The sequence below is a fragment of the Equus caballus genome, chromosome 14, assembly GCF_041296265.1.
Source record: "Equus caballus isolate H_3958 breed thoroughbred chromosome 14, TB-T2T, whole genome shotgun sequence".
NCBI classification, from domain to species: domain Eukaryota; kingdom Metazoa; phylum Chordata; class Mammalia; order Perissodactyla; family Equidae; genus Equus; species Equus caballus.
In genome coordinates, this window is record NC_091697.1 from 83,370,090 (window position 1) to 83,658,447 (window position 288,358).

At 36.5% G+C, this 288,358-nt stretch overlaps 2 protein-coding genes and 2 long non-coding RNA genes across 5 annotated transcripts; 3 read left to right on the plus strand and 1 right to left on the minus strand.

The window, feature by feature from the left end:
- Positions 1-5,553: 5,553 nt before the first annotated feature.
- On the plus strand, positions 5,554-32,816 carry LOC138917503 (uncharacterized). Its single transcript, XR_011425666.1, has 4 exons — positions 5,554-5,891; positions 14,720-14,801; positions 24,195-24,313; positions 26,106-32,816. It is a non-coding gene; the product is annotated as an uncharacterized lncRNA (long non-coding RNA).
- A 12,900-nt stretch (positions 32,817-45,716) lies between these two features.
- SLCO6A1 (solute carrier organic anion transporter family member 6A1) lies at positions 45,717-147,500 on the plus strand. The gene is made up of 15 exons (XM_070233364.1): positions 45,717-45,974; positions 47,424-48,099; positions 59,351-59,611; positions 64,508-64,693; positions 68,464-68,560; positions 75,180-75,301; positions 76,143-76,231; positions 87,858-88,002; positions 95,665-95,860; positions 114,871-115,024; positions 120,920-121,107; positions 139,308-139,372; positions 141,405-141,542; positions 146,169-146,326; positions 147,322-147,500. The coding sequence occupies exons 1-14, from the start codon at positions 45,717-45,719 to the stop codon at positions 146,309-146,311; spliced, it is 2,718 nt and encodes a 905-aa protein (XP_070089465.1). The 3' UTR covers positions 146,312-146,326; positions 147,322-147,500.
- A 7,915-nt stretch (positions 147,501-155,415) lies between these two features.
- On the minus strand, positions 155,416-180,624 carry LOC111767869 (uncharacterized). Its single transcript, XR_011425665.1, has 2 exons — positions 180,485-180,624; positions 155,416-155,647 (listed from the first exon to the last, which is right to left on the minus strand). It is a non-coding gene; the product is annotated as an uncharacterized lncRNA (long non-coding RNA).
- Positions 180,490-242,275, plus strand: SLCO4C1 (solute carrier organic anion transporter family member 4C1). Of its 2 annotated transcripts, none has more exons than XR_011425664.1 (13): positions 180,490-181,363; positions 184,541-184,804; positions 214,066-214,245; positions 221,536-221,632; positions 223,067-223,188; positions 224,348-224,463; positions 226,523-226,667; positions 227,080-227,275; positions 232,869-233,022; positions 236,366-237,512; positions 237,885-237,949; positions 239,508-239,645; positions 241,973-242,275. XR_011425664.1 is itself a non-coding variant. In XM_023617924.2 (13 exons), exons 1-13 carry the CDS (start codon positions 180,610-180,612, stop codon positions 242,125-242,127), a joined length of 2,577 nt encoding a protein of 858 aa, XP_023473692.2. In that variant the 5' UTR covers positions 180,490-180,609; the 3' UTR covers positions 242,128-242,275. The 2 variants fall into 2 exon arrangements, 1 of the variants encoding a protein (XP_023473692.2); XM_023617924.2 differs by having other exon boundaries at positions 236,366-236,556.
- Positions 242,276-288,358: the final 46,083 nt, after the last annotated feature.

Genomic DNA, 288,358 nt, shown 5'->3' on the forward strand with positions numbered 1-288,358 from the left:
TCTTTTCTTATGCTAGGGAAGAAGATTGCTGTCTGCTCAAATTTACATCCAGCCCCATAGAACCTCAGTGGAAAAAGTCGTAATATCTCTAGGTCAGTTTCAGTGATGATTCTCATTGCTCCTGTGTGAGTCCTGTGACCAGCCCTGGGCCAGCTGGATCATGTGACCACCCTGAAGTCAGGAAGGGGTGCTACGTGGAACAGTCCAAACGAGACACCTGGGAGAAAACTTCATGCTGTTGCCACAGAAGGGAGAAGAGATACTAGAAAGGCAAACCAACGAAAGTTCCCACTGTAGTGATATTTTTAATTTCGTGTGGTGGAAGCAGTCGTTTACCAGCTTTGATTTTTAAAAAAAATCAAGTGAGGCCACTTTACTGGCAAAATGCCAGAGAAATGTGTTTTATAATTATGGGAAAAATAGAAAGAGGGTATAGCCTACTTATTAACGCTCTTCATGTTCAATCTTCTTTATAAATTTTAGGTAGTTAAAAAATAAAAGCCATCTGAATGTAACTAATTACATTTGCAAATCTTACAGGCGAATGGTACTGAAGGAAGAGTGTGCTAATTTCAATTAACTGACTTGAGTGGCAGAAATGTATAAATAAAGTTGTCATAACAGAAGTTTAATGATTCTGATTGTGGTGACGGTATATTCATGTTCACTGTACGAAACAACGTGCTGACACGAAACTGATGATAGCTGTCGGGTGCACAAAATGAAGATAAGTCCTCAGAGCAGCAATTCTCCTTTCAAATTTACATGTGGCTAACTGAAAACAAATCAATAATTATTAAATAAAATTATTTTATTGAGAATGGATTTTTAAAGCCTGTGGTTCTATCTGTGTATAGATAGATTTGACATGTGTTCCAGGAATAGATGTTATAACCTTTAATTGTGTAATTTTTAAATTTTTTATTATTATTATTTTTTTGTGTGAGGAAGATTGGCCCTGACCTAACATCTGTTGGCAATCTTCCTCTTTTTGCTTGAGGAAGATTGTCACTGAGTTAACATCTATGCCAACCTTTCTCTATTTTTTATGTGGGATGCCGCCACAGTGTTGCCTGATGAGCGGTGCTAGGTCCACACCCAGGATTGAAACCTGTGAATTCCAGGCCGCTGAAGCAGAGCACGTGAACTTAACCACTACCCGACTAGGGACCCCATTATGTAATTTTTAAGAAAAAAATTGATTAACCTTGTCAGAGAAGATTTTATACCTAGATCATATAAAACATATGGTATTACCAGTTAATGTTCTTGACACTCTCTGTGGCTATTACCAATCCTTGCCTAGTGAAAAAAGTGATTTCTAGCAATGTTATCTAGAAGTCAACAATTGTAATAAATTCAGGGCCGTCTTTGTACAAGGTTGCTGATGTTAATTTAAAAGATATTTGCATTAGTGAACTGGAGGGAAATAAATACTCAGATTCACCGGAGATTTTACAAATAATAGTCCAAAATGTAACTTATTCTGAAAGTCTAGGAAGAACATTCTCCCTGCTGTGGATAACTAATTCTAATTTGAAAATTAATTTGTAGGTTAAGAGAGAGAAAGCGACAGAAAGGGAAGTTCACTTCCCTGTTAGTCTCCTCAGTCCACGAAAAAAAAAAAAACCTGTAAAGGAAAGTGAAAATTGACAGCTGTATAACCTCCTATTTTAACCTTTTCATTTGATGTAGATAAAAACTATCTAGAATTTCACATTTATAATAAATACTAGTTCTACTAAGTATATATATTTCCTAATGAAAAAACTCTTCAGAATTCATAAATGTGCTTTTGTAGTCACATGAATCTTTTAAAATTATTTTAACTTGGTAATATTTCTAGATCCATCTAACTTAATATTGTAAATATATTTCTTAAAGATTCACTTAAATATTCACAATAATTTCATGAGATCTTACCAAATTATTCTCATTCTTCTGTAGCTACAAAAAAGGGGAAAATTAAAATGAAAATGCTGCACTATATATAGTTTTGAATATAAAAATTGATAATGTAGTTGAGTTCTAAAAACTATTTTAAGATTATATAAAACAAAATTAGATTGTCTATCAACTCACTGATATGTCTTTCAAATCAATAAGTTAAATCAAGTTATCAGATTATGTGCATATTTTATTTTATTCATTCAGCAAATACTTATTGGGCACTGTTGTGTGGTAAGTGGAATCTAGGTGCTGGAATTACAGCCATGAGATTCTGTTCTTTTGGATCCTACTTTTCAAAATGACAGATAAATCGATAAACAAGATACTTACAAAAGATGATCAAAGCTATGCCGATACCACTACTGAGTAGTGGGATGGGGGGCACTCATGTTTGAATCTCATGTCCTAGGTTCAGGGAATGGGGTTACTTTAGATAGGATAGTTAGGAAAGGCCTTTCTGAAGCATTAACATCCTCAGAATCACCTAATATATGTCTTTCATTAATACTTTGGAAGGTATAATGTTTAGTATCCAAAAAGGAGATCAGAAATATAATTATAGATCTACCATTGAAAAATCAGCAGGCTTGATGGTTATAAGGCTGAGTTCTATTTATAGTGATAAATGACCCAGCTGACAACCAGTTTGTGAGGCTGGAACTGGGAATTGAAACACAAAACACAACTTTTCAAAGGGTACCACACCATGCCTTGCAAAACGGATAAATTGGACTGAAGGAAGCCATGATGTCCGCAGGGCTGTTGCCTTCTTTGCTGGTCTGTGTAACACATCTGAGAGTAACTCAGCCTTGGCCCCAAAGGGGCTTCACAGAGATGTTGTTACCTCACGACATGAGAGAAAACTGCTCGCAACTTACAGCACCAGTTCGTTCAGGCCCATACATTTCAAGATAAGACCACAGACAAATTGATGAAATAGTAACTCCTTGAGGATTCTCTAAAGAGGAGACCACTTACTGCTCCAGCAATTGCCTAGTTTACAAACTGTGACCAATACCTACCTAGCCCATCCCATTTCTGACTCCAGGCTTCCAAACCCTGTAAGATTCCTTCCTAACTCTCTACTTTTGACACACCCATTTCCCATGGTGTGCAGTCTTCCTTGCTGCAAGTGATGAACCTACCTGTGCTGAGTACAGGTGTGTTCTAGGCTGGCTGACCGGAATTGACAAAAGATGATTCCTATATTACTTAAACCATTCCACATCGTTTACCACCTTTCTTCTGAAAGTGGAAATCAAATAGATTGAAAGAGGTTAGAATATCCAAAAGAACTTTCTTCTCTTCACCAGCCCCTTGAAGGAATTAGAAAGAATATAATTTTTCATTTTGGTTTTCTGAAACAATAAACAAGTATACATATGATAGCAAAAGTGCTGAATTATTACCGTGTAGTTGAAATGTTCCAAGGTTCTGCAGAAATGACATTTAAACTTGAATAATTATACCATGAATATCTTCTATCACACGACTACTATTTTCCAAATAAAGGACTCTTAGAATCCATTAATATGCATTAGATAATTATACAGATGTAGGAATTTCACCTTTTAGAATAGATCCTTTTGCTTTGAGAAACCCAGGTATTTGAAACTAAATATCTCCCCTTTATCATGACCTTTCACATTTAGGAGACTTGTCCCTTGGTATGCAATTTAGTCTGAGGAATACCAGCTGACTGCTTTCGGTGGCATTTTAAGTTGGTAAAATGCTTGTTTGGTGAGCAAAGTGAAGGTGCAAGCAGTTCTAGCTCATGTCGTGAGACAACATGTATCTCTGTGAAGCCCCTGTGGGACCAAGGCTGAGTCGCCATCAGGTGTGTTGCACAGAGCAGCAAAGAGGACGACAGCTGTACAGATCCACTTTGAGAGTGAAGCTGGTCACTTAGAAGGTTCTTTTTCATGGAGAAGCAATACAAAGCTGTGTGAAATGTATAGTTCCTCTAGGAGGCTTTAGGACACTGGCTGTCAACCCTGACTGCACATTAGAAATATCTGGGGAGCTTTTCAAATTCCTGATGCCTAGGCCACACCCCACACCTATCAATTCAGAATCAGCGAGGATGGGACTCAGGCATCAGCATTTTTTAAAACTCTCTAGGGGATTACAGTATGTACTTGCACTTGATAACCTCTGCTTTAGGAATAAACTGTTACCTGCGGTAGCATGTCACTTAGAAAAACAATATAATATTCCAGAATTGGTGAAACAACAACCCCCCCCCCCCAAAGAAACAGATAAGCAGCATCTCCTAGAACATTTTGCTGATGAGGCTATTTCTATGTGGTTAAGGTTGCACTAACACATTTGAAGCCCTCCCAATCAGCAAGAGCATATTTAATGTCCCACCAATTCTACATTTGCCCTTGTTTTTCTGCCAGAAATACTTGGTTAATTTTGAGATTGAAATTTTGTGATATTTCTAACATATGAAACATCTACATTGATTAAGCATATTGAATAATCAGTATTTATTAAAGAATAGAATTTCTGGTTAGTTTCACGGGATTTTCAGCTTGTATTATCAGAATGTTCTTCTGGTGGTTATTACTGGGTTATTTTTCACCAGGGCTTGTGTTAAGTCTTTGACCAACTAATAATTTAGCGATATTTATAAATATCCATTTGGTCAATAGCTTGGGCTGTGGTGTTAGGCCCGTTTGAATTCTGGCTAGCTATGTGTCTCTAGCAAATTAGGAACTTCTCTTGCTTCCTTTCCTTCATATCTGTGAAAGTGGGATAACATGTGTGCCTAAATCATAGAATATAGAATTAAATGGCAAAGCACATGAAAAGTGCTTTGCACAGTGCCTGACAAATAATAAGTACTAAGAAGTAGCTATTATATTTAATTTTAGTAAAATTATGCACTTTGGTATAATTAGGAGTAACTAAAAGCTCTCATTTCTACATATCAAAGAAAGGAAGGAATACTTATTTCATATTTTGAGTAACTAGAATATATCAAACTTTGAGCAAGGGAGCTTATATAGATTTCTTATTTCATCTCCTTTGTGTGAAGTAGATCTTATCATCCCAGCTTTATACATGGGAACCCTGATGGCAAGGGAGATTAATGATGCATACTAATTTTATTCCGGTGAGTGCTTTTATTGGAATTTAGTACCACCCACCTTACTAATGAATCCCCACAAACCCTTGCTCTCCTATTAATTTAAATAGTAGAAAATGGTCGGTATTGTGTTGTGTGGACTATTTCTTATGGTTCTCTTTGTGATTATGTAATCTTGGAGCCTGGACAAGAAAAGCCCAACAAGTGTGCGACTATTTCCACGAGTAGCCTCAAGGTTTTTTTTCCCCCTATGGAAAATAGAAGAGAAAGTGCTGTGGAGATATTCAGAATTCAGAGAAGGGTTTCCAGACCTGAAATAGACCCAAGGCCACCTTGTATTGGCCAGAATTAATCAGAGAAATAGTTTGATTTCTAATTTTAGTAAATTTTTTTACTAAGGAAAGTAATCCAAATGGACCAGTGATAATTAGAGCTACTTGCTCCTTTAACTGGATTTTAAATGAGCAAGGAGAAATAACAGTCCTTTTGTACCCTGACTCCTTTTCTCTCTTTCTGCTCTGTCTGCCTTAGAGGACAAGATCCATCACATGTAGGCTTAATTTAATTGACAGGGGCTGGGAAAGTGAGTATGCGAAGGCGAAGCACTAAAAGTGAGTCTAGAGGTGGGGTGGGTATGGAGGACATTTTGCTTGATCTAATTACGTTTTGAGCCCCTGCTTGTATGCCGGTAGATTATTCTCCGTAAAAACAAGATAAATCATTAATCTGGAAGCCCAGTGGAGACTGGCTTTTGCCTGAGAGGCTCATAACATAGTATTCATCATTCTCCTGTCTATCCTGAGGAAGAATAGCCAGATGGTGAATTCATTCTCCTGTGACCAGAACTGTGAGTGCTTTCTGCCATTTCTCTCTCTTTGTTTTGTTCACAACATCTAAAATAGTGAGGCTCTTTCCTTTAATAGTGCTTGATATTAAGAGTTCTTAATTTAGTTGAAATTTGGTCTCCTATAATTCTTCAGTTAGTACCTATCTTAACCTGAGATCTTCTAGAAAGCAGAGCCTGAAAAAAAGATTTGTGTGCCAGTGGTTATTTGGGAGGCAGTCCCATTAGCAGCAGGGAGGGGAAGGTCAAGCAGGGAGGCTGGAGAAGCCAAGAGAAAAGTAAGTTTCTGAGTTGGTCACTGCAGTAGGTGACGGGGCCTCCTTCCTTCTGAGGAGGGCGTAGACTGCCTCAGAACTGTCCTGAGGGTGCATTCCTGTGTTAGCTCTCATCCACCAATGATTGAGGGTTATTCCCACAGCTGCCCTTGTGTGCATGCCATATGGGATCCTGCAGGACTTTCAGGACTTTCACAGAGTTGGAAAGGCCCTGGGACAGTTGCTTGAGGCAAGACACTGTCAGCACCACGTGATTCAAAGCAAGTCCTTAGCTGATGGCCAGATCGAAGGCTGGAATCAGAGGTGAGGCCGAAGGAAAGTGAGGTTGGACATCTGGGTTAGCAATCTGAGACATTTTTATGACACACAACTTGGATTTGAATTTGGACTCCCTCACTTGCTCTGTGAGTCATTTTGGAGCAGTAATTTATCATTATTACATCTCATTTTACCCATTGTAAAATGGAAATAGTATATGCTTCATAGTAAGGATCTGATAATTAGCACTAGTATAAGAAAAGTGTTTGAGGCAATTTGCCTGGGAGATACTAAGGCTCCTAGAAGAGGTGGTTTGCAATCACATCACTAAACTGAAAAGAATAATCCAAATTATTTCTGTTGAACCATACAGCAATCTTTGCATTAAACAGGGCAAGCATTATATTTGTTTTATAAGTAAGGACGTTGAGACACAGAGAGATTATATGATTTAACTAAAATCTCTTACCTGATAAGGGACAATGCTAGTTTTCTGCCTCTTCTTCTAAGTATTTAATCTCTTTCCTTAATTTTTAGCAAATATTAAAATTGCCAAGGGTTGGTCTACAATTTTCGAATTATAATTTACTTACAAATACAATTTATGGATCAAGGCTTAATTGCAGAGGAATAATATTTATTACTGAACTTGGTGAGTAGGTCATGCTGATCATTGATTTTACTGTTGAAATTCGGGCAATGCCTTACCAGGTCGTTTTCCCACGTCAGAGTTCACCATGGAAAGGCCAGTGTAATTATCTCCACTGACTTCCAGCTCTTAATTAAATTAGTGATTCCTGTAGTCTTTCTTCAATAAAGTTCTTAGGGAGCAATTTAGTTGTCAAATGATTCAGATTAAGTATGCACATTTGGATGTTAATTTTTTAAATACCTAAGTAACTGAAAAAAGTATGCAAAATGGCTTATAATTCAAAGAGCCAGAGACAGAGTTATATACATTTCATTAACCCAAAATTCACCATTTAACAGAAAGGTTGTTAGTGACCACAGTAATTTTACAGATTATTCTTTGCATTTGTTTATTTAATAAAAAGTATATTGTAGTTCTACACCACAGCTGAAAAAGCGGCATCATATTCTCTTTTAAACATTTGGGTAATGTTTATTATATGCCCAGCATTGCTCAAAGCCTCTTACATATACTAACCCATTTAATCTTCATAATAGCCTTATGAGATAGGAACAATTATTATACCCATTTTATAGAAGAGGAAACTGAGCTACAAAGAGGTTATGTGACTTCTTAAGGTCAGGTGGCTGCTAAGTGGCGAAACATTGTTGCAAACCCTTGTGATAGGGATCTGAAGGGTTCTTAGAGCTCTGAAGTCAATTTCCCTTAATCATCTTGCCTATTTCTTACATGATTCCTGAAAGAAAAAATTAGAATTCCTAGTGAGTTTACTAAGAACAGGCAATTCTAATCAGGGATAGGGATTTTTATTTGTTGGATTCTCCCAAGACCCCCTTTGGTTTTTTTTGATGAGGAAGATTGTCCCTGAGCTAACATCTGTACCAGTCTTCCTCTATTTTGTATGTGGGACACGACCACAGCATGGCTTGAGGAGCGGTGTGTAGGTCTACACCTGGGATCCAAACCCACAAACCCTGGGCTGCCAAAGCAGAGTGTACGAACTTAACCACTACACCACTGGGCTGGCCCCCCAAGACCCTTTTAAGTAAACATGTATAGTAGAACTTTCTATTGAAATGTTTATGAAAGATATGAAATGGACCACCACAGATAAAATGTGCAGAGATGTCTATGTTTATTTTATTTTGTCTATTCAGTTGTCTTGATCAAGGTTTTCATATTCCAGATCATCTGTGTTTTCTTTCAGGTACTAGAGTTAGACATTCAATTAAATTAGTTTAAAAAGAAAATGGAATTTATTGGCAAATATAACTGATAATCTTAATGGTTAGTGCTGGTTTAGGACTTGACTCTATCCAGGATATCTTTTTCTTTCTCTATCTCTTGGCTCTGCTTTCCTCCGTATTGAAGTCAGGCAGACTTTCTATATGTGGCATTGATGTTGACCCTGCAAACTGGTCCAGAATTACATAATCTCTAGAGCTCTCAAACTCCAAAGGAGAGCTCTTTTCATCCAGAGTTCATATTAATTGCCAGAAAAGAACTGACTGGCTCCGCTTGGGTCAAGTGTCTACTCCAGGAGTAGTCATTAACTTCAGAGGCATGTGGTGCTTGATTGGCCAATCTGGGTTGATTGGAACTCACATACTGTTAGAATCACATCAAATAGGTGAAAAAGCAATTCCCAAAAGAAAAAGAGGGTTCAATTACCAGAAGAGAAAAAGCAATCTCTGTTACTGGTAAGTCATTGTTACTTGAAATTCCAAAATCTTCAGGTCGCCTCAAGACATGTCATGACAATGGCAATCACAATAGACATTGCTGTTTTCTTTTCCCCCAGTGAGCAAGATAGTGAAGATGAACCAGAGAGACTCTGCTTGTTATTTATCATCTCTGTTAAAGGGACAAAGTAATAACATACTTTTTATTATTTATAATGGGTCCTAGGGTGCTTCTGGTGATCAATAAAAGTTAGCTATAATATTTAAAATTAAAAAATATTTTTAATATATGTATAAATACAAATTTTAAAATTAAAGTGATATAACTTTTTGCAGCATATGAAATACTGTACATAAAACATGCTGTATATAAATACTATATAATATATAATATAATATAAATATAATACTCATATAAAACATATAATGATATGTAGCTCACTCTCTTCTCCAGGCTCATTTCTCACTGTTCCCTTAGACTCCCTTTTATTCCAGCCTTGGAAAAGTATTGGAAATTCTCCAAATATGTGCTCCCTTTATACATCGGCATGCTTTTGTGTGCTGTTCTCTCTTCCTGCAATGTCAGTCCTTGTCTACCACACATACACTTGGTTCTAAGGAAATCTACCCAATCCACAGGCCTTACAGCCTTGCCTTGGCCCAACTCCTATTCCCCCTCCTACTGCTCCAGCAATAGCTTTTAGACTAGGACGGATGCATGTCTCAAGACAGCAACCACTCAATGAGAGAGACAGTATTGTTATCCTTAAATTACACTGGAGGAAAGCAAAGCACTGAAATATTGTAGAGCTGGTGATGACGGGGTGAAGATACAAATCCAGTAGATTAATGTCCAAACCCATGTTCTTAATCACCATATTACCTCTAATTCAAAGATGCTTATTGAATGAAGAGTTTAATGATTATTGAGACCTAGCCCTGATACTATGCCATGACTGACTGGAAATAATGAGCTAAAATGAAAAGGAAACCAAAACTGATATTAATTCACTTAAAAAGAAGACAAAGATGCCAACACTTTCACGTTTCATGAATGCAATGTTGATTGGTCAGAGCATTTAGAATAATGTGAGGGTATTTTTGTAGAGCTGGATATATGTTTCTGGGAGAAAATTTTGATCTATTGGAGCCATAGCATTTGATTTACACACACACACACAATCACCTTTTTAATATGTCCTGTTAATTCAATATATACATTTAATATTTTACTTTTTTCTTGAGGCCAGAGTCAAACTTATGGTAACCTACATGCATTTATTTTTTCTATCAGAAAATGTCACAATGTTTGTCCTTGACATTGAAGGGGCAAGGCCTTCTGACAGTGCTGCCAAATCAGTGTCTGCTGTGGTTGGAAATCCAGCTGTGTTTAGTAAGTTGTGACACATAGCCATCTGAAAAATAGCAGTATGTGATTACTTTTGCCTGAATAACACTGATTTTCAAAGTAAACACTTCAAATGGATTGAATAATAATCAGATCCTAGGGAATGGAAGTAAAGAAGAGATAATGAGTTCATGGAAAAAATGAAACAAAACAAAACCCACAAAACCAAAAAACCCTTAAAAGCAATCATATAGTCTGCTGGAGCAGAATTTCTGTCCAAAAGTTAACAAGCTTTAGAGCTCAAATAGTAGAATGATCACCATATTCCATATCCAGGAGAACTTTCTCCTATGCTCATTGAACAACTCTATATATGAAATTCAAAATTTAGTCTCCCTCATTTAAAAGATCACTATTGGGGCCGGCCCAGTGGCACAGTGGTTAAGTGCACACGTTCCACTTCGGCGACCCAGGGTTTGCCGGTTTGGCTCCCGGGTTCAGACATGGCACCGCTTGGCAAGCCATGCTGTGGTAGGCATCCCACGTATAAAGTAGAGGAAGATGGGTATGGATGTAAGCTCAGGGCCAGTCTTCCTCAGCAAAAAGAGGAGGATTGGCAGCAGTTGGCTCAGGGCTAATCTTCCTCAAAAAATAAATAAATAAATAAATAAATAAATAAAAGATCATTCTTCATCCTAATTTGTTGGCTTCTCCCTAGATAATGCTAAATGTTCCTATTATTATCTGAACTCTGCCCATTACCTGATGAGTCTTTCACTATCATTTCAAATATATTATTCAGTACTAAGAACTTCATTGCCTTTCTTTTATTGTTTAAATAAATCTCTCTCTATTTTTGACTCTTCAATATGAAGAGTCAAATTGCAATTTTGAGATAAACTTCAAACGAATAGTCACAGAAAAGTGATTTTGTTTTATCTTAAAATTGGGTACTTTTTTACCATCTTCAACAAATACTTAACATCAGGTCTTTAGAATTCATGCTTCTAAACCCTTAATTTCTCAAAACTCCCCAACATTTAAGCACTCTTCAATCTATTCACTTCACATAAGATATGCAAAAATGAGAGAGACTCATGAAGAATTGTCTCCCAATACTTTGGACTCGTTTTCCCCTATGTTTTCCTATGAAACTCACTTTTTTGGCTAATTTGTCCCATTGAAAAGATTTACCAGTACTGGCTGTCTGCAATATACTCACACACATATTTCTACTTCTCTGAACTCACACTCCTTTCCCTGTAACATCCTGGATTTGTCCAGGAGCCCATAGCAACAGATGATCATTCCAAGGATCCTGATGAGGGTTGAATTTTATCCCCCCAAAATTCATATCTTGAAGTCCTAAACCCCACTACCTCAGAATATGACCTTAATCAGAAATAGGGTCATCGCAGATGTAATTAGGTCAGATGAGATCATACTGCAGTAGGGTGAGCCCATAATCCAATAGGACTGGGGCCCCTTTAAAAAGGGAAATTTAGGGGGTGCAGGCTTGGTGGTGTAGTGGTTAAGTTTGCATGTTCCGCTTCAGCAGCCTGGGGTTCACTAATTTGGATCCCGGTTGCAGACCTATGTACTGCTTGTCAAGCCATGCTGTGGCAGGCGTCCCACATAAAATAGAGGGAAAATGGGCTCAGATGTTAGCTCAGGGCTAGTCTTCCTCAGCAAAAAAGAAAGATTGGAGGCAGATGTTAGCTCAGGGCTGATCTTCCTAAAAAAAAAAAAAAAAAAAGGGAAATTTGGACTCAGACATGCACAAAGGGAGAACGCCATGTGAAAATGAAGGCAGAGATCGGGGTGAGGCTTCTCCAAGCCAAAGAAGGCGAAAGATTGTTAGCAAACCACCAAAAACTTGGGGAGAGCCATGGAATAGATTCTCTCTCACAGCCCTTGGCCAACTTTGCTGACATTTTGATCTTGGACTTCTAGTCTCCAGAACTGAGACAATAAATTTGTGTTGTTTAAACCACCCAGTTTGTGGTACTTTGTTACAGCAGCCCTGGCAAACTAATACAGATCCACACAGACTTTTGGCAGACCCGATCCTAACGTGCACTGACATTTAATGGGGACCCTTAAAGCCCTTCTCTAACCTGGGCTCATATCGACCTCCCTGACTTTTTATCTGAATTCTGCCAAAATTGTCTTACCATTTGGTGAAGCCCCCCCCAGATCCAGCAGAGCCTCTACCTAGAACCCAACAGCAACAAAGAATATCACTAATCTCAAATGGTTTTTTCTTTTTGAGGAAGATTAGCCCAGAACTAACATCAGCCGCCAATCCTCCTGTTTTTGCTGAGGAAGATCGCGCTAACATCCGTGCCCATCTTCCTCTATTTTAAATGTGGGATGCCTGCCACAGCACGGCTTGATAAGTGTTGCGTAGGTCCACACAGGAAAGAATGGGCAAACCCTGGGCCGCTGAATCGGAGCGTGCAAACCCAACCCCTATGCCACTGGGCCGGCCCCTCAAATGGCTTTTAATGCTAGGATTCTAGTGCTGAAGCAACTCTTCAGACCTGAACTATTAAGCTCTCCTGAACTCCAGACCAAGCTTCCTTTAGTCTCAGCTCTTGTAAACCTCAGTCTGCCACAACTCTGCCCACCGTCTTCTTTTCCTGACTTTGATACGCTGGACTGCTTCCAAACCTTGCCTTAGTTATATTATCATTCATCTTTATAGTGAGAGATGTGGCCCCAGTTCTATTCATCTGCCCATGAAAAGTACACTCAACTGCACATGGTCGAGAATTGACAAGGTGGGAGAGTAGATCTACCTTTTCTCTCTTCAGAAAAGAACAATGATTACTAACACATGAGTTCATGGGGGGTGTGACCTGTATGTCCAACTTAAATAACTGGAACAAGAAGTTCTCTGCCTCTAGAATAATAATATCACCTTACGTATACTGAATTTACATCATTTACATCATTTACTGAAAAAAATACAGTGTGCTTGCACAGTAGTAAGTTTTAATATACTTATTCTAATTCATACCCAGTGAAAAGTCATAGTTAGGCCTTATTATCCACACTTTATAGATAAGGAAACAGGTTCAGAGATGTTAAATATTTACAGTGGCTGACTGATAAGATTAATGCTCTGACAATCTAGGGCAAAGTTATAAACATAAAGAGACAAAAAAGAGCAATTCAATAAACAATAGAAGTCTTTATTTACATTGTTTATAGGCAAGCGATTTATTGCCCTATTGGACACACTAGTGACCAATATATCCCAAATCTGAAAGTAATAGAAAAATGAGCCTGATTCTCTCTGTATACAATGTACTAAACTTTTAATGACACTGTTTCACCACTTCAGGCTCAAAATGTTGTGTATTATTCTCTCTCTCTCTCTCTCTGTGGATAAGCATGGACATGGCCTCAGATGTCATGACTAGAGCAGGCAGAATGTACCAGCAATACCTCCCATTATGTGGCTCATACCATTACTGTACAATTTCTTTTCAGTATTTCAGACAAGTGAGTCTTTACCTGAACTCTAAATGAGAGCTGATTTCTAACAAAAAATTTGCAATAGCCTGTTGAATTACTATTGAAATGCAGTAGACTGTGGCTAAGTCTATTATCCCTGAGACTGTGGAAAATGGAGTTTCCTGAAGCCTGTAAGGTTAACATCACTTGCAGTAAGATGATTTCCCCAGACATGCTGCTTTGCTGAGGAATACCCTAGATTTATGGCATAGTACCAGTGAAGGTTCTGGATTCTTTCTACCAACACCCTCTTATAAATTCAAGAGTCAAAACACAGATTCAGAAATTATTGGAAGCATGAATCTGAAGATCACAATTCCAAAGGCCAGGTTGTCTTTTATTGTCATGCAGGAAAAAAATTACCCTCAGTTGGAACTTAGTTTAATATACTACTTGGATATTTAATTCTAAGGATTATTGACACTTTAAAATGGATTCTTCTAAAGTAGTTCATAAAAAATATTTATTGGGAAATTATTAAGAAAAATCAATAAACTAGAGTTGATACAAATATAAGTAAAATGGTCACTCCTTATTTGAGGGGGAAAAAATGGCAAGGAGCTGATCCACTCCTTTTCTTGTGAGTGAAAGAGAAAAAAAACTTCCAAGGTTTGCACTAACATCAATTCAGGGGTTCATATCTCCCAAAGACACTAATTACACCTTATCTTTATTTCTGCTCTGGAGACAATAGGACAAATGAGATTTTAGGGCAAGGACTGGAAAAGAGAGATGCTGATTTGTGATCATGTTTTCCTTCTTGACAGCTTCTTCCTGGTGCTAGCAGTGCAAAGGAGTAAAAGGGAGATTTTGGCAAGTAGAAAACTGCAGGATCTAAAAATTATTACTGGAGGGTAAGACTAGATAAACAAAGAAAATGAAATCAAATGACATAATCCTCCTTCTGTTTGTAAGTTTCCATGAATTAAATATTAAATGAAACATAGGATTAGACATTTAGAAGCAATACCTTTGAGATCGTCAGTAATTTCCTTTATTCTCACTTAGTAGTCATTTTTTCCTAATTTTTCTTTTTTTCTGATATGTGACTTCAAAGCAAAATGTTGTAAATACATATTTATTTGCATTTACAGTATGTAGCAGAGGTACAGAGGAGAGTGTCTAAGAATGTGGACCTTTGAGACACATGGACATGAATGATGGCTGTGCCAGTTGGTAAGTTTGTGACCTCGGACAAATGATGCTATGTATCTTTGTTCAAATGTTCTTGTGTGTAAAATGGATTAACAACAGCAGCTGCCTCATGGTGTCATTCTAAGGATAAAATGAATTAATATGGTGGTGTGAACCTGGTACATGAGCACTTTTAAGAGTATGGACAATTTTAAGGGGATCACTTTCCAGATGCTGAACTCCACATGTACTCTGCCCAAGAAATTGTGGCCGGAGAAAGGGTCATGTCAGAGGTGTCCTGTCTGTTTTCCTCTCTTTCACAACTGTTCTTTTCCACATTCCAAAATAAGGTGTGCCTCTTACCCATCAGAATCTTACTGCACTGCTGTCACTTAATGTGTAAATCACCCAGTGCCAAATAAAGGGACTATGCGAAATAGTGTTGCCGGTGTTGAGATAGGGAGTGACACTAATGACTAAAAATATGTTTTTTGCAAGTCTGGTAATTTCCAATTCTTTGCTTTCAACAAAATTGAAGGAGGACCTAGTTGAGTTTTCAACTGACATGTCGTTAGAAATAATTAGACATGATGAGAACAGAGGATTCTTCCATTCCCATTTACTTCTGTATGTAAACAAATTTCTTAGCTTGTCATGTGTCCCTTGTCAAAATAAAAAATTATTTTATATTTATATTATAAATATAATTGGAGATGATAAGTATCAAATTGCTTATGACCTAGCCTCAGAAGGCAGAAGACATCTCTCTGGCTGTAGTCACATGCCCACCCACAATCTAGGGGAAGACACATAGATCCCACCTCTTGATGGCAAGCTCAATGTCACATTGTAAGGGAGCTTGTTGGGTGGGATATGTTATTGAACCATCTTTGAAAACTACAAAATATCGCATATTATGAAGGGTGAAACCTTGCAATTTTCAAGTTGCAAGGAGTGTTTTGTTTCTGTCAATGGCGAAGCTTGACTTAACTTTGAGAGGAGCTGTCTCTTTTGTTTTAGGGAAGAAATCTAAACAGTTTAATAGGACTTTTCCTGTGGTAAGTGGATATCCCATTCCGAAATGAAAGGATATAATATAGTGAGGAGTGAACGTACTGTGCACTATAAATAAAAGTTCTTCCTACTTAGAAATGGAGCCACATCTCTGAGGTTTGTTTCCTTTCAGAATGAAAACCTCCCCATTTTCTCCCTTTCTGGAGTCCCTATGGAGTCCTGGGCCTGAATTCTGGGCGCACCAGTCATGCTGAAGGACACTCATGTGTGCAGGAGCTAAATCTAATGGGGCAGGAGACAAAGGGTAGAGATGTCCACAAGGAGTTACATTCAAATGGTTTGGCCAGGGGATTCTGAGAGTAGTTACAGGTAATGTCTAGTTTTTAGTTTTTCTTTGGTCATTCTGTCTTATAATATCCTGAAGACTTTAGTAAAATGTTGGTTTATGTTATATCATATTGGGTTTGTATTTTTTGTGGAATTAAGAGATGGGCTTGAGTTAGGATGACCAATTGGTCCAGGTTTGCCTGGGCTTTCCTAGTTTAATCCTGGAATTCCCATGTCTCAGGCAAGCTGGGATGATGGGTCCCTGTAGCTGGAGTCTACACTTGAGCTTAACTTGTTGGGAGAGAAGAGTAACAGCCTGGAAAAAGTTAGATTCACGTCTGTCAGTGGCAACCTTTAGAAGAGGTGCGCCATGTCTTTACTTGAATCAGGCAGCAGTTCAGGTATCAAGCAAATGTTAAGAAAAAGTATCCAAATTTTAGCAATAGGCAGTGCCATGCAAGGTATTGTCTAGCCAGTCCACAGAGGTCTTATCTGATTCTCTAGGGGTGAATACCTTTGTTGGACTTACTATTTTAATATTGATTAGGACATCTGATATTTCTGTAAAGGTTGATATTAACTTGTAGAAACTCATGTATATGATTGTTTTCTGAGAGCAATGCAAATAAATTTTATTCAAGAGATGAAATGATTTCTGTCCTATAAAAAAGATGAACCCCAGAAGTTGAAGTTTTTGCCCTGTAGAATATTAACTAGTCTTATATTTAAATCAGCATTCTTATTCTACTATCCTTTAAGCCACTACAGGGGCCAGCCTGGTAGCATAACAGTTAAGTTTGCACATTCTGCTTTGGAGGCCTGGAGTTTGCTGGCCCAGAACCCGGGTGCAGGCCTGCTCACCACTTGTCAAGCCATGCTGTGGCAGCCATCCCACGTATCAAGTAAAGGAAAACAGGCATGGATGTTAGCTCAGGGCCAGTCTTCCTCAGCAAAAAGAGGAGGATTGGCGGCAGATGTTAGCTCAGGGCTAATCTTCCTCAAAAAAAAAAATAAAAATAAGCCACTATAAATATTTTGATATTGTCCAATTCTTTTAAAATCAACTTCACCATCTTTCTGCTTCCCTCATTAATGAGATAAATAAAATTTGACACTGCTGACTTTATTTGGGTTAGTGATGTTTTCATATTTTTGAAAATCATCCTTTGACATTAGAGATTTGTGGAATGTGTTAATATTCCTAAGAAATATCCTAGAAATTTGTTGAGGGAGTGCACCTGGTGAAAGTCTGGGTTTTCTGCATCCTTTCTCCCTCCCTGGGTGAGGGAAACTATGAATATGATGAAGAGATTGGGTGTTCCCGGAGTGAGGAAGTCTTTCTGTCCCTCCTTCATCTTTGCTGCCAAGCCCCCAGGCCTCAGCCTTCTCCCCTGCTGGCAGAGGCCCTCCTCTTAGTCAGTGGATTCTATCAATGATGTTGTGGTGGGGTGAGGGGTGGTGCAGATTTTTCAGAGCTCTCAAACTGAAACATCTACAAACCAAACCTTTCTTTTACCAATATAGACCTCTTCTTAAAGCTTCATTATACCACTTTATGATCCTAAAAGTGTCTCTGTTGCTTTCTTCAGTCTCACCAAAGATGCTTTCCTAGGAAGGAGCTGGAGATGGAATCAGAATCAGAAGAAAACCAGATGTACACATATATGTATATGTGTGTATTGTGTATATCGCCAGGGTCATAACAGGAAGGTCGAATCTAGATACCACTCTACAAATTTTTTTTAAAAAAGTTAATACCAGGAATTGGTTAAACTGGTGATGGAGAGACTGAGAAACCAAATAGGTGACAGTGGGGCACTCCAGAGGTTAGCAATAGCAGGAAGCTGCTCACCCCTCGGCTGGAGGGAGAGGAGAAGGCAGTGTTTCTGCAGCTCACTGGCTGGCGTTGAATGACGGAAACTGGAAACATGGGGAAGATGCAGCTGTTGGCAGAGAAACTGCCAGGACAGAGAGAGGAGAGAAATATACCCTGGTTTATTCCTTCTTCCCACCTTCCCACTGGCCAAACCTAGCAGGGAGCAGTTGATTACAAAGCCTGGGAACTGCAGCCTGCAGGGTCAGCTCAGTTTGAGACCAGAACAGTAAAAGAGGGAAGAAGGGGCAGGAGCAGAAATGGGCCAATACCAGTGTGTTATTTAGTGGGACGTATAATAGATTGATAAATGTTCAATAGTTACTTTTTCCAGTTTTCTATTTCATTGGCCGTTTAGAGTCTTTATCTAATTACTAGGGATGTGAAGAAAAGTCTTTTGTAACATGCTCCCGGACTTGGACTCAGGCCAAAACTTTCTGAGAATACAAAGGGCTGTCCTGCTCTAAACTTCTTTTTTTTAAATTTAATACACTTATTTTCTTTAAATGCTTTTTTTTTTTCCTCCCCAAAGCACCAGTACATAGTTGTATATCCTCCTTGTAGGTCATTCGAGTTCTTCTATGTGGGATGCTGCCTCAGCACGGCTTGATGAGCAGTGTGTAGGTCCGTGCCCAGGATCTGAACCAGTGAACCCCAGGCTGCCGAACTTAACCACTATATCACCAGGCCAGCCCCTTTAAATTTCTCGAAACTACTTCTATTTGAAGATAGTCAGCTTGGTTGAGTTAAATAAGTGGTCACTCTCTCAGCCCCTGTACTTACTTTAACACTTTTTCAGTCTCCTTTGTTGGCCCCCCAAAGATCTTTCTCTATTTATGACTCATCTCCAAATCCCACAAAAAAAGAGATCTTTTGCCATTTTTTTCCACTTCCTCTGAATTGCTGTCCTGTTTCACATGTAGACATGTGAAATACAGACTTTTGTGGTGATACTCATTACAACCCCTTTTTTGGCCTTTGAGTTCTGAATGCATTAAAAAAAGTGGATACAGAAGAGAGGTAAGGAGCAAAATATCAGCTGTACTGCTGGAAAAGCTAGCTCGAAGAGCTCAACTGGGGCCTGAAGGTGAAGTATGCGTCTTACTTCCTCCACTGAATGGAACTTACCACGTCGTGGGAGGTAGAGAGAACAGATAGCCTGCAGGCCTCGGTCCAGCATGCTCAGTGTCCTTTCTCTACTCTCACCAATTTGATAAATAAGTCCTCTTCTTGGGGGATATTCCCATAATGAGGTAGAGGGAATGACTGGAAGAAATCCCCAGTGTTCCTTTCTGGGGAATATAGGAGAAGGCCTCTCTCTTTGTAGAAATGAGAGAAGGACAATAGCTATTTCCCTCAGTCACATTACAACCTACATAAAATGTCAATCAACCTGCTAAAACCCAACTGTGGGCCAGTTTAGTCTCATTTGTCACCAATTTGTATGCAGTCAATCCCTACCTTGAAAACTTGCAAACTGGCCATTCCTGATTAGAAGAATTTTAAAATCCTGATTAAAAGAGTTTAAAATTTTTCTTTAAAAAGTTTTTGTTTTAAACTTTTACAAATATATTATGTGCTGTTGTAAAAGTTAGCACAGTATAAACAAAAATGTGTTGTTGCACACTGAATATACTCAACAATTCCAGTTCAATTCTCATAAAGTACTGGAAGCATGATTAGGAACACTAAATAATTTTGTGGTTGAAAATAATTGAAAGCATTTTCCTGAAAGAAAATGTAAGTAACAAATGTAACAGCATGTGAAGTGTATTTTAAATGTCTAAATCCAATTCGTTTAGATTTAAGGTAAAAATGAAAGTACACGCCCACTAGATGGCAGCAAACGAAATCTTTTTTTAAAAAGAAAGTCCCTCTAATAAAGCAGAAGAGTGGAAGGGAAGGGAAGCTGGGGGTGACAATTATGTTGTTAGAGGGGAAACTAGGAATTTCAAAACGCACTGGCACATCAGATAAACTCTGTCAATCAAATTGTGATTACAGACTATCTATATTGAGCTCCTAAAGTCAAACTCTTTTAACACCAATTCTTTTGGACCCATGTGTTCTGAGATAACACCCCAGACAAAATGATCCAACAGAAGCTCCCCACAGCCTTATGAGTTCTGAAAATACAGTCATTGACTGTGACAGAGACCGGCCTATTTTACAAATTCTGAGCAGTCTTTGCCGAGACCAGCCCATGACTAACTCTGGTACCCTAAACCCTTTAAGTACCCTTCCTTAACTCCCTCCTTTGGTATTCATTCTCTTTTGCTGCAGTTAGACTTGTAGAGGTGTTCCTGGTGGTGTTGGCCAATGAGCTTTAATATGTCAATGAGACATCCTATTTCCAAACTTGTTAAGGAGTTATCTTCAAAGTTGCTTATAATATAGAAATAGATTTATTTCAGGTAATATAAGTCAAATATTATCAGCAGTGCGAAAGTGAACCATCAAATATGCACACTGACAAAGACTCACTCCTTGACCAAACTTTGGACAAGCTCCTCTGAGCCCTCTTTTGAACTAGGCCTCAACCTTGGGCCCTGCCCTCAGCCTACCCAACCCAGTCTTACCTCAGAATCCTGCTACATTATCATCCTCCGACCCTTGATATCTGGTCACCCTTGGTTATCTGATTGAGTTCCTCTTCCCTGCTTTTGATGTATAAATCCTTGGCCTGCCTTTAGCAAGAATCCCCCTACTCTTGATGTCTCCTCTTAGTGATTGTTCATCCTTTAATATGCTCTTTGTCTATAAATCTCTACTTGTCTTTGTTGTATTTGGAGTTGAGCACAATTTCTCACCCCTATTGAAATAATATTGAATACTGTCTTCCTTACCATTTTAACAATTGTGAGAATAATTTTTCTTTAATAATACATGTTTGTTTGTTATTTATTTATTTTGGTGAGGAAGATTTGCCCTGAGCTAACATCTGTGCCAGTCTTCCTCTATTTTGTATGTGGGTCTCCACCACAGCATAGCTGATGAGTGGAGTTTGTCTGTGCTTGGATCTGAATGTGCAAACCCAGGCTGCTGAAGCAGAATGCACAGAACTTTAAACTTTTGGCCATGGGGCCAGCCCCATCATGTTTATTTTTTAATGTTTTACTTGTTTTCAAAACTTTAACATGTAATCTATCAATTATTCTGGATGGCTTTAAACCTGAAGCTATTTTTAAAGTTCATTATCTCTAACTGGAATGTATTTCTAAAGATCTTCTTTTTTGTCATCTATCTTCTCATGCAGCTGTGTATTACTTCCTTTATTGACCTCCTAAATGATTTTCTAGTATCTCCAACTCCAATCCAGTCGATCATCTTGCACACTGAATTCCTAACCTTCGCTGGCTAATGAGTAAAAAGAACTTTATGTTTATTTCAATGCCACACAGTCTTAAATGTTGGACCTTAGCTCTCCCGGATACTTCTGAGCGCCTCCTATTCCCACAAAGATGTCCATGAGGGAGTCATTCCTGGGCATCTACATATTGTTCTTTTTTTCCAATTCCTTCCTACTCAGAGTAGTTTGTTGTCTGTAGAGCTGTTCAGGAAGCGTTAAAACTCATCGTTAGGGCTTTTAACTTTCTTTCTAAGTGTCTTAGACCTTATCTCTAATGTCCCACACAGCAAACATTGATTTAGGCTGTTATGCTTCTTGTAAGCATTATTACTTATTAATTTTACCAGTTCATTAAGGATAATCTCAAATGCCATCCTCTCACAATAGCCTTTTATGAGATCATCTGCTAATATAATTTTCCCCTCAGTTGAGATAACTTCTACCCATTGATAGTGGGTCTAACCAATAGAGGGCTACACATGGTAGGTACTTTTTAATATAAATGTTCACGATTCTAATAATTTGACAAATAATTACTTTTGAGTCTCTACTATATGCCAGAAACTGTGCTAGACACTTTTAGTATATTACTTCTAATCCTCACAACAATCTTTCAAATAGGTTATTATTATCGTCATTTTACAAATGAGGAACTAAGGGTCTGAAAGTTTAAAAGACTTACCCTAAATCATATAATAACTTGGCAGAAGAGCTGGATCCAAATCCTATGTTTTATTCTCTATACATGATGCTTCCTTCATGCCCCTCCCACTTTTGTCTTCCTCTGGTTATACAAAATTATTTAGCATTTCATTTATCCAGTGATTCGACTCCTAATCTCAGTAAAGTGAAGAGACTCACAGGAGGCCAAAAAATAGAGTAAAATAAAAAACTCGTAATCAATAAGAAAAGTAAGTACATACAGCACCCACATATTTAATATTTTTAGCTGTAAGTTGCAGCCACTTTCAGCCTAGAATTTGTGGATCTTACATTTTATGTAGGATATGTTGTCAGTTTCACTACATAATCACGGGAAGCAGCATATTAGAAACTGTAGCAAAAAAGTCACTGCTCTCAATCAGTGAGGAAGCAAGAATCATTTACCAGGGCAGCAAAGCAAACATTTACGAAAGGCCGTTACTAAAGACGCAAACAATTTTTTGTCCCTCAGCAGTTGAGGTCATCCCTGAATTAAGCCACATTACAGTAATTTGTAGCATCATGTTGTTTATCCTCTTTGTTGAGTCATTCGCTAAAAAGAGTTGTATGAATAACCCTTGATAGGTTATTCTAGCGAGTTGTTCTTTCTACACACGTGTTTAGAGGTTTTAACTGAAACAGATGTTCTGTGAAGGATATTTAACAGCTCCTCATAAAGACTCATTGTTTAATTCAAACTGGCCTCTCAACTATGTTAAACTCTTGGATTGCTAAATTTATCAAGGATTGCTTTAGTTGGCAGTAGTATTTCAATATCTATATGGAAATTTTAACATGAAAAATGATTTTAATATCCATAATTTTATAGGTTCCAAGGCAGTGTTTTTTTCACGTTTAGTATTTCCAAAATGGAGCTGTTTTATAACTTTATTCACATTTTCTATGAAAAACTATTTTAAATTAATAATCTGACTTTCAGGCAAACACTCTACTTGTGAAGATGTTCATTTCAGTATTGTCAGAGTAAAAATTAGAAACAAGCCAATGTCATCAATATGGGAGTGGTTAAACAAATTATAGTAAATTCATACAAAGGAATTTGGTACAGACATTGTACCTTCGTATAGAGATAGCTGGGTGATGTAGATTTTTGTGTGATGTTTACTAAAGTTAAATATGCAATGCAAACAAAGATCCACTATTTCTTCTTAAGTATTTGGACTACAATTCTTGGAGCTGGACGGCAGTGCCGTCTATTACGTAATAAGAACCTTGTGATTAGATGTTTCTCCATTTGAATGAATGCTAAGATTAAAAAACACACAATTAGGGGATTGGCCCTGTAGCATAGTTGTTGAGCCTGGCACACTCTGCTTTGGTGGCCTGGGTTTGCAGGTTCAGATCCCAGGCGCAAACCTATACCACTCTTCAGCTATGCTGTGGTAACAACCTACGTATTAAGTGGAGGAAGATGGCAACAGATGTTAGCTCAGGGCTAATCTTCTTCAGCAAAAAAAAAAAAAGAAAAGAAAAGAAAAAAAGACAAGTCATTTAGCTTGCTTTAAAGAACAAATTTATTATAAAAATGGGAAAAAACCCCATCATTTCATAGTAAAATCTAAATGATATAGAACACCAAGGCATCAGTTAAGTAAGTAATACCTGAAAGAATTGTTATTAATTCTGCGATTTAACAAATTCTAGTCCCCAAATAACTTGTAAACTCACAAGATATTTTTACGTATTGAGGTGTATGGGGTAACTATTATGGTTAAAAACTGATTTGGCTTGAACTAAAAAGCCTGACTTATGGCCTATCAAACATACGTTGTACATGTACTTATCCATTAAAGTAAAGAATGCCCTCTTTTTGGATGAGAATGCATACTTCCCCTCCTACACTCAATTGGTAAGGCCCTATTGGTAACCCCTGGATTAGTCCCTCTCTCAACATCAGGGTCGTGTTAACCTCCTAATTTGCAACTAAATACCTTTTTGAAACTGTGTTGAAAATGTATCATGGGCGTGTTTAATGTATGTTCTTTGTTCTGGAAAGATATAAGACTGTACTGAAAACCATGCTTCTCTGGAACGCCTTCTAAGGCCTTCCTGGATTATAACCCTCACTCTGGGGCAGGTAAAACTCACCTTATTTCTCTTATCTATGGAATGGTTATTGCTTATTTTGTGTTGACATTTCTTGGTGAAGTCAGCAGGATTTCAGAGAAACCTACTGGAGACCACTTGGAATCTACTTTGAACTGGCACTTGATACCACGTGGGCCCCTGGAGCCCCTCTGGCTTCCTGGCACTCTTCAGGTGTCCACGGTGAGTTCTTCTGAAACCTGGACTTCCTTATTTAAGTGGTAGATCTTGACTTTTACTTAAGCTGCTTCAAGTCTTAAGATTAGGTATCTTAAGAGAAACCTAGGGGGAATTTCCTAGGCCAGGAGAGCCTAGAGGGAACTGTGGAGTGAACAGGACAGGCTGACCTTTTTAATTTGGCTTTAAATTGGAAAGAATTGTGTCTGTAACGTCTGAACAAATTGTTTAACAGCAAAATGAGAGACTGAGAACTCATTCAGCTCTGAACAGAAGGGACACCAGCTCCTCTCAGCCCTAAGGCATTCTCAGGTGACTGAGAACCCAGTGGGATTGTCTGAGGTTGAGCCTCGGGACATGCAGGGATCCCATAGGGAATTCCATCAAGATTGTTCACTTTAAGTAACTGATGGCTCATCCACGGAAGTGCCTATGAGGATTGGTCATTCACGTGCCCTGACCACCACAGTAGTTTTAGACTGCCAGAGGGAGAAACTGAGACATGGTAAGAGAGTGCTCAGGATCTTTTTTAGGGAATGACACTCACAAGCAGCACTCTTGACCCATTACACTGTCCGTAGATACTGTTAAGACTATAGTAAAATGAAACTAAAAGAAAATGGGAAATTGTGCTTCTAAAAACCAACTAGTTCCGAAACGGGCAGCCTCCACCTGGAATTCTAACTGGCTTCATGTACAATATGTAGGGTCGAGCAGATACTTGTAAGTGCTTAACAAAATGGGGATAACTGTAATGGTTGGATCTTTGGATCAAGATAACCCAGGATAATTTAAAATTATAGAGGCCAGTTTGAGGCTCCTTTGAGTCTCCAAAACTTGTACATTGACCATTATAAGGAATGTTCCAATTAGGCAATATCATTAAGAATTGCACTTATTAAGTCCTGGCTTTAAGGACACCCTCGTAATCTAACTTTCAAAGGAGGACACACTGTGAACCTCTCTCAGGGTTAATGAGACTCTGAGAGACTTTTTTTTTTAAAGATTTTATTTTATTTTTTTCGCTTTTCTCCCCAAAGCCCCCCGGTACATAGTTGTATATTCTTCGTTGTGGGTCCTTCTAGTTGTGGCATGTGGAACGCTGCCTCAGCGTGGTTTGATGAGCAATGCCATGTCCGTGCCCAGGATTCGAACCAGCGAAACACTGGGCCGCCTGCAGCAAAGTGCGCGAACTTAACCACTCGGCCATGGGGCCAGCTCCACTCTAAAAGATTTTCTGGGAAACTGTTACCCTTAAACAGTCAAGGGGAAACTAAAATTAAAAATTAATGGAGTTGTTTAATGCTTCTGAGAATAGTTACTGTTTGTCTCAGCTAAAGCCTGACAAGATATTTGAAAGAATTTAGTAACTTATGATCAGAAATTTGGCCAAATTGGAAGCTGATGTTCAAAGCCCAAAAGGAATTTTTTTTAAGATGAATTAAGATAAAACTAAGCACCCAGAGGGAAAGAAGCAAATTAAGGAAAATGTAATTGGATGTGTGCGTGGGTCCTTTGATAAGTAACTAACCTCTGCTGTTTATCTATCTCAAAAAAAAAACTTGTGACCTCAGGGAGCTATTATCTAGACCATCCCAGATTCCTGAGTCTGGAAAAAAAAAGGAGGGTGTAGGGGAGAAGAAGATTTTGGACATGCAGACTGCTATGAAAGCACCTTTGCCCAAAAATCTAAGGAAAAAATTTAAAGCAGAGGCTATAAAAATTCTTTGCTGCATCTGTCTATATGTTTGGGTGTATCTATATATATGCTATAAATGTGATATTTTTCTACCTCCAGATGGTATAATTTCTAAAGGAGCTCTACTTAATTGACTTAAAGTAAGTGCTTACATAAATTATTACTAAATGTAATAGAAACTAACCTAAATGTCTTTCAAATTAACATGATATGAAATAATCTTTGGTAAATGAAAGTTTGTGTGAGTTTGTTGGTTTGATTGAAATAGGTATATCCTCAATTATCAGCATTGGATATGATGCAGACAAGTGGTTTGGGTTTATTAGCCAAATAAGCTTATGCATCTCTGTTAAAAAATTTGTCAGCAAAATAACTTAGAATGATGGCTGATTTTGTCCAATATCTCATGAAGTTTTTGTAGGTCATACAAACATAATTCTTAGAAACAAATAAATTAAATAGATGTGAAAAGATAAAAGTTTTTGTGTGAACTTTTTAACAATAATTATATGTCATGGTGTATATATTAAAATAACTTCAAAACTTTTGGTGATTTGAAATCTTAGAAGTTTGTTAAATTAAGTTAAATAATAGAAATTTACTGAGTATCTAGGTCATTTCCACATAAGATAAAATATTAGACATTAATTACTAATGGGTTTATCTACTTTTGCCTTCTTATTACAGAGAAACTAAAAGATGTTTGGGCCTATTAGTAAACATATATCTTGTATTTTATAAAGATTGTACTACAACGTAGTATTTTTCCAGAAATTATAAAAAGTGTTTATGAATTTGCCATAGAATGCTAATGTAAAAGAGAGTTTATAATTGCTTACTTCTTAGTTTTTACTGAAAATTAAGATCTGTAGGGGTTAAGAATTCTAATTGATATATGTGATTAAAGCTACTAAAAATTAGTAAGGAAAACATCTTTGTCTTCAAGGAAAGTAAGATGCGTGTTTTCAGTGAAGAAGGTATAAGGAGAGGAAATATTTTTGTCTGTTTTGTTAAAAAGGATAAATTTGCCCTAAAGCACTAGGGAAAAAAGAAGACATAGAGCAAATTCTGAATGTGAAAGAAAATTATAGAAGGTTTGTGAAAAAGTAACCTTGAGAAAAGAGTTTTATGCATGATAAGCTGGCTAAGATTGGAATAAATTTAATTAAGTAAATAAGTTTTAACTTGAAAAGTAAGCTGGTACAAAATTAGAATTTGATTTTCTCTTTCTTAAAAGGTTAATTTTCCTAGACTTTTAGTCAGCTCTTGATAATGAGTATATCACAAGTTTTGTTACCAGACCAAACGTGGGTCCCTTCTTGGAAGCTGAACCAAACTGCACCAGAAACAGTTTTTTCAGAAAGTCCAATTTTTATTTGCAGCATGCAGCAAAGAAAAAGATGGAGACCCTAGGGAATACTTTCACAAAGCTATGGCCCCCAAACACAGTGGGATGGGTATCTTTATTTGGGGTAGGGAATGAATATTCAAAGAAGAAGTTTCATCATCACATGTAGAGGTGGACATAAGCTTGCACATGCATGGTTTGAAATCATGCTTCTACATACATTGCATAACCTAAAAATGGCTGCTTTTCCCCTCCCAAAGGAGGGGAATTTACAATGTTTAGCATACAAGTTACTTTAGTACAGCTCTTGGCCTGTCTATGCAGGCACCAGTCTTGCAGTTGTGTTCTGGACTGGCCTGGTCTGATTCAGCACAGCTGGGTCCATGGCGGTTGTCAGCTAGAGCTTCTTCTTGAAACATAGCTGAAAACCACATAAGCTCAAGCCCCAAGGTGTTAGATAAAGGAACACCTGCACCTTACAAGAAGACAAGAGAATTAGGCCAAACATAAAAGTTAGATATTTTTAAAATATTTTATTGATTGATTGATTGATTGATTGATTCATTCATTCATTCTTCTTCTTCTCCCCAGAGTCCCCCAGTTCATAGTTGAATAATTTAGTTGTGAGTCCTTCTAGTTGTGGCATGTGGGGCACTGCCTCAGCATGGTTTGATGAGTGGTGCTAAGTCTGCGCCCAGGATCTGAACTGGCGAAACCCTGGGCCACCGAAGCAGAGTGCACCAACTTAACCACTTGGCCAGGGGGCTGGTCCCCAAAAGTTAGATTTAACTCTCTGTTAGAGAAAAACAGGTTAGAGTTCATATCTGAAGACAATTTTTCTTTATTTTTTGGTAAATCTACCTATTATATGTTTTTTCAAAATAATTTCCTATGTTCTCAAAGGCTAAAATCTCTATATTAAGAGAACTAAAGTTTTTTTTAAACCGTTTTTCTTTAATATCTGTTGTCACTTTGGTGAAATGGATGGCGGAGCATTATTTCACAGCAATCAGTGTTTCAGAGCAACACAAGATCACCAAACATTTGATCTTGTTTGACCAAATGTTTTAAAATCTTTTGATATTTTTTACAAGTTTCCCCCAAAATTCAGACCCTAAATAAAGTCTTTCTTTTGACCTGAAAAAACATTTTTTTCCTTTGAGAATTTTCAGAGGGCTTCTGGGACTTCTCAAAGAAATTTGTTCTCCCCGTAAAGAGGGAGCTGCTGAACTAATTAGGCTTGTTTGGTATGCTAAATTGCGTGTGAAGCATTGTCAAGTAAATGATGAGAAACCTTCTTAGGGTATACTGCATAGGTAAATATTATTCACTATCTTAACCCTGCTACCTTGCTTCCAGCACCAGAGAAGGAAAACAACCATAACTGCATTCCGTTATCTAATGTGGTTTACAGATGTGTCTTACTTAAGTGATAAGCAAGGACATTATCAAGCTGGATATGTTGTCCAGCTTTGAGAATGCCCATTACTTTCTATTAACTCTCCTCACCCAGTGAAAGAGTTCCTACAGGTTCAAGAAATCACCGCAGAAGAAAAGAAACAAAGGCGGCAACAAAAAGGGGGAATTTTTGACACCACCATACAGATTTGGTTCCAGCCTGATAACCAACTGTAGTGCCTATTGGAGCACAATTGCCACTGCTCTGACAGATGCATCAATTGCCCATTGGGCACCTGAAAAGATGATTTTTTGGGGAAAACAATATTCTTGGAAATTTTCTCCCACAGTGGTTGATAAAGCATATGCTCGTTGTGTTATATGTCCTAAATATAATCCTGGGAAAACACTTCATGGGTTTCAAGGTTACCTTTCCTTTCCTAAGGGACCCATTGAGGTGTAGCAATTGACCTTTGTTCAAACGCTACCACCTCAAGGATATAAATATCTTAGTAGTGATCTGTGTGTTCTCACATTGGGTTGAGGCCTTTCCTTGTGGAAGAGTGATGGCTTTGGTAGTAGGTAAGTTATTGGGAAGGACAATTCCTGTTTAGGGAATTCCTACTGAGTTCTTCAGTGACTAGGGAGCTCATCCCACCAGACAAAGGATTAAATCCATTTGTGGCATTTGGCCAATAATACAACATTTCAACTGATGGTACAATCAAAACTCAATTGGCAAAGCTTTCAGAAACATTTAATCTCTCATGGCCAAAAATTCTTCCACTAGTACTTTTTAATCTTGGATTTACACCTTTTGGTAAACATCGGCTGTCTCTTTTTGAAATAATAATGGGACAGCCTATGTAATTAGATGAGGAAATGTATGAACCAACTTTCCTTTAGGGAGATATGTTACATTTTTGCCAGGTTCTCATTGAAGTGCTTAAAAACAAAGACAGGTTGGTAGCTGATTCCTTTCACAGAGCTCCCAGGAGGTGAAGACCTTAAGGATCATGGGCTATAACCTGGAGAATTTATTTATTGGAAGAGACATCAAATAAAAGACTCTCTGCAGCCCCATTGGAAAGAACCATAACAGATACTTTTAACCAATCCATGCACTGCAAAATTAAAGGGCATAGACTCATGGATATACATTTCCCATTAAAAAAGTCTCCTTTGCCTGAGTAGATTTCAATTCCTGTTTCTGACACTTGACTTCAACTGACCAAGACAAATGCCTCCAAACCAGGATAAGAAGACAGCATCTGTTGTAGACAGCTGTCCCAAGACTCCGGACCAGGCCTGTATTCCCAACCTTATATCTCCTCACTTAACCCCTTGTAATGCTGAAAACATACACCCATTTTCTAATAGCTCCATTTAAGATTTTCATAATACTCTCATACTTAAAGAAAGTGATTGGTTTGGAACAGACTGGTCTTGAAGGCCAGGCATTTATTGGGTGGCTCCTAAAAAGAACTCAGTGGTTTTGTGGAACAAACCTTTGCCTTTGGCTACTGCCTGTATGGCTAGGATGCCGCACCTGGGTTTCCCTTGGATGCAGGGAAGGATTTGCCCTGAACTAACAACTGTTGCCAATCTTCCTCTCCTTAAGGACAGATGAGCATGTTCAGTGTTCCACTGGTATGACCACCTAGCAGCTATTATTTGCTCCTCTTTGGGGCTAGAAGATGTCATACATCACATTTTATATTTCAATTACATATAGAAACCCTGACTAAATTTACTCAACAAACCCTTAATGATAGTCAAGCAGGAATAGCCATATTAAATATTGAAATGTCTTTAATGAGAAGGGCTGCCCTTTAAAATAGAATGGCGTTAGATATTTTAACTGAATCTCAAGGCGGTATGTGTGCAATCATTTAAACCGAATGCTGTGTTTTTATACCTGATGAATCTTCCAATGTGTCATATCTGCTAAAGCACATAAGAAAGTAGGTGAATGCCCTCAATGACCCTACACCTAGACTTGATTTGTTTAGTTGTCTCCCTCCTGGTATTGACTTCCATTTGAGACTCGGATTTCAATTCCTATTTATATTACTCCTTGGAATTCTTGTATGATTCATAATATTCAAACTAATTATTGTTTTCTTTACTCAGCGTTGTAAGACTGGCATGCAAGCTAGAGTAATGATTGATCAGCAACTTGAGATGGTTGACTGATCTTACAACCCTGGACAAATCTTCTTTTCTTATTAAGGCTAGGCCTAAGGATTTATTTCTAAGCCAATCATTTCAAGTATTGGATTACCTGTTCTATAATTGTTATAAACAATGTAACTATAGGAAGTCATATAAAAGCACATGTGAATAATCTAAAAATAATTGACAAATTACATAACCTATGAAATACTTTCCCTGTTAAGATGTACTTCTATGCTTGTCCAGTATATCTGACTATTTCGCCCCAACATGGATACCTGGGCAAATAAAAGCCTAGCACCAAGTGACATGATGGGCCCAAGGCAGGCAGCAGCCACCCTGGTACTGAGGGACAATATTTTGATCAGCAATGCTTCCCATCAAAAGATTATTGATAAAAAGGGGAAAATGACAAGAGATTTTCACATATTGAGGTATATGGGTAACTATTTGGGTTCAAAACTGATTTGGCTTGATCTAAGAAGCCTGATTTATGGCCTATCAAACATATATTATACATGTGAATAACCATTAAAGAATGCACTCTCTTAAGATAAAATGTGTACTTCCCCTCCTACACCTTATTGGTAAGGCCCTATTGGTAATGCCCGGATTAATCCCTTTCCTGACGTCATGGTCATGTTGACCTGCTAATTTTCAACTGAATATCTCTTTGAAACTGTGATGAAAATGTATCCTGGGTGTGTTTAATGTATGTTCTTTGTTCTAAAAAGATATGAGACTGTACTGAAAACCACGCTTCTCCAGAATACCTTCTAAGGCCTTCCCAGGTTACAATACTCACTCTGGCTCATAATAAACTCACCCTAATTTTAATTTATAGGTTGGTTATGGATTTTTTGCATCCACATTTCTTGGCATAGTTGTGGCAGGATTTCAGAGAAACTCACTGGAGACCACCTGGAATCTATACTGAAGTAGAATTTGGTACCAATAGGGGCCCGCTGAGCCCCTCTGGGTCACTGGATTCTTCAGGTGACCCTGGTGAGTTCTCCTGAAACCCAGACCTCCTTATTTTTTTTTTTTTTTAAGATTTTATTTTTTCCTTTTTCTCCCCAAAGCCCCCCGGTACATAGTTGTGTATTCTTCGTTGTGGGTTCTTCTAGTTGTGGCATGTGGGACGCTGCCTCAGCGTGGTCTGATGAGCAGTGCCATGTCCGTGCCCAGGATTCAAACCAACGAAACACTGGGCCGCCTGCAGCGGAGCGTGCGAACTTAACCACTCGGCCACGGGGCCAGCCCCCCAGACCTCCTTATTTTAAGTCAATGGTCCAAGAGTTTATCTGAGCTGTTTCAAACCTTAAGACTAGGTGTGTTAAGCAGGTACTGGTACATACCCTAGGCAAGAGGAACCTAGGGGAATTTCCTAGGCCAGGGGAGCCTAGTGGAAACTTTGGAGTGAATAGGGCAGTCTGACCTTTTAAATTTGGCTTTAATTTGGAAAGAATTGTGTTTATATAAAGTCTGAACAAACTGCTTGACAGAAAAGTGACAGACTGAATGTGTTCAGCTCTGAAGAAGAGGGACATTGCTCCCCCTGGCCAAAGGCATTCTCAGGTGACTGAGAACCTCAGCAGGAGTGTTGGAGGGTCAAATCCTCATGATGTGTAGGGATCCTATAGGGAACTCCACTATCATTCATGTTAATTAATTAAAAGCTCATCCGGGGAAGCTCATATGAGGGTTGGTCACCCGAGCTCTGAGCCCCCATGGTGGGTTTAGGCTGTTGGTGGGAGAAACTAAGGCATGTAAGAGAGTGTTTATGACCTTTCTTTAGGGAGTAACACTCACAAGCAACACACTTCTGACCCACTACACTGTCCCTAGGAATTTTTCAGACTTTACAGCAGAACAAAATCAAAAGAAAAGAGGGAAATTGAGCTTCTAAAAGCCAACCAGTTCCAGAATGGGCAGCATCACCTCCAAACTCCAGCTGGCTTCATGCTGTGACTTGCAAGTGCTTAATGAAATAAGCGTCACTATAAATGGCTGGCAAGATGACCTGGGATAATTTGAAATTACAGTGGCTACTGTAGGGCTCCTTTTTAAGAGCCAGGTAACAGAGAAATTTTTAAAGAATCAAGCTCGCCAACTTCCAGCACAATTGCTCAAACGAAAGGTTCTGGAAGCTGTAAATATTTATTGAGAGCAGCAAAAAAATATCTTACCAAGCTTGTTTCATGTCCTGAGGGCTTAGCTTAATAATTGTCAGGCTAGAGGTCCCAAAATATGGTCAGACAAAATGCAGTTGCACCCCATTTTGTGGTCAGAGATAGACAGAGAGAAGCGTTGGTTGCACTCCATTCACAGCTAAGGGTCCTACCAAACTGCACCAGCCTCAGGGGAATTACGTCAGCTCTTAGAAGGAATGTTCCAATTAGATAAGATGATTTAAGAAGTTCACTTAAAAGCAAAGGCTTTAAAATTCCAAAATAATCTTATTGAAAGTTTTGTTGCAAATAGAAAATTAAGTTATAACTAGTACTTAAAGGAAAATATTAGGCCATGACTTTTCTATTCTTTGAGTTAATGAGACTCTGATTTTCTGGGAAACTGCTACCTTAAAGATTACTGGAACTGTTCAATACTGCCAGGTAGTTACTGTTTGTCCTGGCTGAAACCTGACAAGGTGTTCGAAAGGATTTAGCCACTTAGGATCAGAAATTTGGCCATACTGGAAGCTGATATTCAGAGCCTGATAGGAATCTTCTTTCTGGGCCTTCTTCCCTAAGTTAAAATAAAACTAAGCATCCAGAGGGGAAAAAAGCAAATTAGAGCGATACTGTTGGACAGGTAGAACAATTGTCCTCAATTTACAAACCCTTGTAAGACTGGAAAAGCAGTCCAAGAGGCAGTTCAGATTCCACCCAATTCCTTTATCTCAAAAAGGATTATGGCCTTGCCTCTCTGGGAACTGTAATCTATCTCATCACCAATTCCTAAAACTGAAGAAGAAAAAAAGGGGAAAAGGCCAGAAAAATGGCCACAAGAGCATCCTCGCTCCAAGTCTAGCATCTTGAGTGTCTTCTCTACAAATATTAGTAAAAAGGCTTAAAATAAAATTTTGATTCATAACTAGTGTATTATTGTACGTGATTCATTGGCAGTAATTTTAAAACAATAAGTGTGGACACTCTGTGTACATGTGTCTAAATGTATGTTATATGTGTGTGATACCTCCGGATGGTATAATTTCTAAAGAGCTCTATTCAATTGGCTAAAAGTAAGTGCTTACATAAATTCTAAGTGTAATAGAAACTAACCCAAATGTCATTCAAGTTAACATGATAAAATTAATCTTTGGTGACTGAAAGCTTATTTAAGTTTGTTGGTTTGCTTAAAATGAACATGTTTTCAGAGTTGTCAGCATTAGATATGATGCAGACACACAGCATTTTACTCTACGTTTATTGGTCAAATAAACTGATGTTGTCTCTATTACAAAACTGGTTAGCAAAAATAGTAACTTAAAATGATGACTAATGTTGTCTAATGTCTCATGAAGTTTTGTAGGCAATATAAATAATTATTGAGAATGAGTAAGTGAAAAAAGACAAAAGTGTTGGGTGAACTTTTTAAAATAATTGTGTGTTTTCTATAATATAATATTTTTGAGTAACTCCACCTAAAAGAAAATATGTTATGCATAAAATAATTATGGCGTGTATATTTAAAATAATTTCAAAACCTTTTGGTGAGTTGAAACCTTAGAGTTTTATTAAACTAGATTAAATGATAGAAATTTATTGAGCATCTGGGTCATTTTCAAATATGATAAAATACTGAAATATTGTCTACTTTTGGCTTCTTATTACAGAGAAACTAAAAGGTGTTTTGGTCTATTAGTAAACCTGTCTTGTATTTTATTGAGAGATTGTACTACAAAGGTAAAATGTTTCTAGAAATTTTAAAAGGTGTTTATAAATTTGCCAAGTCCCAAAATGCTGATGTAAAAGAATGTTTATAACGGCTGTCTTGGTTTTTACTTAGAAATTACGGTCTCTAAGGGTTAAAAATTCTAATTAATATATGTAATTAAAGCTACTAAAAAGTAATAAGGAAAACATCTTTGTATTCAAGGAAAGTAAAATGTGTATTTTCAATGAAGAAGGTATAAAGAATGGAAGTACTTTCTTTTGTTAAGAAAGATAAATTTTCCTCAAAATACTAGGGGGAAAAAGAAAGGCATGGGACAAATTCTAAATGTTAAAAGGAAGTGACAGAGATTGATGGAAGTAAAACTCTGAGGAGTTTTGTACACAGTCAAGTTGGCTAAAATCGAAATGAATCTAATTAAGTAAATAAGTTTTAATATAAAAAGTAAACTGGTACAACAATTAGAATTTGGCTTTCTCTCTTAAAAGGAGTAATTTTCTTAAACTCTCAGTCTGTTCTTGATAAAGAGGTTATGAAATGTTTTTCTTTATTTTTGAGCGTTTCTACCTAAAAGGCAGAAAATGTACGTTTTGTTAAAATAATTTCCTATGTTCAGAAAGACTGAGGTCTCTCTATTAAGATTTTCTGACTGTTCTAACTCACTGTTTGCCCCTGACCGTTTCTGTTGTTACTTTGAATAGATAACTGAGTATTGTTTTGCAGTAAGAATTGTTTCCTATTTGAACAAGTGTTTTAAAACCTTTTGATATTTTTGACCAGCTGCCCCCCTCCCCAAATATTCAAATCCTGAAGAAAGGCTTTCTTTTGACTTGGAAGAAGGAAGGGAATTTCTTTGAGGATTTTCAGAGGGCCCCTGAGACTCCTCAAAGAAATTTGTTCTCTCTTTCTATAAAAGGGGGGATACTAATTAGGCTTGTTTGGTATGCTAAACTGCATGGGAAGCATTGCCAAGTAAACGATGATAAACCTTCTTAGGTTACATTGTGTAGGCAAATATTATTCACTATTTTAACCCTGCTACCTTGCTTCCAACATCACAAGAGGAAAAGACCACAGCTGCATTCTAATATTTAATTGGTTTACAGATGGGTCTTACTTAAATGATAAGCAAAGATTTTATCAAGCTGGATGTGCTGTCCAACCTCAAGAACGCCCACTACTTTCTATTAACTTTGCTAATCCAGTAAATGATTTCCTTCTATAGGCTCAAGAAATTGCTATGAAAGAAAAGAAATAAAGGTGACAACAAGAGGGAGAAAACAATGCTTTTAGATGCTTTTTCCCACAGTGGCTCATAAAGCCTATACTCATTGTGCTATATGCCCAAAATATAATCTAGGGAAACTATTTTATGAATCACAAGGCCGCTTTCCCCTTCCTAAGGGATGCTTTGAGATATGGCAATTGGACTTTGTCCAAATGCCACCATCTCAAGGATAAATGTATCTTGTAATGATATGTATGTTCTCACATTGGGTTGAGGCCTTTCCTTCAGAAGAGTGACAGCTTTAGGTAAGTTATATTGAAAAAGATAACTCCTGTTTGAAGAATTCCTACTGAGTTACACAGTGACCAGGGAAATCACTTCACCAGACAAATAATTAAATCTGTTTGTAACATTTGGCCAATAATGCAGCATTTCCACTGTGCTTACCATCCCTGATCCTCAGGATTAATGGAACGAACTAATAGCACAATCAAAACTTAATTGGACACAACTAGAATATACAACTATGTATGGGGGGGCTTTGGGAAGGAAAAGAAGAAGAAGATTGGCAACAGTTATTAGCTCAGGTGCCAATCTTTTTTTTTTAAAAACCCGACTTGGAAAAGCTTTCAGAAACATTTAATCTCTCATGACCAAAAGCTCTTCTGCTAGTGCTCTTCAGTCAGATCTACTCCCTTTGGTAAACATTAGCTGTCTCCTTTTGAGATACTGACTGCATGGGCTACGCAATTAGGTGAGGAAATATATGAACCGACTGCTTAAGGGGGATATTATATTGTTATCAGCGTCCCATTGAGGTGCTTAAAAGAAATGAAAAGTTGGTAGCTGATTCTTTTCACAGAGAGCTCCCAGACCTTAAGGATCGTGGACTATAACCTGAAGAATTTATTTATCAGAAGTGGCATCAAATAAAAGACTCTTTGCAGCCCTGTTGGAAAGGACCACACCAGGTACTTTTAACCAATTCATGCGCTGCAGAATCAAAAGGCATAGACACATGGATTCACATTTCTTGTTTAAAAAAGCCCTCTCCACTGGGGCCGGGCCAGTGGCGCAGCGGTGAAGTGCACACATTCCACTTCGGTGGCCCGGGGTTCACCGGTTTGGATCCCGGGTGTGGACATGGCACCGCTCAGCATACCATGCTGTGGTAGGTGTCCCACATGTAAAGTGGAGGAAGATGGGCACGGATGTTAGCTCCGGGCCAGTCTTCCTCAGCAAAAAGAGGAGGATTGGCAGCAGTTAGCACAGGGCTAATCTTCCTCAAAAATAAAATAAAATAAAAATTTTAAAAAAACCCTCTCCACTTGAGTCAGTTTCAGTTCCTATTTCTGATACCTGACTTCAACAGACCAAGACAAATATCTCCAAACCAGGATGAGAGGAAGGTAGCATCTGTTGTAGACAGCTGTCCCAAGACTCCAGACTAAGCCTGTATTCCCAACCTTGTATTTCCTCATTTAAATCTTTGTTATGCTTAAACTGTATACCTATTTTATAAGTGTTCCATTTAAAGTTTCAAAATACTATCATACTTGAAGAAAGTGACTGATTTAGAGCAGACTGGTCTTGAAGGCCAGGCATTTATCGAGTGGCTCTTAATGGAACTCAATGATTATTCGGAACAAATCTCTGGCCCTTGCTACTTCCTGTATGGCTAAAACACTGCACCCTGAGTTTACCTTGGATGCAGGGAAGAATTCACATCAAGCTAACCCCTGTTGCCAATCTCCCTCTCTCTAAGGCCAGGTGGGCTCATTCAGTGTTCTGCTGATATGACCACTGAGCAGCTAGCTGTAGTTGTTCCTTCTTTGGGGCTAGAGGATGTCATATCACATACAGAAGCCCTTAACAGTAATCAAGCAGGAATAGCCTTATTAGATACTGAAATGTCTTTAATGAGAAGGCTGTCCTTCAAAATATAATGGCCTTAGATATTCTTACAGCATCCCAAGGTTAATATATATCATTCAAACTGAACGCTGTGTTTTTAAACCTGACGAGTCCTCCAATGTATCATCTCTGCTAAATCACATGAAAAAAAAAAGTGAATGCCTTAAGCCATCCTATACCTGGTCTTGATTTGTTTAGTTGGCACCCTTCCAGTATTGGCTTCCATTTGTGACCTGGATTGCAATTCATATTTCTATTACTCCTTGGAATTCTTGTATTCAAGCTATAGTAATGATTGCTCAGCGTCTTGAGATGGTTGATTGATCTTACAACCCTGGATGAATCCCCTTTTCTTATTAAGGCTATGCCTAAGAGTTCACTTTAAGCTAATCATTTCAAGTATTGGATTACCTGTTCTATAATTTTTATAAACAATGTAACTATAGGAAGTCATGTAAAAGCACATGTGCAATGTTTGTGGGATAATCTAAAAGTAATCGACAAATTACATAACCTACGAAACACTTCCCCTGTTAAGATATACCTCTATGCTTCTCCACTATATCTGTGTCCCTCCAATGTGGATAACTGGGCAAATCAAGGAAATAAAAGCCTAGCAACAAGGGACATGATGGACCCAGGGCAGGCAGCAACCACCCTGGCACTGAGAGACAATATTTTGATCAATGCTTTCTATTGAAAGATTATTGATCAAAAGGGTAGAATGACAAGAGATTTTCACATATTTAGGTATATGGGGTAACTATTTGGGTTCAAAACTGATTTGACTTGAACTAAAAATCCTGACTTATGGCCTCTCAAACATACATTGCACATTTGCTTAACCACTAAAGAAAAGAATGCACTCTCTTAAGATGGGAATGCATACTTCCCTTCCTATACCCTATTGGTAATGCCCTTTTGGTAACGCCTGGATTAGTCCCTTTCACGACATCACAGTCATGTTGACCTGCCAATTAGCAACTGAACACCTCTTTGAAATTCTGATGAAGATGTAACCTGGGTGTGTTTAACGTATGTTCTTTGTTCTAAAAAGATATAAGACTGTACTGAAACCCATGCTTCTCCAGAACACCTTCTAAGGCCTTCCCGGGTTACAATCCTCACTCTGGCTCAAGTAAACATACCTCAGTTTTTATTTATAGGTTGGTTATGGATAATTTGCAGTGACACACAGTTATTCTAGTGAAAAACACTATAGGTGTGGTTGCCCTGACCTTCTAGCACATGCTCTCTCTTACAGTGAAAAGGACATATTTTATGACTGTCACCTACTGCTTCCAGTAGTGATTTCCAGACTTACTTTCCTAAGAGGCTAAACTATTTTATTTTTTCTCCTTGGATATTTTAAATATTGTTGGGCATTTAAAATATGACTACATGGCCATACAGTTGTTTCTTTGCATAAAGGATTACTCAAATTACCTTGGAAGCAAGTAAAAGGTCAATAAAGAACAAATCAGAATTAGGGGAAAGGAGACTATCTCTGTCAGTTTCTTTGATAAGGTGTTAGAACTATCCAAGTAAGCAATGCAGTTCAGAATCTAGAAATATGCAGATATTAACAGGTAAAATGTTGTTTGTAGAATCATAGTTTGAAAGTCTAATATTTCTAGCTAAAAATAGTTGTCATAAAATCTTCTGTTCCTGGAATGTTCTTTGTTCTCTGTATAGTTTTCCCAGGATGAATCAATCCAAGGACAATATTTCTCTGATTTTATCTTCACTCCAGTAAAATGCTCAAATATGCTTCTTTAAAGATTTCTCTATTACTGGTAATTTTCATGGATTGTAGTCATTGGTTTCTCAGACATCATGTAGCATCCACCTTGTAATCAGTTAATAAAGAAATTAAGTAGTTTATTAATTAATCAAATATTAATTAAATTCTTCAAAGTGCCAAGCACTGTGCCCTCAAGATACTTTCAGTTTGATGTAGAAATATATATACAAATACAATGAGATACTTGCTTTAATGGAGATTTGTATGGTCAAAGTGAAATGGTAGCATGAAGTCTTTGGGGAGTCACAATGAAGTGAGCATAGCTGGAACAGGTCATCATAAAGTCAGTCAGAAGGCAGCAGTCAGAGCATGAAGAGCCTTGCAGATTTATTTCTGAAAATCACAGGTTTCCAAATAGGTTTTAAACTATGGAATTCTTTATTCAGAGAAAATATTGCATAGAGTCTCAATGGGCAAAACAGGTAAATAGATTGCTACTCTGGTTGCAATACTGGAAATCCTCTACTATCATTGGGTCTGAAGAATCCCCAGGAGTTAAGAAGAAGAAGAAATTAAGAATGACTACCAAGACTTCTAACTGAGTGGATGTTGGTGCCATTCACAGAGTCAAGGAATACAAAAAAGTTGGCCTTTGACTCTCTTCTCTAGATTTAGAGTTATTGTTGGCTGCCAAACCTTCATAAAAGAAAGTATTTTGAAGCTACAAATCCTTGACACTATGAAGCTCCAATGTGGTCTGCTTCAAAATATGAAGTCCCATCTGGCCCAAACTGAGGTTGGGGCCGAATACTGCTCTTATTCTCCTATCCACATCATGTCCAAAGAGGCAACTACAAATGGAAATGGTAGTCTCTCTTTGATGTTAACTGTTATAGAGCTTCCCAGTGCTTTAAGGAGAGTTCTGTGAAAAAGCTACTTGAGTGTTTGCTTTCATACCTCTCTCACTAGGACACAATGATATTTGGTGGGTGTGATAAAGAGGCCAGAGCTTGATCTGAGTAATAGACCTGCAGCCTTTCTCAAAATCATCCCTGCTGTCTGACCCTTAGTCATTTTCCTTGGACTGATTAACATGAAAATTTTCCAGGAGCCTTCTTTATTGCTTGAATGAAAAGAGAACTTAATGGGATCTTAAAATGGAACTCCCCAGACACACTCAGAACCCAGAGAGAATATCTTAGATTGAAGCTGGTACATCGGTGACAGCTAAATATTGTGGAATAGTTAAATTTAGAAACAACTTTTATTTTCAATATCACATGTTAGAATGAACATGAGTTTGAAATTTGAACAGGGCTTTTCAACTTCGATACTATTTACATTTAGGACTGAATAATTCTTTGTTGTGGGAGCTGGTTCTGTGCATAGTAGGATGTTTTGCAGCATCCTACTCCTCACCTTGAGTTATGACAAAGAAAGAAGTCTCTAGACATTGCCAAATGACCCCTGGGGGGCAAAATTGCCACAGGTCAAGAACCCCTGAATTAGACAAATATAGAATTCACAGCTCCTCCTTACCAGTGTGTTATCTCAAGCAAAGGGCTTTACGTCCCTGAGCCAGTGTGTCTGAAAAACTGAGTGAAATGCTAAATGTCTAGCATGGTGATTGATAGAGAGTAGGCACATAACAAATTATGGTTTTATTCTTTTGCTTCCTCCTTCTTTTCAATTTTGAAAATCCAACAAGTCACCCTAGATTCTAGAAATGGAAACAAAAACTTACAAAGTTGTTTACCTTCTAGGATCTTTCTGTGGTAAATAATGAGACTCTATTTTGAACTACAAGTAAATTCAAGCAGTAAACATTGGCAAAAAGAATGGTGGTTAACATTTTCTTTTTAATTTTTAAATTTAAATAATTTAAAATTTATTTTTAAATTTTAAATATATATTTTGTAATTTTAATTTACTTTCGTTTATATTGTCACCTCTGATTTTCACAAATCTATATGAAATAGGTTAGGGAGAATCCCCATTTTATAAGTAAAGATTCTTGGGTTGAGAGAGTTTAAGTGACTTGTCAAATACATTAGATTAATAAGTATGGGAGGTCGATCTTGAGCTAAGATCCCAAATGTAGTACATTTTTCATTTACAATAACTACCTTCTACTAGATTAAATATATGATTTGAATACAATGCTACATATTTAGTTGAAGCAAATATCTTCTTTATTTAAAGATTTATTTACTATCAGGCAATCCAGTTCAAGATTTGAGGGGGATGCAGACAAACTGGTTTGTTTTTTAATTGGTTTTTAAAAAATTTATAAAAGTTATACTTAATTTACCATGTAATAAACATTATGGAAAAAATTACACAGAAGTGTGAAATGGACTTTTGCCCAAATGTACAATTCTCTGTACAAACTCACGAACAAGTTTTATTTTTTTGAAGCCTATGTTTTTAAGCCAAGACTCTACAATAAAAACATGCTCTTAATCATAGAAGAAGCTGCCAAATCGTTAGCTAAACATCCTCCTCTCTCAAGAGAAACCATCCAGTCGCTTGCATAGTAACTACTTTTAATATTCTATTTGGGTAGCTCTAACTGATGGTATTATTTTTATAAATTACTGTTATGACACACTTAAAAGTCACAGAATAGTTTTTGGGAATCAAGTGAGAAATATTAGGAAATGGAATACTAAGATATTAAATGAAAAGAAAAGTAGAAGTTCAAAAAATACATTAAGTCAAACTGTATTCCTATAACTTTGAAAAAGTTATGAAGGATGTAAAAGAAAATGGTATTTATTCCCAAAATAAGGACAGATGAGAAAGGTCTAACCAGTTAACTTCAAAACTCACTGACACAAGGAAAAGATTTTTGTTTTTAAATTTTAGTTTAACTGAAGAATTTTAGAATTCTTTTTGTGACTAGCTTGAGATCTATGCTACTCCTTTTGTTAGAGAAGGAGAGGAGAAAGGTCCTTAACCAAAACTACCTGGGAATTTCAATATAACAAAGATAAATTTGACAACTCAATGTAAGCTGCGTAGTCACTCAGCTCATCTCAAGCTTCTGGAGCTGAATGCCTAGAGTTCTCTCCAAAGATTATCACTGTCAAATGAAAAATGATCCAGAAAATGTGCAGGGAGGGAGAATGGGTAGGAAAGAGGGAAGAAAGGAGGGAAAAAAAGATAATAAGGGGCCTGGGTAAAGGCAGCTGGTCAGTTTAATATATAGAAGATATATTCGCTGAGTGTTTTCTATACACTAAGAGTATTTTGATGACAGGTCTTTACGAAATAGTTCAACTATCAACCTCATTCTTAACATTACATGTAAGGACAGCAAATAATATTCTGAAAGGTGATATTGCATATAATTCTGAAAGCAGACATTGCCCATATAGGAGCTGTCTTTACCCATAGTTCCTTACTTTATCCCTCTCTTTCCACTTCATTTTCACTTTCTCTCAACTGTGATCAAAATACCAAACCAGTAAGAAGGATGGACCAGGCTAATGTTGAATAGTTCTATTATTATTATTTTTCTTTTTCTCCCCAAAGCCCCCTGGTACATAGTTGTGTGTTTTTAGTTGTCGGTCCTTCTAGTTGTGGCATGTGGGATGCCACCTCAGCATGGCTTGATGAGTGGTGCCATGTCCACACCCAGGATTCGAACCAGCGAAACCCTGGGCCACAGAAGTGGAGCGCGCAAACTTAACCACTCAGCCATGGGGCCAGCCCCTTGAATAGTTCTTATTGGGTTCTTTTAGCACTTTGGTATTACAAGTTGTAGGATTCATATTTACCATTCAAATTCATTCTACATTCAGTTATCCCTAAAGTTGGGAAATATTAGTAATATAACTGTGACAACTCTTGGATTTATTTTCTTAAGCAATATTATGAACATATATAGAAACAGTAATATCTTGTTTTCATAATTCTCTTTCTTGCAGTTGCTATACTATTGTTCCTTCTATGTTCCGGAAGTGTTAGTATAGATTTCATATTCTTTTCTCTGTCCAGTTTTATTGAGATATTATCAACACATAACATTGTATTAGTTCTAAGTGTACAACAATGATTTGAGATATGTATATATTGTGAAATGATTACCATGATTAAGTTTAGTCAACATCTATTATCTCACATAGTTACAATTTTTTTTCTTGTAATTAGAACTTTTAAGATTTACTCTTGCAGCTGGCCCCATGGCTGAGTGGTTAATTTCTTGCACTCTGCTTCAGTGGCCCAGGGCTTCATCAGTTCGGATCCTGGGCATGGACCTAGTACTTACTGCCCATCAAGTCATGCTGAGGCAGCATCCCACATAGCAGAACCAGAAGGACCTACAACTAGAATATACAGCTATGTACTGGGGGCTTTGGGAAGAAGAAGAAGGAGAAAAAAATTTACTCTCTTAGTTCCCCAGAGGGAGCTTTCTGAGCTCTCTTTTATAAGGGCGCTAATCCTTTTCATGAGAGCTCCACCCTTATGACCTAATCACCTCCCAAATGTCCTACACCCAAATACCATCACACTGGGGGTTAGGATCTCAATGTATGAATTTTGGTGGGGGTACTCATTTAGTCTACACCAAATTGTCAGTACAATGTTGAATAGAAGTGGCAGGATTAGACATCTTTGTTTTGTTACTGACCTCACGGAGGGAAGAATTCAGTCTTATACGGTTTTAAATATGATACGGAAGTTTTTCACAAATACTACTTATCAGTTTGAGAAACTTCCCTTCTATTCTCAGTTTCTTGAGTGTTTTATCATGAAAGGGTGATGAATAGTTTCAAGGGCTTTTTCTTCATCTATTAAAATGACCATGTGAATTCTGTCTTTATTAATATGGTGTTTTACATTAATTGATCTTCAGATGTTAAACCAACCTTGCACTCCTAGGATAAACCTCACTGGTTATGGAATATAATTTGTTTTTATATGTTGTTGGATTTGGATTGCTAATATTTTGTTGTGGACTTTTCACAGTTCTTGACATATTTCTAAAAGATATTTTGCTGGGTAAAGAATTCTTGGTTGGAGTTTTTTCTTTCATGTTTGAAAGACATGATTTCATTGTATTCCGGCCTGCATAGTTTCTGATAGTATAATTTTTTTAAAAATTTGTTTCTCTGTAAGTTATGTTTCTCTTTTTCTCTGACTTCCTTCAAATTTTTCTAATTAGGATTAATTTTTAGCAGCTTGACTATGATATGTTTAGGTGTGGTGTGTTTTTTTTTGTATTTTTCTTGCTTGGGGTTTTCTGAGATTATTGTATATGTGGTTCTAAATCTTCCATTAATTTTGTAAAATTAAAGACCATTATATCTTCAAATAATTCTTCTACCTTATTGTCTTTTCTGGTACCTCAATTATACATATGTTAGACCATTTAAAACTGATTTCCAGACATTGTATATAAAATAATATTGGAGACTGATGTATTTACACCTGGAAGTGATGATTCTTCTTTTGTCTGGCTATTAGTGTAGGTTTATCAATGTTGACAGAAGCCAGCAGAGTTGATTTGGGTTTTGTTTTTGCTATATTTATCTTCAGTAAGCCACAGGTTTAAAATTCTTCTAATGGTACTGCAGCTCCCTTGTGCTTTGTGTGAAAGCTGGAGCGCTTGAGGTTTTTTTGTCAGTGTTACTACTCCACCCTCAGCTTTCAGCACATCCAGTATGCCTGCACCACAGATGGGGTCTTCCTCTGCTCTTTTGACCCACTTATATTGGTGGAGTGCTATTGCTTTTTACTCATTAAAAAAAAAAACACACAAAAAAACAAAGCCCATAATGGAAGCAGGGAATAGGTTCCCCTGGTCCAGCCTCAATCTTAGGCCCTGAGTGCCTGAGCCTCAAGGGTGAGACTTTGCCTTGTTTTGGTTGCAGTTCTCGGGAAGCAATGATGTTCTTGCCCTCCATCTTTGGCAGATAGTTTTTATTTCTACCCTTCCTTCTGGTGGTAGCCAACTTTTGGGTTGACTATAAGACAGGATGATTTCTTTCCCCTCCCTCAATGGCAAATGGCTTTTGCTCTGTCCCTCTCCCTGTAACAGCAAAATTTTGCCAGGGATTAGAGGGCAAGAAACTTTCCTGCCTCCAGCCCAGAGGCAGAACCACTTTAGCTTTGCATGCCAAAAGAGTCAGAAACCCAGCCCCGGAGGGTAGGACAGTGAGGGAGCATTCCTGCTTCGCCCTAAGTGGTAGCCTGTCACCACCAAGTGCTTTCTTCATTGAGGAGGGCTCTCTTGCCCTGTCAAATGGCAAAGATCTGGCAAGTGGGTATCACTTTCCCTTGTTCCTGAGGTTCCTAGGTTTCTAAACCATTATGCTAGCCCTCATTTGGCCTTTAAGAATTCACCAAAATTTCAGGTGTTTTCATCCTATCTTCTTTTATGGTTGTTACCTCTTCCTTTTGTGCTCTGCCAAAGGTGAAACAGTTTGTGCATCTCATCCTTCTTCTGAAGTGTTTGTTAATCTTTAGAATCAATTCACCAGGTTGCTTTGCAAATGTAGGTCTCCAATGGGCTCAAAAAGTGATAATTCTTTATACTACCCAGCTTTTAAAAAAATTTACTTATTTATTCGTGGTTATTGTTGTTAGATGGGGGTAATACTGTGTGTGGCTCTCTAAATTCTGAGTAGAAGCAAAAGTCCTGGTACCATTTATTTTGAACAGAGTTGTCTTTCCCCCTCTGCTGCCAGGAAGTGCCCAGTCTGGTACCAAAGCACAAGAATAAGAGTCCCCTCATTTTCTGACCTCCTAGGAATCCTGTTTCCTTTATGCTCATTAATGTCATGAGCAATGTAAGGGGGCATCATAGTTGAGTATGATAAACATGGGAAAACTAGGGCATTGTTGCTACTTATGTAGTGACCATATATTTGACAAATTAGGTCTCTTAGCACAGGCAAAATAACATTTCCACACACGGATGGGCATATAGCTCTGTGCAGGCAAGCTGAGGCCTTAGGTCAGTGATGGGGTCTGTGGTACCCTCCTCCCCAACTCTTCTTGGTGTTTTTTCCCCCTCTTCTACCGGGCGAGCACTTTCTATCAGCACAAAAACTTGTTGAAGAGCTAGATGGTTTTTGGTAACACAATGTCTGATCCACGGGAGGGAAGATAGTTTCATTTCTCCTTGAAAGTTACCCTTCCCATATATATGGTCTGAATAACTGATAATCCTGCGTAAGGAAAGAAAACCAGTAGGAAGTTGCATTTCCATATTAAAAAAACCCACAAGTTTCATACCCTGCTACTATTATCCTACATTCTTTCTTTTCAGTAAGATTTTCGCACCTGGGAAGGTAAATCACACTTCAGGACCCCTCCCTTTATTTAGGGAGGAAAATAATAATCCTTTCTGTTCTTGGCTAGGGGTAGAGTTTCTTTCTTTTTTTTTTTTATGTGTAAAACACCTCACTTTGGAGCATTCATTGGTACGTTGTTTTATAATCTTTGCTGCCTTTTCCAGATGTGGGAGAAGTGCCTTTTTCATGTTTTCTGATTTCTCCTGGTCCTTCAACAATTTTCAAGCTTCTAGCGAGATTATCCAGTTTAAAAAACACTACAAAAAAAAGCTTGGGGAAATTGAGTGATTGATAGTGCCACTGTCCCATCATTGCATCTTTCTCTTTCCCTGCTTGTTAATGAAAAAGTGTTAAATAAGTACTCACATCCTTTCACTTTCACTGGAATTACTCTTGCACTCCCTGTTAGCAGTTATTAGAATCTAGCAGTACTCCCAGCTTCCCCCCTCCCCCCTCCCCCCTCCCCCCTCCCCCCTCCCCCACCTTTCCACGTGGAAGCAAAGAAGGAAACAGCTTTGGAAGTTCTTCCGGGGCAACTGTCATCTTCCTTGAGGGGACGTTTGCCTCCTGTCCAAGGAGAACTGTTCCCTCTGGAGGCTCGGGCTGCAAGCGCCCCTGGTGGCCACCACCTCCCCGGCGTCGAAGCCCGGCTGGCTTTTTGGTCGGAGCAGGCGGAGCAGGCCGCACATCGCCTGGGGACAGCAGGCCAGGCCGCCAGCCCAGCGTGAGCCCTGACCCAAGCCTCAGCAGGCCGCCGGGGGACATGGACAAAGCCCTAGTGGACGCGGAGCCCAAGGCCGCACGGGCCCAGCGTCCTGAGAGCACCACGCCCAGGGAGTCCCGGAAGGCCAAGAAAAGACCCCAGCGTTTGTTGACGGTTCCAGCCAGCCTGATTAAGTTGCGGTCTTTCTCAAAGGAAGGAAACGAGGTTGAGGCCCCGCTGCCTGCTCGCAAGAAACGACGAGAACGGAAAGAAAGTTCGGAAGGGTCCTGTGGATGGGGCTGTGTCGTTATTCCCATCTGTCAGCGTTTTAACAACATCTACTGCTTCCTGATTTTCTATTGCACCCTGGTCACCTCTCAAGGTGAGCCCGAGTGGGGAGGGGGTTGTCCTGGGGAGGCGGGCAGCAGCGGCAGAAGGTCGCCTACTTGAGGGAGGCGGGACTGGGATGGGGTGTGTGTAGAGGCCCTGCTTGAGGCGGCTGTCCCCTCTAGTGTTCTCAGGGTGTGCGTGAAGTCAAAGCAGGTTAAACTGGCCACCACCTTGGGTTTGGGCTCCTGTCATTGCTTCACTTCATCGGGCACCCGCTTGCCACAGGGCCCCCTCACAGTGTGGGTGATGGGAGTCTGGCCTCCAGGTAGCCAGCTGGAGGGAACTTGATGATGAATCATTTCAGTTGTTTGATCACCAACCCTGAGAAGTTCAGAGTTGAATCACTTGGGGGATTAAAATAAAGTTGAAAACGGTGTCTGTGACTACCAGGTTGTTTCTACTTCTGCCCACAATTTTGAGACACACTGGCCAAGCCACTTCCCGTTTGGATCTTGTTTCCTCATGTGGGAACCGAGGAGGTGGAGTGAGACTTTAAATAATCTGCATCAGAGAACCCAAACTCAAAGGTTTTTATCCTTGTCCACACATTTTGAAGAAGAATGTGAATTTGAATGCCGTTAGAGAGGGTGAGCATTCTCTCGTTGGCCGAAACCCTCACCACTCCCATGACACCTAGATTCTTTACTAGCCTGTGGATGCTGATGGCATTGGAGTTTGCCAAACAGGATCTTTTTTCTCTCTAAAATCTTTGTCTAAATAAGCACAATAAAGAGGTTATATGTGATAAGAACCATAGGAGAGGAACAAATAAATAATCAGTTTTATCAAGAAGATTATCAAAGAAGTTTGTTTCAAGTAGAGGAATTTGAATTAGACCTTGATAGATAGGTATTATAGCCAGGATGTAGTTAAGGAGTCTTTATTGAATAAGGAAATGAATGAATGAGTGAGTGTTTTCAAAAACAAACATTCAGATACAGGAAAGCCTCCTTTCAGAATGGTGAGTGACAAGTTTGGCTGATGGTTTCACCTAAGCACCAAAAGGGATAATTATATTTTGTGTGTTCCCAGGACCTAATATAGTGACTGAGGCAGAAAAGACAATAAATATGTATTGAATGCATAAATAAATAAAAAAGGAAGGAAAAGATGAATTGTGGCTACATTATGAAGGTCTTTAAATATCAGCCTGAGAATTTTGAAAGGACACTAAAAGGTGTTTACTTCCCACTAATGTATTGGGTGATGAGCAAGGTGATTCACAGGCATTTTCTCGCTTAATATAATCTCCTTATTAGGTGGGTAATGAGGAGCCATTGAAGGTTTCTGAACAAATGGTTGACGGTGAATGGTTTTAGCTCCACTCTTTATTAACTGACTTCATAGAGGTCATTAGCTTAGTTTGGATATAATATTGAGTCTTCCATTTGTAAAAATGGTATCTCTCTTCATTTACCTATTTATCAGTTGATCTATTTATTTATTGTTATATTTTAAACAGAAAGGATGAAAAGGCAAGACAAAGAGTTACTGAATCCCCTTCACCCAGATTCTCCAGTTTACATTTTACCACATCTGTTCCTTTACCTTTTCTTTCCCTATACATATAGACTTTTTTTAGACATGGTGCCCCATTACTGCTAAATATTCCACTGTGCATCTTCCCAAACTAAGGACGCTCTCCCCATAACGACCACATACTCCTCCCAGTCAGGAATATCAGTGCCATGCTACCCTCAAATTATGAATTGGTGGCCCCACTCAGGTGTTGCCAACTGTCTCGATATTGTCTCCTTTTCCATTTGACCCAAAATTCTATCCAGGAACACATATTTCATTTAGTTGTCATATTTTAGACTTCTTTAATTTGCAATAGTTCCTCATTTTTTCTGTGTTTCTTATGTCCATGCGAGTCTTAAAATATATGAGTCTTTCATTCTGTATGTTGAACTTCAACCTGAGTATGTTTGATATTTCCTTATGACCAGAGTCGGGCCCTGCCTGCCTGCCTGCCTCCCTCCACTTTCTCCCTCCTTCCTCCCAATCTGTGGTTTATCTTTTCATTTTCTTACCTTTGACTTTTTCATTAAATAAAGGTTCAGTTGCTTTTCTGTTTTTTGGTGGTTTTTTTGAGGAAGATTAGCCCTGAGCTGACATCTGCTGTCAATCCTTCTCTTTTTGCTGAGGAAGATTGGCTCTGAGCTAACATCTGTGTCCATCTTCCTCTATTTTTGTATGTGGGACACCTGCCACAGCATGGCTTGATAAGCAGTGTGTAGGTCCGTGCGCGGGATCCGAACTGGTGAACCCTGGGCCACTGAAGCAAAGTGGGCAAACCCAACCACTGTGCCACGGGGCCAACCCCCAAAAAGGTTCAGTTTTGATGAAATCCAGTTTATTACATTTTTTTCCTTAAAGATTGGCACCTGAGCTAACAACTGTCACCAATCTTTTTTTTTTCCCCTGCTTTTTTCCTCCCCAAATCCCCCCAGTACATAGTTGTATATTTTAGTTGTGGGTCCTTCTAGTGGTGGCATATGGGATGCCACCACAACATGGCCTGATGAGCAGTGCCGTGTCCGCACCCAGGATCCGAACCCTGGGCCACCAATGCAGAGCGCGTGAACTTAACCACTCGGCCACAGGGCCGGCCCCCTATTACATTTTTTTATGTTTCATTCTTTTTGGTTTCTGTCAAAGAAAGTATTACCTAACTCAATGTCATGAAGATTTTCTGCTTCTTGATTTTGTTGTCTTCTAGAAATTTTATGGTTTAGCTCTTATGTTTAGGTCGCTGATCCATTTTGAATGAATTTTTTGTGAATGGAAAGAGTCAAGGTTCATTTTTTCCCCATAGAACTTTATTCCAGCGTGATTTATTGAAAAGACTGTCTTTTAACCCATTGAATTGAATTACTTTGGCACTTTTGTTGAAATTCTGATCTCTTTCTGAGTCAATTTCTAGCCTCTCTGTTCTGTTCTATTGACCTACTATGTCTGTACTTATGCAAATATCACATTGGTACTGTGGCTTTATTGTATATGTTAAAATCAGATATTCTTCTGACTTTGTTGTTTTAAAAAGTTGTTTTGGCTATTCTAGATACTTTGCCTTTCCATATTAATTTTAGAATCAACTTGTTGATTTCTGTAAAAAACTTACTGGGGTTTTGATTGAGATGTCTTTGATTCCATAGATTTGGAAAAAATTGAATTCTTAACAATATTGAGTGCCTGACCATGGTATATTTCTTTATTCATTTAGGTCTTCTATCCTGCAACTTTGCTAAATTAATTTGTTATAGGAGCCTTTTGGCACATTCCTTAGGATTTTTTACATACATGGTCATGTCTCTGTGAATTAGGACAGTTTTACTTTGTTCTTCCCAATCTGTATGCTTTTTGTTTCTTTTTGTTGCATTGTTACATGGCTAGGACTTCCAGTACAATGTTGAATAGAAGTTCTGAAAAGAGACATTCATTTATTTTTCCTGATTTTAGGTAGAAATCGTTTAGCCTTTCACAGTTAAATATGTTAACTGTAGGTTTTTTGTAGATGCCCTTTATCAGTTTGAAAATTTCCTTTTATTCTTAGTTGGTTGAGAATTTTTATAATGAATTTTTGTTGAATTTTATCATTTTTTCCTGTATTTATTGAGACCATCATATGTTTTTCTTATTTATTCTTTTATATTAACTTTATATATTGCATTTTTGATTAATATATTAATAAAAATAATTACTTTAATATTAATATATTAAATGTGATATATTGCATTTTTTGATTTTTTTTTTGTAAGGAAGATTTTCTCTGAGCTAACATATATTGACAATTCTCCTCTTTTTTCTGCTTGAGGAAGATTAGCCCTGAGCTAATATCTGTGCCAGTCTTCCTCTACTTTGTGTGTGGGATGCCTCCACAGCATGGCTGATGAGTGCAGTAGGTCTGCACTGGGGATCTGAACCTGTGAACCCGGTCCACCAAAGCAGAGCACGCAGAACTTTAACCACTTGGCCACAGGACTGAACCCTGGTTTTTGGATATTTAGCCAACTTTGCATCCGTGGGATAAACCCTTATTACTGGCTTATTATCTTTTTTATATATTACTGAGTTCAATTTGCCAAAATTTTTTAAAAAGAATATTTTTGTTTGTTTTATGGAACCACAGTGACTTTTTGGTCATTCAGTAAACCATGGCTGAGCCGTCTTCAAGAAGGCCTGGATTTTAGCCCTTGAGTGCTCTATCTCAGCCCTAGGGGGGAGTTGGCTATTCTTTAAATTGGCTGTTTCTATATCCTTTAGCATTTTCTTTATTTTTTACTAGCTAATGGCTTGTCACTCTAGTCCCCTGTTATAGTTAATAATTCTTTATATTAAACTTTCCATCTTCAAATCACTGTGTGTTTTCTCTCTCCTGATTGGATTCAGACTGTTATGGAATTGGTATCAGGAGTGGTCCCAGAAGATGTACCCAAAAGGTGGGATTTTAAAATTGGCTTTATTATGCCTTTGGTCTTGAGTGACTTTGCTGAGTTCTCTGGCAATGAGAGATGGGTAGTAATTCTTGGCATGCAGTGGCATCATGATTAATCAAGTTATCACCTCTGCTTGATTGGGATGAAGTGCCAATTGAAGTATGTACCTTGAAAGCCCAAGTGGCTGCTGCACTTTGCCTTGAGGTAGTAATGATGACTGTAAGGACTTTGGTGTTGGATGTAATTTTTTGAGTGCCCTGAAGCACTGAGGAAGAGAAAATGACAAACTCAGGTCTATTAACTGTCAACTCAAATCATGGTCTCAGAATTCAAGAGCTCCCATCAAAGTCCTAAAGTAAGCTCTCATTTCTTTTAACCATAGAGCTGATATTTCTGGAAATCAAACAAAAATTGTAAATTTATGAGTCGATGAGTTATAATGACAGTTGAATTCACAATCTCAAGTTTTCCTATGTCTTCCCCTCTTTTATGTATACAAGAAGAATTGTTAATTTTTCAGTCTGTTCAGTTTGTTACTTTTTAAGAGAGAGTGATAACTTCTAAGCTCCTTACATGGGAAACTGGAACTGTGTATAAGTTTTTGTGTGGACATATGTTTTCATTTCTCTGGGATTTATACCTACGAGTGGACTTGCTGCATCATATGGTAATTCTGTGATTAACTTTTTAAGTGTGATGTAGGTTTTTCGTACATATGCTGTATCAGTTTGAGGAAGTTGCCTTGTGTTTCTAGTTCATTGAAAGTGTTATGAAAGTGTGTTGGATGTTGTCAAATGGTTTTTCTGCATTTTGGTGTTCATGTGGTGTCTGTCCTTTACTATATTAATATAGTGAATTACATTGATTCATTTTCATATATGGGAATGAAATTAAGGAGGCCTACAGCTTTGCACACTTAAATTTGGCAAAACATTAAAAATAAACATAAATAGAGACAACTTATTTGAAGAGTTTTGACTTGTAAAGTATTTGTCAGAGAAAGATTCTCTGAATGGAGTATTTTGGCTGAAATATTTCCGTATAAAAATAGAACTGAAATTATTATTTGGTAGTTTTTGTTTAGTAGTGTTTGAACTTACTAGATACTTACATACATGTAAAGAGCGTTTTCTCAATTAAAATATTATAATCTACAGTGAAGAGTCATTTGGAGCCCTTAAGAACTTCAAATTTATTAACTATAGTCATGTGCCACATAGTGATGGTTTGGTCAATGATGGGATGCATATATGATGGTGGTCCCATAAGATTAGTACCATATTAGTTAGGTGTGTAGCAGGCTATACCGTCTAGGTTTGTGTAAGTACACTCTGTGATGTTTGCACAATGATGAAATATGAATATATATTGTAATATAATATGAAATGTGAATATTTCTCAGAACGTATCCCTGTCATTAAGCAACATGTGACTGTATTATGTTGGAGGTCCTTAAGACCTCAATCAGGCTGAATGATTCATTAGAAAGACCCAGGACTCAGAGAAAGATATTATACTCATGGTTATGACTTATTACAGTGAAAGCATACAGATTAAAATCAGTAAAGGGAAAAGACACATGGGACAAAGTCTGGAAGAAACTAGGCCCAAGCTTCCATGTGTCCTTTCCCAGTGAAGTCTCATGGATGTGCTTAATTCTTCTAGCAATAATGAGTGATAACACATGTAAAGAGTTGCCAGCCAAGAAAGCTGACATGAGCCTTGGTGTCCAGGGTTTTTTTGGGGGGATCAATCATGTAGGCATGCACTATCTGTGTGACTGACGTCAGCTACCCAGACACCATTACCCTACTCCCATGTACACAACAAAAAAGGTACTCACCATAAATCATATTGTTAGCATAAACTATCTGATCAAACTGTTACAGCATGGCGCAAGGCCCCAGGCATATAAAAGCAGTCATATCAGGCAGCATATTCCAAGGGCTCAGAGTCATCTCCCAGGAGCCAATCAAAGGCAAGTCTTGAAGGCAGAACTTTTTTGAGCAACTATGGCTTGCTGAGTTAATCATTTAGTGCAAAACTATAAAAAGCAACTTTGATGAATTGTGGCTAATTTTATGAGAACAATTAGAAGTAAGACCATACTAAAAATATATTCTTCAGGAAAAAAATATGAATAATGTTTTATTAGAGATAAGTATGGCTAAGAAATTGGTTAAAGTATGTGAGTATGTATCAAGAAGAATATTCCTTTATTTTTTAAAGGTTATGATATATAGTATAAAGATGTTTAAAAAGTTTTGACTAAACTTTTAGCTTCACCACTATAATAAAAATAATTTGTCTATAAATTACAAAAATAATATTTTTCTTTTTGTGAGGAGGATTGGCCCTGAGCTAACATCTGTTGCCAGTCTTCCTCTTTTTGCTTGAGGAAGATTGTCACTGAACTAACGTCTGTGCCAATCTTCCTCCGCTTTATGTGGGACACCGCCACAGTGTGGCTTAATGAGTGGTGCCAGGTCTGTGCCCAAATCCAAACCGGCAAATCCTGGGCTACAGAAGCAGAGCGTGCAAACTCAACCACTATGCCACTGAGCTGGCCCCCATATGATTTTTGATATAATACTCCATACCAGGCATTCAACCAGGAAAAAAACCAAACCCTCAAAGATGGGAATTTGGAATTGGTTATCTGACCTGACTGGGCTTGAAAGCAATGAAAACAGCAATCTTTGTGCCTATGGAAAATGGTACATTGGAAGTCCATGGCATATAATGATAAAAGAGTTATTTAAATGTTGCCTGGGGTAAAGTTCTTATTGAAGGCAAGACTTTGGGAGACCAATGGCTTCTGCAGTTGACTCCTGTGGTGAAACTTTTCACTACAGAATTCTAGGGTTGACTAACTGCTTCTGACTGCACTGGAAAGTTTACAGAAAGAACATGAAAACTTTAGGGCATGATTAGAAAATATACGAGCTTCTCTGATGGTTCTATGAGAATCTCTTCACTGTTAGCCACATACTGCATATTTTGAACAGTACCAACCCTTATTCATGGTTGCAGATTTGCAACATAAATTGAATTCACAGATTCACCAGATCACTTATGTGAGAATTGGGGAGAAGTGGAATCCCGAGAATTGGGATAAAGGCATTTGGGGGGAATTCAGTGAATCTGAGAATTGTAAACCCCAAAATCTTGAACCTTCTTTCCCAGTAGGAGCAACTATTACTCCTACATCTGAAGAAAAGGCAATTCTTTGCTTGAAGACACTGGATTTAGCTCACTGGAGTTAAGGGAGTGCTGATTGCCCACATGACCTACCATGCCCCCTCCCCACCAGCCCCATTGCTGCCAGACTCATACCTGGAATCAGATCTCACCCTTCCCAGAATGATCAACATCATATCTTATACACCAAATATTTGGTGTATTATTTGGGAAATAATATCTTATACACCAAAAATTTGCCTGTTACTTCAGTAATGTCTCTAGGGGCCAATTCGTTTGGGTTACCAAGCGATGGGCTACCTCTTCTAAAATGAAGGAAAACTTTCTTCATTTGTACCACCCACCACTAAGAAAGAAACATAATTTTTGGTGAACGTGTGGTTTTTTGAAGGTATGCTGTGGTAGTATTATAGCGTCACTCGGGGAGGCCCTGAAAAATAGAGGAAAAAGGAAATCCTTCCAGAGGGCAGAACGTTGAGCAGTACATCTGATTGTCCATATTGCCTAGATACCATGCTGCCATTGCCTAATGGTTAGATTGTTTGGTGACTAGGAAGGCTAGGTAAGTGGTATGTCTCTCTGAATGGGCAGAGTTATCCTATGTGAATGTTCACCAGAAGAAATCCATTGCAGAGGAAGCTCTCAATAATGAGGTAGATAGATAACCATCCTGTGAATATTAGACAGCCTCTTTCCCCAGCCATTGTATCTCTTGTTCAATAGGTTCATGTTTATAGTGACAATTGCATCATGGAGGTTATACAAGAGCTGAATGCATGGATTTATCTTCACCAGAGCTGATCTGGCTGTTGCACTACTGATTGTCTCGTCTGACTTGCCACTGGGAAAAGTCAACACAATCTGGGAAATTTCTCTATTCCCTAGTGAAACCAACCAGCTACCTGGAGGCTGGTTGATTACATTGTCTACTTCTATTACGGAATAGGCAATAATTTTCCCTCACTAAAATAGATAATTAGTTGGATATGGGTTCTTTTTCTTTATCACCATAGTTCTGCCACAATGACTATAATTGGACTTAATGAATGCCTTATACACCATTATGATCATCTTATTTATTATCACATTGCTTTTAGTGAAGGAACTCATTTTATTGCAAAAGAAGTACAGCAGGAAGTTCATGTTCATGGAATTCACTGATCTGACTACCTGTCTCAATAACCAGAAACTCTTGGCCTTGTAGATAATTATAATGTCCTATTGAAGACTCAGATAAGGCTCCAGCTAGGAGACAACAATCAAAAAGTTTGGGGTTCTGTCTTAAAGGTTGAGGCATATGCTCTGAGATAGCAATCTATATATATTATCTGAGATCAAGAGGTAGAAGAGGAGGTGAGTAGTGGAAGAAGAAAGTTACAAATATCAGCTGTGGTCTCATAACCATTTAGAGAAATAAAAACTGTAGCAACTATGCATTTTTCTCGTTTGTTTTCTGTGTATGCACCCAAAACATTATACACATTTGTGTGTGTTCCAATTTTTATATTTTTTCTCTTCCTCTTTCCCTTACTATTTTACAAAAGAGTATTGTGGGGGTTAACTTTACAATTTGTCTCTAGGTTACAGAATATTCCTGAATTTGAAGAAGAATTAATACCCCAACCCCAGAGATGGGCACGGTTACTGAAAGGACATTTCTTACTTTGGCTCTTATCTTCCTTGGCTACATCTCAAATGAGACTTGAAGAAAATTTTGGCTGCAGTGAAGTTTTTATATCTTTTTTTCCTGCTGGTTTTGGTCTGTTAAACTGTTGTCTCTCTAAGTCCAATTTGTGGGGTTTTTTTTTTTTTGCAATATAATCCCCTCACAAATTTAGTTAGGCCTATGATATGTTTGCTTAATTATTTATTTATACCTGTTTATACCATTTATACCTTTGCAATTTAATTTCTATGTTAAAGAAAATCCATTCAGATTTGTGATTGAACTAGAAGAAGGATTAGCATTACCTTGAGATGGGTATGGTGACTGATGGGACTATGTGTCTCTCTTTTTTGGGAAAGAGAACATCTTTGTTTATAGGAATGATAATTGCAAAATGTTTGGCAGAAACTTGATGATGTTGCTATTAATTTAGTGTGGAAGTTTAAATATGGGAAGAAGGGTGAAAATGTATCCTGAGTAGTCTAAAGAGCGAACTCAACAAGTTATTTGTCTGTTGGCCATAAACTCCATTGTTCCCCTTCCGGACTCCTATTGCAAGGGGACTGTCTGCCTGTAAACTACATTTCCCAGAATTTCTTGCCAGCTGGCTTCCACTTAGGTCTTGCCAGTGAGAGGTTATGGCAGTAGATTTGACAAAGGGGCAAAGGGAAGACTTTTTTTTCCCCCTCTCTGTTTCTGGTGATGTTTTTGGCAGCAGCAGAAATCCTGGGTAAGTGAAGGCTCCTGAACTTTTGCTCAGGAATTAATGCAGCTCTCTTAGCAGGAACAGTGGATGATTCAGCAGCACAGTAGTCAAGGGCTCTGCCTCTGGCAACTGCAATAGCAGCAGAAGCAGCAGGTGACTGTGAGTTGGCTTTCATAACATTAGCAAGAGTGTGGGGCCTGGCTTCCGGCAAGAGATAGTGATAGCGGTTCCAACAGCAGCAGCAGCAGCAGCAACAGCAGCAGTAGCAGTCAATTCTCCAGCAATTTTGGGCTGCATAGATATCATGTTTTTTTTGTTTAAATTTTTTTTTTCCTTTTTCTCCCCAAAGCCCCAGGTACATAGCTGTGTATTCTTAGTTGTGGGTCCTTCCAGTTGTGGCATGTGGGACGCCGCCTCAGCGTGGCTTGATGAGCGGTGCCGTGTCCGCACCCAGGATTCGAACCGCCGAAACCCTGGGCCACCTGCAGCAGAGTGCGCATACCTAACCACTCAGCCATGGGGCCGGGCCCCGTGAGTTTTGATTAGTAACTATTTTCCCGTTTCATTCCAACAAGTGTATTATTTTGTACCTAACCCTATGTCAGTTTCTTTTTATTTCAAACAAGTAGTATGATTATTTTCTCCTAGTTGGATGCTGAATGATAGAAGTGCACAGATAGTATACCATTTATTTAATGTTCAAGAACACGACAAACAATATTCTATATTGTTCAAAGATATATCATTGTCAAAAAGGGTTTAAAAGACTCAGAAATGGTAAAGTTCAAATATAAGGTATAGGTTATGGAGGGAGAGAGAAGAATTTGGGAGTAAATGTTGAGCTTCAACAATTTTGATGTTTTATTTTCTATTCTGCATGGTAGATAAACAAATATTCATTAGATTGTGACTTATTCTGAAATATATTAAAATAAAAATCAATACTAAGTGAGCTGATTAAAAAGATCAGTATTCTTCAGTAAATTACTCATAAATGTAGTTTAAAAAACAGCTACAGAAATTCAATTAGCAAATATTTCATTGAGGTTAAAGCCTATTGGTGTTTTAGAGAAGGGATCATTATGTGCTTATAGATCTTAAACATTCAGACTAACGTAAAATAAACATGAATCAGTGTAAATTAAGTTTTGCTTTGTAAGATTACAATGGTGACCTATTTTCTCTCTTAAAATGCATATTATTGCTTTCTTCTTTTCTTTTTACATTTTAGGTATTGTGTTTGGTCTTATAGATCTGAGCATTGACTCTTTTGAGAAGGACAATCAACTGAAAACCATTGAGAGTTTAATGTTGTCACTGGGTTATGATATTTCATCTTGCCTGGTGGTAGTGTTTGTGGCATACTATGGAGGGAGAGGAAAAATACTAAGATGGATTACAGCTTCTTCCTTTTTAATAGGATTTGGATCACTTTTATTTGCTTTTCCATACTTTAGTGGTGAAAAGCTTCCACTGAATGTAGAAACTGAAGGTAAGGTTTTAAAAGATACTGTCATACATCAAATCATTATTTATTTAAACTGTTAGCTCTAGGAACTTAAAATAGACTGTGATATTGTCTGTCTTTACAGCCATCCATATGTATCTATTTGTATGACCAAGTTTATTAAGCAAATTAATTGTAGATCCCTAGTATCATATATGCCATTCTCTCATCTCATGATCATATACACTTTCGTGTAAGAGATGTGCTTAGGAAGAAGAAAGAATATTTTGGGATAATTATTTTGTGAAATTGTTTTTATCAGTTTTCATATATATTATAAACTTCTTGAGAACTTTGGTAATTCCTCTGCCTTCCACAATATGCTTTAATTAATCCCTTTATTTTCACCTCAACACACATACACACAGCACAAATACAAACATAAGCAAACTTACACACACAGAAAGAAAGGTCAGACCTTTGCTAGCTACTCCTACCATTTCAAAATGGGAACTGCCGTTTGACATAGGACTTTGAATCTAAAAAGATTGGTGGCATCTTCAGTTTGTTCATTTTTTCAATTTATGCCGCAATCCTTTTGCTACTCTCAGTACATAAAGGCCATTTGAAGTTTCATAGCACTATTTCTGACACTATTGTGTCAGGGACTTTCTTGTTGTGTAGAGGCTTGTAAAAGTGTTGGAATGCATTTTCCTGTTTTGGCAACTTTAAGCTGGGCTTTAGCAAGATGTGGTGGACAAAGGCATGAAGATGTCTCTATGTGTGTGTATACCTGTAGGTGCATGCTTATGATGTTTAAAAAATATGTTTATGATGTGTGTTTACAATATAAATGAAAAATAGTTCATATAATAATTTATATAATATAATTAATATGTTTCTATACTGTATAATTCAGATATTAAGCTATATAATATGTACATATATTTATAATATATTTATTATATTTATAGAATATAAATATGTAGACTAAGTAGATTTATTAATTTTTAAAATATACTTGTAATGTGTTTGTTATATTTGTAGAGTGGACAGTTGATTGAACTAGACGATGACTCATGGAAAGAGAGGAATGGGAAACACTTCATTCCCGTTCTTCCCTCTTCCCTCTTCTGGTCAGAAAGGGTACAAAGTTATGAAGTGCTGCTCGAGACACATGAAAAATGCTGCTTGATCAGTACTCAGTGAGGAGTCACGGGGGTAGAAATAGTACAGTCTTTCTTCCTTTGTGTCTTTTTTATATCATCTAGATTATACATATTTTGTTTTCTGCTTGTGATTAGGAACATACAGTTTATCAAACGACACCTATTCAGTATATTTACTGGGTGACCCTCTGCTTGGTATTAAAAAAAGCAGAAATAAAGTAAACAGTCTTTGCAGTAGAAGTACTCATTTCATACATCTATCTATGTAGATATTTTACTTATTTTGTTTAAAGGTTTAGTTATTACAACACTAATTTTTCTATTCTATGTTCACAGCTCAGTTTATATATATTTATTTTGAATTCCTATAGTCTCTTCTTTCACCCTTTTTTTTATGTGATCTTTGTCTTCTTCTTTTCTGAATATCTCTCCTATTGTGTTCTTTTCTACACTCCCCATTTAGCTGGTGTGCTCATCTTCCCTAATAAGTGGTCTGAACCTCTTTAGAATAGTGCATTTACCACCACCTCCCACTCTGTTTGTCTGCTCCCCCAACCCCATCACAGTTTTATACACTCATGCCACGTTGGTCTTCAGCCCCATGCCTCAACAAACATGTATCTATCATGCTCCACTAGTTAAAACTGAACTTTTTCCACTAGTTCATGAACACACTTGGATCACAGCCTGACCTTTAGTTTCTAGATCTCTGCATTTAACATACCCATGGTTGTAATGTCCTGTCTCTTTACTGAGAACTTCCTAAATATCTATTATTCCACTCTCTGATTATAGCCACTAATTCTTCCAACTCACTCATATAACAAAGATAGCAGTTTTTTCCTTTCATTGCAGCCTTCAATCTATTGACATGTACTCTCTCCCTTTATCAGATTCTCCTTGCTGTTACTTTCTTTCATTTATAGCTTATTTTATGTTCCTTAATATGAAATATTAGAGTATTTCAAATATATTCTAATCATTATCCTAAGCCCCTTGTCCCATTGTTCTTCCTCATTCCTGGCTTGGAAAACTTTTGATCCAGCCATATATCTTTCCTTTATATCCCTGGGCTGCTGATGAGTATTTTAGAGAAAAATTGCACAAGAGGACAGCTTAGTCCCACAATGAATTTGTTAATGTCAACCTCTATTATGCTCTCAAATGGATCCACTCTCTCCCATAATTTACAACAAGAATATTAGACTTTCCTCATGTCTTAGTTTGGGGCTGCTATAACAAAACTGTCACAGCCTGGGTGGCTTAAACAACAGAAATTTATTTCTCACAGCTCTGGAAACTGGGAGGCCAAGATCCAGCTGCTAGCCAATTTGGTTCCTGGTGAGAGGCCTCTTATGTCCTCAGATAGTGGAGAGACAGAAAGAGAGAGAGACTTGTGTCTTTTCTTACAAGGGCACTAATCCTGTTCATGAGGGCTCCATCTTCATGACTTAATTACCTCCCAAAGGCCTCATCTCCAAATACCATTACATTGAGGATTAGGGTTTCAGCCTATGAATTATGCGGGGACACAAACATTCAGTCTATAGCACCTCACTTAACTCTTATCTTCTGTGTTGGATGGAAAATACATGACATAATAGAAAATTGCCTTAACTTCTTACCATAGAAACTATAATTCCACCTATATTTACATGTTGACATTCTTTACTTCTTCCTTCCTGTTAAAATGGAAGCACTATGCTCCTGCTAAACATCCTATGCTCTCCTGCTCCTTGGGGATTTTATTCCATTGGTGATCGTCTCCCTCTTCCTTCTGCAAATTCTCCCTCTCTTTTGGTTTCCACTCATTGACACTTAAATGTGCTCAAGTTCTTCCAATTCTTAAACGACAAAAACAACAATAGACATAACCCATAGTCCTCTTTTAATTACTTTGCACAACCTCTTCATTTCACTCACAAACTGTTTGAAAGAATTCCATGCTTTCTGGCTTCATCTCATATTCTTTCTTCCACTCTAAACACAGCAACAGAATTGTTTTCACCAAGCCACCAACATAATTTATTGATATTTAATATAAATAAACCATTTTACTTGTTATATTTCTTGAACTATTACCAGTATTTTGTAATATTGACTGCTCCCTCCTTGAAATTTAGCCCAAACAAGGGATTTTTTTTTTAACTTAAAGAAGAGCTCTAAAAGACTAGTTTTATTCTATTGGTGGAAAACATTTATTTTCAGATGTTCGACAGCAGGAATCTCAGGACCATGATCCCTAAGAGAAGGGAAAGAAACAAGTTGAATTTTCTAGGAGGAGGCAAGAGTAGTAGACTAGGGAACTATTTGATTATCAGGAGGATGATGTTTGAGTTTAATAATCACAACTTCAAAGTGAGATTTGCATGCTTGTGTGTTTTCCTCCAGCCACATTCAGCTTTCAAAAGTGTAGGTGTAGATTAGGAAGAAGAGTTTCAGTTGACTAGGGTTGCAGTTTTACTGGAGGATTGCATTATATGAAAGAGAGCAGGGGATTTAAAAGTGTTAAGATGACAATGATAGAAGAAAGGACACAAAGGGGAAATTGGGATAGTGAAAAGGAGCAGGGTCAATGGATTATAGGTGCTGGTGGGTTGTAAGGATTGTTGGAATTGGATTACAAGATGGAGTGAGCTGAAAAGATAGGGATGGTTTGAGTGTAGAGTGCTTCAAAGTGCAACTAAGGAAGGTTTGTAATTATTCTTTTTGAAAATTTAAAATGAGTAGCTAAGGTAAGTGGAGTACAAGTACATGGGAGGAGAGTTCAAGGAACGAAGAGGCAGGGTATTGGAAATATCACATGAATACTGATATCAGCACAAGTTAAACATGTCTCTATAAAACTGAATCATCAGTGTTCTGAATCACAATTCTAGAGACGTCCTCACATCTGACATGGAATAAAATATCTTTCCATATGAGTAGTGAACCAGCTGAAAATTTCCATAGGGTGCTATTTTGCAATCTACGCTTTAACCAGTTTTCCACAATAATATTTTAAGAGCGTTTGTTAAATTCCAGTCAAAATGGACACAATCAGAATTATCTAACAGCATTGCCTGTATCTACAAACTTAGTAACAAATGCAATTCCAACAAACGTTTGCTATTGTTCTACAACCATGTGAATAAAAAAAGCATAAGAAACAGACTGTCACCCAAAGGTTTTTAAAATCTAGTGGATTACCATATAATGAGTAGCTCTAACAGAAAGAAATTTTTATTTTATAATGCCTTGTCCTTATGAACCTAAGTTCTAGAAGTTAGTGACTAAAATGGGAAATTATTTAATCAGAGTGACACAAAGTTAATGTGAAGATTGCTGAAGAAGTGAATATAGAACTAAACTCAGAATAATCTTTGATAATTTAGATAATCTAGAATATTAAAAAATACTTGTACTCTGGGGTTAAAAGTCAAGGGTACCAGATGCCAAATTTAAGAGGAATATCTTTCTGTGCGTTATGCATGTGTGTATGTATATATACCTATGCACACGTAAGTGTGTATATACATATAATCATGCATACACATTTATATTTGGTTTATAATATGTGCATCTTTTCCAGTATTCCCACAAATTTTCTTTTGTCATTGCATTTTTCTGAGAACATGATGATTGATGGTAGAACTACTACATTCAATGTAAATGAAGTGTTAATTAAAAGAAAACAGTGTGGTGGAAATAGCTTGTAAATAAAGATACTGCGTATTTGTTGTATGTTTAACTTTTGATTCATTTAACAAAAATATAATTATCTTTTCAAAAGATATTTGCCAAAAAATGAAGATTATCAGAACTTGCGGGAAAACCTCATCATCATTCAAATCAAAATATGTATCTTTCTTCATCCTTGGACAGTTTGTGCAGGGAATTGCAGGAATTCCTCTTTATGTCCTTGGAGTAGTCTTTCTTGAAAACAACGTTGCTGCACACTCATCTGGTACTTATCTAGGCAAGTTGTTTCTTTTTTCCCTTCTAATATGATTGACCTATTTTGAAATTTTATTGTTTCTATATTTTGCTGTGTGTATCTAAACTGATATATAAGTGCTAATTATTGGCCCATATAATAACATTGTAATAAATGATAACTGCTATGCTTAACTTCAGAATCACATTGCCTTGCAGGACATTTGGTCCTGTCCAAAAACATCCATGGAGACATTTGGTCCACGCTAAAAGGTCTTTAATATTTGGCCCTGCCCGAAATGTTCACTGAGACATTTGGTCCATGATTTGTTAAATAATGCAAACACTTAACTTCATTAAAATTTTATTTACATTATTTTTATTGTAATTCTTCTCACCTTTTCATTGTTAGTGCATGAATCAGTGGCATAGTATAACCCAGTATTACACCGTGCACAGTAAATTTCTGAGTGAACTGCGTTTGTGCCATCTTGAAGGTGCCATCACTCAGTAATGTGGTACTGCCACTTAAATATCAAATATTGTCATAAGTTATGTAAATAAGAATTCTTTTATCATCTTGGGTGCCGATTTGTGCATAATAAATAATTTTCTCCGTATAGTCACTTTATATTCTTCTGGAATTTCAATTCCATATAGTGAAATTGGGTTTGGAGGTCAATGTCTGTTTTGAATTCTATTTACTCGTCTCGTTAAAGAGTTTCTCTCTGATAACATTAATGGGATCTCTTCATCGTGAATATTACGGAGAGTTCTTTGAAGTACCTGTGATGGTGTTGCATTTGGTTGTTCGGCGCATTTTTTTTTTAACCTATTCAGGATTTTCCCTACTTCCCCTCAACACTAATGTTGTGCTGATGTTTTTCTGTCCCATTTGAATGATTGTAATGTTATCCAAATCCTGATTAGTTGTACATCGGGCATTGCAGATTCTCCTTTCTTCACAGCACCAGGACCTTTTGCTTCCATCTCTGTTAAAGGAATGGAAATGGTAACAAAAACTATCATAATGTAGCATTGGCTTTTCGTTTTGTGAGTATACTATTTCTGTCATATTCTACTGAGAATTTTCAAATAAAGATGTCATATTGTGAAGCAACAGAAGAAGGGTTATTTTTTTTTTCCTTTTGTAGCCACCTGACCAATGGTTGTTGGTTTACTGGTTGGGGAAACCTTAGTAATGCCTTATGGATTTGACACCCAGTTCAGCTAGGCTGCATCAGCTAGTAGGTAGGCACCAGCTGAGGGTGTGGTGATCCAGCTAATTGGCAGGTAAGTGTGGAGTCATATACTAAAATCTCTATAAATAGCAGCAGACACTTCTTGTGGTCTACTACAATTGTACTTTTATAGGACATCAATTCAAAGGAAACATCACCCATTAACCCTGGGTGATGGGATAGTTGTAGGCGGTTAATTAGATGCCCAGTATCTCCTTCATGGTGGCTGTTGGACCTGACTGCTATGTGGTAGGAGAGTCACAGTGGTTCTTCTTCTGAAGAACCTGTGTTTACATCAACGTGTTTGCTGCCTGTTTTCCATTGTGGCTTGACCAAGCTCCTCCTTTCAAATTCTGCCCTTATTGAACCACCCAGCCACATCCAGCCACATGCCCAGTGACATATTAATGCACCATGCATTGGGAGATCCCCTACTTGTCATCCTCTGTGCATTTCTCTAACTTTAGGTCTGTCTCTGTGTGCATAATTAATATAAATCACTCTGTTCTGCAAGAGTCAAACCCCAACCCATCTACCTAAGCCCATGTGCCATTATCAGCTAAGCTACCGAGGCAAGAAGGGTTATTATTGGCAATACAGCCTCAACATGATTATTGGACCAATGAAACATGGTAGTATTGTTTATGTATTAATCCTGTAAACCAAAAGTATAAATAAATGTTATGGGCTATTTGAACCTAGGAACCTTTTCTGTGTGTGGACATTTTTGATAGGACCAAATTTCAAGGACTTCTTGGTGTGGACCAAGTGTCTCAATGGACATTTTGGACAGGACCAAATATCAAGGGCCTTTTGACTGGACCAAATGTCTCTAGTATCACATTGAAGCACTTATTTGAGATTTAGAATTGTAGTAAGTCATCTGAAGGTCACTGGAAAGATATAGAGCAAAAGGAAAAGTATGTACTTTAAGTAATAAAAACTATACTCTTTCCCTACATATATATTGTGTTTATATATATTTGTCATGTCAAACTATATAGGCTGCAGTTCATTTCTCTAGGGAAAAAAATCTTAAATTACCAGGTTGAATTGCTTGAGTAGCTGTGGGTTTAAACTTTGGGGATATAGGTGGGAAGTTGCTGCCATCATGTCCAAAAGGAAAAAGAAACTGTTTTATGCTTCCTCCATGATAGATTCAGTGTGGTCCTGAAATCATCATCATTATTGTACTAAGCTCTTACATACATTAACTTACTGAATGTCTTTAGGGGACTCTGAAATTTGAAGTTAATGAAAACATAATCTTGTTCATCTTATCAGGGAGAGAAGTGATATGCTATTTAATTGACTACAGTGTAGTATCCTCCATTTACAGCATTTTATGCTACTGTATCTGACAGTAAGTAACCCCAGGGTATATCTCAGAATAATCTGTACTTCCTTATATTGCAATAGCTCCTGGTCCTGGTAGATCATCTATTTATACAGGGTTATCTGTCACTTTTGAAAAAAATTTGAAGTTGTTTTTATATACTTATTGTGAAGATGACTTAAAAGAAAATAGCATTTTGCAGCAAAATAATAATTTTTCCACCAGAGGCAAGGAAAATCATGTCAATAAACTAAAATAGATGATATTCATATTTATGCTTGCTTTTAGAAAAAAATTTTTTTGCAGTGATTTATTAGGGTTGGCTGAGGGTGGCAACAAATCTGCTTGTTTTATTTTTGGTTCTACTGAATGGTAATGAAAGCACACGTCTGTACACTGCCGAGAGAAGCTTACTTTATTTCCATCTTCTGCTACCCTGGCAGCTAAGGTGAGGTGTGCAAAGGTGATGATTATGTTAAAGTATCATCTTGCTTTAGTACCACGAATTAAAGTGAAATAAGGTATATTGAATTTATATTTATATTAAATATAAATATATTTATTTACAGCCTGTTAAATATATAGATTAAATAAGTTACAGTGAATTATATAATTATCTGACTTTCCCTAATACATGCATTGGATAGCATATATGATGGTTAATTTTATGTGTCAGCTTGGCTAGGTTGAGGAAATTAGTTGTTGAGTCGAACACCAGTCTAGATGTTTCTGTGATCTTTTTTAGATGTGACTGACATTTACAGTCAGTAGACTTGCAGTAAAGCAGATTTGCCTGCATAAGTCAATGAGTGTGATCCACTCAGTTGAAGCCTTTCAGAACTGGGGTTCTGAAGCCTGGGGTTTCCCAAAGAAGAAGCAATTCTTTCTCCAGACTGTGACATAAACACTCTGCCTGAGCTTTTCCAGCCTGCTGGCCTGCCCTGTGGATTCCAGACTTGATTGTGGATACAAGACTGTAACATTAACTCTTACTAGAATTTCTAGCTTGCCAGCCTGCCCTAAATTTGGACTTGCCAGCCCCACAATTGCATGAGCCAATTCCTTAAAGTCTCTCCTTCTCTCAATATCCTATCAGTTCTGTTTTTCTGCAGGACTCTGACTAATAAAGGATGCTATGAAGCTTACAGAAATAATCCATTTCGGTGACATAATTTTTACCATCTTGTGACAAAGCTGGCTTATGTAGTTGTTTGATGTTCCATATTTATTTTCCAGGCATTTTGGAAGCTTCAGAAATATTTGGATATGCTTTGAGTTATGCAACAGGAGCATCTGTAATTAAGGCCTCTAAGAATAGTACTTCTGAGGAAAAGTAAGCCATTTTCTTTCCTTTTTTTCTGTTTACATTGTGTAAAATATTTATTGAATAGATACTGTAGCTTATAAATATATTTATTTAATTTGTAATAACCATATATTTAGAAAAATACATGTAAATGTGACTGATATGCACATATGTGTACATATAAATACATCTAAAGTATATATTTTTAACTTTATAGCTTGAAATGTAATTTAAAAAACACTACTTATAATGACAACCATACTACTGATTCCACATATAGCTTTTAAAAAAATTGTGGTAAAAAACACATAGCATCATATTTACCATCCTAACCCTTTTTAGGTGTAAGTACAGTAGTGTTAACTGTATGCACATTGTTGTGCCACAGATCTCTAGGACTTTTTTGTCTTACACAGCTAAAGGTCTATATCCATTGCACAGCTCCTCTTTTCCTCCTTCTGCAGATCCCTGGCAACCACCATTTTACTTTCTGTTTCTAACAGTTTGACTGCTTTACACACCTCATATATGTGGAATCATGCAGTATTTGTCTTTTTGTGACAGGCTTATTTCACTTAACATGTGCTCAAGGTTTGCCCATGTCGTAGCACATGACATATTTCCTTCTTTTTTAAGGCTAAATAATAGTCCATTGCATGTATGTACCACATTTTCTTTATCCATTCGTTTGTCGATGGACATTTAAGTTACTTCCACCTCTTGGCTATTGTGAATAGTGCTGCAATTAACATGGGTGTGCAAACATCTCTTTGAGATTTCTATTTTCACTTCTTTTGGATATATACCCAGAAGTGAGATTGCTAGATCATGTAGTAATTCTATTTTTGATTTTTTTGAGGAACTTGCATACTGTTTTCCATAGTGCCTGCACCATTTTACGTTCTCATCAGTAGTGCATAAGGTTTCCAATTTCTCAGCATCCTTGCCAACACTTGTTATTTCTGCATTTTTTAAAAAAACAGCCATCCTAACAGGTGTGAGGTGATATCTCATTGTGGTTTTTTCATTTTTTGAGGAAGATTAGCCCTGAGCTAACTACTGCCAATCCTCCTCTTTTTGCTGAGGAAGACTGGCCCTGAGCTAACATCCATGCCCATCTTCCTCTACCTTATACGTGGGACGCCTACCACAGCATGGCTTTTGCCAAGCAGTGCCATGTCCGCACCTGGGATCCGAACTGGCGAACCCTGGGCTGCCGAGAAGCGGAATGTGCGTACTTAACCTCTGCGCCACCGTGCCAGCCCCTCATTGTGGTTTTGATTTTCATTTCTCTGATGATTGGTGTTGAGCGTCTTTTCATATACTTGTTGGCCATTTGTATATCTTCTTTGGAAAAATTTCTACTCACAGCCTTTGCCCATTTTTTAATCACATTTTTGGTTGTTGTTGAGTTGAAAGAGTTCTTTATATATTCTGGATATTAGTTTTTTATCAGATACATAGTTTGCCAATATTTTCTTCCATTCCATAATTGCCTTTTTATTCTGTTGATTATTTCCTTTCTCATGGAGTTTTTAAATTCAATGTAGTCCCATTTGTGTAATTTTTTTTTTGTTGCCCGTGCTTTTGCTGTCATATAAAGAAATCATTGTCAAATCCAATGTCATGAAGCTTTCCCCGTGTTTTCTTCTAGGAGTTTTATTGTTTCAGGTCCTATATTTAGATCTTTAATCCATTTTGAGTTATTTTTTTGTATATGTTGTAAGATAAGGGCCCAACTTCATTCTTTTCCATGTGGATATCCAGTTTTTTCAGCACCATTTATTGAAGAGACTATCCTTTCTTATTGTGTATTCTTTTCACTCTTGTCAAAGATCATTTGACTATATTTATGCGAGTTTATTTTTGGGCGCTCTGTTTAGTTTCATTGGTCTATATATCCGTATTTATTATCAGAACCATAGTGTTTTGATTATTCTAGTTTTGTAGAATATTTTGAAATCAGGAAGTGTGAGCCTTCCAGCTTTGTTTTTCTTTCTCAAGATTGTTTTGGCCATTTGGAGTCCTTTGAGATTCTATATGAATTTTTAGGATTTCTTTTCTATTTCTACAAAAAGTTCCAGTGAGATTTTCATTGGGATTGCTTTGAATCCATAGGTCACTTTGGGTGGTAAGGGCATTTTCACAATATTGTCTTCAAATCCAGGAGCACAGATGTCTTTCCATTTATCTGTATTTTCTTTAATTCTTTCAGCAATATTTTGTAGTTTTCAATCTACAAGTCTTTCGCCTTGTGCAGGTATACCTTGGAGATATTGCAGGTGCAGTTCCAGACCACTGCAACAAAGCAGACATCACAATAAAGTGGATATTTCAATAAAGCAAGTCACATGAACTCTCAGGAAGAGGAGCCAACTAGCTCCTCTTATTTATTGCCAACTAGCCAGCTAATTCTATAATTATTTATTGCTACAGATACTACATAGAAGCTCTCCTGCCAGCTCCCCTGCCAAGTCATCTGGGTTCTTACCTTGCTAGTGTGAAGTTTTGGTAGCTGCCAGACAAGTATCATAAAGAGGGACAGATAAGGTGTCAGAGAATAAGCTGTATGTTGGATATATTTTGTTTGACTCTCTACTTTCGCTCTTCTTTCTCAAATCTTCCCTAACCTCTTCTGTGCCCCAGGAAGCTGACCTGAATCAAGAGCCTCAACATAATCCTCTGCACTCTGGATTTCAGTTGGACTTGGCCAATGAGAGGGCAGGAGCACATTAAGGCTAGTTCTTTTATGCTCTCAGCTCTGTCCTGAGGGGGCTGTACCCAGATTGGCTGTACCTCTATTCTCAAGGCCACGGTTCCTTTTAGGCTGCTCTCTCCATTGTTAAGCACTGTTTCACTTGACATTCAGGCCTGTGGTAACAGCTTATTGCTGTTACTATCCCCAGAATTTTGTACTAGGCCTCGTTCATTTCCCTAAACTCTGCCCACATCACTGGAAATAGTCTACTTGTCACTGTATCTTCAAATTATCTAATGTGACTATACCATCTGTTTCCTACCAGGATCCTGACTGATACTAAAAATAGTATCAGAAGTATCAGTATGACTCCAGAACTGGGTTGCATATTTGTATGCACATATAACCTCCTTGCTGGGGGTAAATCAGACATAGTTATTAATATGATCACAGGTTGTAGAATGGGATTAAGTCCAGGAGAGGGCAAGACTGGGAAATTAAGTAGTTGTAATGTTTAATCATTAGGGTGACAAAAGTGATTTTAAGACTTCTGGGTCATATGGCTTCTTTTAACAATACCAGAGAACATTCCCAGGGAAAAGGAACCATTTAAGGATGTGGATATTAGCTTCTCTCATCGAGATAGAAAGAGAATAACCACTGTTTTATAGCTCCACACAGCCGTGGCTTAAAATATAGGAAATCCTTCTAGTGCATGGAACTTTAGGCTGGTTTTCTGCTTAGCATAGAAGGAGGGATGGTCTAAGGTATAACTTTATGCTGATTTATGATTGAGTAACCAGGGACTTAGAACAAGATCAGAAAATAGGTAACAAGTAGAATAGGTGAATGAACCTCTTGGAATGGGCACCTGAAGAGAGTATATACTTTGAGGGAGGCTCTTTAATCAGTTGAACAAGAGAATCGATACTGTTAACGTCAGTCAGCCTCTCTCTCTTTTTAACCACTCCAGTTCTTCCTCAAAAATCCCATGTAAAAAGTGGCCTTGGTGATAGTAATGGTGACTTGGCATGAGTGCAATAACATGGACTTCTTCACACTAAAGATACTGTCTCATCAAGAATATTTACCAAGATATGAATATTACTACTACTGAGTATCCAACTTATCAACAGTAAAGGTCAACCCTGAGTCCCCAGTATGACATCCATTGGGAGACAAGCTGTTATCAGGTTGATTACATTGGCCCTCAGGATGATAAATACAGAATTCACTGGTTTTACTCTGTACCCCCTTATCTGGAAATAGCCAGCTTGATAGAATGGTGTCATGGCTTGGTGCCCTCCACAGATTTTGGTGGAGCCTTTAGGGTTTTTTATATATAATACCATGTCATCTTCAAACAGAGAAATTTTACTTATTCCTTTCTGATTGGGATGTCTTTTATTTCTTTTTCTTGCCTAATTGCTCTGGCCAGTACGTCCAGTGCTGTGTTGAATAAAACTGAGGAGATTGGGCATCCTTGTCTTGTTCCTGATCTTAGAGGAAAAGCTTTCAGCTTTTTGCTGTTGAGTATGATGTTAGCTGTGGGCTTGTCACATATGGCCTCTATCATGCTGTTGAACATTCTGTCTGTATCCACTTTGTCAAGATTTTTTTATTATGAATGGATGTTGAATTTTGTCAGGTGCTTTTTCTGCATCACTTGATATGATCATATGATTTTTATCCTTCATTTTGTTAATGTGGTGTATCACATTGATTGATTTGTGGATGTTGAACCATCTTTGCATCCCTGGAATAAATTCCACTTGATCATGGGGTAGGATTCTTTTAATGTATTGTTGAATTAGGCTTGATAATATTTTGTTGAGGATTTTTGAATCTATGTTTATTAAGGATATTAACCTGTAATTTTCTTTTCTTGTAGTGTCATCTCGTTTTGGTTGTATAGTTAAATTTAAAATCCAATTTCAATTTATTTTTGCATACAATAAGAGGCATAGGTCAAACTTCTATGTTTCCCTCAAAATGATATCTAACTGTACTGATAACATTTATGATAACATTTCATTTTTTAAAAAATTAATTTTTTATTGAACTTACCATCTTTATCATAAATTAAATTTTGCTGTATATATATAGATTTTCTTGTCTCTTGTCTCTCTCATGTCTTCCCTGATGTATTTTTCTATTCCCATGCCAAGACTACGATGTTTTAATAATTAAAGCTTTAGCATATGATTTGCTATTTGGTTGGATAAATCCCCACTCACTATTATTCATTAAAAATCAGGGGCTATTTTTGCAAAATGACTCTCCGAGATAAATTTGATAGTCTCAGGTTATAATCAAAGCATTTTGATTTGAAAAACTTGAATTTGCATGGCATATTGGGACTAATTGTTACCTTTTCTTGCAGGAACATGTTATATTGCTCTATTTTTTCTGCTTTTCTTTTATGCCCTTCAATAAAGTTTTATGATTTCTTTACTGAAGATAACCCATTAAGCTTATTCCTAGTAATTTCATGTATTTTGTTAGTATTGTGCATGGAATCTTTATATTATTACATTTCCTAACCAATTATTTCTAGTGGGAAGAAAATCTTTTGATTTCTAAGCTTGTCTTATATATATAAGTCACTCTGTTAAATTTTTTGCTTTACACTTTGTAGTTCTTTTAGTTTATTTTCCTCAATCTTCTAGGTACTCAATTATTTACATATATCTAATACCATTATGTGTAATATAATGCATATAGTTAGAATACATAGCTGGGTTCAAAGCAAAAAAAGAAAAAAAGGAAATTTCTGAGTATTATAATCAACAAGGAAACATGTAACCCTAGTGACAATCTGGAGTTGGAAGTCCTTGAGCATAGCATAATCAAATGTATATGCCTCCTGCATAATGGAAATCAAGATTGCAAACCTGTGTCATTATAAGTTGGATTTTCTATCCGGGAATAATGTAGCAATGGATAAGGAGTTGTCCCATCAATGAATAAAACTGAGAATATTCTCCATATTCTATGAAAGATTAGGCCTATTAGCAAGCTACTCACCAGGTCTCTGTTGGCAGTAGAGTCACCCATAAGAAACCAGCACCTCTATATCTGTGGCTCCTATGCCTGTGGCATGTTTTCACCATGGCTGGTTGGACAAGGTCTTAAAAATGTGTGGAACTGAAGACAATGGAGGCTGTGTGGTAATAAACTTCCTCAAATCTTCTCCATAAATGATACCAAATAACTTCACCACAATGAAAATTCTCCACAAAATTGTGGCCTCTGCATTATTGAAGACAAAGAATGCTGAAATTGCAAAATAACTGTGAGTGGAAAGAGAAAATCAACAAATTCCAGCAAAGGATCCTTCACGTTCCCATCCCACCCTGCCCTCTGCAAAGCTTTGTGGTTTGGCAAAGGCAAACCGAGAAAAACTGCAGGGAAGACAAGACGAAGACTAACAAAGAGTCTTAAAGGTGATTAGATATGGTCTCTAGAAGGGTAAGTCATGCTTAGTATGAGAGTTCGAAGAAGGGTCTGTAAGAAAGAGATTTCAAAGTATATGTGATTTAAATGATCAGATGCCAGATTGTGCAATTTAAAGGGCCAGGCTTGCCTTAAAGGGCTAGGTGCATAATTAAAGGGGCAGGAATGATTTTTAAAGGAAAGGTGAGATTTAAAGGGATAGTCTTCCAAATGCATGGCCTCTGTTGGAGAAAAGCGTTAAAAAGGATCAGAATTACTCTTTGCCACCTGAGTGGACAGGGGAAAATAAGGTAAAGGGAAAAATTTAGGATCCTGCAGGACAAAAGAGAACTACGTAACTGGGGGACTCACAACCATTCACTCTCAGCAAAACAAACAACAAAAGAGACGAACAGAAAATGTTCCCTTTGTCTCTCTCTTTTTCTCTCTGATTATGGCTTTGTTTGTAATACAATACACAAAATTGAAGATTTTTGTTTTTCTCTTTTAAAGCGTTGAAGACAGTAGGGATAATCTATATTGGCTGAAGACCTGGTGGATTCATTTTGTTTTTGTCTCACTTATTGCATGGTCTGCGTTAATACCACTGTCATGCTTTCCAAACAATGTCCGAGGTAACTATAAGAATATCGTTCATTAGATTAAAGGACAGTAGATTCTTTACCCCCACCCCCATCCCCTATTTCAGAATATGGCTGAACTACATTTCTTTCTTTCATGAGTTTGATGTGCTAGTATTATTTGAACAAATGAATCTGCCTGCATCCAAATATTGTTTTATTTACGTACCAGACTTTCATTAGTATATATTTTTGCTTCTTGTCATTTCTTTTTAAAAATGGTTTATATCTAGAGTTCATAAGTTTTCTTAATAAAAAGAAGCATATTTAAATCTATTTTACTAGCATTATTTAATACATACACTACCTCATAGAATTGTTATAAGATAAAATAATATGGTTAACATTCTTTTGGAAACATTAAAAAGTACATGTAAAATTAGAGAAATCAAATACTCTCCTAATGATAGTACATTTCATTGGCACAAAATAGTTTTAGTAATGGCAAAGATTGCTGTTTCATATTTTAGGGCTGTGCTATTAAATACTGTACTCACTTGCCACATGTGGCTATTTAAATTTTAAATTAAATTATAAATCCATTTACTCACCTATAGGGGCTGCATTTCAAATATTTAATAGCTACATATAGTTCGTGGCTACAGTATTGGACAGTGCAAATATAGAAAATTTTCATTATCACAGAACGTTCTTTATGACAGCATTGCTTTAGAAGAACATGACTTTGCTTAATTAGATTGACTTTAGCTTGGTCAAAAATAGCTCTCTTGCCATTCCAAGATAAACTGGGTTTATTGAGATATATACATATATGTATATATGTGTTTTAGTTATTTGAACATGTCATAAGATTCTTTTACTTGTTAACATATAGGTACAGCAAAGATAAAAGCTGGGAAACGTAAACAGCCTAAAGATCAAGAATTTGGAACTAGTATCAAGGATTTATTTGCTACTGTTTGGGTAAAGTAAAATATTTTATGTGAACAAGCCAATTAAGTTGACCTGTACAGTTTTCTAATAGTGGACTTAAGAAAATAACCATAAAGGGTTCAACTTAAATCTGAGTGGGACCTGAAGTCTTAATTAACCTATGCATTTACAGATAGTGGAAAATAAGACCCACCTTACCTAAATGGCATTGCCAAGAACTTGGCTAGTGTTAGGTATTGGTGCCAAGTATTTTCCTGCTTCTATTTCAATTTTATTTTTAATTATTTTGTGTTTATTTTTTCCCTGCAGAAATAAATAAGACGTTTACTGAGATGGCATGCAGGTATTAACATTATCTTTTTATTATGTTTAAATGACTTAGAAGAGAACTCTAGAAGTTGATAAATGTTCTCCAAAACATAATTTATGGAAAATATCTCAGTATGAATTGGAGAAGAATTGTTTTTCTTTTTTTTTTAATAAATACTTGCTTTTTTTTTTTTAAAGATTGGCACCTGAGCTAGCAACTGTTGCCAATCTTCTTTTTTCTTTTCTTTTTTTTTCCTTTCTGCTGTCTCTCCCCAACCTCCACCTCAGTACATAGTTGCATATTTTTTTTTAGTTGTGGGTCCTCCTAGTTGTGGCATGTGGGACGCCACCTCAGCATGGCCTGATGAGCAGTGCCATGTCCGCGCCCAGGATCTGAACCAGTGAAACCCTGGGCCGCCATAGCGGAGGGCACGAACTTAACCACTCCACCACAGGGTCGGCCCTAGAATTCTTTGTTTTTCTAGGTGAGAAACAAGACATACAATACAGGCATAGTGGGGTTAAAAAACCTCAACTTCTAAATAGTGATTCTACATTCACTTTGCTTTCTCTTCTCCTATTCGTAACTTCATCCTTTATGTTGCCTGCAGAACTGTATTTCTCACATGCAGATTGTATCGAGTCATTTTCCAGATTGCTGGGTAGGTGAATTTCATGCTCTTTTAGCGGGACTTTGTAGACTCTTCACAACAATGTCAATTGAATTTTTCTGCCTCATCTCAGAATTTTATTGCTATCTCCCCCACATTTCAGACACTTGCTCTTTCCTAGAAATATTAGCTGCTTTCATAGTTTTGTTCCTTGGTAGATGCTAATCTCTCTACTTCAGATGTTCTCTCTTCTCCATTGGAAAAAAACCTCTTTGTCAAATCTTATCTTACATTCCTAGGCAAAATGAGTTTCTGCTTCCTTAATGCTTTCACTGCTCTTCATTCAAACTCTAATCTAATCTCATCTATATGGCAGATATATACAGTCTAACTCTTCTTAAAATGAATAGATATGTTGTGTAAAATCAGAAATTTTGTTTACTCGTTTTCATTCAAACACCAAATGTGTATCTTTTTATCAAATCATGAACCCTTCCTAGTGATGGATTATAGTTCATTCAGATTTTTATTTAATTTTGATTTTTGCCAAAATGTTACATGTATATATTTTAACAATACAGAAATAAATTAGCTTTAACCTCTTTCATATTGTTAAAAATTGATACAATTGATAAAAGACACTTTTTTCAGAAAATGTAAATAGAGTGCTTTGATTATTATTTGTGAGGATGCAAAAGAATATAATGCCTAGTTAATGGTCTTAAGCTTCTGCCTGACCCTGGCTGAGTGGGTAACTAGAAGATATCTTTATTTTTAAATTTTTTAAATTTTTAAATTTTTTTATTTTTTGAGGAAGATTAGCTCTGCGCTAACATCCGCCACCAATCCTCCTGTTTTTGCTAAGGAAGACTGGCCCTGAGCTAACAACCATGCCATCTTCCTCTACTTTACATGTGGGATGCCTGCCACAGCATGGCTTTACAAGCGGTGTGTAGGTCCATACCCGAGATCTGAACTGGTGAACCTCAGGGTGTCAAAAGTGGAATGTGGGAAGTTAACCACTGTGCCACCGGGCCGGCCCTGTAGAATATATCTTAATCCTTTTTAAAGTTTGTTAGAAGGTGGGACTTCTAGAATGTCAGAATGAGGACCTTGGAAAATCGTCACCTCCAAAAATAGTGGTTGAAACTGGCAAAATTGTCAACAACCATTTCAAAATTCTGGAAATTAGGACTACACTTTAAGAATCACCCATCTAGTTTATCAGAGACCTTTCTACTTACCCTAATTCTGAAAGCACAGTTTCATAGCAGGTTCTGCATATGTCATTGGCTTGTACGTTTAGTACATGATAGGTGCCTGTCTTAGGAAGAAGGAAGGTTACGAAACCATAAATAACCTTGTGATATTCTTAACACATTGCCACAAGGTGGCCAAGAGCAAAATAATAGCTGAGAGTGAAGTTGCCTTGCTTTAAACCCACTTGGACTTTATGTAACAGTAATTGGAGAAATTCTTTTTTTCAATTTATCAAGTAAGAACTGGCTACGTGTAATTTAAATGGAATAACTTGTTACTCTTTAAAAAATTTAGACTTTTTTCATTACAACCTGATAGAACAGTACCCATCTAATTTCTGAATGAGAACAAGTTAACAGTTGTTGAAGCCCACCATTTAAAAGGGTCCTTAAATAGTTTGGGGGACATTACTATTTTATGTGCCTTAGTTTCTATTCTATAAAACGATGGTAATAAAAGTACATACCTTACATATGTACTCAGAATTAAATATATTAACATGTGTAATGTGCTTAGAACAGTCCCTGGCATATAGTAATACAATATAAGTGATTATTTTAGTTTCTCATATTCATCTCCTTTTTTATTATGTAGTGTCACTGTGCTAGGTACTAAAGATACAATAGTAACTAACATCCTTGGCTTTATGGAGCTTATGTTCTTGTGTGGGTCTCAGATTAAAAACCAAAACCAAAACACAGATTTCAAAAAACCTGATTAACAACTGAGTAGAGAAAATTCTGTGTGAAACCTACTTTGGAAATGGGGCAAAGGAGGCTTCACTGAACAGGGAGCATTTAAACAGAGGAACCTAAAGGGTGGGAAGGAGTTAGCCATGTGAAGAATGATCTTTAAGAAAATTCCAAGCACAAGTGACACATGTGGAAAGACCTTGAGGCAGGATAGATTTGGGCATGTTCAGTTTAGAGAAGACTTGTGTGTTTGGAGCGTATTTGCTTGATGGGGAGAGTGATAGAATAGTAGATTGGTGAGACAGGCAGAGGCTGGCTCATGAAGGTCCTGGTGCGACATGGCAAGAACTTTAGACTTTGTTCTTAATGCAAGAGGAAGTCACTAATATATTTTAAGTAAGGGAATAATATGAACAGGATATAAATTTTGTTTTAAGAACTTTTAAACATCACTTTTTGTGAAAAATGGATTAGAATGGGATAAGAATTGAAAAGGCAGTGCAGTTTGGATGTTGTTTCGGGAAGTTTTCCCTAGGTACTGTAAATGGTTGAGTTTTTTATTCAGCTGTAGTATATGAGACCCAATTGCAGGGGTCAGTTAAAGAATCACTTGGTATTATAAAATTCAGGACTACTAAGGATGATTTGCCAGCATGATCTGAGTTTCTGGAGCCTTAAAAAAGAAAGAAAATAAATCAAAAGACTAAAATATGGAGAAGCCAATGTTCTAAAATCTAAATATAGACATGTAATATTAAGATCCAGCAGAAAAGCCTATGCTTTTAGGCTCTTGCCTTTAAAAATTGTACCAGGCTGAGCTTCAGAAAGAAAACAGGGACAACGGGCCATACTTTAGGGAGTCTACTAGACAGAAAACAATTCCCACTGTTTGCCTTGTTACACGGTCTAGGGAAGGAAACTGCACAAAAACTTAGGGAAAAACTTCATAGCAAGATTCTTCTTTTAGCTTGAGAAAAAGAGTGGGTTATCAACTAGAAAATAAGAAAACCTTTCTGAGCCTTACTTCTGAGCTAAGAAATTGATGCAATAATGGTACCTTCCTCATAGGAATGTAAGGTGTATAGATCAGTGCATAGTCCATGGTAAACACTCAATAGATACATCAATAATATGAATGCCTACTTGAGATGTTTCTGATTTTAGATTAGGGAAGGATACTGTGCAAAAAAATTAGGGAAAAACTACGGAACAAGATTTTTTTTTTATCTTGATAAGAAGAGCGGGTTATCAACTAGAAAATAAGAAAATTAAGGAGACTAATATGCGGAACTTGGCTGAACAAAGGTCTACTGTCTTCTTCCTCTACCAGTCCTATAGTTCAGTACCTCCTGGTTCATGACACTTGGCTGGTATTGTTTGCTTGAAATCCAATGGCTGTTTAGAAGCGCTTGAGATAAGGACTGATGGAAAATCATTCCAGCAAGCAATGTATCAGCCAGTAGAATGTGTCACTATCATTATAAGACTTATTGACCAACAGCTGGTTGAAATACACACCTTGTGACTTTCTAGGCATAGATTATTTTTAAAAGTCTTCTTGTCATGAATTTTTATTAAAGGGAGCTATTTTTTTAATTTAATTTAATTGAGTTCATAATAGTTTACATCATTGTGAAATTTCAGTTGTACATTGTTTCCTGTCTGTCACCACATAAGTGCTCCCCTTCACCCCCTGTGCCCACTCCCCACCCTCCTTCCCCTGGTAACCACTGAACTGTTTTCTTTGTCCATGTGTTTGTTTATATTCCACATATGAGTGAAATCATATGGTGTTTGTCTTTCTCAGTCTGGCTTATTTCACTTAACATAATTCTCTCCAGGTCCATCCATGTTGTTGCAAATGGATGATTTTGTCTCTTTTTATGGCTGAGTAGTATTCCGTTGTGTCTATATAACACATCTTCTTTATCCAATCATCAGTCGATGGGCACTTGGATTGTTTCCATGTCTTAGCTATTGTGAATAGTGCTGCTATGAACATAGGGGTACATATGTTACTTTGGATTATTGATTTCAAGTTGTTTGGGTAGATACCCAGTAGTGGGATGGCTGGGTCATATGGTATTTCTATTTTTAGTTTTTTGAAGAATCTCCATACTGTTTTCCATAGTAGCTGCACCAGTTTGCATTCCCACCAGCAGTGTATGAGGGTTTCCTTTTCTCCACACCCTCTCCAACATTTGCTATTTTTAGTCTTAGTGATTACAGCCATTTTGACAGGTGTAAGGTGGTATCTTAGTGTAGTTTTGATTTGTATTTCTAAAGGGAGCTGTTGAAGTGGCTGTTTTTAGAATGGATTCTCTCTACTACTACCATATTTCATTATCTATTTTGTATATTTATATTATTTTTATGTATAATATGTTTTTATACTATATTAATATTTTATATATAGTATATTTATATATATTATTTATATAAATTGTATATTTTAGAAAATTTATCAAGTAAGGAAAGAAAAGAGTTTTATTAAAATGTCAGTAAAAATAATTTTTATGATTTTAAAATAGATAAAATGGACACAAGCATAATAAAAGATAAAAAGCTAGAATGGAGACAAAATACTTAACATTTTTATAAAGTTCTAATATCCCTGAGGTGAAAAGTTATAAATATAAAAGTAGATGGAATTAAACTTGAACAATAGAAAGTAGAACACTGAATAAGAACAATATGTATAGCTATAAGAATAAAATAGCTTAGAAATGTATTTTAAAAGAACAAAAATATAATGCTGGAGTGATAAGATTTTTACAGGGGAAAACCACCTTTTAAATGTCTGACACAGAGAGATCAACACTTTTACCATCTTTTTCTTCATCTCGTGCCTTAAGTCACATACCTTATTAGCAGGAAAGATATTTATATATTAGGATGCTAATGAACAAAGAAGTGTCAATGAATATTATGATATGAGAGAACTTTGTGAATTATAAAGGACCAAATGAATATGAGGTGTTATTCATTGCTTATGTGACTGTTAAAGGATGACAGAGTATATCAAAGGAAGCCAGTGTCCAAATTATTCAGATATTGTATTATTGGTAGTAAAAATACTCAATTTCCTTTGAAAGCAAATAAATTACTATCATAGAAAGTATAATCAATGTATATTTAATGTAAGTAATGTGATTTTTTAAAATATATTTCTCACTCGTATTTGTGTCGGGACATTTTGTACTAGTTTTAGTCTCTGAGTTGTCTACTAGGTTTGACTCTAAATAAATTGGTGTTCATGGAAGCTGAGTAGCTGAGATTCTAGCATGGAAGGCTGCAACATTTTTAATCTTGCAATAAGCAGCATTTTCTAGGTGAAGCATTTTACTTTTATTGACAGATTTAATAGAGATAACCATTACTTATTTTCTATGGCTAATTATAGATATTTACCATAAAGAATCAAGACCAGAGCAAGTGAGAAGTGAAATTATCAAGTAAAACACTTGAGAAGTTCAAAGAAGTTTATTGGTATCCTCCTCAGTTTATGTTTTCCTCCTATTTGCCTGTAGACATCAAGGCCTTTAACTGGCAAGATCAGTGTCTCCGCTTATACTTGATTAGGGTAGGAAATAGATTAATGCTGCACATGAAAGAAAAAGTTCTAGAATTAATTGTGACATTATAAACCCCATCTTCAATGAACTTTGGTTGAGCCTTTAGGAACTCTTTCCTTCCTGCAACATTTCTCTGCACTGATTTCTTCATTAACATTTATTTCCCACTGCTACTTGAGCCCTGGCCTGAACCTTGTCTACATTTCTGTGGCCACTATACTCTATACTCTATATTTTGCTGATCCTGTCCTTATTTCAGGCTCCTACTAAGTAAGCACATGCAGAAGTACCTAGGCTTGTTTGAAATCACACTCCCAGACCAGCAGGAACCTTCTGTGGTGTGGTAAAGACCCTGGTTGTAGACAAACTCTGTGATGGACTAGGCCTAACTAGGAGTCACAGTACTGTAAGATATGGCTGTTGCATAAAACTATCTGCTACTGTGCAGAACTAATTTGATATCTCCCTTTGAATATCAACACCTACCAGAATTAAGCCTGAGTTCACTACATGAAACCCCTTAGATACTGATTTATATAACTACCCTTCTTCTTTGCCTCCCATATTTATATCTAAGAAAAGAAACGAATTTTGTGTGTGTGTGTGAAGAAGATTCACCCTGCGCTAACAACTGTGCTGGTCTTTCTCTACTTTGTATGTGGGATGCCTCCACAGCATGGCTGATGAGTGGAGTATGTCCACACCCGGGATCAGAACCTGTGAACCTGGGCCACCAAAGCGGAGCACTTGGAACTTTAACCACTTGGCTATGGGCCTGGCCCTGGGATTTTTTTTTAAAAGCAGGAAAACTGGGACATTTTATTGGAGGGAATCTATTGTATTCTGAGTGTTTGTTATGCTCACAGTTCCTCTCTGAATAAAGTGCCCAGAAGTGTCTCTTGTGCATTAGTGGCCATACCATACGGTATAGTTCAAATGTTCTAGCTAAAATAGGTCTGGGATCAGCACTTGAGCTCAAGACAGCAATCTTTAGATTTCCCAAAAACCTATTAAATGTCATATCTTGAGAACAGTGTCCAATAGGGATACCTCACTGTAAACTGACTAATCTAGTCAATTCCTCTTTCTTGGGAGAGTATAAATAGGAGAAAAAGAGGGAAATTCAAACAGTGCAGCTTTGATAAACTGACACAGAGAAAATGAATGAACAAAGGCCATTTATAAAGAGAAGCACATAGAGAGAGAATAGCCAGTAACTATAATAAAAGTAGACATAGACACAATAAGCTGACAGGAAGAAGCTGACTATCTGGGCCTTTGAAGAAATCAAGACAAAGCAATGGAACTCTCACCATGAAGGAGACAAAATAAGCTGTCATGTTATTCTGAATGATGTTATATTTCTTTATGAGTAAGAATTGTTTAGCTAGCTACTGAGAAAGTGTTTTTGGCTTTCTTACTCGCCTGTGTAAAATTATGATATGTCATATCAACTGAATTAACTAGTGAGTTTGTTTGTTTTAATCCCAAAGAGCCTAAACACAAAAATTTTCTAGTGCAGTGGTCCTCAGTGTGATTCCCTCACCAACATCATCATCATCATCTGGGAATTTTATAGAAATGCAAATTCTTGGGCCCCATTCTAGATCAACTGAATCAGAAACTGTGGAGGTAAGACCTGGCAATCTTTGTTTTTACACCCTCCAAATGATTCAAGGTACACTAAAGTTTGCAAACAACAATCTAGTAATATACTGTGACTCTCTTAACTTTATAAGTTATGAAAATAATGTGTGTTCTTTACTGGACACCTACTATGTGCCAGAAATTGCATTAAATTATTATGTATGTTCAATTCTCATAATCACCCAGAAATATAGATATTATTCTTTCTATTTTACAGATGATGAACAAGTAATTTGAAGAGGATGAGTAACTTTTCCAAAGACACATACGTCTTTGGACACACATGCATACACACACACACACACACACACACACACACATACATACAGGTGGCTGAATTGAGTTTAAGAATTGAAGAATATCTCATGTGTCTGACTCTAACGCCATTGCTCTGTCTACTATTATGTAATACTTCCTAAAAATGAGATATGTAGAGATTGTGATTTGCTCATTGTTACTCCAAAAATCAGTTGCAGAGCCAAGACAAAAACTAGATTTCTGTCCCTTGTTCTGTCTGTTATACCTAATACAGAAGGGCATTTCATATAGAATCATGGGATATTGCTATAACTTTCATTAGAGTAAGGACTGTGCTTAATATTCAATCCTCAATAATTATTATGAATAAATTAACATTTGTGAACTAGAAGGACCTATGAAAGAGCTATCATTTGCTAATTGAACAATATCTGAATGTACAACATAAAATAAATATAAAATTCAAAAACTATTCAAATAAATAATATTTGAAAAGAGTAATAAAGTAAAAAGTAATCACAAAAGTATAAATAATTCAGGAACTGCTTTAACAGCTGCTAAGAACCTTATGAAAAAATTTAAAACTCTATGTAACAGTATTAGAAAAGACTGGGGTAAGTTGAAAGATATACCATGTTAACAGATGAAATGACAACTTCCATATATGATTTCTTTCTCAAATAATCTTGAATTCAATGCAATATAATCAATACTATGGCAAGAATTTTATTTTTTTAGCAAAAGGCAAATTGTTTCTAAAATTATTCTGGCAGAATAAGGGCAGGAATAGATAAAAGAAAGAGCATTGGTCCTAGTACACATTAAGACAGGCTACAAAGCCATAATAGTAAAAACAGTGTAGCATTTCCTCAGGACAGATAAATAGACCAGTGGAATAGAAGAGAGAACTCAGCCACAAATTAATATATATAAGAACTTGCTATATCATAGAAGAGGCACCGCAAAGGTAATTATTCAGTAGATGTGATGACAAATTTGGTTCTCTATATGATGAAATGAATTTGAATCTCTACTTCATATCATGCACGAAGGTGATTTCTAGGTTAATAAAATGTGATTAGAAAAAAACAGCACAGTTAATGTTAAAAATGAAAGAAATACCTTGTGACATAGGGGTAGGAAAAATTAAACAAGATTGCATTAGCATAAAATATGAAGTAAAAATTTATGAATTAGAGTATATCAAGTCAAATATTTCTGTTCTATGAAGGAAACTAGACAATGTTAAAAGACTGCTGACAGATGTCTAAATCCAGTAAGAGATTAATAGTTAGAATAAACATGGAATTCTTGGAATAGCTACACAAGAATTTCAGAAGGCCTGATAGAAATAGAAATAGGCAGTTCATGCCCAAAAAAATCCTAAATAGCTAAGAATTACATGAAGTAATGGTCAGTTACATTTGAAATGAGAGAATAGAAAATAAAGCATTGCGATACTACTTTACATGCATCAGCATGGCAAAATTTTGAAAGCCAGCTAATGATATCAAGTGTTTGCAGTAGTGTGGGGGTGGACCAGTTAACTACTGCTACATGACAAACCACCCCAAAACTTAGTGGCTTAAAATAATAGAACATCTGTTTTGCTCATGAATCTGCAGTTTGGGCAGGGCTTGCCTTCAGCTCTTCTTGTGGTCAACTGGAGTGATCTAAGTCTCGGGGATGAAATCATCTGAAGGAAGTTTGTTCACTCAAATATTAGCTTTTAATACTGACTGTTTGCTAGAACATCCACGCCTGCCCTCTGCATCTGGGCTTTGTCACAACTTGGTGGCTGAGTTCCAGGACCAGAGTCCTGAGAGAGTGAGAGCTCTCTGCAGAAGTCATATTGTCATTTTATGACCCAACTTCAGAAGTCATGCAGCATTACTTGCTTTGTTGAGGCAGTCATGAAGGCCTTTCCGGGTTCAATGCTTCTTGGTGGAGGAGTGGCAAAGTTCTGGAAGGGGTGTGGAGCCGGAAATATTGCTCTGATGAATTTTAGAAAGTAAGCTGCTACGTGAAGAAAATGGAACTCTCCTACATTTTGGTGAGAGTGTAAATTCATACGTTCTGGAGAAAATATCCATAGAAATAATGCAATGAGGTATGCCCAAGCAATCTCTTTCTAGGATATATACTTCCAAAGCACTCTAGCCTAGGTCCTTAAGGGGGCATGCACAGGGGTGTTCATTGTAGCCTTGTTTGTGACAGCAGGGAGTTGAAGTCAGCCGAAGCATTTAACCTTTTGGGGGTGGTTAAATAAAGTTAAAAAGCACTCAGAAGATGAATTAGATGAATATGCAAAATATAAGATTTTAAAAACAATGTTTAGGGCTAGAAAAGGAAATTTTAAGTTAATTAAAAAAATGTACAAACATAAAACACCACCAGATATTTTCAAAGGTTTATACATATGCAGGAAATACAGATATTAGTTCAGAAGTTAATATTTTAATGTAATTTACTGTCATGTTAAATTACTCTGTGTAGTGTAATAGGTAATAGTAAACCATAATTATTCATTCTAGTAAGGCTTCTGAGTAAGCTAAAAAAATATGCTAACATGCAGAGTTTAGATGACTTCACTCTTTATGTATGTAGAATTCCAAGGAGTAAAATATTGTAGAATCTTGACTGCAATCCTAGTGATTTTCTTTGAGTGTTGCTTAAATTTTCTGTTTTGTTTTTCAGTTAAAGAGGTTTGCTGAGAAAATATAGATAAAAGTAAAGGGAAATTCTAGATGCCTCGTTAGTGATATTTTTAATTAATCTTTCTAGCACACTGCCAGACCCACAAATAAAAATTATAGTGGCATGGAGATCAGATTACAAATAAAAATGGTTCAGGGGCCAGCCCCATGGTATAGTGGTTAAGTCCAGTGTGCTTCACTTCGGTGGCCTGGGTTTGTGGGTTTGAATCCTAGGTGTGGACTTACACCGCTTGTCAAGCCATGTTGTGGCAGCAACCCACATACAAAGTAGAGGAAGATTGGCACAGATGTTAGCTCAGAGCTAATCTTCCTCAAGCAAAAAAAAGAGGAAGATTGGCAGCAGATAATAGCTCAGAGTGAATCTTCCTCACCAAAAAAAAAAAGGAGTTCAAACATTACATGTCTTTTATGGTATGTGTATATTGGTGAGTTGTAAATTGATATTTGGGTTTTTATATATATGTGTTTTCAGTTCAGATTGGGAAAGGTAAATTTTTTGTGGATTGGTCATTAACATATGAGGGGGGATATCTATTCCTCTTTACCTAACAAAAGAAAATAATTCATATGTAACCTTTATATTTCAGGTTCTGATGAAGAATTCAGCATTGGTGTGCCTATCTCTGTCCAGAGCTTCAGACTCTTTAGTTATGATTGGAGTTTCTGAATTTTTGCCTATATATATAGAAAATCAGTTTATGCTAACACGCAGTGATGCAACTACACTTGCAGGTACTTTTCTGTTCATTGTACTTGTTTTGAAATTTTTATGTAAAGTCTTCTTATATATATTTATGAAGTATTTTAAATAAGTGGAATGTAGAAGGAGTAATAGCATTTGCTCATATTTTAAATACCTAAATACTGTTTGCTCAAATTTTAAAAATATGAGCACTTTGCCATCAGTGCATCAATTTTTTTTTTAGCTCATAGAACCTTCTAAGACTCTCGCACTCCTCCTTTATCCTATTTCTCTTCCTCCCTCCCCATAGGTAACCACTCTTCTAAAGTTAGGGTGCATCCTTTCCACACGTTTGTCTATTTTTATTGCTTATGTGCCTGTCTATATACAATCTGAAATTCATGTATCATTTTGTATGTATTCTTCTGTTACTTTCATCTGAAATTATATTAAGTAGATTCATATTAATCTCTATTTAATGTATTTTTACTGTGCTGTAGGATTCTATCTTATGAATTTACCACTGTTTATTTATCCGTTATCATATTAATGCACATGAAGTTGCCCCCAGGTTTTTCACTCTTCCAAACACATGTCTCATTGTGCACATTTGTAAAAGTTGATCTAGGTTTAGACATCGAAGGGGAATTGCTATTGTGTACGTCTTCAGTTTTACTAGATATTGAGAATTGACTCTCCAAAAGAAGTTGCAAATGGAATGAAATGTTTTAAAGTTCTAGCATTAATGGGAAAATGGTAAATATAATCACTTATGTTGTAGAAAGTCAAGGATGCATGCTGTAACTTTTAGGGTAACCAGTAAAAGAATAATAAGAAGAATAGTAAGAGAGTATATTAATTTGAAAAACTTGATTAATAATAAAAAAAAGAGAGAAAGGAAAGAAAGAAGGAACACAAAACACGGGGACCAAATGAAAAACAAATGTTAAGATGTGAAAAACTTTGACTATCAGCTTATTATTAAGTTTTGTGATAGAGGGCACACCATTGTCAGGCTGCAAATAGTCCAATAAGCCAAAAACATGACGCAGTTTCTATGTCCGTAATGACAAATTTTTCCGTGAGTACACCACATTGTTCGCCACTCTGATTAATCAAATTATCAGAGATTGGGACTAAATCCATTCAATTTGTTTCATACGGTATTTAATTAAGGCTAATATCAACTCCAAGCAACAGGTTAAGGCCACTGCAGTACTGGCCTCAACCATGCCAGCAAGGTCCTGGACCCAGCAAGCTAAACAAATCACTTGGTCCTCAAGGTCTACCTTAGAAAGCAAGATGGCTTTCTCCTTAAATTTCTCTATTGACCTTTCTACTTAGCCTGAGGTGTTAATCCAGGTGTAACAGAATGTATTAACAATTGCATATCTTCTACCTTGGCCTGTGAAGATGACGTTTTGGGCAATTTTATCATCCATAACAATGCTGATCAGTGTCTGAGGCTGACTAGAGTGCTAGATTTCCAGGGATTAGGTGGTGTCATTGTTATTTCAACTAAAGTCAGGGACAAATTTTGTACCGCTTTTTCATTGGATTGCTCTTATTGTAGAGAGAAACTGCCATCAGGGCACATATAAATAATGTGTCAGTAATCCCTCCAGAAAGCACTCCTAAGTAACTAAGAGAAACTTCATTTAAGAGAGATTTTATAGTCTTCTGAAGGCTGTGTGATCTACTGATGGGGTTTCTTTAAACACTTGAAAATCTTATGACCCTCCTATGGCTTGAATATACCATTTCCAGTTGACAAGTAAAGCTTGTCAAATGGTTAGTTGTGAGTCTGATTTGGTCTATCTCCAAATGAGAATATCAGTCCACAGAGTCACCCAGCCTTCATGGGTCAGAGCTTTGGTTTTGACAAGAAGCCAGTAGTAAGCTAAGAGCTGCTTTTCAAACGTAGTTGTTGCAGGGAGTCAATGAGTCCTATACCCCAATTGGTGCTTCCGAGTGAAGGCTGCTTTTTTCCAGAGGCTCCAGCACACAAAATCATCAGTCATGGAAACTTATAGCTCAAATGAGTCATTAGGTTTGTAGTACCTCCAAGTAGAGAGTATGCCACAGCGTGCTGTTTAGCTTCCAGTGTGGGTCTGTGGATTACATTCGCTGTGAGTTAGTTGATAGAAAAGACCAAGTAGAATGCCCAAGTCAGTCATCTACTGTCTCCAATACTCAGAGTCCAAAGTGATGCTAGGCTGCCTTTTGGTTGGAGGGAAGGGAGACAACAGTTTTTCCTTAAGTGCCAGAGGGATTGAGTGTTGTAAATCTGCCTGAATAGTCCCTACAAACTTGATGAGCAGTCTTCTGGATTTTGTTGGGCTTCATCAGTCACCCTTGCTGATGAGGGTGTGGTAACAGCAAAGTGAGAGCCATTGAGTCTGAGGCTTCTGACCCTCCAGCTCACTGAATATCATCTATCTGTGAAAGCTTTGGATATCAGAGGTTAGTGGTAGTCACAGTAATCCTGACCTACCCCCTTGTAGTAAGTGGCAGATGAGTTTAGGTGCCCCTGAGGGAGTACTGCAAATGTGTATTTGTGGCCTTGAAGCGTGAAAGAGAATTGGTCTTTGTCTTTGGGTGCTAATGGGATACAAAATAAGGCTTTGGCCATGTTCAAGACAGCATATCAAGTGCCACCAGTCTGTGCCATAAATTTATTTACATCACGATGTCTGGAACATCCAGGGCCATAGGAGCAACAAGTGAATTCAACTGGTGGTTAATCCACTGTAAACCTCAAGTCCTTGATAACTTTTTTCACTGGACATTTGGTCTGTTGAATTGAGATACTGCATCTCTTACTATCTCTGCTTCCTTTAAGTCCATGATCAAAGCTGGGACTTTCCTTTCTCCTCCTGGGGTTCTATGTTGTTTCTGTAGGACCGTACAAGAGGAGACAGGGAGACAGTTCGAGGAGCAATTTGTGTGTTCTGCTATCACTTTTGGCATCCAGGAGCTTATACAGTACAAGCTTGTAAAACATAATTACCTATTATAGATTTTGAAGTTGGAGCTACAGGATTAGTATATTGAAGCCACAACAAAAGTACATGGAAATTGTCCAAAGCATCACTCACAAGGTCATTTTACCTCCTTTTCTGAGGCAGTAAGAGTCCAAATTCTATTCAGTGCCTCATCTGTGGTTTCACACAGGAATACATCTGTCTTAGGGAAATCTTCCTGAGAAGGTCACAGCTACCTTGTAGCACTCAGGAGACACTGCAAAACAACTCTGAGATCTTTTACTTTCGTCTTAGAATGAATCCCAGTTTAGCATGATAGACTGCAGGAGGGAGGAACTGGGCCCTCAGCTCAGCTATTGCCATTTCACCTTACCAAGCAATTGTCACCTTACCACGCCACTCCCTCATCAACCAATCAAATCAGGTAAACTTCTAATTAGTCACTGGTTTCTGTCCACTGTGGTTGTAAATTTCCCTCCTTTCACACTCAGTGTAGTTGCACATCTCTGTAACTGTTGTCTGAAATCAAGAGGAATCTTCCATCCAACCAGGTTGAATCTTAGTAATAGCTATCACAATGGGGCAGTCCTGAGGCTGATGGCCAGGTTGGTGAGGAAGTCCCCTCACCTAGGGGAGAGTTAATAATAACCATTGCACCTTCTGGGGAGCTGTCTTTAGATCTACTTCAGCCTGCAGCCACCTCCCCAATTTTTCATCCTTAACAGGCTAAATCAGCATATTCACTACTGATTCCCAGTTCTTCTCTCAAATGGTGTTAATCGGCTCATGAGGCTCTCATTCTTCTTCTTACAGAATGCTGTGTTTCTGTCAGCATCCCATCTTTGTCACCAAAAGTGCTGAAATCTATGAAGAGTTTGAATTTACCCTACTTGAAAGCTCACGAGTTAGTCTACCATAGTTTCTTGGATGCTAGCAGAAGACTTAAAATTCCTTGGTCAGAGAAGAAAAGTTTATGACTCTCACAGCAATAGCAGTAGCTAGAGTATCTGTGTTGTGTGTGTGTGTGTGTGTGAGTTTTCTGAGGCCCATTTCCCACAGGGTGATGTGAAGGAGAGCCAGTGACATTTGCACACACAAGATTGCATTACGAGAGTGGATTGCATTACATTTCCCTGGGCTTAGGGAACCCAAATCATTTATGATGGACAGTAATCATGCTTGTCTTTTGATCCAGAGAGAGACATTATCTTTAGTATACTTGACATTAAGCATATCGTCTCTTAGTTCCGGAGAGGACACTATCTGTGTCTTCCAAAACTATAAGTAAACCTGCCCTCTGCTCTTGAGGGGGACACTATCTCCATTATCGAAGGCTGTTTACTATATAAATATCCTTGAAAAGATAGAACAAACAGCAGTCAGTGCTTCTGCTTGAAAGATATACAGCATCAGAGGGTAGTGGAGAATTGTTTCCCAATAAATAGAATAGTAATTATGTTACATATAAATAACGATTGTCAGATTGGGGGAAGAATTCACTATGTTAACATACAAGAGGCACTCTTTAAATATGAGTATATGAAAAGGTTGAAAGTAAAAGGACGGAAAAACTTGTACTGTGTTAATACTAACTAAAAGAAAAAGTTGTGTAATTCCCACAATTTTCTTGATAAATATTGCCCCTTCTCTATTTGTACTTTTTTTGCTTTCTAATAAATGAATTTGTCTGTAAATATTTACCTTTTAACAAACACTCATGTAATGTTCACTCTGCGACAGGACACTGTTCTCAGCACTTAAATATTAATTCATTTCATTCTCCTAACAACCTTATGATGGAGGTATCGTTATTTGTAGATTTTCTTTAGCATCTAATACACTTAGATATAGTTTTTATTATTGTTCAGTTCTAAGCATTTTTAATTCTCATCATCATATTTTTATTTAAGCCATGAATTTTTGAGAGGAGATTTTTAGCTTCTAAATAGTATGTGCTTTTGTTTCTCTTTTTAATTGTTCAAATCCATTAATACTTTCCGTAGCTTTAAATAGTGTTGTAAGCTAAGTCTCTGTTTCTGAGAAAGCTGAGTTAAAATACTTTATTTATGGATTTTTGATTTTCTTGAAATCTGGGCACTTTTTACATAACATTTTGTATAATGTCATAAGGTATATACATGTTCACGATCTAAATTTGCATGGTATGTTTTTTCACTACCTTATTTTCAGACTTTCCTTTTTACAAAATAATAATCTGTCTTTTTAATAGTTAAGTTTTATCCATTTACCATTATTGTGAATTCTGATATATTTAAGTTATTTTTAACTTCTTATTTGTATTTTTTGGTTTATTACTCTTCTATTTTGCTGCTTTTTCTCCTTACCATCCTGTCTTCTCTCAATGGACTAGTTTTCTATTCATTTTATCGCACTTGGTTGGTTTAGGAGATTTTAACTGCTCACTCACTGTCAGTTTACTAGCCCCACTCCTCAGGGTTGTGGGTACGCATGTTTGGTCTAGGTCATCAGTTTTATCTTTTTAAAAAAACTAGCTATAATTATTATTCTTTTGCAAGTAGCATGCTCTCTGGCAGCTTTTACAATTTTTGTTTTAGTCTTGATGTTATGAATTTTCCTCACCTTATTTCCGTATGTGTAAGGATGGAGTTAATTATTTATTTTTCACTCCCTATCAGTAGTTGGAGCACACTTTTATTCCCCGGGCTAGCATTTCTTCAATTATGGAAGTTTCTCATCGTCAGCTACAATTTTCTAAATACTGTTTCTCTGCTATTCCTTTCCTTCTATTTCTCACAACTGCTGTAAAACATTGTGTGGAGCCTCTTATTCTGCTCTCACTGTCTTTTTTTTTTTAAATAACTTTATTTTTTGAATAGTTTTAGATTTACAGAAAAATTATGAAGATAGTACAGATTTTTCATGTACTGTACACCTAGTTTCCCTTTTTGTTAACATCTTACATCTCCATTAGGTAGATAATGAACTCATATCAATACATTATTATTAACTAAAGTCAGTATTTTGTTCAGATTTTCTTACCCTTTTTCTGTTCCAGAATCTCATTCAAGATACCACATTATATTTAGTTGTCATGTCTCCTTAGGCTCCTCTTGGGTATGACAGCTTCTCAGTCTTTTCTTGTTTTTGATGACTTTGACAGTTTTGAGTAGTGCTGGTCAGGTATTTTTCAGAATGTTCCTCAATGGGGAATTGTCTGATGTTTTTCTCATGATTAGACAGGGGTTATGGGTTTTGGAAGGAAGACCACAAAACTAAAGTGCCATTTTCATCACATAATGTCAAGAGTATATGTTATCAACATGGCTTATTACTTTTGAATTTGACTTTGATCATCTGGGTGAGGTAGTGTTTATCAGATTTCTCTACTGTACTCATTGTCTTTTGACTGCTTATTTTGGTTATTCTTTTTTCGTTCTTTTTTCCTTTTCATTTCATAGTGGATGATGACACAATGCTCTTTCCCAATTTACTAATTCACTTTTCAAATGTCTCTAGCCTAGGATTTGAGTTTTTATTTTAATGATTATATTTTTAAATATCAAGTTTTTTTATTTGTTCTTTTTTATCTCCGTGCTCTTATTTCATTCCTTTCTCTTTTTATTTCATTTCTTCCTCATTTTTATGGAAGTTACACTGTCATTTACTTTTTTGAGCGTTCTAAAATTACTTATTTACAATTCTTTCTTTTTTTGATGAGGCAGATTGGCTCTGAGCTAACATCTGTTGCCAATCCTCCTCTTTTTGCTTGATGGAAAATTGTCCCTGAGCTAACGTCTGTGCCAATCTTTCTCTATTTTGTATGTGGGATGCTGCCACAGCATGGCTCGTTGAGCTGTGTGTAGGTCTGTGCCAAGGATCCAAACCTGCAAACCCTGGGCCTTTGAAGTGGAGTGCATGAACTTAACCACTATGCCACTGGGCCAGCCCCTCCAATTCTTTTGTCAGATACTTTTATGATATAAATTTAATCTGGTGTTATTGGTATGTTTTTGTTTGCTTTTCCTTTATATTTATTCTGCTATATTTCTATTTAAAGCAACCATTTCTATGGAAAGAAGAGATTTCATCAATATATGAATTTACTGTGCTATCTTCATTTGATTGAGTATTTTCTAACTATATTTATCCTCCTCCTTTCTCTCCTTCTCCTTTTTTTCCTCCTTGTTCTGGTTGCCTCTTTCTAATCCCTTATGTTTGATTGAAAAGAAAACCATGTCTCATAGTGACTATTCTGGAGTCCCAATTTGTTGTGAGATTGTTAATATTGCACATCCATTCATAGAACCAATGAGTGGCCTGGCTTAAGTCTTAGTAACAAATCTCTATTTGTGAACTCTTGTCACTGTGGGCATGGTTCTTGCCATGAACCATAAATCCAGGCAGCTATCCAATTATAGCTGTCAATAAGATAGCTCTCATCTTGTTTCTCATGGATTAAGTTGTGGGTTTATTTTAGATGCCTTTACTACCTAGGAGAAAAACTTCACCATCACTGCCCCAGAGTTCATTAGGCCTAAAGCTTCAGCCCCACTCACAAATTTGTTTTTCTCTTAAGGTTCAGGTTTGTTGAGATGTTTATTATGCTTTTAAGTTTTCTGACTTTTATTTAAATCTATGTTTGCTGTATGTTTAGAGCAGAGGGGATTGCATCAATGTATGAATTTTCTTTACTATCTTTAGCTGATTATATTTTAACTGTTTTCTCCTCCTGCTTGTTTCTTTTAGGACTTGTTTTAATTCCAGCAGGTGCAGTTGGCCATCTTCTGGGAGGTGTCATTGTTTCCAAATTACAAATGTCTTATAAAGGTCTTATGAAATTTATGATAGTTACATCTGCTATATCACTTGTACTACTTGCATTTATAATTTTTGTACGCTGTGATCCAATACCATTTGCTGGGATCAGTGAAGATTATGGCGGGTAAATATAATTTCGTATATTAGATTTTTACATCCAATCCCAACAACGTATTTCTCAGTCAATTAATAATTCTTTATCCAGTAATCCTTATATAGTCATGTGATTCTTGGAATTGTTGAACATGTGAAAAAAGTATAAAGCGCAGTTTAACCTTTTGTATTAAGAGCAGAAATATCAAATGATAGCTTGTGACATGACTGCTTATGCATTCATAAAGTACTAAAGAAAAAACACATTGAAATGATTCAGAACCTGGAAGTAGAGTTTTGTTTTATAGTGGGTAGCAACTAGGAGACAGTACTAACTGTACAAAGTCAGTCTTACCTTGTGCTCCTGAATTGATATGCCTGCCTTCTTATAGACATCAAAGATTGGAACTGAAGTACATCTGAAAGTATGCAAGAGTAATGTCTTCTTTAAGCTAGACATGCAAAAATTCAGAGAACTGGGCAGAGATTAATGTTAAATACAAGGGATCACAACTGGAATTGGAAACCAATCCACTGAGCAAGTAAAATAAGAAAATAAAATAAAACTTCCACTTCCAGCTACAGTGGAGTAGCTTATGGCAGACAAATGCTCCTCCTGAGAACAACTAGAAAAGATGAACAAAGTGTTGAAAGATTTGTTTAAAAGCATCAAAGAGTTGTTTAGGCAAGTAGGAATTTAAAGGCCAAAACCCTGAGAGAGAGGCAAACCCTTGAGAGGAGAAGCAACCTTCTGCAGTTACTTTTTCCCCTAAGGCTATTTGCTAATTCTGGACCTTACAAGAAGCTGAGAATTCGGGCAGAGGGTCTGGGCAAAAAGAATCTAGTTAAATGACAAGAAACCAGCACAAATTTTTTACAGAGCTATGAGCCTAAAGAGACAAAAATTAGGGAATGGGATGGGGTGGGATACCAGAGAGAAGAAAGAGGTAGACAAATAAGACAGCACTCTGTTGGGTTTTAGCCCAGTATGTTTGCTGAATTATGAAGTGAAGAGGCTGAAATCAAGTAAAAAGGAGAGAAAAATTTCAGCAGTATTGTGTTGCTCTGTAGATAAGTGTTCGAGTTTAGAATGTGCTGGGGAGATGAACCATGGTGAACATCATGTTTTCTCAACTGATATCCTGTAAGGCCGTGCCCTAAGAGTGAGAGCCTTCCTAAAGTACTATAACCAGCCAAGAGTTAATTTGGGCTGTAATTGGATTAATGTGGTGAGCCAACACTCTAGCAGCAGAAAGGCAGACCCAAAACTCTGAAAGAAAGATAATATCATACACAGCTGTAAAATGTCTTAGGCAAGGGTCTTGCAATAAAAACAAATTACCAGGCATGGCAAAAAACTATGACAAGAGTATAGACCCACATGGGATCCAGATATTGGCATTATGAAATAAGAACTTTAAAATAGTATTGATAGGTACAATAATACAAATGATTGTGAATTTCTCATCAGAAACTGTGGGTTCAGAAGACAGTAGAACAATATCTTTAGAGTCCTGAAAGAAAAGAGCTGTCAACTCATAATTCATAATCCTGTGAAAATATCCTCAAGAATGAAAATGAAATAAAGAGGGGCTGGCCCCGTGGCTGAGTGGTTAAGTTCATGCAGTCCACTTCAGGGGCCCAGGGTTGCACTGGTTCAGATCCTGGGCATGGACATGGCACTGCTCATCAAACCATACTGAGGTGGCATTCCACATAGCACAACCAGAAGGACCTACAACTAGCATATACAACTATGTACTGGGGGGCCTTGGGGAGAAGAAGGAAAAGAAAAAAGAAGAAGATTGGCAACAGATGTTAGCTCAGGTGCCAATCTTAAAAAATAGGAAAAGAAGAAAAGAAAAAAGAAAAAAGAAAATGAAATAAAGATATTCTCAGGTGAAGGATAACTAATAAAATTTATTGTTAACTCAAAAAGAAATGAGAAAGTCTCTTTTCAGTCTGAAGTGAAATGATACTAGAGGAAACTTGCAACTTGAAGGGATAAAGGAAGAATAAAAGAAATGGTACATACATGAGTAAATAGACTAAATGTTCATCTTAGGTTTAAAGTATATATGACTTTTGAAAGCAAAAATTATAACATTGTCCGATGTAGTTTTTAAAGAATGTAGTTGTAATACATATGACAACTGTAACCTAAATGGAGAGGGTAAAAGGACCTATTTGGTTATAAGACTTATTCATTTTAAATGGAGTGGTAAAATGTCAACTTGAAGTAGAAAAGTAAGTGTATATATGTGTGTGTGTGTGTGTGTGTGTGTGTGTGTGTGTATGTGTGTGTATGTATATATATAAAAGTATACATAAGTATATATATATATATATATAGTTTAGGGGTGTGTGTGTGTGTGTGTATATATGTATATCTGTATATAAACTGCTGCCTGTTTCTGTATAGTCTGCAAGCTAAGAATGGAATAGAACCTACTACTAAGAATGGAATAGTTTCTACTCCAATATATAAAGAGCCTGTAAGTCATCACTCCTGTTCTCACAACAAGAAGAGAGTTGAACAAATTAAAAATCAACAGCTCTTCTTAGATTAATTGGAGACTTGAGATCACAGGGCAAACTGCTGCCCCCAAAACTGGAGAGAGAAGCAAACAGAGAGAATTGCAGTTTACTGGGAGCAGAAGCCATTGGAGCTGAAAATTAAACAATGATTGACTAATTGCTGGAGGTGGGGCATGGACTAAATTGAGAATTAAAAACTCCTGGGGGCACAGTCTTAGGGCTATTTGCCATACCTTCATGACTCTTAACATCCAGGTGCTCCATCAGGTTCTCACAGTAAAGTTGGGGGTAAAATACTCTTGTGTTTTAGGTGAGGGGGAAAGGAAAAGTAACCATTTTGAAGTATTCCCTAGAGAAGTCTGCTCTTTGTAACAAAAGCCTTCCCTTTAGGGAAACTACTTTACCAGAGTTTCTCCTGCCAAATTTTAGAAGGAGGGCAATTAGACAAGTCAACCCTCTCTAACCTTCCTGTCTCACAGAAGGGAAAGAAAATAAAAAGGCTAAGAAAAACTTTTGAAGGTCACAGCAAGACTCAGGAATGCTCAGTAAAAAAAAAATCCCATAAAGCCTAAGATTTAATCATAAGAATATAGAATGCTTCCTCTCTGCAATACATTACCATCATATAAACATATATCTAGTGTAATAACAGAGAATTACAACTGAAAGAACTGCAAGACACACTCTATTTGATAAAGAGTTTCTAAGGAAAGACAATAGGGAAGACAAAATGAGGATACCACAGAAAACTGAGGCCTCTGATACCTACAGCTACAACAAACTTTAAACAGAGCCTAACACCTAGACAAAAACCCATAAAACCTCACACTAAAGGCCTATTTACCTCAGTTCTTGTTACCTGATACATAATGTCTGGCTTTTAAAAAAAAACATTATAAGGCATTCTAAACGGCAAAAACAGAAACAAAAAAGATGATTGAAAAGGCAAAGCAAGCAACATAAACAGACTCAGATATGGCAAAGATTTTGGAATGATCAGAATGGGAACATAAAATAATTATGATTAATATGTTAAGGGCTCTAATGGAAAAAGTGGATACCATGAAAGAAAAAATAGGTAATGCAAGGAGAGAAATAGAAACGCCAAGAAAAAAATCAAAAGTAAATTCTAGAAAGCAAAAATACTATAATAGAAATGAAGAGTTCCTTTCATGGGCTCATCAGTAGACTGGACAGGATTGAGGAAAGTATCATTGACTTTGAAGATGTGTCAATAGAAACTTCTCAAACTGAAAACCAAGGAGAAAAAAGAATGAAAAAACCTGGAGCAGAATATCCAAGAACTGCAGCCATTACAAAGGTAGAACAAACATATAATGGAAACACCAGAAGGAGAAGAAGGAGAGAAAGGAACAGAAGAAATAAATGAGTAATAATGGCTGAGAATTTTCCAAAATTAATGACAGACACCAAACCACTGATCCAGGAACCTCAGAGAATACCGAGAAGGGTAAATACCAAAAAGTCTGTGCCAGGATGTATCATATTCAGACTGCAGAATCAAAAAACTAAAAGAAAATCTTGAAAGAAACCAGATGAAATAAAACTTAACATATAGAGAATCAAAGATAATTTACAACAGACTTCTCTTCACAAACCTTGCAAACAAGAATAGAGTGGAATGAAATATTTAAAGGGTTGGAGAAAAAAACCTCATCAATATGGAATGTTGTATGCAATGAAACTATCATTTAAATTGAAGGAAAAATAAAGATATTCCCAGACAAACAAAAAAATAAGGGAATTGTCACCAGTAAGCCTGCTTTGCAAGAAATGTTTAAAGAAGTTCTTCAGAAAAAAGAAATATGTTACTCGGAAATCTGGATCCACGTACAGAAAGACACAACATTAGACATAAATAAATAAAAGTAAAATATAATCTCTTATTTTTCTTATTTTTGATTGGTATAATAGATAACTGTTCAAAATAATAATGGCAATAAGGTATTCAGTGATTATAGTTTATGGATAGTGAAATGAAGAACAGCAATCTTATAAAAGGGGAGGGAAAATTGGGAATACTCTGTTCTAAGGTACCTGCACTACCGTGAAGTGGTATAGAGTTATTTGAAAGTGGACTTCAATTACTTGTAAATGTATATTGGTAATTCCAGGGAAACCACTAAGACAATTATTAAAAGAAGTATAATTGCTATGATAACAGATGAGAGAAAATGAAATCTCATAAAATACTCAAAACAAGAGAAGGAGGGCTGGCCCCATAGCCAAGTGGTTAAGTCCGCATGCTGCACTTCGGCGGCACGGGGTTTCGCCAGTTCAGATCCCAGGCGTGGACATGGCACTGCTTGTCAGGCTATGCTGAGGCAGCGTCCCGCATAGCACAACCAGAGGCACTCACAACTAGAATATACAACTATATACTGGGGGGCTTTGGGGAGAAGAAAAAAAAAAGAGAAGGCAGAAAAAGAGGGCACGATGACAGCAAAAAAGCATGCGAGAAAATAAGAAAGAATAATTTGTTTGTATATAATTGTTTATGGTAGTCTCTTGTGACCTTTGTATTTGTGTTGTATCAGTTGTAATATCTCCTCTTTCATTTATAATTTCATTTATTTGAGTATTCTTTTTTTCTTGGCAAGTCTAGCTAAAGATTTATCTATTTTGTTTATCGTTTCAAAAAACTAGCTGTTAGTTTCATTGATCTTTTCTGTTGTGTTACTAGTCTCTATTTCCTTTATTTCCACTCTGATCTTTATTTCCTTCTTTCTACTAACTTTGGGCTTAGTTTGTTCTTTCTCTGGTTCCTTGAGGTTAGTTAGGTTGTTTATTTGAGATCTTTATTTTTGTTAATATAAGCATTTATTGCTTTAAGCTTCTCGCTTAGGCTTACTTTTGCTGCATCCTGTAGGTTTTGGTATGTTATATTTCCATTTTCATTTATCTCAAGGTATTTCTTGATTTCTTCTCTGACCCCTTGGTTGTTCACTAGCATGCTGTTTAATCTTCACATATTTGTGAACTTTCCAGTTTTCTTCTTATAGGTGACTTCTAGTTTCATACCATTGTAGTTGGAAAAGATGCTTGACATGATTCCAATCTTATTAAATTTATTAAGACTTGTTTTGTGGCCTACCATATGAGTTGTCCTGGAGATTGTTTCATGTGAACTTCAGAAGAATGTGTATTCTGCTGCTGTTGGATGGATGTCTTCTAAGTGTCTGTTAAGTCCATCTAGTCTAATGTGTAGTTTAAGTCCCATGTTTCCTTATTGGTTTTCTATCTGGCTGATTTATTCATTGTTTAAAGTGGAGTGTTGAAGTCCTCCCACATTATTGTATTGCTGTCTGTTTCCCTCTTTTGTTCTGTTATTATTTGCTTTATATATTTAGGTGCTTCTATGTTGGGTGCATAAATATTTATGAATGTTATATTCTCTTGTTGGATTGATCTCTTTCATTATAAAATGACCTTTTTTGTCTCTTACCACAGTATTTATCTTATAGCCTATTTTGTGTGATGTAAGTATAGCTACCCCAGCTTTGTTTTGGTTTGCATTTGCATGGAATATCTCTTTTGATCCCTTCACTTTCAGCCTGTGTGTGTCCTTACATCTGAAGTGAGTCTGTTGTATGCCGTGTATAGATGAACCTGTTTTTGGTGGGTTTTTTTGGTGAGGAAGATTGTCCCTGAGCTAACATCTTCACCAGTCTTCCTCTATTTTGTATGTGGGACACTGCCACAGCATGGCTTGATGAGTGGTGTGTACGTCAGTGCCTAGGATCCAAACCTGAAAACCCTGGGCTGCCAAAGTGGAGCATGCGAACTTAAACACTATGCCATGAGGCGGCCCCTGGAATCTTGTTTTTTTTTATCCATTCAGACACCCTATGTCTTTTTTTTTTGAGGAAGATTAGCCCTGAGCTAACATCTGCTGCCAGTCCTCCTCTTTTTGCTGAGGAAGACTGACCCTGAGCTAACATCCATGCCCATCTTCCTCTACTTTATGTGTGGGATGCCTGCCACAGCATGAGGAAGACTGGCCCTGAGCTAACATCCATGCCCATCTTCCCCTACTTCATATGTGGGACACCTACCACAGCATGGCTTATCAAGCAGTGCCATGTCTGCACCTGGGATCCCAACCAGTGAACCCCGGGCTGCTGAAGTGGAACGTGTGAACTTAATTGCTGCACCACCAGGCTGGCCTCCAAACACTCTATGTCTTTTGATTGGAGAATTTAGTCTGTTTATATTTAAAGTAATTATTGATAGATATGTACTTATTGCCATTTTATTAATTGTTTTCTGGCTATTTTGTATTTCCTGTGTTCCTTTCTTCTCTTTCTCTTCCTTTGTGGTTTGATGATTTTGTTTAGTGGTATGCTTAGATCCCTTTCTTTTTATGTTTTGTGTATTTGCTATAAATTTTTGCCTTGTGGTTACCATGAGGCTTATGTAAATCGTCTTATAATTATAACAACCTATTTTAAGCTAATAACAACCTCGAACACATATTAAGGCTGTTTATTTTTACTCTCCTCATGCATTTTATGTTTTTGATGTCACAGCTTATCTTTTTACCTTGTGGTTATTCTGGTTATATTTATTTTAAATAACTATATTAAATGGATGAACCTTATATATAACTATAACCTTACCTATATCTATAATAGCTAGATGAACCTTAGCATTCAGCCAGGCCTGAGCTCTAGGTTGTCTCTCAAACTTTTGTGTTTGTCCGAGCTGCCTTCTTTGTTCTTAGTAGGTCCTAGCAATTGAGGGTGTGCCAAGATCTGTCATTGTCCCAAAGGGGCAGATTGCATTCAGCACCTAGATGCAGGCAGTAGTTAGCAAAGTATGTGGTTAGGACTGACCTTTCCAGGGAGAAGCCGAGAGGTGAGCTTTTTTGCTGGCTCCCTCTGTGCCGGGCTTGAGTGTACAGCTGCAGAGGGCTACTCCTGTGCTTGTTGATAACTGCTTCTTTGTTTACTACAATCCTGTGTGACTCATGAATACAAGCCCCATTGGCTATCAGAGCCAGGTGATCCAGGGTCCTGTCCCTTGGACAGCAGCCACAGAACCTGGGGCTCCATACTTGTGTACAACCTCCTTCCAGGCAGATGTTGGTGATTTGTAGTGGGCTGGAGTGAGAAGGCAAAGGTTGTGTCTGCTGGCTTTTCTGGGCTTGGGGAAGATTGCAGTCAGCCCCCAGATTCATGCTAAATTAGAACCCAGACCCTCAGGCAGCAGCTTTTAAAGTATGTAAATAGGCCTTTTTTCAGGAAAACACTGAGAGATGGGTATATTTGGCCTGATTCCTAGGTCCTGCGCCCTCTGGGGATAGCCACAGTGAATCCTTAGTGAGTCCTCCTGAGAACCCATTAAGAACTGTTTCTTTGTTTTCTGTAGGCTTGTGGGTCTTGTGGATGCAAGCCCATTGACTTTCGGAACTAGGTGTTTGAGGGGCCCATCCCTTAGGTGTGAGTCTTAAAAGTTGGCACACTAGATGTGAGGTCCAAACTCTTTGCTCTTCAGAGAAAAGTCAGGAGTTGGGAGGTCCCTCCCAATTATATGGCACTGTCCTAGGGGTGGAGTTTATGGTGAGAATGCGCCCCAGCTTTTCCTACGCATTTCAATGTGGGATTTTCTCATTTGCCCCATGTGTAGGAGTCACTCAGCTAGTTTCTGGATTTCTTTCAGAGGGAATTTCTCCAGGCGTAGCTGTAGATTTGGTCTGTCCATGGGAAGAGGTGAGTTCAGGAGGCTCCTATGTTGCTGTATTGGACAAGAACCAGGGTAATCTTTTTAAAAATGATGCCGGAATAACTAAACATTCATGTGCAAAAAAAGAAAGAACGAAAGAAAGAAAGAAAAACGCAAGCAAGCGATCAAAAAGGAATCTAGACACAGACCTTACACCCTTCACAAAAATTAACTCAAAATGGATCATAGACCTAAATGTAAAATACAAAACTATAAAACTTCTAGAAGACAACATAGGATTAAATCTAAGTAGCCTTGGGTTTGGTGATGACATTTTAAATACAACACCAAAAAAAGATGTATGAGAGAAAAAAAATGGTATGTTGGACTTCACTAAAATTAAAATCTTTTTCTATGAAAAAACGCTGTTAATAGAATTAAAAGACAAGCCACAAGTTGGGAGAAAAATACATATTTGACACAGGACATATCCAAAATATTCAAAGAACTCTTAAGACTCATCAATTTTCAAATAAACAACCTAATGAAAAATGGCCACTAGGTCTGAACAGACACCTTATTAAAGATGTACAGATGCTAGTAAGCATATGAAAATGTACTCAGCATCATATGCCATGAGGGAATTGCAAATTAAAATGAGGATAAGATAGCACAACACATGTATTAGAATGGCTAAAATTTAAAACACTGACAAAATGAAATGCTGGTGAGGATGTGGAGCAATAAAGACTTCCGTTCACTGCTATTGATGATATAAGATGGTAAGTCACTTTGGCAGTTTGGCAGTTTCTTATGTAGCTAAACATAGTCTTTCCATATGATTCAGCAATCATGCTTTTAGGTATTTACCCAAAGGAGTTGAAAACAAATTCACACAAAAACCTGCCAATAAGTGTTTATAGCAGCTTCATTCATAACTGCTAAAAATTGAAAACAACCAACATACCCCTCAATAGGTGAGTAGATAGATAAACTGCAGTACATTATACCTGGAATATTATACAATGATAAAAGAAATGAGCTATCAAGCCAGAAAAAGACATGGAGGAACCTTAAATGTATATTGCTAAGTGAAAGAAGCCAGTATGAAAGGCTATATAATGTGTCATTCCAACTATGCGATGTTCTGGAAGAGGCAAATGTATTGGTTCATCAATTGTAAAAAAATGTACCACACTAAAGCAACGTATTAATAATAGGTGAAACTGTGTGTAGGGGGAGGAAAGGGGTATGGTTAAGTCTCTCTATATGCCCAATTATTCTGTAAACCTAAAACTGTTCTAAAAAATAAAGTCCATTAGTTTAAAAAAGAGCAATATATAGCAGACAGTACTATGTTTATAAAGCCTAACATATTTACTATCTGGCTCTTTACAAAAAATATTCGTTGATCTCTAGTCTAAAACTACCTATTTGAAAGCAGCAATGTCAGATTGGACAAAAAATTTAACCCCAACTAAATTCACTCTAGATGAACCTACAACAAATAATGACATATATACTTTAAAAGTAAAAAGGATGAGAAAAGTTTTAATATACAAACAGTAAACAAAAGAAAGCTGGAATGAGTATATTAATATCAGACTTCAGAACCAAGAAAATATACAGGGATGAAGAGATATTGCAAAATGATAAAATGACCAATTTACCCAAAAGAACAGACAATTCTATTTATGTATGCAGCTAACTATAGAGTCTCAAGATACAAGAAGGAAAAACTAATACAACTGGAAGGAAAAGAAGATAAATCTAGAAATATACGTGGAAACTTGGTCATTACTCTCTCAAGGGAGAATAAAGAAGTACTAAAGGAAACAATCAACCAACTTAAACTAATTTATATTTATGGGACACTCCAGTCAATAATAGCAGAATACGTATTCTTTTTGAGTAAAAATGGAATATTCACCAAAACGGAGCATATTTTGGGCCATAAAACAAACCTCAAAAGTTTAAAAGCACTGAAACTATACAGAGTATGCTTTCTATCACAATAGAATCAAGCTATAATCAATAACAGAAAGATAATGAGAAGATCTCTAAACACTTGGAAACTAAATAATGCACTTTTAAATAATCCATGTGTCAAAGAGGAAATCTGAAGAGAAATTAAAATAAAATACATTGACCTGAAAAAAAAAGAAAATACCACCTATCACAATTGCAGGACACAACTAAAACAGGATTGAGAAGGAAATTTATAGTGCTAAATGCATACAAGAGAAAATACGAAAAGCCTCAAATCAATGATCTAAGCTACCACCTCAAGAACTTGGAAAAAGAAGAGCAGAACAAACCCAAAGGAAGCAGAAGAAAGCAAATAATAAAGATAGAAGTAGAAATCAATGAAATGAATACCTGGTTCTTTGAAAGATAATAAAATTGACACATCTCTAGCAAGATTGACAAAGAAAAAAAGCAGACAACGCACAAATTATTACCAGGAATGAAACAGGCAATACCATTATCCCATAGATATTTAAATGTTAATAAGGGACTACTACAAACAGTTCCACACATGTAAATCTGACAGTTACATAATATGGACTAATCCTTGAAAAGCACAAATGAAAAAACCTATCCAATATGAAATAGATCATTCAAATAGCTATAAAAGAAACCATTAAAGAAATTGAATCCACAGTTTATAAACTCCCCCAAAACATTTTCTGGCCCAGATGATTTCGCTAGAGATTCTATCAAACATTTAAAGAATTAAGAGTGATCCTACATAATATCTTCTAGAAATTAGAAAAGGAGGGAATACTTCCTAACTCATTTTATGAGGCCAGTATTACTCTGATAGCAAAACCAAAGGCAATACAAAAAATGGATACTACAGACCAATACCTCTCGTAAACTTAGATGCAATAGCCTCAACAAAATGTTAGCAAGTTGAATCCAACAATGTATAAAAAACCTTGTCTTTTTGATGCCTTTCATCATCTTTTCTATTTGAGGCTCATTTAGTATATATGTGAGTCAGGGCCTGCCTTCCTCTAAATAAATCAAAGGGAGATAAATATTACTTTTCTCATCTTCCTGACATCAACAAGGCTATGACCTAGGCTCAGCTGATTGGACTGCTCCCTCAAGATTTTGATTTTTGAGAAAGTAATACAAAAACCCATGGTTAGTCAGAGACTACCTGCAGCAGCCAATGCAAAGCTAAGAGAACGGCAAGTTCATCTGGTCCTGGGTGTAGAGGGGCTGGGGAGCCATCTTGCTAAGATTAGTCCCATGATGTAATCTTGCTTGCCTTTTTTGGGTTCTTGATGGTTTTCAAAATCTACTTTTCTAGGCTTCTTATCCATTCTGTGAGCTCTTAGGCATTATTTTAATAAATTCATTCACTTTGATTATCCAGACTTAGTTTCTGCTGCCTTTATTGGTTCAAATATATAGTTTATAAATCAAAAAGTAGTAATCCTAAAAATGATTGTGAAATATAGCCTCTTTTTCAAATGATTAATAATGTAAATAAGACCCTTTTATTTCATGCTAAATTTATATTCAGAAGTTGTTCTGCGCTTCCACTTTTAGCCAAGATGAGATAACAGATTTCCCTTCCGACCAGAAACAACCAAAAATTTGACAAATGTTGAAACAATGGTTTTCAAGACATAGGCATAAGTCAGTGAAGGACAGTGATACATGAGAGATGGGAAACATTCAAGGTGAGCCATATAATTTCTCCAGCTTACTGCCTTAAGAGAATTTTTGACTCCTTTTTTATTTTTTTATTGAGGAAGACTGGCCATAAGCTAACATTAGTTGCCAACCTTCCTCTCTTTTTGCTTGAGGAAGACTGTCACCAATCCAAAATCTGTGCCATTCCTCCTCTATTTTGCATGTGGGATACCTCCACAGTATGGCTGATGAATAGAATAGGTCTGTGCCTGAGATCTGAACCCTCAAACCTGGGCCGCTGAAGCAGAGCACAGAGAACTTTAAACACTCAGCAACAGGGCCAGCCCCCTTAAGAGAGTTTTTAGGTTGTGGCACAGGGAGGGAGAATCAGACAGGTTCTGGCAGACTTCCTGAGTTGAGATGATTGAGTTGACAATTGAGAGAGACCACTACAGCTAGAGTTCACAGGGTAGTGTACCAGAGGACATATCTGCAGAAATCTCCCTCAAGTATGCATCAGAGTACTAATTATCATACGTGTGAGGAAAGTCCCTGGCTACCAAACAGAATTAGGGGAAAGACTACCAAAAAAATTAAAGGACACGGTGTCCACCCCTCCCACAGGGTTGGGAATAATATCTATTCTCATCAGTCAGACCAGAGAACCTGAAAAATCGCAGAGCATAAAGTATAGAAGGATCTTGTCCAGTAGTGAGTAATAATTAGCTCTGAAGTAAAATTAGCACTGCTTTCGTTCTGCCTATCAAATCTTAGAAGCAAGATCCAAATAGATAAGGTAAAATTTACAAGGCCTGGTATCCAATGAAAAATTATAAGGAATTCAAAGAAGCAAATAAATACAACACATAATGAGGAGCTGAATCAGTTGATGAAAACTGACCCATAATAGACACAGATGTTAAATTATCCGAGAAGGATGTTAACACAGTATCTCATGTGTTCAAAAAGTTAAGTAGAAGATATTTTTAAAAACCCAAATTGAACAGATAGAAATAAAAACTAGAATGTGCAGAAAAAATACTCTGTATGAGATTAATGATAGATTAGACCTTGCAGAAGACTAGTGACCTTGAAACTAATAAATAATAAATAAATAATAGCAATAAAAACCATCCAACATAAAACACAGAGAGAAAAGAGAATTAATAAAATGAACAAAGCATCAGTGACTTGGACAACTTCAGGTGGCCAACTATATTTGTAGTTGAAGTTCCCAAAGGAGTGGACTTGGTAAAGAAAATATTTGAAGAAGTTGTGACCAAGATTTTAAAATTTCACGTGAACTATAAACATACAGACTTAAAAAAACCAGCAAAACTTCAGTTCAAGAAACATGAAGAAAATCACACCATGGTACATAATAATCAAATTGCTCAAAATAAGAGTAAAGAGAAAATTTTAAAAGCAGTGAGAGGTGGGAAAACTACTTTATACACAAAGGACCAAAGATAAGGGTAACAGTAGATTTTATGTCAGAAACAATGTGGATAAGAAGACAGTGGAACAATATTTTTAAAGTACCAAAAGAAAAAAATTAATCTATAATTCTATACCAAGTCAGAATATCTGTCAAAGATGAAGGAGAACTAGTTTTAGACATAAAAAAATGTAAGTAATATTTGATCAATAGACAACACTATATAAGTGTTAAAAGAAGTCTTTCAGGCTGAAAAAGATGATATGAGATGAAAATGTGAACTACACAAAGCAAAGAAGAGCAAAGCAAATGGTAACTGTATTTGAAAATATTTTTATTGTTTAAATATCTTTAAAAATAATTGTTTAAATCAGATTAACATGTAATATTGGTTTACATGAAATGCTATATTATCATATGTTGGAAGACTGTTTAGTTAAAGATGTATAGTATAAACCCTGAAGCAATGACTAAAATAACAAGTCACAGCTAATAAGCCAACACTGGGGTTAAAATAAAATTTTGCAAAATATTTGTTTAATCTCAAATTAGGCAGAGAAAAGGAAAAAAAGAACAAAGAAGAGATAGGACAAATAGAAAACAAATAGAGAATAGATTTGAACCTAATCACATTAGTAATCACATTAAATGTAAACATTTGTAATAGCTCAGTTAAAAGGCAGAGAATCCCAATTTGATTTTAAAAAAGCAAGACCCAACTATATATGCAGCATAAAAGAAATGCACTCAAATATGTACACAAGTAGATTATGAGTGAAAGGATGGGAAAAGACGTATCAGGTTAACAGTAACCAAAAGAAAGCTGGAGTATAATATCAAAATAAGTAGATCTGAGGGCAAACAGTATCAGCATAAATAAATAACAATATTTATGACATAAATAATGTCATTATGTACTACAAAGTAGTAAATTCACCAAGAATTCATAGCAATCCCAAACGTTTTCTAACTTAATGAAAGAGCTTTAAAATATCTGGAACGAAAACTTACATACTGCAAGGAGAAATGTAGAAATCCACAAGTGTGGTCAGATATTTCAATATCCCCCTCATAGTAATAAAAGTAGGCAAAAAACCCAGTGATGATACAAAAGATTTGAATAATGCTGCCACCAACTTGACCTAATTGACATTTGTAGAACATTTCATGTAACAAGGCAAAGTGCACATTCTTTTCAAGAGCATATGAAATACTTAGCAAACTAAACCATATTCTATAAAACAAGTCTCAGTAAATTTAAAGGATCAAATCATACAGTGGAGTTCAGTTTTCTGACTATGATGGAATTAAATTAGAAATAATAAAGAATGATTTCTGGGAAAGCCTCAAGTATTTGAAAACTGAAGAACAAACTTTTAAATAACTTATTGATAAAACTGCTAACCTCTAGAGAATAAAAATTATCAATGTCAAGAGTTAGAGATCTGATATGACGTTTGTATAGATTCTACCAGTATTAAACAGACAAAAGGATAATATTATGAACAACTTTAAGCCCATAAATTTGACAATTTCCATGAAATGGATATATCCTTTCAAAGACACTCTAGAGGAGGAAGACATATCTTCTACTCTCTGGGTCCTTCTGGCTGGTCTACGGATTAAATTCACATGAGACAGAATAACAGGAGAAAATCAAACAAAGCTTTATAACATAAATGGAGAAACTCAGGAAAACTGAGTAACTTGCCAAAATGATGGAGGCTCTCATCTAAAATACCATCTTCAGCTAAAGACAAAGGAGGATGTTGGGGGTAGTGGTTTGGGATTTCAAAGGGGAGGAAGGCAATTCACACAGAAATGGAAAAGCAAACGTTTGGTAAATAGAACTTTGGTAAGAGTGGGCTTAGCAAGGATCCTCCCAGTTAGACTTATCTATGGTGATGTCCTGTCCTGGGGACAGGCCTTTATCTTAAATTTCTTTTAGGCATTTAGGGGGGAGGTCAAAGTTTCTTTCAGAATCTTCTGTTCTTGAAAATAATCAGGGCAGGGGCTGGCCCCGTGGCCGGGGCCGAGTGGTTAAGTTCACGGGCTCTGCTGCAGGCGGCCCAGTGTTTCATTGATTCGAATCCTGGGCGCGGACATGGCACTGCTCATCAAACCACGCTGAGGCAGCATCCCACATGCCACAACTAGAAGGACCCACAACGAAGAGTATACAACTATGTACTGGGAGACTTTGGGGAGAAAAAGGAAAAAAATAAAATCTTTAAAAAAAATAAATCAAGGCAAGGCAAAGAGACACATTTTGGGGTGCCCAATTCTGATCCCCCACAACACAAACTCACTTAAGGAGAAACAGATAATTTATATATCAAGTAAATAAATGAAATTTGTTGTTAAACACAATCCCACAAAGAAAACTCCAGGCTTATATGACTTCAATGGGGAATTCTACCAAACGTGTAAAGAATATCTGATTTTACACAAATTCTTCCAGAAAATTGAAAAGGAATGGATACCTCCCAACTCATTCTTTGAGACTTGCATTTTCCTGATGTGAAAATTCGAGAAAGACATTGTAAGAAAAGAAATCTATAGACCTATATCTCTCATGAGCATAGATGCAAAAATTCTTTACAAAATTTTAGCAAATTGAACCCAATAGTATATTAAAAGGAAAATAAATTATGATCAAGATTTAACATAGAGTTGCAAGGCTGGCCTAATATTTGAAAATCAATTGATGTAATCCACCATATTAACAAAGCTAAAAGTGAAAAAAACATTGTAATCTCCGTAGATGCCAAAAAAGCACTTGATAAAGTGTAACGTCTATTTCTGATAAACTAGGAAACTAGGAATGGAACAGAATCTGTGAAAACATACAGCTAATATCATATTTAGTGGTTATTATGGACTGAATGTTTGTTTCCCCCTCCCACGAAATTCATATGTTGAAGTCCTGGTCTCCAGTGTGGTGGTATTAGGAGGTAGAGCCTTTAGGAGATAATTAGGTTTGGATGAGATCAGGAGGGTGGATCCCCATGATGGGATTAGTGTCCTTAGAAGAAGAGGGAAAGACCAAAGCCTTCCCTCTGAGGGATACAGTGAGAAGGTGGCAGTCTGCAATCCAGTAAGAGAGCCCACACCAGACATCAAAGCTGCCTGCACCTTGATCTTGGACTTAGCTTCCAGAAATGTGAGAAATAAATATCTGTTGTTTAAGGCACCCAGTCTATGATATTTTGTTATAGCAGTCTAAGTTGACTAAAACAATGATGAAACATTGAATGATCAGGAATATAACAAGGATGTCTGCTTTCAATATTTCTATATTAACATTGTGCTGGAGGTGCCTGCCATAATAATACTGTAGGAAAAATAAGTAAAAGGCATCAGACAGGAAAAGTAGAAATAAAACTGTTTATTTGAAGACAACACAATTGTCTATATAGAAAATCAAAAAGCCACTGTAACTAATAAAATGAGTTTAGCAAGTTTAGGATACAAGAGCAACTTACAAGAATCTATGGTGTTTCTATATACTATCTACAGAGTAGCAGAAATTAGTATTAAAAATAATACTATAACAATAGTATCAAGAAAAAAGGAATAGTGTAGAAGGAAAGATCAGTATACAAGAATCTGTGGTATTTTTATATACTACCTGCAAACAACTGGGAAATTGATATTAAGCAAAAATACCATTAGCAATAGTGTCAAGAAAAAGAAATACTTAAGGACAAATATGATAAAAGATGTGAAAACCCTATACACTGATAAGTACAAAACATTGATGAGAGAAATTAAAGACCCATTTTTTTTTTTAACAGAGAAGCTGAGTGATTTGCTCAGCTAAGTGAGTGATGGAGCCAGACTTTTATTTTTTCCTTTTACTTTTTTGCTTTTTGATGAGGAAGATTGGCCCTGAGCTAACATCTGTTGGCAATCTTCCTCTTTTTTTTTTTTTTCCTCCAAAGCCCCAGTACATAGCTGTATACTCTAGTTCTAGGTCATTCTAGTTCTTCTGTGTGGCATACCACCACAGCATGGCTTGATGAGTGGTGTGTAGGTCTGTGCCTAGGATCCAAAACCTCAAAGCTGATCCAAACCCTGGGCCACTGAAGCAGAGTGGGCCACTTAACCACTTGGCCACACAGCCAGCCCCAAGACCTAAATTTTTAAATGGAGAGATATCCCATGTTCATGGGTTTAGAAGACTCAGTATTGTTAAGATGTTAGTCCTCCCCAAATTGATGTATGCATTGAATGTAATCACAATAAAAATCCCAGAAGGTTTTTTTTTTTAGATATTGGAGAAATCTAGATATGTGAAGGGTGTAGAAAAACCATACACAATTCTAAAGAAGAACAAAAATGAAGGACTAGCACTATTTGATTTCAAGACTTATTATAAACCTACAGCGATCAAGAAAGTAGTATTGATGTAAATATAGAGAAATACATCAGTAGAATAGCATAGAGAGTCCAGAAATAGGCCCACATATATATGGATAATTAATTTTTGACAGGGTGCATATGCAATTTAGGGGAGAACATATAGTCATTTTAACAAATGATGGTGGAACAATTCGATATCCATATGTAAACAAGAGAACTTTGATCCATATCTTGTACCATATAAAATAGTTAACTCAAAATGATTATTGAAATATAAAATTAGTGAAATATAAAAGTATTATATTTTATCTTTAGTTAAATATAAAATTCCAAGACTATAATAAAAATTTTTGTGAATTTGGGTTCTGCAGAGATTTCTTAAGACATGACTCCAACACATGATCTATAGAGAAATATATTGATAAATTGGACTTCATCAAAATACAAACCTCTGCTCTTTGAAAGATCCTGTTAAGGGAATGAAAAAATGAGTTATAGACTCTGAGAAGATATTTGAAAATCATATCTAACAAAGGACTTGTTTCCAGAATATAGAAAGAACTCTCAATGCTTACTAATAAGAAAGCAAACAATCCACAAAAAATGGACAGAAGATTTGAACAGATATTTAACAGAAGAATATATACAGATGGAAAATAAGCACATGGAAAAATCCCCATCATTTGTCATTATGGAAATGCGTATTAAAAACCCAAATATGAAACTACTATATTGCTGTTAGAATGTCTAAAGTTAAAAGACTTACCATATGAAGTGTAGAAAGCAACTGAAACTCTTATACACTGCTGGTGGGAATGAAAAATAGCACAACCGCTTTGGAAACCTGTTTGACAGTTTCTTAAAATGTTAAATGAATACCTACCATCTGATCCAAACATTCTACTCCTTAATATTTCCCCAAGAGACGTAGAAGCATATGACCATACAAAGACCATATAAAGACCAGCTGCATGAAAGAAGCCAGAAAAAGAAAGTACACGTACTGTATGATTCCATTTCATAAAATGTGATGAAATTCAGACAAATGAATAGTGACAGAAAGTAGAGCAGCAGATGCCAGGGGGTGGAGGAATTACAAAGGGACACAAGAAGACTTTTTGGAGTGATGGTTATGTTTGTTAACGTGATTGTGGTGGTGGTTTCACAAGTGCATACATATAACAAAAAATTTCAAATTGTACACTTTAAATATGTACAATTTATTGTATATCAGTTAAACTTTAATAAAGCTGTTACAAAAGAAATTATTTCAATAATCATTGATCTCACTGACATCTCGACATATACATTAATAAGTATAATACAGTGGTATCATAGTTACATTCCATCTCTTTTTTTTACAGAACAGGGCAGTTGGGAAACCTGACAGCTCCTTGCAATTCTCATTGTGGTTGCTCATCTACAGTTTATTCTGCTATATGTGGAAGAGATGATATTGGCTATTTTTCTCCTTGCTTTGCAGGCTGTACAAATTTTAAAGCACTAGGCAATCAGAAGGTAATTGTTTTTTATTTTACTTCTTCCTTTCCGGTAAAATGTTCAACTCCTGGATGGTGTTTACATTTTACTCCTAGCTCTCTATAAAAGCTATTTCCCGCCTTATTTTCCCTTTTAAGGAAAACTTTAAAAAGAAGAAAAGAATATTTGCTTTACATGGCCACAATACAAGGGGCTTACGGGAATTGGGAGTGGAAAATATACTCCTACATTAAAACATGCCTCCGTCTGTTACATCATTTCAGTTTTATGGTTTTAAAGCAGTAGGTGACTATCATCTAGCTCTTGCTGTAGCACGGCTGAAAGCAGCAGTCTAAGAGCATATTTTGTCTTCCACCTATGTAGTTTATCTTAGTTCTGTCCTACCTATCTGCAGCCCCCAATCCACCAAAATGTTGAACCACAATCTTTCCTTCTCCAATGGGTTGACAAATATTATCCTTGTGGTCACTGTTCCCTCAGTTTTTCCTTCTGAGGAATTCAAAATATCTGTGCTGTTCCCTCTAGCTCTCTCTCTGTTTCTACCTCACATTAACTCAGATGTGGAAATCAGTCCCTTTATTGTGTGCCAGAGATCACCATACACACAAGGCCTTTTAAACATATCAGACTTTCCAGAAAGGTAAGAGAGTTAGAGAAGGTTTATATGGCAGCAATACAAATGACTTAAAATTGAATATACATTATCCCTGTTGATCCTTTGACGTTTACATGAGTCAGGACTCATTTTAAAATTCCCCTGTTTGCTTATCTTTGGGGCCATTACTCTCAGTATTTCTTATTTCCCTGGGCTTCCTACCAACCTCCAGACAAATTTTCTTATTTTATCATGCAGAGCAGTTGACCACTCTGCTACTTGTTTGACTCCAGGGTAATTTTCTTATATTCAAAGTTACCTAATTGAGCATTTAGCTAAATAATGGACTGTAATTTCAACTTCTCCCTTTTAAGTGGCACAGAAGCAAGGATCGAGGCTTTAAAAATTCTTTTTTTTTTCCTCCCCTCTCTGGTTAGTCTTTGTGAGAGAGAGAGCAACCAAGAGGTTTATTGCCTGACCCATAGGCATTATATGCACCACGTCCCCTAGTAGGCAAGAAAGTCCTTTATTAGTTATTCACTTACATACTAATAGTCCCTTCACTGTTACACACAGATCTTTTCATTACAAGATATTCGCATACCTGACCAGCTTTCGTTCCTCATAGTCATGTTTTCACTGGCTTACGATTTAATAATGTGTCTTCAGTTTTTTATTGAATGTTAATATAAAAAGGTTACACACCCTAAAGGAAATCCTTCTTCTTAAATGTTACATTATATATTTAAAATGACTTTTAAAATCTTTAAAATATATTCCTGTGGAAAGCTTTAAATGTAATAGGAAAATATAATGAACTGCTATATGTCAATTACCCATCTTCAACAATTTGTTAACTTATGGAAAATCTTACTTTATATTCCTGCTTACTTCCTCTCCTCCATTTTAGTTTGAAATGAGTAAATGATTTTTTAAATGCTCATGTTGTCACCACAGTATAAAACAGAACTCTTTGACCTCGGTGTTTTGATCCCATGGGGTATTCAAGAGCTAAGAAGCCCATCCAGTATATAGCTTCAAAGCCTCTTTCTTTTTCTGGGGAATCCTTTTAGGGATTTTGTTTCTATTTCATAAAAATCTTTGTAATTTCCTTGCATTTCTCTAAGGAATAATTAATTCGTAATGAATAACAGTGATATGAATAATCTATAAAATAGTCAATCAAACTGTGTAATAACATTTGATACAGAATCAAAATTGAAAGAATAAAATATTTTTGACAAAAATTAGATCTGTTAGAAGTTATCCAAGACAGTTAGTTTTGATAGAAATAATGGCTCTGAAGGAAAACTGACAATAGCAGAAGCTATTATTAGTACAGTTTGATATGGATGGAACTGACTAATGGATAAAATATGCATTCATTTCAAATGGAAAAGAATTGATACCTATAAAAATAACTAACAAAATGAAAATTATATGAAAAACAGTGTATATAAACAATGATGATGTATCTAAATGGTGTTAATGGAATTCCCTCTGGAAAATATTTTTTCAATGAAAATATGTTAACTTTGAAATAATTCTGATTAAATATTCATATTCAAAATGTGATTAGGGTAAGAACGAGTTAGAGTTGGATGCCTTTCAGTTATACTTTTGCAAAAGTTTGCAAGAGGAGTGGTAGGAAATACTACACCTCTGAAGATTTCTTAGTTTCTATAGAAAATCACAGCTTTACTAAAACTGAAAATAGATAACTGTCTGCTCTTCATATTGATAATATTCCTGGACGGTTTTCCCTCTTTGAGACCCACAGGTAGTCTTCTTATTCATGCTGCCGAAGATCTTCAAATTTCCTCTTATAGATATGAAAGCAATCTTGGGCTTTTCTTCATGATCTTCTCATTGGGACTAGTTCTTTTCAGCAGCTGATAGAGCTTTCATCATAAAATAGCAGAGCAGGGGGCTTCTTCCAGAGGCTGCTCTAGTCCAACAGGAGCCTTATTCTAATGATCTCTAGAGGGGAAAGTCAATCTCATCCAAAGCATTGAGGATTTCAAGAAGCCAGGCTTTAGGGTGTCTTTCAGTTGAAACATCCTTAGAATATTTTAACTTCATTTACTCATCTCGCACCTTTGTGTTATTTTTGTCATGTATTTTATTTCTTAATACATTTTAAATGACACAAACTATTATTGTTGTTTTGTACAGTCAGTATGCAATTATATTTACCCATTTTCTTGCATTTCCATGCTTTCATATGAGATTATTTTATTTCCTCCTGAAGAACCATATTTCACCTTCATTTTTGAAACAACCTGTTTTCACTGGGTGTGGAATTCTATATTGGCAGTGATTCCACCTTACATGTGGTTTTCATTATATTTATTTTGCTTGGGTTTCACAGAACATCTTTAGTCTGTGAATGTATGTCTATCAGTTGGGAAATTCTCAGCTATTATTTCTTCCTCACTCTCTTCTCTTTTTGGGCGGGGGGAGACCATGTATTAGTTTACTATTGCTACATAACAAATTACCATAGCCTTGGGGTCTTTAAATAATACCCATTTATTAGCTCACAGTTCTAAGGTCAGAAGTCCAGATGCAACATGACTGGGTCCTCTGCTCAAGAGTCTCATAAGCTGAAATCAGGGTGTTGGTTGAACTGCATTCCTTTCTGGAGGCTCTGGGAAATAATCTGCTTCCAAGCTCATTCAGGTTACTGGCCAAATTCAGTTCTGTTGGGCTATAAAAAATGAGGCCCTTGTTTCCTTGCTAACTGTCTGCTGAGGGCCAATTTTAGATCTTAGAGGCCATCTCCATTCTTTGCCACATGACTCACTCCATCTTCATGGTTAGCAACAGAGAATCTCCCTTATGTAACATGCTTTGAATCTCTGAATTCAGGAAAAGTCCAGTACCTTTCAATGCTCACCTAATTAGGTGAGCTTTACCCTCACTTTCTTAAATCAACTATGTCATACCATGTAATTTACTAAGGGGAGTAAAATCCATCAATTCACAGTCCTAGGGATTATACAAGCTTCATATAGTAGGCGGGTGGGAATCTTAGGTGTCATCTTAGAATTCTGCCTAACACAGACTACAAATAGATCTGTCCCATTCTCTTTTGCTCTTTTCTGTATTTTCCATCTCCTTTCATTTGTTTATTTAAATATAGATATTTTCTATTGACGTGTTTTCCAGTTACTAATTCTATACTCTGCAGTGTTTACTCTGCTATTAAACCCATTAACTGAGGTTCTCGGTTTACTCATTGTATTTTTCAGTTCTAACTATATTTTCAGTTATATTTTTATAGAATCCAAATCCCTGGTGAAATTCCACATCATTTAAGATATTTTAGCCATTTTCTCCTCTATTTCCTGGAAAATATTAATCTTACCTATTTTAAAGTTTTTGCCATTAAGTCTACTATCTGGATCACCTGTGAGTCTATTTATATTTGTTCTTCTCTTAATTTTAAGCCAATTATTCTTGTCATTCTGCAAATCTTATAATGTTCTATTAAATCCTGAACACTGTATCTGAAAAATGTCTCGTAATATAATTATACAACAGTCTATTTCTCTCTTTATTTTGGCTTCATGCATTTTAAAGCTCTCTTATTATGTGCATACACATTGATAATTGTCATATCTTTTTGATGAATTGTTTCTTTTATCTTTGTAAAATGTCTCTTTCCATCTCTGGTAATACTCTTTGTCTTAAAGTTGATTTTATACATTAACTAGTCACTCTAGCTTTCTCTTGCTGGCTGTTTCCCTGGTGTATTTACTTCCCATTTTATTTTCTGTTTGTGTCTTTATGTTTAAAGTATCTCCTATAGCCAGTGTATAATATGATTTTGCTTTATCTTCAATTCTGTTAATCTCTGTCTTTTAATTGGAGTTTTTAGATTACTGACATATACTGTAATTATTGATATGGTGGATTTAGATCTACCTTAATTTTTTATTATTTGAATTGAAAAGATGTTACTATTTCATGTTAATATGACTTTTGGAATTTTGGTTATATCTCTTTGGATATAACTCCACAGTTCTTCCACCCTGCCAGAGTCTAATATCTTGTGATTCTACCGTCTGCTCACTAAACCTTCATATTTTCACTTTTCTCCTTAGTCATCTTAGGTTCTATGGCCTGCAACTATTTATTGTGCTTGATATCTTTTATCTGACCTTCAGATTTACTTTTCTCTTTCCTCCTCATTGTTCTAGGAGACTAAACTATAGCTTGAGAGCTCCTTTGCCCTCTGACTTCTGACTGGGTTAAGATAATGAGGAGTCCTAGCAGAAAATCAGAAAGATGGGAAAAAAGCAAACCAACATGATTTTTGGATCATCATTTTCTGAATCACTCAGATTCAAGCCATCTTTATTTCCTCTGATTCCTTCACTAATAACCTAATTCAATATTTCTGTTGAATTTATTACTGTTATTTTTTAATTTAGATGAGATCAGTGCATTCAGGGTGGTATGGCTGTGGACTTTTTAATTTAGAGTCTTTTCAATAGATTAATAAATTTTTAACTGGCCTCAGTATCTCTAAACTCTGTTTAGTTCTTCTTAGAAAATATCACTTATTCATCTTCCTTGAATTATCAACCCTACAACAACCACCCAAAATTTTCATTGGTTCCCATGCAGGCCTACATTATGACTTTCTTTGCTCTAGACACTTTTGACTTTGTAAGCCCCTTCTTTCACTGAAAAAAAAAAAGAGAGAGATTTAATGTACAGCTATATTGTTAGGAAGACAAATATGATCCAGGCTTGATTCATTATATTTATTTTTTTCTTTGATTTTAAAAGACAATAAAATTAAAACATTTTTATGTGGCCCTGAACGTATTGTGGGCCCTAGGCACTGTGCCCACTCTGCCTCATAGATAACATACATAACAGCCCTGTCATCATTACATACAAAATAAAGTCCTATCTTTTCAGTATGGTTCTAAAACCTTCCACAATCGTCCATTTTATTGGTTACATTTTCCTTAATTGCCCTCAATTCATATAGCCCTCCAACAGTCATTTGTGGAATTGAATGTAAATATTTCTGGTGAAATTTCTTAAATCAGTAGAATTTATGGTAAGTAACTGTAATTACACACACACCCCCATATGATTCTTTGTTAGGTAAAATACCTTGGACTTATCAGTAATGTTTCATTTCTAAATAATGAGTGGCAGATTTAATGTAATGATATTTACTAACAGAACTGGCTAGTCTCCCTGCAGTTGTTGATTTAATTTTTATTTTACAATAAAAGAGTTTTTGCTTTGTGACTATATTTCTAAAAGATTGTTTCCTATATTTATTTTCACAGGCATACTATAATTGTTCTTGCATTAACGAAGGATTAACAACCTCAGACGGTCAAGGTGATTTTATTGATGCTAGACGTGGGACATGTGATGCAAAGTGCTATAAATTACCTTTGTTCATTGTTTTTGTCTTTTCTACAATTGTATTTGCTGCTTTTTCTGGTGTACCAAACATCCTGGCCATCGTTCGGTATGTATACATTATACAAAATCATATTCATTTAATACAGAAAGGCAATTTTAGGAAGATTTTAGAATATTGTAGTAAATGATTTACTCTTTTCCTTCAAGGTAGCAACTGCTAGCAGGGAAATTGTTACATTGTCAAAATTCCTACACATGCTTATTTCCTTTTTTTAACTAATTTGTTTGCATAAGTGTGTAGATATCACATTTAGTTTTAATTAATTAAGCAATTAATTAAATTTAATACTTGGAAAATTCATATATATGAAAATTGTTACATTGCCAAAATTCATGTATATGTTTAATTCTCTATTTTATCTAATTTATCTGCATAAGTGTATAGATACACATTTAATTTAAGTGTAATTTAAAATTAAGTTTATTTCTTATTTAACACATGGAAAATTCATAATTATAGGAAAATTCTTAATTATTAACATAGATGCAATTATAATGTTGATTCATTGGGTATGGGTATTTATTGATTATTTACTTCTATATTAGGCAATTTGACCATGAGAAAACAGCAGTGTCAATAACAAAAGAACATAATAGCTTTTAGAATTTTAGAATTTCAGTCCATAAATTTATTGTTATTTTAAATTAAACCAACATTTGTTATTCATTTGTTCTTCCTGAATGTGTGAAATATAGTTAGTATTTATTTTTATCATGGTAGCAGAATAATTGGTCATCTTCAAATTCTTCTTTTTAAGAGACTAACATAAACCTTTAAGTCATGAAGAGCAATTTGCTGTCCCATAGGAAAGCAGACTAGAAAACATGAATAAATATATGCAAAAAGAAAGAAATCTGAATTTGGGACATGTGGTCTTTACCTTCAGTGAACTTGCAATTTAGGTGGGAGAGAAACCTGGGACATATAAATACAGTGAAGCAGCTTTTTTATTCACTTATCCGTGTCTGGCACTGAAACAAGGACCAATGAGATATGGACTTTGCCTTCAAGTTGCTTAGAGTTTGAGAGGGGGAGAAAAACATATAAAAATAAGTGCAGTGAATACTTAGAGGTGCTTTGATTAAAGCTTATACAGACTGATCCAGGAACAAAGTGGAGAAAATGGTCATTTTTATCTAGGATGAGTTAGAAATTCTGTAGAAGGAGTGGCACTTGAACTGAGTCGCGAAGATAAGTGATTTCTCATAATGCAAGCAGAGTGGGGACAAATTCTTAACAGGAAAAGTGAGGAGTGAAAGTAGTCAAAAATGTGTGAAATATCTTAGCAAGAAGTTTGCTATGCCTAGAGTAGCGTGATGGTGAATGGGACAAGGAGATTTCAGCTTAGTAAGGGCCTGATCATCGGATGCTTTCTTTGCGATGTTAACGTGAATGGTGTTATCCTGTGTATACGTGGAAGCCATTGATAACAGTAAACCTCAGAAGTAAAAGTGATCAAATATGTGTTTTCGACAGAGTTCTTTGAAGATAGTGTGGAGGATGAAGCTGAGGGTAGAAAACTGGAGAAAAAGGAAAGTATTTAGAAGACCACATTTTGGAATTTATCTCTGTTAAGAGAGAGAGATAATAGAATATATTTGAGAAATAGTTTGGGTAAAATGGCAAAGTTATTAATTTGATATTCCTGATACAAAATATGGAGAAATTTAAGACTATGTCCAGATTTCCAATCTGGGGAACTATATGAATGATAATCCATTAACTGAGATAAGAAATTCAAGAAGAGAAAGCTCAGATTGAAGATAATCAGTACAATGTTGAACGTGCCTTATTTAAAATTCACGTGAAACATCCAAGGAAATATTCCCAGCAGTGAGATGAGAAAGATGATGATAGTAATTTTCCACAAGTTTAGTTCTGAATCTTCTCACTTCTCCTGGTAATTATTCAGAGCAATAAGGAGAATAAAACACACATGCATGCACACACGTGCATGCATATACTATTGTTTCAGTACAATTATGAGATAGATAAAAAATGACCAAGCTGAAATTGCATTTAAGTATTGCCAAAATTGCAGCATAACTGGAAGCCAGCTTGTAGATTCACAAAGATGTTACAAAGAATAACAGGAAATGTGGAGAGTGTCTCAGTATTGACAGATCTCAGATACCTGTAGCATATATTTCTGCTCAGACAGAGAGGGCCCCACCCTAAGGCGGAAGTTCTGGGAGCAGGATCTAGGTAGACAAGTCAAGGCAGAGTCTTTCTGGAAAGAATGAGAGAAAAGGCTTGGAAAATGCCGAGGATGTCCAGACATGACAGATCTCAAAAAGTGCTGCAAAATATACTTTCCATAAATGAATATATAACCTAGGAAGGCAAGGAATGTGAAGGGATCTCAGAAGCCCAGGGCTGGCAGTAGAAGTTCTTTTGAAGCAGGTCAAATTTGGAGAAGCAGAGAATGTATAATCATACATAGGAAATATATTTAAATCTTCTCCTCTATCAACAGAGGAGATAACTCTTCAGTTTTGAAGCTTGGAAGCCCTGGTCCATGTTCCATCCCCGCACTATTTCTGCCTGTAGTTTAAGAAAACCCATCTCATTCAAGTAGGAGTAAGTAGAAAAGGAGAAGGTTCTTCCTACATTCAAAATAATTATAGTGAAAGAAATGGAAATTGTTAAGCATTACTTTACTACAGACAATGAAAACTCACTAGAAAAATGAAACCACAAATCAGATAAAAAATAAATGTAACTATATGTAAGTTTAAACTACAAAAATTAAACAGTCAATCATGGCTACAAAACAAGAGAAGAACAGCTAGAGGAAGGAGCCTATGGAATGAAAACAGACACAACTTAGGAAAGAAAGAAAAGGGAAAAACTTTAGAAATGAGAACTAAATTATAAAGCACATAAGGAAGTAAAGACAACACAGAAAGCATGTGTGGGGCATAGGAAACAAACAAACAAAAGGAAATAGAAATGGAGAATATAAAATAAAAATAAGAACAAAAGTATTAGAGAAAAGAGGCAAATGTAGAAGATAAGAAAAGGAGATCCAACGTACACATAACTGGAGTCCCCAAAGGAGAAAACTAGTACAAATAGTAAATGTTTAAATCTATAGTTAAATTAAACTTTACTGAAATGATATTTAATAAATACTGAAATAATAAGCAATAATGATAAATAATGAATAAATACTGAAATAAAATAAGATTTGAATTTCCATATTGAAATGGCATATCAAGTATCTAGGGAAATTGACCCAGAACAGTCAACATTGAGATATACTGTAGTAAAATTATTGAATGCAAAGGTGAAGAAATAATCCTTTTGTCATCTAAAAAAAAGAGAAAGCAAAAATGTTTGGCATCAGATTTCTCAGCAGCAACCCTCACCTCAAGAAGACTGGAGAAACACTTGAAAGATCCTCAAGGAAAGAAATGAGCTCATTAATTCATCATCAACAGACTGCCCTAAAATTATAAACAGTTTTGATATGGAAGAACCCAAGAAATGTTGTTATGAGATACTCCTTAAGAATCCACAGCAAGGCAAGTTATAACCAACCAAGATATGACTGGGGAGACTTTGATAAAAGATCTGGTGGTGAGCATTGAATATGTTAAACTAAACAAATTTAACAACTTATATTTAATATGTGTAACAATATAATTAATTTATGCTAGAACTAAGCTGAGCATAAAGGTGGCAAAATAGAATGAAATGTAATATGCTTTGATTAAGTAGAAATTACACAACTAACAAAAATGAGAGAGGAAAACAGGGTAGAGATCAAAAGAAGGGTAAGCTTGCTGGCTGGATAATAATGGAGAGTCACGGGATATCATTTTTACAGACATTTTATTGAAGCATAATATATATTCAGGAGAGTACCCAAATCGCAAGTATACAGACTGATGGATTTTTACAAAGTGAACACACCTATGTAACCACAATCCAGTTCAAGAAATTGACAAATACAAGTATTCCAGAAGCCCCTTCCCCAAATCCTTGTCTCTAACCTCTCATCCCTAAAGATTACTGCTATCCTGATTTCTATAATGAATAGGTTAATTTGTTCTGTGTTTGAAATGTATGTACCCTCAGGAGGATACAGCACATAGTCCTTTGTGTCTGCATTATATTATTCAACAATGTGCTTATAATAGTCATTCGTATGGGTGCGTATAACGTAAATTTATTTTGATTGCTCTATAGTAATCCAATCGGATTTTCTAAAATGATGGAAATTACCTGCATCTCTGCTGTCCAGTATGGTAGCCTCTAACCACAGATGCCTATTGAGCATTTGAAATGCAGTTAGTGTGAATGAGACACTGAACTTTTAATTTTACTTAGCATTAATTGATTTAAATTTAAGCAGGCACATATGGCTAATGGTCACCATATTGTACAGCGTAGTTTTGTAGTAGTTCATTGTATGAATATACTAAAATTTGTTCCTTTGTTCTACAGTTAATGTTTCCAGTTTAGGGTTATTATGACTATTGTTTCTCTGAACATTCTTGTTCTTATCTTTTGGGGGAATATATGAATTTATTTCTGTTGAGTACCTATATAAACAGCAGAATTGCTGGGTCATAGGGTATATATATGTTAAGCTTTTTATAAATTTAAAAAGTATTTGTATGAATTCATTGTTCTTCTAGCAGTCTATTTTAAATTGCTTTTAAACTCAAGCAATTTTGATGTGTGTGTGTTGATGTTATTATGAACTTCCTTATTCAGAAGACTGATGTTATTGAGCATATTTTCATTTATTTATTAACCACATTAATATGCAATTTTGTCAAATGTCTGTTCTGTCCTTTTGTCTATTTTTACACTTGGTTGTAATGTCTGTTGGGTTGTCTTTTTATTATTGATTTGCAGGAGTTCTTTATATATTCTTTATACATAGTCCAATTGGGGGGTCATTTGTCATATATATTCATGACAAATATATTATTCAACTCTGTGGCTTGCCTTTTCCCTCTGATAATGGCATCTTTTGAGTGAAACAAATTTTTAATTTTAATGTCCTGTTTAAGAATTCTTTGCTTAATCAAAATCATGAGGACATTTCCTATGTTATTTTAATAAAAGATTATAAAGTAAACAATTCAGCTGGAAATGATTTTTTTGTACAAAGTAGAGATCCAGGTTTATTCTTTTTTATATGCATACTAATTGACCAATGCCATTTTTTTCCAAGGTTATCCTTTCTCCACAGCAGTGTACCAACAGACTCTATGTATGTGGGTCTATTTCTGCTCTTTATTCTGTTCCATTGGTTTATTTGTGCATCCCGGCACCAATATTACACTGTCTTAATTGCTGTATATTTATTGTGAATATTTATATCAGTCTTTGTTGTAAATCTGTCTTGAAGATTATCTTGGCCATTCTTGGCCCTTTGTATTTCCAGGTGATTAAAATGACCTAGTCAATGTCAATAAAAAACATGCTGAGATTTCGATTGGAATGCCTTTGAATCCAGTTCGGAGAATTGCTATATTTACCACACTAGGTCTATCAATCAGTCACTTCTTTTGTTTAATAAAATCTTTATTTATTTCTCCCAATAATGTTTGATAATTTTCATTTTCAGGGTGGAAGTCTTATACCTCCTTCATTAGGTTTGTTCCAAGGTACTTGCTGTTTTTGATGTTTAGTATAGCATAGTATGATATAGTTGTTTATTGCTGGTATGAAGAAATGTAATTTATTCTTGTGCTTTGACCTCATATTCTGTGACTGTGCTTGTATTAATTTCTGATAGTTAGTTGGTAGATGATTTCAGATTTTTATGTACATAATCATGATCTACAAACAATGATTTTTATTCTTTTCCAGCCTTTATACCTCTTTTCTCTTGCACTGCTTAAGCTATCCTGTACAATGTGCATAGAAGTAATGATAGTTCTATCCTTGTTTCTTATGCTCATCAGGATGAAGACTCTTGATATTTCATTGTTAGGCATGAAATTTGCTGTAAATTTCACCGTTAAGTGTGGTATTGATACCATCTATCAGAAGAAACCAGTTTGTTTCCATTCTTAGTTCACTAAAACTTTTTTAACTAATAATTTTTGAAATTTATCAAATGCATTTGCTGTATCTATTGAGGAGATCACAATATGATATTTCTACTTTATTATAGGACTAAATTGGATTTGTCAGTAGCTTGATTTGTTTTGTTGATACTTTGTTTAGAATTTTTGCATCTCTATCCACGAATAAGGTTGCCTTTTAGTTTCCCCTTTTTATTAATGTGCTTATTAGGTTTTGACATTGATGATATTCTGGCCTCATAAATGAGCTGGGAAGTAATTCCTCTTTTCCTAATATTTGGACTATTTTATGATGATGTGGTGTTATTTTTTAAATTAAGTCTTTGGAGGAAAGCACTTGTGATGTCACTTGGGCCTGGAAATTTCTTTGAGAAGGTTTTGAATTAAAGATGGAATGTCTTTGTGTGTGTGTATGAGTATGGGACTAATAAGTCTTTTTGCTTTTATCTTTATAATTTCCATCATTTTACTTTTATGTTTATAGTATTTTTATTTTATTTACATATATCCTACATTGGTATATATACCTTTTCTATCCAAGTATGAATTTAGCTGCATCCCCAAAATCTTGATATATATTTTTTCTCATTCTTTCAACTTAAATATGCCTTTCAATGTCTTTTTTTATTTGGACCATGTGTCACTTGGAAGTGTATAGTTTAATTTCTAAACATTTGGAAATTTTCTTGTTATAGTTTTATTTTTAGATTAAGTACACTGTTTCAGAGAACGTATTTTTATGGTTTCTCTCCTTTCCTTTTTATGGCTTTCTTTCTTTAGATTTGCAAATGATTTAAAGTCTTTGTTTATTAAGGTGGATTTGCCTATTCTTTTTTTCCTATCATTTTTGCTATATATATTTTAAGTCTTTATTAGTTGAAAACAAATTTAGACTTGCTACAACTTCCTGCTTTATTGATCCCTTTATCCTTATGAAATGTTCCTCTTTATCTCTTGTAACTTTTCGTCTTAGAGTTGCTTTTTCTGACTTTAATATTGCTTCATCAGCTATATTTTTATTAGCATTTGCACAGTACACATTTTCCATCCTTTTACTTTCAACCTTTCTCTGACAATATATTTAAGGTATGTCTAGTATCAGTGTATAGCCGACTTTTAAAAAGAAAATCCAGTCTAACAATTTAGTTTTTCAATTGGAGTAGATAGACTACTAAGTTAAAAAGAATTCCTAATATGTTTGGGTTCTCATCTATCATCTTAGTGTTTGTCTTAAAATGTTTCCTACTAGTTCTTTTAGTTTCTTTCTTTACTATTTTGAATTGATCAAGTTATTTGTTTTCATTATTTTCCCTCTATTATTTTGCTACTTGTTTTATTTTATATATGTATAATATATATTAAACATATATAATATATGTATACATATATACATATATAATATACATATATTATATATATAAAATACATATATTTTGTTATATATATAACAAAATCACTGGGATAAAACTAAGTGTAAAGAAGCAACAGACAGGTTGAATAAATAATTACATTTCTGCACAGTAAAATATAATGCAACTAAAAAAATGAATAGGGAGGAGCTCTATGTTCATATAGGAAATGATCTTAAAGATGTACTGTTACAGGAAAAAATCAGGTACAGAACAGTGAATACAGTATGCTACTTCCTATGAAGAAAGAAGGGAATATATATATATATTCCCTATATATCTATATCTATATCTATATCTATATCTATATCTATAGATATGCATTTATAGTTATTTGTATTTGCATAAAGAAACACTGGAGGTATAAACAAGAAAGTAATTAAAACAGTAACCTAAAGAGGTGGAGTAGAAATGGGGGTAGATGAGGGCAGGGGTTTATGCAAGCAAGTCTCTCCAGTGTGTTTTTTATATTGTTTGTTTTCCAAAGCATGTAATTATACCACAAATTCAAGAAAGTTGAATTTTTTAAAAGTACAATAAAAGTCAAAGCCAAAGACATAAATTGTGAAATCATTATCAAATAAGTGATAATTAAAGTCAGGGAAGTGGGGTAGGATGGAGTAGTTTGCAGCAGGCCAGTGCTCCTCCAGAGGATAACCAGAAACGCTGGGTTAAATGATAAAAATTATATATTTAAAAGCAGAAAGTGGCAGAGGACTAGAGGGAGGCCAATTCCAGAGAGAGCAGAAGCTTTTGAAGGCAAAGAGGTGTTTGTCAATTCTTGATGAGGGCTAGATGCTGACAATCTGGACGAGGTCCTGGGGGACTGTCACTAGTGGGTGACAAGCAACCTGGCAGAGTTTTAGGTGATCACATGAGGCTAAGAAAGACAAAATTCTTTTTCCTTTGGAGAAATTTGCTGAAATCTGAAGCTGAAGCTTAGGTCTAAACAGAAAAGTATAACAATTTGTCTATAAGTCTCCATCAAGGTGCTCATTAAGAAAAACTAGTTCTTCAGTTCTTTTCCTTCCATCCGTCATTATGTTAACATGCTTTGAAGTCTTCTCATCTGTGATAGTCAGCATGGATTCAAACAAGAAGGCAGATGAGCACTTTAAGAAAAAAAGTAAAATAAAGGAGAAATATTTAAAGTATGCTACAAAGAAAATGTAGAAAAACGCAATGAGAAAACTATAGGACAATCTAACTTAGTCTGAGGATTCAGAGAGGGTATCCCTGAAGAAATGACATTTAAGCAGAGCCCCATAGGATGGGGAATGAGTATTTCATACAGTGGGAACAACATATGCGAAGATTCCAAGTGAGAGATGAGGCTTTATAAGAGTGCTGTATTAAAGAAGGCCTTAGTTGGTGATAAAGGCAAAAGCTGTGAGGTGGCATGTGATGAGACTCATGAGAGCAGGCTGACCCCTGTAAATATTTTTGCAATTCTAGATTTTATCCTAAAAACAATGGGAAGCCCCCTAAGGATCCTAGTGGGGCAGTGAAATAATCAGAATTTCACCTTAAAAATTCACTTTGGCTCTTATGTGAAGAGTGGACTGAAAGGATAAGGATGGTTTTTGGGGGATAAATCAGGAAGTCATTCCATCTCTTTTCGGGCAGAGGATATAGGTTGAGAATTGGCAAGTGGAATTAGAGGTGAAAAAAATCAGAGGAAGAGATATGAAAAAAATTTGTTTTTAAAAATTGCTGTATTTGATTATTGATTGTCTGTGGTGAATGAGGAACAGGATGGTATCAAGGATGCCTCTTTCCAGGTTTGGGTCTTGAAAACTGCATGGATGATGGTGCCAATTCTTGTGATAGGGAGCACTAGGGAAAGAGCAACTTTTGTGCAAGACAGGAACTTAAATCTAGAACTGATGTTTCATAAGAAAGGTATGGACTGAAAATATAAGTTTATAAGTTATGAGATGGTGGAAGCTACTTTTCACATTGTGGAAGAGTACTAATAAATTTTTTGTTTACTCCATGAAATTCTTGCATCATCCTATCATATCTTTACTCATTAGACAAAATACGAAAAAGCATTCACTTCGTTGTTAAAACATAATAGTTTTTCATTAAAAATTTGTTTTTTCAATACATATTTATTATTTATTTGGGGGCTGTTCATTTAGCTGATTTTTGGAAAATCCTAGGAATCATTAATCTTTTCATCTTGTTTTGTGTATTAGTTAGAAAGAGGGTTATAATCAAATTGAAGATAAATAAATACTTCTTAATGATTATACTTATGAGTTATGATCAGCTCTGTATATGCCTCAGAGAGCACCAATATCATATTGCATATAAGAAAACTACTTGTGCTAAATGAAACAGAACACTCAATTATAGTTAAGCATATGACCAACATTTCCACTTTATACCGAAAACTTTATACTAAAGTGTGATTCTAAAATGTGACATTTTACTTCTTTTACCTCTCTTTAATGAATCTGCTCATAATAAAGTGTAAATTATTTTTTATTTAAAAATATAATTATCATTGGAGAATTGGCTAATTTGTTTTCATTTTCCTAGTAGTAAACATTTGAGGAAGGAATATATATTTTTAGCAGGTTGATATGGGTCACACCAATTGTCACAAAATATACATATGCTACATTTTAATAAATTGAGTCATTTTGGATGAAGATGTTGGTCGTACTAGTTTATTGTTCAAGTTCTAGAACAAGGAAACAAAGGATAAAAATAGAGTTTGTTTAAATGTCCATTTAAAATGTAGCTCTTATTTTTTTTAAATTTATTTTTTAATTCTTTTTATTTTTGGATGTCCATCATATTTCGAATTCTGTGTACATTACATCATGTTCACCACCCGAAAACTAGATATAGTCCATCCCCTCACATGTGCCTAATCACTCCTTTTGCCCTCCTCCCTCCCACCTACCCCTACAGTAACCACCAATCCAATCTCCAACGCTATGTGTTTTTTTGTCGTTTTTATCTTCTACTTACGATTGAAATCATGTGGTATCTGACTTTCTCCCTCTGACTTATTTCACTCAGCATAATACCCTCAAGGTCCATCCATGTTGTCACAAATGGCCAGATTTCATCTTTTCTTATGGCTGAGTAGTAGTCCATTGTGTATAAATACCACATCTTCTTTATCCATTCGTCCTTTCATGGGCGCCTAGGTTGCTTCCATATCTTGGCTATTGTGCATAATGCTGCAATGAACATAGGGGTGTAAGTATGTTTATGCCTTTGTGTTTTCAAGTTCTTTGGATAAATACCCAGCAGTGGAATAGCTGGATCATATAGTAGATCTATTCTTAATTTTCTGAGGATACTCCATACTGCTTTCCATAGTGGCTGCACCAGTTTGCACTGCCACCAGCAGTGAACAACGGTTCCCTTCTCTCCACATCCTCTCCAACATTTGTTGTTTCCTGTCTTGTTAATTATAGCCATTCTGACCGGAGTGAGGTGATACCTCATTGTAGTTTTGATTTGCATTTCCCAGATAGCTAATGATGTTGAGCATCTTTTCATATGCCTGTTGGCCATCCCTGTATCTTCTTTGGAGAAATCTCTGTTCAGATCTTTTGTCCATTTTCTAATTGGATTGTTGGTTTTTTTGTTGTTGAGCTGTATTGGTTCTTTGTATATTTTGGATATTAACTCCTTATCTGATATATGGTTTGCAAATATCTTCTCCCGATTGTTAGGTTGTCTTTTCGTTTTGCTGATAGTTTCCTTTGCTGTGCAGGAGCTTTTTAGTTTGATGTAGTCCCATTTGTTCATTTTTTCTTTTGTTTCCCTTGCCTGGTTAGACATGGGACTTGAAAATATGCTACTCAGACTGATGTCAAAGAGCGTACTGCCTATATTTTCTTCTAGAAGTCTCGTGGTTTTGGGTCTTACATTCAAGTCTTTAATCCATTTTGAGTTGATTTTTGTGCATGGTGTAAGGGAATGGTCTACTTTCATTCTCTTCCATGTGGCTGTCCAGTTTTCCCAACACCATTTACTGAAGAGACTCTCCTTTCTCCATCACATGCTCTTGGCTCCCTTGTCCAAGGAGCCAAGTTAGCTGTCCATAAACGTGTGGGTTTACTTCTGGGCTCTCAATTCCGTTACATTGATCTGTGTGTCTGTTTTTGTGCTAGTACCATACTGTTTTGGTTACTATGGCTTTGTAGTATAATTTGAAATCAGGGAGTGTGATACCTCCAGCTTTGTTATTTTTTCTCAGGAATCCTTTGGCTATTCGGGGTCTTTTATTGTTCCATATAAATTTTAGGATTCTTTGTTCTATTTCTGTAAAAGATGTTGTTGGAACTTTGACAGGGATTGCCTTGAATCTATAGATTGCTTTAGGAAGTATGGAGATTTTAGTGATGTTAATTCTTCCAATTCCAAGAGCATGGAATATCTTTCCATTTCTTTGTGTCTTCTTTGATTTCTTTCAACAATGTTTTATAGTTTTTGGTGTACAGATCTTTCACCTCTTTGGTTAAGTTTATTCCTAGGTATTTTATTCTTTTTGTTGCAATTGTAAATGGGATTGTATCCTTAATTTCTCTTTCTGCTACTTCGTTGTTAGTGTATAGAAACGCAAGCAATTTTTGTACATTGATTTTGTATCATGTGACATGACTGTATTCCTTTATTATTTCTAAAAGGTTTTTAGTGGAATCTTTAGGGTTTTCTAGATATAAAATCATGTCATCTGCAAAGAGTAACAGTTTCAATTCTTCTTTTCCAACGTGGATCCCTTTTATTTCTTTTTCTTGCCTGATTGCTCTGGCTAGGACTTCCAATACTATGTTAAATAAGAGTGATGACAGTGGGCATCCTTGTCTGGTTCCTGTTCTTAGAGGGATAGCTTTCAGTTTTTCTCCATTGAGAATGATATTTGCTGTGGGTTTGTCATAGATGGCCTTTATTATGTTGAGGTATTTTCCTTCTATACCCATTTTATTTAGAGTTTTTATCATAAATGGATGTTGTATCTTGTCAAATGCTTTCTCTGCATCTATTGAGATGATCATGTGATTTTTATTCTTCATTTTGTTAATGTGGTGTATCACTTTGATAGATCTGCAGATGTTGAACCATCCCTGCATCCCTGGAATGAAACCCACTTGATCATGATATATGATCTTTTAAATGTATTGTTGTATTTGATTTCTTAGTATTTTGTTGAGGATTTTTGCATCGATGTTCATCAGTGATATTGGCCTGTAATTTTCTTTTTTTGTGCTGTCCTTATCTGGTTTTGGTATCAGGATGATGTTGGCTTCGTAGAAGGAGTTAGGAATCCTCCCCTCCTCTTCAATTTTTTGGAAGAGTTTGAGAAGGATAGGTATTAAATCTTCTTTGAATGTTTGGTAGAATTCACCAGGGAAGCCATCTGGCCCTGGACTTTTATTTTTTGGGAGGTTTTTGATTGCTGTTTCAATCTCCTTACTGGTGATCGGTCTATTCAAATTTTCTACATCTTCTTGGTCCAGTTTTGGAAGGTTGTATGTTTCTAAGAATTTATCCATTTCTTCTAGATTATCCAATTTGTTGGCGTATAGCTTTTCATAGTATTCTCTTGTTATCTTTTGTATTTCTGAGGTGTCCATTGTAATCTCTCCTCTTTCATTTCTGATTTTATTTATTTGAGCCTTCTCTCTTTTTTTTTCTTGGTGAGTCTAGCTAAGGGTTTGTCAATTTTGTTTATCTTTTCAAAGAACCAGCTCTTGGTTTCATTAATTATTTCTATTGTTATTTTTAGTCTCTATTTCGTTTATTTCTGCTCTGATTTTTATTATTTCCTTCCTTCTGCTGATTTTGGGCTTTGTTTGTTGTTCTTTTTCCAGTACCTTTAGGTGCACTTTTAGATTGTCTATTTGGGATTTTTCTTCTTTGTTGAGGTAGGCCTGAATTGCTATAAACTTCCCTTGTAGAACCGCTTTTGCTGTATCCCACAGATTTTGGCATGTCATGTTTTCATTTTCATTTGTCTCCAGGAATTTTTTTATTTCTTCTTTGATTTCTTCATTGACCCAATCGTTGTTCAGTAGCATTTTGTTCAATCTCCACGTTTTTGTGGCTTTTCTGGTTTTCTTCCTATAGTTGATTTCCAGTTTCATACCTTTGTGGTCAGAAAAGATGCATGGTATTATTTCAGTCTTCTTAAACTTATTGAGACTTGTTTTGTGGCCTAACATGTGATCTATCCTGGAGAATGTTCCACGGGTATTTGAAAAGAATGTGTATTCTGTGGTTTTTGGATGGAATATTCTGTATATATCTGCTAAGTCCATCTGGTCTAATGTGTCCTTTACGGCCAGTGTTTCCTTGTTGATCTTCTGTTTGGATGATCTATCTATTAGTGTAAGTGGAGTGTTAAAATCCCCTACTATTATTCTGTTACTGTCTATTTCTCCTCTTATATCTGTTAATAATTACTTTATATATTTAGGTGCTCCTATGTTGGGTGCATAGATATTTACAAGTGTTATATTTCTTGTTGGATTGTTCCCTTTATCATTATGTAGTGCCCATCTTTGTCTCTTATTACAGCTTTTGTTTTAAAGTCTATTTTGTCTGATATAAGTATTCCTGCCCCCACTTTCTTTTCTTTGCCATTTGCATGGAATATCTTTTTCCATCCTTTCACTTTCAGTTTGTGAGTGTCTGTAGGTCTGAAGTGTCTCTTGTATGCAGCATATACATGGGTCTTTTTTTATCCAGTTGGCCACCCTATGGCATTTGATTGGAGCATTTAGTCCATTGACATTTAAAGTAGTTGTTGATAAATATGTATTTATTGCCATTTTGTCACTTTTTTTTCTGGGTGTTTTAGTAGTTCTTCTCTGTTCCTTTCTTTTTCTGTTGCTCTCTTCCCTTGTGGTTTGATGGCTATCTTTAGTAATATGTTTGATTTCTTTTGTCTTACTTTTTTTCTTGCTTGTTATAGGTTTCTGATTTGTGGTTACCATGAGGATCCTATTTAATATACTATGCACATAACAGTCTATATTGAGTAGATAGACTCTTTAGCTTGACCTCTTTCTAAAAGCTCTACTTTTTCACTCTCCACCTCCCACATTATATGTTTTGCACATCATATATAGTCTCTTGGTTAGTGTGTGTCTATCCATTACCCTCTTATCATTGAAATAGGTGATTTTAGTACATTTGTCTTTTAACCTTCATATTATCTTCACAGGTAGTTGATCTGATGCCTTTACTATATTTTTACCTTACAAGTGATTTTATTGCCTGGATTTTTGGTGGTGTTGTTTTGGGGTTTTTTTGATAATTTTTTTTTATCTCTATTTGTGGTCATTGCTTTCTCACTTAAATAAGTCCTCTCAGCATTTATTGTAGAACTGGTTTCTTGGTGATAAACTCCTTTAATTTTTGCTTGTCTGAGAAGCTCTTTATCTCTCCTTCCAATCTGAATGACAGCCTTGATGGATAGAGTATTCTTGGCTGTAGGTTTTTTCCTTTTAGCACTTTAAATATGTCATGCCATTCTCTTCTCGCCTGTAGGGTCTCGACTGAGAAGTCCGCTGATAGCCTGATGGGCTTCCCTTTATATGTCACTTGTGGCCTTTCTCTTGCTGCTTTTAGGATTCTCTCTTTGTCTTTAATTTTGGACATTTTGATTGTAATATGTCTTGGTGTGGGCCTCTTTGGGCTTATCTTGTTTGGAGCTCTCTGTGCTTCCTGAACTTGGATGTCTGTTTCCTTCCTCAGGTTAGGAAAATTTTCCTCTATTATTTCAACAAATAAATTTTCTGCCCCTTTGTCTCTCTCTTCTCCTTTTAGGACCCCTATAATCTGAATGTTAGCATGCTTGACATTGTCCCAGAGTTCCCTTACACTCTTCTCATTCTGTCTAATTCTTTTTTCTCTTTTCTGTTCTGCTTGGGTGATTTCCTCTAGTCTTTCATCTAGCTTGCTGATCCATTCTGCTGCTTCCTCTACTCTGCTCTTGAGTGCCTCTAGTGAATTTCTCATTTCAAGTATTGTATTCTTCATTTCTGATTGTTTTTTTTTAATATCTTCCAGTTCTTTGCTGATGTGCTTACTGTGTTCATCCATTCTTCTCCGCATGTCTGTGAGCATCCTCATGATATTTTGTTTGAACTCTTTGTCAAATAGCTTGCTAGTTTCTGTTTCACTTAGTCCTTTTTCTGGGGTTTTGTCCTGTTCCCTTGCTTGGAAAGTATTCCTTTGCCTCCTCATTATGCCTCTTTCTCTGTGCTATTTTCTTTGTAGTAGGTGAGTCGATTAAGTCTCCTGATCTTGGAGAAGTGGCCTTATGTATGAGATGCCTTATGAGGCCCAGCAGTATGCTTCCCTCTCGTCACCAGTCCATAAGAAGCAGGAGTGACCCCTTTGTGGGCTACTTGTGTCCTTCTGCTGTGGCAGGGTTTGCTCCCACTGCGGGTACCCAGGGAGTCTAATCTTTCCTTCCCTGGCCAGCTGTTTGTAAGTCTGGTTTGGGAAGCCTCAGCACTGTTGGCTACAAGGTCTATCAGCACTCTCTATTGCAGTTTTCCTCTTAATTGGGTTGGCACCCAGTGTAGCTAGTTGCTAGGCTCAGGGGCGTACAGTTGTGATAGGCCTCCGGCCAACAAAGCTGTTGTCAGTTCTCTTAGGAGTGCAGCTGAGTGGGACTAGCCCTTGGCATGAGGGCACTCAATTGTTTCAGGCTTTGGAAGGTGGGCTGGTCCTTTTCATGGCTATTTGTGAAGCACAAGTCTTCTGCTGCTGAGAAGCCTTACCCCCCACAGGGCCACATATACTGTCAACACAGTCCTGGTCCATGCACCCTTCTCAACCCCCTGGAGCATACCCTGACACCACACTGCAGAGGCCCCCACCTCTCCACCAATGCCCCCTACAGTTCACCTGGTCCTCACACAGGCCCTGCCCCACAGAGGCAGACACCCTTGCCTGCCTGTAGAGGATCAAGGCACCCAGTCAATGCAGCCTGAAAAGTAGCCTGAGGGCTTGCTGTTAGGTGGGCCAGTCCCTAGCGCAGGTTGCCTGCCCTGGCTGAACTGGATTAAATCTGTGCTCTAGTGGGCATGGCAGACCCCTGGACTAACAGCCCAAGGGATGCACCTCAATGGCCCCCACTGGTGTCCGTATCAGCAGCCTGGACCAGCTCAGAACAATGGCCCCCACCAATGTCTCAGTCTCTGGAGAAGTCCCTCCTCCCACCAAGATGCCCCCAGAGCCCACCAGGTGAGTTTCGTTTCACCAAAGGACTGTCAGCCTTCTCTCTGGTGATTTTAGGTTGCTGCAATGAGTGAGTTTGTGCGTGGACCGTTTAAGACCAGGGTCTTTTCAGCTTTTGGCCGATAGCTTTTCTGGGGGTGCCCTCGCTGCAGTTAATAGCCAGCAAAGCCAGACAGTCAGACCCCCGTCTCAGTTGGGCTGAGTCCGAAGGATGCTTATAGCAGTATTGCCCCCACTGCAGACCTCACTCCTCCAGAGAGGGCTGCGTACCTTAGGGTGGCTCCCGCCTGGCCAGCTGAGAAGCTCTGCTGCTCCCAAAGGTGGCTTTTTTCCTCTCCAGCAGGAATTACTGCCTCTTCTGCCTTCGTCAGGACTGTCCCTTGTTGTGGGGGTTCTTCTTATCCAGTTTTCAGTTTTCAATCCAGGGTGATTCTTCCAAAAATTGTTGTAACCTGGTTGTGTTCGTGGGAGGAGACGAGTTCAACATCTGCTCCCACCACCATCTTGATGAGATACTTCTTATTTTTTTACTTTCTAAAATGTTCAAAGGTTATTTTGTACTATATATTCAATTTATTTTCCAAACTACTAATATGTGATGTAATGCATTACTTTTCTTTTTTAAACAAATGCTTGGTTTGCCTAGTAGGAAATACAGAAATCTTCATTCTTTACATTTGGGAAAGTTATTTTTTGTTTATTTTAACTTCAATAGTGAAGGTAACAGGAGGAGGTCTGGCAGGAAAGAGGTGAGACCTTCAAATTAGGACAATTCAAGCAAGCAAGCAAGCTTGAATAAAGTGGCTATTTAAAATCTGGGCAGGGCAAAAGGAATCCCAAGGCATAGTGCGGTGTCTGGTTGGTTACCACCGCAGGCCCAAAAGGAAACAGGGGTAGTAGGAAGGAGAGAGACCTGAGGACCCAGACAACCTGACTTAACTCTGCAGGGAGGGGGCCTTGGAATGAAGACTGACCTCACTTTCCTTCCTCACTCAGAGTGCTCCATTGGCAGAACCCAATCAGAAGCCAGAAGGCAAGAGAGCCTATTTTTATAGTGCTTTAGGTTAGTCTCCCAGGGCAGAGGGCAAGGTAGAGAAAGGTAGAGAGTGGATCTCACAGGGGCAAAAAGAAGAAATCTAGAACAATGGGTGTGTACCACAGAATGAAGCAAGAGAAGTGTGAAAGCTAGTGCTAAGTTTTTTCCAGCAGAGGAAAAGGAGGCTGGGGTAGAGCGTTTGGGCCATCAATGCTTCCTCCTTTTGAAGAGCAAGAAGCTTCAGAATCAGTTGGCAAGGGGCGGGATATGGAGACATGCAAGAAGTGGCATTTCTTCAATTCAACCAGATTGAACTGTGTGAACTGGCTAAAGATTCTTAGTCTAATTATTGCACAAGAAAAAAAAATTAACCTTGAACCTAAAAAACATTCTCTATAATAATAATATATATTATATATCATTATAAATATAATATTATTATATTACATATCATATTATATAATAAACATTCTCTATAGCTAATAAGAATGAAGTTTTGATGATATCATTGCTGTTTGCTTGCAGGATCGTATCTGACAAACAACGGGCTATGGCCTTGGGTATGGCCTATGTGATTTTGAGAATATTTGGTATGGACTTTTGGCAATTTTTTATTGCATTGAATAGTTTCTTTTTTGATATGTGTATTTGTCTACATGTATATGTAGAATTTCAAATAATAATAATGGTAAACTGACACAAAACAAGTGAATGGAGGAGCTGCTTTGCAGAATTTAGGAGATAATACTTAATGTAAAAAGATAATACCTAGTGTAAAGTCTTTTCTAGGTGTCATGTAAAATATGCGTTAATGTTGTATTCAATTAGAAGAGACAATCTATTTGATCAGAAGTATGTTCGTCAAGCTCATAGAAATGGTTTGGTGAACTGAAACAAAACACTTATATAAGCACTGAAACTATACATTGCTTGCATGTTTGGGGAGTCACTAACCTAGACTAGTGCTTTTAAATGTTTTCATCACCAAAGACACTGAATATGATGTTTTTAAGAATTTATATCCAAAGAACAAATTGATTTTGCACTCTGTACTTCAGGTTTTCTTAAAATAGCTAAAACTAGCTTTCAGATCTACATTATGACTATATTAGGACCCATGGTTCAAGAAGTTGATTAAAAATATCGATGGAGTAAGGAAACAAGATTGGAATGGATTGAAGACTGAAAGACACATGATAAATGGAATTAAGAATGTAGAAAAATCTGTGGCTCTGATGGGCATCAGAGAAATCATTTTATAGCGAGATCAATATGTGGGATTAAAAATAGATTTTTTAGTTGGGAAAATTAGAGCATATTTTCATGGTGGATAATGATCCACTAGATAAAGACAGACATGTAGTGGAAAAGGAAGTGCAAAAACAGCAAGTGCACAGAGTTTCCTGCAGCAGAAAGGAAGCCAGTGAGGCTGATGCATTTTTTAGTAGGAGAGAGTGGAATAACTTGATATTTTAGTTATAAACTGATGCAGGATTTTGCCATCAGACAATTTTAAGCGGAGGATAGATATTATCTGATTTGCATTTAAAAGATAACTCTGCTGCTGGGAGGAGAAATACTTATAGAAGATAAATGTGGAGGAATAGAACAGGGGGGCTTTTGCTAAAGTCTAAGTCAGAGTCATATTAAATTGGATTGTGGGGGTTGTAGTGGAGACAGAAAAATCAAGATATCTAGGATATGTTTGAAGTTAGTGTTACAAAGATTGATCATGAATTGGAAAAATATGGTGGGAAATAGAAAAAATGAGTAGTAGGCCTAGGTTTTTCACCTTGAGCAACTATAAACAGTGCCAGCACTCACTGAGATTGGGAAGTCTGGTGATAGATAGTGGTCTTTGGCGGGAATCAAGAGTAGAGAGGCATAGGGCCCTGATAATTTCTTCAAGAAGATCATCAATCATTAGACATGTTAGTTCTGAGAACTTGGTTCTAATGTCTTTGGGGATGACTTTTTTTTTTTTTAATTTCAATCACTATTCATGCACTTTTAGCTGAAAGTGACGTTGTTGCTGAGGAGGTGTTGTCTCTGAGAGTATACAGAAATTTCCCTCGTGCAGCACACGACTGTTCTGAATGTGAGGTCGTCTGAATCCAGGGATATTACAAACATACCAAAGCATTTACATTTTCAGTTATTTCTTCCAATATCTTGATAAATAATCGGTATACATTGCATTACAAAACTAATTTTTCAGTGATTGAAAATTTCACAGTTTGAAATCTTGGAAGGTACACTGAGTTCATAAAATCAATATTTAGTTTCTCCATTTTAAATACTTTTTTCTAAATTTTTCATTCGAAAATTAACAAAACTTTTGAGATGTCAACTAAATAGCAACATGCACACCATTCTGAAAAGATGTAAATCTACTAATTTTTTTGTGCCCACAGGAATAAGGATTTTTCAAAAACACACAATCATTGTTTTTGGTTATTAAGAATCCTGTCTATAAGTAAATTCTTAGATAATTTTAAATGATGTGTTTACAGTTATGATGATTAAATATATATGTATATGTTTAATTTTAGGATAAAAATCATTATGATCTCAATCTATAGTGTTTTCATGGAGCATTTACAATCATTGCATTTTTCATAGGGAGTATACCTGGACCATTAGTTTTTAAAATTATAAGAGAAACTTCTTGTATCTTTCGGGATGTTGGACGCTGTGGAAACCTAGGAAGCTGTTGGATCTATAACAGGACAAAAATGGCCTACCTATTGGTTGGAGTATGTAAGTGATATCTATTGAAGAAGTGCAGAGAGTAAAATTGGGTTAAAAACTTATGCTTGTTTATAGTAAGGTACAGTAATAATAAGTTATGAACAAATGGATACTTTGATGATTAAAGAAGCCTTATATTATTGTACAGAAAATACTTTAGAAACTAAAGTACCATAGAATTTACGTAACTATTTGAGTCACTGCATTAAATGCACAGTTGTTTTTTGTTATTCCTGAACAAAAGGTGATAATTAGCAGAATTTCAATTTGGGAAGTAATTTTGCCTGTATACATATACAACCACCTAGCTTGGTCTTGTGACCCTTTCCATTTCCAAAGTAAAAGATTGGATAACTTTTAAAAAAAATTTTACACCACTAAAGAGCATCAGGATAGTCTTACCCCCACTTAAATGTAAATTTCAGTTGTCTCTTGATCAATGATATTATAGTGCTTGGCACATAAAGAGCATTCAGTATTTGTTGAATAAATAAGAGATATCGGGAATTGGGCTGCTATGGTGGTATAGGCTATGGTTAAAGTGTTGGGAAAGCCTGGATATGTTTGTATTACTTCAGAAAATTCACTAGATCTTCCTAGATCTCAGTGTATTCATCTGTAAAATGAGGATGTTGGACTACATGGTTTCTGAAGTCTTAATCAGCACTAACATTCAATGATTTTATTGTATAGATACTATCAGTGTGTTAAATATTTAAAAGTGTTTATATGTTTTGTAATTTTACTGCGTATGTTCAGTAATTCAAAGAACCACATAATGATAAACTCTAATATTTAACGGTAACAAATATCTGTTTGATAAACAGTATACAGCAATGCCTTCTAATTCAGAAGTCAATTATCCAGCAAGCTTAGTCAACACTGAACGCTGAGTAAAATGAAATAAAAAAAATTAAAGTAAAAAATGACATTTAAGAAGTCAAAATTAATTTCTCAGAGGTAATTAAACAAAACAAGTCATTGTTCTTAAGGAAGTCTGCTTAAAACACTGCTTAGACTTTTAATGTTTGTTTTAGATATAACTGTAACATGCTTAATTGTTTTTAAACACAGCACATAAGTGAGAAAATTGATGAAATACTGGAGATCCTACTAAGGAGCTTCTAAAAGGAGATAATAATCAAGAACATGGGGGATTACAGCAGAAAGGGCAAACACAGGAAACTGCAATAGGAGTATGCATTTCTGGCAATTTAGTGTAAACTAGTACATTTTGAACTATATTCCATGAGTCGTTTGAATCAGAATCACTTGCAGTTCTTGCTAAAAATGTAAGTTCTGAGGCCCTGAATTAGAATACCAGGCATCAGTGATAGACATGTATTTTTAATAAAGCACCTTAAGTGATTTTAACCACAGTAAACTGAAGACAGCTGTGTGAGAGACTCTAGAGCTATACTGTTCAATATGGTAGATATTAACCACATGTGACTATTTACATTTAAATGTAATTAAATGCAATTAGAAATTCAGTTCCTCAGTAACAATAGCCAAATTTCTCATGCTTAATGGTCGCATTTGACGACTCTATTGGACAGTGCAAATGTAGAACGCTGCCATTGTTGCAGAAAGTTCTATGCACACCACTACTCTAGAGCAAGGCTTATTCAACAGGGATCCATGAACCCTAGGAGCCCACACTGAACTTTAGCATATTTTTGAAATCCTAAAATTCTCTTTGTACAATATGTTTTCCCCTGTGGAGGAAGTCTGTGGCATTCGTTAGAATCTCAAAAGTTTATCACTAAAAAAAGTTAGTAAAAAATGTATTATATTAACCCATCAGGTGCCTTTGGTACCAAGGAAATTCTTCTTATCTTTCTCAAACTTGTTTTCATTGGGATGACTCATTAAGTGCCATTTAGCTCAAATGAAGGATTCCATCAGCTCTAGTTTATTTGCAGTAGAGAGATGATTTATAAGTCTCTTGCAAACATTTCCTATTGTAACTTGCCAAGTTTACCACTTTATTGGGTTTGGGTTTTTTGTAGAATTTTTATAGAAATATAACATTATGTATATTAATTGAGTAAACAGTACGTATTATAAATGTATAGCTCAACACATTTTTATGAATACACCTGTAATTAGCATCAATATCAAGAAATATAATATATTAAAATTAATAAGTGAATTTAGTAAAGTTGCTTAATATACAATCAATACACTAAAATCAATTGTGTTTCCTTATACCAGGTACAACCAAACATAAAAATAATATAATAAATACAATAACATCAAAAAATATAGTACCAAGAAAAATATCTAATGAAAGCTGTGTAAGACCTCTACAACTGCAAAATTTGAGAGAAATTAGAACCAAAATAAGTGAAAAAATGTATCATGTTTACAGATAGGAAGATTTTAAAATGCCACTTCTTATAAATTAATCTGTAGTATCAATGTGATCCCCAAAAAAATACCAGAAGTTATCATTTCCTTGTTTGAAATTGACAAGGGAATTGAATTCATTTGGAAAGCCAAAGGATCAAGAGTTATTAAGAGAATCTTGAAGAAGAAACAAAATTGAAAGATATATGCTACCAGGTATCAAAATCTATTATTAAGCCATACTAATTAATATATAGTAGGGTATTGGTGCAGGTGTCATCACACTGACCAATGGAACAGAATAGAGAATCCAGAAACAACTCCACACATGCACACTCAACTGATTTATGACAAAGGAAGGAGATACTGCAATTGTAAAAAGATGGTCCTTTAAATAAAGGGTAATGAATCATTTTATATATGCATATTTAAAAAAATGTATCTTGATCCCCACCTCACATCATATACAAAAATCAATTCTAGATGCATTGCAGATCTAAATGTGAAAGATAAAACCTTTTGAGAAAAATAGGAGAATATCTTCATGGCCTCGGAGTAGGAAAAGATTGTATAAACAGGACACAAAAAGCACTACCTATAAAAGAAAAATCAGACTATATTAAAGTTAATAAATTTTGATCATCAGAAGAAATAACTGAAAGATTGAAGAGACAACCAGAGTGTAGAAGACAGTGAAGGAGGTAAAAAAGTGAACAAGAACTAATGTCTGAAATATATAAATAACTCCCATAAATCAATAATAGGCTTAGGATAGATAACTTAATAGAAAACTGGACAATAGTCTTGAAAGACCTCTTCACAAAACTAGATAATCAATGGGCAATAAACAATGGAATGGATAAATAAATTGTAATAAAAAATTAACAAAGGAATACTATACAGCAATGAGAATGAAAGGTATACAACTACGTAAAATATGGATGAATCACATAAACAATATGAAAAGAAAAAAAGCAGACACAAATGAGTATGCACTGTATGATTCCACTTACTTAATGTGGACCTGCTGTATACTTCAAAAACAAACAAAACCAACCCTTTTGGGTTCGTGACTTTGAGCAAACGTGAGGAAGGCATTGTCAACAAGTGTTGACAATGTTTTGTTCTTGATCCAGATGCTGGTCACATCGTATTTAGTTTGTGAAGAATATATAAAGCAGTACTTTAAAAAAAGAGAGAGGGAGAGAGAGTGAGAGAGATGTAATTAACATACAGTTAACATAGATCTTAGACGTTCAGTTTGATGGCTTTTGATAATTGAGTGCACCTGTGGAACCAGCACCCAAAGCAAGCTATAGAAATTTCTCCTAAGCCCCTTTTCAGTCAATTTCCCTGATCCACAGATAAACCCCTTTCAGATTTCTATTACAGTATGTTGGTTTTGCCTGTTCTAGAAATTTATGCAAGTGGAATACAGTTGCAAGTGGAGTTTTTTTGTTTGTTTTTTTGGTCTGTCTTGCTTAATGTTATGCTTTTGGGAGATTCAACAGCAATAGTTTGTGCTTCTTAAAAATTTCTGAGCACTGTTTCATTTTGTGAATGTACTGCAGTTTATCCATTCTCTTGTTAATGTACATTTGGGTTGTTTACAGTATTTGGTTGTTATAAACAAATGTATGAAATATTGTGTGATTATAAATGACATAGATTTATTAATATTTCCTATTTTATCTTTTGAAATTACTATAATTGATATTGTCAGATAATTAACATTACGGCTGTAAAATATTTTTTACTTCATTAACAGGATCATTTTCATCCAAAGTTTAAGTATTTTTATATAATCCTTGTAATATATTAACTTCCTGAAATTTGAGACATGAAAATAAATTTAAAAATCCCTACATAATCAGTTAACTTTTCTAAAGTATCTCTGTTTATATTTAGAAAATGGTGAATATTTCAAATAGAGTAAAGCTGCGTGAGGTGACTTAAACAGGTTCCAGTTCCTGTTGATAATTAAGTTTTGAAAGTAGAAATGTATTTTATGTTTTAGAATTAATACATTCTGTGAAATAATAGCACACCTTGCATTTTTCGTGGGCTATATAAGAAATCTAAAATGTTTTGTAAACATTTAAGAAACTATCCTTTAAGTAACTTGATATGTTTATGATATTAATTACATTCTACAATTGGGAAGTTGATACCTTTAGAGATAAAATGTACTTGCCTTTCCTTTAGTAAATGCCATTCTTTCCACAAACATTTTTGCTATAAATAAATTGACTCATCTGATGGTTGTATTTTCTTTTAATTCAGGTTTTTTGTGCAAAGTATTTACTATCTTCTTCACTGCTATTGCACTTAGGCTACAAAAACACTTACCAAAGGAAAACAGTGAAATACTGCCTACACTTGTGAAGCATCTCAAAGTAAAAAAAAGGGAAAAAAGTGACTTATAACTGGATCATCATTGCGTAAGAATTATACGTTGTCAATCCATCAATGGAATATTATATTAAGATTTAAAATAATTACGTTATAGTTACATGTTTAGTAAATGAATGTGATTCATATGACCCTATAAGTTTTATTATATTTTGAGTATAAATTTAATAATATAGTCTCTGTTTTGAATTTTTTAAAGATATTATAAGATACACATTTAATACTTTCAATAGAAAGATAGTACTTTGAAAGAAAAGAATGAAGTAGATGTGGGAAAATACACATAAGTTAATTCTGACTGCAATAATATATATTAGTTATTGCCCTTTGGTTATGTAGGATGACTTAGGTTTCATATCATTTATTCTTGTTGCTTTCATTTGGGCCGTGGATGTTTGTCAGTAATTTTTCAAAATAAAATTAGATGTGCCAATCCAGTTCATGTAATAAAAATTTAAATTGTCATATTTATTCTAGAAAAGAAGGCTATTTTAAACGTTTTAAAAATTAACATTTTATTTATTGATCATGGCGAGGTTTCCTAAGAAAATTTCTCTGGTTAATTGGCCAGTTTGCAATACTACATATTTTCATGCTCCTTTAATTGTAATAGACGTGAAATTTGGTATGATCATAGAACTCTCTATTTTTACCTTGACTTGAATTTTATTGGTAAATACTACCTGATACCTGAATTGATATCTATTTTTTTGCTTTTATAGTTTATTTTGTGATTAATCATAATTTTTTCATGTGAAGAAATATTCAAATTTGCCTGTAGAAAATGTGTCAACCATTTGTGGAATTTTTCTTAAGCTTAAATGTGGTTTCTACAGAAAGTTTTTGTTATAATGCCCTATTCACGGTCATGCCTGGGAGAAGGAAACACGAAGCAGGGAGTATTCATATCTTACTACGTATTTTTCTTCCTTAACTTCAACATGCATTTATGAAAATCTATAAACTAGTCTTTACGTGAAACTTCTTGAACACTTGCTTCACTCTTCTCTGTTTGAACCAGCAGGATTGCAGAACATCTGAGGATCAGAGTGTGAAAACAGGAGTTTCTCCTTTAAAGATTCTACAAGATACATTGCTGTGCCCTGCATTCAGAAAAGGAAAATCACATATGATGTTTACCTAAATTGTAGAAATGTATCCATGATGATCTGTATTTTCATAATAAAGTCTCTTCTTGCAAAACATTTCTCATATGTTTTTAATGTATATAGGATTTTAAGCAGTGTACAATAGGAGAATTAAAGTTGAATAATTTTAGATTACTTATATTCTTTCTTAATATTCTACTGTCTAAAAATATTATTTGAAAATTTATACAACTAGGAAATAAGGCAAAACAATAACATTCAGATCCATTTTGAAGGTGCTTGTAATACATGTGTGAGTATATGTATTAATGCTTAATTTCTATATTTTTTTTTTCAGAAAATACACCAGCAAAGGTATAGTAAAAATTATAATAATTTGAGGTGTAGTGTTAAGCCTTTAAATTTGAATATAGCTTTCTGCTACATCAGAACACGTTTCTATGTCACAAACCAGTTCATAGCAGGTTGTACATAGAGAAATTATGTAAGTATAACCCAGAAGTTCCATTTGTTAACAACAATTTAGCAGCTTTTGAAACAATCATGGGAAGCTTTCTCACTATTAAGGAGAAGACCTTAGCAATAAATGAAGTCTTAGGAAAAGACAGCTAAAAACCCTATAGAAGTACCTTCCTTTGGAGTCACTTTTGAATGATTTGATGTTATCAAGAATCATTTTGCCTTCTGCAATGTTAGTGTATCTAATTGAAGCTGCAAGTGCATATGAAGAAGCTGCAAAGATATTTCTAAATATCAGATTTTAAGTTTTTGATGAAACTGATCTCTATTGAGAATTCGTGCCCTCGAAGAGCTACATCTCAAAGGAGGGAGGTGAGCCCCAGCATTTAAACCTACCAAGGGTTGAGTGACTCTCGTCCTGGGTGAAAACTAGTAGAGATTTAGCAGTGCTAAGATTTATTAAGATTGTGATTGTTTTTGTTAGGACTCTGGTTACAAAGTTACATAGGTTTTTGAGTGCTTTACGTCTACAACATTTTCCCCAAGGCCTAGTTATTTCTGGTGCTTGATTTTGCAGAAGGGGACATTTTAAAGGAATGCATACTTAATGTTATAGCAGAGGTGCTTATATTTTAGAATTGATGAGAATTTATTTGTGTTCTTCAAATTGCGTTTTCTCCAAAGTCTTAGAATAATTACTATGAAAACCCTAGTTCCTCAATCTTTTTCTTTTTTGGATTCTTATTTATATTGGATTGAAAGTTTCCTGCTTTAGCATATACCATTTAATCTTCCATAGGTAGTCTAGAAAAGTATCAAGTTTTGATTTATTAATGGCATATTTCCCTTTTCAACACTAAGAGTTTACTCTCATTTTTTCCAAGTTTTATTAAGATATAATGGGCATACAGCACGGTATAAATTTAAGGTGTACAGCATAATGACTTGACTTACATATATCGTGAAATGATTACCACAGTAAATTTGGTTAACATCCATCATGTCATATAGATATTAAAAAAAAGAAGAAAATGTTTTTTTCTTGTGAAAAAGAAAAAAAAAAGGATCTCCTTCCTTAACTTTCAAATATACACCATATTGCAGTGTTAACTATAGTCATCATGTTGTACTTTACATCCCAAGTACTTATTTATCTTATAACTGAAAGTTTGTATATTTGACCATCTTCATCCTATTCCTCTACTCCCCAACCCCTGCCTCTGGTAACCACAAATCTGATCTCTTTTTCCATGAGATTTTTTCAATTTATTTATTTATTTATTTGTTTTAGATTCTACGTATAAGTGAGATCACACAGTATTTGTCTTTCTCTGTCTGACTTATTTCACTTAGCATAATACCCTCAAGGTCCATTCATGTTATTGCAAATGGCAGGATTTCATTCTTTTGTGTGGCTGAATAATATTCCATTGTGTATATCACAACGTTTTTATCCATTGATGGACACTTAGGTTGTTTCCATGTCTTGGCTGTTGTAAATAATGATGCTATAAACATGGGGGTGCAGATATCTCTTTGACATAGTGTATTTGTTTCTTTTGGATATCTTCCCAGAAGTGGAATTGCTGGATCATAAGGTAATTCTATTTTTAGTTTTTTGAGCAACTTCCATACTGTTTTGCTTAGTGTGCCAATTTACAATTCCACCAACAATGCATGTGTTTCTTTTCTCCACATCCTCACCAGCATTTCTTATCTCTTGACCTTTTGATGATAGCCATTCTAACAGGCATGAGGTGGTATCTCATTGTAGTTTTGATTTGCATTTCCCTAATGATTAGTGATGTTGAGCATTTTTTCATGTGACTTATTGGCCATCTGTATGTCTTCTTTGGAAAAATGTCTATTCAGATCCTCTGCCTTTTTAGTTTTTTGAGGAAGATTAGCCCTGAGCTAACATCTGCCAGCAATCCTCCTCTTTTTGCTGAGGAAGACTGGCCCTGAGCTAACGTCTGTGCCCCTCTTCCTCTACTTTATATATGGGACACCTGCCCCAGGGTGGCTTGACAAGCATGCCTAGGTCCACACTCAGGATCTGAACTGGTGAACCCCGGGCGGCTGAAACGGAATGTGTGAATTTAACCACTGCACCACTGGGCTGGCCACCTCTGCCCTTTTTTAATTGGATTGTTTGGTTTTTTGCTATTGAGTTGTATGGAGTCTTTATATTTTTTGGATATTAACCCCTTATCAGATATATGATTTTGCTGTGCAGAAAGTTTTTAGTTTCGTGTAGTCCCACTTGTTTTTTATTTTGTTGCTGTGTTTTCGGTGTCATAGCCCAAAAATCTTTGCCAAGACTCATGGCAAGGAGCTTTTTCCGTAGGTTTTCTCTTAAGAGTTTTATGGTTTTTAGTCTTACATTTAAGTCTTTAATTAATTTTGAGTTAATTTTTTGTGAGTGGTGTAAGATAGGTGTCTAGTTTTGTTCCTTTGCATGTCTTTTTCCCAGCACCATTTATTGAAGAGACTCTTTTCTTCATTGAGTATTCTTGGCTCCCTTGTCAAATATTTGTTGACTTTATATGCATAGGTTTATTTCTAGGCTCTTGATTCTGTTCCATTAGTTTAGATGTCTGTTTCTATGCCAGTCCCATACTGTTTTTTGAATCCTACAGCTTTATAATATAGCTTGAAATCAGGAAGTGTGATGCCTCTTGCTTTGTTCTTCTTTCTCAGGATTGCTTTGTTTGGGGTCTGTAGTGGTTCCATATAAGTTTTAGGATTGTTTTTTCTGCTTCTGTAAAAAATGCCACTGGAATCTTGACAGGGATTGCATTGAATCTATAGATGTCTTTGAGTAAGGTGGACATTTTAACAATATTAATTCTTCCAATCCATGAACATGAGAAACCTTTCCATTTATTTGTGTCTTCTCTGATTTCTTTCATCAGTGTCCTGTAGTTTTCTGTGTAGAGATATTTCACCTCCTTGGTTAAATTTATTCCTAAGTATTTTATTGTTTTTGATGCTGTTGTAAATGGGATCTAGCCTGATGTTGAATTTTTCAGTTCAGTTGTTTTATTCTTCAGCTCTATAATTTCTATGTGGTACTTTCTTATATTTTTTATCTCCCTTTTGAAATTCTCTCTTTTTTCATAGATTATTCTCCTGACCTCAGTGTGCATCATTATGACCATTATTTTGAACTCCTTATCAGGTAAATCACTCATCTCCATTTCATTAAGATCCATTTCTGGAGTTTTATCTTGTTCTTTTGTTTGGAACATATTACTCTCTGTCTTCATTTTTCTTTATTCCCTATGTGTTGGTTTCTGTGCATGGGATAAAACAGCCACCTCCCGTTCTTGACAGCATGGTCTCGTGTAGGTAATATACCTTTTGGTTCGGCCTGGCCCAAGTTCTTAGTTGTCTCTCAAACATCTGTGATTGTCTAAGCTGCCTTCTTTGTTCTTAATAGCTCCCAGTAGTTGAGGGTGTGCCAAGACCAGTTTTGAGGTGCGTATTTTCTTGTTCTCCCAATGTGTAGGAGTTGCTCAGCTAGTTTCTGGATTTCTTTCCGAGGGAATTGCTCCATACGTAGGTGTGTCCGTGAGAGGATGTGAGTTCAGGAGCCTTCCCTGTCACCTTCATCTTTATGTTTCAGATTGTCAGTCTGTCTTAGTCCATTCCCTCGCTCTGGGAGGAGGGAGCAGAGAGCTTTGGTCTTTGGAGGAGAAGGAGAGAGAAAATGGAAATTTATTCCATATTTCTATTTCATATTTTTTATGAGGAAGATTGGCCTTGAGCTAACATCTGTTGCCCATCTTCCTCTTTTTGCCTGAAGAAGATTGTCGCTCAGCTAACATCTGTGGCCATCTTCCTCTATTTTATGTGGGATGCCGCCTCAGCATGGCTTGAGGAGCAGTGCTAGGTCCACTCCTGGGATCTGAACCTGCGAATCCTGGGCTGCTGAAGAGGAGTGCGTGAACCTAACCACTACACACTAGGCCAGCCCCTCCATTTCGTATTTTTAAATCTCTGTTGTAAAACCTATTCCATATTTTTTCAAAATAGAACTTTTGGAAAGTTTCCTTGATTATTTATATAGGGATTATTTGTATTCTCTCTAGTAATCTACCACACAACAAACTGCATATAGACCTAGTGGTAATGATAAAACATATCACAGAAGTTCTGGACTTGGAGCTGCATGGAGTAATTTGATGAGACTGTCTCCACATATAGAGGACATGAGATTTTTTCCTTAATGTAGTTTTGACATTTTAAGGTGTATACATAGGAAAAAGTTTGTGCCTGATTGCTGGGAGTAGCGGCAGGCACTATTGATTGCCTTTTACACAATCCTTACTTCCTTGGTGTCAGTGCCCCTAATTGATTGTTCGTCCACTCATATATGGAGGCCAGGTGATAAATGGAACAATGGAACTTCAGTGAACTTAATGTGAAGCACAAGGGAATCTGAGCTGTACAAGGGTTGAACTGTACCATATGTCTCTCTGCGCTACCCACACATTCTCAAGTGTTCACTGTTCTAGTACATGCCAAGGGCATCTTACCACAAGCTCCTGTGACTCCCAACTTAGAGGTTTCTTTCAGCCTGTGAGTAAGGGAAGGCCAGAAATTTCAAAGAATTAATGTCTCCAGGAGTTGCCTTCAGCCTTCGAGTTGGAGAATAATCATGAAATATTCCTTGTGGGGCCAGCTCCATGGCCGAGTGGTTCAGTTGGTGCACTCTGCTTCAGCAGCCCAGGGTTTCACTGGTTAGGATCCTGGGTGTGGACATGGCACTGCTTATCAGGCCATACTGAGGTGGCGTCCCACATAGCACAACCAGAAGGACCTACAACTAGAATATACAACTATGTACTGGGGGGCTTTCCGGAGAAGAAGAAGAAGGAAAAAAAAAAGATTGGCAACATTTGTTAGCTCAGGTGCCAATCTTTTTAAAAAAGAGAAATATTCCTTGCGCCCAAGGTGAGACAATTCTGATGCACATTCCACGTGGTCTTCTAGAGGGCCCCGAAAGGATCAGGCCCCACATACCTTCAGTAATAATCTGTGCATTAGTGCACTATCTATTGGCTTCGTTGCATCGTCTATCTTACTTCCCATTCCTCCTCTGGTGCCCCTAGTGGTCACTTCCCAAATAAACCACTTGCCCTCAAATCTTTGTCCCAGGCTGGGCTTCTGGGGGAGTGCAGTCTCAGCGAAGTATGATAATGTCTTGTATTTTTAGTATTCGTCTCTTTCTTCTTCAATCTCCTGTAATTTATACTTTACAAAAGCAGTTACTATGTTTTTGGTTGTATAGTTAATAATTCTGTAGTCCTTCTTTTAATGCCTTTGTTCTGAATTTACCTTGTCAAATATTAAGATGGTAGCAACTTTCTTGTAGTTGTGTTTTCTTGTATATTTATGCCTACTCTTTTACTTTATTTTTGTTTCTGAATCTTTTTGATTGAAATATGTTTCTAAAATAAAGCATAGCATTGGATTGTGCTTTGTTCATCAATCTGTCTGCAGAGAGTTATGTTAGAAAAACCCTATGCTTACAGAGCTGAAGTATTTTATACTGGATGTATAAAAAGTATTACAGAACCCAAGTATTTTATATTTCCTTTGGTACAAAATGACTGCAGAAAGACAGTATAAGAGGCAAGAAGGAATTGTGAACAAAGGAAAATTTGGCCCAATCTGAGCAAACTTGGCTGATTAAAGAAGTAGTAGCAGTAATAATAATAATATTATTAAAAAGAATATTTTAATATAAGGGCAATATTAATAAAATGTTAATAATAATAAAAGTGCAAGACACCTTTTTCTATCACACAATATTCTTTGCTTTAAATTCTCTTTTGTCTTATAATATCATAATAATATAGCTTTACTAGTATTTTTTACTTGCCCATTACAGCTTTTCCCATATTTTAATTTTAACCTTTCCTGTGTCTTTATATTTTAGTTGCATTTTCCCATCCAATGTGATAATATTTGCATTGTAAGTGGAATATTTAAAGCATATATTCTAAACATAATTATTAATACATTTTTAGTAATTTCTACTACATTGCGTTTGCTTTTTATTTCTCCTGAATTTTCTGTTCTTTTTTATTTTGAAGTAAATTGGTGGCTTAGGTTTCACCAGCACTGTGTGTGGTGTATGGAGACATCATTCCTCATTCCCGGAGCCCTATAGGGTAGCCTCCACCTCCCTGCAAACAGTTGCCCCTTGGCCACCTGTTGGGCCTGAGTGTGTTCATACTAGCGATGTGGTATGACCTCCAGCTGATGGAAGAGGAAGAAGCCAGTGAGGGTCGAGGAAGCTGGCTCAGGGCTGCTGGATCAGGAAACTCCATGTTCTTGGAGCTCCTGGCACTCCCTTGGCCTCATGGACTCCTCACCCAGTAGGAAGGGGAGAAGCTGGAGTTGTGCCAGAGTGGGTAGGGTCTCATAAAGCACAGACCCCAAAGCAAGGGTACTTCTTGCTAGGTCTAAGGCAACAGTGAATATATTAATACACATAAATATTAAAACTTCTAGAATTCAGTAAGCAAAAGACAAACCCCCAATTGAAAAAAAATGGGTATTTCATAGAGGAAGAAACACATCTGCTCCATAATCATGTGAAAAGATGTTTGAACTAATTAGTAATCATGAAAGCACAAATTCAAAAACATAATAAAAATGCTATTTCATACTCATTAGAATTGAAAAAATTTAAAAAGCATGACAAAATCTCCTGCCAAGGATTTGGCCCAACAGGAGCTCTCTTAGACTCCTGGTGGAATTGTAAAATGTGCAAGCATTAGTTTTATCTTCTAAATTGAAAGTGTACACCCTGTAACCCAGAAATTCCATTCCTAGGAATATATATCTTAGAAAATTCTTACATATGTTTAAAAATAGACATGTTCAAAAATGTTTACAGAAGCATTCGTTTGTATTAGGAAACAATATAAATATTAATAAGGTAATCCTTAAATACGCTGTGTTATATTTTTGTAATGGAAACCATACTACTATGAAAGCAAATGAAATGGACGTGTAGCTATCAAAGTGAATAAATCGTACAAATAAAATTTTGAACAAAAATGATAAATTTCAGGTTATATATATCTGTTTATAACATGTATTATTATATCATTTATGGGTATATACATCTGTGAGAGAATTATAAAAAAGTTTAAGGGAATTCTAAAACATCAGTTGTGGCAGCAAAGGTAAGATGCTGCATTGCTTACATGCACTGAGGGAGAAACAACCTCTCTCCCCAAATTTGAAAAAAACACTCCTTTGCTTCAGTTTGGTTGGATGAATTTTGGTTATATGCCCATCTCTGGAACAGTAATTATTGAAAAGGTAATAATGACCAGTTTGACTTAAATTTGAGCTCCTAAATTTAAGCTCCTAAAATTAATTGAGCTCCCCTATCATTGCCAGGGGGAATATAATTGCTATCATTGGATGGTTTAACCGGGTCCCAGCTCTGGAGCTGAAGCTGAGATCAGCTTCTCAGAGGTCGCACAGGCAGTTTGAGAAAGGCATATATCATGAACAAAATGGAATCCTTTTTTTAAAGATTTTATTTTTTCCTTTTTCTCCCCAAAGCCCCCCGGTACATAGTTGTATATTCTTCATCGTGGGTCCTTCTAGTTGTGGCATGTGGGACGCTGCCTCAGCGTGGTTTGATGAGCAGTGCTATGTCCATGCCCAGGATTTGAACGAACGAAACACTGGGCCGCCTGCAGCGGAGCGCGTGAACTTAACCACTCGGCCACAGGGCCAGCCCCTGGAATCCTTTTAGGAAGAAGAAATTTGTAGGAGTTAAAGTGTTATAGTGACCAGGACTACAGTAGTAACAGTGGGATTAAGGCTATATTGTGAATGTTGAGGGATGAGGGGTGATGGAGAGAGACGGGGAGAGAGCAAGAGAAATTAAGCTTGGTACCCTTGTAGCTAGCTTGTATGTTTTGATATAGAGTGTTACTATTTATTAATATGTGGAACAGAGGAGGAATAGAGGCGTTAGAAGAGGAGGTGTGTTCAGTTTGGACATACTAAGTGTGAAGTACCAATGAGGCAGTCAAGTACCATTTGACAGTTGAAAATACAGATATGAATCTGAGGAGAAAGATCTCAATTGAAGTCATAATTGGGGATCATCAGTATAAAAATGATTATTTAATCCTTGGACAAAGATAAATTTGCCCAAAAAGTGAAAAGAACCTACTACAAGTTGAGGAATTTTGAAGATTATAACATAAACGAAATGGCTAGAGGAAGAGACTAAGGAGAAGAAAGAAGAAAAACAGGGCTGAAATCAAAGTAAAAGGCAAGGTGAGAGAGCAGAGGAAGATGATGGGAGTAGTCAAAACTGTCCAATGTTGCTGAGAAGTCAAGAGAAGTAAGAGCAATGAAAATGTCTACTGGATTTCACAACGAAGAGTTTATTGGAAACTGAGAGGAGAGAAATTTCAGAGGCATTGTAGGAGCAGAAGCCAAATGACAGTAGATAAGGAATATGTTGGAGATGAGCAACTGGACACATCAAATGTAAACAACTTCTGTAAGTACAGCTGTGAACAGGAGATATAAGACAGTAGTTGGCTGGAGTACTGAGGTTTGTCAAGGATGGTAGATGTGGTGGTTGTTGCTATTATTGTGATGGGCTATGGATGAGCACGTTCAAAAGCTTGTGAAAATGAGCAAGTAGAAAGAGGTTGTGGTCTAAGAGCAAGAATATAATCAGTTGAGCTAGATTACTCAGAAGGGGATAGAATGGAGTCCAAAGCACAGGAAGAAGGATCAGCTGTAGTAAAGAGAAAGGGCTTCTTTCTTGCCTTGCAACAGAGGGCACAAAGGAAAGAGAAGGTGCAACCACAGGTAATTTTGTAGGTTTGGTGGCTGGAACTTGAGAGAATTCCTCAAGCCACAGGATCTTCTGAGTGTGTCTCTTTTCTCTGTCCTTACAGTCATTTCCTCATGACCTAATCTTTGCAACCTATGTTCTGTTACATAATCAGCATGATACCTCTCTAACTGGTTTCTTGGCCTTTTCTTCTTCCAACCCACTCTCCTCCCTGCTGTGAAAGGAATCTTTCAGAAATGCCAATCTAATCATGTTACGCAATGAGTTGTAATTGTTTACCTGCTTGGCTCATTTCTAGATTATGAGCCTTAGAAAGGAAGTATTGTGTTGTTCATTACTCTGTTCTCATTCTTTTTTATGTAATAAACACTAAAAAGATATTAGATGAATGAATGAATGGCTAGTGACTTTATCTTTAATGCCATTGGCACCAAAGTCTTTGCTTTCTATGGAGATTCTCAGATGATAGATTGCTGAATACAAGGATAAAGTCTTCTGTGGGACTTAGAGAATTCACAATTAAGATCTTAGGGACTTCTTTTCAAAGCTGCTTCTCAACTTGCTGTAGCCTCCCTCATTTGCATGTCTCCTATTTAAAAGCTCATTTCAGCAAAATTTGTTCAATTGTAGGTTGTCTTGTGTTCCTCATAAAGATATGTTCAAGTCCTAATACCTAGTACCTGTAAATGTGACTTTATTTGGAAATAGGATCTTTGAAGATGGAATCAAGTTTATATGAGGTCATACTGGTTTAGGGTAGGCCCTAATCCAGTGACTGAGATCCTTATAAGGAGAGGGAAATTTGAACACATAACTCACAGCGGAGAGCACCATGTGAAGAATGAGGCAGAGGTTGGATTGATGTCTCTATAAACTAAGGAAGACCAAGGAATATAGTAGCTAGGAAGAGGAAAGGAAGAGTTCTTCCCTAGAGGCTTCGGAGGAAGCATGGCCCTGCTGACAACTTAATTTCAGACGTCTAGCCTCCAGAGCTGTGAGAGAATAAGTTTATGTTGTTTTGAGTCATGCGATTTTTGGTACTTTGTTATGCCAGACAAAAAAAGAAGTATATATATTTATGCCATGCCAATATATATATTTAAAATATATATATATTTTTTCCCTCAGATTTATGTCAAGAATCTTATGAAACTTCCAACTAAATTTCCTCACTTCTTTAATCAAAGTTTTCCACTCTCACCATCCAAGAAGCTATTGTTTGCAATACCATGTACAATTCAAACAACAACCCTGACCTAACTTTATTATCTTTAGAAGAAAAGTGCACTTATCCCATGCTTTTTTAAAAAGTTTATTTCCTCAGTGAATTTTTTTTTCTTTTTCACCTCAATGTTGTTGTTTGACTAAGAAGAAAGATTCTAAATGACATTAATCTGTTTAAGTTGCCGTGAATGACACTAAGGAAACAATGACTAGGTAGGTGGTAGGAAAGAGTTGCCACCAGTCACGGACTTCACATAAGAAATTTCACAGAAGTCTCCATGCTAAATGATTTCAGGAAGATCACAAAAAAAAATAAAAACTGTGAAATGTTCCAGCTCTAAAACTGCTTCACCACTGTCAAAAAAAATAAGCTTACATGGGAGTTTGTTTTCAAAATACAAAGGTACACCTCTTTCACTGTTTATCGAACCTGGAGATAGCAAAAACGAAAGTTAGCATTTCTTTAAACGTATTTTATCACCTTTCAGTGAAAATGTAATCCTTTTTACAGTAGTAAACATTTAGGATGGTATTAGAGCAAACAAATTTAATTTTTGAACTAGATTGCAATGAGTATATTTATCTCGATTTATGCAAAAATGTTTCAAAAGAGTATATCAACTGAACTTTTGTGTTAGGAGTTGACAGATGAAACTACTGTGTAATTAGTCATATAATATGAACCAAGGAGATTGAGAATAATAAAAATCAATATGGGCTATAATTTCTATTTTTCACTTACTATAAAATATTGCAACAAGTTAATTTACTTTCTATCTGAGATAGACTTATTATATGGTGATGAGTTATCTAAAGTGGTTAGTGTAATATTACTATTTTTAATATGTAATTCTGCTTTATGTAGGCAAGTCTAGACCCAAGGATTGCCCGTATTATTAAGGAAAATTAGCTTTTTGTTTACTTTAGCTCAGGGAGAAGGAGGAAGATAAAGAGAGTTAGGTGTGAATGCCAGTGGTTAATATCTTGTGCAAAAGCAGGAGACTGTAGGAGTCATTTCTGGCCCATACATTCTTCCCCTGCATAAACCATAAGGAATTTTGTTTATTGGGAGCTAGTGGGTAGAGGAGAAGAGGAAAATCAAGAGTTATGCCCTTAAATCTGTGTGGCCTAAATTGTTGGTCATTTGCCATCAAGAAAGATGATGGATCGGACTGCTTTATCTTTTGCTAATGTGCTGGTTACATCCTTGCTCTTTGCTTGCAGGTGTGTATCTGACAAACAGCATTCTTTACCCCTGGATATAAAATTTTTATTTACTTGATTATTGGGTATGGTTGTTTGGCAACTGTTTATTATTTTTATAACATATTGATATAACTATGTATACTAAGAAGCATATCTGAAATAAATAACAAGATATAAATTCAAAAATATGTGTCCTTGGGAAATAGCTTCTTAGAATTTAGCAAAGATTTTTCACTCTTTGAAGAAAAGATATAATGTAAAATTTTCCCACATTGTAATACAAATCCATCCTAAGATTATCTATAAATGCGAGTTATGGACTAGCACTATATTTTATAGGATAGACTGTGCTTATTTATTTATTTATTTGGTGAGGAAGACTGGCCCTGAGCTAACATCTGTGCCAATCTTCCTCTATTTTGTACGTGGGATGCTGCCACAGCATGGCTTGATGAACGGTGTGTAAGTCCACACCTAGGATCCAAACCAGTGAACCCTTGGCTGCCAAAGTGGAGCATGTGAACTTAACCACTATGCCACCAGGCCAGCCCGAAGACTGTGCTTATTAACTGCTTATATGGGCAGGACTTTCAACAGTCTCCTTTCTAGAACATTCAAATACTAACTAACTTAGAATGGTAGTTCCAAACTATTTTACCAAAAAGGTTATTTTAAATTTTTCCCTTCCTCTCCTTGTGGTCTGTTACTTTGAAAGATTTTTGCCCAAAAAAATAGACTGCATTTATTAAAGAAAATATTACATAGTTTTTTTGGGGAAATATGCTGTTTTTATTAGTTTTGTTTGTCCGGCATTATGGAGGTATAATTGACATATAACACTGTGTAAGTTTAAGGTGTACAACATAATGATTTGATAAATGTATATATTGCAAAATGATTACCACAATAACATTTGTTAACACATCCATCCCCTCACATAGTTATAATTGTGTGTGTCTGTGGTAAGAACTCTTAAGATCTACTCTCGTAGCAGCTTTCAAATACAGTATTATTAATTATGGTCACCATGTTGTACATTACATCTCTAGAACTTATTCATCTTATACCTGGAAGTTTGTACCTTTTGTTCACCTTCACCCATTTCCCTCCCTCCCCACCCCTGCCCTGGCCACTACCATTCTACTCTCTGCTCCTATTAGTTTGACTGTTTTAGATTGCACATATAAGTGAGATTACACAGTATTTGTTTTTCTCTGTTTGACTTTTTTCACTTAGCATACTCCCCTCAGTGTTCATCCATGTTGTCATATGGAAGGAAGGAAGGAAGTCCTCCTTTTTTTGTGGCTGAATAATATTCCATTATATATTAATATATATACATAATATATACATATAATATATAAAAAATATGTATCACATTAAGATTATTTTACTGAGGTCATATTGGCTTATAACATTGTGTAAATTTCAGGTGTACATTACTATATATCAGTTTCTGTATAGACTGCATTGTGTTGACTACCAATAGTCTAGTTTTTATTGGTCACCATACATATGTGCCCCTTACCCCTTTCACCCTCCCCTTTCCCCTATCCCCTCTGGTAACCACTAATCTATTCTCCTTATCCATGTGTTTGTTTATCTTCCACATATGAGTGAAATCACATGGTGTTTGTCTTTGTCCGGCTTATTTTGCTTAACATAACACCCTCAAGGTCTATCCATGTTGTTGCAAACGGCACGTTTTCCCCTTTTTTATGGCTGAGTAGTATTCCATTGTATATATATATGACATCATTTTTATACATGCATCCACTGGTGGGCACTTGGGTTGCTTCCATGTCTTGGCTATTGTGAATAATGCTGTGATGAACATAGGGGTGCATACGTCTCTTTTAATTGCTGATTTCATGTTCTTTGGATAAATATGCAGTAGAGGGATAGCTGGATCATATGGTATTTCTATTTTTAATTTTTTGAGAAATCTCCATACTGTTTTCCATAGTGGCTGCACCAGTTTGTATTTCCACCAGCAGTGAATGAGGGCTCCCTTTTCTTCACATCCTTCCCAACATTTGTTATTTCTTGTCTTGTTGATTAGCCATTCTGATGGGTGTAAGGTGAAAACTTGTTGTAGTTAGTTTTGATTTGCATTTCTCAATAATTAGTGATGTTGAACATCTTTTCATGTGCCTGTTGGCCATCTCTAAATCCTCTTTGGAAGAATGTCTGTTCATATCCTCTGCCCATTTTTTGATCAGGTTGTTTGTTTTTTTTTTGTTGAGTTGCACAAGTTCTTTATATATTTTAGAAATTAACCCCTTGTTGGATATATGATTTGCAAATATTTTCTCCCAGTTGGTGGGTTGTCTTTTCATTTTGTTCCTGGTTTCCTTTGCCTTGCAGAAGCTTTTTAGTCTGATTTAGTCTCATTTGTTTATTTTTTTGTTTCCCTTGCCTGGTGAGACATGGTATTGGAAAAAATACTGCTAAGACCAATGTCAAAGAGTGTACTGCCTATATTTTATTCTAGGAGTTTTATGGTCTCAGGTCTTACATTTAAGTCTTTAATCCATTTTGAGTTAATTTTTGCGTATGGTGTAAGATAATGGTCTACTTTCATTCTTTTGCATTTGGCTGTCCAGTTTTCCCAAAGCCATTTATTGAAGAGACTTTCCTTTCTCCATTTTATGTTCTTGGCTCCTTTTCAAAGATTAGCTCTCCTTAGATTTTTTTTAGGAAGATTAGCCCTGAGCTAACTACTGCCAAATCTCCTATTTTTGCTGAGGAAGACTGGCCCTGAGCTAACATCCATGTCCATCTTCCTCTACTTTATACGTGGGATGACTACCACAGCATGACTTTTGCTAAGCAGTGCCATGTCCGCACCAGGGATCTGAACCAGGGAACCCCAGGCCACGGAGAAGTGGAATGTGTGAACTTAACCGCTGTGCTACCAGGCCAGCCCCAAAATGTATGGTTTTATTTCTAGGCTTTTAATTTTGTTCCATTGATCTGTGTGTCTATTTTTGTGCCAGTATCATGCTGTTTTGGTTACTATAGCTTTGTAGTATATTTTTAAGCAGAGATTGTGATACCTCCAGCTTTATTGTTTTTTCTCAGGGTTGTTTTCGCTATTCAGGGTTCTTTGTTGTTCCATATAAATTTTATGATTTTTTGTTCTGTTTCCCTGAAGAATGTCATTAGGATTTTGATTGAGATTGCGTTGAATCTGTAGATTGCTTTAGGTAATATCGACATTTTAACTATGTTTATTCTTCCAATCCATGTGCATGGACTATCTTTCCATTTCTTTATGTCTTCTTTGCTTTCCTTCAATAATGTATTATAGTTTGCAGTGTATAGGTCTTTCAGCTCCTTAGTTAAATTTATTTCTAGATATTTTATTCTTTTTGTTGCAATTGTAAATGGTATTGTATTCTTGACTTCTCCTTCTGCTAGTTTTTAGTGTATAGTAGTGCAACTGATTTTTGTATGTTGATTTTGTATTCTGCAGCGTTGCTGTGGTTCTTGATTATTTCTAATAGTTTTCCAATGGATTCTTTAGCGTTTTCTATGTATAGAATTACGTCATCCACAAACGGAATTTTACTTCATCCTTTCCAATTTGGATACATTTTATTTCTTTTTCTTGCCAATTGCTCTGGCCAAAACCTCCAGTACTATGTTGAATAAGAGTGGAGAGAGTGGGCACCCTTGTCTTGTTCCTGTTCTCTAGAGATGGCTTTTAGTTTTTCACCATTAAGTATGATGTTGGCTGTGGGTCTGTCATATATGGCCTTTATTATGTTGAGGTACTTTCCTTCAAAACACACTTTATTGAGAGTTTTTATCATAAATCAGTGTTGGATCTTGTCAAATGCTTTCTCTGAATCTACTGAGATGATCATGTGATTTTTATTCCTCGTTTTGTTAAAGTGGTGCATCACCTTGATCAATTTGCAGATGTTGAACCATCCCTACATCCCTGGAATAAATCCCACTTGATCATAGTATATGATCCTTTTAATGTATTGTTGTATTTGATTTGTTAATATTTTGTTGAGGATATTTGCATCTATGTTCATTGGTGATATTGCCCTGTAATTTTCCTTTTTTGTGTTGTTCTTGTCTGGTTTTGGTATCAGGGTAATGTTGTAGAATGAGTTAGACAGCATCCCGTATTTTTCAATATTTCAGAATAGTTTGAGAAGGATAGATATTAAATCTTCTTTGAATGTTTGATAGAATTCTCCAGAGAAGCCATATGGTCCTGGATTCTGTTTTTTGAGAAGTTTTTGATTCCTATTTCAATATCGTTACTTGTGATTGTCTATTCAAATTCCCTATTTCATCTTGATTCAATTTTGGAGGTTGTATGATTCTAAGAATTCATTCATTTCGTCCAGATTATCCAGTTTGTTGGCATACAGCTTCTCATAGTATTCTCTTGGAATTCTTTGTATGTCTGTGTCATTGTTATTTCTCTTCTTCACTTCTAATTTTATTTATTTGACTCTTCCCTCTTTTTTTCTTAGTGAATCTTGCTAAGTGTTTGTCAATTTTATTTATCTTCTCAAAGAACCAGTTCTTAGTCTCATTGATCCTTTCTACTGTTTTTTCAGTCTCTATTTCATTTATTTCCACTCTGATTTTTATTATTTCACTCCTACTAACTTTGGAATTTACTTGTTCTTCACTTTCTAGTACTTTTACGTATGTTTAAGATTACTTATTTACGAGTTTTCTTGTTTGTTGAGGTAGGCCTGTATTCCCTCTTATGTACCACTTTTGCTGCACCTCATAAAAGTTGGTATGTTGTCTTTTCATTTTCATTTGTATCCAGGTATTTTCTGATTTCCTCATTGATCCAATGGTTGTTCAGTACCATGTTGTTGAATCTTCACATATTTGTTTGGTTGGAAAAGATGCTTGATATGATTTCAATCTTCTTAAATTTATTGAGGCTTGCCTTGTTTTGCAACATATGGTTTGTCTTTGAAAATGTTCCATGTGCACATGAGAAGAATGTATATTACATTTTCTTTATCCACTCATCCACTGATGAACACTGAGGATGCTTCTATATATTTCCATTGTAAATAATGATGCAATGAATATGGGAATGCAGATATCTCTTAGAGGTAGTGATTTCATTTCCATTGGATGTATACCTAGAAGTGGAATTGCTAGATCATATGGTAATTCTATTTTTAATTTTTTGAGGAACTTTCATATTGTTTTCCATAGTGGCTTCACCAATTTACATTCCCACTAACAATGCACAGGGATTTACTTTTCTCCATATCCTCACCAACACTTGTTATCTCTTGTATTTCTGATAATAGCCATTCTAACAGATTTGGGGGGATATTTCATTGTGGTTTTGATTTGCATTCCCTGATGATTAATAATGTTGAGCACATTTTCATGTAACTCTTGGTCATTTGAATATCTTCTTTGGAAAAATGTCTATTCAGGTCCCTTGTCCACTTTTTAATCAGATTGTTTGATATTTTGCCATTGAGTTGTATGAGTTCCTTATATATTTTGTATATTAACTCCTTATAAGATGTATGATTTGAAAAACTTTCTCCCATTTGGTAGGTTGTCTTTTCATTTTGTTGATTTTGTCTTTTGTGGTGTAGAAGCTTTTTAATTTGGTGTAGTCCCACTTGTTTATTCTTGCTTTTGTTGCTAGTGCTTTTGGTGCCATTGCACCAAGATCAATGTCAAAGAGACTTTTCCATATGTTTTCTACTAGGCATTTTATGGTTTCTGGTCTTACATTTAAATTTTTAATCATTTTGAGTTAATTTTTATGAGTGGTGTAAGACAAGGGTTCCGTTTCATTCTTTTGTATGTGACTATCTAGGTTGTCTCATTTATTGAAGAGACTATGTTTTCTCCATTGAGTATTCTTGGCTTCTCTGTCAAATATTAGTTGACCATATATGTATGGATTTATTTCTGGGCTCTCTAGTCTGTTCCATTGGCCTATATGTCTGTTTTTATGCCAGTACCATATGGGTTTGATTGCTAATAGGTTTGTAATATTGTTTGAAATCAGCAAGTGTGATACCGATACAGGAAGTGTAATTAGTTTTTCTGAAATACTGTTAATAGCTTTGGTTTCCCCATTATTGCCTATGAAAATCCCAGATGAAGCACTACTGACCTAAATAACTATCTTTTTTTCTGCCTGTAAATATATAAATGCACCTTTTCTTATATACATGAAAAGTATCTCTCTCCTAGTATAAAGCATGGACAATCCACAGTGGAGCAGTAACTATGGGGAAAATTACTGCTTTCTTTCATGGGAGTGAGTAAAGAGGGAGAAACATATTTTTGTAATTCTACTTTAGAAATTAAAATTCGTTTTCTCTCAGAAACGATGTTTATCCTAGTAATTAGGCATAACTGAAATCCTATTATTTCTCCTATAATTCAGATACACTAAGGGTTAAACACACTTTTATGAATATAGCTTAAGAATTTGGCCACTAATTAAATATTCTTGTTTATTCTTCTGAAATATTTCTAGATTTCCAAAACTAAGTGGAATCACTCAGAGTGTTATAACTTTCCTATTCTTTTGTGGTCATCAGAATCAAAGAAGTAAAAGCAGAGCTAATAAAACCAGAGCTAATATCTGGGGCTGCTGTAGTCAGATACCACAAGGAATGTGGACATTTACATTAGAACATTTTGCAGTTAGTTTGCACCAATTCGAATGGGCGTGTGCTTGAGACACTCCTCAAATGCTCATTATGGCTGATGATTTAAATATACTGTGGAAATAGATCACCCCTTCAGAATATCAACTATTATCTACTTTATAAAGCACATGCTAAAAATGTCAGATTCATAATTTACATGTTTCATGTATTATGTTGAGATTTTTTTTTAATTAGAGGAATGATAGGATTAGATAGAAGTTTGTTGACATACTTTACCATATTACATATCTTTCACATATCTTACCATGAGGGTAATGTGATTCAAATTTTAAACTAGCAATTTCAAGCAGTCAGTGATGGTTTTCTTTATAGCTAAAAATTTCCCCTTAGAAATAAGTGTTTCAGAAGCAATTAGGAAGAATATACTATGATTGTTTTTATTTTAATAGTATTCCCTTAATTCTGGGCCTAATGGAATTGCCAGGCATGTGAGTTCGGAGTTACCTGCCATAGAACTAAAAGTTATGATTTTGTCTTAGCCTACAGGTTTTTAAAGGCAAGTTGTTATCATTTGACGCAGTCAATTATGGAAGAACTTTAGTGTGAACCTGTTACATACATGAACCAAAGATGGCCCCTAGGTTGTTTATTTCTTCACAGTGGTCTGGGACCTGTTCGATCAATACACCCTGGTGCCAAACTAAAGTTTTTACACATCCAAATATTTTCATCATAGCCCAGATAAATAGATTTTTAGTCATTTTGAGCCTGCCTGCTTTGCATATGATGGGAAACTGTGCCCAACATCCGCTAGCCATGAATAAAATAAACCCTGTAAAAGACCCTGAGCCACTGCGCCCTTTGGAGCTCTCTGATGCAGACTCCCTGCTTGGTTGCTGAGTGACAACAACTAGACATGTAAACCCCTGCCCTCTCCAATGCCCCTCTCCCCTGCAATTCCCTTGCCCTCCGCCCCTTCTGGAAAGTACTTCTCATTCCCTCCCCTGTGCTGTAAGCCTCTGGACAATATTGTGCCATGAGGGACTTCCTCTACAAGCAAATCTGTCAAAGTGCTGCCCAGATATAGCTCATATGTGCTACTGCCACCTCATGGTCATATCTTTTTCCTGGATCAGCCCTGAAATCCCTCAAACTTGTTATAGACTCTTAGAGAATGTCTGATTTTGTCTATCATTGCTGGGCCTACTAAATGTCAATTGCCAAAAGTACCTCCAAGTAGCTGAGAGAATTCACTAGTTAAATGGGATTACTTAATATTATCCATTTGGATTGTGATGAATAATTACCCCCTCCAAAACCCATGGTTTTACTTTGACATAGATATTAAGGGGTATTTTTTTCTTAAATTTATTTGGCAATAGGTTCAGATGCTTTGTAAAACCTTATTCTGGTTTAGAGCAATTTCATGAATAGAAATATATCTGCTATTGTGCGGGACCTTGTGAGCACATTATAATGCAGTGATTAAGATCAGAGACTGTCTCTGAGAGACCAGTGTTTGAATTGCAGTTTTGTTGCTTAATTATGCAACTTTGGGCAAGTTATTTAATTTATTTAAGACACTTTCCTCCCTGGAAAAATGGGAATAATAATTGTATAGAACCATGGGTCTTAATTATCTATTACTGTGTAACAAACAGCACAAAACTTAGGGGCTTAAAACAACACTTATCATTCAGTTTCTGAATTGGGAATCTGGGTGCGGTTTACCTGGGTTCTATGGCTCAGGGTCTCACAGGGCTGGAATCAATGCATCAGCTGTGGCTACAGTCAGCTCAGGGCCCACATAAAGAAGAATCTGCTTCCAAATGCAATCGTATGATAATCGTGTGGCTGTTGGTAGGACTCAGTTTCTCAAGAGATGTTGGACCAAGGGCCTCAGACTCCCTGGCTTTTGACCAGAGGCCACCTTCAGTTCCTCGTTATGTGGGCCTCTCCAGGTGGGCTCACATCATGGAACTTGCTTCATCAGAGCAGCGAGCAAGAAGAGCCACATAGTAAGTGCAAGCAAGATAGAAGCCACAGTCTTCTGTCTAGTCTTGGAACTGACATCACATCACTTTTAAAAGAAACTAAACTACAACTTTTATTCAGGTTTCACCAATTTTTCCACGTATGTTCTTCTGTTCCTGTGACAATTCAGGATGTCACATTGCATTTAGTTGTCATGTCTCTTTAGTCTCCTTCATCTGTAATCATTCCTCAGTCTTTCCTTGTGTTTCATGATCTTGACATTTTTTAGAACAACTGATAGTTATTTTTTAGAATGCCCCTCAATTTGGGTTTCCTTGATATTTTCTCATTATATAGAGGTTTTCCACTATGGGAAAGGTAACGCAGGAGTGATTTGCCCTTTCCATTGTATCATATCATGGGTGCATAGTGTCAACATGTATTGCCAGTGTTTGTTAACCTTGGTAACTTGGTCAAGTTGTATACACCAAGTTTCAGTTCAGCAAAGTTATTTTTATCATCCCACCCCCACCACTTTGGATATATCCTGTTAGAGACAAGTCGCTAAATCCAGCCAGCACTCATGGGGAAGGAGATGACATAATGGCATAAATATCAGGAGGTAGGGTTCCTCGGGAGCCATTTCAGAAGCTGCCCATCACACTATGAAAGGTAAGGTAAGAATACAATCTCTACTCCTAGCGACCCTGTGTACAGCAGAGCGGAACCCTGCCCAGTCTTTTTGCACGATCCTCTCACTTTCCGGCACTCTATCAGACAATGCTCTGCTGCTGTTCATAAGGTTTGCATGGCTAACTTTTTCAGAAGTGGGTGGCAAGGTCCTTCTTTCTAGTCTGTCTTAGTCTGGAAGCTCTGCTGAAATCTGTCCACCATGGGTGATCCTGCTGGTGTCTGAAACTAGTGGCATAGCTTTCAGTAACACAACAACAGGCAGCCGCTACAGTATGACAACTGTGAGATGGTTGGTGTAGTTTCTTGAACAAGAGACGAACCTGGGCCATGGCAGTGAGAATGCGGCAGTGAGAGTGGGGATTCTTAACCACTAGACCATCAGGCCTGGCTTTCTCCTTAAATATTCACATCATAAATGCAAAAATATTTGAAGACTACTAAAATGATCTCTAGGGTTTAAGTTTGGGAGGGCCACAGCTACTGGCTGATGGGAAACTATTTTTCAGATTAGTCTCTACTGTCTGGCGTCATTGCAATTATCCTGTGGGTAATTTTATTTTACTGCTTGAATTTCACTTTAGGATTTTTGCCTTTACTCTTTTGTTTTTGGCAAGGAAATATAGGTATAAGTTTCTGAACCATGGGCATTATAAAAGAATGTGTAACTGAATGCAAAACTTTGACAACAACAGCGATGCTTGAATATTCTGGCACATACAGTATAGTAACTAATTAATGTTTATGCTTACAGTATCTTCATGTTCATGGCATACTGTACTTACTGATTTATCATACTTCCTTTAGTAAGTCTTGCATGGCATTCATTCAATATACCTTTTATATTCGGGTTTATTATTTGGGAAAGCATTTGTTGGTGTCTAAGTGTATGTGCCTTACTACTTTATGACTCATCCCACTACATGAATGACCACAAAACTATGTGGTACCTTCTATCTGGCTTCATTCTTGTTTTCTTACTTCCCACCCACATCCCAGAACTGAATCTTTCTTTCTTTGCCAACATGTAGTTTGAATGCCTTAGACATAAATGGAAAACAAGAGTCAGGGTAAACAGTAAATCAGAAGTCTAAGAGATCTATTGTCTTTTCAGTCAAGGAGTGCTAAGAAAGGAAGGTAGTCTCAGCCAACAAACATCTTAGCCAGTGAGCTGATGAATGGTTCTAGTTAGAAGAGAAGACGGTCCATTTGTCTGGCCAAGGCCTGGAGGTAAACATAAGGTTGCTAGCTATGGGACTAGGATCAGGGGAAGGGACACAAGGGGTCTAGTGGAAAGACAACAGAATTCTAATTATGGCTCTGACACTAAATTGATGTTTGATGAAACTAATTTTAATTAAGTTTATATTCTTGCCAGTATTTTATGAAATTAATGGATGATTACAGAGTTTTAGTATCTTTGAATTTCAGATTTGGAATGGGCTTCAGTGGTTGTCCAACCCAAATCTCTAAAGTTGGAATGCCTCCTGCAATATTCCTAATAACTGACCAGCTAGCTCCTCTGGTGATAGAGAATTTATTAACTACTGAGGCAGTCTATCCCATTTTGTGTAGCTCTCATTCAATGGGTCTTAAAATTTTTTGTCTCAGGACCCATTTATACCCTTAGCCCATTACTGAGGATCACAAAGAACTTTTGTTTATGTGGAATATATTTATTGATATTTTTCATATTATAAATTAAAATTAACTGTTTAAATAATTCATTTAAAAATAAGCCCATTGCATATTAATGTAAATATTTTTTAACTTTAATAATTATAAGCCAGACACAGAAAGACAACTACTGCATGATCTCACTTATACATGGCATCCAAAAAAAACATTGAACTTACAGTAAACAGAGAGTAAAACTGTGGTGACCAGGGGCTGGTGGGTAGGGGAAAAGAGAGGTTGGTCAAAGAGTACAAACTTTTGGTTATAAGAGGAATAAATTCTGGAGATCTAACATACAGCTTAGTAACTAAAATAATAAAGTTTTGTATACTTGAAATTTGCTGAGTGTAGACCTCAAGTGTTTCCACACCACACACACAAACTCACTCACACACATACATACATCCACACAAAGGTAACTATGTGAGATGATGGATATGTTAATTAGCTTGATTGTGGTAATCATTTCACAATGTATATATATCAAAACATCATGTTGTACACCTTAAATATATACAATTTTTTTCTGAGGAAGATTGGCCCTGAGCTAACATCCGTTGCCAATCTCTTCTTTTATTTTTTTCTCCCCAAAGCCTCAGTACCTAGTTGTAGATCCTAGGTGTAAGTCCTTCTAATTCGTCTATGTGGGACACGACCACAGCATGGCTTGATGAGCAGAGTGTAGCTCCACACCCAGGATCTGAACTGGTGAACCCCAGGCTGCCGAAGTGGAGCAGGTGAACTTAACCAGTATGCCAATGGGCCAGCCCCAAATATATACAATTTTCATTTGTCAATCATACCTCAATATAGCTGGAAAAATAATTATATTTTCAAAAATTATAGTGAGAAGAATGGAATGGTTTTACCTTTTCTTAAATCTCTTTAATGTCTGGCTTAACAAGAGGTTCTTCTGTCTTCTTTTTTGTAAGAGGACATGTCAAGTAGCCTCTAAAAACCTTCACTGTACACTTGTAAGAAAATGAGTATCTAAAAGGAAAATAACATCCTAGTATTATTTTGAATACAGTTGTGAACTTGCAGACCCCTTGGAAAAGTCTCAGATTGCCCCTGGGGTTCCTGGATCACATTTTTAGAACCAATTATTTATAAAGATTTCCTTTGAGTCCATATTTTCCTTCTATTTTCAAATTCCTTGTATTAATATCAAGAACCATAAAGAATAAATCTGTTCTCTGTTTCAAAAAATTTCCCTACTCAAATATTTTATGACACCTATTTTGTTATCCCTGCATCTTTCCTTTAGCATAAACTTTCATAGTTCTTTCAACTAATTATCATGTGACAAATTTCAATTTTTCATTCCATCTTAGTTATATTATCCTGTGGCCTGGTCCTATTAGTCAATGATTCTTTTGGTGCAACAATTAGGGCTGAATACAATATTTCAGTATAGTCTGAATGGTGTAGAGTAGAGAGAAAATCTTAAATTCATACACATTTGATCCATATTTTAACTTGCTGATGTTCAGTCAAATCTTTCTTATTTTACAGTTTTGATTTAAGTTGATTTATAGAATTTTTTAATGTAATCTTGTTAGATGTCAATCACGTCTCTAGCTTGTGGATGCTGATGCCGTTAGTCAAAGTACTCATAATATTTGTGGCAGATACAATGCTATGTGTTCACCAAGTTGTTTTATTTTCCTCCTGGGCATACAGCACAACTACATACTGAGCCCCCCTTGTGTCTAGGTAGGGCATAGGACTGAGTTCTGGTCACTGGGATCTAGGCAGAAGTGCCATCTGATCCATCTTAGTGCTGGTCAGAAACACGCAGTGCAAACATGTGCACTCTCCCCAAGTGACTTGGTGCAAGCAAAGAACTGAGGGAACTAGGAAGTGGGAGGAACTTGGATCCCAAGGTTCACCATTTGAAAGAGAACTTTCCAGGAAAGCCTCCTAAAGAGGAAAATCCACACTGAACCTTCCATGAGCCAAAAAGAAACTTATTTATTGCTTTAAGCTCATGGGCTTGTTTGAGAGCCTATCCTAATACATGTTCTCAGCTTTTATTAAAACTCTCTATGTTGACATTAATCTGTTAATTCAATCACTGTTTTGCCATAGTCACTCAGTCAAAAAGGACTATACTGCCTCCACTGTACAAATAGTACCAACTGTACTGTCATTTACCCCACATTTATTTCTCATATCCACAAGAATATAAGGTAATTTTTGGTAGATGCTCTGGTGAAATTCAGATAAATGATGAGTAATGCTGGCATCATAGAATGAGTTGGAATGTATTCCCTTATCTTTAATTTCCTGAAAGAATTTGTGTCGAATTGGTATTGGTTTTCCCCTAAATGCTCAGTAGAATTCTATACTGAGGTCATTGGGTATGAGGTTTTCTTTGTGAGAAGGATTTTAACTATTTCAATCTCTTTGATAGACATAGGCTTGTTGAAGTTATCTATTACCTCTTGAAAGACCTTTTGTAATTTGTCTTGTAAACAATTTGTTCATTTCATCCAAACTGTCAAATTTATATGCATAAAGTTATTTATAATTTTATCCTTTTAATATCTGTAGAATCTGAAGTAATATCACTTCTCTCATTTTGACCTTGGTGATTAATGTTTTGTCTCTTTTTCTTCTGGTCAGTCTTGCTAGAGGTTTACCAACTTCATTTATCTTCTCAAAGAATTTTGTTTTCATTTCATTAATTTTCTCTATTGTTTTTCTCGTCTATTTCATTAATTTCCTCTTGATCTTTATTATTTCCTTAATTCTATATACTTGGAGTTTCATTTGTTCTTCATTTTTAGTTTCTTAAGGTAGAAACTGAAATCATTGATCTGAGACCTTTCTTCTTCCTTTTTTTTTTTTTTTAAGGAAGATTAGCCCCAAGGTAACGTCTGCTGCCAATCTTCCTCCTTTTGTTAAGGAAGACTGGCCCTGAGCTAACATTTGTGCCCATCTTCCTCTACTTTACATGTAGGACACTTGCCAAAGCATGGCCTGACAGGTGGTACATAGGTCTGCACCCGGCATCCGAACCGGCGAACCCCTGGGCAGCTGAAGCGGACCATGCAGAGTTAATCACTGCACCAGTGGGCTGGCCCCCCTTTCTTCTTTCTAACATAGGAATGTTATAAGTTCCCCCCTAAGTACTGCTTTAATAGCATCCTACCAATTCTGGTGTTTTGTTTTTATTTTAATTCACTTCAAAATACTTTCCAATTTTTCTTTTGATTTTGTCTTTGACTCACGGTTATTTGAGGTATGTTATTTGGTTTTTACATATTTGGAGATTTTCCAGATATCTTTATTATTGATTTCTAATTTAATTCCATTGTGATCAGAGAATATACTTTGTATTACTTGAATTCTTTTAAAATTATTGAGACTTTTTTTTATGATTCAGGATCTGATTTATCTTGATAAATAGTTCTATGTACACTTTGAAAAGATGTGTAAGGCTGTTGGTGGTGGGAAGTTCTATAAATGTCAGTTAGGTCAAGTTTGTTGATAGTGTTGTTCAAGTCTACTATACTCTTTAAAAAATTTTTTTTATTTTGTTTTTTTGGTGAGGAAGATAGGCCCTGAGCTAAGATCTGTCCTAATCTTCCTCTATTTTGTATGTGGGATGTTGCCACAGCCTGTCTTGATGAGTAGTGTGTAGGTCCACACCCAGGCTCTGAACTTGCAAACCCTGAGCTGCTGAAGCAGAGTGTGCTAACTTAACCACTATGCCACTGAGCCAGTCCCTACTATACCTTTTTGATTTTCCATCTATTTGTCCTATCAATTATTGAGAGACAGATATCAAAATCTCTGAGTATAATTGTGGATTTGCCTATTTTTCCTTACAGTTCTTTCAGTTTTTGTTTCACAAATTTTGACACTCTGTTTTTAAATGCATAATTGTTTAGGATTCTTAAGTCTTCTTGATGAACCTACGCCTTTATCAGGAATATCTCAGATAATTTATCTCCAATGATATTCTTTGCTCTGAAGGCTATTTGGTCTGTTATTAATGTAACCATTCCAGTTTTCTTTTGCTTAGGGCAAGCATAACATAGCATTTTCAATCTTTTACTTTTAGCCTATTAGCATTTATAGCTAAAGTGTGTTTCCTGCAGGCAGTAGTATTTAATTGGTTCTTGTTTTTCATATCAGACCTGATCATCTTTTCCTTTGAATTGGAATGTTCACTCTATTTACATTTAATGTGATTTAATATAGTTTGGTCTAAATCATCACCTTGATACTTATTTTCTTTTTGTCTTATCCATTTTTGCTCCTTTTGTCCCCCTTTTGTGCCTTCTCTTGGATTAACTGAATATTTTTTATGATTCCGCTTTATTCCTTTCTTGGCTCTTTTGTTGTTGATGTTGCTATTTCAGAGGTTGCTCTAAATCTTATGGTACAAGTCATTATCATGTTCTACTTTTCACATGGTATCACTTCATGTATAAGACACGTATAACATGTCACTTGACATATAAGACATTTACAAAAGCATACTTCCATTTCTTTTTACCTGGCCTTTGCACTATTGTCATATATTTTACCTTTACATAACTTATGAATCCCACAATACTATTTTATTTTTGTTTAAACAGTGCTTTATCTTTTAAAGAGACTGAAATAATAAAAATCATTTGTATTTCTTCATGGGTCTTAAGCTCCACCTCCTCCTTTCTGGTGCTCTTTATACCTTTGTATAAATCATTATTTCCACTAGGTATCATTTTCCTTCTGCCTGAAGGACTTCTTTTAACATGTATGCAGGTACTCTGGGTAATGATTTTTTTTTGAAATGTCTGAGAACTTCTTTGTTTCACCTTCATTTGGTCTTGTCTGAATATGGGCCACTGTCCCTCTAATCCCTTCTGATTCTTTCCTTGGACTAGGCTAGTCTCTTCATACACATGTTGAATATTTGAGGGGACCCTCTGCACATCAATTCTGTGCAGCTTTCTCCTCTCCAGGACTCTGCCCCACACATTCTAGTGGTCTTGGTCTCCTTGGACCTTCAGCTTTGTCTCCTCCCCTCAGTTGGCTGGGTTTTAAGGCAGTAAACTTCTCATCTGGCTTCCTGTCTCTTAGAGGTCGCTGTCCTTCATTTCCTGATATCCAGTAACTGGAAAACCTTTTTTCCCTTCCTATATTTTTTTCTTTTTCTTTTGTGTGTTTCAAGTGGAGGTTAAATCTGGTCTCTGCTACTCCATCTTGGCTGGAAATGGAAGGCCCTCCACTGGCTGTACTTTTAATGCCAGTTTTTTATATTCCATTTTTTATATTTTAAAAAAGTTTGGTCTTTGTTTCACCACTGCCTCAGAAGATTTTACTTCTTAAGTTACTTTGGGATTATTTTGTCTTTCTAGTCTAGCAAATTTTCATCTCCTCTGATAAGTTGGAGTATGGAGATTCTTGTACATTCTCTTCTAATGGAAAAGTAGACAGTTGATTCTGTGAATTTTCTCCAAAGTGCACTTAAGCAATTCTTTATTTTCATATCACCTTTGTAGGGTATTAAATCTTTGTCCGTGTCCTCTAGGAGCACGTTCTGAGAGCTTTCACAGGTTATAAAGTAGAAATGTAAGGTTTTGATTTTGCTTTTGTTTTGCTTTACCTACATCTACTGCCGTGAACTCTGTGCATTAGAGCTCTTATTTGTATTTACAGGTAAATTATTTTGCTAATTAATAGTGGCCTGCTAGCTCCATCAACCTCACGCTAGACTTCTCCCACCTCCTAGTAAATCGTGAAAAGATTACTGTGAAAGAATATATGACAATTTCTCACTCACCACTATCACTTTATCTGTTATTGGCCCATTTCCTGTTTCTGACTGCATTGAGTTTTTGGGTGCATTTGATATTAATCTTCCTAGAAGCAGGCTGCTGGAACAAATTATATCTTTATGTCCCTATAGTTTTGTAAATCTAAATTTTGATAACCTTCATCATATACTTTCCTTTGTTAAGAAATGGGTAGTGTTTAAATTGGGGGTGTGATGGGGACTATCAAGAGTGGTAGTATGGCTGTTTCTCTTTTCTGTAGAGATGGCTTTTTGTCATAATCATTGACATTATGATTATGTATATCCTATAGAATCATAGCATAGGGAAGACTGTTTCCAGGCATCAAAATCTGATCTTGAGTAGAAAAGAAAAATGTTTTAGAAATAATATAATAATTACTAATTTATAGTAGAATAATTTCTTCTAGTTTAAACTATTTATTGATATGTATAAATCCAACTATGCTTTCTTCACCATGTCTAATGTTGTGATATTTGTATTATAAGTATACTTTTATAGAGTTCATTGTGTTCTGAATAAATTATAATAATCATCTATCTGTGAGAAGCTTAACTTGATACTGTATCATAAATTTTACATTAGTATATTTTTCACTACCTACTAGGTTAGCTTTCTTGTGGGATTATTGTATTAAATGTTTACATATTTTCTTTTTATAAAATTATGATCAGCCATGTTTATGGATGTATCTCTTTCTTCATGACATGATTAATACGACTAAAAGAAAAAGCATAGCTGTATTTCTTCTCAATATAAATACATCTTTCTGTGCAATTGCAATTAAAAACAGTATTAAAAATAATCTAGTCAGCATTATTTTTTCTTAGATATAATTTACTTCTAATTATACATTTTGTAGAGCATTTAAAATGGAAAAGATAAATGAAGAGTACCAAGAAGATAACTTAGATTATTGCTTCATTGTTTTCATTTAGTTAATATAAGATCCAGTGGTATTAATAAATTTTTAATACTGGGATTTTTAATTCTCAATAATATCTGCATTTGACCATCTTTGTACTCAAGCTCTCTCAAAATCCCTCTAATTGTAATACTCTATGAGCCTCACAGTGTTATATTGCTAAAGAATTCACATCCAGTCTGCAACTGTAAGGGCACTAATAAAGTATTAAAAGCACACAGAACAGAAAATGAAAAAGTACTCAAGATAGGCATCTAAGTACCTTTTCATCCTATAGCTATATCCACATGGAAGCCCACATATAATCATAAGATTGCTTTTAAGCGTGGAATCAGACCAAGGAAAATTAGTGGGCTAATCTTGAAAGCTTCTGTCATTAAGCCACTTTACCCTGGTTCATCCAGTTTCTGATAGGGAAGACCTACTGCACATTCCAGAGAATGAGATTAATAGGCAGGACATCTGCTCCTGTGTACACTGTTGGAGCTTTACTATAAAATGTGGATACTGTTCTTTCTCCTATTCTTCACCCTTTAAAAATATAGCACAGAAAATCCCTCAAAGAATAGCAATTTATTAATTACCTTCTGAAATTTAACATGGTGTATTTTGACTATGTTCACTAGCTTTACCCTAGATTGACCAAAGAACTGAAAAATGACAATTTTCCACAGAATTATCAGAGAAAAAACCTATTACGTTTTTTTGTTTTCTTTGTCTTTGTTGCAAAGCTGAACCCCCTTCCTTCCATCATTGCAGCATAAAGGATGTAGGGGAACAGGAAAGCGGTGTTGATAACAATTTCAGTAAGAGCAAGACGCACTTAAGATGAAGCAACAGCACTTTTGCTAATCTTTCAACAAAATTCTCCTCTCTAACGCTGCAAGAGTGGAGGTTTCTCCTTAGACGGCATGTATCGAAGTGCATGATGATTATGCCGCTTTGATAGGATAGTTTGAATTTCTTAATTCAAAGCGGCAAATAGTCTTAAGCCATGACTGTATTTAACCACATCTCATCAAAGAAAAATTTTCTCATTGGTTAAATTACTTCAGATTTCTCAGATAAAATGGTGATCATATCTATTTACACCTTTAGGCAGCTTCTTTAAGTCCATTTCTGCCGAAACTTTCTCTTTGATAGAAAGCTTAGGAGGATTACATGCCAAGCCTAATTTGGATATCTGCAAAATCTGGGGTATTCAAAGCATTAGTCCTTCAACCTCATCAACATCAGAGAAATGTGTTTTGATCTCTCAGAACCGCTGTGCAATAATTGTAACCAACAGAGATAGGCTGTAGCAGTTAAAAGAAAGAGAATGCAAAATCCAGGGAACACATCTGACTGAGAGAACAAAATTTAAATCCTTACTAAGTGGCAGGCCACTTATTAGCTATATGACTTCAGGAGAGTTCCTAATCCTCTCTGGAATGTAGTTTCCTTAACATGTAAAATGTAGATCCTAATACCTAACCCTCTTGTAAGGATTAACAAAGGAACATACACTAGAAATTTAAAAAATGTTAGTTCCTACTTCCACTCATTCCCTGTGTTCCAGGCCGGTCTAGATCTTTCTTGATAGTGAAGGTACATGATGTACGTCTGTTCAAAGTACGATACATATTTTATATTTCAATCCCTCAACTCAGTAAATAAAGCATATACAATTGAAACAAAATTTTCACAAAATGGTACTCATCTTATTATGTGCCATGCACTATGTATTTTCTTTCTTCTGAATTCTAGTTTATTTTATTAAGAAGTAATAGTGTTAGGGGCCAGCCCCGCGGCCAAGTGGTTATGTTTGCGCGCTCTGCTGGGCCGCCCAGCATTTTGCTGGTTCGGATCCTGGGCACGGACATGGCACTGCTCGTCAGGTCAAGTTGAGGCGGTGTCCCACATGCCACAACTAGAAGGACCTACAACTAAAATATACAACTATGTATTGGGGGGAATTGGGGAGAAAAAGCAGGGGAAAAAAAGGAAGATTGGCAACAGTTGTAAGCTCAGGTGCCAATCTTTAAAAAAAAAAAAGAAGTAACTGAAAAACATTCCTCTAGGCCATCTTAAAAATGAGCCTAGTGCCTGTGGTTAGAAGAAATAAAAACATCTTGTTTCAGGATGCAAGGTAACCTTTCCATCACCATATTGTCTGGGTTTAAGGCTACACTTGGATATGACATCAAACACTACCAAATCATTGCTATTCGACAGGTATTATTACTGAATCTAGAAGTAGCTTCTTGGGCAGGCAATCAGCCAGGTGTTAAATGAAGATAGCAAGATTCAAAACTCTCTCTAGAATTTGCTAGCATGATTAATTAATATTTACTGAAGTTCTCTAACTTTTAATGAAAGGGTGCTTATAAATGAATAATAGTACTTGTGTACTTAAAACAGTATGATATAGCAGTATAGTATCCAGTAACATCTGAGATCTCTAATAACTTTTGCTAAAGGCAGTCCAGTCTTATTGTTTTGAGATGTTTTATAACCAACAATTAGATATGAGGAAGTAGGTTCTTAAACAGTCTGCAGTCTTAGGAAGCATAGTAGCTTTGTGTACCTAGCTGTGATTACATAGCAAGAAGGAAGCATGTGTGGTTTTTAGTATGTTCCTTATTGGAATAAATATTTAATTTAGGGGAAGATAAAAATTCTGAGATCTTAAAATATGGTTTTAAGAACGTCTTTGTTTAAAACGTATTACTTTGGGATATACTAGTCTATCTTCAGAAGGAGAGAGAAGAATCTTTTGAAACCCTGATCATGTCAGGAGCATGCCATTCCCCAGCTCCAAACCTTCCTATTTCCCTCACAAGAAAAGCCAAAGCCCTTATACTGGTCTACAAGGTCTGGCCCCAATCACTTCTTCTTCTCCCCCACCCCACCTGTACCCCTTTACCTGCCCTCAACTCAACTGCTCTCCAACCATCTCAATCAACCCCAGCCACTCTATTTCCCCAACATACCAGGCTCCCTCCCTTACCTCCTTCAGATCTTTGCTCAAAAGTCACCTTCTCACTGAGGCCTCCCCTGACCACCTTATTCAAAATTGCATGGAATTCTCTCCCCTCCCCTAACACACACTTTCTAGCCTGTCCTTGCTGTCCTTTTATCCACAGCGCTTATCACCATGAGATGTTCTACGTATTTATTACCACTGACTGTCTGTCTCTTATTGGAATGTAAACACCCTAAGGGTACGGGTGTTTGTCCGCTTTTGTGCACTTTTGTACCCCCAGAGCCTAGAACAGTGTTTGGCACCTGGGAAATAAATGTTTTTTGATGAATGAATGCATGAATTCTAGTACTAGTACTAGTATTATTGCAACTAGTATTGTAACTAGTACTGTCACAAAATGGTCAGTTCTTCAAAGTGTTTTTCTTATTTATTCCACTGGTAGAAACCATTTTCATGGTTATTAGCATTGCTGATCTTAGATACACAATACACAGCAGAAAGAATATCATATATATATGCTTTTAAAGTTTCTTAATTTCAATTCCTTCAGTCTTGAGGAAGTAAAAGCAAAAAGGTGGTTAGATTGTGATGTTAATGGCGGGGGTGATGGAGGGCAGGGGTGGGGAATTTCCGTTTTTAGGGAAGATGACAGGTAAAAGTCTTACCATGACGTTCATGGAATCCGAAGTATTGTACCTGTGGCTGCTCGCTTCTTGGAGTCCAGACCTGGCCTGGTTTGGTAAGCGGCAAAGGAAGAAAACCCCAGGATATTTCCTTGAGCAAGCTCCTGATGCAACTGTTTACAGCTTTCCTGTTAGCACCCGGGGGAGCTTTACGGCCACCAGACTCCCACAACCTCCATTTGGTTCCCAGTCCCTCGGCCCCGGGAAGGAGCGCGGCGGGCGGGCGGACCTCGCCTCCTCACCTGGCTGCGGCCGGGTGGCACGCCCACGCCGCGCATCCCGGTTGGCCCCAGCGGCGACAGGTGGGACGCGGCCGCAGGCCAAGGCCACCGCTAGGCGGCCCGGCGCTCGCGGAGGAGGGTCGCGGCGGCGGCGGGAGCCCCGGAGCCGGCCGGCAGGGAGGCGGGCCGTCTTCCCGCACGGGGGCGCTGCCACCTGCCTGGGGGAGGAGCCAGAGCGGGACCGGGGCTTTTTGCTGCTCCAACGCGCGGGAGTCGGGAGAACCCATCCCGACCATGAAGGGCGGCAGAGGCATTGAGAACCCGGCTTTCGTCGCCTCCAGCCCAGACACCCCGCGCCGCCCGACCGCATCGCCCTCTTCCGTCGAGGCCTCTGTCTTGGCCGCCAATACCCAGAGAGCGGATTCGCAGCCGCCGGAGAATCAGGAGCTCCAGAAGTCACCGGAGCCACCGCTGCCTTCAGCAACTGGCCCCGGCTCCCCAGAGCGGCCCGGGCCGGAGTCGGGGTCCGAGTTTGAGGAGGGGCCCTGCGGCTGGGGGACCTTCCAACCCGCGTGCCTGCAGCGCTGCAACACGCCGCAGGGCTTTCTGCTGCACTACTGCCTCTTGGCCCTCACGCAAGGTACTGCTCGGCGCCGGCTCCGGAGGGCGTCGGCCGAGCGCAGGGCGCGGAGGGCGCGCGCGGCTGGCGGGGGCGCGGCAGGTGCGGGGAGCTCCGGGCGCCGCGGCCCCCGGCTCGGGATTTGCGGGCGTTGCCGCTGACGTCAGCCAGCCAGGTTCAGGCTTCCACGGTTTCGCTTCTCTTTTATCCCAACATTTAAAACTTGGAGATACAAGCCTTTTCTTGTTGGTGTTCTGCCTCAGTTTAGCAGATTCGATTCCTCCAAGGAGGATGGAAGTTACTGGAGCCTTCCTTGAGGAATGGTTTTCCCTGGGGGAATCTATTCTACATTACAAAAGCTTGTAATTTTGCTAAACCCTTTATTAAAGGGATTTTTTACATTGTTTCTGGAAGGGAAGGATTAATAAATTTGCAGATGAGTGGAAGGGTGGCTCCCCAAAGGAGAAACTTGTGAAATATATATAGTTTAGATTAGACATAAGCATTCATGTTTTATGGGTGTGTTTAGTTTGAGTTGTATATAGGCACAAGTGGAGCCCAGTGAGTAAGTTAGCGAACGCTTCAGTCCTTATTGAAAGGGTGAAGCCTTTCAAACACGAAAGAGTTGTGCCTTATCTGTTTTGTTCAAGGGTATCTTTTAGACTCTCGTGGGACTTACTGATAAAGCCCAGGTTTATACCCCCAGGAGTTTGCAATCTAAGCCTTCTTTGGAGGAGCGAGTGGTAGGGTAGGAGAATGGCTTGTAAGAAAGAAAGCCTAGAGAAGGTAAAAGCTGCTGTGGTGTAGCATCTCATGCAGGGGATGAAAGAAATGGAAAGTTACACTAAGGTGACTACCTGAGGAGGGGTGGGCATTAAGGTGGAGCATTGAAGGACATGCTGAACGTTAGTTAGAATTTGATGGTATCTAGATATTTTTTGGTCACTTGAGTCGTGGTTTCAAAATATTTTGTAAAGAGGCAATCAAGGACTGAGTGGAAGAAATACAATCCAAGAAGTGTTTGGGGGAGAGGGGGTTGGAAATTGCTTTTTAAAGATTAGCAGAAGAATAAAGCTAAATATATTCTTCCTGTTATACCTGCTCCCCTTTCTCAAAGGAACTGTGTCTCTTGCTTTGCACATGTTAGGTGCTAAGTATTTGTTGATTCCAAGTCAATGGCAGATCTTCTACTAAGAGTAGTTTTGTGCTCAAGAGTTATTTCCCTTTCCACCTTTCTTGTCCCCACCAAAGTTCACCTTCTCTCAATGTCTTGATGTTAGTTGTTCCAAATCAGTGATTCTGAAGCATCTCAGTGTCAAAGGAATGCAAAGTTCAATGAAGTTGGACATAAGTAAAAAACTTCTTGTCTTGTGTTTTATCTTAAAATATATTCTGAAATTTCTACTTCATTCCAGAATACGTCATTTGACTTTTAATATAAAATATTATATAAAATTATTATCAAATATAATTGGCACTTTTAGAGAAATGTGTCGGGTTTAGTGTGGAGCTGCATTTATGCAGAAGTCTCCAATTTAGAAGTGTAATCTGAGATGAAAGTGACCCAATAAATTAATTCTTGTTTCAGTTTAAGTTTGAATGACTGAAAACATTATTACCATGTTTCTCAAACATGATGTTTGGGAAGACCATTTCCATGGTCTTTAATTTTAATAGGTGTTTAATTGGGGGGAAAAAGTCCCTAAAATTTGCCAAATGAATTTACTTAACCAGCATTTCTTAAAGGTAAACTCTTAAAGAAAGAGTTGTGCCTTATCTGTTTTGTAATTTCTCCTATCACTTAATTTCCTAATGTGATTCCTATCTTCGTGCATTTACAGTAGAGAGACATAGTATGCAGTATTTCATGGAATTTCTTTTTTTTTTTAAGCAGAGTTCCTGGAACTGGCATAGCATAGAATTCACATTGGAGTGCATAGGTTAAAATGCTATCCTTTCACAAGAGTTTACAAGAGTTGCTTTTCCAGAGAAGTTTTACCATAAAGTCATTGAGTTCTAATGACTAACTTTTAATCAGTATGGCAACTATGTTGGGAAGTTGATTTTTGGATGGGGAAATTTTCGCATTCTGAGATAACTTTATCTCCTTATCAAGATGTCATTCCCAGGTACTTTGGATACTTGAAATCTCAGGAAGTGTAAATTGGCTTATAGACTTATTAAACTGGCATAAATGTAAAAATCATGTTAGAACGTTAAAACTTATGTCAATCTTCTTGAAAGGTATTTGCAGTTATAGTCTTGATAAAGCACAATTTGAAGAGATTGTAGAGATCATGGCTTGTATATACTCTTTCTCCTAATTAGTGAATGAAAACAATTCATGGTATTCTCTTCAGTAAAACTGGTAACTAGTTAAAGACTTTGTAGTTTGATCAGATGCTTTTTATTTTCAATTTGTAATAATGTTTAAATTCCTGTAAATTTAATGTTCATCTGGGCAGGACGTTTTTTAAGTCAGTCAAAACTGGATTTCCAGATTTTCTTCGTTTGCTTTATATTCCTGCATCATGGTTATAATAAACAGATGAAGTGTAAGTTTTTTTCTTTTATTTTGCCTATGGTTTTGAATGCCAGTGGTTGAAATAGCACTTTTAGTTTATGTTTATTTTTCTCCAGGACCTTTCAAATGATAACTTTAATGTCTAGAAGAGTGTTAGAAAAAAAAGAGTTTTGAGAGCTCCGTTTCACCTTTCTTAAGACTAAGTCAAGGATCTCCTATTCTACATAAATATATTTAAGGGTTGAGTAGCCTTGGGAAGCAATTGAGCATTACTCTAAGGACCTCTGGCGTCACCTGTACTTTTTGCCCCCTTCCAAGTGAGATCCATGGGAATCTGCTACCCTTGGAAACTCTCAAGCAAACCAGCTTCATGAGACTTTACTAGTCTACTTTCTGTTTGTCACTTAAAGAAAAATGAACTTAGCTACAATTTAGTGTGTGATAAGCATCGCTTTTGTTTAACACCTGAAAATTCACAAGTGTATAGTTTAAAAGTAAACTGATTTGTAAGGAAGTATGTTTGAGCTGCCTAGTTTTGAAACTTTGAGACAAATTTGTTCATTAAAAAATATCAAGAGAAACAAACAACCAAACTTTAGTAAATTGTGTTAGTGATCATGATCTATATGGTAAAGTTGGAATAATGCACGTAAATTCCTTTTTCTCTCTTTTAGGTATTGTAGTAAATGGCCTAGTAAATATTAGCATTTCCACGATTGAGAAGCGCTATGAAATGAAGAGTTCCCTGACGGGCCTGATATCGTCGAGCTATGATATCTCATTCTGCTTGTTGTCTTTATTTGTATCATTCATTGGTGAAAGAGGACACAAACCAAGATGGCTTGCATTTGCATCCTTCATGATAGGACTGGGAGCACTTGTATTTTCCTTGCCCAAATTTTTTAGCGGAAAATACGAATTGGGATCCCTTTTGGAAGGTATGTTGTGTTTTTGTTTGTTTTAATTGAAGAAGTAGTATGAAACTGGGCCATTAACTCTGTATTGCAGCTCACTTGTACAGGTGAGTAGGGTAGGGGTTTAAGTCTTTTCCACTGCTTACTGCTTTGTTGTGATGTGAATTGTGTGAAGTAAGAGGTTGCAGAGACAGATTGGGCATTATTCGTCGCTTCAGTGGTTCTCCAAGTTTTTAATCCTCTGCTACTCATTCCCCGTATTCTACACAGTCCTCCTCAAAAAGCAATGACCAGGCTTCCTTTGCAGGTGCTGTGACCTCACTGGGGTTCTAAAAGCTATAGTTTTTCTCTTTGTGGTTTTATTTGCTGTGCTTACAGCGCTGCACCCTGCACGTGTTGACTCCTGATTTGAGATAAAGAGAGGTAAAATTTATAGGAGTGGGGCTTTTCCTAAAAACAGAAGCTAGCTCTGCTTAGGACTGCCTAGTTTGGAGAGACAGAGCTTCCTGAGTTATCTAATGTGTTGCTCTTGTTCGGTGGAGAGGTATGTTATTCAAAGGCTCAAAAAGAACATGTGATTAGTTATATTTCTTATTTTTTTCAAAGAATTATTTTTAATGGAAAAACAATTAAGGTAGAGCCAGAGGAATGTGCTAATGTAAGTGGACCTTAATATTTTTGTCGTCTTTCCTGGGACTTTTAATAGCAAAATAGGAAAATCTTTTCAACAACTAAATATGTATTATGCAGCATGGTTTTAGGAGTACACTTATTAGGTAAGCAGGCTTCATCTTAGAAATAAAAATAGAATATGCAATTATTTGGACCAATAGAGGATGTTTTATTTTATTTTTTGAGGAAGATTAGCCCTGAGCTAACTACTGCCAATCCTCTTCTTTTTGCTGAGAAAGACTGGCCCTGAGCTAACATCCATGCCCATCTTCCTCTACTTTATACGTTGGATGCCTACCACAGCAGGGCTTTTACCACGTGGCGCCATGCCTACCACAGCAGGGCTTTTACCACATGGCACCTGGGATCTGAACCCGCGAAACCTGGGCCGCCAAGAAGCGGAATGTGCAAACTTAACCCCTGCGCCACTGGTCCAGCCCCAGGATGTTTTAAAAATGTAGTACAGTTTGGAATGAATGAGATAAGGAGAATATGTTATGTTATCAGTGGAAAGAGCTATGTAGCTTCTAGTTCGTTATCTGACTGGACAAGATTCTGGAAGGCCAACATAATTTGACTGGGACAAGGCACATAGGAGCAAGGCATATAGACTTTAGTATAACAATCTGAAATCTTAACAGTAAGGGAAGATCTAATTTTAGTCTGTCGCAGAAGAAACATGATACTGATTCTGTGTTAGCAAAAATATTATTGTATTTATAGCATTTAGGTGGTAATCTTTGTACTGAATCTGATCCCTCACTCTTCCAGTTGATCAGATGTCCTACATGTTCTTAAAGTGTACAAACTTTCATAAAACCCCCTGACTCTAAACTCAAACGTAAACACCTAATCCGATACAAAAGCCTGATCTGTCCACAACAATCTTCTTAGTTTCATCATTTGCCATGCACACCTTGAGTTACAGCCATTCTGAACAATTTATATTTCCCAAAGGGGAAGTGGCCACAAATTAAGGGGGGTATGTGTGTGTGTGTGGCCAGAGATGAAGCCTAGAAGATTGCTGAAGCCAGATCATAAATTTTTAGTATATTATTGTGTATCATGCAAGTTTTTACCAAATTCTTATTGATCCATCTTATTGATATGTTTCCTTATTTTAGTTGAAGTAGATTAGATAGAGGAATTGACTGATCTGTAAAATTTTTACTCTAAATTAAGATTCATAGTTTAAATAATAGCTTATCTGTGGCAAATTAGAGCTAAACCTCAGGTTTCTCTTATGTTATTCTGTCATTCGTACAATGAATATTGATGTGGACTGTATATGGTGCTGAGATAATAGTGGTGAAACAATCTCATGCCATCTGGATTTTATATACTAGTGGGAAGAAATAGAAAATTAAGAAGCAAATAAACAAGATAATTAAAGATTGAGGTGAGTGTAGAAGGGGAACAAAAAGTATGAAGTAACAGTGTACAAAAGGGAAAATATGTGGGCAAGGGAAAGCTATTGTGATAATAACTGGATAATGCGAAGCCAGCCTCGAAAGATGCTTTCCAGGCTCAAGAAAAGCATGACCATGGGCTTTGGAGCGGGAAAAAGTTTGGTAGATTTTAGGAATTGTCACTTTTGGCTAGCATAGTCTAAGCTAGGGAGAACATGGAGTGAGATGAACTTGGAGAAGCAGGTAGATGCCAGCATGAGGCACTTAGATTTTCCTTTCAGTGCAATGGGAAGTCATAAGACAGTTTGACACAGGGAAGTGCAAGATCTTATATAAGTTTTAAAATGACCTTTTGGCTTCTGTTGTGGTGGAGGGCAAGAGTAAATGGTAGGAATTTACCCAGGAGGTTTTTTCTTTTGTCCAGGCGAGAGATAAAGGGGTTGGGACTGGGTTGGTAGTGGTAGGAATCTAGAGGAGTGACTCATTTTGAATGTATTTTAAAGAAAAAAGATAAGACTTTCTAGTGGATTTATTGTGAAGGAGGAATGAATAAATACTCCTTGACATTGGCTTGACCAACTGGCGTCATTTCTTAGAATGTGGAAGACGAGGTAGAACAGAATTGAGAGTGGAAATCAAGAATCTAGGTTTGGATTTAGTATGAACTGCATATTATATATCCAGGGTTGCAATATATGTCTTTGACCCATGTGTGTTTGTTTGTGTAAATATGCAAGTCATTCTTTAGTCTTCATTCCTAGAAGTGCATATACTGGATTTGAAGGGCTTCCTCATTCTAATTTTTGATAGATAGTGTCACACTGAGCACTGACTTTTAGGAAGGGATATACCAGTTACTTTCCACGGTCACTGTATGAAAATGCCTAGTTGCTATTTTGAATTTTTACATTCTTTTTTTTCCTGAAAGTTTAGTGTAGTAGAAATGTCATTGTGGTGTGTTTGTGTGTATATACAGGTGTTTACAGTATAGCAGATACAAAACTCAGTACTGACATCGCATTACATTTCTAAAGGACATCCAGAAACAGAAGGAATGTTAGAAATCATAAATCCCTTCTTTTGCAATGTCAAACCTTAGGACAAGACGTGAAGTGACTTTATAGAGATTTCATAGATGGTCAATAATAGCTAAAACTAATGCTAGTTTTTATGTTTTGTTTAATGTTTTTCACGTTTTTGTTTATTACTCATAGATCTATTAACTATATTGAATAATTTCAATATTTTTATGAATTTAAACTCCATTTCTTCCCCAATTTCAAATAGGCAATTATAATGGTCTGTACTTTCTTTAAAACATAGTAACTTGTCTGCTCAAGTGAATTAATCCACTTTTGCAAATACGGGATCCTGTAACCAAAAATCTAAATTATTTGTCTAACACTACGGGGACTGAAGAAGAAAAGCGGAGATTTCACTGGGAAAAGGAAAGCAAATGAGTTGAAGTCTGCCTGTATCTAAATTAGAAGCAAGGGAATGTACAGTCTTTTTAGATAACATAAGATAAATAACCTAAAGAGCATAACATTAAGAAATCATTTTATTAATTGAAATCATACATGTAATTTAATTTGAAACTGACCTTGAGAGAATTGACATATTCCCTTGTGTGCTTGTTTTGGTGGTGGTGTCTTTTGAATTTGAAGGAAACCAAAGTCAGGGCCCAGTTTGGATGAGAGAATCTCTGTAATAAGATATTAAAGTAATGTAATATAGCTGGTGAGTAGAAGAAAACAAAGTATGAAATATGATAAGCTTGTATAATTTCCACAGGTGTGAGGATAACACAAAAGGAAGTTAAGAGTTAGCAAAAGGCAGAAAAGTGTGTTTGGAAACAGCTTGAATTTTCTAATGTTCTGTGAAAAAATAAATTCAAGTAGGTTTGGGAAAGTATTTTTTTTAGGGAAGCTTTTGTGGAGACATAAGGGTTCGAGGTGATTCTCTAACGTTGAATGGAGATAACACTTTTCAAAGGGAAGTTTTCGTGGTTGTTATTGGATCCAAAGAAAGGAAGAATTAAAATTAAGAGAAATAAATGCTTCTAAGGGCCAATTATTGTATATCTTTAACTGATAATAGAATAGCATCATAAAACATTTTCAAGCAAATCATATTTGACACCCACTTTTGATATATTTTGGTATAACAACTTATTTTAATATAACTTTAAAATATTTAAAAATATAGCAAATAAATAAATCTTTACCACATCATATTTTGTTTTCATCCTAGCACTTTTTAATTTCTTTTGGATGAGTGTTAATTTAATGTTGTTAAGCAAAATAATCTTTTTATCTCTTTGAGGCTTTGGGAGGGAGATCGTTAGTAAATGGTTAGGAATCGTAGAGCAGTAGTTACTAAATCCAGTAAAACAACTTTTGTTTTTTTTATTGATAGTTGGATAATTTTTCCTAAGTTGTGCTATTTTCTTGTTTTTCTTTTTCATCTCGTTCTCTTGAAAAGGTAGCTCTCAACACTTTCGGGGAATTTTGCACCAAAGGACTTGGTTTATGCAGGGTTAAAAAAGTTTAGCTAGGAAAATGATTAGACAGAGACTCAAAGTTGGACTTAGTTTTTAGTCACTGTTTTGTCTTTTATCTTGTATTCCTAAGGATGTTTTGTTTTTAATATAGAATGCTTGCCTGGATTGGAGAAAACTTAAGGCCTAAACTCTTTAAGAGTTTTTCAGCCTTTAATTCCATATAAGATGCTTTAATGCTTTAATTTTGCTTGGGCTCTGAGTGTTTTTCCTTCCTGATATTCTTCCTTATGGAAATCACTTTTATTTTTCTTATATTTCAATTTTATTATAACTGAAATGAATAAGAAAAGTTATTTCTTATGTTAGAAAATATAATGATGTAATAAAACAAAGTATTCAAAAGGATTTTTAATATACACAATAAAAGGGCTAGAGCTAACTTTTAGGGACGGTCAGTGCTCCAGATGAAACTATCCTGCTTTTTAACATCAGAGATGCTTCAGTTTTCCCCAAACTTCCTAGATAACACGAATTACGATGGATGGTTATCACCTTATTTAATGCCCTTGCAGATTCTGATTCAGTAGGTCTGGAGTAGGACTCAGGAATTTATATTTTTAAAAATTACCTAGCTTATCTTATCAGTCCATTTTGCAAAATACGTGTTCAGTTAGTGTTTATTTCTTTTGTGAAGTTTCAACTGTGGGCATAGAGAGAAAGGTTTCTTTTCATTTCGGGGTTATTGCCTTATATCTTCCTTTTAAAATGGGAGTTTCACAACCGTCCTGAAATACTAGGTACCTTAATGTACTCAGTTTTGTTGAAATTTAAATGACCAAACTTCCGAAATAGAGGAAACTCACAGAGAAAAATAAGTAGGAAAGCATTTGTCAGTGATATGTTAGCACAAACTCAGTTATTCTCGCTGCTATGGCTTGCAGATAGGTAGAGATTTAAAAAATCCATGGCTTTGACCAAGAGAAAATAATGTCCCAGCATTTCCCAATGTGTGATCTGTGGAGCACAGTTTCAAAAGGAATTAAGAGCATCTTAAAAATGTGGTCCACGGTTCAATGAGTTTGGGAAAAAATGAAAGCTAAGGAGGTATCCCTATTATTGCATCAGTATAAAAGTGAGTACATTTTGTGAACCTTCAGTTAAGGGATGTGGTATGTAGAGTTCTGAACTTATTGACCAAGGGACTCCATTGCTGTGCTCATCCCCTTTACCCTGCTTCCACTGCTCACTTTATGTTTCCTCCTCCAGATTAGTGTTTTAGTGAACAGGCTTTGGGCAGATTTGCTCTATGCTGTCTTAAAGGCTAAGGATGTGATTTGGAAAGTCCTTGTTGAATTTAGAAACTTCCCATTATGGCAGCACCTAGAACAGCATGTGATGTACAGTAGGTGCTCAAGAAATGCTTGCTGGATTGTCAAATATATTAATGAATGAATGGATCTTTTCAATGGAGGTATTTTAGGAGGCTGGTGACCTCTCCTTCCACAGAAGGCATAAGAGTAGGTAATGGCTGAAGAAGGCAGTTTGGGATTCTCTGTTCACGTTTTCCATAAAGGTGGTCTAAAGAATAATGGAACGTTTTCTCTTTTTATAGCCACTGAATTGGGAAGAGCTGTGTTATCAGAGGCAAAAATTATTTGCCATAAGGTGATCTCTATGGGTAAGATTTGGGATCTGAAAAATTTGCAACATGAAAAAGGAAGCTAAAATGAGAAGCATATTCAGAAATAGTAGCAAAATGTTTTGATATTCTCCTTTTGGTTTTCATCTTAATTACTTGCTAAAATATTGATTTCACTACGTATCTACTGTACTTCTAAGGTGGTGCTAAAATGTCAGGATTGTTTTTTGATAGACTGTTAGTAGCAATTACTCTTATTAGTCTTCATGTATAGAGTAAAAGGAAATGCTCTGAAGGGTGTTGGGTTGGACCATAGTTATAGCTGTGTCTAACCAGATATAATGTATGAGAGGTAATGCTTAGGCAATGATTTTGTAGCTTCCCCAGAAAGTTTGGTAAAAATGTGGTTTGTGGTAAGAAAGAAATGAGGAAATTCTATTTTCTTAGTCACTGTTCTTAAAAATGGGCAAATTAGCTAATGTGAGTTTTAATGTATTTTTCTCTTTTATTTAAGTGCTATTAGTATATTACATTGAGCGAATGTATGCAGCAGTATATCAGGGATATTTGGGTCAGACAAAACTGGGTTTACATTCTGAATATGCTTCTCATTTTACTTGAGCACTATGATAGAGCTATGTGACCTTGCACAAATTTCTTCAACTATAAATCATGATGGTGATAATAACTGCGACCTCATAGGAGAATGTACACATACAGTGATAAGGCAGTGCCTGGTGTGTGGGAAGTGCTCATTAAATAGTAGCAATGAATAATAATGATGTTCATGATAATTAACAGCTATACTAATGTAAAAAGACTACCTTTATTGGTTTGTTTAGTTATTGGCAATGGTAGTTACCAGATAATATGAACAACTAAAAATCTTTCAATATAGTACATATTTTTTTTGTAGGTGCCACTTGATATTGACGCATCCCCAACATCTGGCCAAACGCTTTCAAAGTAATATATTAGAAAGAATTTCAATTAGATATGTTTCCTGGATTGTATTCTTCTTGAGATAAGAAAATAAATTTATTTGGTGTAGCTCAGATTAATCGAATGCACTCAAAATAACATAAGATTGCCTTTTAAAAAAATTTTTTAACTGTCACCGTACACCGTACCCTTATACTCCTTGCCCCCTCCGCCTTCCCCCTTTCACCTCTGGGAGCCACCAATCTAATCTCTATATCTATGTGGGTTTTTGTTGTTGTTTTTGTCTTCTACATATGAGTGAAATGTACAGTAGGTATTTGGCTTTTTCCATCTGACTTATTTAACTTAGCATAATACCCTCAAGTATTATTTAACGTAATATTGCTTTTTAAAAAGCCAAGTTCCCTCTTTTTAAATGTCTTTATTTTTTTTTCTAATTTTGAACATGGTATGTTCTTTGCAAGACATTTAGAAGATAGAAAAATGTTTAAACATAATGTTATCATGAGGTAATTTATAATAGAAAACATTTTAAACATAAGTATTCAACTCTATGAGAATGGTTAAAATATAGAGTGAGAAGAGAAAAAGCCCTCATTATTCTTTTCTCAAGGAAAACAACTTTGGGATTATCTTAATGTTCTTACTGTGCCTATTTTTGACAGAGTTAATATAATATTTTGCATAGTTTCAAACCTGTGAGCATCCTTATTCTTGCATAGCATTCCATTTTATATTTAAACCATTCTCATAGAGTTGAATATTTACATTTAAAAAGATTTCTATTATAAATTGCCTCATGATAACACTTTGATGTTTAAGGATTTTACTATATTTTGGTATTTAACATTTTGATTTAATATTTTGGAATTGGCTTTTTTTGACTTAGAATAATTCTCTGAAGACTTAGTGAGTTTGTGTTTATCAATTGTTTGTTCCTTTTTATTTCTAGTTAGTAAGTATTCTATGGAATGGCTGTACCACGGTTTGTTAAACCATTCATCTGGTACAGGACATCTGGGATGATCCCAGTATTTTGCTATTACAAATAAAGTTATTAACATTAGTGTACAGATTTTTGTGCAGACATAGTTTTTATTTCTCTGGGATAGATACCCAGGAGTAAAACTGCTGGGTCATATGATAGTTCCATGTTTAGGTTTTTTTTTTTAGGAAGATTAGCCCTGAGCCAACATCTGCCACCAATCCTCTTTTTTTTTTTTTTTGCTGAGGCAGACTGGCCCTGAGCTGACATTCATGCTCATTTTCCTCTACTTTATATGTGGGATGCTTGCCACAGCATGGCTTGACAAGCAGTGCCTAGGTCTGCACCCGGGATCTGAACCGGCGAACCCTGGGCCGCCGAAATGGAATGTGTGAACTTAACTGCTGCACCACTGGGCTGGCCCCCCATGTTTAGGTTTTTGAGAAACTGTTAAACTATTTTCTAGAGTGACTGCCATTTTATATTTCCATCAGCAATGTATGAGTGATCCAGTTCATCTGCATCCTTGCCAGCATTTGGTGCTATCATTATTTTTTATTTTAGCCATTCTGATAGGTTGTAGTGAAATCTCATTGCGGTTTTAATTTTCGTTTCCCTAATGCCTAATGATGCTGAGTGTCATTGCTTGTGCTCATTTGCCATCTGTTTATCCTCCTTGGTGTGATGTGTGTTCATGTTTTTTGCCCATTTCCTAACTGGATTGTTTATTTTTTACTGTTGAGTTTTGAGAATTACTTACATATTCTAAGTATTAGATCTTTATGAGATAGATGGTTTGCAGATATTTTTCAGCCAGTCTGTAGCTTGTCTTTTCATCCTCTTAATAGGGCTTTTCACAGAGGAAAAGTTTTTAGTTTTGATGAAGTTCAATTTATCAGTTTTTCCTTTGATGGATTATGCTTTTGTTGTCAAGTCTGAGAATTCTTTGCCTAGTCCTAGGTCCCAAAGGTTTTTTCCTATGTTTTTTTTTCCAAAAAGTTTTATAGTTTTCCTTTTTCCATTTAAGTCTGTGATACATTTTGAGTTAATTTGACTCTCTTTATATTCCCAATTAGCATTTTCTGCTTCCTTCTTTTGATAATCCAAACATATGAGAAATGTATTTTTTACAATAATCATTATGGATTGGAAAGAGGAAAATACACAGGAGTCACTGGTTCAGGGAAATCCTGAAATCCCACTGAGAAAATGCTGTGCTTGCGCCTCAAGTAAACCCTACTTCTGCTCCTTGGGAGGTGCGTCATAGTTCACTGTTCTCTGTGGGGCCTTTTTTGTTATCATTCTTGGCTACATTCGAAGAGGGCAAATGGAGAATATACTACATGGGTGCTTAGAAGCTGTATTAGCTTGTTTCTTCCCTGTAGAAATATGGGAACTAAGGGTCATTTTAATACTCTTTCAGTCATCATCTCTCTTAGAAGAGGCTAGTGGATCATTTGGTAATGCAGCTGTTTTGAAAACTGGTTTCTTCTCTAATAGATCCAATGACCACACTCATAGTTTTCCTATATTTCTCATCTTTCTTAGCCTCGTGCCTCTCTCTGGACTTATTTAAGCCTATCAGACTAATGGGCAAGTCATACCCTTAGGTACTTTTCTCTGAGTCATATTTTCCAATTAAAAGAATTTTTTAATGCTTGGTGCCACCTCATCCATTCAATGGTATTAAAAATGGGTGGGCCATAGCCTTGATTTATCCAGGCCACAGGCTGTTTTAATTGGTCTTTGTTGTTCAAAGACATCTGAGTTTTACCTTTATCGGATTTGGATGAGAAGCAGTTGCCCGGGGCGGGCTCCATGGCCGAGTGGTTAAGTTTGCATGCTTTGCTGCGGCAGCCCAGGGTTCAACCCAGCCCTGGGCGCGGACATGGCACTGCTCGTCAGGCCACGTTGAGGCGGCGTCCCACATCCCACAACTAGAAGGACCTGCAACTAAGATATACAATTGTGTACAGGGTACAGGGCGGGTTTGGGGAGATAAAGCAGGAAAAAAAAAAAAAAAGAAGCAGTTGCCTCTTCCGTCTCTAAAGTCCTGGTCTTTCTGTTCCCTTTTATTCCATCCAGAATATTTGGCAAAGATCCACTGACCACCAAAAATGTCATTACTGTCAGTTTTTTTGGTTATTGGTAGGGGTCAGAAAGTCATTGTTCCATAAAGTTCTGTAGGACGTTAAAATACGTTGCTTAAAAAAGAGTTTTAGGGGGCTGGCCCCGTGGCCGAGTGGTTAAGTTCGTGCGCTCCGCTGCAGGCGGCCCAGTGTTTCGTTAGTTCGAATCCTGGGCGCGGACATGGCACTGCTCATCAGACCACGCTGAGGCAGCGTCCCACATACCACAACTAGAAGAACCCACAACGAAGAATACACAACTATGTACTGGGGGGCTTTGGGGAGAAAAAGGAAAAAATAAAAAAAAAAAAGAAAGAGTTTTAGCACACGAGCTTGCACTGTTGTTCAGCACGTTACCTGGCAGACAGTAGACAGTAGAAATTTGTTGAATAAGAGGAAGGCTGTCCTACAATACACAGGAGAGCCCCCCACAATGAAGAAGGAGGAGGAGAGGAAGGAACTATTTCAGAAAGTTAAGGAATACACAAAGTTAAAGAATTTCTTTATCAAAATAATTCTAAGGATGTTTAATATTACTGAATTATTCATAGGGTCCCTAGGAATAATGTGTGGAAAATATTTCTTTCTTGAAAAACTATAGGTATGCCACTCTCTTTTTGTAAATTCTATTTCCTATTTTCACAATATTATTATCAATCTAGTCATTTTTTCAATTTCAGTTTTTTTTTTTTTTGATGAGGAAGGTTGGCCCTGAGCTAACCTAACATCTCTTACCAATCGTCCTCTTTTTGCTTGAGGAAGATTGCCCCTGAGCTAACATCTCTTCCTTTGTTTTGGATATGGGTTGCCATCACAGCATGGCTTGATGAGCAAGGTGTAGATCCATGCCTGTGATCTGAACCTGTGAACCCTGGGCTGCTGAAGTGGAGTGTGCGAACTTAACCACTATGCCTCTGGGCCGGCCCTCCAATTTCAGTTTTATAAAATCATTTCATAACTCTATAATAAAAAGTATTTTACCTTTTTTCAGGATTTTTTTTTAAAAAGACTCTATGGTTTTAAGAAGAGAACATAATAATTAATAGTGTAAAATATTGGTCCTTTTGTTTTTGCTAAATATGCCATTTTCCGGCATACAATTTTTGTGACAGAATTCTGGTTACTTCAAACTGAAGTATATTCTCAAGTCCTAATGTAGCATTAAAATTCCACTTACTGTATTGCTTGGTCTATGATTTTTATCCATTCTTTTTTATATGAATGTTATATTCTGATGTTTTCAATTCATTGTTTTTGCATTGCGTTCTGATTTCCTTTTGCTTGTTTTCATTACTATAATATTTACAGCATGTAAATTTGGTATCAGGTTTTAATTTTTGTAAAATCAATTACCATTGTTACTACCTCAGACTGAAATTTTTGGGAAGTGCTGGAGTCATAATTTGTTCATCTTTTTCAATAGCTAAAATATGCCTGGTTTATATTGGCTATTCTGTAAATGCTTTTTGCTATGAAATCTAATTTAATCTTATGTTCTTATAGTAACCCTTGCTTTTCACAAATTCAGAAAGACCTATAGGATATACATTGTACTGGATATTCTTCATTTGCCCATCTAGATCCTGGGGAAATAGAAACTAAGTGGCTATGCTAACCTTCAGAGGCAAGAGTGGCTTAATTACCCAAACAAGTTACAGAGACTGAGTTGACATATATAAGTGGAAAAGTTCTAAGTCTCATGGTCAGAAGTCCTATCTGAATCAATATGGTGCAGTTTCACAACCCTTTAACCAATTTCCAGGCCTGAGCAGGTTCACAGATCCAGGGCTCATTACTGATACAAGGCTAGATCTCTTTGAAGAACTTTACAACATAGCTGGGAGTGTATAATGTTTCTGTTCCCCTAAACCCAGCCTGAAGCCTTTTATCCCAGTGCTGAGGGGAAAGGGTAGTATTCAGACTCACTGGAGGTGATTAGATAGTGGCTCTGAACTGATCTGATCTCTGGAGTTCTAGAATACTGCCATGGTCTGCCGGTGAGAGAGGGACTTCCGGAGTTCCAGCGATAGAGGTGGTTCAAGACTGCTCTACCGCACAGTGGGTCCAGAGATGCCCATCATGTAGTTATTTCCCTAGGCTTAGGATGTAGAATGGCTGCAGATATACTAGTTGGGAGAATTCCCACACTGATTGCCTGACTTGCGGATTGAGAGAGATAATTGTAGGAAGAGCTAAGTAGAAGCCCCTGAATGAGACAGCAAACCAGAAATAAAATACTGTGTCCTTAAGGGAACTATGGAGCCTAGTGATGCCATCAAAGATTTGAAAGCTAGGGGTGGTGATTCCTACTGCATTTTCACTTTTTTCCCCGTATATTTAGAGCAAATGCAGAAGAAAGTCATGGAAAATGACATTGTAAACATAATTAAGTGGTGGTACTAATTATAGCCATGGTTCCAGATTTGGTGTCTGTTCTGGAGCAAATCAGCCCAGAGCCCAACAACTAGTAGGCATCTGTTGAGCTAGCAAAGGTTTTCTTTCACTTCTCAACTGCAAAGACAATCAAGATTATTTGCTTTTCTGTGGAGGAAGAAGAGTACACCATCATTGTCTTATCTCAGTACTGCATATATCCTCTTACTCTTTTTTATAGTATGTTCTGGAGCAGTGGTTCTTAACTGGGGCCAATTTTCCATTTCTGGAGACATTTTTGATTGTTATGACTGGGGTGGAGAGTACTATTGGCATCTAGTGGGTAAAGGCCGGGGACACTGGTAAACATCCTACAAGGCATGGGAGGGCCCCCCACAACAAAGAATTATCTGGCCCCAAATGCCGAATGTCAGTAGTGCCCAGATTGTGAAACTGTGGGCTGGAGATAGCATGATCATCTTACTATTCACAGAACATCATGCTAGACTTTATATTGATGGTATTAAGCTAACTGGACTTGGTGAGTTGAAGTATTTTAAATGCCTTAGTAAAGCATATGCATGTTAGAGAATAGGAGACAAGCCACAAAAACATTAAGGGGCCTATCATAGCAGTTAAATTTCTAGGGGTCCAGTGGCCTGGGGCATGTCACAATATCTGCACCTTGTACATTCTGCACCTGTGCAGTGCCTGGTATACCTTTTGGGCTTTGGGAGGCATCATCTACCTCATTTGTGTACATTACTCCAATCCATTTACTAGGTAATACATAAGGCTGCTAGATTTGAGTGGAAACTAGCACAAGATAAAGTTCTTGCAGTAGATATGGGCTGTGTTTATGGCAGACAGGAATGATGTAGGAAGCCTCTGGCAAGTCTCCATAGGGAAATCACAGTGAGGACCTCTAGGTTTTTGTAGTAAGAACGTGCTTTCTTTTGCTTACAGTATTCTCCATTTGAAAAGCAACTCTTAGTTTGCTCCTAGATGCTGGCATGTTAGACATAAACATGATGATGAGTGCCATGTGACCTGAACTCGCCATCATGAACAATGTGGTACCTCCTGTAACAAATCATAAAATTAGACATGTGAAGTAGCATTCATTGTTAAATGGTAGATACAAGTAGGTTTGGAAGACACAGGTAACTATATAGGCAGGCATGTCGGACTACTATGCTACTGGTTTTTGTTGCTTTGCACTTCCCTCGTTTTGAGTGGAGAAAGATTATCATTATAGGCAGAAGTTAGCATGGCCTTACTACAAAAACCTAGGGGTCCTCATTCTAAGGACCTCACAGAGTTCCCTGTGCTAGCTAACAAAGGAGGAATAAGTGTAGCCTGATTTACTGAGGGTTTGCAAGGTATGCTGCCACCCATCAAAAGTGGACAGCTCTTGAAGAACAGCCCCAATCAGGCATGTCCCTAAAGGCAATGGTAAATGGAAATTCACTTTTGATAGAAGAAGGCCTGAGATTTAAATTGATTCATGGACAATGCTAATAGATAAGCTGACCAGTCAGACGCTTGGTAAAAACAAAAATGAAAGTTGTTTACAAGGCACAAGGAATTCCAGCTGAGAGATATATAGTATGCCTCTTGGCATAGAAGCAGAGTATAAAGATATTTTTACCACGTGTTAATGCTCACTTGAGGGCATCCTTTGTGGAAGAGGCTCTCAATCAGGAGGAAAAGACGGTCTGTCCAGCGAATGTCAATCAGTGTTTTTCCCCACCAGCTGTGGTGCTTGTGGAATTGTGCCATGTAAAAAGTGGCCAGATAGCATAAAAGGAAGCTAAGCATGGGTTCAGAAACATGCCTTTCCCTCATCAAGGCTGATCTAACTACCTGTACTGCAGATTGATTGCCCAATTTGCCAACTGCAAGAGCCAGTCCTCAGAGCTCCTGATATGGCAACGTTCCCCAGGGCAACCAATAATATACCTCAGGGCAACCAAAATATGTCTATCCTGGTTGCAGTTTGCCCTCTAGGATAAATATATATAGTCATGCACCACATAATGATGTTTTGGTCCATGATGGACTGCATATATGATATATGACAGTGGTCCCATAAGATTAGTACCATATAGCCTAGGTGTGTAGTAGGCTATACCATCTAGGTTTGTGTAACTACACTCTATGATGTTTGCACAATGACAAAATTTCCTAATGACGCACTTCTCAGAACATATGCCCTTGTTAAGCAACACATGACTGTGTTCTAGGTATTAATTTGTTTTCACTGCCTGCAAGGCTTTTATGAACACTCAACGTTATTTGACTTACAAAATGCTTTGTTCACTATTATGTCCTATACAACATTGTTTCTGACCAAGAAACTCATTTGCAGCAGAATAAGTATGGTAACAAAGTCCTGCCCATGAAATTCACTTGTGTGTCTTACTATGTACCCCAACATCCAGAATTGTGTCTGTTGTGTTATAACTTGCGGAATGAGATTTCCTTCCCTACAGAACATGGTATATGCATTAAATAACGCAGAACCCACTCTGTGTTGCTGGATCCTCTGTAGCCAGAATGCACAGGGTAGGGAACTAGGGAGTGGCAATGGATTGGTGCCTCTTGGCAATCATTGGGAAGGATTGTTTTTGATTGAGCTTTCACAGAAATTCTCCAGGAAAACCATTTCAGATAGATTAATTTTAGAGGTAGATTTTGGTTCCCATTTCAATTTATTCCAGAATCATAGCTTCATTCAAATTTTATATCATTTATAGTCAATATTTTTATTTTAAGAGATTTTCAAATTTCTTGGTATAAGATTATATATAGAATTTTCTACTGTTTAAAAAGATTTTTAAGCCTTTATGATCATTTCTATTATATTCATGGTGTTGGATTCTGTTTTTGGGTTAATGGGTTTATGGCCATTCAGGTCATGGGTTTGTAATTTAGAGAAGATAGGGAGATTGATTGTTAGATCTTATATCAAAAATTTTTGTCTCTTTATTTTATCTTGATAGTCAGAAACCCTTATAGAAAGATTTTGAATTCACATGCCAAATTATTTAAGTAATTGATGAATTTTACTTTATGTCCCCATTAAGCATGAGATGAATCTGTTAAAAGCTTAGATTCTTAAGTCTTAGAGATTTTGGAGAAGTTAATCTAATCCTGACTTTACTCATCTGTAAAGTGAGGAAAGTAATACTAGTACCTCTTTTATAGGATTTTTCTGGAGATTAGATAAAATAATACATGCCAGTGAAGAATCTTGTGTAAGATAAGCACTCAGTAAATATTACTATTATAATTGCTATTAGCATGAATGAGTTTAAGACATAAATAAGGCTTGATAAATGAGAAGCCAATGAGTCATACAAGCACTTAAAACTTCAGGGTTTATAACCACTGATGAAGAAAGAAGAGGGCCAGTGATGGTCCCTCCTTATCTGAGGTTTCAGTTACCGGCAGTGTCAACCACAGGAAGTACAAGAAGATATTTTGAGAGAGGGAGAGACCACATTCACATAACTTTTATTACAGTATATTGTTATAATTGTTCTATTATTATTTATTGTTGTTAATCTCTTACTGTGCCTAATTTGTAAGTAAACTTTATCATAGGTATGTATGCATTGGAAAAAATATATAGAGAGGGTTTAGCACTATCCAAGGTTTCAGGCATCCACTGGGGGTCTTGGGACGTATTCCCAGTGGATAAGGGGAGACTGCTGCATTAGTAAATGAAGAAAGAGTTTCCTCTGGGCAACTGGGAGAACTTTTATTAGCAAGTGGAATTTGAACTGAGCTTGAACAATGGGTATGATTTCAGTAGGAGAAGCTTATAGTGTGGCAAGGAATATATTGAATTCCTTATATAGGCAAGGAATATATTGAATGATTTTGATGTTTTAAACTTGATGACTAGAAAATGGATATTATGCACAGATATTGGAAAATCAGGTAGAGAAGTTAGTTTCATGAGAAAGATGGTGAGTTTTGTTTTAGAGATTTGAGGTAGAAATTTGGCATTAGAACTATAGCTCTAGAGCGTAAGAGATAATGGAAGTGCAAAATTGAGATATGCAGACATCTTCACAGTTTCTACATCTGCGACAGTGGATGTCCAAAGGAGGGAGGTAGTAAGAGAGAAGGTGAAAGGCAAAATCCTAAATTTTGGCAATGGGAATCATTAAGTAATCGTTGATAACCCTAACCCTCTAAGATTTGTCTGTCTTTACAAGGGTTAAATTTAAACTTTTTAATTACCTACGGTTGTTTTGTTTTACTTGACATCTTTATCATACTTGAAACCAGTATTTTTCAAAAGTGTGTTTTATAGAGTACTAGTTGTGTGAGATATTAGACATGAATGGAGAAAAAAAAGTAACTTGAATATATGATAGATAATGTATAAAACTTTATCATATTACTTATAAATGCTTGCTTATTACTCTCTAAGAGGAGAGGTGCAATAATAGAGTACAGTGTTTCCCCAACTACTTGACCATGGAACCCTTTTGTTCGTGGAAATTCTTAGAAGCTTAGGGTTCCATAAAGTATACTTGGGGAAATCTTGCTTTATGCCTCTTTAGATGATTGCTCAGCTCATTAAGTTGTAGCTCAAAGATCATGGAGACTACATTGGAGGATCAGAAGAATAGGAATCAGATTATTGGGTGAAGGTGCAAAATGCGACTATGAATAGCATTAACTTTGAGCTTCAATTTCTTCACTTATAAAATGGTTGCAGAAAGTTGTTGTAAAGATTAGGCTAGGAAATGTACATGAAAGATTTGAGTATTGAGAAATGCCATAAAATCTAATCATATTTATTTATATAGTTTTCTTTCCTCCTGAAAATACAACGTGGGTAAAATAGGATATATTTCATTGTAGTTAAAAGTTAGTGTGTTGTTTGTCACAAGATGTTATTCATATTTGTAACTTCAGTGTTTCTCTTTTGTACATTCATAATTTGATCATTGCCTTTTTTGTAATTTCTTATCCATCCTTGTATTGTTTAAAGTATAGTCATGTGTTGCACAGCAACATCTTTTCAGTCAACGATGGACTGCATGTATGATGGTGGTCCCATAAGATTAGTACCATATAGCTTAGGTGTGTAGTAGACTGTACCATCTAGGTTTGTGTAAGTGCACTCTATGATGTTCGTATAATGATGAAATCCCTGTTGTTAAGTGACACATAACTTGTACTCAGTAGCCTCTGCCCACCTGTGTACTCTGAAATCATTTGAAAGTGCTTGTGACACTTCATATACAGTATACTGCTGGATTCTCTACAAAGTCCATGTGCCTATGCAATTTGGAGTGTCTCTTCAAAGTCCAGTCCATGCTATGTCTTGGTAATGACTGATCACGTCATGTTTCCTGACACCCAGTTACACAGATTGAAATATGTAGATTTACATGCATATTTTGAAATTGTAGGGTTATTTTCTTAAATTATATCTTTGAGTATTTTGTTCCACGAGTTTAGTTTTTTTTCTTAGGTACTTCAATTATTTGTATATATGATCTCTTTTGGTCACCTTATGTACTTAACGTTTCCTCTACTTTTTTCTTTATCATTCATTTTACTCACTTTTCTCATTTTGGTACTATATGCCTGTGTTTTCTCAATCTGTTCACTCTTGTGCCCCTTTCAATTTTATCTTCCTTTCTATGGGGTTTAAATTTTTCCCTTTTACTTCTTTCCTGAGTTCTGCCAGTGCTTGTTTCATCTCCTCTTTCTTTCTCTCACCACTTCTTTTCTAAGTTATTTCATTTCTGCTTTGCCATTTTACTTCATATAAATAATTGCTTCATTTCTTGATGCAGTGTGTATTCACATATTTCATCTGTTCCATGAAAATATTTTTGTGGTCAGTGTCCTATCTTAATTTTAATAAAAGTATGTTCCTCTTTTTTCTCATAACATCTTTGTATGGATGCTGTGATAGCTCCTGTGAAGATCACTTTATTGACTCAGTTAGGTTCCCATAGGAGGTGAGTGGTCCCTAGCATCCCAGGCAGGCTGGTTGCACAGGCAGTGGTTCTCTCACCTTTTCAGTTCCCACAAAGATAGAGTCCTGAATTGTCTGTGAGATTCCTTGTGCAGGCTCTTCCCATCCCACCCTCTCTCTTTTTATGAACCAAAGCAGCCCAAGAAGGCCCCGCTGCCACCTGGCTCGTCTCCCATTCCTACGTCAATTATTGCAGGCGAGGGAAATCTGGACTTTGGAGGGTTGCTCTTCACCTCCAAGAAGAGTATTTTTCTTGCAGCTTTCTCAAATCTTCTACCACTAACTGCCCTTAGGCCTGGGCAAGAAGCGCCCTGAGCCCTGTGCTTAGGGGGACCTGTATCACAGACACTGAAACTCAAAGATAATTTGTTTTTCTCTTTAATGTTTGGTGAGAAAGGTTTTTGAAAGACTGGTGACAGGATAAGTGAGCAGAGGTTGTAGGAGAGAGACGTAGGAATTGAGATGCAGTCTCCAGGCCAGAAGATGCTGTTTAGTCTTGGGAATGGTCAAGTTTAAACAAAATCAACAGCTTTTTCTCCTTCTTCAGGGCAGTGGATAGGAGATGGGAAGTGGAGTCAGGGGGAGAAAATTACCGTCACTCCCTGGGAAGGGAGAAAGAGAGGCTGTTTTCGATTGCAGTTAGCCACCTCAAAGTACCTGATGCAGGTAATTAGGCAAACAGAGTTCCCCAGAAAACCATGCTTCTTCTCAGGAGGGCTGGGCACCTCCTGGACGTACTGTCAGAAGTGTGGCTGGGGGAGTGGAAGCCCATCTCAGACCCCTGCCAGGGGTAGTGCAGGATGGGCCCAAAGGAAAACGTGGTCCCTTTTAACTCCCAGGTTTTGAAGGTAAATGCCTGGGGAGGAGCAGGCTCTGGGCCTCTGAGCGGGGTTGAAGGTTGGGCTGAGCTTAATATTTAAAGTCTAAATGTTCTGGTATGTAGATTTTCTTTTTTTTTTTTCTATTTATTTTTATTGTGATAAAATTGGTTTATAAAATTATATAAATTTCAGATGTATATTTTGATTTTTGTGTAGATTACATCATGTTCACCACCCAAAGACTAATTACCATCCATCCCCATACACGTGTCTAAATCACCCCTTTCGCTTTCCTCCCTTCCCCCTTCCCCTTTGGTAACCACCAATCTATGTGATTATTTGTCGTTGTTATTATCTTCTATTTATGAGTGAGGTCATATGGTATGTGACTTTCTTCCTCTGACTTATTTCACTTAGCATAATACCCTCACAGTCCATCTATGTTGTCACAAATGGCCAGATATCATCATTTCTTATGGCTGAGTAGTATTCCATTGTATATATATATATACCACATCTTTTTATCCATTCATCTTTTAGTGGGCACCTAGGTTGCTTCCAATTCTTGGCTATTGTGAATAATGCTGCAGTGAACAGGGGTGCATGTATCTTTATGCATTTGTGTTTCATATTCTTTGCATAAATACCCAGCAATGGAATAGCTGGATTGTTTGGTAGTTTTATTCTTAATTTTTTGAGGAATCTCCATACTGTTTTCCGTAGTGGCTGGACCAGTTTGCACTCCCACTAGCAGTGGACAAGGGTTCCCTTCTCTCCAAAACTTGTTTCCTGTCTTGTTTGTTATAGCCGTTCTGATGGGAGCGAGGTGGTATCTCATTGTAGTTTTGATTTGCATTTCCTTGATAGTTAGTGATGTTGAACATCTTTTCATGTGTGGTATGTAGATTTTCTTTTGCCCTTTTGCCTTTGGTTCCTGCAAATGTTTGTGGACAGGACTGGACGCTGGTTTGCCCCTTAAGTGAAGTTCTGAGTCTTAATTTTATTGGCAACGCTCCTTTGTTCATAAACAACGTAAGAGCTCCCTCTTGTGGTGTATTGTCAAATCACATGCTTTTAAATTAGTGGTGAAAGTATTTTGTCAGATATTTTTTGATTTCCCATTAGAAATTGAAATTCTAGTTCAAATAGTTTCTTCAACTAATAATACTGCAGAGTTCACATAATAGGTAAATCTAGCTATTTTATAAAGCTGTGTTATAACAGAGGCATTTTAATAAATTATCTACTGTTACTTTGATGAATGGTCTTCTTCAGGTCTCCATGCCCTCTCTGAATGAAGCATTTCTTGGTGGGCTGAAATGTACTCTCTAGTTTTTTTTTTTTTTTTCTTCTTTCAGGAAAGGCTAAATCCATAAGCTTTTAAATGTGTTTAAATAATTGTCTTTTGCCTTTATATTTGAATGACAATTTGGCTGAGCATAAAATTTGTGAGTCACATTATTTTTCATGGAGTACTTTTTTGTCATTCCTTTACTATCTTTATGTGATTAATATTGCTTTAGAGAATTCCGATGCCAGCAAAGGGTTTTTTATTTTCCTGTGCATAAGTGACTGTCTTTTTTCCTGAATGTTCAACGAAGTCTTTCTTCGTCTGTAAAGTCCAGTAACTTTACAAAGCACTGTCTTCTTGTTGAAAGTCCTGCATCAGATTTCCCTGGGATGCTTTATCCCCTTATAAATCAATCTTCATTTATTTTGGGAAAGTTTCCTGAGTTTTATCTTTGAGTATATAATTTTTCTGTTGTGATTGATTATGCATAGGTTTGGTTTCCTTTGTCTGGCTCTCAGTTCTATAGTTTTCTCTCTAATCTTTTAAGCCTTTGTTTTTGTTCATTTAACTTTGTTTGTATTTCTCAAGCCTATTTTGTCTGTCCTTGTAATTCTCACAGTCTCTATTCTCTCTTTTGTCCCTTCTGGTTTGACGTTTATTTCCGTGGTAGTTTTCATGTCTTTCCTGAATTCTTTGAGCCCATCTTTTTCTTCCCGTATCTCGCCATGCTTATGAACCTATTAAATCCCTGTTTTCAGCTTTTGATTTTAAGAGGGAATTGTTTTCAACACGTTCTTTTCAAGTATGGCAATATGGTCATTTTTCAGTGAATCGTGGTGACATTTTTCTGTTGACAATTCCGCCCTGTCATTTGCTTTTCCTTTGTGGTTATTATTCACCTTTGAATGAGGCCAATTATTCGTTGGCCAGCTTTTTGTAAGATGTCTGTATTACTTTTCTATTGTTGTGTAACTTATTATGCAAACTTAACAACTTGAAACAGCACAAATATATTATCTTACCGTCTCCATGGGTGAAGAGTCTGACACAGCTCAGCTGGGTTCTCGGCTCAGAGTCTCAAACTCAAGGTGTCAGCTGGCTGCATTCTCATTTGAGGCTCTAGAGAACAATTCTTTTCCAAGCTCATTAAATGGTTGGAAGTTTCAGTTTCTTGGAATTGTTGAACTGAGATCCCCATTTCCTTGACGATTGTCACAGGGGTTGTTCTCAGCTTGTAGAAACTCCCCACATTCCTTGGCACATGGTCATCTCCTTTTTCAAAGTCAGCGACGGCTCATAGAATCCTTTTGCTTCAAACTTCTGTGACTTCTGCTGCTCCTGCCAGCCAGAAAAAACCCTCTGCTTTCAAAGGGCTCATGTGATTAGATTGAGCACAGCCGTATAATCTCCTTTCTGACAAATTCAGTCAACTGATTTAATAACCTTAAATTGCTCTGCGGAATCCCTTTTGCCCCTGTAACATGGTCAAGTTTCGATATTGTCGTATTCACAGTCCCAGGAATTATGATGGGGATTCTTGGGGGACCATCTTGGAGTTCTGCGTAACCTGATATTCATGCAGGAGAGGGACTGAAACCCTGTTCTGGACAGTGTGGATTCTCTCTGGTTGAGACAGATGTTCCTCATAAGTAAGCTATTTAACTTTTACTTTTTCTCACATCCAAAGATTGCTGTTCAAATTTAGAATCTTTCTCTGGCGCCTTGCCTCTCTGATAAACTCTGTTCCCCCATCTGCCCCCACCTTACTTGCTTTTCTGTGATGCTGGGTAGACAGTAATCTTCATGTAGGATGTTCCAATTTGTTTCTAAGTGTATTTAGTTTGTTTTTTCTATCATAAATTGGTTTTTCTTCCATCACATCATCAAACTTGGCATGTGGAGCCCACTGATTTTTTTTGTATATTAATTTTATATTTTTCTACTTTAGTAAATTCTATTGTTTTTAAGTAGTTTTTCCATTGATTATTTTCAGTGTTCCAGAAAGACAATTATAATTGCTGCAAACAGAGAGAGTTTTACGTCTTGATTTCCATTTCATAGGCCTCGAGAGTTCCTTTCTCTTTACCTCTAATACAGTATTGAAAAGTTGCAGAGATAGTGTGCATCCTTGTCCTACTTACGATTTTGGTGGTATGTATGTGTATATGCGTATGTATGAATTCGTATGCATACATGTGTATGTATACTCACTTATGTACCCATATATTTGATCACATTAATTAAATATCTATTCCTATTTTACTTTGATAATATGATTTGGTGTTGACATTTGTCAAATGTCTACTTAAAATCTATGAAAGTGATTGTGTGATTTTTCTAATTAGATCTAATATATTAAATTTTCTTAATAGATTTGCTAGTGTGCTTCTTTAAAAAGTCATGCTGTATTTTTTAATGTTGTTGGGTTTTGTTGCTAATATTTAATTTATGATTTTTTTTTGCATTGATATTCACATATGAGATTGGTCTGTGGGTTTCTTTTGTTGTTAATCTTTTTCACATGTTATCAATTTGTATTCAATTCATAAAAATATATTGGTAATTCTTAATCCTTCTTCTGTGTTCTGGAATAGTTTGAGTAGCATTAGGCATATTATTATTATGATTATTGTCATTATTATTATTTAATATTTAAAGGTTTGGTAAAATTCATCTCTGAAACTATCTGGGCTTGGGAATTAACCATTTTAGATTTTCATATTTATTTGCTAGAAATCTGCTCTAAGTAGACTGGTGATTTTTTTCTTTTTTAAAGATTTTATTTTTTTTCCTTTTTCTCCCCAAAGCCCCCCGGTACATAGTTGTATATTCTTCATTGTGGGTCCTTCTAGTTGTGGCATGTGGGACGCTGCCTCAGCATGGTTTGATGAGCAGTGCCATGTCGGCGCCCAGGATTCGAACCAACAAAACACTGGGCCGCCTGCGGCGGAGCGCGCGAACTTAACCACTCGCCCATGGGGCCAGCCCCTGGTGATTTTTTAAAAGTGTCCTCTCTTTATAATTCATTTCTTTTTTCATGTATTTTTTCTATATATATATATATATAATTTCTCTTTTTATGTTATGTTAGCACTGGTTTACTTAATGATTATTTCAAAGGATTTACTTTTGACTAATTTTATTACTTTTCGTTCTATTAATCAGATTTCTATTCATTTGCTAAAATCTCTATCATTTTAATTAGAGAGGCCTCTTAATTGTTTGCCCTTTTCAGTATTTTTTTGTAGGTGTCCCTTTGCATGTTATTTCCTGCGTAGATACTCTGTGATGAGCTCATCTAGCTCTGGTGTGTTAGTGTTGGGGGTAACTCATTAATGTGAGATATATTTTTAATTTTGATTTCTTTTTTTCTTTCAGTTTTTAATATTTGAATTAGGTGCTTTTCCTATAAGTGCTATTTTAGTTATAGCATATAAATTTTGATGTATATTGTTTCTAGTATTCATCATTTCTGAGATATTTTGTAATTCTGATTTTCTCTGATCTGAGAATAATTTAATAGAGGTTTTTTTTTTTTTTGAGGAAGATTAGCCTTGAGCTAACATCTGCTGCCAATCCTCCTCTTTTTGCTGAGGAAGACTGTCCCTGAGCTAACATCCATGCCCATCTTCCTCTGCTTTATATGTGGGATGCCTACCACAGCATGGCATGCCAAGTGGTGCCGTGTCCATACCTGGGATCCGAACCAGCAAACCCTGGGCCGCCGAAGTGGAACGTGTGCACTTAACTGCTATGCCACTGGGCCAGCCCTAATAGAGTTTTAAATTTTTAAAATTCCAGATAGAAGGGCTTTTCATTTTCTGTTCTGTTATAAATTTCTAGTTTTATTTCATTTTGGTCATAGAATATTTTGTTATTTACTCTTTGGAATGTGTATAGATATTTTTGTAGCATAATATTTGGTCAGTTTTTTTGGAATTGTCCATGGGACCTAAAAATGGAAGGCCAGTTTTATCAGAGAACAGAGTTTGGCATGTTTTCCTCAATTCAGTGTTACTAGTTACATTGTTTTTAAGTTTACTCTATCCTTGCTTATTTTTAACAATTTGCTTTCTTGGACTGAGAAACACGAAAGTTAAAGTCTGTTGTTTTGCCTCTTTCTATCTATTCTTGCATCCCCAGTAGTATCTGCTTAATTAAAATTGGTGCTATATATTTTTATTTACTTATTCTTAATATATATGAAAATTTAAATCTTTTTGTAATTGGTCATTTTATTCTATACTTTAAAAATTTTTTAATAAACTTGATTTTTAGAACAGTTTAGATTTGCAGAAAAATTGTGAAGATGGTATAGAGTTTCCATATACACCACAACTACTTTCCCCTATTATTAACATCTTGCTTTGTATGCTACATTTCTTATGATTAATGAACTAATATTGATACATCATCTATTAATGTTTATACTTATTAACTGAAGCCCATACTTTATTCAGATTTCCTCGATTTTTATCTAATGTCCTTTTTCTGTTCCAGGATCTGATCCAGGATACCATATTACATTTAGTTGTCGTGCCCCCTTGGCTCCTCCTGGCTGTGACAATTTCTTAGACTTTTCTTTTTCTTTTTTTTTTGATGACCTTGGCTGTTTTGAGGAGTATTGGTCAGATATTTTGTAGAAGATCCTTCAACTGGGATTTGTTTGATGTTTTTCCTATGGTTAGACTGGGGTTATGGGTTTTGGGGGGAGAATCACACAGGCAAAGTGCCATTCTCATCACATGATATCAAGGGTACTTGCAATCAACATGACTTATCACTCTTGGTGATCACCTGGCTGAGGTAGTGTTTGTCAGGTTAACCACTGTGAAGTCACTCTTTCTTCCCCCCACTTTCTATACTATACTCTTTGGAAGAAAGTCACTGTGTGCACCCCACACTTCAGAAGTGGGGTGTTATGCACCACCTCTTTGAGGGTGGGGTATCTACATAAATTACTTGGAATTCTTCTGCCCTAGAGATTTGTCTCTTCTCCCATATTTATCTATTTATTCAATCATTTGTTTTGCAGGGTGGATGCATGGATATATCTTTTATACTTTGGGTTATAATCTAATGCTACTTTATTTTCTTGTTCAAATTATTCCAGCCTTGGCTACCTGGAATTCTTTCAGTTGGTTCCTGTGTCCCTTGACACACGTCCATCATTGTGGATTTTTTTGCTTCCTTACTTTTTGGCACTATGAGATACTCCAGGTTCGTCCTGTGTATTTCCTGCCCCAGTCCTAGATTCAGCCATTTCTCCAAGGGGCCCTGGTTTCTTTAATTAGACAATGGGAACTAACTTTATCATTTAGAATACAGTGATTATGGACAGTTCCTTTTGCCTTCAGTGTTGCAGACTCCACTCTTTTCCAGAGTTACTCAGGTCAGCACCCTTTCCCCACACTTTTTAGTAAGGTTGTTTGATACATTTGTGTTAATTATGCTCAGATCCTTTTATCACATTCTACATTTCATCCTGGAACCTATTGACCTCTTAAATGATTTTAAAAAAAATTTGTATATGTTAATATTCACTCTTTGTGCTGTAAAGGTCAATGGATTTTGACAAATACATAGTGTCATGTACAGTGGTTTCACCACCCTAAAAATAAATACCCTATGCTTCCATCTATTTAACACTCTTGCCATCTGCCCGAACCCTTGGCAACCACTCATGTTTTACATTGCTATGGTTTTGCCTTTCCAGATTGGTGTATACTTGAAATCATAAAGTGTGTATCCTTTTCAGGCTGGATTCTTTTACTTAGCAATGTGCATTTAAGATTCATCTATGCCTTTCTGTGGCTTGAAATGTCATTTCTTTTATCAGTTCTAACAAAAGCAATAAGGGGAAATTATTCAGAAATAATACAAAGAGAGTAATGTATTGGATACAATAGTTTTTATAAGTAGATCTTAGTCCTTGTTTATTTGGGAGAAATGATAAAATAAAATCTGATAACTGTTACAGAGCCTTTCATGCACAGTACTGTAAGAAGTGTTACAGTGGGCTGAGATATTGATACCCTCAAACCTTAGACAGTTGAAGTAGTTACAGGAGATTTGTGCTGGAGAGGGACAGCAAAGATCAGTGACACAAAACAAGCATCCAGAAATAAACCTACACATAGGAAATTTAATGAAATCTGTGCTCTTTGGTTAATCCAACAGAGTGCTGCATTCCTGTCTTTTCTCACTGAAATATATTACATATGAAGTAAAAATAAAGTAACAAAAGTGCTAGCATAAAACCCATGTTAATTTATACGTAATCATGGAGAAGGGAAGACTTTCATAAGTCAGATTCAAACTCAGAAACTATGACATAAATTTGAAAAGTTAGTTCACAGAAAAAAACATGCAAATAGCCAATAAACATATGGAAAAATGCTTAATTTCATTGATGATTTTAAAAAATAAAATTAAAAAATTGTGTTTGTGTGTGTATGTGTGTGTGTATATATATATGTATATATTTAACCAGTGAGATTGATAATGATTTAAGTTTTATTATGTAAAGTGTTGCTTCATTGCTGGTGGAATTTTATATTTGTATAACTCTTTGATAAGGCAATTGGCAATATCAAGATACAAATATTTATGCACTTTGACTTAGCAGTTCAACTTTTTGCTTAGGCTTGCACAGATATGCCTAGATAAACTTAAAAATCTTCATCACATTCTTTGTAATGACCTAAATATATGTCTATTATAATAATGTTAATAATATGTTATATTATTAATTATTAAATATGTTGTGGAGTAGGTAAATAAATCACAGGACATTTATGTGATGGAATATTATAACAGTGCCAACAAAGATATTTAAGTACAACCATAAGTTCCAACATCAAAGATGTCCAGGACATACTGAGTGAAAGCTGGAAGTTGTTGAAGATAAGGGTAGTATGTTTAGTATGACCATACATGTGTAAAAAATGTAAATAAATATAAAACATATGAATGTGAGAAAATGTCTGAAAAATGATAAAAGGATCTGATAGAAGGGGTTATTACCTCCATCTGAGTCACATGGAGAGCATAAAATAGAGGCAGGTGGGAGTAAGGCAGAGTTTTGTTTTTATCTTGATATTCTTCTGTGCTATTTAAAATTTGTTTAAACAAACATGTTGAAATCCCATGGATTACTTCCTCTGGAAACAAAGACCAAAACCCGGTAGAATACCCATGTAATCCAAATGTCTACCAGATTACTGCAAAAAGATATTTTCCTCTTATAAAGAAGGCAATTTACCTGTTATAAAAAAGAAATAGAAAAAAATAGTAAACCAAGAAATGCATGTAAATATGTTTAATTTTGCAGTATGTCAAATAATAAGAACTTGTTCGTCTAATCTACTACTAGGAAAATGAATATTTAAATCAGGAATTAGAAGTCATGTGTCTGACGTGGCCAGGGAAGTAACACAAATAATGCTAACCCAACTCAGTTATAAATACAAATTATCTGCCAAAATATTCATCATCCTCTTACAACATGAATATATACAATATTATCGGGTATATTGTAAATTTGAAATTTAAAAAATCCCTATTTTATGCATAGAACTTGCATCTGAAGATTTGATGACCATGAACCAGTTAAAGAATCTTCAAGTTTGGTGCTTTGGGGGCCTTATTTCATCAATCAGGAAATAATAAATCTGGATCTGATATAAAGGAAATGAAAATAGAATTATCTGAGGCCATTGTTAAAATGCAAATTCCTGAATACTACACCAGATTCAAAGGGAAAGGGCTGGGAATATATTTTTCATAACATCCTAGTTCATTAATATTATCAACTGAGTTTAGAAAATATGGATTTACCATAATAACCAGCCTTTGAATGTGATTTTAAAAGAGATTTTAATCAAATTTTAAAGATAATCATTTTTGCTTTGATGGTATTCAAAAGACTATCCTATAGACTGAAAGATTACTTTAAAAAGTAAATTTAATAAAATAGTTTGAGCTGTAAAAAAGAACTAAATATAACTTCCAAATATTACTGCAGTGAATACTGTAGTGAATATTGGGAATTACTCTTTTGGTCCAAATACCCTATTACCTAAGTATACTTTTAAAATGTGTTTAAGATGTTGATTGGTATGGTGGTTATATTGTATTTATGACTTGGAAAAAAATAAAGGCTAATTTTTTCCCCTTAGTTTGAAAACTATCCTGGTACCACTTGCTTGGTACCATCCTTGGTATCCCTGGTACCACTTGCTTCAATTGTGTTTGTATTAATTTACCTGAAAATATTTTAATTTTGATTCTTAATATTTCTCAGTTTTGTTGTATATTTTCTAAATTTTGACATGATAATATTTCATAAATTTTCTTTAGTAATATATGTATTTTAAAATAGTTTAAATATAATCAAAGCGATTGGAAGAAATAAGGAAGGTTATGTTAGGCAAGTATAATTTGTAAGATATTTAAATTACTAGCTACATTTCTATAAATTCACAATTTTATTTTTTTCCCCTAAAGATACTTGCTTAACAAGGAATAGAACCGGTTGTACCTCTTCGAGTTCTTCACTTTCTAGCTACTTGTATGTCTTCATCTTGGGACAACTATTGCTTGGAACAGGAGGAACTCCTCTCTATACCCTGGGAACAGCCTTTATTGATGATTCTGTGCCCACACACAAATCTTCTCTCTATATAGGTAAGTTGGCTTTCTAATATAAATGTCTCAGTATTATTTCATCTTACTGCTTGTAAGTAAAGCATACCATATGCTTATGAAAAAGTTAGTTGTGAAGAAGACATGATGGAGGGGTCCAAGATAGGGGCACAGGAAGACCCTGACCTTACCTCCTCGAATGGACACGCTGAATCTACACCTGCATATGGAGCAGTTCCTCCTTGAGAAGAACTGATTGCACAGCTTCTGCACAGCAAACGAGAGCGATGGGTAGGAGAGAGGAAGACTGCACCCTCCACACGGACCTGCAGCAGGGAGGAGTATCACCGAGGGGCCTGAGTGCAGGCTTTCCTGCCCTGGAGCACATCAGAAAAACAGTGGTTTAAGGGGCACCCAGACTATATGAGAAGGAAATCCATTACTAACCCAAAGAAGACGTACAGCTGGCCAACAGACACATGAAAAGATGCTCAACATCACTAATCATCAGGGAAATACAAATCAAAACCACAATGAGATACCACCTCACACCTGTCAGAATGGCTATTATCAAAAAGATGAAAAATAAGTATTGGCAAAGATGTGGAGAAAAAGGAACCCTTGTACACTGTTGGTGGGAATATAAATTGGTGCAGCCACTATGGAAAACAGTATGGAGGTTCCTCAAAAAATTAAAAGTAGAACTACCATACAATCCAGCAATTCTTCTTCTGTGTATTTATCTGAAGAAAATAAAAACGCTAATTTGAAGAGATATATGCACCCCTTTTTGTTCATTGCTGCATTATTTACAATAGTCAAGATATGGAAGCAACCTTAGTGTTCATTGATAGATGAATGGATAAAGAAAATGTATATGTACAATGGAATATTACTCAACCATAAAAAAGAATGAAATCTTGCTATTTGTGACAACATGGATGGTCCTAGAGGGTATTGTGCAAGTGAAATAAGTCAGACAGAGAAAGATAAATAGTGTATGATTTTACCTGTCTGTGGAAACTAAAAAGCAAAACAAATGAACCACCAAAACAAAACAGACACAGACTCATAGGAAACAAACTGGTGGTTACCAGAGGAGCTGGGGGGGATTGGAGTGGGTGAAATAGGTGAATGGGGACAAATTTCCAGTTATAATAAGTAATGAGATGTAATGTACAGCATAGGGAATATAGTCGATAATATTGTAATAACTTGGTATGGTGACAAGTGGTAACTACGCTTGTGGTGGTCCATTTTATAATGTGTATAAATATCAAATTACTATGCTGTACACCTGAAATTAATAGGACATTGTATGTCATTTATACTTCAAAATAAAGTTAGTTGTAATTTCATAGGTTATTCCATTAGATAAATGCAATATTACTTTTTTTGTTTAATTACCTACTGACATCATGTCCTTCGGTTGAATGCAGTTATGAGTTTTGTTGACATTCCTGCTCCAATTCCTGTTCTGGGCACGCCAGCCTTCCTGGAAGAGCCATCCAAGCAGTAGGCTGTCTAGATTGTTTGAATTCCAGGCTGATCTACATAGGGTGTGGAGAGTGAACTGTGCCCTTCTATGTGACTTACTACATCTTACTGGACTTAACTAGAGTCAACAAAAGAAACCACACTCGTTTTCTTTTTTTTCACTTGTGATCTAATTCTATGTAGCATAAGTTTCTCTTAAATTCCTTCCCTGTTGTTCCTGCAAGGTAGAGCTGACTAGACTATGCATGGCCCTACATCCAATTAATGCATAATTTATTTGCACATAAGTTTTCACTTTATCTGTCTATTATTTTAATGTAGGAGAGTGTCTTAGTCCATTTGGGCTGCTATAACAGAATGCTATAGACTCGTTGGCTTATAAACAACAGAAATTTATTTCTTACAGTCCTGGAGACTGGAAAGTCCAAGATCAGGGTGCCCATAGATTTAATACCTGTTGAGAGCCTGGTTCATAGACAGCCATCTTTTTGCTGTGTTGTCAAATGGCAGAAGGGATGAGGGAGGTTTCTGGGGCCTCTTCTTATAAGGACACTAATCTCATTCATGAGGGCTCCACTCTCATGACCTAATCACTTCCAAAGGCTCCACATCCACATGCCAACACACTGGGGATTAGGTTTCGACGTGAGTTTTGGAGGGGATGCAAACATTCAGTCTATAGCAAGGACCTATTGCCATAGTCATTGGAAGTCAAGTGTGTTCAATGCAGCCCCGAGAGAGACTACTAAATTGACTTAGGCTCATCCCTAGTCTGGAAGCCACTACACTTCTACTTGTTTTCTCTTCTTGTTTTACCTTGGTCTCCGTACAAGGTCTGATGCTCTCTCTCTACACCTTCTGGCTGATCTGCACAACTTCTCCTGTATTTACTAATTTTAACAATTGCTTTTATTTCAGTTAGCTAATAGCAATGCTTTTCACTCTTCCCGTTCAACAGATTTCCTTTCTGAAGTCCTCTTCTGATCAATACTTCTCATAAAACAATTTTAATCTTTATGTTCTAGTAACACACAAACATAGGGAGTTTTTCAGAAATTACTTAAACATGGAGGGGAGTGGAGGCCTGCAAGCCCTTCCCAGATTTGATAATTCTCTAGGAGGACTCAGGAGACTCAGCATATACTCATTCTTATGGCTATGATTTATTACAGCAAAAGGATACAAAGCAAAATCAGCAAAGGGAAGAGGTGCATGAGGTGAAGTACAGACAAAACCAGGTGCAAGCTTCCAAGAGTTCGCTCCCTCCCAGTGGAGCCCTATAGGTCACAATTAATTCCGCCAGCAACGAGTTGTGAGAACATGTGTGAAATGTTCTCTACCAGCTAAGTTTATTAGAGATTCAATGCCCAGGGATTTTATTAGAAGTTGATCATGTAAGGACCCTCTGCCTTGCACATACCACAGTTCTAGACTCTCAGAGGGAATACAGGTGTTCAGCAAAACCACATCGTTTATACGAAAAGTTTAGGCACAGTGAGCCACACTTATTAGTTAGGGAATGGTGGCATCTCTCTGGATATTTAAGATCTCAGATCCCAGACAAGGGCCAACCTTGCAAGCGGGTCTTTCTAAAGATAGCAGTCACAGACCTGCATGTTAACTCTTTCCTGTATTATGGGAATTTATCAAACAGTAATTTTTGAAGGTAAAAGAGAAAACAAAAGTAACAAAGCTGGGAGCTTGTTTTAATTTTGTCCCTTTTATTTTTCTGTTAAGGAAGAAACGAACACTTCTTTTAGTTATAGTATGTTATATATATATATATATATATATATATATATATATATATAGTTTTTTCAGTTTCAGAAAACCAGTATGTTTCATTGGATAATTAGGTTTTGTTGAATGAAATCCTTCCTTTCTTATGCTTTTAATATTTGTAGACTTCCCCATTTCCAAAATCTTCCTACATTCTTTCTTTCTTTTAAAACAGTCTCTATTACTGGTAGCATACATTCCTCTATGTGAAATGCATTTTATGCATAGCAAGGCAAAAATGGGCAAAATAGAAACAAAATTTGCAACCTATTAGAATGAAGGAAAAAAGGTGGTTAATGTGACCTCTCTATCCTCACAACCTTTTCCATGACATTCATCCTTTATGTCTTTGTCTTTGATGCTTTCCTTGGGTTAACAATCTTTGTCCTTTAATTGGACTTTTTAATTCATTACAATTATTTTGTATTTAAATCTTTCATCTATTAAAATAAAATCACTGCTTGTGATGAATTTTCTTAGTTTTTCATCTAAAAATGATTTTTTTTTTTTTTACCCTTTTCTCTGATGACCATTTTCACTAGGAATAGAGTAGAAGTGTAGTGGCTTCCAGACTAGGGATGAGCCTAAGTCAATTTAGTAGTCTCTCTCGGGGCTGCATTGAACACACTTGACTTCCAATGACTATGGCAATAGGTCCTTGCTATAGACTGAATGTTTGCATCCCCTCCAAAACTCACATCGAAACCTAATCCCCAGTGTGTTGGCATGTGGATGTGGAGCCTTTGGAAGTGATTAGGTCATAAGAGTGGAGCCCTCATGAATGAGATTAGTGTCCAAATGGGCTTCCCATTTGCTGTATGTTCTTATTTCTTGCCCCTTTTTTCTTTCTTTTTGATAACTTATTATTTATTATTTCATTCCCTTCTCTATTAATTTCCTAGGGTGTCTCTCTTTTAGTATTCATCTACAAATTACCTTATATGCAAACTTGATTTTATGAAATTCTAATGTTAATTGATACTTTTACCACATTCCTGATTATCACAAAGGTCTTAGAACCCTTTAACTTCACTTATTCCCCTCCCAACATTTATTCAATTATTTCTGTGTACTTTAATCACTTATATACTTAAATTCCTGAGATAATTATTATTAATGTTTTATTTAAAAATATTCATCCACTTTTACCAACATGTTTAGCTTGTGTTTTTTTTCACTGAGGAAGATTCGCCCTGTGCTAACATTTATTGCTGATCTTCCTCTTTTTTTGCTTGAGGAAGATTAGCCCTGAGGCAACATCTGTGCCAGTCTTCCTCTGTTTTGTATGTGGGATGCTGCCATAGCGTGGCTGGTGAGTGATGTAGGTCAGCGCCTGGGATCCAAACCCGAGAACCTGGGCTGCCGAAGCGGAGCACACAGAACTTTAACCACTCGGCCACGGGGCTGGCCCCCTGCCACATGTTCAGCTTTTTTATTGCTCTTCTTTCCTCTGCACTTCTGAGCTTCAATCTGGAATCATTTTCCTTTAATTTGAAGAATTGTCTTGAGTTAATTTACTGAAACAATCTGCTTGTGATGAATTCTCTTAGTTTTTCATCTAAAAATGATTTTTTTTTTTTACCCTTTTCTCTGATGACCATTTTCACTAGGAATAGATAACTAGTTGGTCATTAAGTTTTCTCAGTACTTTAAACATATTGTTCTGTTGTCTTTTCATTCCATTGTTTGTTGCGTATGTTTCCATTTTTTAAGATTCTTTTCTCCTTCTGTTTGATTTTCCTTAGTTTTATTTACTATGATGTGTATAGGTGCAAAATTCCTTTTATTTTACTTGTTTTGGATTTATATGACTTCATGAATATATTGCTTGTTATTTTTCACTTGTCTTGGGATATTTCCTATGATTATTTATTTAAGTATAACTTGTGCCCTATTGTTTCCTCTCCTGGGACTCCAATTACATGTATGCTAGACCTTTTTTTAAAATATGTTCTTTGTCTCTTACTCTCTTTTCTGTATCTTCTATCCTTTGTTTCTTCTGTGCTTCTTGAAAATATTTACAGATTTAATGATATATCTTCCAATTTAGTAATCCTCAGTTTGATTTTGAGTAGTTTGCTATGGATCTCTTTCATTATTTTAATTTTGATGAATGTATTTTATAGTTCAAGAATTTTTTTCCAAACCCACTCTATGTGTCTCTTAATAATTTCTCAGTCTCTTATGTACTTGGGAACACTGCAATCTGGGATTCTCTTTATCTGTTTTCAGGTATTGAGTTTATTTGAAGCTAGGCTGCACTTACTATGTGGGCAAGTATAGCTTCCTAGGCACCAACTTAAAATGTAGGGTGGGTGACGTTTACAAGATGTACTCCCAAGCCAGGGGTTCTGGACTGCAACTTTTATTTCCCTGCTTCTTAGAGACCAGCAAAGGACTGCTTACCCTCCCAGTGCCTTTTGTAGAATCAGCAAGTATACCTAGGAAAATTAAGTCCCAATTTGCTAGATATGTCTCCTCCAGAAACTTGACTCAGTGATTCTTCACTATTTTTATCTGTTTGCCTTCAAGCAGATATTTAAAAGTATTTTTTACAGTTTTTAAAAGTTTTCCTTAGTAATTTGTTTGGAAACACTAGTCCTCTATACTAATTTTCGAGTTATATCAAATTTACTTTTTCGTCACTTGAAGACTTTAAATCTTTTGCTTTCTTGATGTATTTCTTTTTATGAATATATTTGTGAGTATATACAAAGCAATCCTTATCGCTATGCATGGAATAATTGCTGAAGACTGGAAAAAGCAGGTGATCTAGACAGTGCTACTCAGTGTGTGTTCCATGGAACCATGCGAACATGAAGATAAGTCAGATAATGAAAATAAACTTTTATAGCAATTTTATACTTCCACAAAATTTATAACGTATCCTTACAAAGGTATTAGTCTAAACCCAATTGGAAATGATTTTTAAAAAAACGTCTGTCACCAAAGATAATTTGAGAATTACTTATTTCCAGCATTTTTAATCGTGTACTTTTATCCATAAAATTTTTTGAGCATGAATCCTTTCTATATACACACATATTTATAAATTTTATACTTAAAATTTTCTAATATATTTTTGCATTTTAAAATGTAACAATATATAAATTAAGTTTAAATTAATTTATATTTAATTAAGTATAGATACAAACAAGTTGATTATATGAATTAAATTGATTAATATTAATTATAAGGTAAATAGAATTAATAACTATGATATAAATATAATCATATTATAATTTATGTAAGGTACTTGATAGGTAAATAAAAGTTCTTACATGTTTTCAGATCATCCGTGCGTGACTTTTACTTTGGAGACGTGGTCTAGTACATCAATCATTTTTGCCATTGATGTACGCTTAGCTTTGGTATGCTGTATTCCTCTTCATTTGTGTGTGAGAATGAGAATCCAGAAGGTGGTAATAGACTAGAATACTGATGTATGCATAAATTTTTTTGCAAAAATCAAATGTCATATATGGCAAAACATTAAGTATCCAGGAGAAATAACGTCTGTTTAATTCTGCTGCAAGTAAAAATGGGAGATTTACTAACAGTGGGGGTTTAAATTAATGGCTTACTTTTAAGAAACAGACTAACGAGCAGATCTAGGTTTTAAGATCAGCTGCTGTTGTGGAGAATAAAAAGTGTTTTTGGAGTATGTACAGAGTGGAAAAAACTTCTCATTTCACATTGTTTTCTTCCGTAAGAATTGTAAATAATTATTGTCACCATCCGTACAGGATAATGGTTGATGTACTACCCCTACTGCCAGTCAACAGGATATAACTTTCCATGGATTTATAATTGTTGGGTTTATTGCAATTATTATAGTCTAACAACTTTTACATTGAATTATATATTTTAAGCTCCGTGTCTTGACAGGTGATACCATTCAAATTATATTTTTTAGTGAAAAGATGTGTAATTTTGATATAATTCTAATCATTTTGATTTTTCTACACTAAAATATTTGTCTTTCTTCACTATTATTAGACATGCAAAGCAAAGTTGTACAGAATGCCATTTTCAATGTCTTTGTTCTTTTTCTAGGAATTGGCTATGCTATGTCAATATTAGGCCCTGCTATTGGCTATGTGTTGGGAGGACAACTGCTAACCCTGTACATTGATGTTGGTATGGGACAAAGGCAAGGAAATATCTGTTTTTCTTTTATTTAAATGTGTTTTATTTTAATAAGGTTAACGTCATAGACAGAACATTTCACAGTATTTCCTTAGTATAGCATAAGGGATTTTTCAAGAAAAAAAATTGAATATGACCAATTTTTATATAATATTTTTGGCTGCATTGCTTCATGAATTAATGCCACCCCATCTATTAGTATAATGCATTCATTCATAAATAAGGATGCTTAATGGTCACCTGGTGAAAATTTTCAAAATCCATGTCTAGGACCCCTTGTATCATTCAAAAAGAAGAATTAAATCAATATTAATTGTATTTCCAGAAGATTTAGCTAGAGATAGATAGCGTAAAGAGTCTCAAGAGTCTGTGATTCTCAGACTAAGTTCTAGCGTACCTCTGATGGTGTCATAGAGATCACAAGTGTGTGATTTTAACAACTGTGACAATGGAGGATAGTAGTAGGTAATGTTTATTTATCCCATACTGTGTTCTAGACAACATATGCATTGTGTATCACCTTATTTTACGGGCCATTTTATTTAATCTTCTTAATAACCCAATAAGGTAGTTGATTGGCATACAGCTTGGTAAGTGGCCAAGGCATGAATCGAAGCAGATCTTTTTGAGTTCAAAATCGCCCTCTTTACCACTGAGTTACTTTCTCCTTTGCCTGAATAGAGAAGTTAGTGGCCTTTGGTGAGGCCATATTTTCTCATTTTACCACCGGGAATCATAACTACACAATTCTTTGCATGACTGTGAGCATTGAATAAGAAAATTGGTCATGGGTATATGACATTTTTCTTTAAGCTGTTAGTCCTAGGTTAATCTTTTAGAGGCTATATATAAAAGATGTGCATAAGAAGCCCTTAAAGCGGAGAACTGGCTTTTCAAGAAAGAACATTTTAATTTCAGTGGAGAATTACATGAGTTGTAGGAGTGATGTGTTTTTTGGAAGAGCCTATTGATGTAAAAATATGAGAACCCTTATAAAAAACTGGTATCACATGAAGAAGAATTCTACATTTAAATGAATGCCGTAATTGAAGCAGAGTGTATGGGCTTTTATATAGATTAGTGATTTGCTATAGATGTATTTAATTTGATATAGTAACGACTGTGTCAAATATAGATAAAAATGTTCAGAAATTCTATGTATGCTTTCAAACATTCAGCATACCTATATTTACTATTAAATATTTTAAACTTTCATGTCATATTTGCCATTTTGAAATGCTTTGTAAACCATAATTCCTATACCTTTCATTTATGCCTATCTGTTGTTTGATTCGTCTCAATGGCTCAACTTAAAATTTGGATATCATAATAATGTTACTCTATATATGCATTTGAGTTTTAAAGCATATAATTATCCCAACTGAGTTTTAATTAACAAGCTAGAGTTGACTTTTACCTCTCGTTTTTCTGTCATAAGGATTGATATCACTGAGGACGATCCGAGATGGCTGGGGGCCTGGTGGATTGGATTTCTTGTATCTTGGCTCTTTGCTTGGTCTTTGATCTTACCTTTTTCTTGCTTTCCAAAACATTTGCCAGGTAAAAATGTTTTCTTTAACACCAGGGAGTTTTATTTCAACTCTAGGCCAAATGTTGCTTTCTATATGATTAATAAGAACCCTAGAAAATTTATTGTTTTATAGAATCTCAGTTGTCTGCCTATGCAAACTTTTGAATATCTGTCTTTAATTTAGGAAATATTGGGTAGCAATCTTAATATTCATGTTTTTTCTTTATTTCCAGTTAATAATCAATAAAGCTGTACATATTCACCTCCCAGCTTGTAAACTATTAGTTCGTCTTCAGTCACTAACTTTGAGAGCCAATCTGCTTTAAATTACTGATGTTAATTATTTGTTGATGAAAGTACGAGTATTTTTTTTCCAATAGTCACCAGTCATGTTGTAGTCTACTCATTTTTTGCCATATTTCAAGACTAACAGTCTGTCCAAAGAGAAAAGATTAATATAAAAGAATATCCATTCCTTTCTCTATGAGATTTTGCTTCTGTGTAATGACATAGTGCAGATATGTAGTTTACGTATCTGTAAAGGTAGTTTTCTCTAGGCTGAAGGTATTTAGTTGTTTCTATTGTTATATGTAACAGGATTAGATTATTGACTTTTAGAAATGGGCCAATGAAAATTTGGAGAGTAGAAGTAGGTGGACTCATTGATTTCTTTCTACCCTGGGCCCATTCAACTTATGATTCCATGTATTGACTGTTTTCTCAGTTTTATTGACAGTACCGTTATTAAATATCCAAGGAACATGGTAATAGATGGCAAATATTATTTTGTCTGCAAACCACGTTAGAATTAAAGAGAGTATAGGAAAAAAAGCCTCAAACATAATTTGTTTAATGTCTAAAGGATGATAAAGAGAACGATTTGAAATGAAAAAAAAAGATGTTAAGAGAGATTTTAAATAAAGAGAATAAATATGTTATTGGAGAAAAATAGTCTCATCTTAATTTTTAGACTGGTTGGGACTTCTGTAGCTAATGGTGGTCATACTAGCTCTTAGTACAGCCAGACTACAGACAAAGACATTCATAGAATTTTGTTGACACAGAGAGGAACTGGCTCCTTATGTTATGGAATTTCTATACTTGTAGAAGTGTGTGTCAATTAAAAAGTAAGAATTTTTAAAAGTGAAGAATGAAGTGTTAGAGCAAGTACCTTTCCTGTTTTTTTAGGTACAGCAAAAATTCACGAGGGAAAAACTTGCCAGACTCATCAGAGTAAGAGTTCCTTACAACAGACAGATCAGAATTTTGGGAAAAGTTTTAAAGATTTTCCAGCAGCCCTAAAGGTAAAATACCACTCTACACTCACACACACACCCCCACACATACACCACACACACAAATATATATGTAGATACATGTATATATTATATATACACATAAATAAACACACATACAAATATTGTCATAATGCATTCCTTTTTGCTTATTTACTATAATTCTAGCTCTTATAAACGACTCTTCAGATTTAGTTTTATTGTGCTTTGAGTAAATCAAAACTATTCCAGAGTAGAATGTTTGAAAGAACATGAGTTATCGTATTGGCAATATCAATTTTCAGTGGTTCCTCATTAGCACACAGCCCATTATTCTGTACCATTTCCCTTATGAAATGGAACAATTATCACTGAATTATAAATATATATTTGAGAATGCCAAACCAATATTTTTCCCTTGTGAAAGAAGTGCAGTTAGTGCTTACTTGGTTTAAATTTGAGGTTAAAGAAATGAAAGGGTATGGTCTATTCTGTTGTGCTCTGGAGAAAAGCAGTCTTTCAATTTAGCATTATAAAAATTTTGTACATAAGGGAGTTTATAATTTTAACTTTTCAAGATTTGAAATTATTTACTTTCCATTATTTTTTTTCTCCTCAAATGAAAGCCTTAAACTGTTTTTCTCCATTCATTCCACCTTTCAACTCTCCCTCTTTCTCTCCCATACAGGTGCATTCTTGTTGTTTCGCTGAGATTGTTCATAATTTTTTATTCCCACTACTATTATTTTCTTTTATAGTAGTTCTGTTCTGTTTCATATATTTCTATTTGATTTATTTTACAAGTTCTTGTTTATATTCTCATCAAGAGTCATTACTCACTACTGCTTTTTTTATCCTTATGGTCTCATGCTTCGAGATCTCGATTCTGATTCAGATCTCTTGGATACAGCATTTTATTGCTGGTTTTCCTCAGGTAGGATACCATCTAAGTATCCTTGAGTGTCAGAATGATATTTCTGACTGGATGAATAGTTTTGGATCATGTTCATTTAATCCCGGTAGTCTGTGGATGTTGTTTTGCTCTTTTCTTCTACTTAAATGTGTTGCAGTTGAGATCTGTGTTAATATGATTCTTACTTATTCTTTCCATTTGCAGATTTGTAAACTTTTTCATTTACTTTTGATTTCAGGAAATTTACTAGGTTATGCCTAAGTATGTGTTTTTTTCTTTAATCCTTGCTAGGAATCTGTTATCTTGTCAATCTGAAGACTTAAATATTTACTGTTATTATTTTTTACTTGTCACATGTCTTCGTTCAGGTGCTTTTTCTCCTTTTGTCATTATTGTTACTGTTACATTAGATCATCTGGCTCTGACTTCTAAATTTCTTATCTTGTTCCTTTGTAACTCCCGTGTGTGGGTGTGGGTAGGTGCGTGTGTGTGTGTGTGTGTGTGTTTTGCTCGGTTTTATGAATTTTTTTGCATTTAATATTCCAGAATTATAATTTGGTTTTCACTTTATGGTAAAATATATTGGAATAATGAATCTCTATATTCCCCTTTGATAGAGTAGTAAGATTCTGAGAAGTCCAGCAATATAGAGACCTATTTAAAATTGTTTAACTCTATACCTATCTCAGGTTCTTAACTACTGAGTCCTTTGCTCAGAGCAAGTCTCAAGTCTCACGTCTGAGACTTCGAGACCATTCTCATATGTGCTTACAGTCAAGTTCTTCCTTTACTGGACATAGGAATTCAAAACACAATAAAAATATCAAATAAGGTGTAGATTGATTGTATGGGGATTTACAGTAAGCTGGAGAAGGGACCATTTCTAAGTGGGCTTTTACCTCCTTTCCCTGGTCCCTTGCATATGCTAAAGGCTCAGTAACCCTACTAATGAATCATCTGTCAATTCTGTAAGTGCTCCACATATAATTTTTTTCAACATTGTATATATAAAGCTATTTATAATCCATATTTATACTTTTATGCTGAAAGAAATGCCAAAATTTTATAATTATATTGTCTATTAAAAATTTGCCATTTCATCTTGCTACCATTCTAATGCTGCATTTTGCAGTATAATCATAGTTATTCATTTGGTGAACTGTATTTTTTCTTTAGAATTTGATGAGGAATACTGTCTTTATGTGTTTAGTTGTATCAACTTCTTCAGAAGCCTTAATTACTACTGGATTTGCTACGTTTTTACCTAAATTTATAGAAAATCAATTCGGATTGTCATCCAGCTTTGCAGCTACCCTTGGAGGTAAAACATTTTCTTTGTTCTAACTTAATCTAATAATTTTACTTTACTACATTAAATGTCTTAGATTAGTTTAGAATTTTGGTTAGCCCTCTCCTTGAAATTTAGACTTTGTACTGATTTTGATAGAAGTTTCTCATTTTCTGACATTGGGCAATCTATTGTATGAACTTGAGAGATACAGAGGCTACATAGCTAAAGAGAATATATGTATGAATCTTAATATTACAAACATTGATTTTATTAATCTCTTACTTAATATAATTATTGTCATTTATTCATATGTTTCTAAATCACATGAATGCTGTCATATATTAAATCCATATTGTGCTTGTTTTTGGCATTTTCCAATTATTGGTCTGAGTTACTGAGTGTACTTGTGTTTTCTCACTGGCTGTGTCTTCTCTTTTATTAGGGGCTGTTTTAATTCCTGGAGCTGCTCTCGGTCAGATTTTAGGTGGTGTCCTTGTTTCGAAATTCAAAATGACATGTAAAAACATAATGAAGTTTGCTCTGCTCTCATCTGTATGTGCACTTGTGCTGAGTTTTGTATTTCTTTATGCCAGCTGTGAAAATGAGCCATTTGCTGGTGTTTCTGAATCATATAATGGGTAAATATATCTCAATGCTTTTTGCTATTAATACCAGAGCAATCAACTATGTGTGTATTTCCAAGTATAAGCTTTCTTAAATAAAATGATGAGAGATTGGCTTTTTTTTTTTTTAAATTGGATGGCTGCTCCTATGTAAGAATATGTAGTTTTTATTTTTTAATTTAAATAATTGATATGTTATTAAAAGTTGAGTATTCAGAGAGCATTTAAGGAGCAGCTATTCTGTACTGGGTACTATGCTTATTACAAAGATTAATATTACAGAACCTTTGCCTTAAAGGATCCAACATCCTGGGGAGAGTTTCACTTATGTGTTTCTATTGATTTAAATGTTTTAAAATGGAGATGACTCCCTATGGTGAAATTCTCTTATTAAGTGGGTTAAAAATAGACTGGGAGAGAAATTAAAATGAGGGTAGTCCTAGGTGATACTAATGGTTGTATCTGTTTTAGAAGTTCATGTTTATTGTAGAGAAATAAATAACTTCTTGTTGTGACCTGTAAATATGTTTCTACCTATAACTGGTTTGACTACTTTGTCTTTCTTTGCCTTGGTTGTTTAGCTTTGAAATCCTAAGCCCTGGGTAGAGGATCAGGCAGGAGGGCGGTGCATAGCCGTGGATTTCAGAGCCCACAGTACTGCTTCAATTGTCTCGTTGCATGGGTTTGAGGCTGTTGAGGGAGGTGGTACTCCAGGTCAAGGACTCTATAACTTTGTGTTAAATGGCATTCAGATAACCTAAAGAAAATGTACTTTGTCTGGAAAAGTTTGCCAATAGCAATTACTATGATTTGTATTGCTATTCGTGTCTGTCATTCTTTTACATTAATGAGATGCTGAGCGTTCTAAAGCAGTGTTTAGTTCAGCTCCATTACATTTGTTCAACATTTGTTGACTGCTTCCTCTGGCAGACCTTTAGGGCAAAAATCCCTACTCTAAAGGAATTTACTGTGTAGCAAGAGAGATTGGGAAAGAAAACAGTGAATAAACAATGCATTAGGTAGTAAGAGTTAGACAGGACTATAGAAGGCAAAAGAAGGAGAGCTTTTCAGTTTCCTTTGATGGGATTTAGAAAGGGCTTCATGACATATTAGAGAAATGGAGTTTAAATATCCTTTAAGGCTACAGTTTTGAGAGAAAAATTTGAGAAGAAGGAAAGGCAGAGGGAATATATTAAGCCAAGGCATAAATGCTAGAAAGTGAGGTAGGTTCAAGGACCAGTCTGAATGGAATTTAGGTCATGTGTCTGGAAATATTAGAAAAATATCTGGAAATATTGAAAGCTAGGTAGAGGTAGGTTGTGCAGACCTGACGTTCATATCTATGAATTTCACCCAAATGTATCCCAAGAAACTACATTTTTTCTATGTTCCTTTTAGAAGAAAGTTCTGGATAGTTTAACACTAGCCTATCACCTTGACCAGTGAATGGTGTAGATGTGAATCCATCTGGTATTGTCTACCTTAAACAAGAGTCATCATCAGATGAGTTGTCCTTAACCTGATCAAGAGGGAAGGCAAGTGAGCTGGTGTCAGTTTGACGTGGGGGTTGATCATTGAGAGATATCAAGATCTGGGTCATAGAGGTCATGCTTAATGTACATACACATTCTTAGTGATGAAAAAAGCGAAAATGAGTCTACAAACATACATGCACATTCACACACACGCGTTTGTGTAGATATAAATATAGACAGAGATAGAATTTAATGTCACAAAGGAAGTGTGACTGTCAGGTTATTTTTTCTCTGTGGCCCCAAATTCTTTTTTTTTTTTTTTTTTGGTGAGGAAGATTAGCCCTGAGCTAGCATCTGTGCCCATCTTCCTCTATTTTTTGCATGTGGGATGCTACCACAGCATGGTTTGATGAGTGGTGCATAGGTCCACTCCAGGGACCCAAATCCATGAAACCCAGGCTGCCAAAGCGCAGTGCACAAACTTAACCACTATGCAACTCAGCTATCCCCCTCAAATTCTTAATTTTAGCTCTGTACCCTGCATATTAAAATGTCTATATCATGCACAGTTCAGTCAAAATAGCCTCATCCAAGAAAAGTGTATATAAGGAAAAGTATATAGACAGAAGAACAGACTAAGAAACTCAAGAAATACTTTGTTAGTGAGGGGAAGAAAGAAGAGGTTGTGAAGATGTGGGGTTTCTAGTAGAGTGGTGCAAAGAATCTTTGCCTTTTGCCATGTAACCACCGGTGGTGAAAAAGACCTTTTGAGACTATGAATTAATGAATTAGGCTTATTGATAAGTTGATCCTGTTTAACAGTATATCCAAAAAGCTTAAGATCAATAATTTTGATTATTTCGGGAGATATTTTTAATATTCATAATATTTTAAATGAATTCATTATTATATGTTTAATATGGGCACAACACTAAATTCAGCTGAAAGGAGATGGTCTAAATATATTTCTAGAAATCTATTAGTTATTAAAGTTTCCCATTTTTCTTACTTTGCCTCGACATCTATAGGATCTTTGGGTCTTTTTTGGAAGTCAGTGTTGGTAATGGTGGTTTGTGTTTTACTTTATACTTAGAACCTCATCACATATGAAATAGCGTAGTAAGGACACACAATATTTTTTCTCTCTTGAGCCTATAGCTAGAATTTCATTGCTTATTGAAATAGCACCTTAAAGGGGCCAATGTATCACGCTACTGCAATAGGGTTAGGGAGATCTTTCCTTATTGTAGAGGCAGGGTTATAGACTAGTTTGGATTCAAATGAGAAATTAATGTTTAAATTCTACTATTTGTGATAAACATGCTTCTCATATTTACATATATGTGCATATATGTTTTAAACATTCAAAATTTTAAAAATTTAAAATATCTTAAAAATAATATGTATATATTAGGACAACTTAATAAACTTAGCAATCAATTTTCCTAATAACAGTTTCCCCTTTACCTCATGAAGTAAACCTTTATAAAATATATAGGTTAAAGGACTGACCCTTGATAATAAGGAATATATGCTATATTTCTTTGTTTCTCCCATAGTTTGCATCGTACTGTCTTAAACTTTCATGTTCTCAGTAATCATTTATCAGTAATATGAGAATTATACATTGGAAAATTTAAATTTAAAAATTCTTGTGTAGAGGCTATTTCTAGAGTTGCAGAGAGAGTTTTTGTCTTCTCACCTTATTTCCACATCTATATTGTAAACTAGTTGTGGGCAGAGACTGTAATGCTTGCTTTTGTGAATAGAATCATGCTTGATAAAGAAATCTAGCAGCAGCCCATGGACTAAATTAGAGGAGAATCCAGGCAGAATGCAGAATTACTTAAAATTTACTTTTTGATCACCCTTTTCTTCAAACTCCCCACTGATTTGTTTCCAGTTTGTTTTGTATTCTTCTCTTTATTCTTTCATGAGCTTCTTTTTCTCCATCTACTCCTTAAACATCATCATTTTGCAACATAGCAATTATTGTCTCCTAATACTTAGATAAATCACTCATTTACTGTTTTGTTGGTTTTTTTTGAGGAAGATTAGCCCTGAGCTAACATCTGCTGCCAATCCTCCTCTTTTTGCTCAGGAAGATTGGCCCTGAGCTTAACATCTGTGCCCATCTTCCTATACATATATGTGGGATGCCTGCCACAGCATGGCTTGATAAGCAGTGCTAGGTCTGCACCTGGGATCCAAACTGGGGAACCCCAGGCTGCTGAGGTGGTATTCTGGCACTTAACCGCTCTGCCTTGGGGCCGACCCCCCCATTTACTGTTTTTTACCCCAGTGCAAGGAAGTTAGCTTCATGGTTGTAGGGGATTTAATCCCTCCCTCCCCTTCCTTTTCTCCTTCCTTCCTTTCTCTGTCTTTCTCTCTCTCTATTTCTTTTAGATGATATATTTCCACCACTTTTGAGTCTAGCACATAATTGGAGCTATGTATTCGTGAAATAAATGGACTCCTAATACCACTGTACTCTTCTTACTCTACAATCTTCATATGGTTGATCTTCATTCTCATGGTTTCAGCTACATCTATGGGCAAATGCTTATTAAGAAAGCTAGCTCCAGGCCAAATTTCTTCACCAAATTTGAGACTCTTAATCTCAATATGTATAAAACCATACCTCATCTCTTCCTCAAAACTTGTTTCTTCTCTACCAAAACACCAAGGTAGACACTGAGTCACTCTTGACTCTTCCATGCTGTTCCCATCTTCAATCAATCAAACAGCAAATCATACTGATTCTGCATCTAAAATATTTCTCAAGTCTGTTTCCTTTAATCAAGTGTCCTATTTGAGTTCTCCTATACATTGTCATAACTTACTGTCTGATGTATTGTAACTGGTCCCCTTCCTTCAAATTCATGTTCTGTTTAACTCCTAGGATTATTTCTTCAAAATGGGTTTTTGACAATATCACTTTCCAGTCTAAAAATACTTTGATTACCTTTTCAAAATAGGTTAAAGCCCATTGTTTTTAACAAGGCCCCTTAGGCCCTCAATAATCTAGTCTCTGACTCCTCTCCAGCTACATTTCTTCTCACTCTCTGTCCTAGACATCAGTCATATTTCTCCGCATAGGATGCCGTTTCTCATCATTGTGCCTTTGTACCAGCTTTTCTGAGGTGCCCTTCGCCTCCCCCATTTATCCAGCTGACTATTACTCATCCTTTACGACTCGTCTCAGGCAGCAGCTCCTTCAGACCCTCTTATCTAAACTTTGGCTTGTTTTGTGTCATTCCTCAGTGCTTCTAAAATACACTTTGCAGATATCTATAACCATACTCGCCATATTAGTGTATAGTTATCTGTGTCCCTCTCTATTACTTGACTGTGACGTCTTTGAGGACAGTGACTATCTTACTCAGCTTTGTATTCTTGATACCTATTGTGGGACCTAGCACTTGTCAATATATATATTGGTTGAATGAATGAATGATTAAGGGATTGGAGAAGTATCTTTGCTTAGGATAACCCTTTATATTATCAAAGATGTTGTCTCCTTATTAAGAGGCTGCATGGAACCACACTGAGCTTAGGAATCAGGAGTATTATATTTGGCAAAGAAAGAAAAGTAACTTAGTCTTTCTGGGCCTCAGTTTTCCCATTGATAAAACCAGTATGTTGAAGGCCCTGATTTTATTCATCCTTCCAGATTTAAAATTTTGCCCCCACTCCAGGGAAATTTGGCGGTACCTGGAGACATTTTGGTTGTCATAACTAAGAGGATGCTACTGGCATCTAGTGGGTAGAAGCCAGGGATGCTGCTAAACATCCTACAATCCACAGAACCAGCTTCCCCTGCCCCCTTGCCCCCAAGAAAAGAATTATCGGGTATCAAATGAGAAACTCTGCTTTATTTGCTTACTTTGCCTATTTTTATTATCACTGATAGACATTACCTTATATAATATTGTTTCTACTGCCTCTCTCTTCCACAAGAAGTTAAGCTCTATGTGAAAAGGTAGACATTGTATTCGTTTTATTCATTCAGAAATTAAATGTGTTGAGTGATTGAATAAATGACCGAAGAGCAAGATATAACAATGCTTCTGAACTGTTCATTAAAAGTTATAACATAGATAATTTGCCCATCTTTCATTTCTTGTTGACAGGACCGGAGCACTGGGAAACTTGACCGCTCCTTGTAATGCCGATTGTAACTGCATGCGATCATATTATTATCCTCTTTGTGGAGGAGATGGAGTCCAATATTTTTCTCCCTGCTTTGCAGGTTGTAAAAGTTCTGTTTCAAAAAGACAGCCAAAGGTAACTCGTGTCTGCTACTTGACCTTCACGAGGCAGTGTGTTTGTATATTTATGGCTGGCCTTCTTTATCCCTCCAGTGGAATTACGCAGGGCCTCTTCCCTCCTTCCTGGCCCACCTCCTCCGTTCAGAAGCCAGGCATAAAGTTTCAGTCAAGTAAGAGGAATAAGCTCTAGAGATCTGCTGTACAACATGGTACCTATCGTCAACAATAATGGATTGTACACTCAAAATTTGTTAAGAGGGTAGATTTCATATTAACTTTTCTTACCTTAATTAAAAACAGAAAAAAGCCCGTGACTACTCCAGCTGAAAAAGATTCTTCTTCCTTTATACTTCAGGTGCAAATCTTGTTGAAAAATCAATTTGGCAGTTACTCACATACATCTTTGTAACATTACTTCTGTTACAGTAGTGAAATACTATTTACCTGGTTTTATTTTTTCTCAGCTATGTGTTATGCCTCTTAAAGTCAGAGAACTTTTCCTGTTCTTACTAAGGACAGTGTATACAACGGAAACATAATAGATATTTGTTGCTTTTATTTGAAGCACCATGGATTCGTTTGGAAATATCCAAATCCTTAATTCATTCTCAGATACAAATTTACTTTTCATTCTGTATTAGAATGCTTGTCAGTTTGCCTAGATTGATTTCTTTTTCATACAGCTAAGGACTTGAAGAGAATCCAGGGGGACTTTTACTGTACTACATCTACAGTCTGAAGATGTCACCTTAGTTAAATTTAAGAGACTTGGGAACAGATAATATTCGCATTACTAGTAGTACATAATATGTTATATATTAATAGAAAATGTGATAACTTAGAAAGACCCGAGGGAAATACATACTATGATATGAGACCACTATGAATAAGATGTGTTAGAATTATATGACCAAACAGCACAATTTTAAATATTTGAAATAGGGATTAGTGAAATGGCGTTTCTTTTCCTATATAAAGATAGGTTTAAGATGGCAAGAAAAGATTTCTACATAAATAAGTAGAAGTAATTGAAATAATCTATAAAATTGTTTCAGATTTCTTCTAAAGCTAACGTGGATATGTATGTGTGGTTATACACATTATGTTCATATATACACACAAAAATATATGTTTTTACATATATATATACATATCTTTAATGATTTCGTGTGTAATAAATACATTAAACATTTATCTCAAAAGCCTAGGATTTGATCTTCCTGCTGGGAGTAAACCAGAATGTGAGAAACAATGTACGTTTTTTCAAATAGATTTTAAAATGATCATCTAAGAACATTGAAAAATATGTCAGAAAAAATTGTCTGTGGTGAATCATAGTAGACCTGATGGACTTGGATGACATATGTGCAGATTTCATCCTTGAAATAAAACTAATTAGATCCCTACCGGGGAGCGCCTATGAAAGTTTAGTAAAAGACATCAGGAAGATTTTTAAGACCCCAAAACTGAGAGTTATCATATCTTCAAACCAGTGGGCATCTGGGATTGCTTTAATTTTAAAAGAGGTTGAGAAAATTAGGTCTTCGTGTCAGTTATAAGAAACCAAATTCCATAGGTGAGTGTGATGCATACCATAGAATTGGAACTACCTGGAAGGTGACTGTGCCTTTGAGAGGTGTGGAAGTAGGCAGCATCTTCCTGTATATAAAATACAACCAGTAGGTGCTATTGACTAACTCTGCTTAGAGGATTATGACAGAAATTTAAGGTATTGGAAGGGTTTTACTCACATAACATGTTTAGACACAAATACCACTCTGTACAAGGAAACCAAAATAAGTAAATAATTTAAAATAAAAATCTAATACACAAAGCACACTTGAAATGGTATTGATTATTTTTGATATGGTTAATTTGATATTTCTGTTTTTCACTAAATACTATAATTGCCATTTTAAACATTAAATTGTCTTCTAGGGATTGTTTGGGAAAAACAAGTTATTTTGACTTCCAAATTTTCTATGTGTTCTGGCTTTTTTATGTCCAGTTAGTCCATGTAACAACTTATTTTTTCACAGGATTTTTTTTCTCATAGAATATTTTAGATAGGCAAAATATATTGATAATAATGTAATAAACACCTATGCACGTTTGTTCACAGAAATATTAGTCTTATATTTCACACCAGTGACCCAAACTACAAAAACAGATGTTGGCTAACAGCTAGCTATATTGTGGGTAAATGTATCCTTTTTTATGTAAGAGAGTTGTAAGTATATCAAGATAGAAAATACTGTTCTCGGTTTTCCTTCTTAAAATTTTTAAGGGCTACATTACTTTATTATTTGATATATGCGATTGCTGAGTATGTAATAGTCTGTTTTGGGGGTGTCATCTGCATATTTAGGATTCTTGAGTTACTACCAGTGGTTCAGAGGAGCTTTGGCAGCCAAAAAGGTCTCTGGCCTTCAGAGCAAGAAAAGCACCACTTCCCTTTCACTTCTCTGGCTCTGCTCTCACTTTACTGAGGCCTTAAACGTACAAAAGGATTTATAGTAAGGATGGAATTGAGATGTAAAACGACTTTAAAAAATAATTATGCCTAATTTTTCAAATATCTAATCCTTTTCCTACAAAAGTGATACTCATTATTTTTTAATGTTACCTTCTAACATTTCTTATTAATTTATGTGTATATATATATGCATATATATGTGTATATATAGTAAATAGTTAATATGTTATTTATATATAAAATAGCCTTCAGGATAATATAATAACTTCTAGTTTTTGATTGTCTTAAATATGTCATCTTAAGAGAGATACAGTTTACTCTTGGTAAAGCAAGTCAGAAAAGTTCAGAAAATTATAGTAACAAGGCTTAGGTGAAAGTAGCATTTTCTTTCCCAAAGTCTTGTGCCATGTTAGTTAATTTAACTGTGGCATTTGTTAAAATTATAGTGTTTGTTCTTTGAAACTATTGTAGATAGTGAGATTGTCACTATGCATGCATTTCTTTACATCCTATAATAGAAAAGAAGAAAGCAGGAAAACTATTTGAACAATTATGACTATTGAAAGCAGTCTAGAATGTACAAGATCATGTAATTGTTATATTCTTATCAATTTGTTTTATAAGTCATGAGTCAATAATAGATTGCAAGTTAAAGTAATGGATACAAAAGTCAAATACAGATGATTCTGCTTCATACATATGGCCCCTTGTTTTCACTTGCGTAATTTCTTAAGGGTTAATTACTCTTTCTCAGCATTATTTGTTGTGTATGGATTAAGACTGTGTAAGACTGTTTGCCATGTCTAGAGATCACCTAATTTACAATGATAAAATATGTTTTCAAGATAGGCACTTTCAGTGTTTTCATGTCTAATATTTCTAGGTATATTACAACTGTTCCTGTATTGCAAGGAAGATAGAAATATCACCTACTGCAGCAAGTTCTCGTTTTGAAGCTAGAGCCGGAAAATGTGAAACTCGGTGTACAAATTTGCCTATATTCCTTGGCATTTTCTTTACTGCAATTATTTTTACCTTTATGTCTGGTACTCCTATAACTGTGGCCATCCTAAGGTATGTATTATGCTGTGAAATTTACCATCCCTAAGGAAAGATATTAAGTGAAAAGAAAATGGACTCGGCTTAATTTAGGGTTTGTATTGACCATTGGTGCTAATAACAATTCAGCCTTTACAAGATCATTAGTTCGGTGGCATTGGAAAAGCTATCTCATTGACTGTAGATGTATGAGGTTTAAATGAGATCATGCATGTGAAAGTGTCTTAACATTGCCTACCTGGCATGTGCTTGATGTTAGTTTCTCTGCTTCTGTCATGAGGCTTCAGTTGTAAGATGAAGATATGTTCAATTGCATTAGAGAATGATGGAAATACAGTGTGCTCCATATATGTCAGAATCAGAATGACCTGTACGTGTTGTGATGTTAAACTTTCCTGTAAACAGTGCTAAGAGATAAGAAGCTGGCTGTCACCGGGCTCTTTGTGGTGTTTTATGCTTTCAGTTGCTCTTTCTCCTTCCATACCACTTTATACAAATATTTTCTATCTGCCCTTCCATAAGCTCATGACGCTTTCTGTTCCCTTCCTAACAAACTCTACCTTTTCCTTCTTCAATTTTTATTCCTTGATACTCAATCACTACCTTTTCATATGCTTTTTGACAATTGGAAATTTTAGAGATTCTGTCTAAAAATGTTAATTAGTCTGTTGACATTACATGGAAATTGGAGTTATTTAGAGAATAGAAAATATACTTTTTAAAATTTTATTTTTGAAAAATTATCTATGTTGTCCTTCAACTACATATATTTTTTTAAAGACCAGTTGATCTCTTTTATCTCTCATCTAACTCCCTGTGTGCCAACATGATGTCTCATTCATCGTTGACAGTCATTATTTAAAGAATTACTGTTGAATCAGATTGAGTCTCTGGAACTGTTTTACGTTGCCTCATATTTGTACCCTTATCCCATAGGTATGATTTCTACCTCAAAGTTAGTAAGAGTTAGAGTAAGTATTATTTGCTTGTGACTTAAGTCCATGTGACTCGTAACTTAAACGATAGTCAAAAATAGGTCTTGTTAATGAATGTCCTTTCTCTCTTACATTTGTTAAAATTCATCCATATTCAATACATTTGTTAAAATTTATTTGACTCTTTTTGGTGTTACTTGTAGTATTTCAGTTCAGATAACATTTTTCTTCTTTTATAATTCCAGGAAGGTTGAACAGTATGTAAGCTGTTATGAATATTTTGTTTCTTTCATGTGCATAACATTTACTTTAATCTAGAAATGCTAAGCTGGTATAAAAATGAATTTGCTCAAAGAGTGAATATACTACACAACCATTTTTGGTCTCATGTGTATTTAATATCTGCAGGTGTGTTAATCAAAGGCAACGGTCTCTAGCATTAGGAATACAATTTATGTTGCTTCGATTATTAGGTATGCCGTTTTTCTTAATTCATTGGTAACTTGGTTATTTCCGTTCATTAGTGTTATTGATGTATTCATTTATGGTATGTGCGCTTTAATTTTTATTAATTAATTAATTTAAATGCACTGAAAACTATATAATTGCCATTGAAGAAAGCTGTTTTCCAATATTCAAAATGTAATATTATTTATGTATCACATAAGAAAATAATGACTTTACGTTTCACCTACCTGGTTGGTTAACTGTTGTTTCCAATTCTGTTGCAAATATAACCTTAGAGAGTATATCGCGATTATTTGAAATATAACATATGATCATCGACACTTTAATATACTCTATTAGCATAGTAAAAGAATATTTTACTCATATAAAACCTATTAATAACATAGATTATGATAGTCTTATTTATAACTACTGTAATTCCTTTCCTCACTGCATTTATCTCCATTTGGGATATGATTATATTGTGTTAGCAGTGAAAACTAATGAGTTAAAATATTTCAATAAAAACTGTGGCACAGATATTGTGGCTAGTTAAGAATTGATGGAAGAAAGCATTTATGCTAGAAAATTTTATAATGCTTCAGATGTAAGAGCAATGAGAATAAAGACAGAAACCTTAAGTTATTCACATAATTGGATGTGTGTATATTTATACACATAATATTACTATCATTTATGAAAACAAAAACCAAAAGCGGGAACATTAGAGATCACTCAGACCAACTAGACCAACTTTCCCATTTCTTAGATGAGTGAATTAAGGCCCTGAGAGATGCAGGGATTTGCCCATAGTTGCACAATTAATGGTGAAAATGAGACTAGGAAAATGGTCTGCTTCCTCTCAGTCCAGTGCTGTTTTGACTTTGTGATGCTGCAGCTCATGGAAGAACAGGCTGGATGTAGCTGGAATCTTTGTCTAAGAAATACCACTTAAATCATGTATTTGATTTGTAACAATTGAAGGCTCCTTAACTATGTGGAAGTTTAGTGCCTCACGACCTCACACAAGGGAGGGTCTGTGTGTTTAAGATAGTAGTACTCCTAGGTATGTTAGTATGAATGCGTGTGTGTTTGTGTGCGTGCACACGTGCACTCATGCATGTACATACATTTCAGTGTGTGTATGTATCTGTATACATACACCCACATTATACACACATGCTCATACACATAACACATATACTGTAGTTCAGCAGACTTATTTTGTGCCTCAATAATTTATTTTGATTTTTTAAAAGTATAATAGCTAATTTCAAAGACATTCATTAAATTAGAAAAGCAGTGAATTAAAATATTTACTTAACTAAATGTTACCTCAATATAGGCCAGAGATTTTTACTAAAATATTTTTTGAATTGATTAGAAATATATATTAATTATAGAATGTTTTATCTGTGTTTCTTTATATTCCTATTACTTGTACATGAACTGATTGATTTGCATATGGACAGATTAATACCTGTACTTATTTATATAAAATATATGTATAAACCATGTATATAAAAATCTTTAACTATAAACTGTAATCTTTATCCATGTGTATTTCACATATATTTCTTCTAGGCACAATACCTGGACCCATTATATTTGGAGTCACCATAGACAGCACATGTATTCTCTGGGATATTAATGAATGTGGAATTAAAGGAGCTTGCTGGATTTATGATAACATCAAGATGGCGCGGATGCTAGTGACCATAAGTAAGTGGTGACTTCTTGATAACTTTAGAGTAAATTGATGATGTCCAGAGGAAAACAAATCTTATTGTTACTTACTTAGGTTTTGACATCTTCAGTCCACACTGTTGGGCTATCTTACCGTCCTGAAGCAGAGATCAGTTATCATAGCATGTTATGAAAAGCTCAATTTAAAAAAAGAAGAAAATAACATTTTAGCTTTCATTACATCACTTATCACATAATTATTTTTTAACAACTTCTGTCAAACTCTTTTGGGAAGTCTGACGAAAAGCTAAAAGAGAATTCTGACAAACTCTCTGGAATGATTCTTCTCTAGGTACTTGGGCTTTGGAAAGCACAGAGTTGAGGTAGGGAATTATCTTTTGGCTCTAAGCCACATTTAAGAAACGTCTTTTTGGTTTTGTTTTTCAGGAAGATTAACCCTGACCTAACATCTGCCACCAATCCTCCTCTTTTTGCTGAGGAAGATTGTTGCTGAGCTAACATCCGTTCCCATCTTCCTCTACCTTATGTGTGGGATGCCTTCCACAGCATGACTTGATAAGTAGTGTGTAGGTCCACACCTGGGATCCGAACCGGTGAACCCTGGGCCACCGAAGCAGAATGTGCAAACTTAACCACTGTGCCACCAGGCCGGCCCTTAAGAAACCTTTTTATAGCATAGAAAGTTAGCTGTAATGTTTAGCCCTCTTGCCTTTGGTAGTCTGCTGGCTGTATCATCTTGGTTAAGCAATAAATGAAAATTAAGATTCAGAAAGTAGAGCAATGCATCTAATTTATAAGAGTAAGATAAAATTTTAAAAACCACACGAGAAATTAGAGTATTTAAAAATAGAGAAATCTTGGGGCCAGACTGGTGGCATAATGGTTAAGTTTGCACACTCCGCTTTGGCAATCTGGGGTTTGCAGCTTTGGATCCCAGGTGCAGACCTACACATCACTCATCAAGCCATGCTGTGGCTGCATCCCACATGCAAAAAATAGAGGAAGACTGGCACAGATGTTAGCTCAGGGACAATCTTCCTCACCAAAAAAAAAAAAAAAGAGAAATTGTAGATAGAAATATATGTGTGTGTGTGTGTGTGTGTATACATATTTACATAATGTCTGATTTTCTTGTGATTGTGATTATTTTGGCACATGCATAAAGATATCTTATTACTCTTACATGTGCTAAAACCCAGAGTATACTGTCTGAATTTATAATGACAGTGTAATAAAATATCCACTAAAGAAATAAATACATAAATCCAAAAAAAATTAGGAGAGTAAATGATTGACTAGCATAGGCAAAATTAATCTTCCCACCACTTTTATCTGCTAAAAATTTTTTTATTCAATGTGTTTTATGTTTAGAAATTCATTTAATTAATTATGTTTATACTTTTTGACCAGAAGATATAGATAAGTTCTTTTTCCTACTCTGTGATGAATGTGAGAACTTTTTCTCACAAAACATACATACCTTTAAATTTTCCAAAACATTTTAACAGTAGTACCTCTGTAATTAATCTTGCCACAAATCAAGAAATGCTTAGCTCAATGAGATTACTGTTTTTCAAATACACATTTTGAGTAAAATATTAATGATTAACACAAACAAATTAGCCCTTGCAAAAACTACATTGTGAGGTCATTTAATTTATTCAACTGGCACTTAAATGCTTGTACTGTAGCCAGAACTAGTTTCTCTTGAGATAGCCGAGCTCAGAATCAGAGCTCTTTGAAAACAAATCAAAGCTTGTGAAGTGAATCTTAATAGTGTATTTTTCATTGATACTTAAAAGTAAATTTGATTGAGTATTGAATCTGATGTATTACCATAGAGCCTTTCTCCTAAGAACTCCAAAGCCTTCTTTATTTTTAGAATTATTTTCCATCATGGACACAAAAATTCTGCAACTTATTCTTAAGGTTCGAGAATGTTGTAAGCTGTTTTCCTGTGTCATTGACTTTTGGTTGCTTGCAAGTTTTTATAGCTGTGGTATTGTGTTATAGTTAGAAATAGAACATAGGTTTACTTAATTCTATACAACGCATTTTAAAAGAATGTACAATCATAACCAAGAATAAAATAATCATTGTACATTTTTATTGTTTAAAAAGAAAATAAAGGCTAGTTTATTGAATTGTATACAGATGTTTTATTGAAGAATATCACCTTTCTCCCTAAAGGTTTAAAAATTTAAAACATAGAACCATAATGCCTATATACTTCTTCTCTTTAAAGTAGTGAGTTGCTATTCATGAAGAATTTCTCAATGAGGATTTATTTTTGTAATAATTAAAGGCCTGAATGCATGATTAATTTTTGTTTTTATATTTAGGTGTTATTTGTAAAGTTATCACCATTTGCTTCAATGGGCTTGCAGTCTTTTTGTATAAACCACCACCAGAAGGCGCAGATGTGACATTTCAGAGTCAGAATTCAGTTGTGACTACTGTTTCAGTAGAATGTGATCTCAACAAATCAAGAAATTAAGGGTGAAACAGAAAAAAAGGAGACCATTTTACAGCTGGAAAATTGGCCTTCATTTGTGAGAATGCACAAAGCCATTGCAGCATTATCTACCCAATATGGACAATGATATTTTAAAAATTGGTATTTTTAAATAAATGTGTTTTCTGTATATGTATGGACTCTTATTTATTTTTGTTTTAATGTAAGAAACAGATGTGTGCCTTCAAAGCCCACCAAAAGCCTCAAAACACACACACTTCCCATTGTCTAGGTTTGAAATCCCCAGCTAATAAACTAAACTAGAAAAAAATGCCAATGACTAGTTAAGCGGTTTACATTTTAAAAACAAAGTGATGTTTCTATCCCTCTTACAGCTTGTTTTATTTTAATTATCATTGCCAGTAGTTTGAGCTTATTTAGAAAATTTATAGTGTAAAAATTTAAGCTAATTGAATTTGTGATAATTTTCAAAAACTATTGAAAACCCATGAATTTAAAGCTGGCTAAATAATATTGTTTTTAAATTTACAGATACTAGTCTGTCCTTTATCACATAAAATTTCTGAACTATTAGAATATAGGTTATCTTCTTTGTATTCCGGTATATAATGAATACAGAAATATCAGCATTGTATACACATTATTTTCACTTTAACATAATAATTTCAGGAGATAATTTGTTGATATTGCTGATTTTTAGCACTTACCTTTTATGATTATGCGATAGTATTATTCAATTACACGTCTTCCAGCTTCAGTAAAGTGCCAATTAGACATGAAAAGATTTCTTTCCTTTTTTAATGGTTTAGATGCGTTTTATTGTTGTTTTTTTTTTAAAGATTGGCACTGAGCTAACAACTGTTGCCAATCTTTTTTTTTCTTCTCCCCAAAGCCTCCCAGTACACAGTGGTATAGTATAGTTATGAGTGCCTCTGGTCGTGCTATGTGGGATGCTGCCTCAGTGCTCATCATGGCCTGATGAGCGGTGCCATGTCCACACCTGGGATCTGAACCGGCGAAACCCCAAAAGCTCTGCCAAAGCAGAGCATGCGAACTTAACCACTCGGCCCGGGGTCAGCCCGTTTTTCTTTTGAACAGATCTCTTAGTGAACTATTGATTACTGTTTATATACTCAGTACTTTAATTTTTCTCATTTTAAAAACTGATCACCTAGTATATTACCGATAGCACCTAAAATAGTGCTTTGCTCCTAATAGGCATGTATTATTGTTTGATTAAAACATTAAACTCTGCTGTTTAACTGACTTAATTTATTTGAAATAAAGTATTTCACATATCTGATAACATTATAACACTCTTATCAGGGTCAGATTTAGGCCAACGTTATCTACTCAGAATATGGAGGAAATAAATCAGTGAACATCAACAAAAATAACTTCTACCTGGTCAAGAATTATCCCAATTAAGAAAAGTGTTGAAGTTCATATGCATTTGAAATTTTCATAAAATAAGGTTATTAATTTAATAAGATTAATTATCGGCTTTCCCCTAGGTTAGCCTTTTACGTAAGCAGTGTGATCAGAATAACAAACAGAGTAAAGACCAGGTGGGAAACCAGGATCAGAAGGACTAGTAATTCACAGAGTTCAAGAGGTTATGTTTGGTAGTAGTCTGTGGCCAATGATGATTCAAGAAACTAGTAGCATTTATAAATGGAAATGCAAGAAGGAATGAATTAGAGTTAGGTTAGCAAGCACCCTTGAATATTAGAGCGTTAGAGGAGCAGTGGGTCAGGAATCAGAGACAGACCTACTTAAACCAGGAATCTATAAACACCAGAGGTGCAACCAGATGGGTAGTCAAAAACCCAGGTATTTGGGAAGCAGGAATTTGATAGCAACCAAAGAGACAGGGCGAGGCAAGCTGGAGAACAAACATGTGATACCTCAATTCAGAAGCAATCTCCCACCTGGCCAGACACATTTTACGTGCTGCCCCCTGTTGGCGCCACGGCTAAAGTGAGAGTTTAGGCTGGCTGTGTCTTACATGTGGAAGCAGGGAATTGAATAGAAAAAATTTCTAGCTGTAAAATAGCAGCGAATCCTCAGGAACTCAGTGATGGAGATGCGAAACAGCAGCAAGAGGGGAAACAGAATGACTATAGAAGCATGTTAGGGCAAGGCCACGTAATTTAGAGAGAAGAAAAAGTCACCCCACACGTAGAAATAGTTTGATGCACAAGTCACAAAATAATTGGCGTTCATAATGATTTTTAGTTATCAAGGATTGCATTGTATTCAGTGCACTCAATTTTCTAAGATAAATTTTTACCAACTTCTTAATAAAAATGGTTAAAGTGAAAATAATTTTGCACTCAAAGTCAGACTCTTATTTATAATATAAATATTTACAAAGAATACCTCCTTTCATGATAGGGCAGTATAGACACTATTGTGATTTATAAACATTATTTATACTTGTGGATTCACCGAGATGATCTGGGTTGGTATTATGCTACTTTTAAAACAAAATTTTTCATAATATATATTTTTCACAATTTATAATGATTTTTAAGTGTGCTTGAATCTAAAAGTTGACCTATGGTGATTTTTGTACATAATTGGATGTATGTCTTAAAACTTTTATCTTAACACTGGAATTTCCTTAATTATAGGAAATACAAATGTAACGTTTTTATACATGGAAAGAACTGTATACAACTGATTTAGCTATGTAAATTAGAGTATAATATAAATAAAATTTTAACTCTTTTCTTTCAAGATTTTCTTTATTGTAAACAATTATGCAAAATGTATATATGCATTTTTTAAAGCCAGAATGTTTGTACTAGATTAAGTGTTTAACCTTATTAAATGGCACGTTTTGAAATATGATTTACCTCTGTTTATGAATACACGCACATTTGATGGTTGGGAGAGGGAAAATCAGTGTACTTTTGAACTCGGTGAATGTAATTTATTTAATCCAATGATTTCTGGTATCTCAACAGGTGTATTTAATCCTATATAAACCACATTCATTATGAAATAAACACTAAAATTCTTTCACACAGTAGTTTCCACGTATGACAGATGGATATACAGGTTTCCCCGCTATCCGAAAGTCCGCTTTACGCCACTTTGTTTTTAGGAAAGACCTACATTAATACCTATTTTTGCTAACCCAGAGAAATCTGAAGAGGATATTCACTTTTGCATTGGCCACTTCTTTTGCAGGGAGCCGGTCCGGAGGCGGCGCGCATGCGGAGCAGAGCAGCGACAGTGGCGCCGCCAAGCTCCTTCTCCGGGAACCACACCCAGCCTCTCAACATCAAGCTCCACCGCTTTGAGCAGTGTCTGCGCGCATCTGTGCTTTATCTCGATTTATTTGGGTAGGTTATTTTGGGGGTCTGGGAATGCTCAAAAATTTTGCCCATATAAATAAATGGTAATTACACCTTTGCTTTACTCCTCTTTGGCTGGGGCAAGATTTCATAGGAACACTCTACTTTCAGATAGCAGGGAAACCCGTATAAGATTTACAGGAGCAGGATCCGTGTTGCAGGTGGTTGGTTGTGCAATATCTCACACCGCAAAAGTGATGTGTTTTGGAAAGACTAATTTGTCTTGGGTTATCAAAATAGTATAATTTTGTACTATTTTTTTTCCAAAGAAATCAGATTGGACGTTAATTTTTGATGTCCTTTTTCCCTCACTACAACACGTTCAGGCTCCTTCAGCCTTTTTTTTGGTGAGGAAGATTGGTCCTGAGCTAACATCTGTTGCCAATCATCTTTTTGCTTGAGGTAGATTGTTGCTGAGCTAACATCTATGCCAGTCTCCCTCTATTTTTTTTGTATATGGAATGCTGTCACAGCATGGCTCTATAGGCAGTGTGTAAGTCCACACCTGGGATCCAGGCCTGCAAACCCTGGGCTGCCTAAGCAGAATGCACACGCTTAACCACTAGGCTACTGGGCTGGCCCTTCCTCCAGCCTTTTTTGTGCCCAAAACAATAAACATTAACTTTACATTACATTTGAGTGATCAAAAATAAATAAAAGACAATCTATTTTTTAAAACTGAATCAGTAAATTGGATCAAAACATTTTAGTGTTTTAGCTAAAATTAATTTAGCTTATAAAAATTATCCTCAAGAATTGACATCCTAATTTTTTCTTTTTAGATTTACTTGTCTGACTTTCTTTTTTAACCTTTATTTTGTAATAATTTTAGACTTATAAAAAGTTGTAAAAATAGTACATACAAATCCCCTTAAAGTGTTACTCAGCTTCCCTTAATGTTAACATTTTACATATCCATAGGACAATTATCTAGACCAGGAAATCAGCATTCGAGAAATAGTTAATCCACATCTGCAAAAGGGCTTGGCAGAAATATTTCCTGTGATGGTGATGCTAGTGTCTTTTTTCAGAATTGTTTAACTGTGCATATTAAGATGGTGCATTTTGAGTTCAGTTCCATCAGAATGGAGTATGTCCCCGATACGTTGAGGCAGGAAGGGAACACAGAATTGGGTTCCTGGCTTAAGCCTAGGGACCACAGTACACAGAGAGGAAGCCTTAGAGGAATAGCTGCACTTACAACATCTGAAGATGAGAATTTCCCATGCCATGAGATGTGAAATGTGACGTTCTTGAGCAGTCTCGTTGTGACTCTGCCCCAAAGAGCTGCCTGATGTGAACTCCTACTAGGGGCAGGAACTCAGGGGAGTAAGTCTAAGAAATCAGCTCAAGGGAGCATCAGTCTGTCTGGGAATTGATCAGTTCAGAAGTCAGTGTGGAGCCACAATTGCACCCCCTAATTAAGCCAGCTTTTGGAGGCCTGGCGTAGTGGAGGGCATGGAGGTCAGCCATGTTAGTCAAGAGAAAATTATGTAGGTCCTGGTGGTATGAGATTTTCACCCCTCTCCCTCTCCTTGTCCCCCATGCAGAGAGTACAGAAGACGAAAGGGAACAGTGAGGAATTTATCCCCTCTCCCCCTTAGTAGGACGCTTTTTCACGAGTCAGTTCTAATTTGGAGGCATGAGAGGAATGGGAGCTCTCTGACTGAAGACAGCCACATAGCTGTGGAGTTTATCCAAGAAGGTTGTCAAGGGGTGGGGGGGGGGGGGGGGGGGAGTTTAGTAGATCCTACCGAATGTACTTGAAGGGAGCAATGAGATGAGAATAAGGCCCTTTACAGGTTGTTTTTCATGAGTTCCACCTTTCTGAGTTACTTTACTGTCTTTGTATCCTCCTTTTACTTACTCAGAGAAAGTAAACATAATTTTAGCTTATTTTTTCCTCTCTAACCTGTGAAAATATCTATTTCTTAACTTTTTGAAATTCATTAACTAGAGTTTGGGTTGAGTGGTCGGCAACAATAACTAAAATTGAAGTCACTTGTGGAGCTTTAAAAATTAACCACGTTCGAGTCCTATTTGGGACCAATTAAATTCGTTTGTTAAAAAGTTCCTAGGTGATTCTAAAGTGAAATCAGAGTTGGAAACTGACGCTATAAACTAACACATTGAAGGGCTGGGGGGAAGGGCATGAATCACATTTTGTTGCCAGTGATTTAATGTTTTCTTATTCCTTATTTTGATTTCTAAGAGAATAAAAGTTTGGTTTGAAAGCAAAGGAGAGAGAAGGAATAATGGGGTAATTCTGAAGGTTGAGCTACACTGCTGGGGCTTCTAAAACTACAGAAGCATGTGCTCTCTGGGATGAAGCAAGGTGAGTCAGGGAGAAAGCGTGGGAGAAAGTCGGAAAGCAATGGAGAGAAATTGGCCTGTTTTTAAATTTTCCCCAAAGCTCTTCCTCTCAGAAATAAAAAAAATTAGAGAACAGCACTTGATAAATTCCTTCTTTTCCTGCATTATGTCTGTAATAATGTGGGCATAACACTCACCACAGGATATTTCATGGGGAGATCCAAGAGTAGTTGGGTTGAGTGCATGGCATCATGTGGTCATCATGATATGAGAAATATGATAAGGAAAATGGAGCCAATTTGACATAACTAAGTAGACATGCTAAAGACACTAACAGACATAAAACAAAGACATCTTGGCACGTGCTCCTCAGGTATGTTCTTGAGATCTTTCAAAGAATGTGGAAACAACTGACCCATCTAGCTTCCCAATGACAGAATACTCTGGTCTCTGCTAGTTGTCAGCAAAGCAGAGGCTTCGCCAAGGAAGGGAAAAAAGTAAATTACTGTATCCAGCATGTCTGAATTTTTTTCCCTTCTCCTCTCTCTTTTCCTTGTCTTATATACATCCTGCTTTGGCTTTGGTTAGATTAACTCAACCTATTATTGGCTTTCCTGTTATATGAGTGAATGGGTGTAATGATAATTACCATGCGTCTGTGACAGGCAATTTGAAGGTCTGAAAATTACAAGCAGCAAACTCTGTTGGGTAACACTGCTAGTGAAAACACTTTCAGAAAAATATAGCAAAGATCAAGTAATTTTAGTGAAAATGAGTGAAATGTTATTGTTTGTTGAAAGTATCAGTTATTGCCTATCAATTGGGTACAAGGAAATGTGCTAGATGTATTCCACATTTATACTCACTGTAATCCTATCGATTGTTTCACAGGTGAGGCAACTAAAGCCCAGGGAATTGAGTTTTCAAGGCCAAAAAGCTACTATGTGTCAGAGTTGAACTTGAATCTAGGTATCCGTGGCTGCAAAGCTAGGGATTTCCACCCGCCTCCCCCCCCGCCCCCGGAATAACTAAATAGATTTTTTTTAAAACCCAAAGCACAACTTTTAGTTTTGGGGATTATCCCATAACACTTTTAATGCTAAAAATTATATTTTATGAAGTTCTAGTTAGTAAGCAAATTTGAGGCGTTAGACATAAAAATGTGCTTGTCTCAAGAAAAAGGCGTTAAATTTAAATCCTTTCAGTCTTTCCAGGTTTGCAATTTATGTTTTCACCGGCAGGTGGCGGTGTTGTTTCACTACCGCAGTAAAGGCGCTTTGCTTTTTGAAACATTTCCTTTTTTTTTCATAGAGTATTTCTGGCTCTTTAGTAAATCTTGTATTTGCATTTTGTCATTCTCATTGTTCCTATCCATCTAGTAATTTTTCCAGAATCCTTTTCTCATTGCAGATCATTGGAAAGATTTCCAGTTAGCTGAGAAACAATTTAGTAGCTAATGAGAATTACTTGGTGGATGCAGCTTTTGCTATTTTGACTTCTTTTCTCGTTTAGAAATAGAATGGCACATATTTCTGATTTCACAGGTTTTCTCTCCAGCTATTGACCAAAACTGAATTTTTGATATTATTCTATATTTTATTTTTAAATACCAAATAGCTATTTAAATTATCTTCCATAGAAAGAATGTGATCTTTAAAAAGCATAGAAAAAGAAATACCAAAAAATAATAAATTTCAAAATTTTGACCAGGCTGTCTTTCCATTGGTAAGGATGAATTCTGTACATACTAAAATGAGTAACATGTTTTACTGTTATACTGCCATTTCCTTCCATCAGTGCCACAGATAGTAAAGTGGATAATATGTTCTCCTACTAATTATATGCTTACTATTAAAAGGTGATTTCAATTGTGTTTGTAATTCTCAACCCCTTTTTGGGTAGCCAAGAAATGCATTACGTTATGTGGTTTTCTTACAAAACTGCCTCTCTCAAAGTTTTCTTTTTAAGTCAATTGGGGCTTTAACATGCAGTGTTACGACTAGAGTTACTCTGCTCAAAAACTCAGAATGTAGTTGATGAAATAAATCATAAGGATGTGAAGAGTTAACAAGAAGTAATTCAAGATTTAAACAAAAAGTAGAAACACTCAGCTTCCAGAAACATTTGTTGACCCTTTACTTAATGCCAGGAACTGTTTTGAGCTCCCAAAATTGGAAGGGTGGGGCCGGGAGAGAGAGAGGCACTCGGTCTTTAGGTGCTCATGGACTTTTCTAAATAGAGCTGTATTTAATCAATTACATTGAAACACAGTTCAATTTTATCACCAGGCATTTTTTTTAGAGGAGTTTGGTGCCAAGCCTAACACTGATAATACAGAAACGTAGCCCCTCCTCTCTTGCCCCGCCCCCCCGTCCCAAGGCAGTTCTTACAGTCGCTAAATCTATAAAGAAATATAATGCAGAGTATTCACATTATCACCAGAACACACGATAGGAGTGACTCAACAACTCTATCTAGGATTTTTATGCAGGAAGGTTACAGCTGTATTAGCAATTTAGAAACTGATGGATTGTTGTAATGTTACAAGGCAGTGCCTGACCACAAATGACTTGCACAGCTCCATGCCCAAACTGGTTTAGTTAGAGCCATCTCCATAGTGCAACAGACAGTTAGAAGCCCTGATTATATATGCTAACCTCATTTTCCACAGGTGATAGTGCTTTTTACTTTACAGAGGAGAGAGACTATGAAATAGGACTGTTCTCAGCTTCTATTTACGTCTCTTTACACCCTGTTTACAAATTAACATTTATCTATCTTTTGTCTCATCTCAGCGGAAAAGATGGTCCTTCCTGTTTAAAGGTAGTCCCTTCATTCTGTCCTGATTCCCTCTAACCTTTTTTCTCTGGACCTTACTCAATTTCCCTCCATTCTGTAGAATATGTTCATCTCTTCTCTCTTCCATCTGATGGGGTTGAGGGCAGGCCGCCCCAAGATGTGCCATTCTGGTATGCAGATTATTTCGAGCTGAAGACAATAAAGGCTCAGACTCAGCAAGAACATTTGACCTTTCCCCTGTAATTGCCTAAAAGAAATTTAAAATAAAGGCCTGTCCCCAGGACAGGCCATCACCGTAGATAACTTTGGGTTCCAGTAGATTGGGAGGATCCTTGCTAAGCCCACTCTTATCAAAGTTCCATTTACCAAACATTTGCTTTTCCATTTCCATGTGGGTTGCCTTCTTCCCCTTTGAAGACCCAAACCATTACCCTAAACATCCTCCTTGTCTGTAACTGAAGGTACTTAAACAGGCAGCCTCGGCCAGTTGGCTGAATTGCTCAGTTTTCCTGAGCGTCTGCCATGTACACGTTATAAAGCTTTGTCTAATTTTCTCCTGCTATTCTGCCTCATGTGAATTTAATTCATTGTCTGGCCAGAAGGACCCAGAGCAGGTAAAGGAAATGTCTTGCTCCCCTACACATCTCTTTCACATTTAAAGAGTTCAAGGTTCTCCCGTCTGTAGAAAATTCTCTCTCTCCCCTCATGCCTTCCAAATGCCCAACTCCAGCCCTGATCTGTCTCCCCATATTCAGGCTTATAGTGGACATCTCCCTTGAGTTAAATCATAGGCATCATAAACTCAATTTGTCAGCAACTGAACTCACTCTCTGCCTTGCCCCTACCTCTCCGCCTTTCTTACCTCTCTTGTTTTCTCCATTTTGTTTAATTCCTCTACCCACCTGATGCCCAGATGCCTTCCTTTGTATTCTAAACCCATTAGCAATCCTATTCTAAAACCATAAACAACCCCTATCTGACAGTTGACTAAAAACTGGCAACAATTATTGCATATAACGGCTATAATTTCAAGGAAAGGATAACATATAAACATAGTTTTAAATTTCTTCAATAAATATATATTGGGTTGTATTATGTGGTAGCAGAATAAACAGAATGCCATGTCTAGATCTAGACTAAATTTTTATTTCTCCATTATCTATATGTATTGTCAAGAAATAATTGAACCAAGGGAAAATCAAGAGTGGCAAAATACTAAATTTAATTTCTTGTCTTAATTTTTATTTTCAAACATTATTGCTTTCATGAATGTATGATAATTTAATCATCTGAAATATGAATCACTTGTTGATACAAACTGGAAATAGAAATGCTTATTCTCTTGAATTCTTATTTTCTGGCTCCACAGCACCCAGCTGATTGGCCAGAGCCAGTCCTGGGGAAAAGCTATGAAATAAAATCAATGGTTTCTAACATATTTTATAATCTTATTGGGTGTTAGAGTGTCAAAGCAAAAATTGCCCCGGGCAAAGTTAAACAGAAAAAGAAGACATTATTCAAGGTTGTTGCAATAGGGGAGAGAGACCAGAACTCAGTCTGAACTCAGCTCAGCAGAAACAAAAGGCCTTTTGGTTTTGAAGAGGTGGGGAGAAGGGGAGATCATAGGACGTCTGTGTTTGCCAAATGGCTTCCACTAAAGGAACAGTAAACTCTCTCTTAGCTTCATGGCAGGAGGTAGCTTTACAACTGGGAGCAAAGAGCCCACTGAAGTTAGGTTCCTATCTTTCCCCAGAAATGGGGGAAATGGGGATAGGATGCTATCTTCCTTAATGACTACATTTCAAAGGGATGGCTCCCTAGTTGTTGAGAAAGACATTCCTAGGTTGTAAAATAGACAGGAAGCTTTAAAAATATTTACATCTCAAAGGGGCAGAGAAAGAATTTACAAGACTGTTTTTCTAAAGTAATGTTCTAAGAAAAGGGAGGTGGCGGGGGCTGGAGTCAGGAAGAAGCTTTACCAAGGTTTGGTCAAGCTGAGGGAAATGCTAAGGCTGTCTTCATCAAGGGAATGCAAATTCTGACTTCATTTCAATTTGCCCTAAAGTCTCTCTAAGCACATTGTATGCAGCATATCTTTGTGGTTGTTTGGTATTTGGCTTCGGATTTAGGGACTCTGTAATATAGCAGCCCTTCTTAAATTTTGGTCTGACTTAACCTATTATTTTTTAATTAAACAGTACATTTGTCAATGGATTTGTGTTTTTCATCAAAAGAGTATAAGAGAGCAATTAATTGCCAGAAATTGTGAAAAACTAAGCCACAGTGTCCTCAAAAGACATTGATCCTATTCTGACACTTTTAAATTCTGATATAAGAAGAATGCTCACAAAAGACTCTGCTCTGAAAAGAACTGGCTGAGATAACATAGGCTCAGACACATGAGAGCTAATTACTTACAGTAAATGGTTTGAATGTGGGCCAATAAGAGATTGGGGAGTAAGCACATTAAAGTCACGATAATGGAAGACATGAAATGAGACAAAAGAAATGAGGGATGGAAATGTAATGCATGGAGGGAAAGTCATACAGGAGATTAAGAAAATTGCCTTGCTATTGTGTTTCATTCCAGCTAAAGTGAATGAACTTCATTGGCAATGGTTCATGAATCCAGTATTTATAAGAGAACACAAAAGCGTACAATGGCATACAGGTTAGCTCCTTTTGCCTTTCTGTTTCCTTTCTCATCCTTCTCTTCAATTCTTAGATAATTAGCTATATTGCAGATGTATAATCTATACACATGAAAGCTTAAAGAACGGAGATGCAGTAGGCTATGCTTCTCTAGCTGAAGACAAGACTTTCCCAAAGTCATATCCTCTTCACCACTCCCGTGACTGCTGGATTTATACATGAATAAATGTTTAATTGGTGAAAGGATGTGTTGTCGGAGCATTTCCCCAATTTTCAGTGAATTGCTAGGCCCAGGAAGCCTGGCCCTCTGTTGGGTAGATGTCTCCATTTTCTTGGAAATTAGTTTTTTCATTAATTCATTCTCGTGCTCATGTACATATGAATAATATGCTTTATTATTCCTATGACAAGGCACCAGTGGACCATATGGATAGTGAGGAGAAACAAAACCTAAATTTGGTGCTATCTTCAATCTGTCCTAGATATAAAGACCGTCTTAGAATCATTCCCATTCTAATGAATGTGCACTTAACTCTCAGGGGTGAGAGGGAGCATGTACTTTTCTTTCTACCATTAATGCTGTGAGGAATGCAGACTGAGGCGAGTTGACTGCACTGCGCTGGTGCAGAGCAGTTGCAGAGATTAGGTACCGGTCCAGGGGTTCTCGGACTTTCTTAGTGCACAACAGACTTAGTGTCTCAGGAATTTTTACATGGCACATGGAGACCCAAAGATATGGCTAACAATTGTTTTTATTAAGTAGATAAGTCCAAGAATTTAATAAATATTTATTTCCTAAAAGTTTAATACTTATTTGAAAAAAACGCATATAAATAGAAAGAAAAATTATGTTTTTATTTCATTGTTAAATAATCACAATTCCTACTGTGTGCACCTGTGGGACATGCACAATATCTCCAACCTTGGAATCGATTGGAAACCGCCATCCTTGTTTCCTATCCCACACTGATTTGCATAGATACTTGCTTTCTATCATAGTGATTGCTGAAAACCCAGCTTTGCAAAGATATGACATCATCTAAAGCAATATAGTGCAATCAAATGTTAAGACTTTGAATTCCTCAAGCCAGTGGTTTGTACAGAGTACAACAGCTAGCAGGTATTGCTGTGGTTTCTTAAAAATATTAAATCTCCCACCGGGCCATTGTGAGTTCGTTATGGCATCCTGGGATGTATAAAGGCAAAGACAAATTAAAAACAAGAGGCTGAATTCTCCATGTGGAAAATAGGGGAAGAGACTTCTCCCTCTCTTTTCTTACAGCATTTACCTTAGAAAACTTGTAATTGTAGCTTTTTTCTGTTGGGAGGAAATTCTGTTTTTAATTATATTTCCCCAACCTTTTGGGTTTGGTTTCAGACTATGAGGTGTCGATGAAAATAATCCATAACCAATCTATAAATGAAAATTTGGGTGAGTTTATTCTGAGCTAACATGTGAGGACCATGGCGTGGGGCCTTTCTTCCCAAAGGAAGAAAGGGCAGGAAAGAAGTGGGGTCTACAGAGTGGTTATATACCCCCAAAGAGTATGTTTCACATATGATTGAAATGTCAGTTTTACAATAGTCGCGAGACTGCTTTGTCAGCACAGCGATTGATGGACACAGCAGGTAGGTCTGCTGTCTCAGTGAACGCAGCAGGGTGGCAGGTCTGTTGTCTCGAGCGGGGTGGTCACAGGTGAGCACAGCAATCAGTTGCTAGCCTAAGGAAAGATTCTTATCCTTAAGGAAATGCCAACGTGTGTATGTGGGGAGGGAGTTGCACCTTTATCTTAAGGGCATTTGTTCTTGCCATAGTAAATGTTTAAAGCAGATACACAATGCTTGCTCAACGGCCACGGTCAGGCCCTTTTGGAAAAAGCAAAGTCAGGCTGAATTAGATTTACACCAAATGGCTTCCTCATATACTCCACCATATCCTATTGCTTGCCATTTCTATTTGTCAGATGCTAGACATAAAGTTTGTAATCTTCCGTGTTTTGACCTGATTCAGACATTTCAAAAAGCTATGATTATTATAGATTTATACTTATAGACATTTTCACTTTTTTCTATGTTGTAATAGTTTGTATCCCATAACATTACCACAACCTTCTGACAGTAGGCAAGTTTCACACTTCTTTTTAAAAATTGTTTTTAGAGAAAAAGAGCAATCTATGTAGGTTGCCAGAAAAATGACAAGGTTAGTACATAGGATAGGTACGATAACTATTTTTTTACATTATTTTAACAAACTAGAGTGTGATTTGCCAGAGAGTCAAATTCAGCACCTAAATTTCAGTATCATCCTACTCTCCATAGCCTTATGAAAAAAGAGTTTTAAAAAGTAACTGATAAAGAAGAATATGGTTAAATTATGAGAAAAAAAATCTTCCTGTGTGTTAAAATTTGTAAGACATAGAAATCTTGAGCAAATAAAGTGCTGGAACTTTCCTTTCAGAAGATTATACTTTATGTATATTTTTCTGTATTAGTTAAAATCATAGCATTATTGTATGACTATTGAAATTGTAGGGGAGGAAGACATTCCCTCTTCCCAAATGTGGGTTCGTCTGGCTGGAGAACGAATTAAATTCACATGAGACAGAATAGCAAGAGAAAATTAAACAAAGCTTTATGAGGAACCATGGCCCGGGGCCTTTCTTCCCGAAGGAAGAAAGGGCACCGAAGAAGTGGGGTGCACACAGTGGTTATATACCCCCAAACAGGGTGTTTCACATATGATTGAAATGTCCCTTTTACAATAGTCACGAGGCTGCTCTGTCAGCACAGCTCTTGATGGAAACAGCAGATAGGTCTGCTGTCTCAGTGAATGCCATGGGGTGGCAGGTGTGTTACCTTTGGCTGGGGGGGTCACAGATGAGTGCTGCAATCGGTTCCCAGCCTAAAGAAAGATGCTTAATCTTTAAGGAGATGCCAACGTTGGGAGGGGGAGGGAAGTCAGTTACAGGAGGTTACCAGACTAGCACAATAAAATGCAGATTTAAGTCCTTGCCTTTGGTATTGATTAAGAGTTTCTAGAGAGAAGGTCATCTCCTTTCTTCTTCCTGGTACAGAGAGGGAGGCACCTTTACAGATAGAGATTTACCTTACAAACGTAAATGTGTCCTAAGAAAGGGCAAGTTCCATTCCTCAGAGCCTCCTTCCCTGTCCCAGTTTATCAAAAGCAATCAGCCTCAACTAATCCTGATGCCAAAGAGACATATCTTGGGGTGGCCAATTTCAGGTCCCTACAAAACAAATCAAGTAATCCTCCCATCCTTTCAGCATTTCTTTCTCAATCTTTCCATCTCTCACAATCTTACTTCCCTAATTAACTAATAAAACAGTGTTAGGCTTTCTAATTTTTTCCTGCATGTGCCTACACATACACACCCACACGTTCACATAGAGATTTCTTATTTATTTAGTTTATTTAATTTTACAAAACTGGAAAATGCAATAGTGTTATACAGCATTTTATACTACTGTTTTCCCCCCTTTCATTTACTATATCATGGACATAGTCAAGTTCCCTCTAGATAGATCTAACCCATTTTTCAAACAACCTCATAGATTTCTAATGTATGAATATCATGATAATTTACTATTACTTTCCATAATTTAAGAAATAATATGGCAGGCCAATATTTTTAAATAGGTTTGAATGCAATTCTGATCAGGCACAGGGGATGAATTTGATGAGCCTATCAGTTACCAAGAAACAACTGTAGGGACCTGAAATTGGCCACCCCAAGACATGTCTCTTTGGCATCAGGATTATTTGAGGCAGATTGCTTTTGATAAACTGGGACAGGGAAGGAGGCTCTGAGGAATGGAACTTGCCCCTTGTTAGGACACATTTACATTTGTAAGGTAAATCTCTATCTGTAAAAGGTGCCTCCCTCTCTGTACCAGGAAGAAGAAAGGAGACGACCTTCTCTCTAGAAACTCTTAATCAATGCCAAAGGCTAGGACTTAAATCCTCATTTTATTGTGCTTGTCTGGTAACCTCCTGTAACTGACTTCCCTCCCCCTCCCAACGTTGGCATTTCTTTAAGGGTTAAGCATCTTTCCTTAGGCTAGGAACTGATTGCTGCGCTCACCTGTGACCACCCAGCTCAAGACAATAGACTTGCCTCCGGCTAAGCCCTCTGAGATAGCAGACCACTACCTGCTGTGTCCATCATGAACTGTTGTAAAAGGGACATTTCAATCATATGTGAAACATCCTGTTTGGGGGTATATAACCACTGTGTGCACCCCACTTCTTCGGTGCCCTTTCTTCCTTCGGGAAGAAAGGCCCCAGGCCATGGTTCCTCATAAAAGCTTTGTTTAATTTTCTCTTGCTATTCTGTCTCATGTGAATTTAATTCATTCTCCAGCCAGATGAACCCACATTTGGGAAGAGGAAATGTCTTCCTCCCCTACACAACTAATCTTACAAGGTAGTATATAATACACTCTATCTCGTAGATTTGATACTTTAGGACATAAAGTGATTTTAGAACATGAAAAAGGAAATTAAAAGGAAATAAACAGCTTTCTTTGTCAATATTTTTAAACCATGTCATTCAACTTCATAGATCTGAAATGGATATCTTAGGAAAATTTCTAGGGAGAAACAAATTTTGAGTGGAACATTAAGGAGACAAGATTACATTGGATAGAGACTAAAGAGTGGCATTGAAAATCATCCAGGAGTAATTATGGAAGAACTTCATAGTTTTTAAAAAGTATGAAAGATGCTCCTTGCAGGGCAGTGCCTGCCAAATATTGACCACAGAACATTTCAAAAGCATATAGATGGAACACCAATAAAAACACATGAGATAAAGGTAGTCAGTAAAAAGAAAAAAAATCTCAGATAAATTTTGAAGGAAATTATGCAACTTTGAATCGAGTGTTTTTATAAAATTGAAAATTAAAAGTTTGAAATATTAAATTATATCAAAATGTGGCATACAAAATTCTAATTTCTTAAAAAATACACATGATTTTCATATGTTTTAAAAATTATATGAGAAAAAAATCTGAGTGTTTAGAGTTTGCAAAATACAGGAATCCATTTGCAAGTTAGATTCTGGAATCAAGCAATACTATTTTATTATTTTTTCTTTATTAAGTAAATATTGTAATAGATCCTTATATGAGGAAGAATACCCAATGCCTTTCTAAACTTAGTTTTTATTGAAGTATAACATGAACCTTCAGTGAGCAGGTATAGTGTAGAATCCAGAAGGACACAAAAGCTAGGTTTTATAATATAGGGTTACTCTTGAATTAGGCTACTCAAAAATAATTTATTTATTTATCTTAGGTACCTAACTTTCCAGTTAATTTAAGAAATGGAAATAATTTTGCATTGTTTATCATCACTTGGAAGTATTATGGGGTGTCTTTGCAGGTGTGATTCAAATTTTGAGTCATGAAATTCTGCTATTCATTTAGAACTTTCTTTTTTCAAGCACATTTCCATGGGAAATTATTTTGTGAAATATAAATGTTAAAAATATTTTTAAATTGCACTGACAATATGATGAGTGTATGACTCAGTCTAGCATTCATGAAGTGTGCAAACCTGAGGGTTAATGAGTTAATGTTGTGCCTAAATGCATGGATCCAATGTCAACATTAAGGCATCAAATGATTTCTAACATAACTTCTAGACTTTCTGGGAGGCATATTGTTTTTTTATTTTATTTGTTTTTTAACTATTTTTTTTTAGCTTGTTAAAAACAACTTTATTAAAAGTGTCCTTAAATACTTCACTACAAGCATTACAGAGTAGGTATCATTACATTCTCTAAAATAAACTGTGCCGACCATCTGAACACATCTGCAAGCAGCTTGTAGGAAGCGTCTTATTTCAAGGGCACTTAAGCAATACAACATATGCATTCAGGATGAGTTTAACTTCCATTCAATGAAACAGCACTGTGCTGAATGCATCTTTCAAGTAGTTTGTTGAAAACATGTTTATAAGAAGTGTTCTCAAAAACTTTACTGCAAGCGTTACACAATGTGTATCACTTCCATTAACTAAAATAACACTGTGCTGATCACATCAAGCAAGTAGCTTGTTAGAAGCATCTTTATAAAAAGTGTTCTTGTACTGTTTAGAGTGTTCTTTAAATACTAAAGCATTACAGAATTGTTATCACTCTCTTTCATTTAAATAACACTAACACACATCATTCAGTAACTTTTAGAAAAAATTTTAATAAATGTGTTCTTTTTTAGTAAGAAAACCTTCAGCTAGTATCCCTCACTGGAAAGAAGGACTGGAATTAACTACTCTGGTCCCTGACAATTTTAAGATTATTATTATTATTTTTAAAATTTATTTTATTGAGGTCAAACTGGCTTATAACATTGTACAAATTTCAGGTGTACATCATATTTCAACTTCTGTATAAACTGCCTCACGTCCACTGCCAAAAGTCTACTTTCCATCCATCACCCTAGATATGTGCCCTTTTACCCCTTTTGCCCTCCCCCTATGCCATCCCCCTCTGATAACCACCAATCTGTTTTCTGTATCTATGTGTTTGTTTGTTTATCTTCCATGTATGAGTGTAGTCACACAGTAATTGTCTTTCTCTATCTAATTTATTTTGCTTAGCATAATACCCTCAAGGCCCATCTATGTTATTTCAAGTGGCATGATTTCATCTTTTTATGGCTGAGTAGTATTCCTTTTTATATATATATGCTACATCTTCTTTATCTATTCACCCATTAATGGGTGCTTATGTTGCTTTCCAATCTTGGCTATTGCAAATAATGCTGCAGTGAACATAGGGGTAGAAATATCTTTTTGCACTTGTGTTTCATGTTCTTTGGATAAATATCCAGAAGTGGAATAGCTGGATCATATGGTAGTCCTATTCTTAATTTTTTGAGGAATCTCCATACTGTTTTCCATAGTGACTGCACCAGTTTGAATTCCTACCAGCAATGTATGAGGTTCACTTTTCTCCACATCCTCTCCAACATTTGTTATTTCTTGTCTTTTTGATAATAGCCATTCTGACAGGCATGAGGTGTTATCTCATTGTAGTTTTGATTTGCATTTCTCTAATAATTAGTGATCTTGAACATCTTTTCATGTGCCTCCTGACTGTCTGTAAACCTTGGAAAAATGTCTGTTCATATCCTCTGTCCACTTTTTTATCAGGTTGTTCACTTTTTTGTTATTGAGTTGTATGAGTTCTTTATATATTTTGGATATTAACCCCTTATTGGGTATATCATTTACAAGTATTCTCTCCCAGTTGGTGGGTTGCCTTTTTGTTTTGTTGATGGTTTCAGTTGCTGTGCAAAAGCTTTTTACTTTGATGTAGTCCCATTTGTTAACTTTTTCCTTTTATTTCCCTTGTCAGAGGAGATATGATATTCAAAAAGATACCACTAAGACTGATGTCAAAGAGCATACTGCCTATGTTTTCTTCTAGGAGTTTTATGGTTTCACATCTTACATTCAAGTCTTTAATCAATTTCAAGTTAATTTTTGTGTATGGTGTAAGATAGTGGTCTACTTTCCTTCTTTTTTCACGTTGTTGTCTAGTTTTCCCAATGCCATTTATCGAAGAGACTTTCCTTTCTCCATTGTATGTTCTTGGCTCCTTTGTCAAAAATTAGCTGTCCGTAGATGTGTGGATTAATACCTGGGCTCTCAATTCTGTTCAATTGATCTGTGTGTCTGTTTTTGTGCTAGTACAGTGCTTCTTTGACTACTATAGCTTTGTAGAATATTTTGAAATCAGGGAGTGTGATACCTCCAGCTTTGTTCTTTTTTCTCAGGATTGCTTTACTATTTGGGGTCTTTTTTTGTTCATATAAATTTTAGGATTCTTTGTTCTATTTCTATGAAAAAATGTCATTGGGATTCTGATTGGGATGGCTTTGACTCTGTAGATTGCTTTAGATAATATGAACATTTTAACTATCTTAATTCTTCCAACCCATGAGCATGGAATATCTTTCCATTTCTTTATGTCTTCTTCAATTACTTTCAATAATGTCTTATAGTTTTCAGTGTATAGGTCTTTCACCTCCTTGGTTAAATTTATTCCTAAGTATTTTATTCTTTTTGTTTCAATTGTAAATGGGATTGTATTCCTGATTTCTCTTTCTGCTAGTTCGTTGCTAGTGCATAGAAATGTGACTTATTTTTGTATGTTGATTTTGTACCCTATGACTTTATTCGTTAATTATTTCTAATAGTTTTTTTTGGTGGATTCTTTAGGGTTTTCTGTATAGGAATATGTCATCTGCAAATGGTGACAGTTTTACTTCTTCCTTTCCAATTTGGATAGATTTTATTTCTTTTTCTTGCCCAATTGCTCTGGCTAGGACTTCCAAAACTATGTTGAAGAAGAGTCGTGAGAGTGGGCATCCTTGCCTTGCTCCTGTTCTTAGAGGAATAGCTTTCAATTTTTCTCCACTGAGTATGATGTTGGCTGTGGCTTTGTCATATATGGCATTTATTATGTAGAGGTGCTTTCCTTTTATACTCATTTTATTGAGAGAGCTTATCATAAACAGATGTTAAATCTTTTCAAATGCTTTTTCTGCATCTATTGAGATGATCATGCGATTTTTATTCTTCATTTTGTTAATGTGCTGTATCACATTGAATGATTTGTGGATGTTGAACCATCCCTGCATCCTTGGTATAAATACCACTTGATCATGGTGTATGATCCTTTTAATGTGTTGTATTCAATTTGCTAATATTTTGTTGAGGATTTTTGTGTCTATGTTTATAAGTAATATTGGCCTGTAATTTTCCTTCTTTGTGTTATCCTTCGTGTTGTCCATTTTGGTATCAGGGTAATGTTTGCCTTGTAAAATGAGTCCGTAAGCATCCCATCATCTTCAATTTTTTGGAAGAGTTTGAGAAGGATAGGTAGTAAATCTTTGAATGTTTGGTAGAATTCACCAGAGAAGCACTCTGGTCCTGGATATTTGTTATTTGTTATTTGGGAGATTTCTGATTACTGTTTCAATCTGTTTACTTGTGATTGGTCTATTCAGATTCTCTGTTTCTTTGTGATTCACTTTTAGGAGGTTATATGATTCTAAGAACTTATCCATTTTTTTTTCTAGGTCATCCAATTTGTTGACGTATAACTTTTCATTGTATTCCTTTTTATTCCTTCATATTTCTGTGGTATCTGTTGTAATTTCTCCTCTTTAATTTCTGATTTTAGCCTTCTCTCTTTTTTTCTTAGTGAGTCTAGCTAAGGGTTTGTCAATTTTCTTTATCTTTTCAAAGAACCAGCTCTTAGTTTCATTGATCCTTTCTATTGTCTTTGTAGTTTCTATTTCATTTATTTCCACCCTGATTTTTATTATTTCCTTCCTTCTACTGACTTTGGGCTTAATTTGTTCTTCATTTTTCATTCTTTTAAATATAGTGTTAGACTGTTTGAGATTTTTCTTGTGTCTTGAGGTAGGCTTGTATTGCTATGTATTTCTCTCTTAGTACTGCTTTTGCTTCATCCCATACGTTGGGTATGTTGTGTTTTCATTTTCGTTTGTCTCCAGGTATTTTTTGATTTCTCCTTTGATTTCTCCATTGATCCAGTAGTTGTTCAGTAGCATGTTATTTTGTGTCCACATATTTGTCACTCTTCCAACTTTCTTCTTGTGGGTGATTTCTGGTTTCATACCATTGTGGTCAGGAAAGATGCTTGATATGATTTCAGTCTTCTTAAATTTGTTGAGACTTGTTTTGTTTCCCAACATATGGTCTAACTTTGAGAATGTTCGATGTACACTTGAAAAGAGTGTGTATTCTGCTGTTTTTGGATGGAATCTTCTCTATGTATCTATTAAGTTCATCTGGTCTAGTATTTCACTTAAGGCCACTGTTTCCTTGTTGACTTTCTGTCTGGATGATCTATCCATTGACGTAAGTGGAGTATTGAGTCTCCTACTATTGGTGTGTTGCTGTCAATTTCTCCCTTTGTGTCTGCTAATAGGTGCTATATATACTTTGGTGCTCCTGTGTTAGGTGCATATATATTAATGTGTTATGTCTTCTTGGTGGAATATCCCTTTTATCATTATATAATGCCCACCTATGTCTCTCATTCTCTTTTTTATCTTGAAGTCTACTTTGTCTAAGTATAGCTACACCTACTATTTTTTGGTTGCCATTTGCTTGGAGTATCATATTCCATCCTTTCACTCTGAGCCTATGCTTGTTTTTAGAACTGAGTTTGGTCTCTTCGAGGCAGTATACTGTTGGATCTTGTATTTTAATTCATCTAGCTATTCTGTGTCTTTTGATTGGTGAATTCAATCTATTTACATTTAGATTGATTTATTAGGGCTTAATAATGCCATTTTATCTTTTATTTTCTGGTTGTTCTATAGTTCCATTGTTTCTTTTTCTTTGTATTTCGAACTACAATTTCACTTTGGTGGTTTAATGTGATGTTTTTCTCCGTTTCCTCCTTATTTACATTTTGTAACTCTGCTGTGACTTTTTTGTTTTGTGGTTACCATGAGATTTGTATAAAAGATCTCATAGATGGGATAGTCCTTTTTCTGCTGATAGCATCTTATCTCTAATAGCCTATTCAGGTTCCTTTGTTTTCCTCTTCTCTTTCAATGTTTTCATTGTCACAAATTATCCTTTTTTGTTGTGAGTTTATGACCAAATTGAAGTAGTCATAGTTATTTTTGATGTTTTCTTTCCCTTAACCTTTATGTTATAATCAAATGTTTACTATACTATTCTGTTTTAGAGTTGCAATTTTATGATTCCGTCTGTATATTTATCACCCTGCTCAAAGCTTTGTAAACATTTGCCTTTTCTGTTTCAGGTGGGAGGGCTCCTTTCAACATTTCTTATAAGGCAGGTCTAGTGGCAATGAACTCCTTCAGCTTTTGTTTGTCTGGGAAAGCCTTTTTTTATCCTTCATAATGAAGGATAACTTTGCTGAATAGAGTATTCTTGGCTGAAAGTTTTTGTCTTTCAATATTTTGAATATATCATTCCACTCTCTCTTAGCCTGTAAGGTTTCTGCTCAGAAATCCACTGATAACCTGAGGGAGGTTCCTTTGTAAGTTATTTTCTTCTCTCTGGTTGCCCTTATTCTTTGTCATTGACTTTTAACAGTTTTAATATAATATATAATATAATTAATACAAAAGCCTTGGAGAAGGTCTTTTTGAGTTGAGATAATTAGGAGTTCTATTAGTTTCATGTACTTGTATATCCAGTTTCTTCCCCAGGTTTTGGAAGTTCTCAGCTATTATTTCTTTGAATAAGCTCTCCGCTGCTTTATCCTTCTCTTCTCCTTCTGTGATATCTATTATCTTTGTGTTGCTTTTCCTAATTGCACTGGATATCTCTTGTAGAATTTCTTCTTTTTTTAAAAAAATCTTAGTTCTCTCTCCTTTTCCACCTGAATCATTTCTAGATTTCTATATTCAAGATTGCTAATTCTCTCTTCTGTATGGGCTGCTCTATTTCCAATGTTTTCTAATTTATTTTTCATCTCATTAATTGCATTCTTCCTCTCCAGAATTTCTGTTTGATGTTTTTCCAGAGTTTCAGTCTCTTTGGTAGAGTACTCCTTCTGTTCATTAATTTTATTCTTGAGTTTGCTGAACTGTCTTTCTGAGTTTTCCTGTAACTTGTTGAGTTTCTTCATGACACCTATTTTGAATTCTCTGTCAGTTAGATCACAATCTTCTATGACTTCAAGTTTGGTTTCTGGAGAGCTGTGATTTTCTTTGTTCTATGTGTTGCTGTATTTCTTCATGGTGCTTGATAAATTGTTCTGCTGCTGGCACATTTGTGGTAGTGGACACCTTTCTTATTTGAGTACAGCTTTGGTTACTTTGATTCTGAGCTGCTTCTGGTTGTATTTGAGAGCCTGAACTTTTCACCCTCTACTACCTCTGCCAGAGGCATCCTCAGTGCCCTCATTGTGCTGGTTGTGCCTCTGAGGTTGCTGGTGCCTTGCTGCTTATGATGTTGCTGCAGCTGTGGGGGTCACCATTGGGGTCATAAGGCTGAGAGCACCTCTACTGCTTCTGGGGTCACCTGGGTCTCCTACTCCCCCACTGGCTTTCTGCATGCTCTCCACGGGCTCAGATGCTGCTGCCCCATGCACCACCTGCACTGCTGCTCCCGGGTTATCTGGGGGTGCTGGCAGCATCACTGCCAGTGTGCTGGGTTCATTGGTGCTGCTATCCCTGTCATTGGCCCAAGGCTTTGTATGCAGCTCAAGCTGCTGGTATGGCTGATCTCAAGAGTGCCACACTAGGGGCTAGATCATGGGTTCTGCTGTGTTTCCTGAAACTCAGGGCACAACCTCAGGGCTGGAGGAGGGGTGGGTCTGAGCCATGAGCACCATTCCTGGTCCTGCAACCTCTGGTCTCTGGCTGTGGTGTGCTTTTTGAAACCTCAGGTCAGGACACCACTGCCCCTGCTGGGGAGATCTCCATTTTGGATACATCTCTTGCTGCTGGAAAACTGGGGTCACAGTCACACTGCCTGGGGAAGAGGAGGGGGCTGGGTCACCAACACTGCTGGATTTTCTGAAGCATCAGGTCACAGATGCTACACACAACCACTGAGAGAAGGGCAGGGCTAAACAGTGAGTGCCATTGCTGCTCCTGCAGCCTCTGGTCGCTGGCATGTTTGTGTGCTTTTTGAAACCTCAGGTCAGGACACCACTGCCATTGCTAGGGTTATCTGTGTTTTGGATGACTGGCCCTGGGGGAGGGAAAGGGGCTGCACCACTGTTCCACTGCCTGCTGGAGGTCCAGTCCACCCACCTTCAGATGTATAGATGCATGGATCTCTCAGTGTGCTGTACAGGGAGTCCTTTGTTGGTCAGTGGATGTCCTACCAGTAGTAACTTAGAGGGGAAAGAAAAAGGGAGCAATTCACTCTGCCATGATGCTCATGTCAGACATACTGTTTTTTGAAAGAGATAGAAAAGAAGAGACAGGTGATAAAAATGACAGAAAATCATGGAACTAGGTAGAATGTTTGTAGACTGAAATCATTTAGGCAAACCTCCCTTTTTTCTGATAAATAAATTCAGGCTCAGAGAGTTTAGATGACCTGTCTGTTTAGGAATGTTTCAGGTCATTTCTATTGTTTCGCGTCATTTCTATTGTTTCACAATTAAGAACTAGGCTGAGGGGCTTGTACTTCTGAATTTCAATCCAATTCTGGATTGGAGTAATCCAGTTCTTAACAAGTGGCTTCAGTAGCTGGCAGACAGGTCCTGTGGGGAAACATTGCTAGGGTAACAAGAGAGACTCCTTTATTTGTTTGGAACAGAGGGCTTTTCCAGGGATATTTTCTTATCCTACAGAGGTGGTAAGTTTAGCCAAGTATCCCAATAATCCAGCTAACCTCTTCAAATAAAATAAAAATATCCAATACTTATTGAGTGCCTATCAGTGCCAATGTGGTATCCAAGAGTTTAATTACTTGGGGCTGGCCTGGTGGCCCAGCGGTTGAGTTCACATGTTCTGCTTTGGTGGCCTGGGATTTGCCAATTGAGATCCCGAGTGCAGACATGGCACTGCTTGGCAAACCATGCTGTGGCAGGTGTAGAAGAGGATGGGCAGGGATGTTAGCTCTGGGCCAGTCTTCCTCAGCAAAAAGAGGAGGATTGGCAGCAGATGTTAGCTCAGGGCTAATCTTCCTCAAAAAAAAAAAAAAAAAATGTAAGGAGTTTAATTCTTTCAGTGACAGTAGCAGCATTTAAAAAGAATTTCTTAGAATGTTGTTTGTGTGATATTGAGTGACACTTTTAACATCTTTAAACTTCTATTTCTTTATATTTAAATTGAGTAGATATCTGCCATGTACAGTTGGAATGCATATTAAAAGCTATATGTAAAACTGCTTAGCTCAGTGCTTGGCACATGCTTCGCTCTGAATAAATAGTAATTCTTATTTTAGATTTCACATGTAATTCTTAACTCTAGGATACGGGTAATATAATTTCTCTTATGGATGAAGAAACTAAAACAATTTAAGAATGTCACATAGCAATTAAATAGTAGAATTGGGATGCAAATCCATGTTCTTATGGCCTCAAATTCTATACCTACTTTGCACATGAAGTTTTCCTGATTTATAAAATGATGTGTCTGAGGCCTACCCCTATAAATGTTAATTTAAATGAAGATTCTAATGTTCCTTCAGGATTGACAGCTTTTTTTCCCCATGCTCCTCTATGTAAAGTGCTTGGTATAGTATCTGGGAGTACACTGTAAGAACTAAGGAAAAAGTTTCTAATATTGTTGTTATTATTTTATACACCTGTGAATGCCCAATAAATTCCTCCCATTATCTCCCACAGAAAACCAAGCAGGCTTTTGAGAAATTGACTATCTACATTGATTAATTGAATTGGTTAAATTTCCTGACTTGTTTCAAAACTCTATGTTATAATATGTTCTAATAGCCTCAGCTAGATATTTAAAAAATAATCAGAATAAAGGAGGTATAATTTCCAGGGATTATTATTTTTTTTTAAGATTGGCACCTGAGCTAACAACTGTCGCCACTCTTCTTTTTCTTTTCTCCTTCTTCTTGCCCACAAAACCCCCAGTACATAGTTGTATATTCTGGTTGTGAGTGCCTCTGGTTATGCTATCTGGGTTGCCGCCTGAGTGGTGACTTGTCTGCGCCCAGGATCTGAACCAGTGAAACCCTGGGCTGCCAAAGGAGAGCATGCGAACTTAACTACTCAGCCACAGGGTGGCCCCTCCAGGGAAATTTAACCAGGGAAGATTCTGACTAGTCAAAGATGAGGGCAGAGTTCAGAAGCTGAGCTTAACATGAGGAAAAAAGACAAATTCTGCATAGTAACTTGTATACCTAGAAATAGACTCTAGTTATGTGTTTTAGACCCTGATGGACACAGTAGTGGATAAACAGCCTGAGGTCCAAAAATAAGCAATGTGCAAATAAAAAACAACTGTCAGAAATATAGCACCAACACAAAGGTTAACAGGAAAAGAAAAATAATTGTGATATAATGCTTGGTTTAGGAACGTAATAATACAAATAATAAATGACCAAATAGAGGTTGGACAGAAATTATTATAGTGGGTAGATGAGGGAAAGTAAGCTATGTTGTAAGAAATGTGTTTCACCTACTACAGTGAGAATTCAATGGATAGCACCTAAAATCGATGAACAAAGAACTAACCACAAATATATTATTTAGTAACAGAGAAGTAAATAGATAAGAAACAGGAAACAGACTTGCAAACAGTTACCTCTGGTGAGTAGGATGGTTTGTGTGTGGAGGAGTAGGGTGAAGAGGTGGGTGTTAACAGAAACTCTTGCTTTATTAAGGTTTCAGTGTTATTTGACTTTTCAAACTCTGTGTATGTATTACTTACATAAAGATTAAATTAAAGTTAAAAACCTCTTAATTCAGGGGCCGGCCCCATGGCCAAGTGGTAAAGTTTGCGCCCTGCGCTTCGGCAGCCCAGGGTTTTGCTGGTTCGAATCATTGGCGCAGACATGGCACTGCTCATGAGGCCACACTGAGGCGGCGTCCCACATGCCACAACTAGAAGGACCCACAACTAAAAGATACACAACTATGTCCTGGGGAGCTTTGGGAGAAAAAGGAAAAAAAAAACCCTCTTAATTCATACAAGGAAACTGATAATTTTCGGGAATAAAACCATTAACTTACAAACAGTTTTGTGTGTTTTTCAGTGGAATATCTAAAAATTTCCTCCAGTTACAATTTCCTAAACTTCGATATACCTTTTGTAGCATATCCTCTTTCACTCTACTCCTCCCCAGTATTTATAAAAAAGATGCACAGATATTGATGGATCTCAAAGTGAAGCAGACAGTTTGAAGATTTCCTGAAATTTGTGATTTGTCTGCAAATTTGGAAAAGATACTAACACTGTGTCACTGTGGTGTTAGAATAATCAGCTAAAAAGAGACGAACTTAGTCATTCAAGGGGATGCAAAAAGTCTTTTGACTCTTTGACAAGTTTTTTCCATCTTGTATAGAGACAAACTGAGTGCTTTGTAGCATTTATACAAAAGTGTTTAAACACACTTGCCATGGAATGGTTAAATCAAACGCCAAGCTTTTACATGCATGCACACATACATGTATATTCTTTTTTTTCTCACAGAAGGAGTCAATCCTGAGTTTTCAAAAAGTTTCTTAAACATAATGATAGAAATATGTGGTCACACAATACTTTATTTTTATGCTCAGAAGCACAACCTCACATTTTTTTTATTGAAAACCTAAATACTGGCATCTTTTGGCATGAAAATAGTCAGGAGTTGGTCAAAAAGGCAAGCTCTGTGTTTTGTCCATATGCGATAAAATTTACCTCAATGTGAGCCTCAAGTGTTATGTGTTCCACATAGTTTTCTTAATCAAAAATCTATGTTTAAGTAACAGTAAAACCAGTCTGAAAGTCAAAGTAATCATTCTTTCTCCATTACTGATAAGCAGTTTTAAGCTATTAGGCTGAGAAAATGAGAAATAATCTACTAAAATCATCACTGAATTCATTTAATATCTAGATATCAGCATCTTTAGCATTAAACTAATTTTAAAAAACCCAGTTCGTTATGCTGCTGTAGGGGAGGAGGACATTTCCTCTCCCCAAATGGGGGTTCGTCTGGCTGGAGAACAAATTAAATTCACATGAGACAGAATAGCAAGAGAAAATTAAACAAAGCTTTATGAGGAACCATGGCCCGGGGCCTTTCTTCCCAAAGGAAGAAAGGGCACCGAAGAAGTGGGTGCACATAGTGGTTATATACCACCAAACGGGGTGTTTCACATGTGATTGAAATGTCCCTCCCACAATAGTCACAAGATTGCCCCGTCTGCACAGGGCTCGATGGACACAGCAGGTAGTGGTCGGCTATCTCGGTGGGCGTAGCAGGAGGCTAGTCGATTGTATGGAGCTGGGCGGTCACAGGTGAGCGCAGCAATCAGTTCCTAGCCTAAGGAAAGATGCTTAATCCTTAAGAAATGCCAACGTTGGGAGGGGGAGGGAAGTCAGTTACAGGAGGTTACCAGACTAGCACAATAAAATGCGGATTTTAAGTCCTTGCCTTTGGTATTGATTAAGAGTTTCTAGAGAGAAGGTCATCTCCTTTCTTCTTCCTGGTACAGAGAGGGAGGCAACTTTTACAGATAGAGATTTACCTTACAAATGTAAATGTGTCCTAAGAAAGGGCAAGTTCTATTCCTCAGAGCCTCCTTCCCTGTCCCAGTTTATCAAAAGCAATCAGCCTCAACTAATCCTGATGCCAAAGAGACGTATCTTGGGGTGGCCAACCTCAGGTCCCCACACGGCTAAGATACTATCCTGAGAACTAATAAGCCTGAAGAATCTCACAAACAAGACCTCATGGTCTTTTTTCTCTTTCTTTCTTCTAGTACATTTCTGACATGCTCTTACTGAGTCATATTTTCTTGTCACAAAAATGCTAAGCATCTGGACCTGAAATATGACACTGATTAGGGAAGAACGCTTGCAATCCCAACAATGGCTAATTTTGCAGTGGCAGTGTTATTTTAGGTTATTTATGAATTAGGAAAAATTGAAATAGCATTTTTTTTTTAAATAATGGCAAAGGAAATCATTTGGACTGAATGATGATGTTATTATGAGGTATGTGACAATAAATACAATAAAGTCACAAACTAGCTTTCAACAAAATACTTTGTTCTTAATCACTTGGAATTAACTAAAATAAAACCTAGTTTTGACTTAAGTTTTTGACATTTGTTCTCAGGCTTTCCTCAGGGTAATGTTTCTGACAGTCGAAGAATTTATTCAGCAATATCTGAAAACCAAGGTCTGAAGGAACAAAGTCTGCTTTTGTTAATATTAGTCTATACATTTCCTCTTATAGCCACTCCTAAATCAGTGATGAAAGAAACAATACTACGAAACCAAATATTCCATAAAATTTTGGTACATCTCCAAACTATTGTTAGAGGCAAATTATCTTGGATAAAAAAATTCTAACATTGCAAAACCAGCATAATGCTGCTAGTTTAATGTCAATGAAAACAATTCATCAATATCAGGCTCTTCTTCAGCCTTTAAGCTTATTCCTTTTTTGGGCCTTCTTCTTGCCGTCTAGATGCCGATTTTTCTCCTGTTCAACCTGTCTTCTCGTTTATGCTGTATAAGAGTCACCCAAACCAGTTCTCAAGTCCCAGGCACACATTTCTGATTGTCCCATTAGCATCACGCAGCCAGTGCTACCAAAACTGGATTTAGGGTCTACACATTCCTCTTCACATTGATGTGGATTAAGGCTGCCCCAGCTAGAGAAGCCCAAGGTGACCTGGCCTACACGCCAAACTATATGACCCAGTGGACTTTTTTTATGGTATGAATTAGGACTGCCCCAGGGAGACAAGCCCGGGGCATCCTCACCTGCATGCCGATCTATATGGCCAGATTTGTATCTAAAGTTATATGACCGCACAATAACCAGACCCCATCTGCACTGAAATCATGTAATGACTTTTTACATCATCTTTTTTTTTTTCCAGTAAAAATAAGTCACGTACCCATGCCTTATAAAATTAGCCCTAACCCTCAACTCAGGGCAGCAGGACCTCTGACTGCCCATGGGTCCTGTCCCCACGCACCAGCTCTGCCTGCCCATGGGTCCTGTCCCCATGCCAGCGGGGGCAGCAGAAGCGGCAGCAGCAGAAGCTCTGACTGCCCATGGGTCCTGTCCCCATGCTATTCCACACTATTCTCTAAATAAAAGAGCACTACTGCCAGATCTTGAGAGTCTAAGAAATCTTTCTTTCGACTCCTCGACTCACCGACCCCGCATCATTTCTGGTGGCCCGTACGGGGATCTCGCTTCATCGGCTTGTGAGCTCGAGTTCTGGTAAGTGCCCTTTTTCTTCCTTGTGCCTTTCTCTTTTTCAAGGATGGATCTAAATTCACTTCTCCATCGGGAGCTTTCTTGGACAGCTGTATGAATCCACGTTTGCTGCCCATGGCTACTCTATGGGGCAAATTGTGGCATTCAGCTTGAAGAGAATCAGTACCTTAAGCCTCAGGGTGGTGGAGAATGAATTAATCCATTCCTTCCTGACTCTATCTCTAATAGACAAATTTTACGTGGGCGCGGGTCTGCCACTTAAGTCATTAGGACGGCCGCCAATCTCCAAGACTCCCGTGGAAGGTTTCTTTTCCTAAGGCTGGATTGGGATCCCTCCCTCTGGCACCTGACCACGCTCTGAACTGCGAGGAAAGTCCCACTCAGGACTCCAGTTCAAGGAAAGTACCAAACTCTAAACTTTGGTGGAGTATGGGAACCCCTTCTTGGGAGAATGGCTCCAGGATGCAATTGGGTAGAATGTCCCCCAGACTGACGGAAAATTCCTCACTGTCTTTCTCTTTTTCACTGTCTTTGTCCTTTTATCCTGGGGACCATTCACCAGGCACCTATTACTGCCAGGCAGAATAGGGAAGATGTTCAAGGGATGCCCCCATCATCCCTTGCTACAGGAACCCCAATGGGGGGATTTTCAAGGTAATGGCTCCTTTTCTCTCTCCTTTTCTCTTGGGGACCATTCACCAGGCCTATGCTGCCAGGCAGAATAGGAAAGATGTCCACCAGGCACCTGTTACTGCCAGGCACAACAGGGAAGGTATACAAGGGATGCAATGCCGGGGGACGCCCCCATCACCCCTTGCTATAGGAACCCCACAGTAGGAACGACGGGTAGGACTCTGCCCTAGGTTCAGGGGGGATTTTCAAGGTAATGGACCTGTCTCTTTCATCTCTCTTCTTTTGTCTTTTTGCTTCTTAGGACCATGGGAGCCTCTAATTCCATACCTAAGGATTCACCTTTGGGTTGCCTTTTAAATAACTGGGCAAAATTTGACTTACAAGATCTAAAGAAAAGGAGACTTATCTTTTACTGTAATACTGTCTGGCCTCAATATAAACTGAATGAGGAAAAATGGCCCACGAATGGCACCCTAAGCTTTAATGCTATTCTTCAACTAGACTTATTTTGCCGCCGCCTGGGAAAATGGTCTGAAATCCCTTATATTCAAGCATTCATGGCCCTATATCAAGATCCTGAACTCAGAGCGGTTTGTCGCATGTGTCTAGCTTCCCCAACTAAAGTAGAAAAAACCTAACCCTGATACATTAGATGATGACTGCCTTGTTAGACCTATTCCTAAGGCTCCTGCAGCTCCTGCCGAATTAACCTCTCCTGAGGACTCAAAGACCAAAATGCCCCCTCCCTATGACAGGGAACCTAAAATTGAGGCCTCAATCCCCATAAGCCCTGCAGGTCATACGAGGAGTGGGACCTCTTATAATACTGGACATTTCCCTCTCCGTGAGGTAGCAAATGGGGAAATGGGGACCATTCGAGTCCATGTGCCATTTTCAATGTCTGATATGGCTCAACTTAAGACACAACTGGGTAGATATTCAGAAAATCTCTCCCAGTTTATTGATGGCTTTCAACAGCTTGTCATGATGTTTGAATTGACTTGGCAGGATATTTATATTATTCTTACTCATTGCTGCACTACCAATGAAAGAAATCGTATTTGGGCAGGAGCACGTGAATTTGCAGATGAATTACATACTAGAGACAGACATAAATGTCCAGTAGGAGGCACTGCGATGCCAGATACAGACCCCCAAATGGGATTATAGGGATGAAGAAGATTGAGGACAATGGAATCACATAGTTACTTGTTTAATAGAGGGAATGAAGAAGGGATTTACAAAGCCAGTCAATTTTGACAAACTCCGGGAAATAACTCAGGGAACAGATGAAAACCCTGCCCTTTTTCAGGGTAGATTAGCCGAAGCTATTCGAAAATACACTAATCTAGACCCTACTTCTCCAGAAGGGATTACTGTTCTAAACATGCACTTCATTAGTCAATCTGCCCCAGACATACGCCGAAAACTGACTAAACTGGCCTTAGGCCCTCAAACACCTGTACAGAGACTTTTGGAGGTTGCTACTCAGGTGTTTAATGATCGGGACTTAACTCTTAAACAGGATAAGGACAGAAGGGCAAAGTTACAGGGTAAGGCACAGGCTCACATTTTAGCAGCCACCATTGCAGATATGCCACAGAAACAGGCTAACCAGGGGCCCACGTCTCAGACTACCAATGCCGGAGGCCCAGGTAAGTCCCCTTGTTACCGTTGCCGTCAACTTGGACACTGGAGCAAACGGTGCCCAAGAAAGGATCTTCCTCCTGGGCCTTGTCCTCTCTGCAAGCGAGAGGGACATTGGAAGCGTGATTGTCCTCGCCTCCAGAGTGAGGAGGGGCCAAGAACACACTTCCCTGCCCGGAGATGTGATCCTGAGGACTCCTCCTGAAGGGGCCCAAAGGCCAGTCCGGCTCCCATTACCATCGAACAGACTGAGCCCCGGGTTACTCTGGATGTGGAAGGTAAGCAGATCAATTTTCTTATTGATACGGGAGCCACTTACTCTGTACTTGTTTGCCACTCTGGCCCAACTCGTAAGTCCCATCAAAAAATTGTCGGAATAGAGGGTGACTCTAAGTTTTGTTACCAAACTTTTCCTTTAAGTTGCCAATATCGGACTCAGGTGTTTTCCCATACTTTCCTAGTCCTACCTACTTGCCCTACTCCCCTATTAGGGCGAGACTTAATGATGGACTATATCAAATTTGGGACGAATATATTTGGCTCACTCCTACTAGTGGTCAACTCAGTCAAAAGGCCACTATATGTTGGGAACAAACCAATCACACCTGTGATACGTGGCCTAATAGCACCCGACCTATGGGACAAATTCTCCATCATATGTGTTCTCATATCATAAGCTTAAAAAATACTGATTGGTTTGGGACTGACTGGGATAGATGGCCCAGCACACGTTGGTTAGCCCCTAATGGCACTCAGTGGCTATGTGGCTCCAACTTATGGCCTTGGCTGCCACCTGGATGGATTGGACGATGCACCCTAGGTTTCGTCTGGATGCAGGGTAGAACTACATTTAGTATATCTCCCCCTGCTAACCTACCCAACCTGCAACAGCGCTGGACCCGCTCTGTCTTCCACTGGTATGACCATCTTTCCTCAATTTTCCTTCCCCAATTAGGAATCAAAAGTGTCATCTTGCACATGGAAGTCCTAAACAAATTTACTATGAAGGCATTAAATGATACACAACATAGCCTTTCGCTGCTCGATTTAGAAGTATCCCAAATGCATAAGGCAGTCCTCCAAAACCGAATGGCACTGGATGTCTTGACAGCAGCACAGGGGGGCACCTGGGCCATTATAAAAACTGAATGTTGTGTCTGTATTCCTGACTACCATCAAAATATCTCCGGCTTCCTCTCTGATATGAGCCACCAAATTAAGTCCATGTCTGACCCTCCCCTATCTCTAAATGACTGGTTGAACTCTTGGTCAGGTCCAGGTTTCTGGACTGCTATCAAAACCTTATTCATTGGGTTAATCATACTGCTTGTATTTCTTATTATAATTTGTTGTCTGTTTCGTTGTTTGTCTTCCACATGTCAACAAAGTTTCACCTCCTGGACCCCCTCTCGTCAAATGATTCTCTCGTCTCCAGAGGATCTGTACACCTTGTCAGGCTTGGACTCCACAGGTGCAGCCTTCCGGTCCCCTGAACCTCTTACCTATACCTATGGCCCCATTTAGGGACAGCTCTACGACCTTGTACAGCCAGAAGCAGTTACAGAAGACTGACCGTCGTCCATATCCCCAAAAGATTTCGGGGCCAAATGGGTTCAGGGGGGATTTATGATGTGGATTAAGGCTGCCCCAGCTAGAGAAGCCCAAGGTGACCTGGCCTACATGCCCAACTATATGACCCAGTGGACTTTTTTTATGGTATGAATTAGGACTGCCCCAGGGAGACAAGCCCGGGGCATACTCACCTGCATGCCGATCTATATGGCCAGATTTGTATCTAAAGTTATATGACCGCACAATAACCAGACCCCATCTGCACTGAAATCATGTAATGACTTTTTACATCATCTTTTTTTTTTCCAGTAAAAATAAGTCACGTACCCATGCCTTATAAAATTAGCCCTAACCCTCAACTCAGGGCAGCAGGACCTCTGACTGCCCATGGGTCCTGTCCCCATGTGGCAGCAGCAGGAGCTCTGACTGCCCGTGGGTCCTGTCCCCATGCCAGCGGGGGCAGCAGCAGCTGCTCTGCCTGCCCATGGGCCCTGACCCCATGCCAGCGGGGGCAGCAGAAGCGGCAGCAGCAGAAGCTCTGACTGCCCATGGGTCCTGTCCCCATGCTATTCCACACTATTCTCTAAATAAAAGAGCACTACTGCCAGATCTTGAGAGTCTAAGAAATCTTTCTTTTGACTCCTCGACTCACCGACCCCACATCAACATGACTATACTTAGTCTATTACTTGCCTCTGAGTCCCACAGATTCAAATCATCCAAAATTGTTTGGACTGTTTAGCATTCCTTACTATACTAAGATATTGTCAATGCCCAGCCATGTCCCTTCAGCCCATCCCAAGGAGCTTACACAAAGACAGTTGCCATACTTACTGACATCCTGGGGGAATTCTCTGGTTATGAGAGTAAGTTTGACACAGGTATGGAGCAGGCTGGAAGTGCCAGAAAGTTGTCGATTACTTATAATTTAAACTAACATTTAAAACTAATATTTAAAATATATAAAATATACAGATTTTGAAAATATTGAAGTTAGCCACCTAAAGGTTTTCTGTGATTTTGCAGAGACTACATAATCACAATTTTATATACTCAGCTACTGATTTATGGAAATATTAGAGAGAAACTTGGAAAACATCTGTCAGAAAATGAAAAGAAATGTCAAAAGTGTCCTCACAGTGCTAACATAAAACACACATTTCTTTTTATCATATTGCCCATTCTTTTAAAGAAGATATGGAAATCCCTGCCTTAAGCAAATCATAAAAATTACATTGCTTGTCACACAAATCTAGCGAATGCGTCCCCTATCCACCTAATTCCCATACTATGGCATTATCTGCCAGTCATTTTGTTCCATGGCATATTTATTATGAGCTTGCTATTTTCTATGTGGCTTATCCATGACTTGTTCGTAATTTTTCCCTAAGCAATAAAGCAAGGTCATGACTAAAATGATGATGGAGCACCAAGGGTGGGGAGAAGAGGAGCATTGTGGAACTTGGTCCAGTGACTTACTCAGACTAGTCCACACAGCTTTGAGTCTTCCTAGCCTGCAGACAGTGCTGACTTGCTGACCATTCAGTGCTGAAAGAGTTCTGGGCTCCTGTTGTAAAGGCTCCCCATGGCCCAGGCAGGAAGTAGGTAAGATACCTTGAGTAAATCATCGGCAGGGACAGAATGCTAATGTGTAGCAAGTTTATTGGTCATACTTTAAGTTCTGTTACTGACCTAGTCATGAATGTGCCTCAGAAATTTGGGGCAGAGAATGCGCCATATATACCCTTGCATGTATCAAATCACTTATCTCATTGTTGGTACTTAATGAATCAATCCAGTTTAGATATATTCATAATCTGCTATGTTTCTGAAACCAGTCCAAGTGTCTTCACATATATTAACTTTAGTCTACACAACCTTTTGGGGTGGGTGTAATAAATGAGGAAACGGAAATTTGAGAAGGTTAAATGACTGTTTGTTATTCAAACTAACCTCTATAAAATAAATGAAAGAATATACTTCAGAGCTGTGAGGGCACAGTAACATGAAGACCTCACTCTCTCTTCCCTGCACAGAACACTCACAAAAGGTGAATGTTTTTCGAGACACAAAAGGTGTCTTTTTTGAGGCAGCTTTGAATCTAGCAAATAATTGTTCCTAACAGCTCTCTAACGAAGTATAGTCCAGGAAATAAATTTCCATACTTAGAAGTAACAGCGTGCATCATAAAATTTACTAGCAGAAAACCTGGTAAGTAGAAGAGCATGGGAAATCATCTAGATTATTTGACAACATTTGACTTTTTCTCCCTCGGTAAATAAACTGAAAGAAACAATAATATGAAATACATCAATTGCGATCACCATTTACCTTTTGTAAGTTTTACTTCTCTTCACAAAATACATAAATCAGAAATGAAGTTATATTGCATCAAAGATAATGAACCTAGGTTGTCAGGGAATTTACAATGGAAATAGGAATGCTACTTTCCCTGCCAGATGCCTCTTCATCTTCCTGTAATCTCCAATTGACCTTTTTTCCTCCCTCTCAATCCATTCTCTTGGCTTTTATCACTGCTGGCAAATATGAAGATTTGGGAACATTGAAAAAAGCTTAGAGATACTCTGTGGGGTTATTGTCCTCTCAGAGAGAAGAAAATTGAATTATTTTGACTCCTTTTTCCTTTGGTTTACTTCCCAATATCCTGTTTCCCAATATTGAGGGTCATAACCCTCTGGAAGATTTGGCTATTTCTCTCCCCACCTCATCATGCTTAAAATAATCTCTTCATTAGACTAATGTTTTTCAAAGGGCAGCAGAAAGACTTAGCTTCGAGAAGATTTTATTTTCTTACTCTGCAAAACTCTTTAAGCAAGGAAATACTAAAGATCTGGTTAAAGCCCTGAAATTGGAAAAGGGTAAAACTGCAGAGAGTACAAATACATTGACCTGTTTTTCCTTATCTGTGGTAAAAAAGTTGCTTGAGAATTCCAAATTCAAACTTAAAAAGAAAGCTCTGATGATTTGTCCTCCTTTTATCATGATCAGACATATTGTACTTTGTGGAATTAGGTAGTTAAAAGGAATAAATATTAGGAAATGGAGATCTCAATTAAGGGTATTTTTGTATTTTAGTTAGCTATGTCCTTAAATAAAAGGAGCTCTTAAAGGCAGTCATTATTCTTTATTTAATGGTGAGATTTAAAGGATTTGTTAAGAGTAGCCGTAGATCAGAATCTGGATGCTTGCGTACCACTCATCTACCCTTCATTAAGAGTGAAAATTTGAGGGGCCAGCCCGGTGGTGCAGCAGTTAAGTTCACATGTTCTGCTTCTCGGAAGGCAGGGGTTCGCCGGTTTGGATCCCGGGTGTGGACATGGCACTGCTTGGCAAAAGCCATGCTGTGGTAGGCATCCTACATATAAAGTAGAGGAAGATGGGCATGGGGATGTTAGCTCAGGGCCAGTCTTCCTCAGCAAAAAAAGGAGGATTGGCAGTAGTTAGCTAAGGGCTAATCTTTCTCAAAAAAAAAAAAAAAAGAAACATAAAAAAAGAGTGAAAAGTTGAGAAAAAAATATGGATTTATGTAATTAAATGTGGTATTAATTATTATCATACTACATTAATTCTCTGAAATAATAATTACCATAATAATATGGTATTCATTCTTTGTTTTGCATGCTTGTCCCTGTTCTTTCATATACTGTTAGTTATCTGTAACTTTAGGGATCCAGGCATCTTTTTCTTTCTATTTTGCACAATATTCTAATGACTAAGAGAAATTGAGTCAGAATCTCTTCTTTCTCGAATGAGGCTTCTCTTCATGTAGAAAAAAAAATCAAATAAGTAAATAAATAGCAATGGTCTTTGCAAAAGCTTTATTACAGTCACAAAATAATAGAACATGGGATTTATGGAGGGTTCTTGACTTCACTGACTCAATCTTTAAGGGAGCGTCCTAACTGCAAAGCTTTAGAATTAATGAAAAAAACCCCAACAAATTTCCAGCTAAAAATAAAAGAATTTCTTTATGTAACTTGGTAACTCATCTTCTGTGGGATGGTTTGATATTTCAAAAATGTTTTTTGTCATTCCAGCTGTTTGCTAAAATATCTTTGGGTACATACGTTGTGAGGCTTATGTGACCTCATGGTGATGTCAGGAGACAAGGTCTGTGGCTCAAGTGATTTTTCCCTTGATTTTCTCTGGTCTTTGCTGTGGGTTGACTAGTCCTGTGTATGCTCCTTGAATTAGCGATCACTGTCATGGCTCCATGGATGTTTGTTTGGTCTGTTAAAAGCTAAGCTGAGGCATATTAAAAATTCTAATAGTTTATTTGAGTGGCAATCAGTTCAAGTCGGGCATCACCCAACTGGAAGAGGTTAGGAGTGCTTCACCCACAGGAGGCTGGACAGAGACATTTATAGAGAAAGAGCCGAAGCAAACTAAGAAAATTATTGATTGGCTATAACTTAAGGCCTAGTTGACTGTCCGTTATTGGTTGCCCTTAGGTTTCAATTTTGTAACCTTGAAGGATTTACAGGTTTACATTTCAGTTTGCTGTGATGCCAGGGAATTAGAGACACCTCAGTTTAATGGCCTCCTTGTTTAATTGATTTAACAGGGCACTGTGCTGAAACTTACTACTGGAGCGCATGGTTCCCACCATTTGCTACCAGTCATGAAGTTCCTACACACGGCATTCTCTTGATCCCAAATCTGCATGCTTCTGATGAGCCACTGTTTCTCTTTGCCAGGGTATAGCAAAACTATTGAAGCCCCTCCGCAGCCCGCACAGTTGGAGGGGAGCTAGAAGAGAGGGCTACCTTAGGCTGTCTCTCTGACCACTTCCTTCTGCCAATACTAAATGTCTCTTAATATGCTGTGTTGAATGTGGCCACATGCACGCCTTTCCCCAGACCAGGGGGATGCAAACTACAGTGTTAGGCCAAATCCACGTGCCACCTGATATTGTAAACAAAGTTTTACTGGAATCCAGCCTCACTCATTCATTTTTGGGTTGTCTATGGCTGCTTTCATTCTATAAGGGTAGAGTTGACTATTTGCTGAAGAAATTGTAAAGGACACAAAGCCTAAAATATTTAACATCTGGACTTTCACAGAAAAGGTTTGCTCACCGCTGCCCCAGTGGCTTGCAGCCTTCCCAGAGTATCCTGGGTAAACACGTCATTGTCATCTCCCCCTTCTCCTATTCTCAACATCTGCCATTCTCAGCAGGAATTTTCCCCGGTAGGAAAAATGATAACATAGGTTGGCCTCTGTCATCACCTTGTTTCTCCTTTATTTAGCATATCTTGGGGACTCGGGGAGCACCTTTCTATTCTCTTCTTGTCTACCAGCAATTCCCTTAAATCAAAGTCTCTTTTTTGTAATGGTATTTACCCTGCTTCCTTTCCTGATAGCCTAGTGGCAGGTAGAGATTGGGAGAGAGAAAGAAGCTTACAAAGAGGAGAATATACATGAGGAGATGTTCAACAAACGTTTTACTTGCTACACAAGGCCCACTTTTAATTTCTTACTGGTATAAATAAATGCCAATAAATAGGTACTCAAAAGAGTATATTGTTACTTTGTTTTTCCTAGTAATGCTAAAATAGTCACTTGAATTCTTTTTTCTCAAATAAATGAAGTAAAACATCACCATTATGAGTGATCTAGATAAGTGAAAAATAAGTCAGAAAGACATTTTAAGAATAATATTGTGATATTAGCAATCACATGGAGTGCTCAGACTGTATTTCTACTGCACCTGGAGTTCTATCAGCTCCTTTTGTTCCATTCTTTACATATTTGGATATATGTCTATTCCATCTCTATTTCTTTCTATCGACTCTAAATTCTGTAGTGCCATATAATTTGGGAGTGGACGTTCAACTACATTTAGGGTCATTTATGTAGAATAATACAACAGACTTCAGTGTTGAGAGCGTAGTAAATATCTTTATTCACGCCTGTTTTTAACTCAGAACATTTAGAAAATATCTGAATGAGATTTTTCTAGTAGCCACAATATGTACTTATTTTTCACTATAATTTTATGCTATAGTGAGGACCAAAAGAAACGTTCACAGACATTAGATCTAAGCTAATACTTTTTTATTACCTCCTTAGCTTAACATGGTCAGCTGTAACAGTGGAATTTTTAGGAATTTTGTGTAGTATTAATAATTTTAAAATCTATAATTTGTATTTTCCCATCAAACATACTTATTTACCTAATAATACCTCCTACAGAAGTAGATTCACTGATGTTTTTATTCTTATTCATAGGGGTAGGGTTTGGTCATCATTTTTACAACATAAATTATTCACACAGCTTCTTGTTTGTATGCTTGAAATTCTGTCTGTTACCCAGTTTCTAGGATTACCGTGGGTTGATTAAGAGCCGTTTTAATTTGTCAGCCAAATGTTATGTCTTTGTCTGCTTCAACTTAAAGAGTTCAACTTGAAATGATTTAAAAACTTTGAGAGAGTTGTATACAGCAAGGGCAAGCATGCAGCAAATTTGTGAGGATTCTGATGACTCCTAAAGTCTATGTTCATCTGGTGTGTGTGTGTGTGTCTGTGTGTTTGTGTGTGTCTGTGTGTTTGTGTGCACTTACATGCAGGGAGCTGCAAAGATAGGAAGTATTGACAACTAAGTGAGATGACCTGAAGCAGAGGACCACCTAACTCCCCTGCTCATCTCTCCATCAGTTTTACTTATCTAGCAAAACACCAAGCTCTTTAAATCCAAATTTCTATCCACTCACTACCTGCATCCAACCACATGAATGTAGCTGGGGAAAAACATCCAGCTTATTGGTCTTCTTTTTACTTTATGACCATACATCTCAAGTGAGTCCTCAGGACTGTCCAGAAAAACCATTACCCAGTGGAGAAGGAGAAATTGAAGATTCTAAGGAGCTATGAGTTAATTGAAGGATGTTCTTGACTAGTGGATGGTATCCACTGGTCACGTGATGGGCAAGACTTGGGCCGAAGAACGGATCACTCAACCATAACGACAGAGTATACATTCACTCTCTTACTTCCAAGAAAACTATTTCTCCCATTCTCATCTCACCCTCCCCATTCCTAATCTCAGCTGTTTTTATCTCCTTTTTCCCTGAGAAAATCTGAGCAATAAGAGAAAACTATCTTCTCTTCCCATCTGCAAATCTGCACACCTACTTGCATCACTGCATTTTCGCTCTGTTTTCTCTTTTGTTGCTTTGGTTGACTAGTTCGAGCTCCTACCCAAGTCTTGCCCATCATGTGACCAGTGGATGCCATCCACTCTAACATCAAGAACCTCCTGCAATTATCCCATTACTCCTCAGCATCTTCAGTTTCTCCTTCTCTACTGGGTAATTATTAACTATATATTATATAGCATTATATGCATGTGCGTGTATATAGATAATGTGTTATTTCCCATTAAAAATAATTCTCCGAGATCCATATGACCCAGCAGCTACTGTTGCATGATCCATTTTATAGCAAAAGTCCTCCAAAGACTTAGATATACTCATTCTCTTCCTTTACTCACTTCTTATTCTCTCAATCCACTCCAATCAGAGCTTTATTTCTATGACTCCACTAAAAGTTCTCCTGTATAAGTGCTCTGTGATCTCCATCTTTGAGACTCAATGGACAATCCACAGTGTTGCCTGACTAGACCTCTTAATCATAGTTAGCACTATTAATCTATCTCATCTTTTAAAAATACGTTCTCCACTTGACTTCTGGGCTACAACACTCTTCAAAACCCCGCACACTTTTCCTCTTGCCTCACTGGAACTCCCTTTTTGATTTCTTCTCCTCCCCTGAATCACTAAATATTAGAGCACCTGGTGCTCGTCCATGCATTTTTTTTTTTTTTCATTTAGGCTCACGTCCTGGATGATCTGATCTAAACTCATAGCTTCAAATACCATCTTTGTACCTGTAATTCTCCACTTTATATCTCAAGCACTCATTGTGTTGCTGAACTCAGACTTCAATAACTATAAATGCCTACTTGACTTCTGTACTTGAATGTCTAATTGATTTCTCTATCAAACTTCATATACCCTAAACCTTCTTTTTCCCACAAACTGGATAGTCACTCAATCTCAATAAATGACATCTACATCACAACCAAACCATGACTAAACCATGAGCAATGCAGTCATCTCTATCTTCAAAAATATACCCATGGGGGTGGGCCTGGTGGCGCAGCAGCAGTTCGCACGTTCTGCTTGGGCAGCCCGGGGTTCACTGGTTTGGGGTGTGGACATGCACCGCTTGGCAAGCCACGCTGTGGCAGGCATCCTACATATAAAGTAGAGGAAGAGGGGCACGGATGTTAGCTCAGGGCCAGTCTTCCTCAGCAAAAAGAGGAGGATTGGCAGCAGATGTTAGCTCAGGGCTAATCTTCCTCAAAAAAAAAAAAAAATACATGTATATACCCTGAACTTGATGAACTCAGTTCTTCCGCTGCTGCCACATTGGTCTAGGCCACATAGCCTCTCATCTGGGTGCTATAACAGTTTCAGCCTAATTCAGTCAGTTCACCATAAGAACTTCAAGTAATTCTGATAACTGAGAAGATTTAAGAGTGAGGTGAAAGCAGGAAAATACGGTTGGAGGCGGGGACCTGGTCATTTGTGATGACATGTATTGACTTCTGTTGTTCTGCATATGAGAACTCAAGATGCAAGATTGTTTTTATGACTTGGATAACTTTGGATTGGCAACTCTTGGGTATCACCACAAGCCCTCGACGTATTTAAGACAAAAATTCCAAGCAATGATAATTTTCAGTGTTCTGAGTGATTTGATTTAAGTCATAGAGTTGAGGGGGGGAAATACTACATCATTTATATTACATTTAGAAAGATAAGTCCTCCAGACTTAAATGTGACAAGTAAGATGCAAAAATGGGTTATCACATTAAAGTTTGTATGAAGTGTGAGCAATCAATCTATACATTTAATTAATAAATGTCTACTTCTGTGGGATAACTGTCCCGCTATAAGAACTACAGCTTCACACAATTCTACTGTGTGAAACATCTGCATTTCATGAAAAGCTCTGATACAGCAGGCCCCCCTCCAATGACAATAATGGTTCTGATCCAATCTGCTTACATGCTTATACTGTCACACAGTCCAGTTTATCCGCAATGATCTGTCTCTCGACTGGAAACAAGTCAAGATAATAAGAAGTACAAAGCTCTTTGTCCTAGATCCCTGTTGAGGCTTTGGATTGTTGAGGTGAATCATTCTGACGTCTGGCCCCAGGCAGTGGTGGAGAAATGCATGAAGGAGAGCTTCTGGGCGTGTTGTCCTGACTCCTCTCTGATTCTTCCAGGTAGACAGTTTGCTCTGGGAGCACTGAGCCAAGAACTCTGACTTTGTTTCTTAACTTTATTTCCTCCTATAATCCTAAATGATGCGTCTCATTTAAAACTACTTCGCTTCTCATATATTTCTCCTTGACCTCCTTAGACTAGAAAGTGGGAGGCAAGCAGCCAGGAAAGAAATAAAACTGAAAAACAAAGCATGTACTAAGAACTGAATTGCAGGTAACAAAATAGTACTATGTCTAACATTTTGAAAAATGAGGACACATTTTGCTTTAAAAACCAAAGAGGCGGAAACTTCATTATTGAAATAGCTCATCCCTGTGGCTGTTACCATGTGTACTGTAAAGTGTAACTACCTTAACCTCATATCTTAATATTATTTCCAATTAAGAAACTGCTTATAATCATCCTCTGTGCAGCAGAGCACTGTCCTCTTCATTTGTCCAGTAAGTACTTATGTAATAATCATTTCACTGTAATATTTTGTTTTATATCATTCAATACACAAGAAAATTTCACTACTAAAGTAATCCAAGAATAATTTATTATGCAAAGTGAAGAAGTTTTTAGGAAGCTATAAATAAGACTATTTGGTGAATTCAGATTTTATTCTTTAGATTTTAACATAGTAGTAAAGACCACGAAAAGCTATTAATCATTAAGTCATCCATAAAATGAAAGAGCAGTGTTAATTTTTCTTTCGTGATCTTTTTCTTTAGTTATTTCCTTGTGGGTCTTCGTGATTTGTATGTTTAATCCTTTAGCTAATATATACCCTCTCACGTTTGTTTTTGCCGTTTTTCAGTTTTCGGTCCTCCTGTCCAGAACTGTGCAGCGTCAAAGTCTCATTGAGAATTCTGAGGCCGGCCATATTCACATTTCTCTATCACATTTCAATTAAAACAAAACTCAGGAAGGATGAAATGTTAAAATGAAAAAGAAACTATGTTAGTATGGTCAACAAGTCTTAACTATTTCAATAATTGTCACTTTGTTAGCTGAGCTGCTGTCTGTTTCAAGGCTGGTTTTAGCAGTTTGTTTTTACATCCTGTCTTTAACATGTCCTCTTAACTTACCTGCTGCTCAGTGTTTTTCCTTTTCTAATTTCCTTAGAAGTCCCTCCTGTAGCAGTTAGAAATGGCATTCAGCTGCTAGAAGCAGCAGTTCACTTAAAATGGTTTAAACAAGAGAGAGATTTTTTTCTTTCTTCATGTATAAGAAGTTGGAGGTGGGCAGCCAAAGACTAGTATGTGGGTGTCATGATCATCAGGGCCCCTGACTACTTCTGTCTTTCTACACTACCATTCTTAGCACATGGCTTTCATTCTAAGCTTGCTTTGTGGTCCAACATGGTTGTTGAAGTTATCATATCCTCCTTTTAGCCGTAGAAAAGAAGAAGGGAAAGGGGCAAAATATTTCCCAGAAGCCCTACCTAATTTCTACTTTTATCTCATTGGTTACTTCTAACTGCTAAAAATGTGTCTCCTATGCTATCCTTAGCATACGGCTTTCATTCATCAAAACCCACTCCTTGGAAATTATCTACTATTTTCATTCACATTAAAGGATATTTTCATTTGTAATGGTACAAGTTCTTCAGCCAGGGTTCCAAACTTCAGTCACTTTAGTACCACCTTCAAACTTTTGCCACATACAACTTGTAGTATTACTTAATTAATACATTTATTTTATCTTAAATAGCTTTGGAATTATTCTTTGTAATAACCTACTTAATATCATGGGTTTAATATTTTATGTATGCTTTTTCAAGTCTACATTAAAATAAATATCATCCATAACTGTTTCAAAAAGTTTATTAATGTCTCACCTGAAATAACCTGTGCACAAGTAGTTGTTCACATGCTATTAGTGATGGTTAATATTATGTGCCACCTTGGCTATAGGATAGTTCCCAGTTGTATGGTCAAACAGTAGTCTAGATATTGCTGTGAAAGTATTTTTTAGGTGTGATTAACGTTTACAATCAGTATTTGAGTAAAGCAAATTACTCTCTGTATTGTGAGTGGGCCTCATCCAATTAGTTGAAGACTTTAAGAGCCTGAAGATCACAACATGGATACCTTGCCTGATTTATGAATTTCAGACTGCCAGCCTACCATAACTGGGTGAGCCAATTCCTTAAAATAAATCTCTCTCTATATATACATATCCTATTGGTTTTTTTCTCTGGAGAATCCTGACAAATACAGTGTCTTTCAGAAAATATTGCCTTAAGCCAAGAGGATAAATTTATAACAATAGGATTTTAAATTAATATTCTAAAATTATATTTGAAAGGGTAATATTTGTTCCTAGTATAAAATTCAACTAATACATAAAGATATAAGTAAAAAGAAAATACTCCCTCTTGCTTCTCTGTCTCCAAAATATCCAATTGGTTTTTGCAGTATTATATAGGTTAGATCTTTCAGTATAATATTGAGTGGAAGGTTTAACAGTAGTCAGAGGTGTCTCATTCACAATTTCAGCAGGCAAGTTCTCAAAATTTCACCATTAAATAATTAAATACAACTTTGTTGTTGAAATTTAACAGATACTCTTTATAGATAAAATCTATTTCTTTCCATACTTTGCTAATAATTTTAATCATGAATGAATTTTGTCAAATACTTTTCACATTTAATGACATTTATTGACATAATTATATATGATTTTGAATACTTTAATAAGATGATAAGTTGTTTAATTTTGTAATTATTAATTACCCCTAATACTCAGAATAAAATCCACTTGAAGATGAGATATTATACTTTTTATATGTTGCTGGGTTTGATCTGATAACATTTAAAAAAATTATGTTCATAAGAGAGGTGTTAATTATATAGTTCAAATCTTGTGTATTCTTATTGATTTTTTTTTGGTTTGCTTGTTCTATCAAGCTTGTTGAGAGAGATACATTAAAACCTGTAACTATGATAACATATTTATTTTTTCTTCATTTATTTCTGTTCATTTTTGTTTTGTAGACTTTGAAGCTATGTTATTAGTTGCATGTAAATTTAGAAATGTTATATTATCCTATTG

What these genes read in the sequence shown, in the direction of transcription:
- SLCO6A1 (XM_070233364.1), top strand. Translation starts at nt 45,717, where the DNA reads ATGGCAAATGGCTTTTGCTCTGTCCCTCTCCCTGTAACAGCAAAATTT. An exon ending in CACCCTGGTCACCTCTCAAG is followed by an intron (nt 48,100 to 59,350) that starts GTGAGCCCGAGT and finishes TTTACATTTTAG; the next exon opens with GTATTGTGTTTGGTCTTATA. An exon ending in TGATGCAACTACACTTGCAG is followed by an intron (nt 88,003 to 95,664) that starts GTACTTTTCTGT and finishes TGTTTCTTTTAG; the next exon opens with GACTTGTTTTAATTCCAGCA.
- SLCO4C1 (XM_023617924.2), top strand. Translation starts at nt 180,610, where the DNA reads ATGCAACTGTTTACAGCTTTCCTGTTAGCACCCGGGGGAGCTTTACGG. An exon ending in GTTTCTGAATCATATAATGG is followed by an intron (nt 227,276 to 232,868) that starts GTAAATATATCT and finishes TCTTGTTGACAG; the next exon opens with GACCGGAGCACTGGGAAACT. An exon ending in ATAACTGTGGCCATCCTAAG is followed by an intron (nt 236,557 to 237,884) that starts GTATGTATTATG and finishes TAATATCTGCAG; the next exon opens with GTGTGTTAATCAAAGGCAAC.